The sequence below is a fragment of the Micropterus salmoides genome, unplaced genomic scaffold, assembly GCF_014851395.1.
Source record: "Micropterus salmoides isolate LMB-PRFRI ecotype aquatic unplaced genomic scaffold, ASM1485139v1 Ms_hic_scaffold_6, whole genome shotgun sequence".
Lineage (NCBI taxonomy): Eukaryota > Metazoa > Chordata > Actinopteri > Centrarchiformes > Centrarchidae > Micropterus > Micropterus salmoides.
The window spans coordinates 18,624,314-18,912,671 of NW_024044348.1; the positions used below are offsets into that span (position 1 = coordinate 18,624,314).

At 39.7% G+C, this 288,358-nt stretch overlaps 8 protein-coding genes and 1 long non-coding RNA gene across 13 annotated transcripts; 5 read left to right on the top strand and 4 right to left on the bottom strand.

The window, feature by feature from the left end:
- The first annotated feature begins 16,950 nt into the window (after positions 1 to 16,950).
- Positions 16,951 to 23,996, top strand: LOC119890813. The gene is made up of 2 exons (XR_005442308.1): positions 16,951 to 17,035; positions 23,365 to 23,996. It is a non-coding gene; the product is annotated as an uncharacterized LOC119890813 (long non-coding RNA).
- On the bottom strand, positions 21,783 to 31,766 carry calca (calcitonin/calcitonin-related polypeptide, alpha). 3 transcript variants are annotated; one of them, XM_038702234.1, is made up of 5 exons: positions 25,875 to 25,987; positions 25,278 to 25,366; positions 24,878 to 25,003; positions 23,338 to 23,519; positions 21,783 to 22,659 (listed from the first exon to the last, which is right to left on the bottom strand). In XM_038702234.1, the coding sequence occupies exons 2-4, from the start codon at positions 25,361 to 25,363 to the stop codon at positions 23,357 to 23,359; spliced, it is 375 nt and encodes a 124-aa protein (XP_038558162.1). In that variant the 5' UTR covers positions 25,364 to 25,366; positions 25,875 to 25,987; the 3' UTR covers positions 21,783 to 22,659; positions 23,338 to 23,356. The 3 variants fall into 3 exon arrangements, with proteins under 3 accessions (XP_038558162.1, XP_038558161.1, XP_038558160.1); XM_038702233.1 differs by lacking the exons at positions 21,783 to 22,659; positions 23,338 to 23,519; positions 25,875 to 25,987 and adding exons at positions 23,789 to 24,273; positions 30,564 to 30,623; positions 31,708 to 31,766; XM_038702232.1 differs by lacking the exons at positions 21,783 to 22,659; positions 23,338 to 23,519 and adding an exon at positions 23,789 to 24,273 and having other exon boundaries at positions 25,875 to 25,980.
- A 1,178-nt stretch (positions 31,767 to 32,944) lies between these two features.
- LOC119890509 (vitamin D 25-hydroxylase) lies at positions 32,945 to 36,638 on the top strand. Its single transcript, XM_038701811.1, has 5 exons — positions 32,945 to 33,275; positions 33,907 to 34,048; positions 34,182 to 34,814; positions 34,978 to 35,307; positions 35,947 to 36,638. Exons 1-5 carry the CDS (start codon positions 33,039 to 33,041, stop codon positions 36,162 to 36,164), a joined length of 1,560 nt encoding a protein of 519 aa, XP_038557739.1. The 5' UTR covers positions 32,945 to 33,038; the 3' UTR covers positions 36,165 to 36,638.
- A 1,536-nt stretch (positions 36,639 to 38,174) lies between these two features.
- On the bottom strand, positions 38,175 to 82,536 carry pde3b (phosphodiesterase 3B). Its single transcript, XM_038701809.1, is given in 18 exon segments — positions 38,175 to 41,162; positions 41,271 to 41,529; positions 42,573 to 42,734; positions 42,931 to 42,959; positions 42,962 to 43,133; positions 44,984 to 45,183; positions 46,395 to 46,508; positions 46,683 to 46,794; positions 47,487 to 47,621; positions 48,336 to 48,499; positions 48,987 to 49,078; positions 49,191 to 49,422; positions 49,517 to 49,617; positions 51,049 to 51,200; positions 51,891 to 52,057; positions 52,060 to 52,138; positions 53,014 to 53,064; positions 81,492 to 82,536. Coding segments are annotated over 18 exon segments (3,339 nt in total). The 5' UTR covers positions 82,380 to 82,536; the 3' UTR covers positions 38,175 to 40,932.
- A 2,408-nt stretch (positions 82,537 to 84,944) lies between these two features.
- Positions 84,945 to 97,213, top strand: copb1 (COPI coat complex subunit beta 1). The gene is made up of 22 exons (XM_038701810.1): positions 84,945 to 85,098; positions 87,424 to 87,576; positions 87,992 to 88,221; positions 88,414 to 88,583; positions 88,668 to 88,782; positions 88,897 to 88,989; positions 89,092 to 89,229; positions 89,374 to 89,493; positions 90,230 to 90,337; positions 90,442 to 90,588; positions 90,706 to 90,851; positions 91,424 to 91,520; positions 91,630 to 91,790; positions 91,947 to 92,067; positions 92,172 to 92,399; positions 92,813 to 92,992; positions 94,445 to 94,589; positions 94,707 to 94,826; positions 94,926 to 95,071; positions 95,315 to 95,404; positions 96,478 to 96,633; positions 96,921 to 97,213. Exons 2-22 carry the CDS (start codon positions 87,486 to 87,488, stop codon positions 96,978 to 96,980), a joined length of 2,862 nt encoding a protein of 953 aa, XP_038557738.1. The 5' UTR covers positions 84,945 to 85,098; positions 87,424 to 87,485; the 3' UTR covers positions 96,981 to 97,213.
- A 2,551-nt stretch (positions 97,214 to 99,764) lies between these two features.
- On the top strand, positions 99,765 to 129,132 carry rras2 (RAS related 2). 2 transcript variants are annotated; one of them, XM_038701403.1, is made up of 6 exons: positions 99,765 to 100,170; positions 122,166 to 122,253; positions 122,426 to 122,528; positions 123,985 to 124,093; positions 126,000 to 126,118; positions 127,072 to 129,132. In XM_038701403.1, the coding sequence occupies exons 1-6, from the start codon at positions 100,069 to 100,071 to the stop codon at positions 127,157 to 127,159; spliced, it is 609 nt and encodes a 202-aa protein (XP_038557331.1). In that variant the 5' UTR covers positions 99,765 to 100,068; the 3' UTR covers positions 127,160 to 129,132. The 2 variants fall into 2 exon arrangements, with proteins under 2 accessions (XP_038557331.1, XP_038557332.1); XM_038701404.1 differs by lacking the exon at positions 99,765 to 100,170 and adding an exon at positions 121,253 to 121,402.
- A 3,212-nt stretch (positions 129,133 to 132,344) lies between these two features.
- tub (TUB bipartite transcription factor) lies at positions 132,345 to 179,872 on the top strand. 2 transcript variants are annotated; one of them, XM_038700516.1, is made up of 12 exons: positions 132,345 to 132,422; positions 162,087 to 162,138; positions 164,420 to 164,582; positions 166,407 to 166,544; positions 168,405 to 168,557; positions 170,218 to 170,339; positions 171,336 to 171,527; positions 171,886 to 171,998; positions 175,132 to 175,246; positions 175,839 to 175,937; positions 176,060 to 176,231; positions 177,964 to 179,872. In XM_038700516.1, the coding sequence occupies exons 1-12, from the start codon at positions 132,367 to 132,369 to the stop codon at positions 178,095 to 178,097; spliced, it is 1,509 nt and encodes a 502-aa protein (XP_038556444.1). In that variant the 5' UTR covers positions 132,345 to 132,366; the 3' UTR covers positions 178,098 to 179,872. The 2 variants fall into 2 exon arrangements, with proteins under 2 accessions (XP_038556444.1, XP_038556445.1); XM_038700517.1 differs by lacking the exon at positions 132,345 to 132,422 and adding an exon at positions 155,210 to 155,860.
- Positions 179,873 to 179,920: 48 nt separating this feature from the next.
- Positions 179,921 to 186,919, bottom strand: ric3a (RIC3 acetylcholine receptor chaperone a). Its single transcript, XM_038700585.1, is given in 7 exon segments — positions 179,921 to 182,784; positions 182,787 to 183,041; positions 183,228 to 183,385; positions 183,909 to 184,005; positions 184,318 to 184,393; positions 184,690 to 184,907; positions 186,802 to 186,919. Coding segments are annotated over 7 exon segments (1,422 nt in total). The 3' UTR covers positions 179,921 to 182,284.
- A 35,279-nt stretch (positions 186,920 to 222,198) lies between these two features.
- Positions 222,199 to 246,954, bottom strand: lmo1 (LIM domain only 1). The gene is made up of 4 exons (XM_038702124.1): positions 246,250 to 246,954; positions 231,851 to 232,064; positions 224,172 to 224,297; positions 222,199 to 222,709 (listed from the first exon to the last, which is right to left on the bottom strand). The coding sequence occupies exons 1-4, from the start codon at positions 246,269 to 246,271 to the stop codon at positions 222,604 to 222,606; spliced, it is 468 nt and encodes a 155-aa protein (XP_038558052.1). The 5' UTR covers positions 246,272 to 246,954; the 3' UTR covers positions 222,199 to 222,603.
- Between the last annotated feature and the right edge of the window lie 41,404 nt (positions 246,955 to 288,358).

Below are 288,358 nucleotides of genomic sequence, written 5' to 3' on the forward strand. Positions count from 1 at the left end.
AGGGAGATGGCAGGAGGATGGAGGTAGGAGGGCAAGTGGGTGGGGGAGAGAGAAGTGTGAGGGCTGAGGGGCAGGTTTTACTAAACCACAAATTTTACCACAGACACACATTACAGAGACAAGGCAGTGCCTTTATATGAGATAATTTACTGGACAACTGACAGAAATTAATTTTTATCAATTAACTCTTGAGAACTGAAGCTTTTGTAGCGTGCGGTTTGGTTTTATCATAGAAGACCACATATAGTGTAATGATCGCCTAATGAGACGATGATAAAGCCACATCTAATTTAAATATGTAAAATATGGTACTTGGGTACTATTGGTCTGACCGAAAACAAACTGGGCTTTAAAACACAAAGCAGCAGTCTTGTTTCATAAGGAGAACTTCTTGAAACCCCTGTGAACACTATTAAAATACTAATTTGAATATTTATGTTCACCTCATCATTTAATTTAGTTCTGACCTAAGATTATAGTTGTATAGTTAAATTTACTATTGGTTATAGTAAGTGTAAAGGTGATGTGGACCAAATGAATACAATGTAAATCAAAATGACTACTCTTAAACACATCTTACGCTACTGAATTATTAATATTATTGTGTGTGGGTTACCATGGGTTCAATGAGGCCTCATTAGAGGAGATACACTAAAGCTAATTTGCTGCTGCCAGAAGCATAGTTTATATATAACAGCTAATATTTGAAAGTCAAATTAAAGTTGAAAAGGCCTGTAATAACTGTTAATTAACTCTGGTTTTGTTTTTTCCTTTGACAAACTTGAATTGAGTACAATATTCACAGGGCTAGTGCTTCACATTTCTGACCACAAAGATAAAATTCAAAGCATTTAATTATTCGTTTGATGTGGGTATTCTCTCTAGGTTAGATATTATTTTAAGATCCCTTTGTTCAAAAATTCATTTTTATTATCGCTGCATGAAATGCATGGCAATTCCCCACATAACTAACCACTGGTGCAATTAACATCTTCGATCGAGTTCACATTCCTGATAATTTATACAGACTATGCACCTCCCCTGTGATGGCTTGCAGGGTTTGACTCTTCCACAGCTCTCTTGCATTTACAGAATCAGTTTCATACTGATGAAAATGGAAAGTGAAACTTTAATGAACAGGACTTCACTGTCACAATAATAAAGACTTTGAAACAACACAGAGGCCAGTTCAACAAGCGAGCCGACAGCAGCACCAGTGTAGTGACATCAAACCAATTAAGACTGACGATAAATATTAACAGGAGTAGGGTATTAACAGAACATGACTGGGAAGCTGAGCTGTAAACAAGTGCTGGATGGCTGATCATTAAAACTGTGTCACACAGTGCTGCATCAGCAATGGAGAGATAGAGATTTAAACACTAGAATTGATCTTTCTTCAGAGCTGAATTAAGCACTGAGTATTATCTTGTAAACAGAATAGAAACTGGTCTACACTGTAGCATACACCTATTAAGTCATGACACCATTTATAATAACAAGTGAGCATTTGGAAGTCTATAAATGAGTATTTTGGGGAATCTTCACACTATGAAGGAAATATTAGCATTTGTATTGTATGTCCACAAATCAAAGGTGAACGGTTACAAAAAACAAGTGTCCTTAAAACAAATAATGGGGGTCCGTCCCAATTACCATGAATGTGTGGCTACATCACAAACTACATCCCGTAAGTATTGTATAAGCTTACAAAAGCAGCACTTTACAAACTGTAAATGCACACACATAAAGAGAATCATATGATTTAAATCGCTGCTTCAATGAAGCAGACCAAGAGCCACAATGGGCTGGGTTCGAGTCAAGCCCTTTGCTGCATGTCATTCCCCTCTCTCTGCCCTGCCTTTCCTGTCTCTCTCTACAATACTGTCAAAATAAAGCGAAATGCCAAAAAGCAGAAACTTTTTTTAACTAGCCTGAATACAGTGACAAAAATACAGTTTACACCAAATGCGGTATGCACAGTGCTACAAACTCGCAGTGTAAAGTTTGAAAGACATAAGCATTTTCCAGACATGCCTAATGAAAGACGTCATGGGAAGTAGGAATGGGAGTGTGGAATTAAACAACATTGTTGGACCTTTGCTGGGTCAATTTTGATTATTCTATTCTACCTATTTGTTGCTCACAACAGAGAGAAAAAGAAAAAGGTTTCTGCCTCTTAAAAGGAAGTTTTTCCTTACCTCTGTCACCTAGTGCTTGCTCTTGGTGGGAACTATTGGGTTTCTGTAAATAATATCACAGAGTATAGTCTAGACCTGCTCTTTTATGAAAAGCGCTCTGAGATAACTGTTGTTGTGAATTGGCACTATATAAATGTATAAATATATAAATGACTTCTTACTTGCACACACCGATCCAAAATCTCTGAGCTATAACCTCAACATAAAACTAACATTAAAATGAGGAGCACTGTCCCAGCTCTTAACTGTTGTCTTTGTTGACCATGGTCATACAGTTATGTGTTTTTATATTTGAAATGTGCTTACATCAAAGAATGTGTCCAAAAAAATTGCTGGGTTTGTTCACAATTCACTTGTGTATGAGTAGTGAATTAATAGTATATCTTGCTGTTATTTTGCCCTATAGGGTTTGCCTGCCTCACTGAGTTACAAATTATCACCATCTATCTCATAGCCTTTAGAAGCAGGACAGGCCATGTCACACTCTCACCTCATCACAGGAACAATAGTGTGTTTTTTTACTTTTTGAATTAGTTTAAAAGAACAGTTAAAATAGCTTATATAGCAGATTTAAGCGTCACAATAACAGAATATGCCTGAATCTGAACCAAAGTTAAGCCCACTTCCTTCAACTATACAAAGGCTGAAAATAGGAAACTTTGAGTTCTGGTGAATGTCACGGTCGCTAATAAATAAGCAGGATTAACGCATACCTTTTAATATTCGCGTTACTTAATGGGCTGACAGTGTTGAATTATCTATAGGTCTCAGTGATTCAAAAAGGACCATCAAACCCAAACTTGAGAGCAGTGTCTTGTAATTGAATAATACATTACATGTGGCAATTATTTCTGTTAGAAGCAGACTGAGAAATCAATAACCAAGGGATCAAATCAAGGACTGTGAAGCTCTTGTTTCTATTCCCCTTGTGACCAATTACATCACCACAGTTTAAACACCTGCAGTGTCACAGCTCACTGTGACACTTTCTTGCACACTTTCACCCTGTCTCTGTCTCTCTCTCTCTTTCCCTCTCTCCCTCTCCCTCTCACACACAAATTGTGTTTTACATATGCTGACTGTTTTGAAAAGAGAAAGGTGCTTATATTAAGATCACAATTAAACACGTACTGATTTTTACATGTTGAAATATTGTCTAGAGGATTATTGCACTATTGTGTGCTAAATGAGCTGCACATCAAGACATAATTGTAAATATGGAATGATGGGAGAGTAATGCATCTTTGTTGAGATAATATGCACTCATTGCACAGCCTGACCTGGAGTTATAAATTATGTACTGGTTTTTAGCTCCAGGCAGTATCCTCCCATGACATATGAGGTGCTGATTAAGAGAGAGTGAAATGGGCCTGTTTTAATGAACATATCCCATTACACAAAGGCTCCAGTAGGCTACATCACTTAGAACACACATGTGACAATGAAGCTCTGACCACCTCATGGTCTGTTGGTATTGGTGAATACAATTTGCTTTTATCTGAAATATTCACAGCTCCTAAAAAGGCTGATCAGGTCTCATTAAGTGTTGATGCTCCGGGTGAGTAAAGAGAATCCTGGCTACATCAAAGGCCTTGTTATGTCCAATGAATACTAACTAATCCTGAGCTTCTCTTCTGGAGCGTCTAAAGCCTGTAAGACCGGCAGCGTCTGGTTCACTGCTGGGACCCTGCCTTGTCCTTGCAGTTCCAACAGGAGACTCCTATACACCTCGAAGAAAATGAGGGGGCAAAACATAGCGTGAAGATGAGATTTTTTCCTATAATTATCTGCTCTAGCATGTGCAGCATTGTGTTTCATCTGCCCTTTGTGGTGCTCGGCACGCTGACATGCTTCCTCTCATTTGAGAATGGATCATCAAAACTGAAACAGTCAATAATGCGCAAGACACTTAGGCTCACCCAAGCAATAATAGCCTGGAGTCAAAGGATACGTGTTCCACAGTTGATTGATTATTAGTCCCATTTGTATTATTTTATTTGTTTGAGGGGGAGTGTGTGTGTGTGTGTGTGTGTGTGTGTGTGTGTGTGTGTGTGTGTGTGTGTGTGTGTGTGTGTGTGTTGTGTGTGTGTGTGTGCGCGTGTGTGCAAAAAAGAAACTATCCACAAACAAAGCCTTTTCTTTTCCACTGACCTTTACATTTTACTAAAGTACATTAGTGGTCCAAACTTTACCTTTATTACAACAAAGCAAGTGAACCTGATCCGAGGCACAACCGTTGACAGAACACAAGGCCATCTGTGTGGGAAAACAGAACCAGCAAATACACCTGAGATATTAATAGCCAAATTGCACTCATTACTGAATGTTGGTGTCCACAGTCATAACAGGATAGTGAAATGCTATGATGGGCACACATAAACCTTGGCAAAGAGAAACACAGCGTTCATGAAATAAAAATCACGGGCAGAACTGCAGATCCACGTTACTCTGATGTGGAGAGAGAGCACAGTGCTGGAGCAAGTTTTACAGAAGGTTAAAACATCCACAGGCTAGTTGAATGAAGACATGCACAACCAAAGGACTTAACATCAAAAGAACCTGTGTTTTCAGTTATTCTCTGTGGTGGGCTCGCTTTGCATATTTCATGGCAGTGGATTTCATATCTATGCCCACCTTTCTGTTGATATGTGCAAAGCCCTTTCTGTATTTCAATTTAAATGCTTTTTTTTATTGCAAAAATATAAATTGGTCATTCTGATTCGGATGGTTTTCAATTGTTGCTCTTTACTGTGGCAGGGAGTTTTGCTAAGCTTTCACCCCTGTGTAGTTCTTCCCCTAAAGTGAAGAGTAAGAATAAGAACACAGCGTTTGTTTTTCCCCCACATAAAAGCCTCCAGATGACCTATGGTTCCAGCCAGACCTTTAAAGAAATAGTAGACAATCAAAAGGACAAATGTGACGGGCCTCCTGTGTGAGGTACAAGATGAATACGAAACAGCGCGTCGGTTCTGTGATGTCTTTGACCTGATAGTTCAAAGCTGCTCTTGGACTCTGGACCCCCGTTCAGTATGTGAGCACCTCAGACAAAGGCTTTGTTCATAATAAAGTAAATCCACCACATTGTTCCTTTGAGCAGAGCACCACCATTTCAACAGGGAGGACACTTTCCAGACCTGAGCAGAGACTGCATGTTCCCGCAAATACATCACACATACATTTTTCATTTTCATTGATTTTAGCATGATGTTCCCTATCAAAGTTATGCAATTCAACCCTCCAATCTCTTTTTCTGAGACACAAACTTATTTTTCTTTACATATTTTTCTAATATTCTCATTAAGAAAGCCATACTGAGCCACACAGGTTAACCGTGCTTTTCATTACACGTGCACTGTTCTCAACAAGTGTAGCCTTGTTAACAGGGTGCATAATGTACGTCTGTTTCGAAGGGACAGGTTATGTGGTGGCAAGGCACAAGGCAGTGTGCTGTGGAGCTACAGGATGCTAAGTCCCCCCCTCCAACGCCCCTGCTCTGGTATCAGGAGGCATGGGGAGGTGCTCCAGCCTGCGGTCGTAGTTAACCATGGCATAGCAGCGAAGGTTGGCTGCCATGGAGCCTCCATTCCTCCTGAGACACAAGGGTGAGCAGGGCTTTGAAGTTAAAAGTGTGGCTGGGAGACAATATGAGCAGCATGTGAGCATCTATCTGGGGTGTGAGCTGTGTGATACGAGGGCAAAGGTGGGATGTCTGACGGTGTCCTAACTGTACAATAGTCGTGATAGAAAGAATTCTCTGTGTAGGGTGACCATTACAGTACAGCTACACCACAGGAATTTCATTGCAAAGGCTGGTTTATATGTACAGAATTTGTGATTTTAAACCATCCAGGCATTAAATAAAATGCTACGATTAAGTACTCTAAGAAGAATACAAGCTAGTAATTGCAAAGGTTTAAATTGGTGGATCATGCATACAACAGCACTGCACATTGATTGACCTTGGATGGTCTGAATCTGGTTCACAACTTTATGTGTTAAACTGTTCAGGTATCATGATGATAATAGCGCTAATTTAACACGTTTTCCAAGGGAGAGGAGTGATCCGTCATTAACATTTTTCACTTTAGTCTATTTATCACTTTTTGACTAGAGGCTTACAGCCAATAGGTGCTAAGAGAGAGGTTTCATTTCTACCACTAGTATTTTTTTTTTTTTTTTAATAATTGTATTTACACTAATAGAAAACCCAAAAACAAAAAGAACAAAACGGTTGATAAAAAGTAATAAAACAGCAAGTAAAAAATGCTGCCTCATGTTTATGAATCAAACTGTCAACAGCATAATAATTAATCAAGCTATTTACAGGTCTGTTAATGATTCTGTTTCCTTTGTCTTGATTCTTCCAAATGTTCGATAGCCACTGAAACTCTCTGCACAATTTGGTGTATAAGTTGTCAATACTTATAATATATATATAATCAACTGTGAGCGATATAGCCAGTTGTGCTGTAAGATTTAGATTCTATTTATGCATGTATGATGAAAAGATACACAACACGAATGCCTTAGCAGCTATTTTATTATCCAGCACGGTCCCATGACGCTGCTCTAATGAGAAGTCTAACAATTACCACTGCATGTGTGTGTGTGTGTGTGTGTGTGTGTGTGTGTGTGTGTGTGTGTGTGTGTGTGTGTGTGTGTGTGTGTGTCTCCTTTTAAGAGAATATCAGATAGTATGTTTGATAAAGATGCCTATTTTATAAAAACATCTGTCATTTACAATTAAACAGATCATCAGCAGCATCATATCAGAATATAACGCCCACTTTACATTTCAGAATACACTAAGGGCATTCCTATGCCTACAAAGAGGGCCTTCAGAGAGAACGAGGGAGAGTGTGTGTGCAAGGAGCTAAATCTTTAACAGAGCAGGCCTTGCAAAGTCTTTTCAATGTCAGCTTTTGAAATATCTATTCCACATGGTAAATAAGCCCCAGTGATGAGTGAAGATTTGAAAGTGACCAAAAGGGCTGTGATGGCTCGCGTCTGGTTACCAAGGTGTCAAGAAGTCTGTAGTTAAGCTTAAGAGCGAAGGCCTCCGAAGTATGACGGCATACATCAACATGATATTTTAAAACTCCATCAATAGCACTGACACACATTAATTCATTATTAAAATGTGGTTAACCATATTGACAACCTGACCGCAAATAAGAATGTGTATTTACAGCAGAGCACATGAAGACATATTCAGACACAAACCAACTCTTGAGTTAGAGAAAAAACTGATACCTTTGGATGAAACAACATTCTGCCATTTAGTGTTCAATATGTTCATCATGGACCCCAAGATTATATATAGAAGATTGATTAATTGAGTAGTAGAGTTGTATGGCTCTTCGCTGCCATCTTGAGTATCTGGAAAGACATTACAATTTTTAGATACAAGGTTTAACTACTTTTTATAAATCAATAGTGCAATAGGTTTTTATGAAGTTAGTGGAGTCTTGCTAATTATTACAAACTATGTTCTTTACCCTCTCCTTTGAAAGATTGTTTGCTTTTGATTTACAATTCAATTAGGCTGATGTCAACAAGGTACATAATAAGCAATTATTTTAGCAACTACTGCTAGGAAAATAACAGTAGGCTATAATAACTCTTGAAAGATCAGAGCAGAGAGGCCATGGAGGAGTGAAAAAAAACATTTTACTCAAGTTGACAACTATGCTCATTACTGTACCTGCAATGAAACAATCAACCTGTAGAAAAGCGATGTTACTAACCGCTTTCCCCGCGGTGTCCTATCCACCACTGTACTGCACTACTGTTTATGTATATGTATATTTATATTTAGGCTGTGAAAGAATTGTCACTCTGTAACACCTCCTTATAATCTTGTGTGGAGTGTTTTTGTAAAACAACTCCAATAAAGCGTTGCGTCTCGTCATCTGCTCATCGCATTACACATGAATTTCTGGAGGATCAACCTTTAGTCCTGAATCAGGACATTCAGTTTTTGGAGCAATAGTTTTTGGAAAACAAGGTGTGCCAAAGTCAGTAGGCTACTTATATTTTAATGTATAAATACATAGTTATTCTACATTTAATATCTTCTGTTGCTTTGTATTATTTTTACTTGCTAAGCATCTTTGGCACAATAACTTGTTTGAGGTTGAATTAAGTTCTACCTTATTGCCTATACTTTTCAGGTTGTAGCTACAGGCTGTGAACATTAATTAGGCTACTACTCAAAACAGTTTCAGCCTTCTCAACCTATAGATTTCAGCTGGTTCGTTTGAGTTACTTATAATTTTAGTAACTTTCAAAAGTTGAACACTAAACATCCATAGGATCAATGAGGAATATGAAATGATTTCAATTAAATGGGCAGAGATGATCCAGGATTCTGATTGGATAAAATGTTAAAATCCCGATCCTAATTTTAAAGCCTAAAAACCATTTGGAGAGGATATGCTGTTTGAAAAGGGATGCATTCATGAAGCATAGTGTATCCCTGTCCTTTGTTAGGTCCCAAGAACATCTTCTGTTTCAAAATCCCCACGTATTCTCCTAGTTAAGTCCAATTACCCATTACATACACATTATGCATACTGTATGGTTAATGTTAAATGTTTAGTGTTTAAAAAATGAGATACATTCATGTTATTTCTTCAGTCTCCCTAAAAATAAACGTGATCGTAGAGCCCTGATCGGGTTATTTTTATCTTAGAATTTAATACTATGCACTAGATTCATCTTGAAATCTTGAAAGTCTTTGGGAAAATCTAACTGGAGGGTATCTAGATCAAATACATAAGTTTCATTACCACTGACGTGTAGGAAGCCAAATTAGGCCCTGAAATTGCATTAAATTAAACCCAGCAGACTTGGTTGCAGTGTTCTCTGTAGCGCATTATGAATATAATATGAAACCGGTGTATTATTGAAAAGGCTCTTCATGCCAGCAGAATGTGGTTTTAGAACTGGGAATAGTTATTGCCGTGTGTTTGGCTAACGTGGAGACCACATTAGCAGTAGATAGACAGCCTCACTGACAGAACGAACACAACATGACATGTCATTAGGTACTGTATGGACAGATTAACTAGTATTCAACAAAGAAGCAGGACATGCAGGTTATTCTCAGTGTGCTGGTAGTTATTGTTGCAAACCTCAACACTGAAAATATTTTCTTCTCTTCTTACCACTTATAGGCAATGTCACTGACAACAGAAAATACACCTTTTTCTCACGGGACCAACTCAAACTAGCAAATTTTCACTCAAACAATGTTAAAAGCCTGTAAGACATATATTGTGTTCTTATTGTATTAATTGATTTGTAGATGAGTTGTGCTTTATTGTAAAAGTCAACTCTCAGCTGATTGACTACTGTTGACTACTTTTTCAAAAGTAAATATTTATGTCAGTGAACATGTCAGTGCCATTAGAATAACAAGTCCTTGTGTCATTGTTTGCAGACAAGATAGTCAAAATGCTTAGCCATGTTGTCAATATAACAGTGTACTCTGTAAGGATTTTCTTAAGTAAACTATGATTAAGGTTTTGATAATTGAAAATGCCAAAGGCAGGAATATGGCATCTATCAATTTCAACAGTACAAAGTTATACGCTGCATGAGATTGGACAGGATTCACAGTGAGACATGTCTAGAAAATATACTTGACAGATTATCACAATGTGTTTAACCATTTTGCATGTAGTGACTTTTGCAATGAACTTATGCCTTGATGTTGTGGGTGGAGGGGACTATGAGAGAACCAGTATAATACATTGCGATCAACATGACAAAAAATATTGATTATGTAGGAAACAGCAGACAATTGTAAACAATTGGCATAAATGTCTCAACGGATTTGCAATTTAATAAAAAAATTGCTTTTATGATGCACAAGTGACTAGATGATCTGGAGGTTGAACGAGTAGTTTTGAGAATTTAAATCCTGATTTGAGAAATGTACGAAATGTACTTATTCTTGATCAAATGTTTTGCACTCAGGTTACTAGAATATTAAATACCAGTGTTTCCAACATATAAATGTAAATGTAAATGTAAATGCTCCGTACTTGTATAGCGCCTTTCTAGTCTTTTCGACTACTCAAAGCGCTTTTACACTACATCTGCATTCACCAGTCACACACATTCATACACTGAGCCTAAGTGCTCAAACGGAAACTAACATTCACACTCACTCATACACTGGCGGAATAGCCGCCAGGGGCAATTCGGGGTTCAGTATCTTGCCCAAGGACACTTCGACACGCAACCAGGGGGAGCCAGGGATTGAACCGCCGACCTTTCCGATTAACGGCCAACCCGCTCTACCTCCTGAGCCACAGCCGCCACATATAGACAGATAGACACTATTAACAGCTGCCAAAGTATATTTGGCGAGCCATTTTAGTTTGCCATTTATTTTGTAGAGAAACACAGAGAGAGCTGGTATTACGACACAGACACATTGGATATTTTACAAGGTTACATCATTAGCAAGCCTCCTCCACATGCGGAGCACCTGCTGCTGTGAAAATGGAAGTTAAGTTCTGTGTCTTTCTGGTGACTATATTAAACATACTGCTGATGGAGAAAGTCAGCACAGCTGACACATACAGTAAGAAGGAAAGAGAAAGAGGCAGGGCAAGCCGGTGCATTTTCAGTAAGAGACCAGATGGGTGTGTGTGTGTGTGTGTGTGTGTGTGTGTGTGTGTGTGTGTGTGTGTGTGTGTGTGTGTGTGTGTGTGTGTGTGTGTGTGTGTGTGTGTGTGTGAGAGAGAGAGAGAGAGAGAAAGAGTTGGGAAAAGAGAACTGAAGGGAAAAGCTAGATGAGCGGATTAAAGTAGTGAGTAAACACTAAAATATATATACACACACACACCCACATACACACACACACACATACATACATACATATATACACACACCCACACACCCACCCACCCACCATGCTGCCCACCCTCCCGCCACAGTTACATTGTCATTGTGTGTGAAACACTGAATACGTTAATTGGATTAGTATAGCTCTGTATGAAAACAATTGGAATCTGCAGACTCAAAACATTTGAGTATCTGTGAAATTATTTCTCAAGAAATCTGCCACTGAGCCCATGCATTATAGTATAACACTCCAGTGTGCTGGCAGCTCAACCTCCTTCATAGTTCCATATCACTAGTAAGTATTTTACACACATTACCACTTACTATCTCAATTCTCTGACCACTAAGAATCCCTCATGTGCATGCAGCACAGCACATCTTTGCATGCCACCACCACACAGATTTAGCCACATGGTGGCATTGCAGCGCAAAGAGAAGCAGATTTGTAGATTGTGTGTTTAGATGTGATGCACCTTATTTTAGAACTTACATGTATTCTGCCATGCATTGCACCGGCATTTAAAATTTGCCAGTATAACATGAGTTGGTGCACATTAAGCAATGATGAGGGATGCCCTAATTGCATTTTGTGTGATATCATATCATTGCTGATGTTAAATGCTTCATGAGACGTAAAGAAACAACAAACAAGATGCTTTTCTGAAAAAGCAATGGCAGAAGCCCTGTATGAGGAAAAAGGCTTATACCTGGCACTCGACTTCACCTCTATAAATGAAACGTAAGTCCAATAAGATGTGAAGTGAAATTCACTTTAGTTGAGATGTAAATGCATAGGCCTACTACTAAATAGGTAACACAAATTGCATGTAAACATTGTGGAGTAGTTGGTGAAAGCGAACCAATAATAGGAAGCGTACTATTATATTGTGTCATTTCATTAGTAGCACGTTTGCTACCAAAATGCTGACTAACAGTAGACAAACCTGCACTCACGATGAAGTGAGATACCTTATGAATATGTGGGCTAAAGAGAACATTTTTCAGTAACTAGAGAAGGTGCATAAGAACACTGAGGTATTCAAAATATTTAGCGATAAAAGGGAGAATGGATTTCAGTGATCTGTTCTGCAGTGCTGCGTGAAAGCTAAAAAACAAAATAACAGTACTGTAGTATTTAAGTATTTGGAGGGGTTTGTTTTTCTTCCCTACCAACTGCATGACCAATAATCAAATGCCATTTACATCACAGGCCTTTGTTTACAATTGAGTTTATGATTTTGTGAACAAACAAACAAACCAGACCAGTTGAAAAATTAAAACAATGCATCATCCTCGCATTGGTTTGATTCAGGAACCGGACCTTCAGGTGTGAACCCGCCCTAAAAGGCTGAAACCAGAAAGTATCTAGCAGAATACATGTAAATAAAGGGAGAGCGCCGAGCTCACTTCCACATTACAACCACTAAGGTGCCCTTGAGCAAGGCACTTAAACCTAACCTCCTTCAACTGCTTAGTGTCAAGTACAGAAAGGTTGGGTACCAAAACAACCAGCTGACATGCAGAAAAAGTCTGTGATCCTGTGATATACGAGAAAAGTAGGATATTGCCGGTCTGACTGACATCCAGATGGTGATGAGGCGGAAGTGACAGACGCTTGTACCCAGACGCTCAAGAGATCTGGCATCTCAAACAGCTCCTCTGAGGCTCTGATCTAAGTCGAACACCAGCCCTCATCTCCTTCATTAGCTCTGTTTGGGAGTTTGCACATGGCTACTCACATCCAACAGCAGCCTTCAGCAGCAGCAGCATTCTCCTTTGTCTAATCAACTGACATATGTGTTGACGGTTAACACTCAAGGGACAGGGATGCCAATTTTAAAAACACACCCTTCTTTTTAACATGTTTCAACCGCCACAGCCATGTCCACATTTGTTTTTTAATATTAGGAACTTCTTTCAGACAGAATATTTCAAACACTAAAGAATACGGATAGTTTTTAGCACGTTGTATTAACCTATTTGATGTAATTTGTTTACAGTATTTACTTTCTATCAAGCATTGGCAATCACATACACAAGTAGGAGACTGTAGTTGTTTTGCTTCTGTAGTTCATTATTATTTGTTCATTTCTTTGTTAAACTTGAACAGATATATCTTTAACATGTGTTGGATTTCATTTATTTTACAGTACAGTGCAACAATTAAAACATCACTGTGTATTTTTGTCACGTTTTCCCATGTAGCTGATATTCCAAAAGCTTATTCTCCCCAAAGAGATACTAGAATGGAGGAGTCAAACAACTGGTAGAACAAGCATGTCAATTAGTGAAGACTAGCAGCCATGAAGCTCAGGGTCTGTTACACAGGATGTCTAGAGAAATAGAGACAAAACTCAAGGGGGCTGTTAGGCCTATAACAAATTATTCCTGGGGTTATATTTTGTTCTGCAGAAGAAAGGGGTCAGAGTAACTGTTGACCCAATATCAGACAGATTTTACTAAGAGAGAGCAAAACTCTCTAACTAATGTATTTTGTTTGCCGTTGATCGTACAACTCAAAGATGGCCAGAATCTGATAAAACGTCACTATACCACACAGTGATTAACTATCTACTTAAACAAATGATGAAGAACCAAATTTTCCTGGTTTCTCAAAATAGATGAATTTCAATAACAATGGTGACTGTAAGCTAATATTATCTAGAAAAATGTTAAAGGAACATCTAATCTACACAATTGCAGTGTAAATATATATGTTTGAATTGTTTTGGACACAAACTATTCCGTCCTTACAATAGCTGAATAAAGGACTGTTGTACACTAATCCAGCATTTACACAGAGACATGAGGAGTGATAAAACGACTGATGAACACAAGGAATATCTAAAAATCTATCAGGTACTATCACAAACTGGCTTGGGGAATGTGACAACACACGATTTAACTTATTAAACATGATTAATTTGAAGTAAACTTAAAGAGGTGGTATTATGCTCATTTTCAGGATCAAAATCTTAATTAGGGGTTGTACCAGAGCAGGTTTACATGGTTTAATTTACAAAAAACACCATATTTTTCCTCATACTGCACATTGCTGCAGCTCCTCTTTTCACCGTATGTGTTGTACGCTCCGCTCTTGAGTTACAGAGTGATGCATCTTACTTGTACAAAATCTTTGTTGGGAGTTGCACATGTGCAGTTCCCAGGTAGGGACTACTAGCCAATCAGAAGCAGAGAAGGGCGGGTCGTAAGAAAGAAGGTAGTGTGATCCAAATCAAAGCTGCTTCAGACTGCGACCGTAATCTAGCAGGTGGTATAAGTTACTCACAAGTCCACAACCACACAACATCATTGTTCCACAACTTACAAAAAAACACTACAAAATTCATCATATTTAAACTCAATTTTACATAAAAATTGGCCAAACAATTTGAACATTTGCTCAGTAGCTTTCACATCAGGTGTAACATTAGCATTATAGCTATAACTTTAGCTGTGTTAGCCAACGTTTACAACAACTCTGCACTTGAACTGTCTGTGTAAAGTTACATTGCCGTGTTTATTTTAAATATAATTCACAACCAATACAGCATACTTACAGGCTGTGATTGTGAATTTCCAGGCCCAAACAGAGTCGGAGTTGCATCGTCTTTTAGGACTAAACGTTGAACTGTTGCCGGTGTTCTGACGATCTATGCTGCCTTGCCGAGAAATGCTACCATAGCACAAATCGATAGACTCGACTCTTCTCGGCCCTGCTTCGTTTTCCATTGCAGATAGTACCCAGAGATAGTACGTAGCTTTCAATTCAATAAAATTTTATTTATATAGCGCTAAATCACAACAACAGTTATCTCACAGCGCTTTTCATAAAAGAGCAGGTCTAGATCATACTCTGTGATGTTATTTACAGAAGCCCAACAATTCCCACCAAGAGCAAGCACTAGGCGACAGAGGCAAGGAAAAACTTCCTTTTAAGAGGCAGAAACCTCGAGCAGAACCATGGCTCATGGTGGGCGGCCATCTGCCTCAACCGTAGCTTGTCGTCATAGCGACGTCACACAAAACTGCCGCGACGTAATGTTCAATGCAACACACACACCAGCGATCCACACAGGTTTCTCTTTATTTAAGTTAAAAGGTTTCAACATTAATCAGAATGTAAAGACAGATAAGCAGTATGAAAACCTTCCAGCTGTGTTTTCCTCTGCCGTTGTTGCTGCAGCGGTCTGTGTGACGACGGGAGCAGAGGGCTCTGTGAGCGGGCAGCTGGCCGGCCTCACACGCTCCCGTGGGTTGGCACAGGCAGCCACTTGCAGAGCTCCTCAACTCGTTCTGCCATCACTTCTCGTAAAACTGTCAATACTCGAAATCTACACAGCTGATTTCTCACCTCAAAACTTCTCAGAAGTGGATTTAGTGATGAAATTACATACGGAAACTGTAAAATATAAAACTTTCTGGTTCTGGCCTCTGTCTGGCGTGCAATGATGATGCAGTGAATACTGACGATTCTCCCTGACCAATCAGCAGTCTGTCGTGTTTTCACGTTACATTTTAGTATCCCTCAGCTCGCTTGGAACCTCAACGGAGGTGAGGTGATAAGAAAAAAAGTACCTGGAAGCAGGTACAGGTGCAACATTTCTACAAGGGAAAACCAGACAAAGGCGAGTCGAGCCAAAGGGCCTCCGCTCAGACCTGCTTGGTTTGAGGGCGTGCCTGACCCCGCTAGCCGCTTGGCAAGCTTTATGACACGTTTTCATTGTGATGTCACAATTAAAGGAAGTGAAGGGCTGGACTACAAACGAGCTGTTTTCAAGCGGTTCAGAGCAGAGCTTTCTGTGGGAGATGGGAACTCCCTTTGGGCTGGACTTTGGGCTTTTTCACTTTGCAAACCTGTTACATGCACAAAAAAGACATATAACTCAATAAAGGAGAGGGGAAAAGCCAAAAAGCATAATACCACCTCTTTAAAGAAAATAAACAATTTTGTATGGAAATCATCAGCAATGACCGCAGTGCATTGATGTGTGAGCAATGCACAGTGTGCAAAATGAAAAGCAGCAGTGTGAAGGCCAGTCGAAGGAAGAGCTCACATAGGCTAGCTTACACAGTATAGGCCCATGTGAACAAGATGAACATGTGACCCACCACAATCAACCATTGGCCTCATGACATTATAAGTGTGCACTTCTGGAGAAATCCAGTATCATGACAAATACCATGATAAAGAGCAAACAACACAGCAAGTAATAACCTAGCACATCCTAGCTAGGTTGTGGCTCAGCATACATGCTGAGAGGACAAGGCGGTCTCAGAGCCAGTACTTCTTGCTTGTTTTCCACCATAGTCTCTGCCATATTTGTAGTTGCTTTAGTCTACGCAATGGCTACACTAACTCCAGAGCCATGTAGAGACAGAGTTCCATCATCTCCATTCAATTTCAATTCAAGTGCTTTTTTTGCCATGACTGCATACACTATTAATGTTGCCAAAGCATATTAACACAAACTCTACAATCATAATAAACAAAATAAACAATTAACAATTCTTGGGGCATCAGGCTTAATCAGCACTGTGGGAACTCATTTGGCGAGTGCTTGAATGCAACTGAAGTTCATTGTAATCATTGTAAAAGTCCCAAACTCCTGCGTCCTGCAGATTACACACAAATCATGGCTGGAATAGTGTTGTGTAGCTCGCTACGAGTACCTTTTTTTGTTTCCAATTTACAGAGCCTGGGCTGTGTACAAAACACCAGATTCAGGAGATATTTGCTGAATTTGACAAAAACAGGTGTTTTTGATTAGAATCGCATACCCTACCTTTAAACACGACAATCTGTGGGAGGGACGTCACTGTACACATGCTCATAATTAGCTCTGTGGTTGCAGGTGTTGACAGCAGGAAGAAACAATATCATGTTTTCGCTTTTCTGAAAAAGCAATGGCAGAAGCCCTGTATGAGAAAAAAGGCTTATACCTGGCACTCGACTTCACCTCTATAAATGAAATGTAAGTCCAATAAGATGTTTCTCCTCATTTTTTTTCCTTTTATTTTTTCTACTCTGTTCAGTCTCTCTGTCATGTATGGTTTCTCACTGTCAAATCTGCTCTCATTCACAAATGTTGTACTGTAGGCTATCTGAGCAATCAACTTTCTTCCCACATCCTAATCCATAATCATTCTGTCTACCACACTGACAACTAATCCTGTCACCCCATTGACCCAGTCTTCAGCACCGCCACAGACAAGACACCATTCTATCTCAAGCATTTTGCAAAAGGTGCTATGTTGAAAGAGTCTAATCACCAAAATGTTTTCATTAGTTCTCAGTCTCTAATAAATATTATTACTAATTTAAACTTGACATCTCCATGTTAAAGTAATGTTGTGTTTTTTTGATAAAGTAGAGAGCACAGTTTTTTCCATCACTTTAATATAGCCAGCAGCATATTTGGCGGGTGCTATGATTTATTTAGCAGCTGGGGATAATAAAATAGAAAGTGTGATTATATGGTAATATTTTTTATAATAATATTAATTAATAACTAAAATGAATGAATTAACTTAAACAAATACTGTAAGTACAGGTAGCCAACAACATTGCACACCACTACATTTTAAATTTAAACTTTAGATAAAGTTTCAAGATTAAAAAATTTGCCAACAACACTGAATCAAAAATGCTTATCTTATCTTATAACCAAACCTAAATGCTAATCTATTAACTGATAAATCATGCCATGACAAGTTAAATGTTACAAATGCCACACAGGCACAGCAAGGCAAAAAGAGTAAAAACCGCAATGCTAAGTTTCAAGTTCACAGCACAGTAGCTTTAATATAATGTGTATAAAAACAAAAAAACAAAAACTTACCTTAAGTTGAAAGGTCTTCCTCAGATCAGCTCAATAATTGGGTTCTGGTCATATTGTCGTGCAATTTCTCCGTTTCGATTTGTCCTCCTTATTTCTCTCCAAAAAGTGTGTTGTTACTATAAAAGTGCGCCATTCTTCCTATTAGTCCATTCTTTGTCAGTTCTGGTAATAGGCACGTGTGTATCAGGGATAAGCATATGCGCCCATAGTTGCCAAGGGGTTAGGGTTTCCTTGTCCATGGAATTTATGTTGCTCTGTGACAAAGTTACCAATTTAGCACAACTCCCAATTTAATGATGGTAAATTCACGTTAGCTAGCTTAGCTGTCTGGTGATAGCAGCCCGGTAAAGCCCTCGTTTTCAGCATCAGCTGTTGCTTGTGAGGGCAATGCTGTCAGTGTTTCATTGCTTTCCATGTAGGCTTTTTGGGGAAGGTTACCGAAAATATTTCTTCCTGCTGGACCATTTCTAACTTAATATCACTATCAAAAGCGTTTAGGCGAAATCACTGTATTGCCAGTGACACACTTCACTTCACCACAAAGTCTGCCTTTGCGAGTGAGAAGTCCCGCCTCCTCTCCTTCCTAACCTCAGTAGCTGTTAAAGGGAAACTCCACCGATGTAACAGGGCTACATTCTGCTTATGTGAAAAAGGTTATGTAGCTTTTTGTGGCTTCAGAGGGAGCTGTGTGATTTCCATAGGCTGTATATAAAATTCTGTCTGATTTCTGATAAATTGACTCAAGTGACATCATTTGAGCCAGCATCAGTAGGGGCTGAATAATACAGGCTGAATGTGTAAATAATCTGGAGGTGTGGAGAAATAGGTGATTTTTCTAGACCTTTTCTGTAGCCCGTTCCTCATCTCTGCTTAAGGCTAACAGCCCCATGTTGGTTAGCCAGTTTCTGCAACTGTTTTAAATGTTGAGCTGGATGATACTATTTTATCTGATCATAAACCTGTCATCTTTACTGCCTCACTCTCGTGTCCTTTACCAAAACCTAAAATGCCAGATCGCTATGTTAGGGCACTTAATTACTCCACAGCTGGGCTATTCTCTGATGCCTTTATAACTTCGCCTTTTGCTAAACTTACAGAGACAGTGTCCGCCTCCATGGGCACAGAGGCACTAGTCACTCTGTTTAATACCACTGTCACAGACATCCTTGATACCATTGCCCAGATCCAAAATCGAAGCTCAGCCTTGGCTTAATAGTGAGACCCTTGCCCTTAGACAGGAATGCAGAGAGGAACTGGAAAAAGAATAAACTGCAAGTGTCCTACAAAAAAGATCTGGTATCTCACCCTCTGGCCTTGACCCATCTGAGCTAGTCCCATGCCCGGTCTCTTTAAATTATTTTGAGCATGTGGCCTTGTCTGAATTGATCAATATAGCCTCACTCGTGATGCCTACTTTTGCTCCTACAGACACTGTCCCCTCACGTCTTTTTAAAAGAGGTTTTAGATGTTTTTGCTCACAGCCTTTTGTCTATAATAAATAGCTCTCTTATAAATGGAATTTTTCCATCCACTTTTAAACATGCTGTGGTTCAGCCTCTTATTTAAAAAAAAACAATCTTGACCCTATGGATTTTAATAATTTTAGGCCCATTTCTAAATTATCTTTTATGTCTAAAATTTTGGAGATGTTCATTCTTTCTCGACTCTCCTCGTTTTTAGCTGAAAACAATGTGCTGGATAACTTTCAGTCAGGTTTCAGGATACATCACAGTACAGAAACAGCACTGCTTGAGGTACTAAATGATTTATTGCTGTTTGGTGATTCTGGAAATTGTGCTATTTTACTCTTGCTTGACCTCAGCGTGGCTTTTGACACCGTTGATCATGACATCCTCCTGGATCACCTCCAGCAAGGGGTTGGTATCCAGGGTGTCGCGCTACAGTGGTTTCACTGTTATTTGAAAGATAGAACTTTTTCTGTTAACATTGGTAACATTTCCTCTTCTTCAGAAGCAATTAAGTGCAGGGTACCTCAAGGTTCAATCCTGGGGCCAATCTTATTTTCTTTGTATATGCTCCCCTTGGGCTCCATTCTCCGTAAACATAATATATTATACCACTGCTATGCTAATGATTCACAGCTGTACTTACCTCTGAAGCCAGGTGATTCAAAGTCCTTACAGTCTATTTACAACTTTCTAAATGATATTAAGCGTTGGATGGCAATCTACTTTCTCCAACTAAATGAAAACAAGACAGAAGTAATATTATTTGGTTTCCCTAACTCATTTGAGGAATTATCAAATAATCTGAGCCCCCTGTCCATTAATGTACAGCCCTTTGCTAGGAACTTAGGAGTTATCTTTGATTCAGCATTAAAATTCGACAAACATATAAACTCTGTTGTTAAAGAGAGCTTTTTTCATTTAAGGACCATAGCAAAACTTAAATCCATTCTCTCTGTAAAGGACCTTGAAACTGTCTTGCATGCTCTTATATCATCTCGAATTGATTACTACAATTCCTTGTACTCTGGCATCTGTCACTCATCTTTATCATGCTTGCAGCTTGTTCAAAATGCAGCTGCTAGATTGTTAACTATTACAAGGAAGAGGGACCGTATATCCCCAATATTGGCAGCTCTTCACTGGTTACCAGTCAAATATAGAATCGATTTTAAGGTGCTGTTAATTGTTTTTAAGGCATTGCATGGACTGGCCCCATCTTATATTTCAGAACTCCTAATGTTTCATCACTCCTCCAGACCCCTCAGATCATCAAATCAATCCCTCTTAGCCATCCCACAGTCTTGTATGAAAACAAAGGGTGACTGTGCCTTTTCAGTGGTGGCCCCGAGACTGTGGAATAAATTACCCCTGATTATTAGATCATTCCCCACTATCCACACATTTAAGTCTCGACTTAAAACATATTTTTATTCTTTGGCGTTTGAGTCTGTTTAGGGGCACCTGCGCTTGTGTATTTATTTATCTATTTTGGATCTAACTGTGTTGTTTTTCTATCTTATTGCTGTCTGTTGTTGATTGTTGTTGTTTGGCCTGTTTTAATTATCTGGTTTTATTTTTTTATGTCTTCTTCTGTATAGCTTGTCCAGCACTTTGGTCAAGTCTGGTTGTTTTTAAATGTGCTTTATAAATAAACTTGACTTTACTTGACTACTGTACTGGATAGTAAAATGCATTATTCATTATTTTATTAGCATTTAATAGCTACAGCACATAATAGGTAATGGGGTTGGCCAATACCATGAGACGATATAAATTTCAACCATCAGAAATTTTCCCATCTCTCTTGGTGTGCTGGGCTGTTATTGGTAATGTTACAAATCAGTGAGCACATCTGTCAAAAATGTCATGCATTCAGTATGGTGGATTAGCCAAAAACACACCTCCCGTTCTGGGTAGTTTATTCATACAGTTCATCAATAGATGTTCCATTAAAATATCTATACCACTATATCAGTCTCACAGTATAAAATCCCATTTTTACCTTTTAGAGAATTTTATCTGTATTGTCCACTCCTAGTAAGCAACTAAGCTAATTAGTTCCAGCCAAGCTACCTAAAAATAAAATGGTTAAGGTTAGGCAAATACTTCTGCTTGGTTAAAGTTAGGGAAAGATTGTGGTCATGACAAAATTAAATAAAAGTAAGAATTGATGGTTAAGGTATGGTTTAGCTTAGGCAACTAAAAGCACTGTAGTTCAGTATCACCTTTGTTAGCATTGGAATTTATTTTGTTTGGTGGTATAGGGTTAGTGGGTTTGGGGGATGGAGGTTGTTGACATTTTTGTTATATAATCTGCTATAAAATGTACTATGAAGCAGTTGAAAAAAAGACAGTAGGCCTAGATGATGACATAAAGACCATGTAATGATGTGATGCTGTAGGAGAAGCTAAACATGCCCCTCACACGCGTTTTTGAGAGCAACTTATTATAACCACTGGAGAGCAAAATGAGCCAGGTATAGAAAGATAAAACATAAATGTGTTGAAATTCCAGTGACATGCTTCAGTTTACAACAAAATAAAGAGTTTTATTAAAGAAATATCCTACAGTCATGTTTGGAGATGGTCCAATTATGTATGTGTAGTGAATGTAATCTGTCCTTTCTATTTACATGAAAATAGAAAAGTGAATGTTATATTTGATTTTCTGAGCATACCTTTTTTTTCATACCACATTATGTGCACCTTTCTGAAATGAATTGAAAAGTATGGTTTACGGCTTATATCACCCAATCAAATAAAATACAGTAAGACATGGAAGGCTAATTTAGCTAAAATACAATTTATTCCTGCTTTCAATTCACAATTATTACAATATTTAGAATGATAGGTACATTTTTCACTCTTGCATTGTGCACTGTTTTGAAATTAATGAAGTGTTTTACATCAAGGCACCAGACAGCCACAGTTGTACGTACAGTATCAGACGTACAGTATCAGACTTTTTGTTTGACACACTTTACTGCAGAGACAGGCCAGAAGTGCAGTGGAGTCACAGGCCAAGACAAAGAAAAAATCCATTCTCATCCCTCTTAGCAAAAAATATCTTCTCAGTTACCTTTCCATGATTACAATAACACCACTGCTAGTTATTTCACAGTTTTTAAACACAGACTAACAATGAATACTGACAACGTTCTGTTGGTAGTCTGAAAGCAAGAGATCAGTCAGTGCTTGTGAAGAATATATGCTCTCATTGTCACATGCTCTCAAGTGTTTGTAGGCAGATGATGATGCAGTTTGTTCGCTCAAAAGAGGCACTTTGTCCTAGAGAGCCAAAGAGAGGAGACACAACATTAAAAAACAACTTTGTTTTGTGAGTCACAGAAAATTTGGAAAGTGGGCTTTTTTTAGTGGGGCATTTGGCTTTATTTCATAAAGATGACAGCAAAAAGAAATATGGGTAGAAAGACATGGGGATTACAAAGTGGCTCACAAGCAACACTTCTAAACAGTCAGTAATGCTAACTTTTTGTCATTGTAGGCATTTGGTCAGTGTGTAATACACAGTATGAAAGTAACTAATGAACGTCCATACTTAACAAAACATTACCTAATTGATCCTCATTGTATCTAATTTCAGGAAACTTCAAACATAGGTGGTACTAAAATAACCCCATAAACAACAGGAATTCCACAATTACTTTTATATATATAGAATGGAACACCTTATAAAAATCGGTAAATTTGAAACGTAACAACATTTGGACAATATATGGTGCTTTAATTGATACTCCGTTAATTTACAGTTCACGTGGTACTGACAACCCATCCATTTCCACATTTGGCTATATTTTTGCTCTTTTGGAACTCCAAATATTTCAAATACTGCAAATGCATTTTCTGTTTGAAAGAATTTAAGCAAGAAGCCTTTCTACTGTGATCCTCAGCTTGGTTTTAATGGTTTCAACACAATGGTTTTGTTGGAATGGAGTGCTGACATACCTTGTGCCTGTTCTTGTGCTCACACAGGGCCGCGCCGCTTCCGTCTGCCAAACGCCTGGGCACCCACGTTGGTGGGAACAAAGTTGCTGTGTCCCAGTCCTCCTGACCGACTCAGGAAGTCAGCCAAGCGATGGGTCACACAGGTGGCTGTGTTGCATGCCCGCTTTTGTGCTGTTGCATTACTTGTAAGAATAGAAAAGTTAGTAAAGACAGTTCATCATGATACTCAAGATCAGATTAGACTACATGACAAACTTTGAAGTATATATTTCTGGTATCATCAACAACACATTAAGCACAATGGAAATATGCAGAGGGAAATATTCCAATAGTTAGTTAGTCCAATAGTTGAGTGTATATTGTAAACAGTCATGCTTACCATTTTCTCCTTTCCTTTTTTTTTATTTAATAGGTAATGTATGTTTTCAATCTTCAATGAATTCAAAATAGCTTCCATGTAAAAGATGAATTTATTATAGGGGAAAGATAATTAACATGAAGAGAAAAATTATTTTACATTAGAAAGGTTTTTAGATGTTATTATATTTTATTGTATTGTAGAAAACTGCAAGTAACGCAATTTTGTTCCAAATGTTCAGGTCTCTGTCAGAATCTAATGTCTACCAGTGGAAAATTAAAGCAACAATGTAGACAACTGGGATCCACATGCATCAAGTCTCGTGAATGGATAGAGCTGGATGAACATACAAAGGTTAACTCAGACAGACAGGAGAATAGATGGGCTAAAAACGGAGTTTCTAATCGTATGAGTTGCCGTAGTTTTCATATTGCTCAGATAGACTTCGCTTCTTGCCAGGCGTCCCTGCTCCCACGTCGGTGCGGGGATAGGTTTGTAGTTTGTGAATGTCCTGGGAGAGTTTGCCCAGCACACAAGTGCTTAAGCCAGTGCAGCGCTTAGACATAGGTCTATCCAAGCTGTTAGAGACAGAGACAAACATGCAGAAACAGGCTTACAGTAACCGTGGCATGCAGATGAATGTTAATAATTACATGCATGATGTTTTTCTATAATGTCATGCATTTACAGAAAAAGAGGTGTAACATAAATTAACATTTCAAATGCATGCTGACAGATTCAACAGGCATATGAAAAAATATCTCATTAACCAAAATATTGTAGGCGAGTTGTCATGCTATTGTTCAGTTTCACTTTCTGTGCATCTATCATGCATGTTCTCAAATTTTCTTTAATCATGCTCTCTTCAGTTTCCTGACCAATGACACTCTTGCAGGCACATGTTTACTGTAACACCGAATTAATGGATGAATGAATGAAAAACTGCAGTCCATGCATTAAAGGATTATGACAGAGAGTAAGTAAATTTACATGAATGTCACTATATACCTTGATAATTAGTAAACAAAGTTGGAGCTGTTGGGCTTATAAACAAAATTTTGTTATATTGTGCTTAACTGATGGTAGTTTAGATAGATAGATACCACACCCTACGCAGTACTTAAACTTTTAAATTATCAATATTAGGGTTAACTACAACTCAAAGAATATCAAAAGCCATACCTGTTTCCATCAGATTTTTGGTGGTCTTGCTCATCTGAAGTTATCTGCATGAAGTCTTTGATAGCCCTGAGTAAACTTTGCGCATCATCATTCGATAGTGTGACTCCATCTGACAGGGACTCCTTACTAGTGAAAATACACATTCGGTTAGATTGATCTCTCTGGTCCTACCTCAACATTGGTTTTAAAACTGTGTAACTGATCTGATGTAATTGGTCCTTTTAAAAGCTAATAGGAAGTGAAATTACATATTTACATCTATGAGGAGACCGTGTTACAACTGGTGGGACAATCAAATATATTTTATTAGTTATGGTAAACAAGGAAATGTCAGACACAATCCTCCAAGGTAAAAAAAATGTCATACTTGAATAATAAAGAATAATGCCACAGCTCTTACCTGGATGGAGCTGCCTGTGAGACGTACATCTGGCAAATGATCAACGCATAGGCAAGAAGGAAAGTCCAGAGTTTCAGCATTATCATTGCCTGTAAAAAAAAAAAAAAAAAAAAAACAAAAAAAACCATGTACAATACCAAACAAGGTAATACAAATTATTACAAAGAGGAAATTTTATATCCATTTTGTGCAACCTGTGTACACAACTTTTTATGCCAGTAAAATGTTTTTTTGTATACATTCTCTGTCTACTATGTACTGCATGCATTAACAGCTATATGAATCCTCCCGCTCTGTTTCTCTCTCACGTTCCCTCGCTGTTAAAACCTCTGAACTTGCAGATAGATGACTTATTGGTGATATACTGACACTGGCAGCTTTGCCAGCAACCATCAGCAGTTCGGTCCATTAGCTGCAACCTAGAGAGTATAACTTCACCAGAGCTGCATCTCCCCTCTGTCAGCAATCAGTATCAGCCAGTATATTGGCTATCCAGTCTACTCAGTCCTCACCTTCTCCAAAAAACACATCATCACATCTGATATTTAACCATGACAGCATAATTGCACCATCAATTAAAAAGCAGTCTATACTCACCGTTAAGATAATAGATCTTCTGGTAATGAAGAATTCAATGATAGACTCACTTGTGAATCTGCTGAACACTCCCCACAGTACAGGGTTTTATATATGTTTCCCATGGGTATCTGTATTAACTGAGGGAGCACGTGATCATAGTCTATTGGCCAGTCAAATGTTTTACCTCAAACTGCTAGCCAATCAGAAGCCCTGTCACTTACTGCAAGCCAATAAAAGAGTTTGTATACAAATTAAATGAATGCACGCTCATACACATATTTAATTCACAATATGACGTTCTTTAAGTCATTCTTTAAGCAGGGTAAATGGGACTTTAAAACAATATAATGATCTTGAGAAAAAACACGGTATGGCATGTGAACCCACTTACTGTAAATCCCTTTACAGGGTGGATGACTATAATGGGCAGATAACTGAAACATAATTCATCAGCACTTCCTTTAATTAAAATATGTCAATATAATTTTTAATGTGGTGCCATTCTTTAAGTGGTTAAGATGAACATCGCTAGGGCCAGTGAGAGATATGACTTCGAAAGATGTGCATACTTTTAGTCACATGTAGCGTGGACAAAAAATTGTCCATTTTCAAAGACAGTGAATGTTCACAAGTGAGTCATATTTCATCAGGATACATTTTACTAGTTAGCGTTATGCGTTATGACACCCATGTGATTTTGAAGCCACTAACAAAGTTGCCCCAAAAAGCCTTCGTTGCACTCACACACTCATGATGCAAGATGGAAAGCGGAACAGGGCCAAATGCCAAATGCAGACCATTTAGTTCTCGATGAAAAAAAACTTTACAGAAAGTTACTAAATGACACAAATCTACAGTCATCTAAATCCGTATTTGAATACACAATACTCTGACAAAATATGTTCACACATTATGTTCATCAATATGCCATCTAACAGCCAAAGAATTTACGGGTCCAGCTGTACCCTGCTGCTCTCTCACATGTTTCAATATAATATTGCCCCATTAGACACCACTGAAGAATTTCAAAGTGTGTCAGTAAATATCAAAGTAACGCTTCCGTCTCAGACTTGTCATCAGATCAATACATATTTGAACCTTGGTGGCAATTTTTAAAGCATAGAGTGCAAAGTTTTGTACGGTTGGATAAAATATTGCCTTTCTTATATGCGAATAGCACCACAGTGAGCTCCTCCTGTGGATAGCCTAAACTAAAACTTCCCACAGAATTCAGTTGCGTCCATCCAGTTTCTCCGAGCTAATTTCTGGGCTCTTGGTCTCTGGCCATCTTCTAATTCCCCTTACATAACAATAATGAGGTATCGTAAAGCATCCTGCCTCCAAGTTGTTTTTTGTGTCACATGGAAACTCATTAGTGTGGATGAGCCCTTTAGAGCAGTTGAGCAAACCAGAGACACTAAATAAGTCTCCAAAAGCTCCACATAATATCAGAAACTGCTCATGGAGGTCTAGAATAGAAAATCTTGTAATCTATGGTGATCTCATGTGATCTCAGTGTTAACAATCTTATTCAATCTCCAAAATTATTCTATAACCATCTCTCTAACACAGATGACTCCATGACAAGTGCCACATTTAACGCCCCACCACAGTCTGTGGAAAAGTAAGTACTCTCCACACTGTTTTGGACTCAAGCTGCTCCCAATCCTTGATTCACCGCACATCAGTTGATGCTGAGAAATTACACTCCAATGGGAAAAGTGTATTGTCAAGAATGCAATTAGCTCACACTGTTCACATTCCCTAATGTTAGGCATGAATTGGTCTGGAAAATTAATTACAACACAGGAGAGCATTCATGACAGAGAGGGCAGCATCACGCTCACTGCAGTGCTCGTCGGTGGCGGTCTCGGCTGAGTCAATGTGAATATGTCTTCACCCAAAGAGAAACAACCACTGTGTGCTAAAAAGCCCAAAGCAAATTTCCTTCAAAGCGCTCTCACATCAACACTTTGCATTCAAACAGGCAGAGTTGAAAATCAGCTGGAATGATCCAACAGTTCAGTGATATTAAAGTCAGCATGTGAGTAATGTGTAAATTTGAGCGTATAATGGATCAATGGTTATTTATTATTTGAAATGTACATTAGTCCTCTGCAAGGCATTTTCACCTGTTGAGCCTCCAGGTTTGTGTTGAATCTAAAAAGACCAGCTGAACAGGAATGAAGAGGTCTAAGCAAGCAGAGACATAACTGACAAGTTAATGAGGAACGTCCACATTGTGTTAAAAAAATACAGTACAGGGCAACGTTGAGAACAAAAGGCAATATAGTGCAACTGTGTGGAAAACCTCTAATGGAGGTGAAGTACTTGAAATCAGTTTACAGATTGGTTTGTGCACCTTCAGAAAGAACATAAAATTACCATCGCGGCTCATGGAATTATAAACACGAAGTGAAGTAGCCATTAGTAAAAGGACTTACACCTGCTGCTAAAAGGCTAACCAAACCTAACATAACATTTAAACACCTGGCGAGTAGTTACAGAGGGATTACAAGACCTCTTGATGTCCCTGCCGCTGTCATTATGTTGTTAGGGCAAAGAGATTCTGGACAGCATTAGTATTACAAGGGAAGGTCGGTAATTAGATTTTCCCCATGCACTTGATAATTCCAGTCATCCGGATGGTAAATAATTTACAGTGGTCAAGGGATCCACCCAATCGAACATGCCACGCATGTCCCACAGTGTAGCAGAACAGGAAGAACACTCTTCAAATGGCCTCATAATGTAAAGACTGATGCTATTCTACCACACATGCGGTAACTGCATTACATCCCATACATTGGTCAGGACAGGAATAAAATTATCCCCAGGATGGGGATGACAACATACTGTATGACAGTATAAATTTGTCCATACCATTTAAACGGTGGTATCCCTTTAATATTGTTGGTAGTATTAAGCCAATATGGACAATGTTGCAAAAAATAAAAAATATATATTTTAAATGATTATTGTGACGACCCTGTGGTTGTCTGTTGTGTTGTGCTGGTTTGGTGTTTGTGTGTTCCAGGCTATCTATAGGCAGAGCCAAGGCCAGGGTCGTCAGGAGATGCGGCTCACCTGTTTCAGCCTGGCTTAGAAGTATTTAAGATAGCTGCCAACTCTGCCCAGGCTCTCTTTTGTTTCCCACCGCACCATGCACCAACACTGGGACACACCGGCCCTTCATTTTTGACTTAGCTTTTCCTTCTGCACTCATTACATTTTACACTCACCCATACACTCACAACACTCATGACTGATTTTCACGTTTGCCTTGAAGTTTATGTTTAGCTGATACAATTAAACCATTAAGCTTATGTTTGCATGAGCTTCCTCTATTTTTTTACAAGCAAGAGCCAACTTGTAACATTATTTATAGGATTTTTGCATCAATGTGATGAAATATATATATATATATATATATATATATATATATATATATATATATATATATATATATATATCCTGACTTTTAGTCCCTGGTATGGGCTCCAAAACTCAAGAGGTCACGGTGGCCTCAGGCTAAGCAAGGTAGTCCAGTTGTCCCTCTCCCCAGCAATGTTTTCCAGTTCTTCCTGGGGGACCCCGAAGCGTTCCCAAACCAGATGAGATATATCATTTCCCGGGGGTCTCCCACCAGGTGGACATGCCAGAAAAACCTCCAATGGAAGGTGACCAGAAGGCATCCTGATGCCCTGAACCACCTCAACTGGCCCCTTTTAACGTGAAGGAGCAGCATCTCTACTCCATGACGACATTATCAGAGTTTTTATTTTAATTTGGAAAGCTCCCTCCGGAACCACAGAGGACATTTTACAAGTGTCCCTTTAATATACAATTAGGCATATAGGCTATCAGTCCATATTACCTACTAGAGAACACACTAAAATAACTCACTCCAAAAACATGGATTATTTGACAAGGGGGGGTGGGGGGTGGGGGGGAATTCCTGATTAGATACAATGATGGGGTCTATAAGTAAAAATGGACTCCAGACCTAACCTGATAATATTTATGTTCTCCAGTAAAAAACTACTGTCATTATAATGCTGTTTTTAATTAATGACATTTCTGATAATTTTTTCCTTCAAGATTCAACGTTTATTGCCTTGTCACTCCTCATGTTACACCTGTATATCCTTGACAGCACTCTCTGTTGATTACCAGATTAAATGTTTACACATTTTTCAACCCTTCTTTTAACTTGCCTAGTAATTAGCAGTCGGTCAACTCTTTTTGAAATAACTCTGGTTCTGTTCCAAGCTGTTACGAAAATATGGTCCATGTTAACCACCTGGACACACGTGTCGCTGGTGTTTTGATGAACTCAAACATTAACAAGATAATGCAACAGAAAGAAGAACACATTTATTTGATTACATTTGACAGATGTCTTGAATGCTTCCAGCATAGCGTTTTAGTCTGGGGAGCTGGCAGGAAGCAATTTGCAAGAATGTCCTCATTAGGTAGCCCTAACCAATCTGAATGATTGGGAGAGGTCTGTAGAGGCCATTTGAGGCATCTAAGAAAAAGTTTACCAGCTGCCTGAATAGTAAGGAACGGCTGGATAAACAACTTCATGTTTAATGTGGAGCCAGTCATGATGAACTGATCACACAGCACGGTGGAGAGCATTGCTTTACAAAAGTACAAATTGTTTATAGTATAAAACTCCATTAATGAGATGATAATATTTACCTGGGTTAGTCTCTGCAAGCTCTATCCATTCTCCACTTCCATCTACAGACCATAGGAAAACTGTGTAGGCAATAAATAAATGAATGAATAAATCATTGTATAATGCTAATTGTCTATGACTAAAAGGAAATATTTAAAGAATTTGGCAAATATTTTCTCTACAAAACAAATAAAACTTGGTCAACATTGATATCCATTTTTAGATCATCCATGCACTTTCGTGCGCTGACTAGACAAGTTCAGGTTTTTGGCCAACAAGCTTGAAAAATCTCACACAACCATGCAGGTTTGGAATGTGGTGCCTTCCTTAACCTTTAACTTTTAAATGTTGCATGACCTAACCTTTAACATGTTGAGGTGAAGGAACCTGCAACGGTTTACTGGGGCAAAGTTTATTTGCTTTAAAACAAAGCAGGGTAACTCTGCTTTACCAGGGCTTTTCAATTACCTCAGTGAATTACATTTGGTCACACAGAATCTTAAAACCATTTTGTATCACTTTAAAAGATTTAAAACAGTAGTATATGAAAAATACTATTCCATTACATCCTGTTCAGTTTGTTTTCCAGTTTTGTCTGATCGTTTAGGAATTGTCAGAGCAACTGATTTAAAATAACAATGTCATTTTTTTTCTACTACATTTATTTGTGCTAAAATAATTTTTTTTTAATTGCATCACAGCACAGTAAGCTTAGTTGGCATATTGTTGGATTATTTTTCAGATCTTTTTCAGTTAGGTAAAAATTAACATCTTGTGCAGCCTCCCCTCTTTGTCATTCCTTGAGCAAGGCTGTTACAGTATATACATGTAGAGTATACCTCTGAATGTTCAGAATGTTTTGAAATAACACACCTGTTTCGAATATTTGACTACTTGTCTAAAACCTGAGCAAGTTAAGCCAAAGAAATAGTCACTTTGACCACTACACAGATGGAACACAATCAACACAAAATACAATTGTATTTAAGTGAGAGAAAATATTATGGACACCTTGCTTACTGTTGTAAGTGCATAATTTCAATATTATAACTTTTTAGATTAATAGCGGAGGTGGGGATAAACCTCTACCTTGCATGTTGCTAGTGAGCTTTCATGCTTATCTTTCTATATAGTCTAACAAAGTACATTAGCTATGCCACTGACCTTCCAAGAAGTCATTACCATAGTTTCCCCCTTTTCCCTACATATTTCAGTCTGTGCTCTGTCTTCTTCACTCAAAGCTCATTTGCGTCCTTACCCAACCAGCATTGTGTCTGCCAATTGACATTTAATTTAGCCAGTGACATAATGCCTTGCTCCACTTCCCAGAAATACTTGTTTAACTCAGTACAATATGCTGATCATTTAGATTAAGTTGCAAGCATACCCATTCAGCACAAATGTGAACCAGAAACCTGTCACAAGAGCCCATCCATAAGTTTTTAGCCAGCTGCCTAAATTACATATTGAACTTTTGGACCCAGAGTGCAGTTGTTTGGCTATATAAAGACATTTACATAAAAATAGTGAAATGTTTTTTCCTGTTTATTTTTAGTGTGTATAACTGATATAGAGTGACAAAGAACTGTTGTACATAATCTAAGTCAACTTAATTTCATCCAGTAAAAATCACACAAGTAATGATTATATTTTCATTGTAAGTGCTTTTGCTTTGCTTAAACAGTTTAACCTCACACTGAAGTTCTCTAACATAATTACACCATCAATTTTATTTGAACTGTTCTGTTATTGTTAATCTCTTTTTCAGAACCCAAGAAGCAGCAGCATTTGAAATTGACATAAAATTCGCAAAAACCTACTTTTGAACTCAAATAGTGCTACAGCACATTCTATTTAGCCAACCTCTCTACCAGGAAGGATGTTTCTGAACTGTGTGTGTGTGTGTGTGTGTGTGTGTGTGTGTGTGTGTGTGTGTGTGTGTGTGGGTGTGTGTGTTTGTCTGTGGTTTCCTTGAAGCTATGGGTGACTCGTGCCAATCGGCTAGATCAACCCGTCTCCCCTACTGTAATATGATATATTGAAATAATCCTTATATAATTAGCTGATATTTAATTATCAATTACCACCTGTGTGTTATTCATGCGTCAAAGTGTTAACATGCACGTTTGTTTGTGCCAAGCAAAACCTTCAAGCCATTTCATAACTATAATGCCTCAGCATTTTTACTTTAATAATTGGTTTGATGAACTGCAGAGTAAATTTGTGAGTTTTATGGTGTGCTTAGCGCTATCTGTAGCTTAGATGAATTTAAAAAAAGACCAAAAACTCAACCTAATAACCACCGTAAAATCCGGGTTATTGATCAAGAGCTGAACAAAGTTCACCGACAGCTGGCTCTGACTTTCTGGCCAATCTTTGCCTTAGAGGCGGGGGATAGAAAATGTGCAAGATGATACATATGTGCTTCAGTTCCTCTGAGGAGAAGCCGAAGTCAGCCGAGTTAGTCTAGCAGGGAAGAGAGATATTTTGAAAAGATGGTTTCAATTAAATCGCCGTCTCTTGTGCCGGTGTCCTGGGTACAGGCTCTGCTCGGTGTGGGCTGCTTGTCTGTCGCCCTCCTAGCTTTCCTGTTGGTTCGCCAGCTCGTCAAGCAGAGACGACCCCCGGGCTTTCCTCCTGGTCCATCTCCCATCCCCGTGATAGGGAACATTCTGTCTCTAGCCACCGAGCCGCACGTCTTCCTCAAGAAGCAGAGTGAGGTTCATGGAAAGGTAATGTCTTGGACCAAAGTGCGTTTTGTGATTGCAATGCTTTTTAACCGAGTATTCTGCAAACTGTGCAGTGTAGGACTCTATGCAGGAGGTTTCAGACTTTCATGACACACACACACACACACACACACACACTGGGAAAAAGTTGTGAGACGAACAAAAGAGACTCGCCCTAACATTTGGCCAACATTTGGTCTGTAGCATTTGCATGGAGGAGAATAACCAGCAAATCAGGGGCTCCAAAAAATGAAAGCCTCCTCCCAAAAAAGAAAAAAGCACATATAAGGACACAAACTTCCTTTTTAGTGAGACATTGTAGGCTACTTTTTAAATGTACAGATAATTTAGGTGCACAACTGGATATCTCTGCAGATAGTAGAGTGATAGTAGATAGTAGAAAAAAAACACTAAATCTGTTTGATTCACTCATTGTCCTGTTAAATATCAGGGAGGTTGAACTAAGCCTCAGCTCTCTGGCTTCTGGAGAAGAGTAGGCACAAGCAAAATGTTGGAACATGCCAGCAATTGTGGCACAAATCTCACATACCTTGACAAACGCATTAACTTGCATTGAAATGTGTGCAAAGAACAAACAGAGTACAGTGCTCATGTTGCAATTTCTAACTTTCAGATTTTCAGTCTTGACCTAGGAGGCATCTTAACTGTGGTATTAAATGGATATGACTGTGTCAGGGAATGCCTTTACCATCAGAGCGAGCTGTTTGCTGATCGCCCATCACTGCCTTTATTCAAGAAAATGACCAAAATGGGTGGTAAGATGCTGTTACTAAAATTGCAAAGTATAGCCTATAATTTTACATGCAACAGTATCTGAATGAAATTGCAGTTGAAATGATTAATGATGAAAGTCTTCCGTGTTGTTTTTTTTTCTCCACCACCCAAAAGGGCTTCTCAATTGTAAATATGGCAAAGGCTGGATTGAACACCGTAAACTGGCGTGCAACTCTTTCCGTTACTTCGGCAGCGGCCAGAGACAGTTTGAGAGGAAGATCTCAGAGGAATGCATGTTCTTTGTTGATGCCATTGACGAACACAAGGGAAAGCCCTTCAACCCCAAACACCTAGTGACCAACGCCGTGTCTAACATCACCAACTTGATCATTTTTGGACAGCGTTTTCCTTACTATGACCACAACTTCCAGCACATGATTGAGATTTTCAGTGAGAACGTGGAGCTAGCGGTGAGTGGCTGGGCCCTGCTATATAATGCCTTCCCCTGGATTGAGTATGTCCCCTTTGGAAAACACCAGAAGCTGTTCCGTAATGCTGCAGAGGTGTATGACTTCTTACTGCAGGTTATAAAGGGTTTTTCACAGGGCAGGGTACCACATGTACCTCGCCACTATGTTGATGCCTATCTGGATGAGTTGGACCAGAATGCAGGAGACCCCAGTTCCTCTTTTTCCTATGAGAACCTCATCTATTCAGTGGGTGAGCTCATTATTGCTGGCACAGAGACCACGACTAACACCCTGCGTTGGGCCATGCTATACATGGCCCTCTACCCCAACATACAAGGTCAGTTATAGTAGAAGCATCAGCCCAAAATGAGAATATTTTACTTCTAATGTGACCAACAGAGATGCACATTTGTTCATAGAGAGAGTGTGCTCTAAAGTTATTGGTTATTTAATGTTACGCGTGAATAAATGCCTGACGATGTCTGTTTTTTCTTGCAAAGAGAGGGTCCACAGAGAGATCGACAGCGTGCTGGTCAATGGGAGGGCACCCACTTTGGAGGACAAACAAAAGATGCCCTATGTGGAGGCTGTTCTACACGAGATCCTTCGCTTCTGCAACATTGTCCCACTTGGTATTTTCCGTGCCACCTCTCAGGATGCAAAAGTCAACGGGTACACGATTCCCAAAGGCACCATGGTGATCACAAACCTCTACTCAGTGCACTTTGATGAGAAATACTGGAATGATCCAGGTGTTTTCTCACCACAAAGGTTTCTGGACAGCAATGGCAACTTTGTAAGGCGTGATGCCTTCCTGCCATTCTCTATAGGTTAGTCTCTTTATGTTTCTCTTAAATTCCAACACTCCTGATACAAATCATTGTGACTGTGGTAATTAAAGAGACTGTTACCAGTCAGGGGCTATTTAATGTTTTCATAAATCACATTTAAAAATCTAGAGTACTTCCTCCATCACTTTAGGTTGTTAGATAAGTGAAAACTGGCAGGTAATTAGAGTATGTTCCTGGTCAGCACTGATCCTAGAATCATATGCTGCCAAACCGTCAACAAAAACAAAACTCATGCGTTGTGCATCAACGACACTGAGGTCTTATTCACACTGAATTCTGTCTTTTGCTCTATTTCAAGAAATAAATGTCTTTAAAAGCCCTTTTGTTGATAAAAGAGCAATAACATTCTCTCTTTTCTTTTCCCATAGCACATTTTGATCAGTTCATTGGCCATATTAATGATCGCATCCATAGAATCCCCATATTCAAAACAAATGTGTTTTCTTGTTTTACCTCTCAAGCACGCTCAATCCTCAATTAAACCCATTTTTCCCCAAATCTGTAGTGTTCTCATTCCCCTATGTATTTGCTTGTATTGCTGAGGACTTGACTAAATTAGCCAGCCATTGGGCTGTATGTGTATGAGAGAGTCTAAATCAAAAAAATGTCTTTTTTCAGGGAGGCGTCAGTGTCTGGGCGAACAGCTGGCCAGGATGGAGATGTTCCTCTTTTTCACCACTTTGATGCAGAGGTTTCATCTGCAGTTCCCTCCAGGATCCGTTCCCTCTGTCACTCCCAAACTAGGCATGACTTTACAGCCCAAACCTTACTCCATCTGTGCTGTCCGCAGGCAGCAGAAAAGTTCTTGCTCTGGAGACACTACTTATCACAAGTAGGCAAGCAGCATTTACTACAGCTTGTTCAACCGTTCAAGCCAGAATTTTACTATTTTGCACAGCAATGCAAACACATGATAGAGGTGCATAAAACTGTATCACTCTGGATTATAATATCCAGTTACAGTGCATTACAGTTTTTCCAAAGGACTTTCAGTGACAAAAGTAGCTCTTTACATATGGACGTGATCCAGTTTATTAAATTAGCCTACTATCGAATTCCTTTACTGAGCAATATGCATGTTTGCACAATACTTTTAAGCAGCAGAGGAGGCGAAAGACTCAGTGCTGAAAGGACATCCTGGAAACACAAGTGTGCTATTGATTTAGTTCTCTGTAGCTCAGATTTTCTCTTAGCCCAGCCAGAAATGTCTATGAACCTTGGTGCGGTAGTGATGGGTTTAGTATGTGTCAATGATTGATAGTAAGTACACCTATAATGGTAGCTTCAGGTCAAACAAGTGACACCATGTGTGGGGCAAAATGGAACTTTCCACGAAAGTTCTGAACACTGTGTATTGAAGCTGGACATGGGCCAAGATTTACATCATCTGGACTGACTCTGACCCCTTCTCCAGGGATAGAGCTCTATGGAAAATCTGTCTCTTAGAAATTAAATGCAACCCTGGTGGATTTCTAGAAACTGACTATGCAACACTGGTTTCTGCTAAATGGTGCTTATCAGTACTAACAAAGTACTACATTTGTTTTTGAGGTTAACATTTGTTTGTCCCTTTTTTTGCAATACTGGTGTTATTTGTTTTTTTTTTATATTCATAAAGTCTTTCTTAAAGTCTTAAAGATATTGAAAAGTCACCCTGTCTTCTTTTAGCTGCTTAAAACCATACCAGAAAGATCTCATATTTATGACTTATGTGTTATTCACATATTAAGTCCCAGATTCTCTCATTCATTACTTGCATATTCATTTCAATAGTCCACAGCCTATTGATTCTGTGTCACAAGTCACAGGACACCCAACACAATCATTAATTATCATAATCTGTAAACTGGTGAAAAGCAGCAATGTGGCACACAAGCTCCTTTCCTCACTGCTCTCAGCAGAGAAATGCATTGACAATTCAATACATTGCGTGTTTTTCATGCAATGATTAATGGTACGGCGAGCAGATGGTATTTTCAGTTCCTTTTAGCCAACATAATACTTAATCCTGCATTAAAGGATTTGTTTTACTTTTTTGTCCACTTGGGGGCAGACCAACAATCTGTAAACACACTGACATAAAATCTTGATATGTTCACAAAACAGTTGCTTAACACAAATTGATATTAGCATCAATTTGAAGTTGTGTTTCAGGCACCCTGGTGAAGGTAAGTTCAATATTAACTCTCCTTTAAGCTCCATTTTCCTCTCCAGCAGCACCTGAGAGAAATATTTGGATCTTTAGCTGCTAAATGCTCCACTATATTCACCAGCTAGTGGCTAAGTTTGTCTCTGGGCAGGTGGTGTATAGTGGGTTTTTAGAACTTTTCCACTACAATCAGTGTCCTGCTATAGTCAAAAATGAAACTGATGAGCGTGGTAAGAGTGAACCAAAACAGTAAAGTTTTGGGCCATAAAACCAAAACACTGAGCGGAAAGACAAGTGTGCTAGAGATGAGGGGAACTGCAGAGCTGGCTTTCTGTGGGTTTATCACTGTGACTGTCTTCTTGCACATTATACATAGGGATTTCATCATTTGTTCATGTAAAAAAAAAAAAAAAGTCAAGGCTTAACAAGTGCAACATAAATAAGAGTGAGGGAGATGTCAATCAAATACATTTTGTGTAGACACATGCACAGACACAGTCCTGAGAGGAGGTGTAATCGGGGTTATAAGTGAAAAACACCTGTGTGGGTCTTTAAGATTATTCTCCACTGTTTGTGAGGTGGTATGAAGATAAATCTTAAGAATATATATATACACACATGTATAGTATATTGTGAATTCACAAACACATACACACACATTCATATACACCTACCAATAAAAATCAAAGAGAACTTCTGATACTTTAGGGATGGTGTTTTATGACAGCTATAAATAACAACAAAAATCAGTTGCCCCCACAATGTAGATAAGGGTGAATGGTTACATTAGACAAACGTACGTATACTGATGCTACATAAGGGTAACAACCATTCATAGATGTATTTATGGCACAATCATCAGAGGACACTGTGGTTTGAAAGACTGCACAGTGAGAAGCCAACAAACTTTTACAACTTAATGAACCAGAATATGTCGGGTCGGGATCTACCAAGGCTTTATGATCCAGCATGGGTCCATGTGAAAAAAACTGACGACAGAGTTGTCAGAATGCGTATGGCTCTGACCTGAGTCCAACTCCGACTCCTGACACCGTCACTGCCACTTTAAGTGCTGGTGGAATGTTTGCCTCAAAGTGTTTCTCTTGCATGAACAGTACTGGAGCCCGGAGAAAGTTTGCCAATCAGCGTATCACAGCCCACAAAACTACTGTATGTAGGTAAAGTTTGGCACTAGTTGGGTTGACTGAGACAACAGTGATAAGAGAGAGATTATGAAGAATACAAGAGTGGTTATGATACAGAACAGGGAGAGGCTGAAACGAAATCAAAATCAAAACACCAAACCCCACAGTTCCACACCTGTAAATAGAAGTAGATAAAAACTCTGGAAACACAATGGTAATTACAGGATCTCAATGTACAATATGTCAGCTGCATGTAGAAAACAGATGCATTCATTTGATTATTTAAAAAATATATATTTATATGCACATACTCTTTTGTACAGCGGCTAAACACTTGTTTGGTATTAAAATGTGCACACCTGTGTCTATTTTTTTGTCTTTAAATATTTACGATCTTGATTTACACTGTTTACTTAATATTTTCTCCAGAGATTTTGATTTAATAAAGGAGCTAAAGGAGCTAGGCAACAATTCTGCCGTCCCTTTCATAAAAGGTCTTATTCTAGTGGAATGCCAAGAGTTCTTAGAGACAAAAATAGAGAACTAGTAGGTTTTTTTTTTAAAAAACCTGCCTCCTGGATCCCTTCTTTACACACTGGCCAAGTTACGGGTTTGGCAAAAACAAACAAAAGAAAATTAGGAAAAGGAGAGTTGGGTGAGCTTTCAATTTGTCTAAACATCAGTGTTTGCCTGCTGACTAAAACACAGATGAGTAGACATTGTACTGTTTGTTTAAAAACAATGCAGAGAACATAGGATTAAAAAAACAAACATTACCTAATATACTGTTAAAGAACTACAACATTGTACAATGTGCTGTGTTTCTGCAGGAGACATCTGCAGTCTGCTGACAATCAAGATAAGCTTTTCTCCAGTGAGGTTGTAAAAAGGTTATGCAAACAGTGTATGGATGGCCAAGAGACAGCACATACTGTATGCTCCTCTGTCACAGAGGATTTCAATTGCTTGAATTTGTAGTCAAGTTGTTCATTAAGAGATTACAAACTACTTCAGTCACCCAGATTTTAATTTTCTTAGTTTTTACGGTGTATTTCATATTAATGACATAAATTCTTGCAAAATAATTATTCAACTTTGCATGAATCCTGAGTAACCTTTAAAAAATACTTAGAATAAAAAAAAAAAAGGAAAATGAAGAATCCATTCATTGAAACAGCACTCCTGATCTCAATGCAACATGTTAAAACACCAGAGGACATTTCACTGATTAGAAACCAACCATTACAGAGGACACACAAACGCACACACAAAATACATACCAAAATAATTAAAAATGTGCTCTCTTTCTCCCTGCTCAGTCTCTCTATATCGCATTCCCACTTCCAAAAAATATTCACACACACACTCAAAGCGAGGAAAGTTAAAGAATCCGAAAGAAAAAACAAAGACGGGTGGTACACATGAGTAAAAGCATCAAAAATGATGCAGATATAATGCTATTAATCAGTCAACATTTCAATAATGTCTCTGTGACTGAGTCTGATACAGTGTTTTGTGTCACCAGCAAGGAGAGAGAACTACACAAGCCTAGGCTCTGGGCCAATATGGACTCAGTAAAGGTTCAGACAGGCACATTTGATATATATATGTGTATATATATATATATATATATAATTAAAAAATATACCTGACATTGAGGCTGAAACGGTGTCAGTCTCATGTCTTTCCATGTTAAACTGTTCACTTTGGTAAAGGGTATCAATCTCTTCATGATGTCGCTTGCTTCATTATTTTTCCTCTACCTTTCATTTTTAAATAGACAGGAATTGTTTTGTACCTAAGGGAGGTGTAAGCGCTTTTGCATTCAAGCCAGCATCACAGCCAGGTCACAATGGAGGGCAAGTTAATGCTGTACCCCACCCACACTCTTCTTCTGCACCTTCCTCCTCAGTTCTGGTGCTTTTTTCTTATTTATAATTTTTATTTCTTTTACCGGGTGCACTCGACTCTCCATGGGGTGAAAGTGCATAGGAGTTGGGCTCCCACCGTTGCAGCAAGAATCCGCTCACAGTAGTAAGGCCTTTTTGTTTCTCCAAAAACAATGACTGCTTAAGCATCTGAGTGTCTGCACAGTGAATCTTTCAATATATGTGTGTGTGTGTGTGTGTGTGTGTGTTTGTGTGTGAGAGAGAGAGCGGGAGCAAAGTGTGTTTTATGTGCATTTGTCAACTGTGTGTGTGTGTTTCTCATGTTCATGTTGGTGAAAGGCAGGTGGTTGAGGGAGTCATGTCCTTACACTGCCTCTCCTCTTCTTTTTCACGCATCTCTGTTCTTTCTTTCATCCTCCTGTTACTGACGCTCCTCTCCCTCCTCCTCCTCCTGGATGACCTGGATGTCATCTGACGGGGAGGTGGGCAGGCTGGCCGGCAGGCTGGGGAGCAGGCTGTCGGACTGCTGCTGCTGTTTGCCAAGCTCTTTGCTCTTCTCCTCCTCCTCGATGGTCTTCTTCCACACCTTGTGGTTCTCCGTCAGGTGTTGCATGATGTTGCAGAACAACCTGCGGCGGTTCTTCCTCCTTTCTGCAACAAACAAAACAAAGAAATGTTTCAGAAAATCTAGACTGGCTACCTGTAATCTTATCTGTCAAAGTAAACTTGACGGTGCTGACGAGCTGTTGGGTGTCTTACTTGGTACCAGCTCATCCTCTAGCTCATCCTCTTCATCCTCATCTTCATCCGTGTCTGTGTCCACTTGCCCCTCCTCATCGTCTTCATCTGATCCCGCTTCGTTGATCCAGTAGCCAGGAAGAAGGCCAGCAGCATCGTAGGAGTTACAAAGTGGCCCTACTATATGAGTGATGAAGGACTCCTGTAGCTTTGCCAGCTGTGGGGAGGAGCGGTCCATGAAGGGGCTGATGGGTAATCCCAACCTTGCCTCCTCATCTCCCTGCAGATTAAAAACAAAGATTACAGTTAAAAACACATCTCACAAACACAGATCTTTAGTGATGAGCCTTGATACTTAAGTCAAACTACATCACAATCACAGAGGAGCAGAATACTATTGCAGTTATAATTACTCTGAAAAGGTTTTAAAGACTTTTTTCCTAGTCATCTTTTAATTGTCTTTTCTTTTAGTTCAGTTCATTTCAGTTCAATATGCTTTATTGGCATGAATGTTTAAGTTAAACAATGTTGTCCACGCGGTTTACAGTCACAAAATCACAAAGTTTCCATTTGAATATATAATAACAAGAATTAATGCAATCATGATTGTTCAATTTAGCAGTTATAAGTTACAACAAAAACAACAAATACAGGATAGAATGTAAAACACAAACAAGAATGAATCAGATTTAACATGCCATGCAGCGAACAATGAGTACAACAGTTGGCTGAGTCACTCACTGTCCTTCAGGTTGTGACACAGGGACACATACTTGGCAGCAACGTTTGCCGTATGTCCGTCTCCTAGGATTATTCTTTATTTATTGTTGAAGTTCTTTGAAATCTGGTATTAATAGATGGAATTTCTCAAAATATTGCGTTATTATGCTTCTATATTTATCACATTTCAGGAAAAAATGCGTCTCTGTCTCCACCTCACCTGTCGTATAGTGCTCACATACGGACTTTTTGAATTGCAAGCTGCCTCTGCTTGATATCTCTAACAGTAGACAGATATTCAGCCATTCAGTTTTTATTATCAGATATTCAGTTTGTATCTCTGGGATATGCTAGAGGGGGACTAACAGTAAAGTTTTTCCTGTCCCTTATGGTTTTCTGTTCTCTTTCTCGTGCTTGTCTTTGTTTATTACCTTGTTTTTGGTGCTGTTTGTTTGAACTCGGAGTGGATCCGAATCATGGGGCGAATTCACAAACTATTTTTCACGAGAGAGGTCGGTATAGGTGTCTGTTATGTGTTCTGTCCTTTCTGTTTGTGGTGGGAACTGGGCTGCAAATGCAATATAAAGACAGAATGAAATTTACCTGTTCATAAAACTCATTGACGATGCCTTCTGTCCACTTGAGGTGCAGGTCACGGACTTTGGCAGGTCCATTGATATCTGCTAGCTTGATACACACTTGGCACACCAGCAGTCTGTCATTCTCATTGGTCCAGTCGATTCCTGGACTGTTCACATCATTCACCTGTTAATGAAAAAAGTTGGATGACTTACACAACTGGTCGACTGGTTTCTCCTGCAGCCATTATATGGCGTACTGCTCAACTAAATGTAAACGTACCATCCCAATATTTTGCCAGTAATTAAAGGATCAATAAATAGATAATGATCTATTCTGATCATATAACTCAGCAATCTGTTAAGATTTCTTCATCTCAGACCTTAGCGTTGAACTCAGCCAGGAAGTCAAATGCTTCTTGAGGTCTGTGGCCAGTATTGCCTCGATGACAAGGAAGCGGAAACGCTTGAACTCCACGTGGTCCAGGTTGACCAGGAAGTTGAACTCTGGCCGGGACAGGTAGAGGCTCCAGGCAGACGCAGCGTGGTGGTTCTCCAGCACCGACCTGTCATTATACAGCACTGCCTACACCGCACAAGAAGGAAAGGCCAAGTGGTGAGAGAGGGGAAAGGCGGCATGCTAAGAAGATTCCTATAATTTCCTCTAAAATGTTAGTAATACATTTGCTTGTATAATACGTCAGCATATGTGTTACACAATTTGTAATGGATTTAAAAATAGCAAGCACTCAATAAATGACATAAAAAGGACACGAGGGTATTTGATTATGAAAGTAGAAATGTAACAGGCTCAAGCGCACATACAGCTGAAGGGAGAAGCAGGTTAAAAGCAGTTTCAGGGACATTAGACAAAATGGAAGGCTTAAAAGATCCTTTTAACAGACATGGTGGTTGTCATCATCATTAGCAATCAATAGGTTCAGGGTTCCCTCTTCTTTCTTTTAACCCACTTTCCTGGGACATTTACAAAACCCAGCCATTGCAAGTGCTATCACTTGACATGTTGTGAAAATACAATATTTAAACTGGGGCACGCAGTTAACCTTTTCACCCCTCATTTATATGGCTGACCACAATGAGCGAGCACAATACGATTAACTGGCCATGCGGTGGGGCGTTAATCTTGAACACGATCTCAAATTGAGACACAGTTTGTAAAGATAATTTAACTTTGTGTTAATTTTGGAACATCAAATAATTGTCCCTCCTTGTATATATATATTTATATCCATCGATGCAAAAACCTTGTTAACCTGGTGAATGTATGACTGCAGCACTCACATACCCTAAGAGGCGACTGTTTTTTTGTTAAATGATACCTGGTATAGTCTGGCTTTGCGTTATGAAGCCATGAAGCGTGTAAGTAAAGGTCATGTAAATAAAATGTTGACTGTAAAGTTAAACTGTAAAACTGGAGACGTGGTTTCTTTAGGATACTAACAAAAACATTTCCAGTGAATGGTTTTTAGTTCTACATCTACAACGTGAGGCAGTCCAGGCACAGGATATGCAGGCAGCCAACTGTGTACAGCTCCCCATGCAGTGCATGCGTAGGTTGATCACTGTATTGATTGGCAATTTTTCTGTGGTCAAGCAGAACCCCACCCCCCACCCCCAGATGTGCAGCATCCACTAGGGGCCACTCAGACAGACTTTGTCACCACTGCAGAGAGACAGCTGTGTGATTTTTGTGTTTGTACACAGGGCTTGTTTTGGGGGCAAGACGCCAGCTGTGATATTTGCCCTTGGTATGTTGGTCTTGAAAGAACACATTTTCCTGTTAGAAGGCAGCAATGACCCTCGTCTAACCCTCACCTAACTTCCTAAAGGCATGGTCAAATGTACCAGTTTTTCCAAACTATTTGTCGCTCTTTAGAACAACAAATGTAATCTTGTTTTTTTCCTCGTACGACTGCAGGCACGCTTCAAACTCGGCGAGACAAGAATATTCTGAAGCAGCTGCTGGTATATCTGCCATTGCGGAGTCGCAGAAGCGCTACTGTACTTTATCAAGTGCGTATGTGCAAGAGTTCGCAAATCTAGGGTTATCATTTAGGCACAACCACATGAAGGGGGTCACTTTAAAAGGTAAAGTTGACATCCAACACAAGTGTGCAAAACATCAAGTCCAGGATTGCCCAGGTGTACACAAAGTATAGGACCAATGTTCATGGTGTCATCAACTTACTGGGTATGCATGCTAAGTGGCAGGGGTCATTGAAATAGCTACTTATGTACAGTATATATATCTATCTTCCGACATCATATTCAACAATTGTGGCGAAATGTAATTTTGCATAAACCCTTATTTTGAACATCTGTAAATATGACTGTGTTTTTGTGTCCCAGTGAGTAAAAATAAGTTTGTCGATTCAATCTACAACACTTTCAAACCCAGTAAATGTTGCAGTTTACCTGAGCTGCATTAGTAGCTACTAGAAAGGCATTTGTGCGACCAGGGTGGTCATAGTCGTGCATTGCAGCTGCTACATAAAGGGCCATGAGCTCCAGGGCAGGTATGTTCCAGGCCAGGCAGCCATAGCTGTCATCTGAAATCGAGGAGCTTTTGGAGGAGGCGTAGGATATCCTGCCTGGAGAGATCCCACTATCTGAATCTAGAATAGGACAACAAACAAGATGGATGTCAACGGGTGCCACAGTGATGGAAAATCAGGGTTAGACCTACGCAGTCATTATAAAATCAGGTTAGAATTGCAGCTTTTCCACCATTAATCAAAACCTAACTTTTGACTTTTCTCTACAATTTAAACTGCCCACCCCCCCCAACATACACACACACACACACACACACCCCCTGTTCTATTCTCATTTATTCTTAAATTCCTCCTTTCACTGCCATTTTCTCATCCCCTTCTCGCTGTCCCCTCTTATCAAATAAAAGCTGTGCTGGCAGCCTCAATGGAGACGTCAGTGGATAAGCCTCAGGTAATTTCTAATGGAACTAAAATATCATCAGCAGAGACGAGCCAGGGAATCTTCAAAAAACCACAAACAAAATCTGCCAGAATGACTTCATTTCTGCCATCAGCAGGTAGCCATGTAATGATTGGTCTGAATTTTTAAAAAAGCAGCAGCATACACTAGAGTACAAAATGTTGTTTTTCCAAGGAAGGTGTTTAAAAAGTCCTCTACCTCTTCTCATAATGCCTCGGTTAAAATAATTATTTTTATTTGCAAGCCTAAAAACTTCTCTTCATCTCCTTCAACCTCAGACAAATAGGAGGCGAGGAATTTTCTTTTTGAGAATTTCTAATAATTGTGTTATTATTATTATAATAATAAGTGTATTTTCAGTTATTCTCCTCAAGTTAATCAAATTCTTGTAAGATTATTTTGTGAATATGTGCCTACCTGAGACTGCCTGAGACATTGTGATGGCACCACACTTCTATGTATACTGTATAGGTGACAACTACATACTAATCATATTCGGACCTCTAACACAATATGTTCATTAGGATCGGTACACCCAAATGTATTCAGCTAATTCAAGACTATATTTTCAATGATAGACACATTTTGAAGGTTTTCATACTGCTACTTTATACTCCACTCAACTATGTATGTATTTAAAACAATATTTAATGGTGATATCAGATAAGTCCATTTAGGACAGTTACTGTGAGCAGGCTCTCATGAAAAATTGTGAGTAGAGACTGAATGATAAAAAGAACTGGCTAACATCTAAACTACACATCAGAGATTAAATGGTGCAATCATGCATTTAGCCTAAATTGAATCTTGCACAGCCACATGTTCCACAACGTGTGACAACGATCTGTGACCAATGAGTTTAGGAGCCTACCTGTGTCACTTCCTGTCACATGTTCACTGTGAATCTGCTGGAACCCAGGGATTGGTCGAGTGGTCAGGTACCAGACAGCATGGAGCACATCAGTAGCATGGACCCGGTTGTGATCTGTGTGTTTGTAACCGCAATAATTACTTTATTTTACCACGTACACCAGCAATAATTAGAGACACAATTGGTCCTTAATTCATCCATTAATACACATGAACATATAGTGATAACACATACAAATCAAATGTATGTCTTTGAATTTCTTGAAGACTGAACAGTGTAAACACTCACAGGGAATGTCCCTGTAGCCATTTTCCAGAGCACAGAAGTATGTCATGAACTCCCTCACAGGGATCTTGAAAATTTCAAACAGACACGTATCCTGGAAAAGGGTATATGTCACCTGCAGAAACACAAATCATTGTTACTGAAACACCTATCAGAGATAACCAGCACAGTCAATGATGTTTAGTGGAATATTAAAAACACAATTGAAATAACTTTGTGCACATCATTACGCATAGACAAGAAGTTCACGGTCTGCTGAAATACCGAGATGTAATTTCAAGCTGAAATCACTACTTCACTAATCATCTGCACTTAGCATACTTAGCACTTGCATATTAACATTTGCAATGCTGTACATCTGTGGCTTGACTCACATGTAGAACAGGTCCACCTGTATGCTAAGCTGTACCAGTATTGCACTTGTTACTTGTGGTTAACAAAATTACAAAATTTGGTTGGTCACACAGATCTCTTTTCAGGAAAATAGAACCCTTAAATTTCACATAGGTTGGTAGGTTTATTGTCACAATATAACAAGGTACAGAGTAAAATTGAGTTTTGTAACTCCCTTCTGCTACATAGCACACATTATACATTAATACAGAATCAATTATAAAAAATTGTAAACAGAAATAAACTATAATCACATTAGAGTTTATAACATAACCAAACATGGGCATATAACATTTAGACTAAAAGGCTAAAAGTGTTGCTAGCAAGTCCTAATAGCTGCAATAATCATTATATCCCACTTAATAGAACTACTATAGCTACAGGAGATGACTGGTCGGTGGTTGTTGTACTAACATAGCTGAGTATCCTTCCTGTCTTCCCGCCTGTTTTGTCCACCAGGTCAAAGATCTGGAAGTTCCAGGTGTTCATCCGCTCCATGACAGCCTCATGGTCCTCCAGCATAGGATCTAGTCTGAACTCCTGCTCACCCTGGAGACAATCAGAAAATGCTTGTTGTAGAAAAATTGTAGAGATTAGAAGATAGTATTTCCACTGGCGCCAAATGTTCTGAACATGCAAAAACAAGCATTATACAGAATACTGAAATAATCTGAGACACATTAAACTCATCAAAGAATAAGATATAATAATGAAATATTAAATAATTAAAAATTTAATGAAACACTTGGCACAGCTAGAGCTTTAACAACAAAAGGCTTTTTGTTGAATGAAGGGGAATGACAGGTCAGATGAATTGTCGGCTGGATATGGAAACCCAAGTGATACTAATTAAATAAAACGTAAAATGGCTGTGGGTTCAACTCTCAAAGCAACCACATGTCCAGGTGCATGAATAAAATATATGCTTATTATCATTGTAAACAAGTCTAGATAAATTATGAGCTAAATGAAACGTAACTATAGCAGGTGTGCGGCTGATGTGGTCACTTATGGCAAGGAAAAATACAATGACAAAAAGGGCATAGGGTATCCACATCCAAACTTCTGCAGGTCCAGGACCAATAAGCAAACTCAAGGCAAGAATCTAACAAAAGATCTGCACACTGTACTAATAGCTCCCATCAAGTTGTGTTAGACGTTCCAGTTAGCTGAAGGAAAAATACAACAACATGACAAATGGAATAACTGTTGCGCTGCAGTATACACTCATATTGTAAGTAGAACCCCTCTGACCGAGCACACCTCTGATTCCTGAGTCTGCTGGTCTGTGCTCGGGCTCTTCTCCTTCTCCTCTTCCGCCTGCCCCTGGTTCCCTGCAACGCCTGGCCCGCTGTCGCCGGACACGTCCACCTCAACGCTCTCCTCTCTGATCAGATGCTCTCCTGGGAACTCCAGCCCTTCCCCTGCTGCAATGAGTATATGGACAAACACAAACACATAGAAAAAAAGAAAACAAGAAGAAGATGTTTTTACTGTGCATCATCACGTTACTTGTGTTACAATGTGTTTAAATTTTAAAATGAATTTAAGGAACACACAAAATGGAAAACTTTTCAAAATTTAACTATTAGGATTTACCCTAAAAGTATTTGAATGGGCTTTTGATACTAGAATTACTTGTATACAGTAAACAAACTCTAGCTATTCAACAAGATTTTACTAAATTGACATTTACAAATTTTAAGTTTATTAATACGATACTTTATTGGAAGATACAATAGGGAAAATATATACACCTGTCAGTTTGTGTGCATAAACCTGCATTATTGTTTGCGTCCAGCAGAGGGCAGTATAACACCCCTAAATTGCTGTGTTTTTCTTTCAATCCCCAACAGCAGCACTGGTCAATACTTTCTGCCACCACTCCATAACACTGTATGTAATTGTATGTACCTGAGCGCCTGCGTTGGGCCTCACTGGTAAATGGCTGATGAGATTCCCCTGTATCACTGCCGGAAATTCCCTTGAGCATCTGCCGACCACAGCTACAATGGACAGACAATCACACACATGATCAATTGCAGTGCGTTTTTGTATTTTTATAAACAACAACATAAAAGACGCAGTAACATTCCACTTCAGTACTGCAGGTCTCACCTGGTGCAGATAGGGAAGGTGGAGCTACGGAAGGCCTGCTGGAAATCAGACGAGCTGAGGTTGTAGCCTAAGGGCTTGTGCAGGTTCAGATTGACACTGGGCTTTGTCAGGAAGTCAGCCGTGTCTGGGAACTCAACAGGTGGTCGAGTGACAAGTGACGTTGAAGAACCTGCGCCTACTGCGAGAGGACCATGGCTTGGTGAGGTGACTGGGCTCAGGCTCGGAGATGTGCCTGAAGAGGACGAAGGGAGCACAGGAAAAGAGAAAGGCATGAGATTCAGTCAAAGCATGATGAATTTAATCAAAATGTAGTGGTTAAGTCTCACCTGCTCTCCTGGGCCCTGCATGGTAGGTGAGGGTAACAGAGGAAGACCTCTGTTTGGGAATGGTGAGCAGGTTTGCATTGGGCCCATTAGACAGACCTGGGCTGGAGCACAGAAAACATATATTTAATGCTGCCTCTAAATAACTTCTTCCAACTCTAAGCAAACTTGTTGAAGAATACTCTTTTGAAGCAGTCTTACTGCTATATGTTTTGCCTCATCTTGTGCACAAAAGGGCTACAGTACAAGGCTACACTATCCTCTGTCGAGTCAGCCGTTTAACACTTCTATAACAAACAGAACAGGATGATCTTCAACTGAAAGAAGCCCATCGGCCAACATAGCTAGTCCTCTACTGTCACCCAGTGGAAACATATAGACACTACACCCCAAGTTTTCAAGTTTGAACTTGAAAAGATTATGTATAATTTTTTGTAAAAGTTTGTTACAGTTACAAAGAAACCTGATCTCCTCCTAAAGCATTTAAACAGTATTTACCGTTATTATAAGTTTAAGTCATTCCTGGATTGTGTAAAATGTGGATCTGAGATGACACTATGTGACACGTTAACAACGCCTTCTGCTTTTGGTTTCTCTGCGTCTCTCTGAAACTCACACAGGGCTCACAGGTACATTTTGATGTTGGCAAAAAACCTCATGAAAGGAAGTGATGGAACCTAATTTCTTGTTTGTTAGAGGCACAGACAGTATTGTAATGTGTGACAGTATAAATGTTCCATCTATTTACATATTTGTTTCTCCGTTGATTAGTCAAAAGGGTCTGGTCTGTCCCATGAAGCAGGATTTGTGGGTTAGCTCGTTAGCTCGCTAAACTTTGTGCTTCTCGGTCTCATACAGACAGCTTCAAACCACATCAAAAGCCAAACCGGCAAGGAGCTATTTTTTATCACTTCCTCACAGTGTGGGAAGTGAAAAGTGACATGTTTACAAAACCATTTGCTTTTCATGATAATTTTTTGTATCAATTTTAGACATATATTAAATGTTTTTTAGTTTGACCAACATTCCGCTCTGGCAAGAACAGCAACACCTAAGCATAGACTCAGTTACATGATGATATAGCAATGTCATAGACTATAGCATGAAACGTGGATGTGTAGTGAGACAAGGAGGGATGTAAAAGAATAAAGGCAAAAGAGTATAGTGACAGTTTTAACTGTCAAATCTGGCTTCTCTATTCAAACCCATGCTCTACATTTTTCACCTGGTCCTCTGAATAAGCATTTGTAATACACAGCTGACCTGGTTTCCTGTGAAGTGTACCATTTCTCTCACTACTTTTATAGTGAAGATGATTTATTGCTTATTTAGAGCTCACCAAGGCCCATTCATAACTTTTTTTCAGGATAGACCAAAAATGACCCTTGATTTCATTGTGCACAGTGCTGCTGAGGAAGACCATTCCTGGAGTACAGTCACATTATTCACATTATTCTTGCAAGAACAGATATTTATCTGGTCCAAAGTTGGGCAGAATAGGGGTAAACACAGACACTGTATCTGAGAGTTGGTACCTGGTCAAGTTGAGGTCAGGGTGGGGTCTCTTGCCACTGTTACGTTCCCAGCGCGAAGAGGCGGAGTCAAGAGAAGGGAGTGCGGAGCACGAGGAAGAGGTGGAGCTCCGTCTGGGCTGAGGGGTGGGGAGGCTGTTTCTGCTACTCAAACCCTGGTGGGCAAATATATATATATCTATGTTTTATACACACACTGAGGATGCTGGTCATGTACACAACAACATTATCACACCTGAAAGCTACGAGAATTTGTTAACTTAGGCCATGTTCAGACTGACAACAACACATCTTTAAAATAAAATAAAATATTCATACCATTTATTAATTTTAATGAGACCAGCAGTTGCAAAACAACACGTGTCGTACAGGCTAAATGTTTAACCTGGATCAACTTTCACCACATCGCAATGCAGCGTCATCTGGAAACACACCACGTCATCTGGCCTATCACATATGTGAATGCCGAATTCTGTGAATTCTGTTATCTACCTTGTGATCATCAAGATAAAATGTTGTTATGGCAACTTTCCAAAGTTGTAAAATCCTTTCATCTTATTAAATCTTATTTCACACAACTCTTATTAGTTAACGCCCTTCCCAGGAGGACCAAGTGTCAAGAACTGCAGTAGATGGAGGACTGGACATTCTAAACAGGAAGAAAGCAAAAAGCAAAACCTAGATAATTATTTTACTTCATATTATACATGACACTATGGACACAGTGTTCCTAAGTTTAGATACTGGGGCTCTTTCAGTACTGGGATGTTTTGACTGCAATGGCCTATTACTCGTCTCTGCATGTATCCATACTAGTTTGGTCCAGTTGTAAGGCCTGTATCTACCTTAATGGTTTTCCTGTCACTCCTCTCCACAGGGTCCTCCACCTCATCGCAGGGGTAGAAACCTGGAAAGGGGGTGAAGGGGTTCACCCTGGGGCGGCACGAGCCTGAAAATGTGCCCATGAGGCTGGAGATGCTGCGCAGAGCTGAGATGGTGTGCGGCGACAGAGAGAGTCCATGAGCAGGTCCGACACCAGGTTCCTGGCCTCGTTGATGACCGAAAGATCCACGCCGTTGCCGCTCACCGCCCCCTGCCGTGTGCACACAAAAGGCACCGTCAAGAGGGCAACCTCAGAGCAGCACATTATTTGCATACACAAAGGTACTCTCTTTTCAAAATGCTTGAGGGAAAGTTTGGTTAGTTGTCAGTTGGCTTCCCAGGTGAAAATAGATCCCAACTTTTGGCTTATGGCTTGATACAGTTTTGTCTCCTAGCCTCCTGCTCGAATGCACTGTAATATAGACAACAGACAGGGTGTGACAATTACCCATTCATGGCACCAACGTAAGAGGCTGTTTCAGCCAGTGGTGTTGTGGTAGGAGCAACGGCATCATGTATACACTGCTGATAAAGATCCCCCATCTCTCTCTACAATCTTTTTTCTCCATCTTCATTTCTTTTAGGAATCCCATTTTACCAGAGTTGACTTTGCTGATATTTACTACTACTAACTTCCTCTCCCACCTAATTCTTCTCCTCGTCTCTCTTCTCTTCCTCTCGCAACAGTAACAACTACTACAGTATATTTGGAGGAAAATCGACTATATCTAGAGCCCATATGAGGGCAGGTTTCATGAGGGACAGTGTTGTGACTGGCTTGGCCCTGTCTAACAGGCACAAATAATGATTTCTCTGTGGGACCTAAATTCTTTGATAGATTACACAAGTACTTCAAACAAGACAAAGAATGACAACCATTCCAAGGTCACTGTATGCCAGGTTTTACACAATGTGTGTTTTGCCAAACCCAAAATATCAGAAAAAGAACTGAATGTCCTGAGGGTGATAGAGATCAGAGACCACTCCATCTGAAAAGATCTGTATTATCTCTGTGATACCAGAATGATCCGCACATGTACCACTGCACTACAAAAACACGCAAGCTGAAAGGAACACAATACTGACCTGATACTGTGGTTTGTACCAGTGTTTCAAATCCCAGTCCCACAAGATCATCTGAAAAACACAAGGGAGACACATAAAATGTCAGTCAAACGTGATCATTGTGTATGTGCATAACAGAGAATATAAAATGTGTTTGCACAGAAAGAGCACAGGCTTTGACCTATGCTCCACTTTTAAGCACACTATTACTTTTCAGCGAGGGCACTGGCAGGTCTGCAACTAGCTACTTACTAACTGCTAGTGTATTCTGCCTATTATCTGAACTCACAGTGTAGTAACAGTTTACATTTTAAGGATTTCCTGCACCACATGATGCACTTTCTACTCCAGGTATGCTAATGCACACTGCCTCAGCGACAGCAGACTGAGGCCTTTCACTGAAAGCAAAAGAAGAAAAGCAAACCGCTAAAACCACCGTGGTGCATCTACAATGGAGCTACGAGATCTTATCTAGCTCCAACTACGTCAATCGGCAGCATTTTCACGCTATCTGTTGGTAACCAAACAGGAGCTCTCACACGTTACAGCAGTGTATAGTCAAAGTTGGTGTAGGTTGTGTAACATCAAGTTGATGTACCTGAAATACCCTAATCCTAATAAATAACCTGAAGTACAACCACAATACAAATTTCATAGAAATGAATTAGGCTAGTTCAGTTAGCAATTAACTAGGTTTGTTCCACAGTCCAATCATATTTTTTGCACATTCACAGATTTTCTTAACATGTGCGTTTCAATTTTTTCAGCCATGTGATATGAATGTAGCAGTTTTTAGTTTAGTTATTGTCATGTAAATTCCAGGCATTATCCACAACATGTCTATTAAAAAGCCACCATGCAGTCTCAACCCACACCACAGGGGGGAGAAAGACAGAGCCTCATTTCAGAAGCGCCTCTATCAACCTTCTCCAGCAACCCCAACCTAATGTGTAGACTGTATAGTGTAAACACACGAGCGTATATATCCTTCTTTTTAACATCTCAGCAAGTCATCATATTGTCAGGAATAATCAAAGCACACAATACAACAAATAAAAAATGGAAAAAGATTTTACACTGGATTAATCCTCAAACCGTAAAACAACTTTATTTTAGAGGATAGTTTTAAATTAGATAGACATACATGTTTCACTTTTCTGCATACACAACCTACAGTACATAATATCTATAACTAAGGTTGTTAAATAGATTGGTGGCTGCATCCCATCGCCCCTACTCAGTAACTGTTTCATTGATCAAAGTGGGATGTTGGGTGTTTGTCATCAGCATCTGTACAATGCTGCCAAACATTTAATATGGCAAATAAGCCCTGCCATGGCAACCTGACATAGAGGCCAGCAAACAATGCTCTGTACACCATGGCAACGGGATGGCGGGAGACGGCTGGAGGACAGAGTTGTTGGCCTTCTGCTTGTTTACGGAGAGACGCAGAAGGGCTGAAACAGAGAGGGAGACGGGTAAAAGCTGAAGGAGAGGATGCCATTAGGGAGGAGATGAGAGTAAAGAGCAGAGAACTATAGACGGAGATAAAAAAAAGAAACACACACAATAGGGCTTTAAATGAATTTGAAGTAATATTGCGATTACTTTGACTGATTTTGCAATTGCTATATGATTTGCGATATTGGAGGGAATAATCATTTTTACATCATTATTCTCATTTTCATTGAAAAACATAGTAAAATGAATTATGGTGTGATTGCTGCAAGGATCAGTACCAAACAAAGATGGTTTCTTAGGGTCTCTAGAATATGATGTGTAGGCCAGGACATCTTTGCAGCACGACAATGTTTGGTATTGGTATAAATGGTATTTTGACATATATCGCCTTTCACAAATATTGCAATCTGAAAACTCCAACAGGCCATTATGATAAAATTTTGATTAATTGTTCAGCTCTACAAAGTCACACAATACAGCATAGTGTGTCTACAATCTGTCTACACCAGCATGCTCTGTGCGCGATGCACAAAAAAACCTGAAAAGTCTTCTGCGACTTTCACACAGCACAGAAACAGGAAAAGCTGGCTAAATGGGCACCACCACCATCATTAGAGCGCGTGCCAAGCTACAACTTATTTACAGTGAGGGCCTTCTGCCAGCTATGAGATTAAAATCTTTCAATGAAGGATATTTTCTTCACTGAAAACATGACACAAGGGCAGACACATAGACAAAGACACAACTGGGGCAGCAGAGACCTGTGCACATGCATACACGGACACACGCACACTGAAAAACACACACATTATTTCTCACATCTGAGACATTTAGCAGAAACTAACTTTTCAGTACACTGAGGTACAAGCACTTTGCACTTTGAGTATTTCCATTTTATCCTACTTTATACTTCCACTCAACTACATTTACAAAGGATATACTGTAATTGTTAATCTGCTAAAGTTAAAACTACCATTAAAATGCTGCTTACATTTTAATCTATTTGAAACAATAATCTAATTTAGTAATACTAATACTTACACTTAAGTAAAATTATTGAATGCACATTGTGGTGTTTTACTGAAGTACTTTTTCCACCATTAACTTTAGGGTTAGGGATACTGAGAAAGGTAGACCACATAAATTACTGGAAATCATGCTTTATACCCAAACTACTATTTAAAATGGAGAATGTAAATAGTCTGATTTTGTGGGGACATCTCTGCAAGTGCTAATCATACATCGATATCACTAACTTCATCTTTACACTGAGAATATGTTGACATGTCTTCAGCGTCAGACTGCTTTCTCAAATTTTTTGTTCAGGTCCGTTTTTAAAGACACAGGCACAGACAGAGTCTGTTAGACTTGTGCAGCTGACCATATGCAGTGCGTCTGTCATTCTCTGTGCACACCTACGTGTGCATGTATATGAAGATTACTGATGGTGCAGGTATTTCAAAAAGGGAAAAAATGCACTATATTTATAGATACAAAGCAAACAGGGAGAGATGCGCACAGAGAAAACAGACAATAACACACACAATCAAACGCACAGGAAAAACATAGTACACATCAAGATAACACTTGACATACATACAGTTATTTAACATGAGACGTAAGCCGTAAATATTTCCCAACAGGAGTCAATAAACTTGTGCAAGCTATTAGACGGCCAGTTTGTCACACCTGCGTGTCATATTAGCTAGGCTCCGTGGTGTGAGAGGTGCTAGAAGTGATAAAAGCACGCTAATAAGAGTGTGGGGGACAGAGAAAAGCTATCAATGGCAGGCAGGCATGGCATTTGTATGGAGAGGAGCAGGGCACTGCTGACGTCAGTCTGCAGCTACACACAGCGTCAGCAACCGTCTGCACATGCACACGCTGATAATGAAGACTGGGCTCTGGCTGTCAAGACACGCACAGGAAGAAAAGATGATATGGAGAGAGGGATAGAAAGCACGGGCTTGCTTGATTCTTTTAAGCCCGTTCAGGAAAGACAGCTAACCAGAGAAGAGGTCTGCAGACTGTGTGTGTGTGAGTGTGTGTGTTGGACATAGCTTAATCTACATGGATATGGCTGGGACTGTAACACAGTGCCAAAGCTCAGGCAGGTTTGCTGATGGTAGGCCAGCAGCTGAGGCGACTGAAGGAAGGAGCAGACTGGGATTAAAAACACTGAACTTATGACCCAGGCTGACTCACTACAAGATGTATCCTACACTCAAGACACACATAAAACAGACCTATCTAATAAAATTCAAAATACACTAGAGATGTATTTTCTTTTAACTACAAAATGCATTTTGTGTTAAATAATAAAAGTAAATCAAACACCCTCAGGAAAGCATTTTAAGAATCTGGAATAAAACAGAAATCATTACTAGGGTGAACAAATTATAAAAATGAGAGTTTCAGAATGTATTGCTGGCAATAAACTTATCACTCAGCAACAACCCTCTACTAAAAAATGTATTTGGTAACAATGATAGACATAATTAATCTGACTACATGTTCCTCGTAGGTTGTCACAGATAAACACAAAATCCTTATGAAGAAAGAAAATGTGAACTTACAGTAACCCCATACCAAAGATGAGGAAGTTACTGACAAAATAGGTAAAGCGACTTCAAATGTATGGAAGTGGTTAAGATATCTTTAAAGTGGCAAAAAGGTTTAAGGTTACAAATGCTGCAAAATGCAAATGAAGACCAGCGAACGGACAGAGAGTAATTACAGCACTAGACTCTAATCAGGAAGAGGATTTTTCCCAAACTGTGCTGCACATCTTTTATGAGTGAATTCAAAAGCCATGTTGACACTATTAACCACATTTCACTTTACAACCTGTTATAATGTGACCATTAAACCTACCTTGTACCTTGTACCTTGATATGGAGGCCTATAGATAAACAGTTCAGATTAACCTCTGCATAGTTATAATTTATTGACTTTTTCCACATAATTTCAAATGTATAGACGTTTATTTTAAGTTTATAGGATTTAAATAGTAAGAAAAATTAACAGTTGATACATTTGTAATTATAAATGGGTTTTTTTATAATAGATAATATTCTTTGTCCAAATCTTGCAGCACTAGACAGACCTTTGCTTCACTAAAATATTAGGTATTAGCATTAGGTATGCTATGTCTAGATTCTCTAATTTATATGTCATTAATTGCTCTATGTGGGACAAATACAGTATCAATATACTTTATTTTTACTGTTTATCCCCCACATTTTTAGTCAGCTGCTTTACAAAGTCACAAATAATGCACAATGCAATCTTTATCTCTCTGCTGAGTGGTTCAAATAATGTACCAAATTGAATTTGGTAGATGACAAAAGTGTGAACTGATTAAGCAGTTGTCTGTGAAAGGTGGAAGAGATAAAGTACTTAGTGTAGCTAGCTTGTCTCCAGGACCAAAGACTTGAAAAAATAATTTTGCATCTGTGTTGCTTGGCTCACCACCAGCCCACAGGTCAACAGGCCCAACTGGAAAACTCAAGGTACTCCAGATGGCTAGTCCGCCTATGGCTGTCACTAGTATTGTCAGGGCAAACTGGCAGGACCATGGAAAATTCTTTGACTAGGGAAAGGAGCTTGTGCAAAATGTCATCCCTCTCTTTCACACTCATCTACCACTTCACTGCACTGGTGTTGTTCCACATCTGCCCTGCAAAAGCCAGCAAGTATTGTCATTTGAAGTATTTTTAAGTAGTTCTATGACAAGATCTGTTTATTTGAACACTGAGTAGTGTTTGTCCTATGTTGGCACCAATCCAGTGGATAAAAAACAAAACAAATACTACCAATGAGATTTCTTCCCAAAAATAGTTTAAATATTCCAACCAGCCAAGGAATGAACAAATTCATAGTTGTGTGTCTCATGTCACGTTAGTCTAGTTGTAAATCTGCAAATAACTTGGGTTTTCATATCTCTACACTTTTTCCATGACAACAACATGTCGCTAAAAAGACGTTAAAAAGGAAAAGAAATAACTTTGCCCCACCAACACTCTCTGAGATCACATGATATGTATTTTAAAGTAGCCAATCACTCAATATAGGCTAGGCATTGTCTTCAACATACTATAACGTTTTTGTTGTTCTGAAGTGCACAACTATAAAGAAGTAATTTGACTATGGGTTGGTTAGATCCAGCACAGACTTGAGCTGAAGAGAGATCCTTTTCTCAGTTACCTTTTTAGCTGTATGTTCAGATCCTAGCCTATTGTTTACATTTGATAACTGTATACTGCATACAAAATTGTGGGTTTACCCCCCTGCTATGTCTACGGGGGTGTGAGACAAATCCGCAGGCCTCTTGCCGAGTGAAACTGACCACCTTGATAGGCTTTAAAGATCCATTCTGAATAAATCAACCGCTACAAGCTATGTTTATCTAGCCCCCTATATCGCTTATATCTGCTATGTGCCATGAGATACTAAAACACAATGTAGTACAGGTTATTAGCCAGGCAACAACAATCAAACACATGTGCAGTGTCTGTATGACATTAGGTTACTTGACACCATGTTCCCATGTGCAACAGGAGGCTAACAAGGTAGCAACACTGAATTTATGGCAGAAGACCCCAACACAGAGGGAACTTGATAAACAAATTTGGATCCAGGTATAGTCTGATTTAAAATCTCCCATCTGATCTGAAAAGAGTGTCAAAACTCAAAAAGACAACAGATGAGCATAACCTTTGGCATTTCGCTCAACTTGTGAGTAACAGTGTTGTTACTGACAGCTGATCTATTTATGCAACACAGACATGTCATACGGATTATTCACTAAACAATCTAAAACGTTGCATACCTAAAAACATAATTTTCATTGCATTAAAAGGACTCGACAAAACTATTTTGTTTCCTCTTCACATGCCGGCATCATGTTACATTACATGAGGAATGGTATGCTTATTACCAACCTGTGAACTAAACAAATCATGTATGACTGCTATCTTGTAATACAGTGAGCTTTGAAAACTATACATCTACATGCCCACATCCACAATGCAGATACACCCACCTTGAGGTCATAAGCCTGACCTTTGCCACAATGCAAGATATGAGACAACTTTCCTAACCCTTCCTAGCCTTTGTCTCTCTCCAGACAGCCATAGCTGTTGTTCTCTGAGGATTATGCTACATTAATTCCAGTTTCCGTGTTGAGTTACAGATACCTTTTCATGCGCCCCCACTGGCGTAAGAAAGTGAATAAAGTAGTATTAGATGCAACTGTGAAACTCAGAAGCCATAAATTTGTGATGCTTAGTGCATTCCAGTACATACATACTACTGTGGTCAAGTGTCAAGATTTTCTGTGCTGTATGGATGTAGCTATTAGTTTTTAAGTAGTCAAATAGTAAAGAGAATTTAAATATAACTAGTCCTCAGTTTTGCATTGAGTTTCCAATGCGATATGATAAAATTACCATATTTATACGGATTACATTATGAATTAATAGAATAAAATTGTGTGGCAAAAAATCACTTGCAAGACAAAGCAGTATAATTTTTTGATAATTTTGTGATAAGAAAGATGTGGAGTTTTGCCCCCAGATATGCAATGAGAACAAGCTAATGTTAATGAAGTTAACTAAACTAAATCTGAATAGAACTCCCACGAACATGTGATCTCAGGACTGAAATGAAGTCTAAAAATAGCTGCAAAAATTACTCTAGAACAGGCCAAAATACTTTAGACAAAACCAAATGACTAATCAGCTAAAAACACCAATTCAACGTCTAAGCCTGTCTGGTTTACGTCAGCAAAGGTCGTAGTTTGTTGCAGCAGAAAGAGTACCCTACACAGGTCTGTCATCTTCTATCTCAGGGGCATAGCATGTGGTTTTACTATGGCGTTTTGTTTACATGAGTCCGGGGACATACAGCACACAGCCTATAGACACACACCCACTAATTCCTTTGAAGCAGGGAAGATAGTAGTTGCTGTCTGCTTCCTGGCTGTTGTGAATTTGTCAGCTAGCTGTGTCCCCAGAGAAAAAGCAGATGGACCAGAACATGGCTAACAGAAAAACTGTGGAAGAGTGTGTGTATATGTCTATGCACCCTGAGCCATTTAGGAAACAGCAGGAACATTCTTTGTGTTAAACCAAGTTGGATGGTGCTCCTCATCAACACTATTATTCCATTAAGGCCAAAAGACTGAACAAGTCCAAGGGATATGGAACGGGATTTATCACAGTGTACAGTATGGCCAAATGTTCTGGACACCTGGAAAAGAAAGGGTCCAATTTGTCAGCTGATCTCTGAGAGGTGAGGATGTACTGAGAATTGAAAGTCTTATTCATGATCCCAACACTTTGCCTTATTCTGAAGGAGGATGGTGATTTTTAGTTGAAGGCCTAGAAGGCTGCATCTGCCATAGTTGTAGAAGTGTTAGCATGGGTGTGGGATGAGTTCCAGTGAAAACACTTGGGGGCTCAGGAAGGGAAGCAAGACCAGACATCGCTTAGGCTGCGCTGAGGCTGCAGGTGTGTCCTCATTTCAAGAGAAAGCGTCAGAAGAAACGGTCCCAGCAGACCTTCCAGATTTACGGTCTCTCTCAGTTGACCTAAGATCACTTTACCTTCCCACAGAAAGATATGCAGGAAGGCCAAGAATATAGACTCATGACTAGATCAGTAAGAGCTGTATTGGCTGACCAAAGATGATTATTGATGATTAAGATGATTGTTTTCATTGAATATAATGAAGAAAGAAATGGATTTGTCCCTCTATTATATGCATTCATTTTACTGAACTTATTGTGGTCACTTGCGGTTCTAAGCATGAATAGACAGTTACCATAATGCTATACTATATATCTTTGTTGGGTACATTGTGTTGTAGAAAATGTTTTAAAAGATCAACACATGGAACAAGCAACAAGATGGACTAATAAGATTGTCAGCACCTTCTGTTAAAGCTGTTAAAAAGGAAAACATTATCAAAGGCAACAACCAAAGTTTGAGACTTTAATGCAGGTGAAGACTAAATGGATTCTTCAGCCCATCCCGGACTGACCTGTATGTCTGTTAGCAAAACATTATTATTACTAATGAGTTTACAGATGCACATTCAGGAGACAAATGTTTCCACATCACATTTTTAAGGTGTGCTGGTTGTAGATGAAGATGACACAGAACTGGCCAGTACACACATAAGTTCAGGCCCAGTGTGTAATATTTATTTTATTGCAGAAATGCAATATAACATGCATAACTAAGACTTTACCTAATGAACTGTTATGTTTTTATTGACTTAGAATGAGCGATTACTATCTATATAGATAGCGGGTCCCTTTACACAGAAGTCGCCATGTTGCGCAGCCATGTTTCTACAATAGCCCAAAACGGACAAACTGCTCTACAGAGCAAGCATTATTTAGCACAAGAGCTGACAGAGCTTGTCGGCCACCGTAGTTTCTATGCGCCTGCAAAGAGAGGGGTGAGCGATGACTGAGCCATTGGTGGCAATTTGCAACCCTCACCACTAGATGCCACTAAATCTTACGCACCGAACCTTCAAAGCAAGACCGCGTAACTTTTGAAATATCAAAACATCCCATAAAGTCCCTTAAAAATGAAATGTTCGCTAAACTGACACAAATTAGACCACAGACCCCGATTTAATAAGATTTTGTCCTAGGGTCGTCCATCTGATTGGATTTTTGCTTTTAGATGTTTTATTACAGAAAGTGTATGACCCATGACCAAAACGGTCATACATTCTGTCACTGTGTTACCCAACTATGGAATTATAGTAAAAATAAATTATTCCCCTTTTTGCTGGAGATCCCTCAAGGACCCTGTGTTCACACTGTAGGCCTTATGCTGCTTTCCACGCAACTTGGAACTGAAAAATTTCTGACCTTCAAATAGAAAAAGTACTATGAATACTACTTGAAATCAGACTTCCTACTTGTGAATGTGTACCCCGACTTCACAAGTAGCAGCCGAATGACGTCACACAAAAATGGCAGCTACACCAAGTGCACTGCTGAGGGTTTAACTGGGCATACACTTGCCAAGAAAGAGTCACAGTCAGCCATGTTTATTGTTTATTTTTGGCGTCACGCACCACCATGCACCTGAAACGCTTTGAGGTCAGAAGTCGGATATTTCAACTTTCAATCGATAACCGTCACTCGCAGCACACTGTCCTACGGAAGTAAACCTGGAAGCCACAGATGTTAGCATCTACAGTTTCATTTGTAAGATAATTTCAGGTGGAAGAAAGCAAATGATAACAAGGAAAGAGACATTTTTTATTATGGCTTTTGTGGAGCGATTAATTCTCTGCTTTATTTTTGTTAGCATAGTTCCGGTCATTCTAGAGTAACGTCGAAGTCGCATGAAAAGTTGTATTTATTTATTTATTTTAAATCAGGCCTGTATCTGATTTGGACATCATATGAAAGTGGCCCAAATCCAATCTGGGAAAGATCAGATTCCATGTGACTTGGGCTGTTGACACTGTTATAAAAAAAAATTAGTCACATATTAGCCAAAAACAAAACAAAATGCAGCCAAAGTTAATTTTATGGCTCGTCTCTTCACAACACATCTCAACCGTAAGGTAAAAAATAAAAACAGAGGTATGACGTGGTATCCGCCACAGTTCCCAAAAACAAAATGACAGCAGAGAGTGCACAGGTTCATACATGTACACAAGTGGGAGGAAAGCCAAAGAGGTCAAGATGGAGTCTTTTCTAAATAAATGGGGCAGCAGCTGCTTGGTGTCTGCCATACTTAATGCTGAGAAGCCACAAAAATGAAGAAATATCGAGTTGCATGTATCTACGCGCATGAAAATGCAAAAACAAAACAAGCTGCACAGACACATTTATTAAGACATTATCTATATTTAAAGTTAAAAAGAGATGTAATCTATTCTCTATTTTTGTTTGATCATGCAGCTTTAGCTTTGCCTTTTTCGGTAAATTATAGACATTCAAGATACGCACTTGTTTTTTATAATGTTTAGAATTCTTTCCCAATTTAAATTAAACATTTAAAATGTGAGAAATGAAGATGCAGTTTGCATTTGATAAATGATCAAAATCTTATCAATTGTTAAAATTGGAAAGATTGTGCAAAATGCCATTGTTAGAATTAAATAGCAATATTAATAGATATATTAGTAGACAGTAGATGCATATTTAAACATTTAAAATATAGCCCTAATGATAATTAAGAATTCTAACTCTGAAATGCCTTTTTTCTTTTTCAGTTTATTGTAAATGACATCATTGTTATACTGACTGCTGATCATTAACCCAGCCTCTTATAGACTAAACAATAACAACAACAAAGTTACTGGCGTACTATTACACCCTTGTGATTTAGGAGGAAGATAAGAAGATGAATGACAAGGTGTATTGTATTCACAAGGAATCTGTAGCTTAACAACAGACAAAAATCTTAGTTCTCAGCATTGAACCAGACGAAGTGAGTCAATGCCAATGCCACAATATGAGTAAGGTCAACCCTAGTACGTCAATGATGAACTTTTTCCCACAATGGTATGTTTCATGCTCAAACGGCGCGTAACGTTTTGATTGTACTCAACACCAAAATTCAGCTTGGCAGCTTCCAATGCTGGCAAAACAAAGCCTGCACACCACTTGCAGTGTTTTTAAGACCTACAAAACCATAAAAAGAGAAACTGTATTTCAATCTAACTGATAACATGCATCTTTATGTTTCCCTTTTCTTCTGAATTCCCCTGTTATCCTGTAAATCAAGAATACATAATCTTATAAACTGATACTAGAAGGATTTGTTTGGACATGGTGCTTGAAACTGTGTCCCTTACATTCATAACTAAGCTGCTGGTCAGATATACTGTAGGTATGTACTGTTCATGTAGGACTGAGTCACATATTACAGGCTACTCTACACACAAATGTTCAAAATATGTCTTCATTAACTGATTTCAGCTTGTTAAAGTGATTCACGCTATAAATTACACCTGTTTAATTCAAGTTGATGACTGCAGACCGACCAGCTGCAAGATGAGTTTTTTTTTTTTGTTTGTTTGTTTTTTTTACAACTCTTATGATGACAATTTTACACAATAAAAACATATTCCGTGTAGGAAAAGGATTCAGTCCATGCATGACTTTGGCCCCACATTTACTGGAAACCATTCAGTAAACCGTGTCCCTATAAATAGCTGCAGGCAGTCTGCAGTGCAGGCTCCGTATACAGGTTACATTTTATCTGAGCTTAAATTTTTTTTTGTTGACCTGGAGCACAGCAATTCATTGATATCACAAGAGATTGGCAAGAATATAGGCATGTATGACCTTTGGAGAGTGGTGGCAGACAGCCCAAGTGTAAATACTCTGAATAGTACTTCTCAAAGTCCTTTCTGCTGACATTGATTTGCTGATCTGCAGGTTCATATAAATATCCCAGGTTTACCCAGTGTTAACAAAAGTAATTATTAAAAGGACCATTGACCTTGTGACGCACAGAATGTACAATCAGAGCCTGACGAGGGCTTCATATGTCATCAAAAATATGTAAGCAGCTGTTTATTAAGGTACAATAAGTAACCAGATCTGCCTCTGACTGGCCTTCCTGTTTTGTTTTCCTTTTTCTTACAGCTTTATTGCCTTCTACCTATATCAGGCCAAAGTTATCAGCCAACAAGCTGTTTAAAGTTAGCATTATCAAAGACTCAATATAGCATATGCCATGGGACAAAGGTGATCTCAGTGCCAACCAGCTGGCACATGGGATCTTGCAGTGGTTTTTACAGCCCAAACTCTTGAAACTCTACTGCTGCGTTCAGACTGATGATAGTGCTCTGTGAAAAAACTGCAGCCTCCTCATTCATTTCAATGACTCCACTCTGGTTTCTGGCACAAAAACACAGGGTAGTGAAAACACAGAACTTGACAAAATGTATACACCGCAATAAGACGTCACACAGCAACACACTGAATTTTCTAATCAAATACGTGCAAGCACACATTCCAGGTAGATTACTATGTAAGTTGAACAGCATAGTTCTAGTGTGTACATCACAACAGTACATCATATCATAGTATTATCACCTGCTGTCTGGCGTTCCGGCATCTGATAGGCCTTCAATAACCCAGAGCCAATATGATAACAGAGTGTTAGATGACAGGACAGCGATTTTCCTTTCACTTTATGGTAAACCATAAGCTGTCACTTTACAAATAATTCAGTGCTGTAGTGATCAGCTGGTTAACAGAAAATTAATAGGTAACAGTCTTGAAAATTGATTAATTGGTTATGTCATTTATCAAGCACAAATGCTACCCTGTGGTTCCACCTATTCACATGTGAGAATAAACTACTACTACGTCTCCTTCCTTTATTCTCAATGTAAATTAAAAGACCACATTTTGTCACAGAAAAACTCAGAAAGTGTGTTGTTATTGCTTAATAAGCTCAGGTTTTATTGCTTATAATGTTTTACATTTAATATAGTCCTCATTTACAGCATATTCTAACTTAGACTGTTTCTCTCTATCAAAGTGCAAACATGTGATGTATGTCCTTCACACGCACCCTTTTTTGACCACTGTGGAGCCCAACACCAAGCTATAGTTTGGAGGCTGAGAGGCCTGAGTACAACAGGAAGGTTATACCTGATATGGACATGAGAGCTAGATGAGGGAGGCTCGAAGCCTTTTAAGGGAACATCTGGTTTTATCATGGAATCAGTGCAGGCTCCTCTCATAAACACAACCTAACGCCTGAGCCCTGGAGCTCTGGCCAATAACAAGCATGTGAACACAAACGCCATCCATCAGAGTCGAGCAGCGGGAGGAGGAGTTAACAGGGAAGTAGAGAGAGTGAGGGCCGACACAAAGAACAGTGAGAAAAGACACCACAACAGAAATAGTGTGTTAGGTAAATCATTTACAAGCATGTGACCAACGCTGGTTTGTAGGGAGCTTCTCATTTCTACTTTACGTGTCACATTCACAAAGCTGCCATTAAAGTTGAGGTGACGCTTAAGTTTAAGAAGCTTAGAGTTGCACACTTGTCAAGTTAAAAGGTCAAAATCAATATGGAACAGGCCACTCTGAAGCGCCTCTGAACATCTGTCAGTCTAGTTGTTTTTAAAGTTATTTGAGAACACACTTAGATAACTTATGGTTATACAGTAGAATAGGAATTTAACTAAATCCAATACACTCTTCTAGACAAATGCATAGTGAGAGCCTGTTTATGTGCTCCATAGCAACAAAGGGCATGTTGCATTCTGTCCTTTCCTACTCTCCTGGTTGTGGTGTGAAGGTCTGGGTTGGGTCACAGAGGTAAAGGTCAGCATAATACGGGGCTCCTACATGTGCTTTTCAAAATGCCTCACAGCTACCAGGTTTTCTGATTCAAGCTGGATATTATTTTCACGCGGTGTGATAGCCTACAGAAACTTTGCTACATAGCTGTGAATATAATTTGAGACCATTTAAAGCTGCATACACCAAGACACACACACAAATAAATATTACTAAACTGGAAGGAATTCTTTACCACTGAGTGTTAGAGAATTTAGTACTTTTAAACATTTTTAAGGTAGTGTGAAAATACAGCTGAAGAACAATCAGGTATGTTGTAGTCATTGTGCTGTAAGACACTGAATGTGGCCAGTTAGTGCTACGTGCTTGGTTAATTTCTTGTACTGACAGATTGTGTATTTTTGCATTGGAATTGTTGATTGATTGTTGTGTTTTATATGGGAATGTATCATTGTTTTGGGAGGATTGGTTTATTTAAGTCCGTTTCTTTATTCGATTTCATTTGGTCGGCTTTTTATGAAGTGGTAGGTTTGGATTTATTGTCTTTTATCATAATAACCTGTGCACTACTGGCACCTGCCTAGGGACTACAGATGAGAATTAGCTTTGTCCAGCACAATACATATATTGTGCATTGTACCCGTCAAAAAACATAAAATAAAATAATTTGGATTGTAGAGCTACATATTTACTATATAGTTCACTCTGTACAGTTTGCTCTCATACACTGCTCTCATCCAACCACTAAGACTATCAACACCTCTAGCAGCAGCAGGAAACTGTTTCTTAGTCAAAAAGTTCTGACCAAAACCACTGTACCTTACCTGGCTAACAGCAAACAGACAAAGATAGCTGGTGGAGTTAGCTGGAGTTGGTGGAGACCAACCCCAAAAGTAAAGTGACTATTGGACTTCAATTCATCAGGTGAGCAGAAACATGACTCAAATTAGATATACTGTATGTCTACCAGATGTTTAAGTAGGCAACTGTTTGCTAAGATATTTACCATTACCACTTTATTGGGCCAGAATATATCATAGCTGTGTGTCTGTAATCTAGTGTTAAGTTCTTAGTAGTGGTTAGAAATCCAAAAATGCAGCTTTTAGGCCGGTGTTCAAAAACAGTTTTTAATGAGCTTTAATGACATTAAAGTTTGTCTCATATTTGTTCTCATAGACTTCTATTTAAATCCTTTACTTTTGCCATTGTTGGATATTCTGGACATTTTCTGAATGACAAAATGTCCAAAACTGTACTCCAGTTCTGTCATTTCATTCAGCACAGATGTTTTTGGCAAAACGCACTTCTTCAGTGTGAGGCAATTACCCACAAGTGTGCAACAATCCACTTTCCTTGGTATGGCCAGACAATGGACAAATGAACGCCTTCATCTACAATGTGTGGGCATACTTTTACAGCAACCCTGCTAATATGCTGCAGCACAACAGTAACAGCTTTTAAGAGGCCAAAATGTTGTTTTTTTTGTTGCAACATCAAAGAGCTATAAGTTGATTTTTCATGACAGTAATCCACCCTGGTTTGGTACAGGGGTGGGGTGTTTTGGTATTTCACATTGTGGAGTCCCTGGTGTTTAGCGCACACATAATGAAGTGAGACTGTCACCCTGCCATGAGGCCAGTATGCTCTGAGAGACGAACTTGGAAAACTTGCTGTTGGAGCAACACAGAAAAGAGTGAAGCTACAAGTGGAGAAAAGTAAAGAAGATCAATTGAATTCAAGAAAGATTGAGCAAAAAATTGTCCAGGGCAAGAAATGAATTTCATGCAATTATAGAGTGCAACATTCTCTATAAAATAAAATCTGGGAAAATCAGACACATGTTACTGTGTTAACCACTGATATCCAGCAACAAAAATAATACTGTAAAATTTAAGCAGAAAGTCCACTGTACCACCACTTCCTTTCTGCCTTTAATAATTAACAATATTTTAGTTATTTCAATCAACAATATTTTAATTTAAATATAATACATAGTTCTGTCAATTAGCACAAAAGCTTTTCAGAGAGGTTATTTGGAAGTAACCTTCATCACAGGATGCAACAGTCACTTCTCCTATTTCGACATCTAATTTATTTGTAGATACTCATCTTCTGCTATGATGAACTCAACAAAACAAATGCCTTAGCCAGTAGTACCATTTAAAAACTAATGCAACAAATGGAGGAAGGAAAAAAGTAATTAGGTTGAGTAATATGTAACTGAAGTTGCAACTGACAGACTAATATGTTTCTTTTCTGACAAATCTACATTTCCTTACAAAGTGCATCATGCAGTTTACAGTTTAAACAAAGGGTCACCAGGCCAGAAAGGTGGCTGGGGTCTTCAGTTACTTTCCCTCAATATCCCATCTTAGGAACGAGCAGACTCAGCAGGGAGTGCTGGCAGAGTGCAGGTCCAGAACCACCAGAGATCAGCATTTTACATCTGTAAGTATAAACTTAGACCTCGGCAAGCTCTGCCTGCATCACCTGAGACATATGCCACATGGCATAAATACTGGAACACTGGCTGACTGTCGGATGAGTCAGAGCCACACAAACAAACCTGAGGTAGGTTTACTAAACAGAGTTATTAAGGAGAGCAAAGGTGAAGCCTACATGTACCCAGGTTATCAAGATTTGTGTAGTATACAATAATTTTTTTGGCAGGACTAGGTATTAAGATATTGTGGCGTTGCTGAAAAAGAGCACTTCCATTCATAAATAAATTAAGTAAAGTTAAAAAGGGGCAAGACTTCTATAAGAATATCAGCAATGGTGCAAAACAGTGATTATCAAGTAAAAGAGCTATTAAATGCACATGTATGGAATCCATTTGCACATTATCTATTCTACACTATTTTTCTCTCAGACTATTTTTTATCTGTTTTGTAAAATAACAATGTACATAATATACACACACAAAAACACAAAACATTTGTTTTGAAGTATGTTATGGAGTAGCATTGCCTGAAAGTCCTCCTGAATGTGGCATTTAGCTTGCTTGTCTCACTGCTCTGTTGCTCCATGACACACTAACAGTTAACTTCGTTGCATTTTCTGCATGGACAGCTTATTAATGTGCCCAAAACATGGTAAATGATCTTCACTGTACACATAGCTTAACAGACATATACGATACTTTTAGCTTTTGCACAGTTTCTTTGGTTCGACAAGCATTTAAAATGTGTTTATTTACTACAGTATATTGATGCTTCACCCCATGCCAGAACTGGCACTTTTTATTAATAGGTGAAATATCTGATGATGATGATGAGTGTGCCTTTCGAGCACACTGTGATTAATTGGTCTCTGTTCCTCTGTGAGAGCTCTTTAAGCTAACTGAGGAAAAGTGTATTGTGATTACAAGATTTGCATGCATATTAAGGACAAGGTTGCAGTTTTCTTTCAGTTAACTACAGTATACTTATAATTACATATAACCACGAAAAAATGTGATGTATTACCTTAATATTGAGCATAATAATGATGATTTAGCTAGCCTTTAGTACATTGGAAGGTGTATCATTTTGTAAACAATAACATCACTGTTCTCTTGTCAACAGATGGTTTGTAGTTGTTGCCGCTGAAAAAGAAATAAAGGAAAACAGAAAGGAAAGGACTATAGCTAAAAGCTAACTTAGAAAACCATCTAATGTATTTCGCATCTTTTTAAATTCTTACTTTGCTTTGCAAGTCTGTGTTTTCCCTACTTGTACAAACAGCCAACCTGATGTGTCTGCGTTTTAGATCACTTAGCAACAGTAACATAAAACTTTCTATATAGTCACAATGCCCGGTAGAGTCCACCTTATGACGCAAATCCTGCATCTTTAATCCATGCCAAACCCCAGCCAACTACTGGTGTGTGCAGCCGAGCACCCAGTGCCTAATGCCACGTGTCTGTGGTGCCAGGCCGGGGTGCCTGCTGTTGATATGTGGCATCAAGACCACTGTTGATCCAGTTGATCCTTTGATACAGGGTTGGGACAGATAAGGACAAATGGGGGTCACACTGCAGCAGGCAATCCAGTGCATTGCAGAATGTATCAGTATAAGCAAAGGGCAACTTTTCAATGCTTTTTTTTAGTATATAAAACACATTAATATGGTCTCTCGCTTGCTTCACTCCACAGCATCAGGTGTGCCCATTAAGCTGAGGGGCATGTCCTGCTAAATGCCACTTCCAAAAGCTTCACTTGTGTGAACCAGTCCTCTGCTTACAGAAAAGTCCCTCTGGCCACTAAACCACTGCCCATCAGGCCTTGATCTCTGAATATCACTCTACAAAAATTCTTATTACCACATCAGGTCAAGGCCTTCACAGGGAGTAATAACAGTTTGGGGCGGGCCACAGCATTGACTGTATCTGAAGAGCACAGTGTGCATAAGCTGCAGGGGGGTGTGTGCGATTAAAACCCTAAGCTCTCCGCTCACCCAGTGAGCTCCATATGACTGCTACAAACACCTATCTCTGCCCATAGACCCCCAGTCTCTGCTAGTGCTGGTTAATCTCCAGTAACACACAGTCTTCAGATCACAGATGTAGCTGACATGTCCTCTACTGTATATAGATTGGTAAATTACTGCGTCATCTCTCCAACTTTCCTCAAATAAAAAACAAGTTTACTGTCTTGTGTGTCAAGCAAGCACGAGCAAATTATTTTGGTTCGACATTTAAGCTTTGACGCAGACAAAACAAGTATCATAGTGCAACAGAAATGTGCAAAATTCTTGCAAAACACACACGCAGATATAAAATCTTGCAAAGTGATAAATAATAACAATTACAGTTAAAATAACAATTTGTGAGTTGTGAACAGAAGAAGTACTCTGTTATTTTAACCTGAAATGTAGATACACTTTTTGTTTGGTCCACCCAACTAACCGGTCACATTTCGTGTGGTGTCACAGGAGAGAGAAAGAAACGCAGACGGGGGGGGGGGGGGGGCTGTAGTGGTGGAGAGTTAGAGGATGATACAGGTCCCCAGGGAATTGATTACACTGAACAATGGCGCGCAGATCAAGAGCAACCTTGGCCGGATGGGGGAGATATCACACTAAACTCAGAGACTTTCAGAATCTATCTTCAAAATCTCACTTACATTATGTGAAGGGTATGTATGTGTGTGTGTGTGTGTGTTGTGTGTGTATGTGTTGGGGGAGGGGCAGAAGGGGGTTAAAGTGAGAAAGAAAAAGAGACAGCGACAGACTAAAGAAAAAGTGAAGAAAAGGGGGTGGGGATTGGCCAGGAGCAGTTTCTCCAAAAATCTTTTGCCTAAACCTCAACATTCCACTTTGAAAGATTTACTTTTACCATAAGTCATTCAGAATAAATTCTGCACAGTTATTGGAAATGGCGATCCTGTTGGTTGAAGTTAGGGTTTTCACTGCAGTGACTAATAGTGCTTCTCAGTTTTGCCCTTTTCAGTGGGATCTGCCCTCAGCTGCTAAACACACACAAGCCCTCCTCTGTAGCTGCCGCTGACGTCAACCGTCACTTAGCAACAGCCTTTTGGTGTAAAAGCAGCAGTGCTGACACCGTTTTCAAAAGAGGCGCAGAGAGAGAGAGAGCGAGAGAGAGACAGAAAGAAATTCAGAGAGAATGAGAAACAGAGATAGAGAGAATAAAATGAGGGAGAGAAAAGTAGAGGGAGAAAGTGAGTAACATTTTTGGTGAGATTGCCGTGTAATGTTTTGATGAGAATGCAAAGCAAAATTGATAATTGTAAGCATTTTCAGTGCAACAAAAAGATAAATCACTCTTGCCTAACCATCCCTTCAAATTTTCATGTAAAGCTTTAAAAGCCATTGAAGGAAAAGATTATGATATATCAATAAAGCCGTCTGGAGACAGTTGGTAAAATCTATGGTAGGTAGTCACTGAAATAAAACGTAAACACATCCCTCACCTGTCTTTCACCATGCTTAAATTCCCACAGCAACGATTTAAGCATGGCCGCACACCATCGATATCACAGCACTCTAAATTAACCATACCGTGTCTCGACTAAACCTAACCATGCTCTCTCTCCTCTCTACTTTCACCCCGTCACTGGACTGAACAAACAGTCAACACATGCAAGGTTCAACAACCTCATCCTGAACTTAAAAGCTCAGCCACCTGAGATGTTTGCATTGTTGGGAAGCTAGTGGTGTAATCAAAATCATTTGAGATGAGACGCGCAAAAAAGTCTCCTCTGTCTCCTAAACTCCCAAACTAAATGCCTACAAAATGCTTGATTGTGTTGCAAATGGAGCCAGCAGCTTGGGGAACATTTTGTCATTACTTATCTTATCTAGCTGTTTCACATTTGCCATTTTTTTTCCATGTAGAGGAAAGAATAAAAGTATGAGAAGCTGAGACAACAGTAGCAGAAAAAAATAGGTCTAATTAGCCCAAACTCAGTTGATGGCAGTGGCTCAGCATGCCCCTCTCCAGTCCAACATTCTGGGCCTCAACAATACACAAACTCAGCCACGCATAAGCTTTGTACAGATAATAATGCAAGCAGATAGACGAGGTCAGGACATCACATCAAGGCTCATTAGAGAAAAATAAGAAAGAGGGTACACGCTGCACAGCTCTTTATAGGCAGCTCCAAACAGTGTCAAAAAGGCCATAACCCAAACTATGTCCTCAAATAATAGTAATTTGTAGACTATTTCAACAAAAATTTAAAGGAAGAAGCAAAACAAAAACCTGTGAATATACTGTGAGCCCTCTTTTGATGAATCATTAGGCTAAGCTCTGGTAGACCTATCATGAAAACTAAAGAGCTGCAAGCTAATTGCTAGTGATCATGACGCAAACCGTTTCCAGGGTAACCTGAGTTTTGGAGTACCCGCTCCAGCATTTCCTCATCTGTTTGCACTCACACCAGCAGGCTGACAATGCAGTCGCTGCATCCTGTTTCACTCTGCAGTCAGCCAAACACACAGTACCTCGCTCAACTTAACCCTTTCTACAGGTCCTGCTGTTGCCGGTGAAAAATTAAAGCAACTATGCAAACAAGTTCTGACATTGAAAGAAAGTGGGATGAAAATATAATTAAAGGAAGCTCATCCAGATCCAATAACAACAAGCCAAATTTTAAATCAGTACAATACCCAAAATAATAACATTATTTTGTACATTTCAAATATGGATTAAAAACATCTGAACATATATAGGCAACATTCATAAATGCTGATTCAGCATTCATAAAATGTTTACCTACTATCAAAGCTACCTGTGGCATCGATGAGGAGTTGCTAAGCAATAAATTAGGACATCTTGGTCTTGATGTCGTAACTGTTACACAAGCTCCCAAACAAAGAGGTTAACTTCACACGTCATTCTCTTTCAGTTAAAACAACAGCTCAGCTTAGGTCACATTTCATCAAACAGAATTATATTATGATAATCAGCTCAACAACACTTTCACTAAAGACGGCGATATTTTCATTTTAATTTAGAATCTAAAAATGATTGGAGGTCCAACAAAATCCAACTGCTGTATTATAAATAAAACTGCGGATGCCCCATAAGACCTTCAAGCTTACCTTCAAGTGGACTGAGAGAAATTGTTCACAACATTGATAATATCAAGTCTCCTTAAAATAAAGTAAAAAACACACACATAACCTTTAACTACAGATCACAAAAGCTATTTAATGATATTTATTTTAAGGCAATGCACTTTTTCTCAGTCAGCATAGTCTTAGGAGCTACAGTCAATACCAACTCAAGCTTTATAAAATACATAAAACAGAAAAAAAATTAGGTTGACCTCAAAAAGGTTATTAGCCTTTTTAATTAATCTTATTTGGAAATTTTAAATAAGCCAACAAAGAAGATGAGCAACAATGCAAAATTAGATTGTGGTGTTCATGACATATCCTGAGCACGTAAGAGGTCCAGAGTGGCACAGCATGCTCAATAAGGTTTCATTTGATTATCTTTTATACATTAAATTGTTTAAAGCATGATGGACTTATTTCAAGTTTTTATATAGTGGATTGGAAAAGACGCCGTGACCAGCATGTGGAGGATTCACTGTATACAGGAAAAATAAATCTGCACACACCTGGTCTTCAACTGAACACACTTTCAGACAGTGGTTTAGTTTTGATGATAGTGAACCAAAGTTGGTTCACTAAATGCATGGGGGTTTTCATCTCTATACAGATAAAGGCTGAGAATGCAAACAGTATAAACAGTACATATTTAATTTGGCCATGATTTTATCTCATTAGACCACTGACAACAAATAATCACATTATTATTATACATACCTTTATATTTAGACTGACAAATAACAAGCCCATTTTTATACACCACAAATCTACTATTAGATTTTACACAAATTACTTTCTCTATATACTACTATAATACTGATGAGGGAGGATTTGTTCAATCAAAGGGAACATTACATAACTAGTTTAATACACTTAAAAAACTGTGCTGATAGTTCCAGCCTGAAAATGCTGTATACCATCAGCAAAGAAAATCGAATTATAAATTAGGAAAACATTATTCTGAAATACAAAAAAATTTAAAACACCTATTGCTTTGTCTGCTTCTCTGCATGAATAAGCTAAGTGGTCTGGAGTAAAATTCTCCGTGGCAATGTTTCTACCTAAAGACTCCTTCCTAATGCACACCGTCTGACGGTGGACAATTTCTCCCTTTCTCATCACTGCTGGAGGCAGACACTATATTCTACAGGGCGATTAATAAGACTTGGCATTTTTTTTCTTCTTTGCAATCACCCTGTGGTACGTCACTGGGTTGTGACGTCAATGTTATATCATTCCACATGGCTTTACAGCAAGTGAACGTGACAGCTGAGAGCAGCTCTGCGTTTTCACTGCTCTCCCTTCCAACCTTTCTCTCAGCAGCCTGCTTCTCTGTTCTTGTCTGAATGGGGGGGTTAGTTAAGTATATTATTTACCCCTGCCTGCCCCCGTGGAGTGGTAACCACACAAAAAGGGCCGTCTCCTTGAATTCAACATTGCACTGCCAGCACCGCCTCAAAAGGTCTTACTCGTGAAGTAGAGCTTTTAGATTTCTGCCATGAAAGCCCAAATACAATAATCCTACTTAAAAAATATTATCTCCACTTTATTCTCTTCATCTCAAAATAGAAAAACTAAGTGGGTCTCAGAGACACATGCTGATCATCATTTTGAGGAAGAACAAGTTGCCATTCAGGTTGGAAAATAAAATTGTTGTTTTGGAAAACAGTCAATTGAAATTAATGATTCAAAAGGACACATACCCAAATATGCAGCCTGAAATTTGTAAATATACTTGTCCCTTGCAAACAGTGTTAACCAAATTCTGGGTCTCCATTTGTGACCCTTGTGACTATTGGACAGTCTCAAAATACAAGACTAATCTTGCAATAAATTAGCAAACACAAAGGCTCCTTCACAATGTCACAATTACATAATTCACTAACTTATTTAGACATCCGATTAAAGAAGAATTTAACACAATAGAGCAACGCCATTAATTCAACAAATCTAGGATTCTGTGAGCCTGACCCCTGGCATTTGCAGTCAATCCATAAAGCTTTGGTTGTGAAAGAGGTTTTCATTACCGTGGCAAAACACAAAACTGAGACTTGAAATTATCAGAGCAAAAATCAGTTAAAACATTAACTGACAAGTGGGAAAAATGTGATCCTATCTCCAACACTGCTGAAAACGTGTTTATAGCGTTGCACTAAATTTTCTACAGAGACAGAAACCTTTGTCCCGTTACATGAATTCTAAATGAGCAGTTTCAATACATTGTGTATAACAGTGACGACGATGAAGATGGCAGATTTCCTTCCAAGTCAGTCTGGCAGATGTAACGATTCTACCAACAATAAAAAAAGATGTGCTCAGCTACAGAGACCGCCACCGATCACTAACATAACATTGCGTACCAGCAAAGAAATCTAAGAAATTGACCTAATAAAGCAATCTTTTCCTTAACAGTTACTCTCATTTTTGTTTGGTTCCTTCTTTAAGATCTCAAACAGATAATGACTGTCACGTAGAACAGTACAATTTAGAATACACAAAGAACACATTTTTAAAGCCATGGTGACAGGGTGTGAACGAATAAATCTTTTGTTTTAGCTTGTACTATAAAAAATAGATTTTTAAAAATAACTAAAACTTAAGAGTAGTTAGCAACATTTGCTTGATTGGTATGTGTGTACCTGCTACTTAGGCCTACATCATCTTAGTGTTAAAAAAAATTACATCAATGTGTTGAAACGGTAAACAGACTAGTCCCTGGTGAAATTTGTGCCATCACACAGCTGAATTTGAATTAGGTGTTCTAAATTTGTATGTGATGTATGACATAGTATGTACAGTGTGGTGGTAGCCTATTTGTTGCTCATTTGTAAACTTTTAAACCTTAAAATTAACTCTTGAAATGCTTGAGGTCTTGTACAGTTCCACATGATAGGCACTGTCCACAGACAGGCACTCTAAAAGATGTATTGGCACATAACTGACTTTTAGGACCACCTCCAACTGTTAATATGTTAAATAGTATGAATCCACTGGGTTTGCCATAAAGCCACTTTAACTTTAATTTTAAAAAGGCCAGAAATGTCCGGAGGTAAACATAACTGTTATGGCAATATGACATGCAGGTCAAGCTAGCAACTATAATGTCCTAGGAACATTAAAAGCAGGAGTTTAATTAGCCTTTTTTAGCATAACCGCTAATTAATTTTGGCATGTGCAGCCTTGTGTGCATGCTGTTAGAATGTCAAAGACAAATAACATTCTCGTTCATTTTAATCAAAGTGTTGCTCTACAGTACCACTAGTGGCCAAAAACTCCTCAGTGTACCTTTAACAACAACAATAGCAGTAGCCTCTGTCGAAACATAAGAGAGATGACCAGATAATACCTTTAGGTGGCTCTGGGTTCTGTAGCAAATCACTTCTGGTGGGTGAAGAAATTGCTGTGACAGAACATCTGAAACCTTGAATGTTTTCATTTTGTTTGTAATTCATACCCGTGTCCTTAATTTGAAACAACAGAATGAATTTACTAATTTCTCTCGTGCACATGACAAATGAAGCCTAACAAATAAAAACAAGCAAAATATTTTAATTGGCACATACGTAGCAGGTGTGTGGTGGCACATCTCTCACCCTGGTGACTCTCATGATGGTGTCGACTTGCAAAACAGTATGTCATTCACATTAATGGAGTGATTATGACAAGCACATTGGATGGTTCAAACATGAATGTAAAATGTCAAAAGGATTCTCATGATAGGTAAATAGAATAGGTTATAGACACTTGCTGACAGAGCAACCAGTGCAATGCAACAGTGCAATGCAACAGTGCATTGTTGAGTCTCAAAACATCAACTTTTCTTATTTCCAACTGACAATGATGATAAAAAAAATATCCATGGATGGAATTGATATAGTTAATATAAGGGGATTTCACCAGTTAGAGTTCTCTGTTAGTTATACAGCGTCAAGCAAAAGTACTGCTGCTGTAGTTACCTGCAGTGTAATCTATAATCCGCACAAACGTTGGTTAAACTGACAGGATATTTTGTTGGGGGGTGTTCTGTTACATGACTTTAACAAGTACGTGACCGTTATTATTATTATTTTTTTTTAAAACAAGCCTTTTCCATGTTTACTTTGTTTCAAGACACATTTGTGTCCATTATCCTGACACAAACACCTTCACTTTCATCTACATGACGCCAAAACTCTAAACAACTGTTCTTTCATGGTGTTTATGAACTTAAAGTATATAAAACCATATGCTGCTTCTAATAAAAAACAACCTGCCTCTTTGCAGATGAAAGACAGAAAACTAATGAGCCTCTCAGATAGCAGAAAGGTGGGGTTGACTGTTTTGTGTGTAAAATGTGTGAAGACGAAGAAGACTTGTGACATCACTAGTGAACCCTGAGTGACTCCTTTGTGCCTCTTTTCGCCATCCGTTTTTTTTTCTTCTTCAATAAAATCACTCATTTATAAGTAGAGAAGTTAGATCACAAAATATGATTTCTTGTGCTTTACAGTTCTTCACTGACTATATTTCCTGATAATCAAACCCAGGAAAGGAAAAGGTTGGTGCCTTCAGTAGCTAAATTTTTTAAAACACTTGACAAGAAAACAACTTTTTTAACATACGGGAACATCTACAACAGCTCTTTCCTACGTTATGGGCTACACAGCTAATATTATAGGCCATCACATTATCGCAGTGAGTGTGATCTATCCCAGCATGCAGTGAGCACAACACCTCACACAGGTTGCCAGTAAGCTGCATCATAGGGCTGACACCTACGGACACACTAACCACAACATTTACAACTAACGGACGATTCAGACTTTAATTCACCTGTCTGGCATTTCCCAGAGGAAAGCCACACAAACTGTAATATTATGGAGTGTATTTAGTTTGTCCCTTTCACTCACTAAGGAAAACTTGACTTTGACATAAATGTTTACTGGCAGAGAGGCACCCAAATACATTTTTTTAAAAGGACAGAGGGATGAGGACGCAGGCCTGCCATTTATCTTTTTACTCAATATGGATTGTGATGTACATTAGATATTCAGCTGATAAAATGGCACAACACACAATCACTAACCTCTTATCCACCACCTTTTGTTCTTTTCACACATTTTCCAATTTATGTTTTTGCAATTTCACACAGTATAAAAGAGGGTTTATATAATCTGGTTGGCAATGGTAACAATTAATGTAGCAATTTAAGAAATAATTACCAATTAAAAAATACATGGTTTGTTTAATCAAAAACAGAAGCAATGTCCTGTTTCAACTTTCCAAATGAGAATGATATGGTGTAGTACTTTAAGTGTAGCATGTGCTGTATATACCTACCTACAAAGACACTGGAAAACTAACTGACACAAAAAGGGAGAGCAATTCACTTGTACTCCAGACATTAGTCAGTTTCAGGTGAAGCTCCAGCCCCTGAATATGTCAACTCTGAAGTACATTTTAAGTTGCAAGTCAAGTAACTAACTACAATGGGTGTCGATTGTGTCAAATGGGAATGTTCTCATAAGAAAATGTACCACTTTATAAAATTTCCTGAGCTCTTTATTTATTTATTTTTTTAACTATATTACACATTTTCAGCAAATAAGGTTGGAGAAACATATTTTAGGCAAAAATCAAGTCTGTGGTTTCAACATCTCAACTTGGATTTAGCTGGATCTGAGGCCCCCATCACAAAGCTTGCCTTAAAAAAAAAAAAAAGATATGTCATTGTTTGCTTCTTGCTAATTTCCACACATAAAGTCCATTCTGTTTCTGTATCACATAGGAAAAGCAAAAGGTGAAATGATGTAGTCAAATAACGTTCTTAAAGTCTGTGGTCATATTCATACTTGATGTTTTGAATGTTTTTTCTCTTAGTTTCCATGCACTGTTTAAGGCCTAACTCAATGTGACTGCTAATCTGCTAATAGCCTAAAACACAATGAAGTGAAAAACAACTCCTGGAAATGGCACAACTGAGACAAACTGGATATACATTTTTAGTTCTCTTATCACTTCTAACAAAGGTCGAAGGACGCAAAAACAATGCGTGTGAGCTGATGGTTTGGCATCCACTAAATAACATAATGTGTTGTTTTTAAATAAACTACTAGACACCACTATAATACTGACAATAAGGTTGGCAATTGTCTACACACATTACAACAACAGCTTGCATCAGTTTTTTTTTGTCCACAACATAATGCATGCCACATGATAGCCTTTATTTTATATGGACATCACTCGATATAGGTGTATTGGTTTACAAAAATGTTGCAAAGCAGAAAGGAGCATCACTTTGCAGTGGACCTGTTAGCTACTCTATGTAAACAGACTGGTTTTCTACAGCTTGAATGGGCTTGTGTATACAAGTAAACAAAAAGGAAAAGAAACACACGCTGAATGTGGACTGTAGACACTGAATAATCCCAGTGTGAGCTCAACATAATTTTGTTTTGTTGACTGCTACAGTCAGATGGGACCTTAGTCCAAATCTCTTGCTATGCTGATGGTTGTGTTGTTATCCCCGCAGCATGGTGTAGATAGCCCCTCACAATTGACTGATTATTTGGTAGATTTACTTTTTTAATGAATATATTCCCAACACAATGTAGACAAACATTAATGATGGCGTGATGGCAAGAAGTGCTGTTAGCAGGTAGACTGCACACAATATGGCATGTTGAATATAGATATTAAAATGTAAATATTTATAGGCTGTAAAACACGTTTTCACTTTGACTGAAATGCTATAATTTAAATTTGAAAAATGTTTATTTGGACAGAGCCCTTGCTTGATATTTCTAACACATGTAGGGCCTGTATAATAACACTGCAAAAAATAATGTTTATATGTAATTGTCTGCAAACTGAAAGAGTCTGTGATGACCTAGTTAAATCATTCACAATACAATGTTTGTTTTTTAGCAGAAAATGTTTTCCTTAACTAAAAGCCATTTACTTATTGAATATATCACATTAGGCTGATTACTTGATTAAACAGCCAAACTGCTTTTGTTATGTGAGGGAATGTTTCTTCTGCAAGTCAGTAGATTGATTTGCATTTTCATGACATGAGACTGGGTGTTTTCCTCTTCTGGTGCACATGTGCACTCGGGGTGGCTGTGGAGGATCAGTGGGCCTACTTTTGAACTAAACACAACAGTGGTCCTGCAGGGAAGAGACCTACCTGTTCTCTGGATATACAGGGCAACGAAGGTCTGCGAGGCATTTTACAACTGCCATAATAGCTTGTCGACGTTTCCCCCAGTGAAACACAACTGGACCTTCTCCTAGGTCTGATCACAGGCACCTTTTCCTCCGCGGTGGAAATCCCACTCGGTGCTTCCCTCGACGGGTAGTAATGGTCAAAACAGAGCCCCAACAGGGAGCCAGAAACCCCCGCAAAGCAGGCGAAGAGCGGTCTGAGCAGTGCAGGCAAACCGCTCAAACTTGTAAAAGAGACCAGCCACACAATGCTGGCGAAAACCAGTATGAGAACACTGTGTTTGAGTTTGAGAGTGGGGATCAGCGTGAGGAGACCCACACATCCCAACACGAATAACAACCTGCCCACCATTTGCATCTGGTGCTGGTCCTCTCCCCATTGCAGAAACCGCAAAACCAAAAAATCCCCGAGGTAACACGATGCTGGCAGTGACACGAGCCAACATTTACTGCTCTCCCTCTTTTTCCTCCTCAGGTAAAACGTTAGAAAGAAGAAAGCACATCCTATGCTGAATAAAGGGCTGATGGACTGGGAGAAAGCCGACAAAAAAGTCCGCAAATCCCACAGCGAGTCACTTTGCAAGCTCCTAGAAATGAGGAAAGAAAGCGCGAAGATTACAAACGCGCCGACGTAGAGAGCTGAGACCTTTAACAATTTGGAATTGAGTACGTCTTCGTTGCAAAACCTGCACACGTTAAACAAAAATCCCCTCTGATGGTCCTCTTTGAGAGGGGTGACGCAGCTCTTCACATAGCCGTTCCTGAAGCCCTCGGAGCTGTTTACACTTCCAGCTCCGTCGTGGTGCCTTATTTTACTGTGCAAAACCTCTCCTTCCTCCCGTGCAGCCATGACTGTGGCTCCTCGTATCCACGCAGAAGTCCCCCTCTTATGATATTCACGCCGTATTAACGCTGAACTACATGACAGTAAATGTACTCCATGATCACTCAAACGTGCTCCAGCACTTGGACTAAAGAAAGAAGGTGAGATGTTGTTTTTACAGAAATGGGGCTCTCTGTCGCCGCCTAGAGGCCACAACTTTGTACTGTGGAGCGCTGAACCAATCCTGAGCTGCATCAGTAATCTAATATAATACAATCAATAAACTCTGAGGCTGCAGTTAATTTTCTTTTCTTTTAAATTCTCATTAAATAAAGAAACTATCCCTGAAACTTAACGTTACATCTGTTCCAATCCGACAAGTGTACTTGTTTCAGGTACAGTCTTTATGTAGGGTATTATGTGTTAATATTGATTTAAAACATAGTGTTTTTAGACTTGATTTCACCTGTACACAATTTGAATATCACAATTTAAATGGAGATAAAATAATATGTGATTTGAGTCAACAGTCGCAGAGTTTGTTAAAAGTGTCAATAACTTCTCATGACCCAGTTTCTCATCTACGCATAGAATTTAAATTTGCTTGGCCAGAGTCTAATTAACTGTATAATTAAAGCAATCAATACCATTTTAAAATAAATTGGCCTTTCGGTCGAAGTGTTGCCACTGCGTGTCGCTGCATCATACTGCTCTGGGTTCGCTTGGTTCGCCTGCCTTGAACTTGCCAAGTGGATTGTCGATTCAATTGACCAGATCAGCACTCTGACAGGCTAGACAAGCTGGTATGATTTCTAATAAATATCGTTTTACATATTTGGCACAGTCAAAGTCATTGGTCATGAGTGGTTATAAAAAAAGGACCCATTGGATACGTTAGCTAGCTACCTAGCTATATACACAGATACTTTCCACAAACGTAAGCTAGCGTGTTGACATCTTAAACAGAACATAATGTTAGCATGTTCACGAAGAACACTTTAAACTCTTAGAATTGAAGATAATATTCATACGTGTTCCATGAAAACTGCCAACTTAAGCAAACAAGTTCTTACCCACATTTTCACATAACATTCTGTTAGTTTTGTATTGTCCAGTCCAGTCGTATAAACTGTAACAAGTCACAACAGCAGAAGAAAGAAGTTACAGACTAAAATTGGAGCTGCCACATAGACCTTTTCCACATCAGGAAAGGCACAGGTGTAAGAATTACTGCATAACATTTAGTTTGCCAAGACTCCTTGCATTGTGCATGCGTAGTGAACCCCCGTAATAAAACTGATCCATCTTTAATGTAATTAACTACACCTGATAAAATGTCTGCTGTGAAAAAGGTCTATGGAAAGGCGAGGCAGTTTTATCAATAAATGGCACATTTCATCACAGAAAAACTCAGTGTGCTTTACACTTAAATGCATGTACAGCAACAACTAACGTACACAAGAATAAAATGCAAGGACAAACAGCAACAAAAGAAAAGAGAGAAAACACAAACCATCCACAATAAACTGACAAACCCTGAATCTACGTCACAGACACAAACCGCAACTAATAATGGCCTGATAATCGATAAAGTCAGAGAAAATATAAAGGTTTTCAGTTTGCTTAAATTGGGCCCAGTTATAATAGGTCATGATAGACACTGGGTTTACCATTTGGACCGCACACCTCCTGATTTATATGGATTCACATCCATGAAAAGCTACCTTGGATGTAATATCTAAAATAAAAATTTTATGAACCCATGTCACTAAATGTGTGTCACCCATAGACTGTATATTCAGTGGTGGCACCTGACATGTCTTTAAAAAGTAAATGCCTGATGAAACAATCATTTGAAGTGTATACTCCCATTTAGGTTTTAATGTATCTTGACATTGGTGTCTACATTTAATGGCATAAAATATGATTTTTGTTCCCCCAGTTTTTTTGTCTTTATCAATGCTACGCTTTAACACTAAGTAAACTTGTGTAAATATGTGTATTGAATTCAATTTGAAGTGGAAGTTGTTAGTCACTGTGAAAATGTTGGACACTCTCCAAAACAACTGATACTGAGTACTTAACTATAATAGATGATTATGTCCAACATTATAATTTGTAGTTGTGTTTTTGAATTTATATTTTGTCTCTTTAATGAAATGTTTACAATAAATACATAAATGTTACAATGATCATGTGGTCAAGTCTTAATCAGCTTTATTGTGAAAATTCTACGAAAAACACCAATATTTCAGCTGTTTATCACAGTCTGTCAGAGTCACAGTCACACAGCTACCCAGATGTATTTTTCTTTTCCAGTTCATCTTGAGGGTGGGGGATCAAAAGGATTGAAAATGGAGTCAGAATTCACAGGGAATCTGGACAATCTTGCTTCATATTGATTGGGTCCTTAAATTCACAGATGGCATACACACAAACATATACATTGTTATTATACATTATGTATTATGCAAATATAAAATGTCCAATATAACAACAGTGGTGGTCTGTTTTTTGAATGGAAATCCTGTTATTTTCGTGTTGACCATCATTGCTCTCGAGTTTGAACCTTCCGGCGCACCGTAGCAGTGATGTGGCTCAGAAAGTAATCTTCCACGTCACTAGGAAGTAGTGGAAACAGAAGACACAGCTCGTCAAAGGGAAACCCAGAGATTCTTTTTACAGATGTAAATATCCAAAACTGGATATCAGAGGCCACTTCGGAGGGTAACAGTGTTGCTATTAGGTAGGTTACTTAACCAACGTGAGCGATGTCTTCCTTCCTGACCCGTGGTAACTGTTAAGACCGTTAACGTTAGCTAATGATAATGTCCTCCATTTCATTGCTAGCCTGTGCAGAAGCTATGCTGGCGTTAGCTAACGATCTCTCTTTAGCAATTGATCATATGTTTTAACTTAATGTTACTGATTGAATGGTCAACTAACTAATTTATGTTTGCATTTTATTGGTGTTTTATTGCACAGTTGTGAGCTAACGCCACAATAGTAGCGTTAGTCAGTTTGCTTCAGTGTTGTATGAGGGTTTTAACGCTGCGTGTCACACTTTTTTTGACTTGCCTAATTATCCTAACGTAACATTTACACTATAAAGCTGTTTTTGCCGTCACACTGCTCTTCCCTGTGTTTTGATGACAGCGCGAGATTAGTAATCTACACTAGAAAAGCAGCAAAAAAGGCAGGAATATTTCAGAACCATGTAAACGTGAGTAATATAGCTAAGTTAACTGTAAATCTGTTCAAAGACAGCTCCGCAGTAATTGAGCTCCTTCTTTTGTTATAGACACACTTAGTCAACAAAAGAAACCAGGTAACTTAGTTTCCCACAGATATTTGTATTTTTCACATTACCAAATCCATTTTAAACTTTTATAATTTACATAACTTACCTGTCTGTTTTGCTTGCGTTCGCTGGGACCTGCGTCATACAGGTGATCTACTAATCAGCTTGTATTTAAAATTAATTAATTGCAGTTCTATTTGTCACTGCTACAAAGATAAGATAGATACATGCCCAGTTACCAACCGGCATTTCGAGAAGCAAGTCATGTTTACATCCTTAATGCAGACAGGCTGTTTAATTTTCGTCTATTAACCTGATTGACCAGGCCTTTATTAATAGGATTCTTTGTCTGATGCAACACAAACGCAGACATAATCCAGCTATGCGATGCAGCATGTTGTTCTTGTGAGCAATTGCTCTACAAGAATAACTAATAACGCAATACATTAATCAAACAAGCGAGCCATTTAGTAGATGCTTTTAAGTGTTCATAATAGAATTCTTTTGGTGATGGTCAGGGTGTTAGTTTGTTTAGAAGTTCTGTTGACAATATTTCAGGACATAAGCCTGTCTGCCTTGGGCAAATCAAGTGAGTATCTTCCACAGTTAAAGATTTAGTTTAGTGAAAAATTTTCTTTGTTGTGATTCCTCCATGACAGCTCAACACATTTTTTTTTTAAACTCACGCTTCATATTCAGATGATGCTGTTTTATTTAAAAATGTAACCTTTTAAAACACAAACTGTTGTTGTCATGAATATGTTTTCTCAAGTGTTAACATCTACATTTTTATTTCGAGAATGAGTTACTGTATACAGCACTGTCACCTTTTCTTTAAATAATATGCTATAGCATAACTATACTATGTTGTGAGCGTAAGTCAGAATTCAACACATTGTAACACTGATGAACTCCATAACTTTTTTTTTTTGTGTTTGGCGATGTTGATTCCAGGAACTGTGTGTTTGATTTAAGACTTACTATTATTATCGGGCCTGAGATAACCCATTGTGTTTACGGCTTTATATTGTGTGGGATTATCTGTTGCAGAATTTTTTCCTGAAAGAGTTTTACAGGGATTACATACTTGCCTCTGAAACAAATGCCTGATCACTTTAAATAATCACTTTGTAGGCTTTTCTGGTCAAGGTTATAGATGGTCTGAAGCAGATCCCGATTCGCCCAGCCCTAATCCCAGCATGCTTTGAGTCCCATGCAGAAAATCACCAGGTCAGGTCACAAGTCTATGGCAGGGGGAACACCCTTTCACAACTACTTAAGGTTTCCAATTTTCTGATATGTATTTCTTTCAAAGGACTCTGGAAGGAAACATTGCAGATTAATTAAAGTAAATAAGAAATTGTTATATTTGGAATAACATGCGTTTCAGCGATTTAGCTCTTTTTATGAGCATAATAGAGCATTTATTTCCACTAAATGTAAGCCCTGTGATTTACACCTGGGTGACTGTTCTGGGTTTTTAAAAGCGCAAAAGTTTTCCAGTCCCATACCGCATAAGGTTTGCCATGCCTTCTTTGGCTGCTGCGAAGGAAATGAAATATGACCCGCAGTGCTATATTCTGTTTTATACACATGATGCTGTACAGTAGTTTCATCATATTTATATGTTTCTGCAGATTTTGTTCTGTCTATGTGGACATCTTTGTAGTTATATATCCCACCAATGCTGTTTTTATATTGTTTATACTGTGTCTTTGTAAATGTTTTCTCTACCATTTACTAAATATACTATTTTTCTGTTTCACATAGGTATTATCCAGTGAGCGACATCCATTGGGATTCTTCTAAACTAACACAAGCCCACCAGCAGAATGACAGCTGCAGAGAACGTTTGTTACACTCTGATCAATGTTACATCTGATTCAGAGCCCCCTTCTGAAGTCAGCCTTAAAGCCGATCTGGGTAACTATTCTTAACTTGCAAAGTTATGCTACAAACAGATTTATAAACAATGCAGAGGGTAGGTATTTATTTCTAAAACTTATTTCTCTTTTTCTATACAAATGTACAAATGGAGGTGATTGGAATTTAATTGGTGGTGAAAACAGTTGACGCTGAGGTCTTTGGTTTAACCAGAAAAGCTGCAACCAGTGTTTGTTTTACTTGGCAGCTGGCTAAAATGTTTATTGCTCCCAATACAAATCACGTAATATTCTCAGTGAAAAACAAATGATTCAACTTATTCTTTCAAAAAAAAAGTTTAAGGTGAAAATCCATAAGAATGAATCATTAAGGCAATTATGATCACATTCATACTAATAATAATAATAATAGTAATCTCTTAAACTTTTTTCCCTTTTTTTTTTTTTTTTTACAGAAAAGGGGGAGATCAAGGCAAAGACTGAAGCCCTGAAGAAGGTCATTATCATGATCCTGAATGGCGAGAAGTTACCAGGACTGTTGATGACCATAATCCGCTTCGTGCTGCCACTTCAAGACCACACCATCAAAAAGCTGCTGCTGGTTTTCTGGGAGATTGTTCCCAAAACAACCCCAGATGGCAAGCTGCTTCAGGAGATGATCCTGGTCTGTGACGCATACAGAAAGGTAAGCTAACCGACACAGTAACAGTGTAATTTGTGGTCCAAGAGCTGAATTGTCTTCTTACTTAATCTATAATGTAATATTAATATAGCTATTGATTTATTAACTTGGCAAGAATATATTGGTTTAATTTTTTATATGTTTGTTAAAAAATCATTCAGCAATCATCATGTGAAATCTTTCTTTGAATTTCAGGACCTGCAGCATCCCAATGAGTTCATCCGTGGCTCCACTCTGCGTTTCCTGTGCAAGCTGAAGGAGTCCGAGTTGCTTGAGCCTCTCATGCCAGCGATCCGGGCCTGCCTGGAGCACCGTCACAGTTATGTGCGCCGCAATGCTGTCCTAGCCATTTACACCATCTACAGGTACAAACTGTTCAAGATTTTATGTTCAGTCATATACACATTTATCAGTGAACAACAATCAACCGATGATATTTTTTGTTTTAGGAACTTTGAGCATCTCATCCCAGATGCTCCGGAGTTGATCCATGATTTTCTTGTCAATGAGAAAGATGCCAGCTGTAAGAGAAATGCCTTCATGATGCTGATTCATGCAGATCAGGTCTGTAGCATATCACCCTTTTCTTACTGCGCATACTGTTGTGTTCCATTAGACCTACAGTATCTCAAAGGCCTAACTTAACATCATGTCATTGACATATTCACCATCTCACAGGATCGAGCTCTGGACTACCTCAGCACATGTATTGACCAAGTTCACACTTTCGGCGACATTCTCCAGCTGGTCATTGTGGAGCTGATTTACAAAGTGAGTCAAGCCCTTTATTAGTCTCATTTAGGTGTTGTAGCAACAGCATACGCCCAGAAGAGCTGCTCTGAGCTCTTGCTGTTTTTGTTCTCTGTCTGTTAGGTTTGCCATGCTAACCCCTCTGAGCGCGCCAGGTTTATCCGTTGCATCTACAACCTGCTGCAGTCCTCCAGTCCGGCTGTTAAGTATGAGGCTGCTGGCACTCTTGTGACCCTCTCCAGTGCTCCCACAGCCATTAAGGTACATCACCAGGGTTTTGTCAGTGATGTTGTGTATGTTCTATACTGTTTATGGTAAGGATACTGTACTACACTTGACCCAATAGCAGTGATGTCTTTGGTCTAGTACAATCTCTCATGCATTCCGTGCTCTGTTGGACTCCAGGCTGCTGCCCAGTGCTACATTGATTTGATCATCAAGGAGAGCGACAACAATGTGAAGCTGATTGTGCTTGATCGTCTGATTGAACTGAAGGAGCATCCCACTCACGAGCGTGTACTCCAGGTACGCTGAATTATGGTTGTGGTTGTGGTAGGGCTGGGTGATACAAATAAAATATAAATGTGATAAAATATATTATAATATCAATCGATGTCAATAATTATCAGGACAATTGTCAAATCTATATTTTTTAATTGTTTTTAGCATTTTAAGTTTAAAGGCTCATTTTTGCTCCTGAGTGAAAGCTGAAGAAACCAGATGGCTAATTGTGGTTTTAAACTATTCTTTATGGTTAAAACATGACAAACATTTGCCAAACAGTGGATCATTTCACAAATCTGAGGTAGAACATTAATTTAGTCAAATATGCATGAGTAAAATCTTTTTCATCTATAGTCTTTTTTTTCAGTGCCTTTTCCTCAATTAAATAAAAATCTCAATAGAAATATTAAGTGAGGAAAATATTATCGCAGTAATTATTGTTTTATTGCCCAGGCCAAGATTGTGGTTTTTTTTAATCAAAAACAACAAAAACCTTTTATGTCAAAAGGTTTCTTATAAAAAACATTAACCAAAAATGTAAGTCCTACTGAAAATACAAAAAAACATACCCATTAAACTTGTTAGTAGTAGTATTTAGGATGTTATCCTTTGTGTCCATAACAAAATGTATAAGAAAATATACAGAATTAAGTTCTCAAGTCTATAGAGTCAAAAACAGCAGAAAACATCAGGAAGATGTCAAAAGCAAATATATACACTGTGTTAACACTTTATTTGGATGCTTTGTTTTTTCCAGGACCTTGTGATGGACATCCTGCGAGTTCTCAGCACTCCAGACCTGGAAGTCAGAAAGAAGACCTTGCAGCTTGCACTGGACCTTGTTTCATCTCGCAATGTAGAAGAGGTCAGTTGCATGCACAGTCCCATGATTTTTGTTGTTTTGTTTCCATGTCCAAGCATGGATAAAGGGCAATATATTGAAAATATATTGACATGTATTTTTCCCAGTTGGTCATTGTTTTGAAGAAAGAGGTGATTAAGACAAACAACGTAACGGAACATGAAGATACTGATAAGTATAGGCAGCTGTTGGTGCGCACTCTCCACTCTTGCAGTGTGCGCTTCCCTGACATGGCGGCCAACGTCATACCTGTGGTGAGTTTCTTATTATTTCAGCACCTCAAAAAGCTTTTTGAGAAGACCCAAATGGTGGTTTTTACATATATAATAAGAATAAAGTAAGACTTTTTTGTGTGTTGATGTGATTTACAGTTGATGGAATTCTTAAGTGACACTAATGAGGCAGCTGCTGCTGATGTGCTGGAGTTCGTACGGGAGGCCATTCAGAGATTTGACAACTTGAGACCCCTCGTCATCGAGAAGATGCTGGAAGTCTTTCACGCCATCAAAACTGTCAAGTAAGGCTTAATAGGCACACTGCATTGAATATTATGCTATTATATTATTGTCTTTCTCCTATATGCTTGGAACAGTGGGGTGAGGGGAAGGCTTATCAGTTGGTTGCAATTTGCAACCTCACCGCTAGATGTCACTAAATCCTACACACTTTTCCTTTAAGTACATCATTATTTATTCAGTCTTGTAAGTCAAATAGAAGCTGAATTGTCAATGTGAAAGTACTGCATTGTCTGTTGGGCACTTGCTTTTATCAGAATGAATAGGCTGACACATTTCAGTAGTTAATAATTCACCACCTGTGAAATAGAAAATGTGCAAAACAGGGTGACAGTGTCGTGTTTTAGCAGCTGGTTGCCTTACACAGGGAATAATTATGGTCTGATGGCAATTGCTCTTTAAAACTTAAAATAAACCATTTAAACTGTATTCTGAGAGTCATGTGAAGTTTTTCTCTGTCATGTTTCTCGGCTGTTTTATAGACATGGCTGAGTTTTGTTACTTGGGCTGGGTTGTGTATCAGTACAGGAGTATGCATGTGTTCATGACCTTTGCCACCATTGCCACATTTCAGGATCTACAGGGGAGCATTGTGGATCTTAGGAGAATACTGCAGCACCAAGGAAGACATCCAGAGTGTGATGACTGAAGTACGCAGGTCCTTGGGAGAGGTATGTTTGTCCATTATTGACCAAAATTGAATGTAGCACAACCTTCCCCTACAGTCCCAAACTATATGAAATTGTCACAAAATCCTACCTCTGTCTCTTACTTGGACAGATCCCGATTGTAGACAATGAGATAAAGAAAGAGACAGGAGAGGTGAAAGCAGAAGATGAAGTGAGTGCAGCTCCAGCCCAGAAGCTGGTGACAGAGATGGGCACGTACGTGACACAGAGTGCCCTCAGCTCCTCTAGGCCTTCGAAGAAAGAAGAAGATAGGTAAAGATTGCACAGCGTGTGCGTGTGCGTGTGCGGGAGGGAGGGGGGAGTCATTATTTGCCTGTAATATTCCATTGACTGTGTGGAGTTTGGTCATCTTGCCACCTAACTCACTAAACACAAACACTGATTTTTTGTTTTGTTTTTTTGTTCTAGACCTCCACTCAGAGGCTTCCTGATGGATGGAGACTTCTACGTGGCAGCTTCCCTGGCCACCACACTGACCAAAGTGGCGTTGCGCTATGTTGCTATTGTTGAAGACAAAAAGAAACAAAATGTGAGTTGTCCTCTCTTCACACCACTAAAAGGCAACACCTTAGTAAAAGTCATTAAAGCAACTGCCTGATTTTCTAATCCCTGCTGCCTTGCTGTCTCTCTCAGTCCTTCGTTGCGGAGGCCATGCTGATCATGGTCACTGTGCTGCACCTGGGAAAGTCCTCTCTGCCCAAGAAGCCAATTACAGACGATGATGTAGACCGCATCTCGCTGTGCCTCAAGGTCCTGTCAGAGTGCTCACCACTGATGAACAACATTTTTAACAAGGAGTGCCGCAAATCGCTGTCACATATGCTAACTGTCAGACTGGAAGAAGAGAAGCTGTCACAGAAGGTAATGACCGTTTAGGGCTAAGCTCTGTTCTTAACCCTGACAGTTAGGCACACCTTTTTGGTATTAATTGCATATTTTTGAACTCAGACCTTGTTTATTAAGATTGCAAATGCACATTAGCATTTGTAGAACATGTAATAACTGTTAATAAGCCGATCAAGTTTTGTTTTTTGTATTACCTTAAATTTTTGTATTATCTTACTATGCAACACTGATATATGAGAGTCCTGGTTTCTCTTGACAGGAACATTGTCGCTGCAAATTCTGTGTTGAGTCTGCATAACAGCCACTCTTGGCTCTGAATGTTCCTTGATTTTATTTAATTTCTCTTTGTTACCCATTTGTTTTAACATCTTGGCTTACTATTGTAGGTATTTTAAAATAACCACATCTGTTTCTTATTCTGACCACAGAAAGAGTCTGAGAAACGGAATGTAACGGTGCAGGCAGACGACCCAATCTCCTTCATGCAGTTGACAGCCAAAAACGAAATGGCTTCTAAGGAGGACCAGTTCCAGCTCAGTCTGCTGGCCGCTATGGGTAACACTCAGAGGAAGGAGGCTGCTGATCCCCTGGCTTCAAAACTCAACAAGGTACACCAAATTGCATTGATAAAAGCACTACTGTGGAAGACTAGAAATATTAACTCTAAGAACCTAAGAAATTAGGTTAGATTTTTTAAAGACCTTTACTGTAACATTTGTATCAGAGGATGATGGTGGATTTGATTGGACCAGGGCTTGAGACTAACGGCGTCATCCTGGGGACGATAGAAAATGTAAAATTTTTGGGGTGAAGACAAATATTCTCTAGGACACTTTGGGACGAAAGGGATTGTGTGTGTGTGTTTATTTATTACTATCACTTGACAAACTAAACTGACCAAGTGCTGACTACAACGGAGCGCGTCTCCTCATACATACGTTACAATAGTCTCTATCCCTGGCTGCTCAGCTGTTTCCGCGGACACCTCTCCATCTATCCCCTCAGTCATAAACTGACCTCTCAGTCGCGCTGTGTAGGCTAACGCTCACGCGTTGAGTGCCACACATCAATCTTCTCACGCAGTGAAAAACAAATCTATATTCTGATAACATCAACTAGCGGCGGGAATCATCTCCGCCCAGCTGATGAAACTCGGACAGTCAAGTAAGCCCATACCCCGCACGTGGTGAGACGCAGCCAGCAGACTCGCTGGTAGAGTTTTGTATTATAAACATCTAAAACCTGATGCACATCTGGCTCTGTTTAGGACTGAGCTGCTGTAAGCTGAGATTTCTGCCTGATCACAAGTATTAGTTTCGGTTTGTACCTCCGATGAAGTGCAGTGCACTTGTCTCATTCAATACAGTCTGACAGTTTTTTTTTTTTTTTTTTTAAATATTATGAATTCTCATTATATAATGATGTTAGTCTCATAATATTACGATTTTTTACTGGACATGTCAGAGAACACTGAAATGTTGGAGAGATTCTGAATGTGCAGAAAGTTTTGAACATGAGCAGAAAACCTGCTGAATCACAGGAGCTATTAAGGTGCAGGAGTTTCTAACTGAATTATAATGAAATCATTTAGGTGCCCCAACAGATAACTTTTCAGTTTTGTTTTTAAATCTCTTTGTTTGAATCAAGCAAAATAAATATTATTGATTTGATCAATTTATCATTATTTATTATTTCACAAACAACTGTAGAGGATAATAACAAAGTAAAGAAACAACATTTTGACTTTACTTTAACTTCAGGACGTTTCAAATTGTTTTTCGGGACCGAGATGAAAAAAGTTTTGGGAAAGAGAACAGTTGTTGCCGTTTGTGTGTTTGAAATTTACAAATAGTCTATATTTTAGTTGATGAATTGGACTCATTTAGTATATTTTATTTATTTGGGTATAACTAGTGTGTAGTTTATAATTGTTATTTCTACAAGGACAGAGCTACAAGTTAATTTTTTCATGTCATGCACTGCTATAAAACAATCAGAATCGCCTACTGTGAGGAAATCTTTGATTTAAAAAAAATGTCATTTGTTTTTGTCCAATTTAGGTGACCCAGCTAACAGGCTTCTCAGACCCAGTGTATGCTGAAGCCTATGTTCATGTCAACCAGTATGACATTGTGTTGGACGTGCTGGTGGTCAACCAAACCAGTGATACTCTTCAGAACTGCACCCTTGAGCTGGCCACTTTAGGTTAGTCTACTGTATTTTCCACATCAAATGTCAAACCTGGACAAATGTACAGGTGCTCTTCTACAGTAATGTTGATTACATTTGTGTTGCTACATTGCAGTATGTACTCTTTTACAGGTGATCTAAAGCTGGTTGAGAAACCTTCGCCTCTAACTCTGGCTCCTCACGATTTTGCTAACATCAAGGCCAATGTCAAGGTGGCTTCTACTGAGAATGGCATTATATTTGGCAACATTGGTGAGAGAATGATTTATGTCCATTTACTGTCATAATTCCATTGATGTTGTGTTTGTACAGAGCATGTTTTCTTATTTGTGTTTGATTCGTTCTTCCCAGTCTATGACGTGTCGGGAGCTGCTAGCGACAGAAACTGCGTGGTACTCAGTGATATCCACATTGACATCATGGACTACATCCAGCCAGCTTCCTGCACCGATGCAGAATTCAGACAGATGTGGGCGGAGTTTGAGTGGGAAAACAAGGTAAGTTTTGCATTTCTACTTCGTGGCCTGTTCCCCAAAACTGACTGGCTTTACAAAAAAATTACTTTGTTTGAAATCATGAATTAAACTTGTTGCTAAGGTTTGTTGTTCTGTAGTTTTTTTAAACTTTATTTTTTTTATGGAACACGCTGGTTTAAATTTATCATATCAATAACAATATTTAGGAAAATTAAAAAATGTGAACATTGTTGACTGTCCTTAAGAAATCTTTCTTTCTTAAAGGTGACTGTGAACACCAACATCACTGATCTGAATGATTACCTCCAGCATATCCTTAAGTCCACCAACATGAAGTGTCTGACTCCTGAGAAGGTTAGTATGCAACGTTACATACAGCAGAGCAAAGAAAGTAAATGATGTTGTTGTAATGATGTTTTAAAGCTGGCAAAACGTTTGTTGCTGGTGCATGTTGGGAAGAATCATAAGTGGTTGGTAATATATATTTTATTGCTGTGACTAGAGCTGAATGATTTTGGAAAATAATCAAATTGCGATTTTTTTTTTTTAAACCAATATCGCGATTTAATATGCAGTTTTTTTTAAGCTCTTTATCTTCAGTATTATTCAAAACAGACAAGCAATAAATCAGTGTGTAGTATGACCAACACAATATAAGATACATAGAAACATACACAGTTCTTTCTTTCCTATGTTGAATATGATGAAATTAGATGATGTTTGAATTGCATAAATTATTAAATGGTGGAGAAGTAGTATCAAAGTATAGTAATTTCAGAAAAAGATAATTTGACTCAAGTCATGACATTAAATATATAATATCAGGTAGGCCTCTGGCTTTAACATACTGGACATCTTCTTGACTGATAAGGTTGGTTTGAAACGCCGTTTCACAAATATTCCCTGAGCTGACGTACGTGTGTGTGTGTGTGTGTGAGTGATGCGGGTGCGTGCGCCGATCGCAACATTATGCTAACCCTGCTACACGTGTCTTTCTGTCCCTGTCTGCCAAAGTGGCAGATGACCCAACGATTTCACCCGCCACCGCCAACGGCTACATTTAGAGAGTGCTAATTTTATTCACTGTTTGACACTAAAGTTTGTGCAGTGTCCGGTTCTGTCAAGCCTGAGGCCATTGCACTACAAGTCACAGTGCTGCGTAGCGTGCCAGGTTGATGCTTCCTCTCTGCAGACTTTTTTACTCTCGCGTGTCATGTGACCACAGTGTAATTGCAGCCTTTGTGATTACAAAATCATATCGCGATAATATTGCAAATGCAATTAATCATTCAGCCCTAGTTGTGACTATATGGATGAACCTTGCTGAAAATTCTCACAAAGCTCATCATATATTAGATGAAGTGTGTCAGTACTGCAGTATTGTTGTGCAATATTCTTATCTCTTTTCTTTTTGTCTTTCAAACCAGGCTCTCTCTGGGTTCTGTGGCTTCATGGCTGCCAACCTTTATGCTCGTTCTATCTTTGGAGAAGACGCCCTGGCTAATGTCAGCATTGAGAAGCCCATCCACCTGGGTCCTGACGCGCCTGTCAACGGACACATACGCATTAGAGCCAAAAGTCAGGTGGGTCCCAGCTGCAGCACCATGAGCCCTTATGCAGCGAGTACTAAAGGCTTGGTTGGATTTATTTGCTCAAGCAGTGCAACAAATGCATCTTTTGGAAGGATAACATTTAATCTAATAGCTAATTGAAAGAATTTGCCTGAATGGACAAGGAAAGTAAATATGAAATAATGAAATAACCCATTACATGTGATATTGCACTAAGGCATAATGCTCTCACCAATATATATGACATCTGTTTGTATATAGAGTCTGTGACAATAAATCCTCTCTCCTTCATTTCACAGGGTATGGCCTTGAGCCTTGGTGACAAGATCAACCTCTCCCAAAAAAAGACAAATGTCTGAGACAGCTGTGATCCAACTGAATCCCCCTAACTTTGTAAAAGTCGCCTGCTGTTCTCTTGTATCGCCCATCTCACAGCCTTTCCATAACAGCAAATTAAGAACTCTATGGTCAGTTGCTTCTGTGCGTATTTTTTTTATCACCTCTGTCTGAAAACTCCATCTCAGTAATGTTCCTTTCCTGTCCTGTTTAATTTTCAATCAACATATGTATTAAAAGAATAAGAAATCTTTGCTCTATGCAGTGTTCATTGAGTCTTATCCTTTTTGTATAACCACTTATAATTCATTATTGTTTACATAAAGTAAATAAAGACATTAGTGTGGACATTGTCACTAATGTCAAATCTACTAATATTTTTACGAAGTTTAGATGAAAATCTAAAGTGTCTGTAGACACGGGCTTGTTAATATTTATTATTTATTTCTAGTTGTATTTCCTTTGTACTTTGTACCTAAGACAATGACTGAGGAAGATGGAGATTGAGTAAATGAGAGGATGTTTCTGCCCTCTTTCTGTTTCTAGAGATATTACATCTAACACTCATTTAAACTGTTGAAGAGGGTGAAGTTTGGATGAATACACTATGAACAGCTGTTTGGGTGCTTTCTCCTGGAATAGTGTTCTGTACATGTGGCATGATAGTAGATGTTTAGTGACTTCAGAGAGACTCGTTACTGTTACCCAAAGGTGAAGGGACTCCTGCTGTGTCCAGTTTCATAGCTCCAGGCTCTAATTAGAGTTCCTCAGATGCGTCATGTGATATCTTGCACAGTGTGAAAATTATTGGATTTTGATCTGTCAGTACTGCCAACATCATGAAGACTCTGAAATACATAATGTATACACATTTCCTAGGCAGGGACATGATTTCTGTTAACCTGATATAATACATTGCAGTGATTTTAAAGGTACTCTCAAAGCCTTCTGCAATATTCACAGTTGCTGTGATAATGAGATGGAGATGGATTGGTGTTGGCACAGACCTACTTATACTACTTGCCCTCTTCTTTATAATTTATGAGTAAAGTGGCATTTCTGGGAATATGCCAGATTAAAAGGTCACACTCCTGGTCATACATTTACAATATCTGTGAAGTGTGTCTCTCCGGGGGGGTTAGATAAAGGCAGAAAAGGTGACTTTGAGGTCGGTGCTTCAGCTGTGAAAATAAACAGTTGGCTATCTGGCAGTACTGTCACAGCCAAGCTACAGTGTGCATTGTACAGCCTCTTTGAATTTAGGGTAGATATCACCCATAATTACCCATAATTATTACAACCACAGGTAAACTCTATTTGCAATTATTTTCTTTTCTGGCAAGCTATCATTTAGGCAGAACGTACTCTCCTCAACTAATCACTGTTACATTCTTTAATTCATCATACTGTGTCTGTGGAACAGTGAGTTTATGGTGGCTTTATGATATTTTGCATCAAGGCCAGAGTCAAAGAGACTTCTGCTTTTCATCCTCTAAGGTATCTGTGTAATATTGTATTCCTTTGAACACTTGGGAGTTTTTATTGTGACATGTTTACAGCCTATCTTATTACAGAGTAAGCAGCTTACAAGCTTGCCCCCAGAACTTTAAACCCGTGTACGCGAGACTGAAGCTTTAGCAATACTATCAGTCTGTAGATATGAATTAACTATTAAAATGAATGTCTGTTTTTGTTTACTTTTAACCCTCCTAATCATGACCTCGAAGGACACCAAAGTGCACAGCTTCACGTCCAGCCTCTGTCTTTTGACACAAGGTGGCGCCACAGCAGACAGTGCGATATAATCTTGTAGTAAGATGTGTCATAATATGGCATATAATTGACGTGTCGACATAACATAAGTCATGGTTATACACACTGGAGTACAGTCTGTCATTTTATATGAACTGGCTTAAGTCTGTCATTTTAAGTGACTGATTTTCTGACTCCATCACTTTTTATTTTCACCTCAGAGATGTTATCATGACACCAGTCCACTGAGCGTTATGTGTAATTTACCCTTTTTACCCTTTGGGATTTGCAGGAATGAATGGCCTCGGAAGTAACTGAAAGTGTGTAAATATTTTGTTCTTAAATCCTGCAAAAATAAATGTGAGATGTCTTCAAAACGTATTAAATCAATTTGTGCTCATCCCACTGAGCAATTCAGACACTTGTGGTGTAATGAACCATTTAACAATGAATCAGTAATTTTACGTCTGCATCCTCCAAAGGTGTCTCAGTTGGGAGAATTCCACTTGTGGGACCTAGACGTGTGATATATTGCAAATAAAAATAAAAATATCCACATCATTATGTGCGTGGAAATGATGATATTAAAAAATGTGGCATACCATTTTTGCTTTGTGTGTTTGGTTTGTATAGTGTGTGAGAGACAGTATGTAAGTCAGCATCTTTCACTGAGCCCTTTTACCGAAGTACAAGTCTGCATTTTGTGAATTAATGGTTTACAACATAGTGAGACAACTGGCCTAGAAGATAGGTGAAGAAACACTGATGCTTTAAGATGCAGTTCATATGGCAGGAGGTTTGCATTATGATAATAGCAGCAGGACACCTTCATTATCACTGTGTAATTGGTTGTAATTGCAGTAAGCAGGCATTGCTTTTGTGTGTGTGCAGGCTGCGTTTGAGGACAGGAATGCGACTGCAGGGGTGTGTGATATTAGTCTCAGGACAGGGCTGCAGAGTGGGTTAGGGCTGTTTGTGTGTGTGTGTGTGTGTGACGGGGGGGGGCGGTTAAGGCAGTCGCACACCGCCTGTAGAAGAGCCCCTAGCGCCAGACATTAGTACTGGCCTTGCTGATCACTCTGTCGGATACACAGCTTGAACATCGCAGTGTTGTCGAGGCTGAAACACGGTCAGGGCTTATGGACAGGCGCGTGTAGCTCCCGGGATCCCTCTCCGTCTTTCCGTGCACTGAACGGACTGCACCCCGTGAGTCATTTTGACACCTATCTGGGCTTCTTTCCGCGCTCCGGTCTTTCTACTGCAGGGCCTCTTCAGTTTACAGGAAAAAAGTGGGTGTTTACTCACTGGTGTTCCGGCAGCAGCGGCGGCGGCGGCGGCGAGCGCAGCGAAGTGTCCTCGATGGCAGGCTGGAAGGACGGCTCGGTGCAGGAGAAGTATCGGCTGGTCGTGGTCGGAGGCGGCGGTGTCGGGAAATCAGCCCTGACTATCCAGTTTATTCAGGTCAGTATGCGTTCAGCCTCGCCTTTGAATTTAGCCGTTGCTTTGATTCCCCTGCTTATCCGAAAACACGGCGAAAGAGCTACTAGGGACGGGGGGAGGCCAGGCACGGGAACCCCATAAGCAGATACCGGGGTCTGTTTTTCCTTCTCCACTACTTTGCCGAGGCCTACAACTCTTTCCCGAGAGGTTCATAGAAGATGTTAGGGTGATGTGGGGAGTCTTATATTGAGAATTATACGAGGAGGGTCGGCTGTGACTTTAACACGTCGATTTCCGAGAGATCGACTTCCACTTAGCAGTTTATAGCCGCCAGTCAAAAGAGAAAGGAAAGTGGGTCTACAAAGCTCCCGACTTTCTCTATTTTATTAACTTGCTGCCGTGCTGTTGACAACTCAAAGTTTTAGTCTGGAATGGTCTACCAAGCCAGAAACGTCCAGTAGGCTAGAAGAACAGTAGCCTACAGAGAAACCTTGCACCAAAATCACATTAGTCTCTGGAGGAGTATGGTTGGAGTAGCCCACTGATACCCTCAGAGAGAAAAACGCACTTTTGAAGTTTTGAAATTTTGGAGAGCCAGCGAACTCATTAGAAATATGTGAGCTAGACATAGAAAACACGTTGGGGTCGAGCTCTTGTAAAATAAGCAGCAGCACAATCATGTCCATTGAAGGATGGTTAACTTTTGGTTTCAGTAACGTTAGAATCTCTCAAAGGCAACCTCATTCGTAAGCGCTTCCAGTAACCGAAGACAAACATCTGACACTAATATACATATTCTTAGAAATAAAAGTGTAGGCCTAAACTACTTCCAACCACTGAGACACAATGTCAACTAATCGTTGTCACATAGAAAAGGCATGTTAACAGTTTGCCTCCCATCAATCACTGGTTGCATTGCAGCACACTGCAGACATAGCCTGCCTTGCTTTGACCTTCCAGGTCCATAATGGTCATAATGGTACACACACACACACACACACACACACGCACGCACGCTGTATGAATGAGATGACAAACTTTGCCCTTTGCCTTAAGTGTGTTTCCCCCTTCCTGACCAGACTGCAGGCAGCTGCATGTCTCCACACTGTTAGACAACAGTGGGCTGGCACATGTTTCAGAGTGGGGGTGAAAAGCTTGTGTGTGTGTGTGTGTGTTGGGGGGAGTTGTATCTAATGAGGGTTCAAAAAGCTCATTAACTGCATACCAAGTAAAAAGGGATCACATAGCAGTGGCACAGATATTTGCCACAAACTACTGACCTTACTGACCTGAAGCAGGGGAGCATTTAAAGCTGAATATATACCACTCAGAAGACATTTGACTTGGTTTAATGTGCTCATGGTAACAACACAATATTGGAGATGTGAGGTTTCTGCTTCTGTAGTGTGAAATCACCACACACTGTTGCTGATAGTATCAGAATTATCTACAAAAATGCCTATCTTTATATATAGAAGATCATACCTGATATCTGCTCTTACAGTAGCACTTGCAAAGATTGTTTTATCATTGCATTAAGGTGGATTTACATGCTGACGGAGGTAGCAATAATCCTGCAACCTCCATTAAGGAGTCTCTAGAAGTCTCCTGTCAGAATAATGGACAGTCATACCAATGATCGACTAATTCAGAAGCCCATTCTTGAATTACCTAAAGCATATTATTTCTGTTCGGTGAGGGAGTTCATCCTGTTACAGTTTCTTAGAAGATAATATCAATCTGCTTGCTTCTTCCCATACATTTCATCTGGGAAGAAAACAGTAAAACAGAGTACCAGTGTATACTGTCATTACTTTCAGTGCTGATTTGGGATTTTGCTCGAACATCCACTTTGTGTGTTTTGTATTCAGTATGTGACCCACAGTTAATTTCCTCTCACGCTTTTCTCATTGGCATATCTGGTGCCGTAGAAGTGAGAGAGACAGAGATGTTGACAGCAGGAGGAGGACCTACATCCTCTTCAGAAGTTTCTAGAAATCGCCTGCCAAGGGGAAAAGACCTAACAGCTGGTTGTGAAGTCGAGGCTTTCCCCAGAACTATGTTTGAGTGTTGGGAGGTTTGGACGGGTGGGGGGTCTGAGTCAGCCCGGGTGGGTTAATGGTCATGGACCATGTGGAATTTGGCCTTTCAGTAAAGGAAGTCCCTCTATTGCTGGTTTTAGGGCCTTATAGTTTTGTATGGAAAAACATGACCTGCTTCCTGAATCACTGGAACTACGTACGTGCATGCATGTGTGTGTTTTAGTGGAAATCTTGACAGAGTATTATATTCAGGGTTATGTGTTTTGACAAAAATATTAAGTACTTGTTGCAATTTTCTACCAAGAATCATTGCAGTATTACCCAGTATTACATGTTATAAAAAGTAACATCCTATAAGGCATCCTATAAGTACCCATCTAAATATGACAATCTAAACCTAAGTGTAAAAAATCTCTTCATAACCCGAAGACCTTGCTTTGAAACTATTGGTTGGTTCGCTGGTTAGCAACGGCTGCTGACACTCTTGCAACACTTTTTCCACAAACAATATTTGCTTCAATTTGTTATGGTTACTTGTTTCATCAACTTCATAAGTAAAAAAAATATAAAAAATGTTGCGTACTAGGCTACTGCTGAGACAATTTATTATTTCATATCCTGTCATCTAGTAGGTAAGTAGTTACTATTGTAAATAGGCCAGTAGAAACAGTCTACTACAACTGTCCCAGTGTGACTTAATAGAATAGAGGTGCTTTCACAGTTTGAATATCCAGTAGGGTCTTTTCGTAGCATCACGTTTTATTATTTTTTGTGTGCAGTGTGTGAGTGTGTGAGTGTTGGGACTGACTGTGGGCGACCATGACACATTAACATTTTAAGAAGCACATTTTCAAACTTGTGTTATTGTAAAATGTTCAATAATGGAGTTATTTGACACCTGAGGTTTTTTGCATTAGTGTTAAAGTTGTCTTAACACAAGCGTCTGTAGAAAAAATGTTCCCATCAAAAAAAATAAATACATTTTTGAAAAAAGCTATGATTTACATCAAGAAATATGTGACCAAATAAGTAAATAACAATATAAATCAGTCTACCTTTGGTTTGATACTTGATTCTATGAGCATATTTCAGTCATTTCTCAAAAGGACTGAGGTTCGATACCTAGTGCTGATCTTGAGGGTACTGAGCAGAGCCTAAGACAAAAAATGGACTACTGTGCTGATGCTGGGATTTCTGGGAGTCAGGGGATAAGAGATGATGTCCCTAGCAAGAACAAAGTGGCATGTCCCATGGAGCTGCTGGCCAACCTAATGCAAAGCAGTTGACTGGAGCTGAAATAGCATTGGGATGACATAACATTGAGTCATCTGACAAAAGTTGTGGAACACAGTGTGTCGTTTAATGTGACGTCTATGAGGGAGGAAGCGTCCCAAGTAAGGGAAAACATGACTCACACTGGCCATGTGAGACTGCATGTGGGGTGGTTTGTGTAGGTTTGTTTTTATCCCCCAAAATAATAGCAAATCAAAACCAGACTTCATTTACACAGAGTTAACATAGATGCTACTGGAATGAGACGGCTCTGTAATGAGATGTTGTGTCATCTGATTGCTGACTGAAAAGCATGGTGTTGCTTGCTCACATGCTTGCTAATATTAGTGTGGTGGGTGCCTTTGGCAGGGGAGATTCATGCACGAGAGCAGAACATCCTGAGTGATCAAGTCCAGACAGATAAGTTGAGGATTTTTGTAGACCTCAGCTGAAACACATAAGTGACCTCTCTTTCTTTCTCTCTTATACCCATACGCCCTTTCTACATATCTCACATATTTTCAAGCATATCTTTGATTACATAGATATGGGGTCATCTAGGAAGAAGTATTAATTCAATAAAGCAATCCTGCATTATAAGGACAGCCCTCCTTGGGCATTTGGAGGCACGGGATGGGAATGGTAGTAGTGTTGGAGATGAATGCGCCGCCATTTCATGTGAATTTCTCAGAAACAGCCACAGGTGGTTAGACAAAAGTGTTTGCAATGACGCTTTTGTGCATGTGTTTGTGATTTAGTTTAGCAGTTTAAGTTGCATGTAACACTACACACAGCATACTCAGCCCATTTATGGATACGGGTAGGTTTGTAACTTTCTGTCTGGCTCAGTGATATGTCACATGCCATGCCTTTGAGTGCAAACAATTCCATTCTGACCGCTGTTTCTTCATCTCCTTTAAGGGAGTTAATATTTTTTCTTTGTAACGGAAGACTGAACCAAATGACACTAAGCTATTTTTGAGGCTAGGGGTTGCAGCTGTGGCAGGTGTGTGTGTGTGTATGTGTGCGCCTGTGAGGGCAGGTGAAGAGTACATTGTTTGTTTAGCTCTGTGGGAGGGTCACCTGTTGATTTCTCACAGAACAGAACCACAAAGAGAGCAAATAAGCCCTTCATTGGTTTTCACAACAGGAACTCTAACCTTGAAGTAAAACAAATGTACATTTGAAGTACATAAACTACAATTATCATATTTAAAGATGTGGAAGAATACCCAACAGCGCTATGTCACCCAGAGAAAAAAACTGTGCCTCTTCAAATTGTGTTACTATCACACAAAATGTAAATTGCAAACAACCCCTGCAGACCTGCTGTTTTTGTGAATGGTTTCACAATTACTCTGCTTGTGACTCATCCACGCGGTTGACAATATCAGCATGCACAAAAATGAAAGAAAACTACTTGAGTTCTGCATGCTTTGAAATCAGCATGCTAGTGTGTATATGTAAGGCTAAAAAACAAAATACTCTCAGTCATTTGATAATAGGTCTTTGTCATTCTTATTTATTTTTAAAAGTACATTTAGTATAAGGGTTCTGCTTCATGTTACTATGCTCCAGTAATGACTTAACAGTGCTATTCAAAATAATAGCTTGCATGCATTGAGCATAGTACCACACAGTCTGTGTTACTGTACCTTATTTTCCCTTTCCTTATGAAAAGTTAATGTGACAACTATATTGTATATATCGAGAACAATTATTTTTTTTGCTTACCTTATTGCTATTATAGAAACATTTGTCCTCCTTATAGCATCCTTCAGATGTGCCCAGGTCAAACAACCCGGGTCCTACGCAGGACTCTGGAGTTCAGTAAGACGAGGGGAGGAGGACTGTGTGCCTACGTAAATGATGCTTGGTGCTCAACCGCAGTCAAAGTGAATGGACAATGTTTATCAGATTTTTTTTTTTTTTTAATGTTGAGAAGTCGGCCATTATATCTGCACAGAGAATTCTCAAGTGTTTTTGTCGTTGCTGTTTACATTCCTCCAGATGCAAAATCAAAAAATGCACTACAGGAACTCTATGAGGTCATCAGCAGTCACATGAAAAAACAGCCAAATGGGGACCATTTTAGTCTATCAGACCATATTTCTCTGCTTCTTCAGCCCACTTACGCCAGCTGATTAAAAGGGTCAAACCACAGTCTATGGGTCAAACCAACAATTTAAACAGTCAAGGTTTGTACAGAGGAGGCTACAGCAGCTCTGCAGGACTGTTTTGCCAACACGGATTGGAGTCGGTGTCGGTTCAGAGAGGCCGCCACCCAGGTGAGCCTCATCAACCTTGAGGAATGTACATCATCAGTGACATCAGCAAATGTGTTGATGATGTGGTGATCTCTAAGACGATAAAATCATTCCCCAATCAGAAGGATGAATGGAGAGGTGAGGGTTCTATCCAGAGCCAAAAAATATGGTTCTCGGTTGGGTGATGAAGCTTAGAGCACCACCAGAGCTAGAGACTGGCATCAAGGAGGTGAAGATAGGTGGCAGGCCATCAGAAACATCACATTCACGCTGTACACCCACGACTGCATCCCTTGACATGGAGAGAACTCTGTTGTGAAGTTTGCGGACGACTCATCGGCCATCGGACCGGAGGGCTCTGCAACATGTGACAAAAACTGCTCAAAAGATAATTGGTACCCATCTCCCAAGCATCAGCGATATCGGTGAGGTGAGGTGAGGTGAGGTGCCTACGCAGAGCCCAAAGGATATTAAAGGACAGTACCCACCCCAGCCACAGCCTGTTCACCCTGCTGCGTTCTGGAAAGAGATATAGAAGTTTCTGCTGCCGCACCACCAGACTGCAGAGCATCTTTGTCCGACTCCCAAGTTATCAGACTATTAAACTCAAATTCATCCTCCACGGAATGTAGTTCATTTCAGTCTACCATTGTAATAATTGCTTTTAGATTACTGTATATTGACTGCTACATAGCAGAAGGGAGTTACAATCTCAATTTTACTTTATAGTCTGTTGTAATGTGACAAATAAATCTACCTTTTACCTTTTCATGAGCAGTGTTGGAGTAACGTGCATTCACCCATTAAAATAGACAAGTCTATCCTGCATCCCTGGTTTGTTTTGAAGGGACTATAGTTCTGCTGTGATAGGAAAACATTTAATGAAAACTAAATCACCAGCCAGCCTTAACTGGTCAATTTGTATTGTCCTTCTTCTATGTGCATCTTTTCTTTTTTCAGATGTCACCGTGGAAGTGTACACACTTAATTATACATCTTTACTTCTCGGACTTCAGTAAACATCAAACTCTAACCAGATATAACCTAGCATAAGTATATTTCTAAATACGTTTTTTCTGTGACCAATTAGGTATGAATTCGGCAGTTCTTGTGGTTGGTGCCTGTGAAGCACTGAAGCAACAGACGTGTATAGAGCATACATACACTATTTACAAGTTTAGTTTTCCTTTGTTAGACAACTATACGCTCAGGTTTCTGTGTGTAAAAGTTGGCATATCATAGCAACAGTAGTAGGAAGTAGAAATTTGAATTCTATTTTTTTCTTATTAAATTGCACAATTTAATAAGACTGCCAGAAGTTATACCAGACAGAGGGACGTCAGAGTGGTTATGACACAGTGCTTTTTTACTGATGGTGGCAGGGCATAAAGCTGGCAGTATTGGTTGTTCAACATCTTTGCCAGAGCAAAGTATCTCAAAATGAAAGACCAGATATCCATATAATTTGCCATGAATATTTATTGTTCCCAGAGGGTGGATCCTGATGTTTTAGGTAACCTTTCTTGTTGCACCAGCAACAGCCCAAAACGTATACGTGTGCATAAGCAATATATAAATGTAATGGGGAGATTGCCATGATATATACCGATCACATTCTTGCCACTATCTTATAATGTAATGGGTAGCCACGTGTGCAATCTGCTGAATACATTCATGCTTCCATGGAGATAAACCCATTTGATTATAATGGCCCCATGCCCTTTTTTCACCGAAAAATTCTACACAACTAAGAATTAATTCTAATTAGATACAGTGAAATGTCTAATCAGTATGTTGTTTTTGCCATTCAAGATGTTTGTATTTTGGGATGTGATGCATATTGCAGCACCAAGGGCCACTAGTGAGACTATTTTCTTGTTTGAATCCGTGGATACAGTAAATGCACTCCCATTGCCAAGGTAATTTTCTTGAATGTGGCACAATGCCAGACAGTACACCATAGGAATGTTCATGCAAAAGGGAGTTTGGGATCTCTAAAGACACTCCCACCCATCTGGGAAAGATGGGTGGGAGTGGGTGGGAGAACGAGAGAGACTAGCAGGTCATCCCTTTTGCTTCAAGCTAATGAGAAACTATCCAGGGAGTAAGACTACTATATTTACTTTATTAATCAGCAATAACTGGTAATACAATAAAGATATTACAACACGAGGCACAACTGGATGTTTGTATATTTTTGTGGAACTAATAGGAGTACAACACACCAATTTAACAACCATTTCACTCCCCTTTCGTCTGTTTCTTGAGTGACTTTCAGTGGCCTTTATCTGTTGACACATGTTGACTAAAGTTGGCTTGGATCCATGTCCACATGTTTGTCCATACACACATATACCAATGCTTAAACCTGAAAGAACAATGGTTACTGCTCACCTTCTTTTGTGAGTGTGCTTCCTCATTCTACACACTTCTGCTGTGTATTGTTATTGCATGTGTTTGTTTTAAATAAGTTCTGTTTTTCTTTTCCATAAAAACTCTTGTCACTCTTATCATCTTGTGTAATTTAGTTTTTGTAGTTTACACAATAATCTCCTTGTTCAGTGAAAGGAGAACTTCATCCCCGATGTGGGGCTGTACCATTTTTGTGATCTGGCGTATGAGCATATGACACCCTCCTCAAGTCAAGAGAAATGCCAGTAATTATTAGAATGTATCCATCCCACTCATCCACACACACCCTGACTTATATGCAGCCTTGAATACAACAGTAAGAGAGGTAATATCAAAAGATAATATAAGAAGAATATATCTTTTAAGGTGATAAGATAGGAAAAAAAATTGGAAGTTGCATGGTTAGTTATCAGATGCTCTCTAAACCAGTCCCCATTCATTTTTCCTGAAGAATCTCCTCTGCATTGTAAAGCAGAATTGTTAACTGGAGCGAGGGTGTGATCTGCAGTGTGGCCAGCCAGACATTACAGATCTGAGATCGGATGATAATTTCACCCTCTTTGATGTCTCTCCCTCTGTGTCTCTCTGCAACATCCACTTTTTAATTTATTCAGTTTGTTTGTAAGACCCAGCGCATATTAATAAACATTACTGTAAATATGCTAAAACTAGCCCAAACATTTCATCTGTTATCCCTGGCCACGTGCGAAGTTGGCAGCCGAAAATCAAGTTTCACTAAAACAGATGTAAGGTAACAGAAAGAGTAATGCGTGTATGCACAAGTCAGTAAGACACTAACAAAAGAGTGAAGAGTTTAATCTTATAAGCATACACTGAAAAAATTGGTTTGTCCTGATGGCACATGGTTATAAAAGCCAAGCCTATATACTTCCACTACTACAGAAATATTAAAAATAAGTAGTGGTACTGTTTGAAAGGTATTGCATGTCGGTGAAGTGACGCATTAGTTAATGCAGATTTTGCTTAATATATTTACATTTCCTTTAATTTCCTTTTTGCTTTGCACAACATTCAATTTTGCAGCCTATTAAAATTGCCCTATTTGAATTATTTTAAGGATGAGTTTTATAATCCTCCATTATTCTCCACTATATAGTGGAGAATAGTTAGTAAATAAACACATAATCTTTATAAATTTCATTGAAAGGTAGATCTGAACTTCACTTATCTGTTCTTAGACAATTAACAGGGAAGGAGGCAATGACTATATCCAAATGATTACTGTGGTAGTTACTTAGAATGACACATAGTAATATGCAGATTCTAAAGAAAACTGAAACATGATTAAACATCCGCAGTCTCTTGATGCTGCTGAGATTAACGCAATAATCAACAGATTGTCCCTTTGCATTTTTAAGTTAGCAACGAGTATTGAAAACTGGCAGGTAATGAAAGCATTAAGACACTGAATGTCTGTTCATATTTATAATGTTGTTTACTTATTTGTTGATCTGATAGTTCCAAAATGAAATTCAAATGTTTTCAGACGACATTTCACCTTTTACAGCTTTGCCATTTATCACTAATAAATGGTGGGTGGGGGGGATGCATTGAAAAATGATTGTTCAGGTATCTGTACCAAATCATGTTTTTAGGACGTATGAGTTGGGCCTGTGGTCAGTGCTGTAAGAGCTTCTTTTAAACCTAAATATCAAACCACAACATGAACGTGATAAATATACATCGATAGGTGTTTTGACTCTTGTGTTAATAGAAAAAAAGAATGACTCAGTTGCCGTTTTCTGGAAACATTCTACTCTCTTGATCTCAACAGCTCTTCACATGCTGCTTTTCACTTTTATATGTAATATTACATCATTAAATAAAGCCTGTACATGCTAAATATGACTTGCAACAAAAGAATGTGTTCTGAGGTTCAATTTAGGGCTGGGCAATAAAACAAAAATGATAATTATCGCGATATAATTTACTTCAACAACAAATGTTCAATAAATGTTTTCATTTATATCTTGAACAAATTAGCACTTACTTTTTCTATTAAAACATTTATTTTGTTGAGGAATCATAATTGTTTTGAATATTCTACCTCAGAAATGTTAAGTGATCCACTGTTTGGCAAGTGTTATGGTCATGTTCTGACCATAAAGAAGCGTTTAAAACAACAATTAGCCATCTGGTTTCGTCACATTTCACCCAGGAGCAAAAAACCTTTTAAACTAGAAAGAAATGATTTGACATTTATCGTGATAATTATCGGTAATTATTATCGATTTTTGGCATTATCTCCAGGCCCTAGTTCAATTTCATACATTTTACCATTAAAAAAATAATTTTAATGATAGCAGTATGAGGCATAAAACAATTTAATGTGTACTTTGGACTTGTAGCATTTCCCTCTGAAAGGTAAAAAAGATTCCTACATTCACCTGCGATATCCCCCCTTGTTTTCCGGTCACTGCCCCTCACAGAGTCACACAGACAGCGAGGGCAGTCGGTTCTTCTGTGTTGTTTTTTGGCTATTGTTCTGTATTCACACATAACTGTCCACAGTATCAGGTCTCACATCTCAGAGTCATATAACAACAACTCTGGCTATGGGAAACTGACATGCTACAAATAGAAACCCACTCCCACCAGCTTCTAACATTTAACATTCCAAATGTATGAACACCTTTTGATGAGACAGTCTGTTTTTAATCAGCATATTACTGGTGCTAGTGTTGATTATATATACTGTATAGTGTTGATTTTGTCATTAGTGTGTATCCCTTTTGGAACTTTGTCTACGCTGTTATTTAAAATAGTACTGCTTTCTGTAGTGTGTCACATGTATAGGGGACATTTTTCATGCAACTTAGTTGATAGAGCACTATGAATGGTTCTTTTTATATGTCCTGTACTTGTCGCTGATGTTGGGCCCAGAGCTGCCTGCCAGGCAGCTGGTGGACATTTGGCACGTCTCATTCAGACACTGTCCAAAAGCCTGTGGGGCACCTGCTGTCCATCAGGGGGAGGTGAAGCATGGAATGAGACAACCCCTCAACAGGTGACAGTACAGCACGACTCAATGTCCAAATGTGCGGACGACAATGGCCAAGTGTGACTTCTGTCCTAAACAAATGAGCTTCTGACTCTATCTCCCACTGATATGATACCAGATCATAATCCAAAAGGCTGTTCAGTAACCATTAGGTACACGTGTAGATACAATCGGGAATATTTGCGTCACACAGCTGTGTGTGACTGTTATACTGATCTAACACATGCAGCAAATGTGACTGTGTCTTCAGCAACTGTGTCGGCAAGCCTGGTGCAGAATTCTAAATTGGCACACGCCAGTGCACACTAACTCAACAGCTGCCTAAAAAGTGTGATTGGTATGTCTAACCAAAACATCGTCTTCTCACAGCCAGGCCTTTCTAGATGCTAGTTAAAGCATGTGGAGCTCAGGTCCCTGCACAAACAAAAGACTTTCACCTCGTGGAGAGAGTTAGCACTCTTGTTAACTGCAACTTACTACTTGTCAGCAGCGCAAATTTGTAGGTCAACTTTTGCCATGCTATTCCATTGGAATAAATTCATTCGGCTGTTTAAATGCTGGATCAGTCCACTTCAACCAGGAAGAGATCGGGTAAATTTGAAGGCCATAGCATAGGATTCACATCATTTGTGTACTCATCAAACTGTTCATCAAGACCTGCCATCACCCATCTGACATACACAAATGTTGATTATTATCATTTTCTATACCCATGTAGAAGGACTTTTAATGATGGCGACTGGAACTCGAGAGAGAGAAGAGAAGATGTTTCCATTAGGTCTTATTTATGAGGAGTTGCCTGATTGAGTAATACCATTTCTGGTGCCTGTGTTGCAGGAGTGCTGGCCTAAAAGCACAATAGTAATGACGCTGTGTATCTGACATGATGCCAGTGAGTGGCCCCATTTGCTTTGACATATCACTCCATGCTAAGAATTATAGTCTGCTGCAGAGTACACTGGTGCAGAAATACACACTCAGCAGTTGTACTAGGGGAGAGAGGGGAGATGGTGGAGAAGACGAAGTCATCCCTGCAGGTGCTGTACAGTTAAGTCTTTTTAGAGATGTTCGGGAGAGAATGGATCCTTTTAAAGTAGGTTTCAATAGAAAATAGTTTGTCGTGGTGTAATATGTCAGTTATGGGCATGTCCACTGACTTTTTGTTTAGTTATAAATTATTAATCTTCTCTAATCTTAATTGGTAAACCAACTCTTTGGACTCTGTGACTCTTATTTATTTTCAGCACTGATCAGCATGCCATTATTTAGTCAGTCATACGGTTTCCCTGAAAACCATAGACTACAGACTGTGAGCCACACTCCGTTGAGTGACTTTGTATGGGTTTTTGAAAGTCACACAGTAGTTTCTCTGTCCACACAGCCACTGCAGTAGCTGGTGTCCTCTTGCTGAGCCGTCACAGTAATGCTTTGTTGATGTGAGTGTGTGCAGTACTACTTCTGCGCAAAGACAAGCAGAGGGAGAAAAATTTAATAAAGCCTTTAATGAAACAAAAACATATGCAAACACTACACTGTCTGAGACAATGGGTCACAACAAGGCTTGACAATCTCAATATATAACAGTGTAGTTTTTGTTTAAAAGCTTTATGGCCGGAGAAACTGCAGTTGCTATTTTATCTTTTACTGGACTTTTTTATATTATAATCCCTACTCCCTAACTACAGGAACTTCACAGACCTATTGCTCACTGTTCTGTTGGCGCTTGCTTCATTTCTCCTCTACATCTATTCCACTTAATATGGGATGATTTTGATATAGTCACATGGGTCAAGGTTTTCCCACTTCCACAAAAGCAGGCATTGATGAAGATTCACCAGAACAAAACTCAGTCAGGGGGACTCACTATGTATATTAGAGAGTAACTCTTATCAAAATAAGTCTTTTATTTTCTGTCCCTCCAAGCAAAACAAGGAAGGGCTGTAGAGAAAACTGCATCGATAACCCAACAATGGCTAGGCTTAAGGGAGGCTTAATGCAGGGAAGGGGAACATTAGTGATGTCACATGACATCAGCTAGAACAATAAGGGTGGTTCACACAGTTCTCCGTCTTTGTGTTGTTCTGTTGAATCAGTTTGTGGGCTTCTAAAGTATTTGCACAGGTCTCCACTTGTAATTCAACAAAATGTTCTTATGAAATGAAGATAAAGAAATAGTTTGTAGTGTGACCGCTATTGAGCAAACAGGCTGCTTTGAGCCCAGTGATCTGATGGAAGAAGGCCTTTAAATGGCACCTCTTTGATTTTGTGACTTTGAGCAGGTTCAAAAGTGTTCAGAGTCCAGCACACATTGATATTTAGCTGGGGCGATTGAAGTCTTAATGCCAGAGAGGTTAGAGGAAAGCAGGGGGTTGACTGTGCCAGGAGTTGGCCTACTTGGTGGGACATTTATCCTCTGCTTTATTCTCTGCATGAGTGCTATCCCCGACTCTACAGCCTTGAATGCTAGCTGGGCCAGTCAGCTCATACAGTATGTAACTTTCTTTTATTGTAAAATGCCAGTAGGCTATGTTCTGCATAGTACCATTTGATTGTAACCATTACTACTGTCTGTTACAATGACAACCACAGGAATCTGGGAATATGGCAACAGTCCTTTAGTTCAAGCAAAACAAGTAGGACAGACAACAACCAATTTAACCCAAATATGAACATTAAATATTTGGAAGTGAAAATGAATGGTGAACACAGTAGAATGTTCATTATAATCTTCCAATTGTGATTACACTGAAAAACTGTGTGCGTGCAGTGCCACTGGGAGTACAGTAGCTCAAACCAGGGAGTAGCACGTCAGAATTTACAAATACATTTACTGGAGCTGAAACGATTAGGCGATCAATCCATTCGCCTATTGACAGAAAATTCATAGGTTCATTATTTTAATTATTGATTAATCATGACAGTAATTTTGTCAGCATTCTCTGATTTTAGCTTCTGAAATGTGAGGATTTGATGTGTGTCATCTATAATAGTAAACTGAGTATCTGGTTGGATAAAGCAAGGAATTTAAAGACACCGCTTTGGGCTCTGGGAAATTATAATGTAAATTTGTCACTATTTACTGGTATTTTATTGACAAAACAATTAATAGATTTATTGGAAAATGATATGTCAGATTATTTGAAATGAATATAATTGTTAGTTGTAGCCGTGACATTTACAATGGACCGTAATAGTTTTAACTTTAATCTCTGATTTAAATTTTAACCCCTTGACACCGATTGTCGCAAATTCACATCATACCTCTTCCTTGCAGACTGCAAGCCAAGATAGCTCATGGATTCCCCCAATGCCTGTTGGTGCATATTTGATACGTACCTAGGAACCTTTTGCAAGCCCTGGTTTCTCGTTTATGCCTGTTGTCACTAATTTGCATCATACCTACACATACCTGAATTTATATCTTTTCTATGTTCTATAGACAAATTAACAATCTTCACTTAATTTAACATCAGCTTGAAAGCAAATAAAAACACAAAGAATGTTTTTTATTTTTTGATTGTAAAAAAATTCAGGCATTAAGGGGTTAAATAAGTGTGAAAACACTGTCTGGTTGATCATCTGACCACTTGAGTCCTACTGGACTGTGATGCGGATGCGCCCCATTTCTCAGCAAGTGACTGAGTAAAATATTGTCATAGCCAAACAAAGAAATTACCAAAAGTCCAAATATTATCACAAAAAAGACATACATTTCAAAGGCAATAGAACACAGAAAGATGACATTGATTGATTGAAGGATTTATTGATTGATTGGTAAGAATCATTCTGCCAGAGGTCATATAGTTTTCTATAGAAAATGTAATTTAGAAAAAGAGCAACAGACTTTAAAGTCTACATAGAATATAATTTAGAAAACATTCAAATATTGAATATGTATAAATATATATAAATAATATTGAACATTATTAGGGGTACTGGAACACCAAAAAAATCAAATAGTATATGGGTGTTGAAGCACCAAGTACGTAAAAGAATTAAAGAAGAACTAGTAACATGATAGCAGTGTGCCGGTGCTTTTTATATTTTGTTTGTGCAGCTCATAAACAAAACATACCTGCCACACCTGCAAAAAATTAATGGCTTCTGTTTGTTCGTCCTGAGAGAGTCCAAGGAGAACAGAACTGTTCTTCGCTGATTAGTAAGACCCCACATGAAATCCATTTAAAGGATTTTTCCATTTCTTTTGACAACTTGAAACTTTTTGTAGTTTTGGCCATCATCATTTCTGTTGCTTACAATAAAAATTAAATTTTCCTTTAACTTCAGAGGGGCAGGATCTACAATTCGAGTGAAGTCATGGTACTGGATGACTTTAAGCATTATGCTAAGGTTTTATCTGGTGGGGCAATGTTTTTTACTTGTCTGCCGGCATTTAAGGACAAGGTGATGATGCTATGGATCTGTCATGCATTAGGAGGAAGAGAGCTTGTAGGAGTGATGTGCATGGGTTCATTTAATTGGGCATCGGGCCAAACGATCAGCGCTACCTCTAGACTACATTGTCTAACTGTAAACATTCAAATGCACTGTGGATGTTGAGCATGCACCCTGATCATTTGGCTTTACAGCAGTGGTTTAAGACTTTTGGAAATGACTAGTGTCAATCAAAACTTTTTGTTATTTCCAAGTCATTCTCCGCAGCAATGTGTAAAGCGTAGTGTTCCCAGCTTTAACAGAATAGTCCCCAGTGGCCCTTTTAAGGCAGTGAACACATTGTGTGCTCTCTTTCTCTCCTTGTGTATTAGGTATTGAATAAATGACCTTTCTGGTGTGCATGAGCTCATGGGAAAAGTGGGTGTTTCCACAGGAAGTTAATGCCTTTCCCTCCCCCTCTTTTTCTCTTTCTCTCCCCATCTCCATGTAGCCTACAGTCTCCCTCCCCCTCAAATTTTTCATTCTGTCTTATTTTTTTCCTCTTGTGCTCCTAAGTACTCAACAAAACAAAGCTCCTCACACAAATTCCGGTCACTTGTGTAAAACCTTGTAAAGCATGAGAAGAAAGGCGATGATGGAGGAAGACAGACAGTGTAAAAATGCAATTTTGCATTCTCATTCTCATCTGTTAAATCTTAAAACCTTATGGTGGCAGCTGCTCAGAGTCCAGCCACAGAGGTATGGCAAAGGTTAAACCTGCGCTTTTGTTTGGGGACAGGAAGTGATACAGATGCCCTCAGTCAAATTTCTGTTTTCCTTAGATTGGTGCCCCATGCTACTCTGCTTTGGTGTGTGGTGCTTAGGTAATCAAGAAAGGTTTGACTTATGCACAGATTACAGTAGATCAGTGGACTGAGATTCTGAATGGTTCCAAGTATATAGGTATAAAAAAAAGAGAATGTTTCGGAGAGATATTTTACAAAGTGTAGTTTACATTTATTATCAGTTAACCATCAAGAAAGAATGGCATGACTATGTATGCCATTATACATTTTTGACGAATTTATTAGCCTGTACAATGTATGAGTTGGTCTTGTCATGTCATGACATGTTATCAGAAATGGATCATCACAATTTGTCACCTTCCGCTGCTGTCTAGCTGAGGGTGCAACTTGGCAGGCTGCAGACTGTCTGGCCTGAAGTTTGTGTCCTTAATTGAAATTGCTGCACTTGGCTCTGGCCCACCGAACAAGTCTTAGAAATGGCTTGTTTCACCTGTCAGCTTGAGGGCAACTCCCCCCAGCCAACCACTCCTATGCAGCTTCTTGGTGCTGATGTCTCACTCTATGTAGCCATTGGTATTGCTCTGTCAGAAGAACTAAACGCGAGGACCAGTTTGTTGAAGCTTAACACTCACTGTAAGAGAATATATATATATATATATATATATATATATATACTTTATTTAACCAGATAAAAGTCTGACTGAGATTTTCCAGAGTGACCTGGCCAAGAGAGCAACAGGTAGAGGTATTTCCTGATAGTGAATGATCATCGTTTCAGACTTTTTTCTATTGTGAGGTTTCAGTCTTCAGCCACTTTTTATTCAGCTGGGCTTCTATTTCAACATGTTTGATACAATTGGCATGTGTCTTGCACTGTGACAGAAAATGCACACCATCATTAGCCAATGAGAGCACAGTTCTGCTATTGTACTAAAGGTGCAATTTTAGAGTAGTTTCACTGATTCAAAGGTGTGTTGCAGTGAAAAAACACTGTGACTATCTCTTCAATTTTTCATGAACAAAGCTTACTGATTACACAAAAAATAGCACGAGTCTTGAGAATGAGAATCCCCTTCAGTTTACTTCGCAAAATGCATGAAACCACGTTTAGCTTATTTTCACACCCACTCCTCAATCCAGAGTTGTTCTTCTTTTTACTATTTGTTCGTCCACAATGTGCACAAAACAAATGCGTTTGAGTGATGGTTCTGGGGTTATTGGGAATGCCTGTACTTGATCAAAATAAGATTGGTCTTACTCCCAAAATTCCAAATGACATAATCTATTGTAGTATGTATTAGGTGGCAGGCTGAAGTGTGTTGGTGCAGCTAATGAGGAGGCTGGGGAATATTATAAATCTGCAGATGCGTTATTTTCCTAGAATAACGCAATTTAATGGCATTCAGTATACATTTTTCTTTAATTAAAGAATAGCTACGGCTGATGATTTCTAAGTCAAGGTCTGTGAATTCTCATTGGGCATTGGGCCATCTGCAGAAGGTAATTAACTCCTAGCCGTGTTGATGACTGTTTGTTTTAGCTCAGCATTCCCTCTCAGTATGACAGTCCAGTAGGCAGGCGCACCATTTCCCCTCATCTGTGTAGGTGCAGTGTGTTTTTGTTAATTAATTGCCCAAGGTGTTTTGTGGGTTTTTATTGTAGTTCAAATCTCAGTTTTCTGTGTGTTGCTGCTGAATCATTGGTTTAGTGCTTTGTGTAGTTAATATTGGTGAAAGAGCAGTGAAAGAGGTGGCTCTAACCAAACAAGTAGGATAACTGACAGAGATGGAAAAAGGATCTATATTTAGTGTCAGTAAAGCTGTTTGTGTGGAGAGGAAGTGGGTGCATAGTGCAGCATGATGTTGATTACACGCCTACACATATCACATATTCTTGCTTTCCTTGAATGTGGCAACTAGCAGTCGTAAGAGAGGATTCACTGCTTTATGTCTCGATTGAAGAGTCGTCGGCTAACAACAAAACCAGACCAGGTGCATGAAAGAGATTTATATTCAAATTATGTAACACTACAAGCTGGACCGCATGTGGCATTTGATATTTACATTGAATAGTGAAGTGTTTACAAGACAAATACACCTACACTGATTTGATGCTATCTTTATGTGGCAAAGATTTGTCATTTCAGTCATCTTTAAATGCATCACTGATTTGAAAGTTATCGCTAAATAGTTTAAAGTATTTGTGATTTGGTTGTTGACCTACGTGAAGTTTTCAACAAAAAATGTGATAATAGATTGAGTAATTTTAAGACATTTTTCAAGAAAAAATGATAAATAATTTTGGGCTCCAGCTTCTCAAATGTAATAATTTGCTGTGATCCTCTATCTTACATCATTGTCAAATTGAATTTGTCCAGGTACTGAACTGATGGTCCGTCTGTGTTTCACAAATGATCCAGATACAGAACAGCTCAGCACAAAAAGCTGTGCTGCAGCTGAGACTCATCCACCATGGATTCATGGTGAAAACAGGCCTCTAATGTTTTCCTGGTGTGAGTGTGCATGTGCTGTGTGTGGGTGGAGGTCTGGGATGTATGGCTGGAATGCTGGAACTGAGTGACAGGTTTGGACTTTGGTAGGTAGGCGGGGTAGGGGAACATGTCGTCTGTGACATCACCACCACCCGAAGGCTTGGCCCGGGCCAGCTCCCTGCTTCAGAGGTGGAGTTTCCTTCCTGCTGAGCTGACCGGGACTGACTGTGGCCTGATCCACCTTGCCACCAACATCTACTGTACTGCAGCTTGTTTCTGCAGGCTTTTGGATTAGTCTCTCTGTCTCTTATTATGTTTTTTTTTTTTTTTATTATAGTTTTCCATAATGCTCAATTTTGCTTATTTGTACATTGTGCCTATGTAGCTACTAATTTTCTTTTGCATTCTTAAGTTAGGACACCTTGATTTGATAGTCTACTTAAAATTTACTTTCACTGCTGCTGAGCAGAGGTGAAAATCCAAGGATGTTAATAATCCTGTTTTTTTCGGCTCACAAATGCACACGCTCACGATGGTGGTCATGTCAGCACTGCCTAATAATTGCCTGAGTGGAGCTTCGGTTCGTTCTTAGTTCTTTTTTTTTGCGTCATTCCTCACTCCATGGAATGTACAAGTTGTTGTACAAGTTGTGTGTGTGTGTACAGACCAAACTACGCTACACTTTAAGAACTGAGCTGTTGTCCCCACTGTGAGTGTCTCCTCATGGCAGCTGTCCAATGTTTTCATGGAAATCTGTCTAGGAATCTGTCTGCCACCTCGGTACGTACCTGTGATATAGTCTGTCAGATAACAGTAAGAACACTGATGTAACAGCTTGTCTTGCAGATATGTTGGATATCATCTGAAGTGTTTCCCTATACCAAAATAATAAATAGAATTTCCAGAGAATTTCTGACAAAAACTATTTTGATAATCCATTCATCTTTCCAGTTATTTTCCCTTAAACAATATCAAAGATCTCTGGTTGCAGCGTCTCAAATGTGAGGATTCTTCTCTGTTTTATATCACTGTAAACTTAACACATCTTCAACGGTACTTTGGGCTTTGAGAAACAGTTCTTCTTTTTTACATTTTATATTCCAAACGACTAATCACTTAATTGTAAAAAAAACAAAACAGGCAACAACGTTAATGAATATAATCATTAGTTGCAGCCCTAAAAGGTGTCTCAAGAGTATTAACATGTTCTTTGATATGTGCTTAATGCTGTCTTAACAAACAGCTGTATTACTTTCACTTTGCAGTACCTTGTGGATGCTATTGCCCCCCGAAACCCTGTGGCAGCGTAACTCGACTCATACAACCTGATTCATTCTGGTTGAGCTGCCTGTTATGTCTGATGAAGTCATGGACTAATATAGGGATTTATAGGTCATAATACTGGCCATGACTCATGCTGGCTTATGTCACATAGTTATTGGTAGTCCTCCTGAGTCATGTTGCACTCCCTCACCTAGCCAGTCGCTGCCCAGCTGAAGCACGGCCAAGCTGAGCTACAGCCCTGTTAGTGCTGGCTCTGGGGCTGCTGGCACTGCAAAATCTATCACGGGAAACGGCTCTGAGAGAATCAGCTCAGCCAGAACAGAGCTCAGCAGCTACGCTACCCATGCATGTGGAGAGAGAGAGGAGGAATAGCCAGAGTGGTGCCGCTCTCAATGCGGCTTTCCGAGGTTGACAGAATAGGAATAAGAAGTTGACGGGAAGCCGAGGTCACGTGCTAAAGCTACGGCTGGGAGAGTGGTGGTGGGTGGGACAAGAAGACACACAGCTTTTTTTTTTCTTTCTTTCTGTCTCTGTCTGGTCATCTGAAGGCACACTGGCAGTGTAGTGCAGTGCAGTGCAGTGCAGTGAAGCACGTTCTAGGATACACAGTACTGATGAATTATTGAACAGTTGTGAGTGGATGTGACATGGGACAGCATACTTGCAAGGCCTGCATGATATGAGAAAACAATTGCTTGTTACTAATCAACCAATAAGGACCAAACTGATACATCTGTAACAATTTTAAATCAACCAAAAATATTGGTCATGCAGCTGTATCAGTCAGGCTCTAATCAGAATTAAGGAAGCGATAGACCTGCTTCTTTTTTCTGATCTGCATCAGCTGTCTCTGTATTGCTCAAAGAGTCAGATGAGATGTGACATTCAGTATGTTTGAGCCCCTGGCAGGCAAATAACAGCAAATAAGCAGTAAACGGCTTATGTCATTGTGTGAAATGACACTCAGCTTCACACACAAACATGACTGTAACTGTAAATGTTTGATTTGGCTTGTTGTTAGAACGTCAGGGAATCTTGTCTGAGTTTTATGTTCTTGTGATCACTCTGTTTTAGGGTGTTGGTTTGACATTCCCCGAGCACTCCCCTCAGCTGTCACCACTTAACTAGTCCCCAAGGAGAGCGAGAACTACAAAACATGGGGAAAATGTGAAGAAAAAAAAGGCATGACTCCTCCTCCTCCAGGCTCCCTTCCCCCCTTGGCCCCACCCTCCCAGTTTAGGTCACTAGGAGACCAGATAGTGTCTCTGTGGAGAATGAAAGAAGTGAGTGGTGTCACTGTTGCAACTGAGGAAATGTGTTATTAGCATGAAAACCAGCCTGTTGTCTAAACCTAAGCAGTGGTTATTGTGTGAGGGAATATTTGCTTCACACACAAATGTCTGCAGACAGTGGAACACTATTGTGTTTACCCTCTTGTCTGCAGTATGGCAGTAAAGGTAGAGGTCAATATGGCTGTCTGGGCTGTTTTCACCAAAAACACAAGGACAGAGTGGCTGTGTGTTCTCACATTCATTCTGTTTGTTTCTGTGTCCCAAATCCATAGTACATACCCATTCTAAGCAGGATTGCAGTTTATGTGTTGACGCCGGTGACAAAAAAATGTATACAAAATAGAGTACAAATTCTCCCACCATGCAAACACAAAGGAAATGGAAGAGCTGCGAACCACTATCCATAAATTATATATATATATATAATTTATGGATAGTGGTGAAGCAGCTCCAGGAGCCCAAAAAATATAAATATATACTTTTGGAAGAATATTTTATTGTCTCATTTTTAAAAATATAACTTATTGGGAGTGTTACTCTAAAGTCGGAGTTTGGTAGCCTTTGAGCGTATTTCTTCATTTCCTGTTCCTATTAAACAGTAAAGCTTGTTGGTTTCTGGTATTCTCACTTTAAATATCAGTATATACTAAATACTGTATACAGTTAGTATGCAATTGGGACACAGCTTATGTTACACCCGACATAATGTATATACATGTTCATAGTTTCTTCTCTCTTCTTTTCTCTCCTGCAGTCCTACTTTGTCACTGACTATGACCCCACGATTGAAGACTCTTATACCAAGCAGTGTGTGATTGACGAAAGGGCGGCCAGGCTTGACAGTAAGTGCACTGCTAACACACCTGACCAGAACACATAAAGACACACATGTAGGCTATGTGTATGTTTCTGAGGTATTATTTTGTACTCTGGGAATTGATAGCAAAGGTCTGTTTTGCTGCAAGTTGTTCTATGTGTGTGATTTGTGTCGACGTGTGTGTACACACTCTCTAGTCCTCGACACGGCTGGACAGGAAGAGTTTGGAGCCATGAGAGAACAATACATGAGGACAGGGGAGGGCTTCCTGCTCGTCTTCTCAGTCACTGACAGAGGAAGGTGAGTGACAGTTCTTGCCATGTGCAAAGTCACAGCTATACGCTCACTTCTCTTCCTGTCTTTCTCTCTTTCTGTTTGCACATCTCTGTTTACTGTTCACAATCACATTCTCTTTTTCTCCACCTCTGCCTCTCACTCTACTAAACCCATAAATCTTGCACCGATATTCTCACTTTGTTGCAGCCTGTACTTCCGGCTGTTGTTCTTTTTGTCATTTTCTTTTGTTGTCAACACTTCCTCCCTCATCCTGTTCTCTTGATTTCACTTACTTGTGTACCTTAGCTTCTATTTAAAGCTTATATCTAGAATATTTCCACTTGATGCAATGGTGCAATCATGTACACATAATAACATTATAAATACGTCTTGTGTTTAAGTATGTCACTCAGTGTAAACATTAAATAGCTGTCATAAAGAGTTGGAACACGCCAATACAGAATATACAATATATGATACTGTCAAATGGTGTAAAATAAGGATTTTAAGGATTATAAATTAAAATCCTGAAGATTTCAGTGCTGGTTGATTTGGTGTGGAAAGAGCGTGAACAGAAAACAGTGAGGCTGTTATCAAAGAGATAAAATTGCTACATGTATTCATGATTCTCATGAATCTCTCGTGCTAAGGTAGGCAATCTGAATCCAGCACAGGAATGGCGGACTCCGCCACTACCAATAAAAACATAAAACAGAGAGATAATTACTGACTGTAAATACATTCATTGGCTTTTGCAGAAAAATATGCCAACCATAAATGGTACAAAGAATCTTGAAAGCTAGATGATATGCTGGGTTGAAAATGTTTCTCAGTGATTTTTCTTCCATGTGGTGTATCAGGGCTTAAGTCACCTTTTAAATATTTTTCACATTACACTACATTGTATTCTTCTTGTAGTCACTCTGTTACACCCTGTCTTCCCTGTCTTTGTGTCCCTGCCCAGCAGTGCAGTGAGCTGCATTCCCCTGCCCCCAGCCACAGCCCCCTTCCAATGTTTATGTTGTAAACAGTCTTTCCTTCCTCCATTTATATTAGTCAAGTCTTTCCAGATTTACTATGTGCTCACCAAGCCGTCTGTGGGTCCATGACTGGAATGCCATTCTCGGTTTGTGGTTGCATACTGCCTCTTTTTTTTTTTCCAGATCGACATTTTTATTTGCACATGGCATTTATATTATAGTGGGACAACAGTCAGGTCAGTACACAGAGCAGAGCGTCAAACAAACAACAAACTGTTTTTTTGTAAAAGTGTGGCTGACTCTTGCTGACATGTTCAAGCCTTCAGTCTGATCCATTGTGGTGATGAACCCAGCTTCTGGGTGATGGGTGTGTTTGTGGGGGTGGGGGTCATTTAGCTATATTTTTATGTTATGTGCATTTTAGATGAATGTATGGTAAAAACATTATATAACCTGTTTGTGCAGAAAAACCACACAGCACCATGTAATATGTTTTACAGCTTTGAAGAAATCTACAAATTCCAAAGGCAAATTCTTCGAGTGAAAGACAGAGATGAATTCCCTATGATCCTTGTAGGAAACAAAGCAGATCTGGAACTACAGAGACAAGTAAGTCCAACCGATTGCAGAGATCTGAACCCACTCACTGACAAACACAGTGTATCCTGCTCATCTGGAGAGATAATATCAACCACTCTGGAGGACTTGCGTTTGCATATTTGAAAGTGGAAGCAAGCGTTGCAGCTGCAGCTAGCTGCTAAGATACAACAGGATGTGAGTGAAAGAAGAGGCTGTGGAAATGGAGGTGTCAGGAGGGGAGGATGGATGCAGAGAAAAGGCAGCGCGATGAAATGATGAATTTTCTGCCTGTTGGTATACAGTGGCTTGTCACTTCTTGCAATGAACCCACACCACCCCCTAATGGTGCAAAGGAGACACATATAGTTAACTACTATCAATGGGTTTTATTCACTGAATTTGGTATTTCAAGAATCATATGACATTAGCTTTTGTTGGCTTATTACTTATTATTTGTTCTATTTATATGAGACATGCAGATGCTAGAGACAACATATCTGACAACATTATAAATAGGTTTTAACTTACTACACATGTCCTAATTAGCTTGATGGAAGCTCTGTTATAGCAGCCTTAACCTAACATAATGTAACATAACATACATTTTACACTAAATAATGGTATATTTACCCTGAACAATGGTATATTTACCCTGAACAGACTTTTTAAAACTTTGTCAATCTATTTGACAAATCCACACATCTCCCGCCATGTCAATAATATCCCCCAAACATGGCAGAACAATCTGTAGACCAACCTCTTCAAATGTTTGTTAGTATTTCACATTTTTCTAGTATTTGGTAACTGGTCTGTTCAGTGAATGTATGCTAATTTAGTAAGTTTACACTTGAGAAATTACAAAATGAAATACAATTTAAAAATGGGACATGCATACAAAGCTGCTTCGTTTTTGGTGTTGTAATACCCACAGTGCTCTGTGCACATGTAATGAAAAGGGAAGGAGCTCGACGAGTTTGAAAAGAAAAGGGTGCGTGATTTTATGAAGGCTGAGGATGAAGCCTTGTCAAGGGGACATTTTCTGAACAATTGGATGTAAATTGAAATGAAAGAAGTGGTGGTGTTGGAAAATTTGAACAATGAAATGTAATTTTCTAATCCGGTCATGTTTGAATCTATTTCAAACTGAGAAATGAGCTAAACTGAAAAATAACAAAGTTCTTCTTTCAGTATTATTAAGGGGCACTTTCACTTGGATGTGAAAGTCTGAACATATGTGTTATCCACTATGGTATATAGCACGCACTTAGTACTACAGCAGTGTCACAGTTCATACTGTCTGTTAGTCTTTGTTAATGCAGGGATCATTAGTTAAAACAGTAAACATTTACAGCAATATCTAACTCAATTAGACTGCTGATAACTAGAGGAGTAAAAACTGGGTACCACAGAAGGGGTCATAAGGCCATGACTATTTTGAAAGTTTTAATGGGGGATTTGTAGATAATATTGAGCATCAAGCCATCAGTAAGCTACTGCTCAAACAGGAATATGCCTATGCACACCTGAAGTTTTATCACTGAGCTGAGATAAAAAATCCAATAGGAGCCAAGTTCCAGCAGCCATTATCCTTTGTGAATATAACTTTTATTATGGTTACTTATGTTGCAACTGGAAGTATTAAATGATAGGACAATTAATTAATAATGGCACTCAATTACTCAAGGGAGCACTTAGGCTCACCCTGTATCGTTTTAGGGCGGATACAGTCCAGCCACTGTGTGCAAGTATTACACTAAAGACAAGTATGTGCACAATCAGCGTATGCTATCACAAACTCACATCTTACATTAACATGGCCATAAACACATGGTTTGTTTTGTGTGATTGTGGAAAATACAATACTTTTACACGTGCTAGACCTCAGTTTACATTCAAGCATCAGCCCATCATTATTCTCTTCTTCCTTTTGTCTTAGGTAACCCAGGAAGAGGGCCAGCAGCTGGCCAGACAATTGAAGGTCACATATATGGAGGCTTCAGCCAAAATCCGTATGAACGTAGACCAGGCTTTTCACGAGCTTGTTAGAGTTATCAGGTAGGTGATGTATAAAGGCATCTTTTCCATATCATCATCATGCGAATCGTTCAGTGACTGCACTTTTTCAAAGGTATAATAACAGCTAAAACGATAAACATTCAACAATGGGCAGTGATGGAGTGGTGGATAAGACACATTTCTGGTGTGAGAGACCAGGGTTCGATTCCTACTGCGACGTATCTACACACTTAACCCCTAGTTGCTCCAGAGGAGTGCGACCTCTGATGAAGTCGCTTTGGATACAAGTATCAGCGAAATGACTAAATGTAATGTAAAATTCAGCCACTACAGTGAAGCTGTTGCACATGTTGCTGTAACATTAAATATTCACGACTAAGGGTGCCCTGGTTGTGCCTAGGTAGCCTTGCGATTAAGTTGGCGACCATGAATTCCAACGCTCCTGGTTCACTTCCAGCCAGGGCACTTTGTTGCATGTTTTTTTCCCATTTTGCTCTCCTTTTTTTTACTGCCATCTCTCTACCATCAGCTAGCCTATAAAGCCAAGAAATAACCCCAAATAATAATAATCAAACTTAAAGTTTTGAATAAAAACATCTTTAGGTATTATTTATAAAGAGTTTAACACAGTCTTCATTAAGACTGTGTGGCTGTGGTTTGACCAGATTTGAGTGACGGGCCTGGCAACTTGAGCAAACAACCTCACAAATGTCATTACGTTTTCTTTCAAATATTGCTAAATTATGATTAGTACATGGAAGTATGCAACCTCACCTTTTTCCACCTGTGCCTAGGCCAGGTGGAAAAAGGTAAGAAAAGCACAGATAAAACATTACAGACAGAAATCCCAGAAAAAGAACAGTTTAAAAACAATAATGAAGAAATTGAATTTTCCATTTATCATTTCTGTAAAAAAAAAAAAAAAAAAAAAAGAGAGATCACAGTACACAGTCCAGTGTGTCATGCTAGTTTTGCTCTCGCCCAACTCCCAGGAAATTCCAAGAACAGGAGTGTCCACCGTCGCCAGAACCGACAAGAAAAGAAAAGGACAAGAGCGGCTGCCATTGTGTGATCGTCTGAGTCGGCCTTATCACTGTAACTCATGCAGCTGCTCTCTACCACCCCACCCACTCTGCCTGACATCACATCCTCAGTGGATGACTGACCGCTGCCTTCTCCACGTGCATGACTTCAGACAGCCTTTTCTGAGATACTTTGACCAGGAACTGCTGTCCCCAGGACATCACTATGGACAACTGACAATGCCAAATTTTAACACCACTCTACCTTCAGCTGTAATTTAATTAACACGAGAGAGTCCCAACACTAAACATTGCCTTCTAAATCAGCCTGACAAATTAATGTTTTGTACTCTGAAGGACTTCTCTTGCCTTGTAGTGAAATTTGTACTTGCTACCGAGATTGAATGAAAACTATATATCCAGAATGTTAATGACTTTCTTTAATGTCCGGTGTCTGACCAGAGCAGAGAGATTATCTTATGAAGCTTCGTGTATGTTGTGCCATATCTACCTTTACTCCCATGTGCTAATCTGCTACTGTACATATGTGACATTTGTTGTGATTTTCAAAGTGTATTTCTAATGACCTATTAAATCACCACAGTACAGTGTGTGAGGTTGAGTTTGGTTTTACATATATGAAAGTGAATATATAAGTATGTATATAAATATAATGCCTAGACAGCCCTTAAAGCTACAATGATAGAAGTTTTTGGCATTCTGCAGTGGATTCTTAACTTTGTCTGTGGTTTCTGCTTTCATCTCAATTGCCAAATATGGAGTGTCTACTGTATTTTATTTTTTGAAAGTCTTATAGATTGAAGGATTCTTATCCAACGCCATCTCCTCAGTGTACTGAAAGTAGCAAATTTGCCTGAATTTCTTTCCTCAAAGGTGGCGGTTCAGTCAAAATTGGACATCATACCTTGTTTCAGATTTTCTGAGAGGCAGTAGATACATTTATTGGTAGAACATTGTGTACATTTGAAAACTAACATGATTTCAGATAAAAACACTGAACATTGTATCCTCTTTATTCATCTTTTGACAAGTAATGTTAACAAATAATGTTGAAGCTTTCAGAGCTCGGTTCAGTTCAGATCATTCCAATGTGATGCATATCTTCTGTCAAACATTATAGTCTACAATATAGTTCAGATAACTGTAATATCATTCCAATAACACAGTGGCAATGTACTTGTTGTGTCCTTGAATTATTCTGTTACATACCCCCCAAAGGTCTGTCAATTGGAACCCCAGGAAAAGTGGAAGCATTGAGATACATGTCGTAAAAAAAAAAAGTTCTCTAGTGGGACGTGAACTCACCGGACCTGCCACCTGTGGAGCTGTCATCACCACAGACACAAAATACTTTTCTGCCTTCCCTTTCCTCTTCTGTACTTCTGTTTAGGCATACAAATGAAGTACTGCAGTTTATTTTTCATATCATCATCTTGTAATATAAACAACAAGAAAATCAGATGATGGAAGTGATGGACTTAAATGTTTCTACTCTACTTTTATACATTATTTTCTTATCAAACTAGTTGACAAGTATTTTTATATGTTTATAAGTGAATACACGTTCACAGCACAGCTGTGTATATATGTAAAGAGGAATATTTAATTTGAAAAAAATATTGATTATGTTAAACTGAAGATGACTGTTGGCCCAAATTTGCATAATTGGATTCTTCACCCAGATGTGACGAAGAATGTTTTTTCTTATTGTGGCTAAGTAATGGAGAATATATTTATGTTGAGGTGTTCACCACCAGCTCAGAGTGTAAAATGCCAGATCAGGTGGGAGAAGGTTTTTAGAAATGATTCTGCTCTTGACATAGGAGCTTTAAACAAATGAATTATTATAATCACTGAGATTTGAAATACTCACTTCCCATTTTATTGCAAATCCTAGTGTATGTCCAAATCATACTGTTTTTTTTCCTTCCTTTTTCTTCCATATCATATCAGTGTCTTTTTGCCCTGTGTGTAGCTTTTGGTGCTAAAATAAAATCTGTCATTGAGCCAGATGGGGTAGAGAATCTTTCTTTTATATTCAAAAAGCTGCACAGGCCTGAACCTTACATACTGAGCCCGGTGTCAGTGATATTTAATCCTTCAGTCAATCCTGTGATGCAGTATCCCCCATCCTCCAACTGGTGTCACATCACCAATATCACCACTTGTATCTCAGGACTTTCTGAAATACTGGATTTGATTAGATTTTTGCACCATCTCTTTACAATCCTGTTGGTTAGTCCAGATCTGCATCTGCATCTTTGTTTGACTTTAGTTTGAGCTGCACATAAACTTTTTGTTTCTGTCTGGGTTATGTCTGTTTTCTCTTTGTTTTGGGACCACATTTATTGGAATTTCTGAATTCCCAACAGTCTTTTGGCCTTTAGTATAGGTCTGCTATATAGGAGAAATATACATTTTAGGGGGCAATGAATTGTGTTCAAAGATCTGGCCAGACCATCAAACTACCTACCTACATTCTTCTTCCAAATTAGAGTCTTTGAGAGCAAAAGTAGGCACTGAAACAAATAAATAAATAAATAAATAAAAAAAATATATATATATAGACGTCACCGGGTCAACAAGGTCCGCGTCAGGTGGGCTACTGGAAGAAGACATTCAGGGACTAGAGCAGAAAATATGGATCTGATGCAATGCTACTATACAAGCAATCCCGGTGAGAGAGGTTATATGCAGAAACAACTCCTAGCTCAGTGTTCTAACATCCGCAAACTGCAACTGCTATCACAACTAGAGATTGACGAAGTACAACAAATATGCTACGGCAAGGGGGAGCCAAGACGACAGGTGAGACTGTACACCAAGCATAGCGAGGGAGGCCGAGGGCTAGTGAGTGTCAAGACCATTGTCCAGGATGAAATGATCCTGGAGTACATCTGGAAGATGGCCCCCAAAGATGAAGGGCTTAGTCAATACCTCAGGCATCAGAAAGGATAAGGAAAACGAAGAACCCTCATGGAGAAACTTTCCATGAGTTAGGGTTAGGGGTTAAGGTTTCATCCCCGGGAGCTAAATGGTAAAATCATATCAGAATGCTTAATAATACCCCAAAGTGTGTACATTCATGACATCAGCCCAATATTGCTGTGAGTGCTTATAAAGAGAAAAATATACATTCTTCTATGGCTATAGAATAACATGAAATACTAATTCACGGCTCTCAAGAGCTGTTAATAAAAAACTCTTAGCATCTACTGGCTCACATGCCTTCCTCAGGGTGTGCTGACACACTATGAACCCACACCAATAAGCAGTCTAATTCACACACTTGCATGGGAAACCAATACATGTAAACACATACCTACCACAAGGGGGTTGTTTTGACTCAGGAAATGTAATTTAATTCTTGAACCACTAGGGGTTAAAATGTAAACCACATAACATGGAGACAAATAGATGGGTGACATTAAAAGAACATGCAACGTAAACATTTATAGTGAGGTGTTTGGGGACCATCATTAGTGCTCCTTGAAATAGTTTATACTAGTCTCTACTGAAGGGATGAACACCATTCTTCCAAAATATATTCCCCCCTTTTGTGTTTTGAGCACAGTGGGGTAGAGCATGTCTCATGGGTGTTCAGTTGGGGTTAGATCTGCTGATGAAGTCTGCAGCAAAACATGCATCATTTTTTACCAAATGATTAATAGTAAATCCTGTCTGACTAAATCTGCCTAATTTACTTTTGATTGTAGGCAAAAGTCTCAAACTCACTGTGATGGTTCAATAAAAACATCACGTAGGGCATCATCACTCTGAGCAATGTTCAGTTTCTCCCTTACAATATGGGTAATGTCCATTGTTCTTGTGAAAATAGGGCTCATCTATATGTTCCTGTCTTTTCTCTGACTCATTCCTGTGCAGAGCCGTGCTTTGATTGCTTTGTGATTGATTTTGTATTTAGAAAGAAGACCATGCGCATTTGCAACTACTGCACATGCCCACATTGTGTAAACACCTGGTCATTCGTGCATACATAGTGCTGTACCAGTGAAACCATGAGTGTAAAGATATCATCTGGACTTTAGAATGAAACATTGTGCAATCTCAATGCACTCATCATTTCAATCAAAAAGATTTATAATTTTTCATCATTTGTATATATGTCACAGTGTATTTTGTAAGCATAGAGATTTTGTGGTGGTATCTTATAATTTGACTTCAAATCATAGTGACATCTGTGATGTTTGCACCTTCAAAAAAGTGAACATGGAAAAAACCCCTCTTCATTAGTGAGACTTTGGTGTCCTCCAATCCTGGCTGTGGTAATGACAGAATAATTACCAGAGGAAATGAGGTAAGCATGGGATGGTTGAAGGACCTCCACAGCTCCAATTTCCTTAATGTTAATTTGTTGGCTTAAATGAAAGATATTAGATCGCACATACTGGGGTTCAAAGAGTACTATAATGGCAGCTCTAGATGTTTTCCTGTATGTCCTTTGTCCTCATTTCTGCATTCCCTCTCTGAATTGGTGCACCTAAAGATAGGTTGTTTAAAAGAATCTCCATTTTTGCACAAAATTACTGTTGTGCAGACATGGAATTAAGGACCTTAGAGAAACTGCAGTCTTGACCTGCAAGCAATAAGCCATGAGCTGTGTGTGTGTGTGCCTGTGTGTGTGTGTGTGAAAAATATCAAAGTTAGGCCTATCTTGTTCTAATTTGCATTAAATGGCATCCATGGCAACTTAATTCTTCAGAGAACACATATCCACATACAGTAGGCTATTTCAAAAGAATAGAACAGTGTATATGGGCTATAGCATAGCTGCCTCCTATATGTAGGCTATTGATCAGCAAATGAGTGAAACGGTTCAGTGTTTGCTGTTGGCTATTAAGCAGTCATGGCATACCAATAACCAAAATGAACAAATCACAGTTTCATCCATTAATGTGGAATGTTTTATTAGACTAAAGTCTGTCCGAGTTTACTGACACTCAAGACACAGTCAGGGATTTTGTCAGTAAAATTAATCACCGTTGTGGGTCCGCGTGAATGAAAATAAATCATCATCGGCGCGTGCACCGTGAGATCGCGCTCCCCTTTCTGTAGTGGTATAATCCATAGGAGAGCTTCTGGCTCTGCACAGCCTCTCTGCCCATTCACGTAACGACGATTCCTTCTAGTTCATATATGCATTAGTGAGGAAGGGGAGAGGAGCGTTTACGATTTTGATTTTGCCGTATCTCCACCAGTCCAGGTCCATCCAGCTCGCCAGTCATGGAGGGAGTCAGCAGCAACAGGAGCATGTCTTACAGTAGATGGAGTTATGACAGGTAAGCGTGCTTTCCCATTTTGACAAGTCCACCTAGTTGTCACCTTAGTCTATTCCGTTTCGTTTGTATTTTTATAAAGGCCGATACTGTAAATCTTGAGGCTACGGCTTGGTGTGAACCCCCTGCGCAATTAATTGACAGGTGCAGCGTATTTGGAAATGAGAGATGCGATGTTTGTGTATAAAGTAGCCTAAGCCTCATACTTTGTTTGCTGCCAGATTTATGGGATGTACGCTTCACTAGCTATCTATATGTCTATGTGTATTCACAAATCTCCTACCGTCCTAGATAGCCCACCATCACCAAAACATTCCCACAGGAGATGGGTGTTGATGTTACTCATGGTACTTACTATGCTATTTTTAGTCTGTTACTGCAATTTCATAATACTCAGTCTATCTATAAATCTATCTATCTATCTATCTATCTATCTATCTATCTATCTGACACCACTTTTATACTAAAAGTTTTATGTTTTTATAGGCTATACCAGCTAAAGTGCTTCAATCCCAGAGCTGGAAGTTGACAGGCTATGTCTTGGTGGGGGAGACTGTGATCAAGCCCTCACTTTTGGTACAAATTCAAACAGGCATGTGGAGTATGAACACAGAGGGCAAATCAATTAAAAACACCTTGTAGAGCCGTGGTGGTCCACAGCTTGACAACAGCTGCATTTTTGAACAGCCTACTACTTTTCTGAAGGAATTAATAATATGAGCAAGTGGATGATTGTTGATTGTTTTGATTGTTATTTATGACACATTTGTATTTCTTGAAATAAGTATACTCTAAATGAACAAAATGTCCATTTTGTGTGTGTGTGTGATGTCAATAACTCATAACATGAGTCAGTCACTTTGAATGGCCATGACTAGTGAATATGAGTCCAACATAGAGGAAACACACTGTAAACATAATCATGTTAGTAGTATCCATCCATCCATCGTCAACCGCTTATCCTGCGTACAGGGTCGCGGGGGGCTGGAGCCAATCCCAGCTGACATCGGGCGAAAGGCGGGGTACACCCTGGACAGGTTGCCAGTCCATCGCAGGGCCAATATTAGTAGTATAAATATAGTCAAAATATATGTGTAATACACGTCACACACAGACTGTAGTACACAGATTCGTTCCCCTGAGTGTCGCCACCAGTCAACAGTATTACAAATATCTCCAGGAATACTTTCTAGCCAACACACATCGAACCATACAGTTCTTTATGGGTTAACCATTTCCTCCTTAGTCATACCCATCCCAGTAATTTGGAATACAGTGAATGGTTGGACATACTGTTGCTGTATCACGAAGCACCAGAGGCACAGTAAAGGAGGTTTTACCATGACAGCGCAGTATATGTTGGCTCAGATAGTATAATTGGTATTCTGAATCTGTGCTTGGACATCTCGAGAGACTCCTGCCAGAGCCAATGGTCTCTCAGCCTCCTAAGATTTCTCACAGAGCTGTGAAATAATGTCTTCTGTGTGCTACCAGCTATTGAGGGGCCAGCGTCTATGCAATTAAAGGAGGAACATTGTTTGCTTTTGCAGCAATGTCATATGATGTTACTTAAGCTTTAGTTTTAGGGATTCACTTCCCAATAGCCTACTTCTTTTCCACATCAACAGATTGTTATTTGTGTGAAAATAAGCAGCACCTCTGCTAATGTACCGCATACTGGAGTAGATTAAGTTAGAACTTACCGTTGCAATAGATTGCTAACCCCAGCTAACCAAAATCCATAGTAAACTGTCATGTTAATGTGACACCTTTTTGCAGGACATTAGCACCACAGGTCAAATTTAGGTCACTGGAACATACCTTTATCTCAATGAATAAAGAGTCACGATTCCTTATGAAAACCTTCACGAAATACAATGCAGTTGTGACTCATTTTCAGTCAGGCTAGAAGCTCAGTAAACCTGAAGGCCACCTCTGTTAAATCAGTGCAGATCTTGTTTGTTGTTTTTTCTTGTCTCTTGTTTATTGCAGTTTTATTTCTATACTGTATGATCTGCAGATAATTATGTAACATGAATAAGCCGATTAATACTCAAAGACTCACCTACAGTTTTGAGTATTGTAATGTCTTACCGTTGTGTTTTTGCAGGCATTGTAATTCATTGTGGAGCCTGTTTGTACTTGGACCTACAGTATGTATAATCACACTGTGTCCTGGCACCCACTCAGTCAACACTGTATCCTAGAGATGGAAGGACAAGGTGGGCTGACAAGATGCAATTCAGAGCCTAAGGAGCTCAGAGCATAATCTCATGTTTTTAAAGAAAAAGGTCAGCTTGAATTGCCTTGTGTATGTTGTGTTCCCCCATCAAACTGCACAGGATAAATGGGTACAGAAAAATAGGAAACAGTGAGGATTATAAACATTGTGTTTCCCCTTAACTTCTCATTCTTCATTATCGGACGTGATGATTATCTGAAAATACCCCCTGAAAGCAATTACTGTGGGGTTTAAAAGAAATTATAATTAACTAACCATTCATTAATTTTAATTTTAATTCATTTAATAAAATCTATGCTCAACTGCAGTTGATAGAAGAGATGTAATTTCATGTCAAATGGAGAGAAAAAAAAGAGCAAGTCTACTTTTGATTTCTCACAAAAGCTCAAGGTTAGTATTAATGCCAGTCCAGCTTGGAGCATACACAGTGGCCTTTTTATTTTATCTTTCACTTTGTCATTCTGTTTTGGCACTCTTTACACCATAAGCTGCGATTTTTCCTGCCCAGAGACTGAAAACGCCAGTCTCGTGTAAAGTACATGTGTATTAACCTGTATTTATGTTGGTTTTGCTTTCTTAGAATATTGTATTGTTTTTTGCTTCTGAATAACTGCTATGCGTGAATGTGGTTTCAGATCAGATTACATGGGTTGATCTGATGTGTGTTCATGTTTGTTCAGCTTGTGATGCAAGTGTGAATTGGCCACGGCAAGAGCTATTGACAGTCAGTACTGAAAGTGTCTCTATATGCACTGTCTATTGCCTTATGGAAGTTGTAACCTGCTAAAAAGTATGTTGTCATTCATTTCTAGTAAATGTGGAATAATGCTATTTAAAAGTTGAACCCAGTCCCAAGTACAAGATTTGTGAAAGACTCTCCTCCACAAGTGTATTTCACTTCACATAACACTGGTTGACAGTTACATTCCAAGTCACACACACTGTGAGCTCCTGAATTGGGAATCCATTGTCTGTTTGGGGCCATTGTGGGTGGCTTTAAAAATGAGTCGCCAAAGACCCATGTACCTTTGTTGGAAAATGCACACAACCAAACAAAAGGTTTGGGATTTATTCATCAGTGTCCAGCCAAGTAGACTGTTACTTCCATTATAAAAAGAAAGTAAAAATTGTGCTGATCAAAAAAATAAATGAAAACATCATGATGAGAGTGGGCCAGAGGTAGTGTGGAGAGAAAAAGTTGAATGTGGTTGTCGTGACAGTCTAATCTGATGTGAATTTGTAGAGATATTTTTCTCTGAACCAAAGTATTAATTACACACACAAACCGACGGATTGACAGCACAACACACAACCATCCTTAAGCGGTGCTATTTATGGGGAAATTTTGTGTTAAATGTGTGTTTCACCAACAACGGTATGTTGTTATTCAGCCAGTGCTGCAAAATTCATAATCCACAAATTCCCAAGAGTAAGATGTCTCCTCTGAGTTTCTGCCCTTAACTGTCTCACTAGGTACATCTTTAAACCCTTGTCAGTTATTCAGACTGAATGTACTATCTTAAAGTGAACTGAATAAGGAACATACAGCAGATACAATATTCTATATTTAAAGTACAGTATTTTGGCTGTAATTCTTCATATTCCTCCCCGTCTTCGGAAATGTATAGCATGGGGTCAGCAGCAAGTTGGATGGCAATCACTTTGTTTAGTGCTGTGCCTTTGCCAGTAGAAAAATTTAAGTTTTGTATTGCAGAGGTAACTATTGCACAGTATTATGGAGAGAGATGATCCCTGGAAAAGCAGGCTTGATACAGTTCTCCATGGCTACTACAGTACAGTGCAAGAGAGCATCTGAAGTGACAGCTGTGTCTGTGTGTCAGAACGTCCACTCCGCCTACAGTGAGAGCCTGCCCACCAACCATGCCATGCATGATAGATTTTAGAGGTTTCACCTCCCTGGCGTGACACATATACTGTAGCATCTTTAGAAGTTACCATTTGCTGCAAACAAACAAAAAAATTACTACGGCTTCATATATAACAGCTTTGTGATAAAGCTATACTTCAACTGTATTGTTGATATGACATGCTTGTGGAATATTTCATATTTGCAAACTGTTAACCTGGACGGAAAATGCAGTTTCCTACCCCTCACTGTTTCTGCCGTTGTGGCCTGTCATGTTGTACTCGTCAGAACTCCTAATTCTCTATCACATCAATCCCCCTGCTACACTGCTGTTATTATGCAGTTCATAGCTTAGTCACTGTCCACCTGTTTCTGTAGTAACCACCAACAAACAACCAAACAAAGCCTTCAGGCTTTTGTCTATGCTGCTACACCTCTTGTTTTTGCCTGCAGCAGTTAGCAAATGCCTGAGATGATTTGTAGCTGTGGCAGAAACTGTTGTGAAACATTTTGTGATGTTAAACTTGACGGATTTAAAAATCTCTGACCAGGTCAATGCCTTATTCCTCTCTATGTGTCTTCTTGTAGCGTGCTGGTAAGCTAATTGCAAAAAACAAATGTCAGATGTTATGTTTACTGGTTGAGAAATTTTCTTTGGTCATCATTAGTGGCCCTAAGGCAGGAGTTGGCATTTACTGTACACATATTTTCACCTTTTCACATAAACATAAACCTGTCACAAACATCTTCCAGGAAAAGTTCATTTAAAACAAACAGGATTACAATGAATTTACTGCCTGTTAATGGTAAGCTCCTGTACAGCTTTTTCTTCTATAACAATACAGATAATGGCCAGAACTGCAACTGAATGTATTACACCAACCAGGTCGATTTTATTTAAGGTAACAAAACCCAGACACACACAAAAGTACAGCCTGAGACAACAGAACACAACAGACCTAATGTCAGATTTTATACAGATTTTGTAATGCCATCGTGTAATAACTTAATAACAAAGTCATAGCGTAGCCTCTTAACATACACTTACATTTTGGTCACAACTGTTTTTGAGATGTTACTTATTTTACTGGGAACAGCAATAAAACCAGACAACATAGTGAATATGGTGGACAGATAGGGGAGAGTTTAGTGAGCAGATATGAGGTAAGGAAGGAATGGTTGTGGGTACTTCAGGATCCACTGAGGCGAAGCTCAAAGATTTTTCAGGTGGAGATCAGACACAGTTTGTGAGGTTGCTGTGGCAGAAAAGCAGCCAGCCTGTCAATCCAATCCTTCCTCTCCAGAGGATAGGGACTGACATCAGGTGCAAAGGTGGAAAAGCTTCCTCTCTGACCGTCTCCCCATGTGTTTTTGGCTGTTGCTATGGGGGAGTGATTGGTGATTGGTGCCTGCTGCGGTGGTGATGCTGGTAGGTCATGAGCTTTGAACGAAAAGGTGCCTTATGAGACAGAGACAGGAACTGGCAATTTTGGAGTTCAGGTGATTTATAGAAGAGGTGCTAATTCCATTTGCTGGCAAATGTGGCAGAGTACACGTTGTACACACGCAGACAGTTTGGTTGTGCTAACCATCAATGGAAAAGCTATTAATGCAAGCATTTTGTAGGTAAAGAAATCAAAACAAAATAGCGAGGTAAAAATAGTCATTCTAAAAAATGACTATATATGTATTCCCTAAAATGATTCATATGTTTGTTTTGTTGTTTAGCTGGCAAGGTTCCTATAATTATTCAAATAAAGGAGCAGTTAGCTAATGTGATTACAGTACCTCTGACTAGAGAACAGCCCCCAAGGCTGTAATACTACTGAATCTTTCCCTCCCAGAAATAAATCTTAAATGCCTACTTTGGAAATCATTAAATATATTAAATGCCAGTCGGTGTCAGTAGAAACTTAGAAACTCTAATGTGCATAATAAAGTCCTTCATTATCAAATCTGCACTGGCTAAAGTTAAATCTGCACTGGCTAAAGTTAAATAAATTTTTAATAATAATAAATTTTTCTACCACTAAAGGTAATCTTTTTGTCAGCTTGGCATTTCTGACCAAAACAAATCCTCTATTTTTAAACTTTTAAAGGCAGTTTCATGAGAGGAACAGCCTCCATTTATAAATCATTATCACTGTACGAGTGGCATGACGGTGTTTCTAGCCTCCTCACTTTGATGCCTTTGCTCTTATTAAAACAGGAGAGGTTGTTGGTTCTCCTTCACATCAAAGTGGATTTGTGTTGAATTACCCTTTTAACAGCAGGTGTGCCTTCGAAGAAGGACTGTGGAGAAGCATAACAACCCAGCTGTGCTCTTAGCCCTTATAGACGGCTACTCCAAGAAAAAAACCCATCAAGAAGTGATGGCAAATATTGCAGAATGGTCCCTCTTTAAATGAGTACCTTGAGTTGATGAGAACCATTTGCCTTTCGCTGGCATTTACCAAGCAGAACAGAGCTGGCCAGATTTAATTCCATATTATAAATCCAATGTGTAATAAGAGAGCAATCATAGAGCAAATAAATGTTCATTTTCTGTGCGTGTGTGGTGCTTCATCAGCAGTTCTATTATTTTCTCACTCAGATGTTTTTGCATGATTTTTTCTCAATATGCCAGAAGTTCCTGCTCAGTGATGTATCTTGTATAGAGTCTTATATTTAAAAAATGTATGTCCAGTCTGCACAGCAGCCTCCTGCAGCTGAAGCAACTTGATGTGTATCAGATACACTGGAATGGATTAGTGTCACAGGCATATCTGTAAAGGTGGTACTGCCGTAAACACACAGTGTCGTGCCATATCCTGGAAAGTAGGATGCACACTCACGGACACACGCACCATAGCCACTTCCATTAATAACTGTGTCAAGCTGGCTTGCGTTGTTGTGTTAGCGGAGCATGATTTCACATTGTTATCATTACTTCTGTTTGTTAATGTCAGGAGGCCTTAAAAGCCTTGAAAATTTTTCTATTGTTGGTTATAGTGTAACAAAGCACACCAAATGTATTTTAAAATCAGACACTGATTAACATGGACTTATTGTTAAAAGTGTTTAGCATGGAAATCCAACTGTTTGTCACATATTTTTCTCTGCTGCACTTGCGCTTAAGAAGCTTTAAGGACTTCTTCTTGGCTTATAAAAAGGGGGTTCCTGAGGGAAGTTGCCAAGTGTCAAAGATTTAGAGGGGTGTTGATTTGATTGCCAACAAGCAATGCTGTCTTAAATTGCCTGTTAAATAAATAACTTGTCTAAAATGTGTCCTGTAATTAAATTTATAAGTATAAGTTCCTGTAAGATAACTGATTAGCAAACACTCATAAAAGTCTCTTAGTAGGACCTAGCTGATAAAAGAGGAGCCCACAACTTTGCTGCTTTGACTCACTCTCACTGCTCTCTCATCAACCCGGTTCCTAGCCAGAATGTTTGGTAATGGTAGCATGTTCACATAACATTTTCTTCTCCTTCTTCTTCAAATACAGGATATATATCTTAATAATATTCAAAAATCTGTACTATAAATTAAAAGTGACAGATCTATTTGACCTCCTATGAGCAAATACATAGCCTCAGTTTGTCAGGTGAAATGTTTGAAAATCTCTGTTGAAACATGTTGAAACATGAAAGGGCTCTCTGGGCACCACAGGAGAGTTTGCATACTACTAGTCTTCTGTCAAATAGCTCTTTAAAGTTAGTTTTTATTGGCTCTGGTAAAATGTCTTTAATCTTTTTGCTGTGGATTTGACCCTTTTTATTTTAAGGGTTTTATATGTTTTATTAAAGGAAAATTCTGTTCCTTCTTACTATTCTTTTGTCATCTCCATTCTCTCCTCCATAGCTCTGTAAAACTGGTGGATGAGTGTGGGATATGCCTCTGGAACTGGTTGCTATGGTGAAATATCATGACGTAAAATTGAGAAGTGGCATTAAGATTTTGAGAAAAAAGCTTGTGTTTGTGTGTGGAGTGTGTAATTATGTATCTACCCCATGAGCAATGACTGCAATTGTGAACACAGCCCTCATCACATGGGAGAGAATGAACGTCACACTGTTGTCCCGCTGTGTCTGAATGATGGTACTCCAGGACTGTAGTGTTTTTTGCTGCTCTGTATTGAATATACTGATTAATGATGTATATATATTTTCATATAGTCATGGTTACAGTAATAGTGAGATGGAGAAAAAAAACTAAAGGAAAAATAAAAAGCTGGGCAGGCAGAAGCTCGGCTGAAGCACAAGGCGCTTCTGGGGAGTGTGGCACAGGGCAGGGCTGGACTCGGGAGAATGGCATTACCCCGGTACGACACTGCAAGCGGGGAGGCAGATGTTGGTGCAGCAAGAGGTGCGCGCTTCAGTTGAGGAAGAGCGATCAGCCAGAACAGTAGCAATGAGAAAGCAGGGTGCCTGGATGAAGTGGGAACAGGCTATGGAGCGGAATGTCACCTGGCAGGACATCTGGAGATGGAATCCGCAAAAGAGGAGTTCTTGATTCAGGGGGTCTACGATGTCCTCCCCAGTCCATCCAACCTGTTCATTTGGGGCAAGGTAGAAACACCTGCATGCCCCCTTTGCTCCAAGACGGGGTCCCTTGAACACATCCTGAGCAGTTGTCAAAAAGCACTAGGTGAGGGGTGCTATCGCTGGAGACATGACCAGGTCCTCAAGTTCATTGCAGAGGCAATCCACAAAGGGATTAACGACTGCAGAAATGCTAACAAAGCGGCTAGGATGATAGTGTTTGTGAAGGGGGGAGAGCGGCCAAGGAAACTTAAGAGCTGCTCTGTTGGTTTGCTTGCCACGGTACGAGACTGGGTGATGACTGTTGACCTGGAGAGGCAACTAAGAATTCCACCACATATCGCAGAGTCAACGTTGATACCAGACATCATCTTGGTCTCTGAGGCCACAAGACAGCTCGTCTTACTGGAGCTGACTGTGCCCTGGGAGGAGAGGATGGAGGAGGCATAAGAGAGGAAGAGTGCGAAGTACCAGGAGCTGGGGGAGGACTGCCGCAGGAATGGATGGAGAACCAGGTGTATGCCAGTGGAGGTGGGCAGCCAGGGGGTTGCAGGTCATTCCCTCAGTAAGGCCTATGGAACCCTGGGCATTACGGGGGCACGGAGAAGGAGAGCCATTAACAACAACATAGAGGTGGCGGACAGAGCATCCAGATGGCTCTGGCTGAAAAGGGGTGACAAGTGGGGCCAGTAGAATGCCACTCGGTCTGATGAACCTCGGTCGGGTCGCCTGGGTGAGGGTGTCTGTTGCAAGACCCGAAACACCCAATGACTCCAGGATACAACACTGATGATGTGTCTGAGTGTTTGCATCGAGAGATGTGTGATAAACCGTATACAATAAATAATCATATGAATAAATACAGACAAATATTTAACCATAATTTTTTTGTCCTACTCATTGTAATGTTATGAAATTATGTAATATTACAGTAATTATATTAATGTTATACTACACAAGAATATTTTTGTTTGTTTTGTTTTTAATTTCACAACACATTTTTCCCCCAAATGAGAGCTTTTCTCTATCACTCAAGACAAACAAAGCCTCTTATTCTCTTATTTATTTATTTAAAAATGCACTAATTACTTTTTTTTTTTTTTTTTTTTTTTTTTTTAAACCTGTCCTGCCCAGCAGCCTGGTATAGAGTATAATGACCTGGATACCATATTGTGCCAGACAGATTTTACTTTAACAAGAGAGTATTAAAATACTCCTTTGTCTGTTTTATTATTTATTTAATTATGTATTGATTTGTCACCGGGCCGGACAGGGGGGCAGACACGGGGATGGGGGGGCACAAACAGACAGCACAGAGAAAGGACAACACCTGCAAGAGAAGGGGGAAAGGGGGATGGAGGGTGGGGACAACAGGGAAAAGCTGTGGGAAACACCAATTGCAGAAAGCAACGAAACCTGCAAGAGAACAGAGAGGGGGGCTTGGGGAGGAGAAAACAACAACAAACAAACACAAACAAAAAAAAACAATAAAAATAATAATAATAGTAAAAGAAAACCAGCCGAACAGCAGCAATAAACAGCTGACATATTAATGACATATTAAGACAACTAAGAGAACAATGAAAACAAGAAACAGTCACACACACTAAATAAGCAACACAACACAGCCACGAGAGCTGGAATAATAATTAATTTAAATAAGTAACTGAAAGAAAGGCATCAGGAATAATTCTACCAGGGACAACCTAAGTTTGTTTGTGTCTGTGTGGGTGAATGTGTCTGTATGTGTGTGTATGTACATGTGTGTGCGCATAAGCCTGTTAAAGAATGTAGTTGTTAGAGAGAGTGGGACGCCACGACTGTAACAGGCAGGCAAGAACCCCAGTAGCCAATAGGGGTGGAAGAAAGAAAAAGAATAAATCAAATCAAAAAAAACAAAGACTCCCAGATGCACCGCGATGCAAACGCAGAAGACCCCGACCCAAATGCCAGTTGACAACGTAATGCCGACGGAACGCAAAAGAGGAAGAGCAGCGCCCGGACCGACCGCGGCGCAGACACAACATAGACCAGTGGCCTCCCCCATCCAGCACCCCACCGCCGCGCAGCAAACAACCACAATGCCCAAATGCCACGCAATCATCAACACCAATGCACAAGTGACGAGCCCAACGCGCACACTGCGCGAGCACAGCGACACCCATGCCCAGCAGCCCCCCGCGAATCCCGCGTGCGAGGTCGGGCAAATGAGAGAGAGCAAACGGAACAACACGACAGCGAAAGCCAGCGGAGAGAGACACCAGCAGCAAGTCCCAGCCCGGCAGCAAACGCGCCGCACAGGTCACCGTGCACCCGCCAATAAAGTCCACCGTCCCCCCAACCGCCGGAAAAAACTAAGGCCGCCGGCGCCAGCCGACATCCCCCATGCCCAGCGCGCCCCCCGGCCGCCATGCAACACCAGCCAAACCAGCAACGAGGCAAAATCAACTAGCTCAGCTGCATGCCACCAACAACCCACCCATCCATCAAGGGCCGAGAACTCCAGGCACAAACCCAGAACAAACCGGAGCACAGCCCTGCCCCGCACCCACACTGCACATCCCGAAAACTAACTATAAACCTCAGTATCCAGAGGGGTCCAACAACTGGCCGACAGAGAAATGGGCAAGCACGGGTCCGAGGCCAACGAAGCAAAACAGGAACGCAAACAGGTCCCTCCAAGCCAATGAGGAGATGCCTCCCCCGGACTCCAACGCACAAACTAAACGCCCAGCAGCCATCCAGAGACCCTGCCCAGGGAAAAAGTATAATACATCAAGATGCATCGATAATCGCCCCACAATCCCACCGCAGACCCCCACCCCCAGAAGCCAGGACACCCTGCGACCCCCCAAAGCGCAAAGGACCCCAGACCGCATGTCCAGGGGGAAGCTGTACCCCGCCCCAAGGAAGAACAGCAGAAAGCCGTGCCGGGAAGCTCGCTACCGCCAGGGAGCGATAACGCGGGAGAACCAGGCCAACGGTCCCCCAGCCCAGCCAGAGGCATCCCTCCCTACAGTGCAGCCAGTGACAGCAGCCCCCGAGGCCGATCTCATCCCCGGACAGGGGCCCAGCCCCCCCAGTCAAGCACCCCCAAGGAGGAGCACCAAAACCTACCCCGACAGCACCGGTCATGCGCCCCAGAGACTCCCGAATGCCCCCACCGTGAGAGAGCTGGCAGGGGGAAGCAGCGGGAGCCTCACCTCTGCCGAAGAGGGCCCAGGCGAGGAGAGGAGACAACGGGCCCCCAGGCCCAGGGACACACCACCCGCCCAGAAATGAGCAAAGGCCACAAGCCCGAGTCCGCAGAACCCTAGGCCAAGGGCGGGCCCCCACACCAGGGGAGCCCCGACCCCCCCAGCCCACCCCAGATCAGGCAAGGCCGCCACCAACCCCACAGCACCCCCAACGCCCGGGGCTCCAGGGGTAGGACACGAGGCCAATGAGAATCTCTCCCACTCCTTCAACCCCTCTGCCTGCCTCTGTAAATGTATTGTTTTGTGTTGGATGCATGTCATGGATTGTGAAGTGTTGTATGGTGGAGTGAAGATAAGGTGTGTGGTAACTAAGGTGCAACTAAAATTGGAGGGTAGTTGTGACACAGGCACCCCACAACTGTCAGGTAGTGGAGCCTCCCATCGTGCCCCTCCCACCCCCCAAGCCCTCTGTGTCTAATGTGTAATTAAAATTGAGGGGCAGGCAGTGAGGGAGGAAGAAGTGCGAGGCCGCAATAAAGCAGCCCCACCCCCCAAACGCCCTGCAGGCTGCCCGTCCCCCAGGATCCTAAGGGTGTATGTTGTGAGACATGACCAAAGGGGGAAAGGTGAAGGAGGTCATAGGGAGGCTAGAAGACCAGATTCCTGACTGGCCCCATCATTTATTCAGTCCCGTCCCCCACCCCCCTAAGCAGGAGGACGCCAGGTCCCTCCAGCCCAGGGCTTATAGCAAGAGCCCCTCTAGCACCGGTAGCACCCCAGAGTCAGTGACAACCCCGCCCATCCCCAGGACGGGCCCAGGGGGGCCCAGCCCCCCCAGCGCGCAGACCCGCCCCAGACCCAGAGGCTCCAAAGCCCCGTGCCCCAGACCCCCACACACTCCAGAGGCAGGTCAGTGCAGCCCCAACCCAAAGTCCAACAATCCCCCGTCCTCGCCGGGGCCCCTCCGGCAGCCCCACTGCTAACCCCTCACCTCACCGCTCCCCACAATCAGCAGTATTCCGAGCACCACCAGCCCCCAAGGGAGCAGGTCCGGGGCAGCAAGGACCCACCCAAGGACAAAAATGCACTAATTACTAAATGCATCAAATCATTGTATCACTGGACACTGTTTTCAAAAGCAATGTATTAATTTACACAATGTTATCATAATTTAAGTTTAAGTTTAACTCATTCATTTGATCTAATGTGATTTTATTTGATAGTATTGGCAACAGTCAATCTTGCTTAAAGTATGCTAATATTACAATTATCAATTTTATAATTTACAATTTCAGATGCTTTTTCTTAATCCACACTGGGCTCTCAGTTATAATACTGGTGAACTGGTGGAACCATAAACCGTATTGCGATATATGTGATTAATAGATAACTGAAGGATTACTGTGGAAAGAGTAGCTGGCCGTCTTAAAGACTTAAACAGGTGCTGAGCAGCCACTGGGAAACATTGTAAGGAACAGCTTGGCAACCAGCCATATAATTTAGCTCCATTATATGATCATCAGTAATATATTAATTTGTATGCACCTGTCCCCACTGTGTACATTATGTCAAGATGTCTACCTGCAGGCCTTCTGAGGATCAATATAAAATTGCCTCTCTTTCTTACATACAGTGTGTGGTTCCCATTTGTTTCTTCTCTTCTTCCCTTAAATGTAAAATATCTCTCATAGTTAAAAAGGTGTCTTAATTAATAGCGAGAACAAAAACATTTAAAAATGCACAAAGAAATGTCCAGGATGCCCAGTGTTTATGTTCTGTCACTGTTTTTCTTTCGCTTTACTTCTAGTAGTTTCTCCTCTGTTGAGTCAAATTCCTAAACATTAAATGAGTTTGTCACTGTATAACTTGATAACCAAAGTCCAAAAAGAAGAGTTCAGACTGTTCTGTAATGATTCAGCGAATTAAAGATTTTTGTCACAGCCCCGGCATGACTAACAGAAACATCTATGCCTAGAAATAAATATAATATAAATATTTATATCTATGATGTTTTTCTTTTTCTTCTTCATTCCATCAAATCATTTTTTTTTATAACCATAATATCTCATCATGGTAATAAAAGTCAATAATTGTTAAAGAGCACTGTGAAGCATTCTGGTGGGGTTAGCTCTTCTAGATTAGAAGACAGGTGTTTGCTGTGAACTCCCCTCCCAAGGTATTATTGTAGGTTTTGTGATCCTGGAAATACGAATCTTGTGCTGTTGTACAGCACCTCCATGTGTCCATTGGTCGTCACTACACATTACTGCCACTGTTCAATGAGTCCCCCTTTTGGTCAAGAAGATTAAACACTGCCACTTACTGCAGCAACACATTGATGTTACTGTAAACTGCAGGCACAGCCAAATGTAAATTAATCACAGCTATGGCAAATGGCATGGGGGTGACGTGCTTGCGTTTGTAATTGTGTGTCTTTTCTTGAAGCAGATATTAAGGATTAAATAGTGTACCGGTGAGCTTTTAAATGATAATTACTCTCCACTGTTGCCATGGTCACAGGAGCAAACCAGCAGAGGAGTTGGTGTCAAAGGAGGCACCGTGATCACCGCCTCCTCGCAAAGATGCTGAGTTAGGATGCAAGGGTTGCATGCATTCATACCACAGTGCTCCCTCCATCTCCCTGCTTATGTCCAGGGAATTAAAAACATTCATTAGCACTGCTCTCTCATCCATTTAGTGATCTGAGAGTCAGAATGACATGGTTAGCTTGTTCCTCCATGGAGAGGTATTTCCCCTGAACATGACTTAATAGGGAACAAGCAGATTGACTACTGATGTGCTGTGTAACTGTGTCATTTAAAGCTACAGTCCTTTTTCGTTTCCTGCTTTTATAGTAATTGCTCATCTGCATTATAGTATGTAATTACTGTGAGGTTTCCAAACCAGAGATGGTGGCTGTGAGTGTGTGGCACTGCAAAAAAACTAATTTAAGAGTTGTAGATAAAACATAAAGAAGACAGATAAGTATGAGCACAAACAGCTTAGAAACAGTGAGTCACATGAATATAATCCTCTAAAGATAGACACAGGACTCACACACTGCACTGCACCTGACAAGACGACACTCTTATTTAACATCTCTGCCTCTCTGCTGTCTTTCTGACAGCAGGGTGTGAGGTACAATGTGCATGCATCAGAGACGGGCTATTAACCTCTGAAAGGACAAATTATGCATTTGATTATTTTACTTTTCACGGTCTGTTGATGCCCTCACAATATAATGAAAATTGACGGTGAAAAGAAAAGACTGTGCCACTGATGGTTTTGCTGTATAAAATAAATATGCCTGTAAGTATCAGCCCAGCCAAGGAGTGTAAAATGGAGTTTTATAAAGTTATTGTACAATAGTACCTTTATATATATATATATATATATATATATATATATATATATATATATATATATAACATAAAATAAAATTCATGGATTGCATCTTAAACAGCTGGAAAATAAATTTTAGAAATATAAAAACATCTGTATATATAGTTGGGAAATGTGAGAGATGACTCATCAGTCCATATTGAGTTTTGTGCCTCTTATTATACCGAGCTGTGTATCTTTGTTGCTTGCTCGTGGATACGAGTGGTTTCCGAATCTGCCATGAACACCAATTTAGCAAAGCTCAAGACATATAGCCTTTGTTCATTTTCTGTCACAGATTTCAAGACATTTTTTGCTGATTTTATGACACTTTAGTGGAATATGTAGTATCATCCAGTCTGGATTGTGCTGTAAGGTCCAGCCTGCAAATTATTTATATACTGTAATTAGTTCTCAAATATCAAGTACATCTTTGGAACTGAACATAAAGTAGTGTTGAATTACATGTCAATGTTGTCAGATGAAGCTATATTTCTTTTATTTGATCAGAATGGAACAAAATGACAATAACACATGCAGAAAGGTATCCATAATGTGCAAATGTGTGTTGTTATCTTTTCTAATGATCACTTTTACAGGTAGCAGTAGCATACTGTACATGCACACACACACACACACACACACACACACACACACACACACACACACACACACACACACACACACACATAAAGCTGTGCTATGGAAAGGAGGATGCAAAGGAACTTTGGTATATTGAAGCAGTCCATCTGGTTGCCTCACTGGGACACTGGGACACTGTTTCATCCAGCGTGACATTTTCTAATCCAAATCATGTTTTATGCATGCCCGCTGATGGGGCACTGGGAGATGAGATACAGGGATTTTTGTTGATACAAGGACTGTGTGTTTGTCAGTCACCCACCTGCTGATTCTTTAGCACAGTTCACGATGTGCTGTAGTCTTGAAGACACAAACTTAACATACACACAGTCTCAGGTGCGCCTAGTCTGATGTGATGCTATTACAAAAGAAGTGCTCCTCAGAAATGTTAACCCGATTATAAATTACAATTTTCCACAGTTTGTTATTTACCAGCAAATACCACATTGCTGACATTAGAGGGAATCAATAGAGGGCACACATTAGATTAAATCAATACTGGACACAAGCCAAAATACTCATTCATTTTTCATTCTTTTCATGCATAAGCTTACACACAGTCTCTCGCTCTCTGACTCTGTGAGATTTACTTTTCACTCACAAACACATATAGTCTCTCTCTCTCAATCTCTCAGTCTCTCATTTACAACTCCCCTTAAAATAAACATGCCTCTGTTAATGCCTCAGAGCTACCTTCAAAGGCTGGCTTTTTAGCCACCCACCACATTGCTCTCAAAAAGATTTCTTTGAATATTTGTATAAAGACATTTTTCGAGGTCCCCATCTTTAAATAATGATATCATCCACTGAATTGTGGCTGGAACGTCAGACCGCTGCTGATTCATAGCGGGCCTCAGTGGGCTGTTTCTGGCTGAAAGTGGGATTTTTTAAATCAGTCAAGTCCATGTGTGTAATCATCTTTTCCGATATTGTATTTTACACGGTTGTGGTATCCTGGCACTCCAGTATGAATTGAACTATCAAATGTTATCTGATTATGAGATTTGAAAATGGTTTTTCAAGTGGACTGTCAGAAGTATAGTGTGAATATGCAATGTAGTCACAGTTCTGAAAGGGCTTGAAAGCATTTGGAACTGCCATCTACTGCCAGTTAATTTGTTTTGCTGGCCACTTTCCTAAGTAAGAAGAGGAAAGAATTGTTTGCTTGCCTTTTCAAGTGCTTGTTTTGGTTATTTATTAGCAAGACTTCCCAGTATATGCACTACTAAAAATTTGTTTTGTGTTTTCCTATCCTGATACTACCTGTTACTCTCAAAGAGAAGGGCTTTTAAGTAACTAAAAGATATAAACAGTCAGGGGCGGATTGGCGAATTTTGGGAACATATACGAGCAGCCCTCCCAACTTGGACCGATCGCCGTTTTTGCTAAAATCTGATTGGCTTAATGGCGCCGATCAAAGGATCTTACTTTCCAGCTGGGAGTTCAATCTCAATACCTTTTGTCAGAGCTGAACTCAGCCCAGGGTTGTGTGACAAGCACAGCAAACAGAAGAAGAAGAAAAAAAAGAAAAAGGAAAAAGATGTGTGGTGCCAAAAAAATAAGATAATAATAATAGTAGATAATAATTTAGAAGAAAAAAATGTTGGCTCAAGAGGCAGCTAAATGCGCTTAATTAACCAACCTCTTCCTTGGTGGAAAGATGCTGTAGCAGACACAGATGAGGCAGGACCCAGCGCAGGTTACTGATAAGTAATGCATTTATTATAACCTTAGATTCTTTAAATATGCATTTATACATAGGCATAGGCCTATAGGCTATATTGTATATTTATATATATATTATAAACAACAGTTGAATGAAGAAGGAAGAGGAGGAGGAACAGGAGGAGCTGTAGAAGGACGAGGAAAAGAAGCAGAAGGAGGAGAAGGACAATGGAACCAGAAACAGTGACAGGTACAGGGTCAGTGTGCAGGGCTGGGTAGGCAATTATCCATTGATTGAATTAGAGAATGGATTATTGTTAGTTATATTTATTACTGATGTTCTTCTCACGCATATGTAATTGTACAATCAGTACAAGCAGAGTCAGGGTCCAGCACAGCAGAAGCTGAGCCAGAAATAGGCCTACTCAGAGCTGATGCTGAGGGAATTGATTTTTATGCACACACACACACACACACACACACACACACACACACACACACACACACACACACACACACACACACAGCTCTATTTTATGAGACTGCATTGTAGTTTTTCATTATATTTAACTATTTTAGCGTTCTGACTGACTCAGGCTTGCCTGACCTGGTCTTGTTCAGTGCAGTGGCACCTTGCTTATACAAACTTAAGAGGCAGGTGTCATAAAAAGTTTCTTGAAGGTCTTCGTCATAATAAAATTCACTCTATACAAGTAGAACGCTAAAATAACTGAAAAAAATCCTTCTCCGCACCCCCACACGGCGCTCGCATAATAGGCCTCTCCGTCTCAACGTCCCAGGCTGAATTTCAGTCCCAGTACATCCCTGTAAACCCTTTATTTCTGTCCAACATAAAGTTGCACTCACTCGCAAGATGTTGCACCATCTGATATCAGTTGTCACATTCCTCTGATATGCAACTGTTTTATTTATGCATAATTAAACAAGTGAACGTTATGAACACCATCCACCTCGTAATCTTGATGCAGACAGGGCTTTTTTAGCTTACACCAACTTAGTACAACACAGGATACCTTGGTTTACCTCCAGTCACTCTGAAGCAGTGTAATATGACGTATTGTGAATCCAAGCAGTGACTCACTCCCTTTGTCCTAATTGCCTCCTTTGAAGGCCACATTTCAAGGCTGAATACGTCATACGTCACATAAGAGTTTGACGAGGCCGTCCCATTTCAAGGCTTCTCCAAATGCGGCACAGAAATGCAGCTTTCGCTTACCTGAATCTGGAGAACACAAGATTTTTTACCATTGCAACTTACACACACAAACCCACTGCACGGTGGTCATTGTTAATGGTGCCTTTGGGCAGTTCTTGGCAACTTCTTAAGTTGGGAAATGTCCCTTCATCACAATGCATTTGTAAATGACACATCACACTAATTGACCCTTCGCTAAGCCACGCCCCGAATACGCAGCTGGCCAACCACAGCGCAGTATAGGTCCAACACTTTTCTGGCTGCGCTCCATTCACTCTAATGCAAAAGGGGTCGTTTTCTAGCTTTCTTCTGCCGTATTTTTCTAAGATATGGTCAAACGCTGTTCCTGGGGCACTTGTAATAGTTACAGCAGCTACCCAGAGAGGTTGAAAGGAGAGTACGATTTATTCTTTTTCCAAAACCTAAAATAAATCCAGAAAAATGTCTGCTGTGGATCGTTCCTAATATAATGTTAGCTAATGCTAGCTAACTTCCAACTGAATGTAATGTTATAAAGCCCTACTGTTCTGCTTTTTAATGATTGTAATAATGAATAGAGGCCTACCCAGCTGTACAGGAACAGTGTTGATCCTTAATATCGTTGTCTTTTGTCTCAGTCGTTGGGGGATGTGGTGGTTCACTTGTACTGTGTGATCGGTAGGCTTAGCTTCTATCTTTTTTTCACATCAGTTTGAGTCAGTTTGACAGTCTGAATACAACCTTCAAATGTATAATGCATTTGCAAAACTGTCTGCTTCTCTCTGAGATCGCGATGCTTTTTCCAACAAATTTGACAATATTTCTCCAGGGAGTGCAGTAATAGACAGTGGCAGCGCAGACAGTTTGTCGGACTTAGTAACTAAGGGGGGCGGGGCTTAGGAAAGGGTCAGGTGGACAAAGAAAAAGCCACTGTAAGGTGTAAATACTGAAAACCAGTTTGTTCTAGGTAGCATCCTTGGCATGTTGTTGGTCACTACATAGGGTTTAACATTCCTTCCCACACTATGTACTATGTACGATGAAAACTGTGAAATTGGGATGCATGGCAGCACATAGTTACTGTGATTTCAGTCAATCAGAGATGGAGGAATCCCCAAAGCGAGGCAACAGCAGATGGAATTTTTTTTTTTCTAAAATCCTAAATGTTGTGCCTATTATAAATCAAAATGGAACATGAGAAAAGCATGGACACCAAGTTTGTTTTTGCACATTGGGAATGGTCTCCCTGCTCGCTCAGGATTTGGAGGAAACACTTTTGGAGCCATGGCTTCTGTGCAGCAACATGGGGTTTCGTTGATTTCTTTGTGATAAAAATATATGAATAATCCCACAGACTCATCTGTTGGCACATGTCCTGCATGCCTGATCAGGCTGCTATATTATTAAGGCCGTGTGCTCTGCAGCTGTGTTTCAACCAGTCTGACTAAGACAGGCAGACACAAGCCAGAGATCCATTTTCACATCAGTGTGTGCCTTCTGTGCCAGGGCCATTATTATAATTACTGATACTGCTGGCCTCCTGTTACCAACAATAAAATGCCTCTGGGAAAACTATACAAAATTCTAGACTGGAAAAATCTAATTTGTCGAGAGGATCTTATCATTTGCTGCTGCTGTAATGGCTATTAGGCCAGAGGGAAAAGGGGACAAATAAAGCACTCTGCTAAGTCTAGTAGGAAGGAGAATATACATTTGTCTTTTTATATGAAAGTCAGCCTCCCTCCCACTTCTAAATCTCTCATGACCAAAGCCAAACTTCAAAGTCCTCCCTTCAGCATCAAATATTAAGCAGGGTGCTGTGCTTACACCTGTTCCTCAGTGGAGTGGCTTGTTCCATTTACTTCCACTTTCATCACACCAGCTGATTTGCAGGGTATACACAGCATTAACCACAGAGGTCACCTTTATTGACAGTTTCTCTTGCCCCTACTTCATACGGCGGTCCGAGAGGGTAGGGAATCAATGCCTTGCTCAAGGACATAGGCAGAGCTGATTCTTGTTGACAAGCCTCATCCTCAGTTTGGCAAGATGTCTCCTTAATTACTGTGCTGTCCTGCTTCTCAAATAAGGTAATAATTGCACCTAGGAAGATTGATGATGCAGGTTGTTGTCTTCAGCAAATGTTCATGCTTTGGTTACTAATCACAATAATTGCATCATAGGATACATTACGAAACCCAAAAAGAACATTGGTCTACACAGCAGCAGGGCGTGTAAGAGGGACATGTGACTTTACTGCCCACTTAAGTAAAATCCTGTCATGTCATGTCAACATGATTCTTAGAAATTGAATACAGTAATATTTGACTCTTCTTTTTACTGAGTAGAGTAACAAACTTCTATATTAAATAAGTTGCCAGTATAGAATCCAAATTAACCAAATACATTAATAAATAATTAACATCTTCTCAACCTGTGGGAAAAAAAAGTGATCTGCTTGACTCTCTAGTCCTCCATATTGTTTAAACATCACTGGTGTCTACAAAATGGTGGCAGAAACAATGTGTGAGGAATTGATCTGCTGTCCGTTCTACAGGAGAAATTCTGGGCATAGTTTTAATATATATTTTTGGATGTTTCATCAAGTGATATTGACCAGTTTACCTGAAGATTCATTTCAGGCTAATTGCCAATGTCTGTTAATATGATATGTTGTCAATATTTGTGAAAAAGCAAATTAAAAGTTACCTACTCACCTATAGGTTCAGATCTACTGTATATGTTCATTTACATATTCATGAATGAAAAATTTCTAGATTACTATAACCACACAGCCTTTTTTCCACCACAGAAAGGCTTATTGTAATATAAAGTAAGAAATATAAAATAAGATATAAAGTGAGAAATCTTGAAAATGAGCAGTGACTGTGTAATCAGAATTTATATTTTAGTAACAAGCCCAGCAGGGAAAGTCATCTATTTATCATGCAGGCAAATTCTGTTCTATTTGGTTTGGTTATTTGAACACATCAGTCTTTGAAATACAATATTTTTGCTATGGTCTTTATTTAACTGAAACAGAAGTGTCTTTATTTCATTGTTGGCTTTCACTGCTGTTTCGTTTTCTTCCTGGTTTACTTGGGCAGTCCCCAACTGAACTCTTTCAGTGATGCTTTTTTTAAGGCATGCAATAAATAATTGAGGGAAGATGCTTGAATGCCCTTAATAGTGACTCCACTGTTTGACCTGTCTTTGCTTAAATAACATTTTGCACATGCTGAACGTTATGTTGCACCTTCACTAAGTAGTGCAATGTGTTTAATCTGATCAGTACATGATATTAGATATTGGTTCTTGCCTTGGTTGAATTAACTTGACAGGGTGCGCTTCAACACATTACAAATGCTTCAGCAATCATAAATGTGTGTGTGCGGTCCTGAATGCATTTGTGTATTTCAGAAAGGTTTGGTGCATTGAATGTCCTAAATCCATGTGAATATATGAGGAAATGTAGACAGTAGACGGCAAGATGCTGTCATCTGTACCCACATAGATGTTTGTTCCCAAATAATCCTCAGGATCGATTCAGATGATTTCACTTACTCAAAATCAGCACACACATGGATCGCACACTTACAACTGAGATATTTGCGTGTTTGTAGAGTTGACATGAATCAACTCTTGTAAAGAAGTTTTGTTACAAGGAAGCCGCTTGGTTTAACTGTCTATAGATGGACTCCTGAATAACCCTGGGAGCACAGTGAGTGATGTGTGTTTGTGTGGTGACAGTGAGGGCCGGCAGACGGAGGGCGGAAGCAGATGTGTGTGAGAGACATTCAGAGCTGTGGCACTATCACAGGGTGCCTTTGTCTGTCTGTAGCGCGTGTTGAATTAAAGGCTGTTAACACTAGTCTGCGCAGTCATATGCTAATGCCTCTTCTTCTGAGAGAATAAATAAATTATGGTCCAGAAAACACATCTGAGTCCCTGCTTTACATGCCTCATGCAACACAGACAGTGTGCAAGAAATATACAGTGTTAGAAACAGAGAGAGAGGGAGAGAGAGAGAGAGTGTTTGTGCGGTTACCCTTATAGAGAGGAGGGGTGGTACTGTACAGAAATAGCGTAGAAGGAACATCAAAGAAGCAAGACAAAGGCAGTTCTCTATAACCTTTTTTTCCTTTTTTGATTAAGGCTTTGCACTCCATGTGGCTGTAGGTGATGCTGTACAAGAGATAACGAGAGATAGATTTGGCAGAGAGGCACAGAGCGAGATTTGGACAGACAGGATGGAAAGGAGGGGAGGGGAGGATTTAAAGGGCAAGAAACGGAGGGAGATTTAGATAGTGCCTACAGAGTGAGAGCGAGGGAAGAGAGCCAGCACAAAGCAGGAGCAGAGGCGGTGGATGGGTGAATAGAAGAGGAGAGGCATTGACTGGAAGCATACACATGGGAGAGAAGAAAACAGCTATTTCATGTGCTTGTTGTGCATGACTGAGGAGTGCGGCTGCCTGTCTGGATTGTTAGTCATCTGCTGCCCCACAGTTAGAGGACATTCGAAGACGCAGAGGCAGGCTGGGGATATAGGGCTGCGTGCAGAGGATGAACAGGGGATGTGAGCTCTCTGCCTGTGATCGCTGTCCTCAGACCCCGTAGCCACTTGCACTGGTGCTGTTGCAGGCCGTTAGCCTCGCAGTTAGGCAGCGGCAGTCAGAGTGGTTGATACAGAATGAGCTCCAAACACTCCTCCGACTGGATTCCCTACAGGTACTGTACCACATTCCTGAGAGCACAGGAAAGGGCACAGTGTTCATCTTTTGTAGCAGTGTGTGCATGGTTGTGTGTCTGAGCGGGTGTTCAGTCATGTGAGTGTCTGACAAGGAGATCAGACTGATAGCGGTAACATTGAATTGGCACAATAAAAGCAAACACTGTGATCTTGTTTTCACTAACATGAACGTGTTTAGTGGATATGCATTTATATTTTAAACTGAGGCTCTTGTTTAAAAGGACCACAGAAAAAATTTAATAATGCAAACCCGAATCCCAGAATTTCATCTCCATAAACTATTGAAGTCTCAACATGATTCACAGGCAGAAAAATATTCTCTTTCCTTACACTATTATATTGTTTGCATGTAAAACTGCCTGCAATTAGATTCAGAAATAGTGTTGGTTTATTGGTTTCTAAAGTAGTAGTCTCAATGGAATGTAGGACGTAGGGTCACATTCATATGGTACATATTTCAAAATCACTGAGGAAGCATTTGTCTTATGTCTGCAGAAATGATCTTTATTGTATGAACCTGGGACTATAGTCCTGTAGCAAAGTATCTTTTTTAAAATATCAAAAATGTGAGCATTTATGAACGTTTAGTCTCTTGCTGTAAAACCTATATCTGCTTTCATCATTTCAAGTGCAGTTCTACCACTGCTGGCTCTTTCCTCTGATTGAACACCCATTGCCATGGTTCCCTGCTTACTTTGAAGCCATTGGCTCATGGTTGCTATAAGTTACGGTGGATAATTCAATTCAGTCCACGAATTTCAGAATGAGACTGCATCAGGACAACAGCAGAAAGTGATCTGTGTGGAATTTATTTTAAACTTCTGGTAAAGACTGTAGAAACAGTTAATACAAAAGCATTCATTGAGATCATTAGATTAACTTAAACAAACATATGATTCCATGAGTGATGCAGTAGGGGAAAGAACAAACTGTATTTATACCCAATAAATACAGTTTGTTCTTTACCTCTACATTCTACATTTTGGCCTTCTCACCGCTTCGATTTTTGAATGTGGACGACGAAATAATATGATAACAAGACATTTTCGTTCATTTATTTTCTCATCCCGTAAAACTGCCATGAAAAATGCATGGCCTCTGTACAGACTTGGAGGAGAGAGCTGCACTGTGTGGTTCTCTCATCAAATTAGATACATACAACACTTGCATTCACAGAAATTGACAAAATGACGAAGATATTTCACAAACACACACATTCTCAAAGAAACAGTTCTTCTCTGTGGGGAGCAAATTCACCAGATTAGCATTTCAGTAGTGGAAGATTCATGCAAATCTCTTATTCTTTCTGGTTTCCTCTGATATGAACTCAGAGAGCAGAGCAGAAAATGTAAGCTCTTGACAAAAGAATGGGTTTATTTAGTAGAATGAATGAATTAATAAAATTTAACACAATATATTTATATATTTTAGTTTATTTATTCTATATTAGTGTTCTTATACTGTCAATATTAGCTGCATTGTTTACTTTACTTACAAGGTTTGGGTCTGTGCAGTGCTCATCAGATTATTTCTCACAATCAAATTTTATACATCGCACCACACAAATGAAAATTAGACATGCTTATGTGTGCATTTTGGATTGTCCTCCATTGTTGTCACACATATAAAACCTGGTGATGCATATAAACAATTTTAAAAGTGTGAAGAGGAAAAGCCAAATTCACTTGTGGCTGGCTGAGTAAATAAAAAAACAATTATTTTGGAATTATGTATTTTTAAATTAAAATTTCAATAGTTTTTTGTAATGTTGACATGATGAAACAGCCAACTCACAATGTCAATATGATAAGAAAATCAGTCCTGAATATTACAGCATCAGCTTGTAAACAATGCTGTCTTAAACATGACGTTTATGGTACTGTTTTCTGTAAATGTTCATGTTACAGCAAAGTACAATCAAATTCTAACAATATAATACAAGTGGTTTATTTTTAACTTTGAGGGTACCTTCACCCTAGACCTTATATTCCCATGTTTTGTGTCTATGTGGCAATTGTGCCCCCATCAAAGTATGTCCACTATTTTCCCCTCAGTTTGTTATTCCTGTCTGACAACTTTATGGAAATGGTCCTTATAGATTTTTTTAAAGAATAACATCCTTTTTTTAAAAACTAGAAACAGTCACTATATTGCTCTCATCAAAGCCACCAGTCTCCCTTGACAAAAACAGTAATTTTACTTCTCTGGTCTACTGTTGCCTCAATTGGTTAATTTGTGTTATCACGTGACTTTGGTGTTTTTAACTCCTCAAAATGCCAAAGTCACACAATGACACAAACAAACACAAAGTCACACAATCACACAATACATAATAACAAACTAACTAACTGACTGAGGCAGTGGTAGACCAGCTACTCTCATGTTGTGCGAGGTAAATTTACTGTTTCTATCAATGGAGTCTGATGGCATGAAGATAGCGATATAATGACTGCTTCTGGTTAAACAAAAAGAATCTTACTCTCTAAAAAAGGTATATCTCTGTAGGGATAATTTCCACAATGCTGTCAGATACTTGTAATAACAATCTGATCTTGCAAAAACAAGCACTTTGAAGTACTTTGATGGGGTGCAATTGCCCGCAAGGATTACGTTGCTTGCAGCCCTGTTTCACTGCTGCCGACTGCAGCACACTCGCTCAATGCTGGACCAGTTTCAAAAAATGTTGTCCCAGTAAGTCATATAGACACAAAAACATGGAGAAATAATGTGCATGTTGAAAAATACAGAAGTTACCCTTTAAATGGGCATACAGATGGTCAAAAGTATGATGAATCAGAACATTTACCTACAATAAGATAATAACATCAAATAGCATCCAAATAGTTAAACAGCTTCAAAATATAATTTAGATGATACATTTTAATTTAAAAAGAAGGCTCTGCACATTTAGGTCCAAAACAAATATCAATACAAGAAGCTTTTGTTCACTAGATGTTCACTAGACTTACTGATGAATATTTAATAACCAAAATCATCAATAAACACTTGCATGGGACCTTACTGTGCAGAGCCTCCCTTCTTTATATTTCATATTTTCTTGTACTTGTTGCGTCGTTTCATGAGTTTTGAAAATATCTACATGTTACTCAGGTTTTCTCAAGCAAGACACAACTGGGAAGTTTCAAAATTTGTCATGGTTGATGGACTTCAACTCAGCGTCATGTATTATACCTGGTCATTATATAGAGCATTTTCACCTTGAGTTTTGAGGTGCACTACATTACAATAAAGAGACATTTAAGACTATAAAGATTCCTGTAAACCTCACCATGAGTGTGTTGCAGGACAAGAGTGACCGGAGACTCTCCACAATAATGAGCTGTTTGACCTCCACTGGAACAGCTCTGTTTGTGTCATTATCTTCCTGTCTGATGCCTATTCACACACTTGATTACTCTGATTACAGACATGGAGTGCTTTGTTTATCTGTATGTCTGACAGAGAGTGGGAGGTAAATACATTTTTTATTGCATCTGTGTGGGCCTTTGTCGTCAAACTAGAGTTGGTCGTGCAGCGATACAGTTGGACTAAATATTAATTGACTGATCTTACATGCTGTACATGCAGCTGATTGGCTATCCACTGTCACTGTTCAGGCTTTTGACAGAAGTATGAACAGTCAAAAACACTCTTCAACCACTTTGACAAGCCACCTGTTGGCTTTATTTATCATGCACCAGTAAGACTTAGTAGGAAATGAAAAGAGATTTGCCGCAGTTGCCATTAATCAAACCGAGAGACAACAAATTGACAAATACATTTTTTACGTTACGTTACGTTTAAGTTTTTTTTACATTATTGTTTTTATTTGTTGAGAGTAAAACATGTCTTTTAAAACATACCCGGAGGTAAATAAAAAAGGTAAAAAAGGAGCAATCCATTAGGTGCCTGTGTCATAAGCTCCTCACAGTAAAACAATATCCGTTTAAAGGCAGAATGTATGAAATGGATTAAGCAACGTAAGGAAAAATTTACATGTAAAAACATTTTTAGTTTCAGTCATAGGTGAGAGTGCTGGAAAAACAACATAATTTTCTCATAGGTAACCCCCCCATCTTTCATCCTTTTCTCTTTTGCTGTAGCTCATTTTCTCCAACTCTTCAGGAGAAAATATCTCATTGCCCTCTAATTAGGAACCATTGAGGTTTCTCAGGGGTATCTGAGATGCCGCGGGTGGAAGGAACAATCATTGAGTCTGCAGAGGACACAAGAAATCTTTTAAGATATATATATGTAAAAACAATGAACACATGGGTTGTAGCAATACAATTAAATTCAAATGAGTTTATTGGCATGAAAGGTTCAAAAACAGTGTTGCCAAAGCATCAAAACATAATTTGTCCAAATAAATCACACAAAAACAATATTTAGATATCTGTCACATTCCTCAGCAACACCAACAGAATGACCTGGTGAAAGACACTTAAACCAGTAGGACTGGTGGTGAGGGTGAATACTGTACCTAACAATGAAATCCCTTTATGTAGTTTGCGGTGATACAGTACACACACAGTCTCTTTCATCAAATCATCTCTCTTGAAAGGTGAATTGTGTATGTCAACAGCTACTGTTCTGTTCAGTGATAATGGTCCTAAATGATTCACCAACTGCGCCACAGCTTACAGTGAAGCTTTAACAGGGCAATGGTGTGCCACAGAACATACTGGAACACACCGAGCATACAGACAGCAGAGAGGTGGATCATGCAACAGGAGGTGTTTGTGAAGTTTCTGTGGATCTTTTGATATGTTTTCCACTGTGAAAACTGAAGCCTTTGTGAAGCTGGCCACAGAAGGAAGGACACACTTTAACAGCTACATTTCTGGCAACATGGGTTGAACATTCAATACTCTGTGTGAAAGAATGTCAAATCAAGTAAAGTCAATTTTATTTACATTGGCTAAAATCATAAATATGCCTCCAATTGCTTTACAATCTGTATAGCATATGACACCTGCCATTATGAGATCCTCTATATCTGCCTTTCTTGTGACAGACACTGCTGTCCATATGTTCACTGGCACAGTTTCTTAAGCCATGGATTCAAAGAAAAACAATGACAATGTTGTTTGCTGCAGGATAACTTAATCTCTGTTGAGGAGATCTGCACATGTACAGTACCTCCAGTCACAGTCACTCTTGGCTTCTAACAATTTCTAGTCACTCTTTTTTTAATGTTGTGCAAATGCAAATTCATTTACAGAGAATATAATGGACTACTTAGAATTTCTTAATCTGTCAACAGCTAGGAAAACCAAGATGCATCCTAAAACCAAATTATGGGTCTCAGGGCGGAAAAATCAGGGTCTCAATGAAAGGAGAACTTTGTTTAGTAAAGAGGACATTGATCCAGAGAGGGAGAGGAAGAAGGAACTCTGCAGCTCTTTCCTGATAAAACCATAAAGTAACTTAGCAATGGAAATAAAGTTTCCCTCAAATTGTTCCTCTTCTCCTTTCTAAAGATTTGAGCCAGCTTCATATGTTTTTTTTTCTGGACGCCATGACATCAATTTCAGCATCACGTTCAGGTGATGCCTCTGATTATGTTCCTGTTGTCCTCACTGAGAAGAAGCTAACTGATAGCGTTGTAAGAGCCCCCCTGGTCCGTATTATTGAAGGGGACTTTTTTAAGGGCTATATCTATGAAAGTACACATGCTCTCATTAAACTGCCTCAGTTTTAACATGTGGACATAAAATAAATTAGTGAACTGGAAGGTCCAAGTTTGGCTGGCTATTGTATATTCATGAAGTGCATAAGCAACTGTAAGTATCAACACTATGCACCAGAGAAGTGCATGCATACCGGATGCCAAAATATAGGACAATAAATTCTTCCCTAATACTTTTAATTCTTCTGTATTTTATGTTCAAGATAAGAATGCACAAAGTTGTGTATCTTTTATGCAATTGATACTCATGGAAAACAAGTATATTCACTGTAGTGGTAGTGTGCAGGACTTCACAGTCATGAGGGTAATTTAGGTCTCAATGCGAAAACAAAGGTTTCAGTCCACAACAAGCTTACCATATATATTATAGGCGATGAAGCTAAAATACAGTCAGATACTGCAAGTGTTCTTTTGTTTTCAGAGTAGCAAGTAAAGTAACTGAATCTGTTTGGAAAATGGCATTATTCTATTACAAACATCAACCTCCACTTTCTTTGCTCTTTTCTTTTTAGCACTTTAGATGACGAGGGCACCAACCTCCGACAGCAGAAACTGGACAGACAGGTAAGTCTTTGCTGCTCTGATAACAGAGTAACACACAGGCAAAATTAATTACAACTGGGCAGTTTGATCATGACACAAACTTCCGCTGCTGCCCAAAATTGGCAGCTAGGACTTGTTATCTCTCTGAGCAGTGTGCTAATGAGAGGGTGTGTATAAAGGGTGTGAAAGTCCATTAAATTACATTTTACAAAATGTAATGTCAGTATTAACCCAAAAACGTTTAAATGGTGTTCACACAATGGTGTACACCTATTAAATATTTTAACATGTCATAAGCATTCTAATACAGCAGATAATTTTTTTAAAGCAGTGCTTTACAAAGTTACCTGTCACGTTAGTAGACATTATGATAACCTAGATAAAGGAGGTTAATATATTGAGAGTATACAATGATTGGGCCTTATTCTTGTGTACAGTACATGCTATAAGGTCCTTTGGTGGTGACTACAGATGAAAAATAGCCTTTTGGCTAAATCTGGCATATTTACGTCACTGACATTCATTAACGTGCACTATCCCATTTAAATAAATAAATTGAAATTGAATTTGAAATTGGATGTAAAATGGATACATGTTTCATGCTAATAAAATGAAACAAATTAACATAGATTGCTCTCTCAGTTCCTGACAAAGCTATTGACTAGACATTGTGATAATCTACATTTAGGAGATTATAATATTCTGACTGCCTATTGTGAAGGTCCATTTTGGTGAAAAATAGATACATGTTTATTGCTAATCATACAGGTTAAAAAAAAGTCACTGTAAATCACCCTTGCTCTTTACATTTCAGGGTGCTACTCTCGCAAAATCAAGAGTTAGAGTGACAGAGTACAAGATCCTTTAATCAAACTGAAGTTTGGCAGCTTCACACTCTACCTCTGTTGTCACTGTTGTCAGCAGTGCTGTAGCCTGACAAAACAAATATGCCCAGTCTGCAGTTCAACCCTTTTCAGTTCTTTTCTATGCATAATGAAAAGTGCTGTTGCTGATGTCTAGCTATTTTCTGAACTGATATAACACGAGTGGAGTACTCAAAGCACTCATGGTCTATTCTGTAGTCAGAGCTACATCAAATGCTCCTGCAGTCTTTTTCTAATTAATCAATGGTGAGGCCTAACAGGAGGTCTGTTGCACATTTTCATCCATGCTTGAATAGAGTTAAAGTTACTGACTTCATAACATCATAAAACAGATAATTATTGATTGATGGCCTTACTGATGACAATAAAGTCAAGAAATGTTTGGATTAATGACTTATTGCAGCATGAAAATAAATTACTTAATTTTACTCCTCACTCAGCTGGTTCCTATTATTTTTATTTAAGACTCACAAAGGGTTTAAAGAACAGTGTGATGTAAAAACAAAACATCTTTCTCATTTATAAGTCACTTATTAGTTAAAGATTGCATGTAGCTGCACATTTCAAACCTTTTATACCAAACTTTATGTTAAATGCCTTACCCACACGTCAAAGCCTTAACCATCATGTCCATGCGCTGTGTAAATGTTCCTACTGTTATGGCCATCACCGTCTTGGCAAAAATGTGAGCTTTATAGGGGATACTGAAGAGCTCCGCAGCTCTGCAGCCTGGATTCTCCACTAATAGAAACCTTCAATAATTGATGAGCTCTGGTTTGAAGACTTGCATATAGCTGACAGTTAGTCCAGATGAATATCTATATCCAGCCTCAGATCAAAGTGGTTTAGGCAGCACATCCTTAAACATCTTCAGATTGTTCTCCTGTCTTAACAGATGAGTCTGTGTTAGTGCTGCTTGCCTTTCTGCCTACAGTACGAAGATAGCTTACAAGAAAATCTGTACTGCATCATAAGTGATTATCACAGAGTTGTTTATAATGGGAAACTATTATGTATTATGTCTGAAGAGTGTTGTTTTACACAAGAAGGGGAGGATAAAACTTTGCCTCTTAAAGATGCAGGAAATGTGTACTGGATATAATTTAGGTGGTTCTAAAACAATTAGCAGCTAAATTATTATTTTTGATTATCACGCAGTACTGCTTGTACAAAAACCTTGCAGACATTACATTACGCTTGTGACACACACACATATAGAGGTTGTTCTTTATTGTGGTAATCACTGCTTACTTCAGTGACCTCAGTGCCACTGTAATTTTGTTTTAACTTAATTTATTATAATAAATATATAATATTGTATAATAGGATGGTGTAAATTCACTCAAACTTTATTGTCTTTCTTTCTGTCTGGGCATGTTTGTTGGCACGAACACACATACATGAAACCTCCACAACAGCGCGCGCTCCTTGAACAGAAGCAGAAGAAGAAGCGGCAGGAGCCCCTGATGGTCCAGTCTAATGTGGACGGGAGGTCTCGCACTCGTCGGACCAAACAGAGCGAGGAACAGGCTCCGCTGGTGGAATCCTACCTCAGCAGCAACAGCAGCACCATCTACCACGGTTAGTAAGGCTGGCACCCCTCTGGGGCTCTGTTGATTCAGAAAGCTCAAACAGAGGATTTCAGAAACACTATGAATTGAACAGCTAAAGATGTCGGACTGCTTTTTTGATCAGTCTGTCTTATTTATGGGAAGTAATTGTTCTTGCACAGAAAGAGATTGCAGTTTTTGCTTCTTTTCCCAGTTCAAAGTGTACACTACAAGCGGCATAGTTGCCAAACACAAAACTATAGAATCAGAATCAGAATCAGAAGGAGCTTTATTGCCAAGTAGTGTTTTACACATACAAGGAATTTGCTTTGGTGTTAAGATGCTGCACGCAGACAGACATACAGCTGACATAAATAGATGTAGAAATATATAAACATGTAATAAACAAATGCAAGTTATATAAGAATAACAGAAGAATAGAGAAAACTAATACAACTGACAATATAAAAAAAATAAAAAAATAATAAAAATAAAAATAACAATGGAACAACAACAATTTACAATTAACAACAAATATGTGCCAGGTTCGTGTATGATATGACATGAAGCGATATTTACATGTGCAGAGAAGATTGTATTATTTGAAAGGTGGGGGAGTGTCAGTCGGAGGCCCGGGCCTTGTTGATGAGGCTAGCTTACGGAAGGGTAGAAGCTGTTTTTGTGGCGAGAGGTTTTGGTCCTGATGGAGCGCAGCCTTTTGCCAGAGCGGAGAGTCTGAAAAAGTTTGTGACCGGGATGGGAGGCGTCAGCTGCAATCTTTCCTACTTGCCTCAGAGTCCTGGAGGCGTGCAGGTCCTGAAATGATGGAAGATTGCAGCCAATCACCTTCTCTGCTGAGCAAATGATACGCTGCAGCCTGCCCTTGTCCCTGGCAGTGGCAGCAGCATACCAGATGGTGATGGAGGAGGTGAGGATGGACTCAATGATGGCGGTGTAGAAGTGCACCATCATTGTCTTTGGCAGGCTGAACTTCTTCAGCTGCCACAGGAAGTACATCCTCAGCTGGGCTTTCTTGGTGAGGTGTGGTCTATAAAAAAAATGGTTGAAAAAGAAAACGAAACTTCATATCTGTTACTAATATTATCATTTTAAATTAGAGCCCATGTCGATATAATACAACACATTGTACATCTATTACACTGTGTTGCAAATGTATCCACTCACAGAACTGGTGTGGGGACTGGAATTGATGAGGTCTTCTTATATACACGTAGACCAGAGCAGCCATCTAATCCACAGTTCTGAAGGCCAGTGCCATGAACTGTCACATTTCATGCAGATAGAATAGAAAATTTGACAAAATTACTCTGCACTACACTAATATTCTGATGGAAAGGTGGGAGATAATAACCTCATCACCCGGCTTTCATTCACTGTTTAGCACTATATTGCCCTGGTCACAAGAGTGAAACTGAACTGCACATCTGCATGTTTAAATTGTACTGAACAGCAGGATTTGATTGATTCTATATGGATAGAGATGATTTTATTCATCAGTTCCCATTTCAGAAGACCAGTTCACAATTCTGAACATAAACATAAACCCTAAAGTTCAAACTAGAAACCAGTGCAGTGAATTTTGAGACAATGGCTTAACATTAAAGATTTACATTTTAACATGTGATTTCATGCCAGAGACTTAAGGAAAGTTTTTGATTTGCTTGTCCTATCAGAAGAAGAATACAAAACACTGCTCTGTCTCAGCTGTTATACAGTATTACCTTTTTTATGATCTGCTAACTCTATCTTTGCTCAACCCTCTTTTCCATTTCTCTCATTTTCTGTCCATCCGCCCTGACCATGTGCGGCTTGTCCTCTCCATCCCTGTGTTTAGTGCAAGAAGCTGAACAGGAGGAGGTGAAGGTGATAGCAGACACACAGCCGCCTCGTTCAGCCAAAAAGGGCAAAGCATCTGCCAGCTCCACTCCGCAGACAGGCAGCGACAAGAAGGAGAGGAAGGGGAAGCACAAAGGTCAGCTTGCCAGTATTAAGACAAACAAGTAGACAGACAGAGTGATGAATAGATGGGATGGAGATAAATGGAAAGGCAAGAAAGATTGACAGACTGACTGAAATAGAAAGGTGGTCGTCAGAAAAGGTAAAAGACACAGACAAAGACAAATCAGACAAGAGATATTTACAGTATGAACAAACAAAAGCATTTTTGGTCTGCTTTTAAACATATTGCTCTTGGTCTTTGTGTAGTTGTGTTTAAACACACAAAAAAACTGGTATAAGTCATTAGAAGCAGTCCACAGTATAAAAAAGAAGAGGCAAAATCCTTACTATCCAACAGCTGCAATGGTCTATTCAAGCCCTCTTTGCAATCCTCACATAAAGGTCTGCCTGCTGATTTCTCAAGCCACATCTGGCACCAAACACAGCCTGTGAAGCTGCCCTCTTAGCCACCGCTGTGGTGCTATACTTGTCAGAGCTCAACTGGCTCTAATGATGTATGACAGTCCGAGTCCTGTCAGCCTGCTGACACACCAGAAGTGGAGACATAAATTAGTCTTTAGTTGGAAGAAGAAAAACTGAGTGTTGAAATGGTATTCCAACTGTATCTACAATAATCTGATTGTTTCCATTTGCTTCTATGCTTTTCAGACTGAACTCTATGCAGTTTAACATTTAAACACAATAGAATCATTACAGAACAATAAGGACACAAAGCACTCAGTCGTACTGTGGATACAACATTACAGATGTTTGTCATCTGATCTAGTGCAGTACAGTAGCTGTGTGAATGATTTTATCCCAGAAAAAAAGATAATGGGATTCCAGAGCCAATCTCACCACTGATGGACATGTCTCTCTCCCTCTCTGTGTCACTCAAGCATTAGCACACACTTTCAGGAGAGCTATTTTACCAAGCTACTATGCACTCACTAAAAACAAACAAAAACAAACAAACAAAAAAATCAGCTGCATCAAGGCTGCAGAATAGATAAGTAGGCTACAGGTTGTTGAATTTACTCAGGAGTAATCCAAGTTGCTCAATAAATAACACATTACATCTGAAATTAAATGTTCAACACAAAACTGGTTAAATACTATGAAATGGGATTAAAAACATAACCCAAATCTACACAACACAAATACAGACTGGCCTCCTACAAGCACACCTCTTCTTAGCAATGCTTCCAGTAATTTTTCTTATTCACCAATTGTTTACACCTACAGATCGATTCATCTGTCAATAATCAGAAATATGTCAAAAAAGTTACAAATTGTCCCAGCATGTGTGTTAATATTTATGTTATTTAACAAATTAGAGTGAATTCAAACAATGAAGACAAGAAATCATAACGCCACATGCTGATTCATAAGACAACCAACTGATTAGACTAGCTAACAATTGTGTTATCCTCAACAAAAAACTAAAAAAGCCCACTTCATTTAAAACAGTGCTGTAAATTGCCCATTTGCAGTATTTAACCCTTCACATAATCTTTATCATCATCATTCAAAAAAAGGACAATTATGGAAGAGCTTGACAGCTGTTTTGAAACTGTAGTGACCTGTGTTCAAATGCATGGAGCAGAATCGACATAAAGTTCTTCCCTTTTACACATTAGAAGCTAATTGAATAGTAAAGACAGAGAAACAATTACTTAAAACAATGTTAATGGCAATGTTAACACATTAACACAGGCAAGTGTTAATACCTGATTTGTAGTCATATTTTGATGGCAAGAACTTGCCTTTGTTTTACTTTAAAATGATTGCTTTGGTCATCAACTGTATGTTAACAGGAGATGCTGATTGTTGAACAGTAGTAGCTGTTTTCTGATGGAGTTTGTTCTTGTGGGGTTCTTGTGTGACCCAGCAGCAATCGATGGCCTGGCTTCCCAGCAGGATGACGGTCAGATCCAGATTCTGACAGTGGGTCATCCCACCACAGAGGAGGGCGAGGCAGAGCCTGTCATGAGCTGCATTCAGTCACAAAGTAAACAGGATCTCCGCATCACCATGCTAAAAAAAGGTACTGTCAGTGTCCAAGAAAGGTTCTGTCACTGCATCTGCAATAGCACAACACTGAGTCCATATTTACACCCACGGCAATCTGGTCCATTGCTGTGGTGTGTTGGTAGGAGGGTAAAACATACTGAATCATGTTAGAGCTTGCTAGAACTGCAAATAGAAATGGTATTTTAAATTATGAATTTTATGAATTATATAGCCTAATCCAGACACCAGCGTATGATGTTGACATATTTTTCAGTCATCATAATTTTTGTTTCTTAAAAAATATGAGTTACTGTAAACAGTAATTACTAGTACACTCATGCACTATTCCTTACATAATAAACACTTATTAGTTTCTTTTATAGTGTTGTGAAACTGTAATTTACACATACTACATTTGCAATTTACTGCATTTAGTGTCATTATTAATAAACATTGTTAAAACTGAATTGAAGTCTGTGTCTGTGTCCTATCACTACGCAGCTAAATGTGTACAAGCTTATCGCAAGGTGAGGCAGGCAAAGGTCCAAAACAGAAGAGCAGTCCTCAGACAAAAAAATCCAGATGGGAACATGCAAGAAACAAAATGCAAATAATCCAACAAGTAAAGCGGAAAAATCCCAGAACACAGGGGAACGCTGGAAACGGCTTAACTGCTTGACAAAAAGACAAAGACAAACAGACTACACACAAGTGAAACTAAGTAGGACAGGGCAGACAATCAAACACATGGGAAAACATATAAAGGCAGGAAGTAAACTAAGAGCAGACACATAAGGACAGATTCTTCGAAGTAAAACAGGAAATAACAAAACACAAACCCAAAACCATGACAGCAAGCCATCTTTATTATCACTCTAAAGGCAGGAATCTGTCTGTGTGTGTTTGTGTGTGTGTGTGTCTGTCTGTCTGTCTGTTTGTATTTTGATCATGTCAAGAACTGTTCTTCCAATCGACTTCACACAGGGAGAGGGTGTAGCTGAGGACCCAAGGGAGTGCAGTGTCGCTTTTGGTGCAATTCGGACTTGCGACACATAATAAATATGCTAGAGGACGGCACAGAGTGGAGCAGCTTGCACGGGTGGGACCTTTTCGGGTCCGCTCTGCAGCAGCAAGGGCATGGTATCCTTGCTGGGACGGAGCTTGTATGCGATGTGGTAGTGAATTGTTGAAACAGTTATTGTCATCACACAAGTTTGATATATACTAGAAACTAATGTGTTGAAAGAGTGTACTGAAGTTCTGAGGAAGCACTGAAAGCACATTTTGATCTAAAAAGCGCAGGGAGGCATCACATTGGCCCCTGCGAATGGGCACTGCACTAGTTTTACTATTTTATCTCCTGCTTTTGCCATAATAACAATATGTATGGAAAATTCCTGCTAGAACACCAGAGATAAGAGTGACTGTGGGTGTCCACTGATACTTGTTCTGAATTAATTTATGATTTAATGGAACCTAGTTGCACACACCAAAATGGGGCACAAATTATTGAATCTCAAACTGTGTCGTTTTACAGATGTTCCAAGCAACCTCAAGCAATAAAATGCTACAGTGGATGAAGAGGGGATGTGTTCCTGTCGGAGATTTCATGTCACCAATTAACAGAAGGGAAAAAATGGTCACATCTCTATCTTTCTGTTTTCTTTTTGTATGTTTTCTTTTTGTTTGTGCAGGTATATCCAGCAGTATGAATTTTGATGAAGAAGAGGACGATGAAGATGAAATTAGCTCCAGTTCCTCACAGCTCAACAGCAACACGAGACCAGGTTCCGCCACTAGTAAGAAGTCATGCAAGGTAAGATGAAGTTCGCAGCACACATTGTACTCTATATGATGTGTATTTATTTTGCCCAGTAAACAGCGCCTTTTGCCTGTGAACAATAAGCCATCAAATGTCAAATTCAATATAGTTGCTCAGCTAGACAATGATAGACCACAATGGCTTAATGTGAAACAGAAAAAGTGCTGTTGCCCTTTGGCTTTTCCCTTTCTTGCAAAAACAATATTGGAATTATTTTGGGCTTTTGCTGTTTCTGGCCTGTCATTTATTCATTCACCACACAGACGTCATCTCAAACTTTTTTAGCTGTGTATGTTACAGTGCTGATGATACAGGTGGTGGAACAATAATCTCATACAGACCCCTTACGTACCTCTTGGAGTTTGAAAGGAACAAACTGTTACAACCTGTTAGAGAGACTTGCGTAGAGGCCCGGGTGCGCCATTGTAAGAATTAATGTGCAATTTATGTTATAAAACATACTATTAAAAGTGGGGTATTATTTTTATTCTAATCCAATACAGCTTTCCGTTTTGTGTACTGAAAAAAAATCCATTTTGAAAATATGTTGTCACCAAGCTGTTATTTTGCTCACTTCTGGTCAGCTGAAGTCAGCAACCTATGAACTTGCTTGATCTAATGTTTAAGGTATAGGAAATGTATATTTTTTGTACATTTCATGTGATAATGGATGAGAGATTCAGATAACCATGTAACCCTGTTTAAAAACACAGCATCTTTGAAGCATCAACACACCGTTCACAGAGATACCATCATTTCTCTTCATCCGCTCCTTATGCCTCTCTAACTTTTCCCTTCAGTCAACTAAATCTTCCGTCTCTACAGCAGGTCCTTATTTTAGACACAGTGTGCTCATTCTCAGTCCCAGTGGACACTTTGATCTTCAGACTCATTACTCTGTTGTAATGAAAGTCAACTCTAACACATCACTCACCAGTCCACAATCTCACAAGGTGTCTCGGCCTGTGTGGGCTGTTCCCCCCCCCCCAGGAGGTAGCGTCAGCACCCACTCCACCAGTCAGTGAACCAGCCATCGATGTAGATGACCTTGAGGAGTTTTCTCTACGCCCTGCACCCCAGGGGGTCAGAGTGAAGTGCAGAATTACCAGAGACAAGAAGGGCATGGACAGAGGCATGTACCCCACCTACTACCTTCACCTGGAGAGAGAGGATGGCAAGAAGGTGAGAAGGGTCAGGGAGCAGAAACATTGTTACTAGGATGGAGCGAGTACCTGGTTGAAACAAGTATCCGGTACAGAAAATGTTTTACATACTTTTTACAAGTATGGGTATTGTCAGAATGAAATGTGTTGATATCTGTTTTCTAATAAGTTATAAATATTGGAACCTTTTAAAAAAATAGTTATCTTACCATTGTAATCAAACACATTACTCCAAAGCTCAATTTATAGCTATAGACAGACATATCTGTTAAGAGATTGTTTTGTAGTTTCATGCTCTCTATGTCTAAATAAGTTGATTGTGTTTACCGGTGAAGCTCATATTTTACTAATTTGGTGTCTGGTTTGGCTTGTCACAGGTGTTCCTGTTAGCTGGCAGGAAGAGGAAAAAGAGTAAAACATCAAATTACCTCATCTCCATTGATCCCACTGATCTGTCTCGAGGTGGAGAGAGCTTCATTGGTAAACTGAGGTAAGTTGTCTTCTCATGTTAACATCATGTTAAAGGGTAACTTAGGTATTTTTCAACCTATTTTCCCATATTTATGTGAATTTTATTTTTTTAAAGTGGTCCAGCACTGAGCGAGCAGTCGGCAGCAGCAGGGACTGCGATGTAATCCTTGAGGGCAATTACGCCTCGTCAAAGCACGTCCACTAAAGTGCTTGTTTTTGTCACTGATAGGCTCAGATTATAATTTGTATTTAATAACATTGTGGAAAGGATCCCTACAGAGATAGATAAGAGTTAAGATCATTTTTGTTAAACCAGAAACAGTCGCTATATCGCTCTCGTCAAAGTCACAGTCTCAACAGTAATTTTACCTCTCTGGTCTACTACTGCCTGAATCGGTTAGTCTGTGTTATTGTGTGATTTTGGTGATTTTAACCCTTTAAAACACAAAGTCACAAAATAACACAGACAAACTAACCGACCAAGGCAGCGGTAGACCATTAACTCCTGTGTTCTGTGAGGTAAAATTGCTGTTTTTATGTCATTGTCAACGGTTGTGCGTTCTCCCCATTAAGTTACATAGACACAAAAATATGGGAAAATAATCCAGGTTGAAAAATACCCTTTAAGTGTTGTATTTGATTCATTATTTAACTTTTGTAATGTTATGCTATTCAAGTTTTCTATAAATGAACTTAATAATAATATTAAAATGTTTAACCCCATACTATTTTTTTTATAACTTTTCTTTAGGCCTTGAATTTGGTGTTGATACAAATTGGTATTCATATTTAATGGAAATTTAATCTAACTAGAACATATTTCCATGTGTAAATAATTGAAATACATTTATAAATTCTCTGTGTAACACTTCAAAGTACGGTTCACAAAATTGTGCGTACTGCAGCTTAAATATAATAAATCATGAACAAATCAGGATCTAACTGCTTTATTATGAAATACACAGCAACTAATGTATATGAGTAAGGCACCATTCAGAAGAAGAACTTCTTGTGCTCTTTTAGCCTCACCAATGAAAATGTATAATTTAGAAAATCCCCCGATCCTTACGTAATTCACCACTGATTTAAAAAAATGTCTTTCTCGTAAATGTACATTAGCTATAAACTCCAGCAACATGAAGATTGGTAGGAATTAAGTAGTGACATAATCCTTAGAGACAGCCTCAAGGCTGTGTTAGTGGCTCCGTGGAAACTCCTGGGGAGTTTAATCAAATATGGCTCTGTGCAGCCTTTAATCTTCAGAGCTGGCCGGACCATTGGTCGATGCACTGCTCAAACCTTTGCAATCAAAATCCCACTTGATGGATGGAGATCTAAATCGAAATGAACAGTGGCCTTTCATCAGTGCTTCTCAAGAGTTCTTGAGGTGGCTGGCCTAAATGAGGTATGGCACATCAGAGGTATATGGTCAGTTGTTTAAAGCTGTGGCTTTGAAAAACCATTGCAGACAATGCTACTTACCTACAATGCACACATAAATATACACTGCATGTACAATTAGGCAAATCGTGTTACTCAGGATTAATTTTACTGTTGAACAAACACAATGCTCTCAATCAATCCAAAATATAATTGAACCCTCAAACCTGAGTGTTTATCTAAGAAAAAGTGACTTTTGTCTTGCTCAGGAGAATACATAAGTGTGCAGAATTATTAGGCAATTAAATTACAAAAATCATTTCAAATTGTTTATTCTCAATTTTTAGATTACGTGTAACAATTTAAAATGACAATTAAATAACATTTTTGGCCTTTCAAAAGTATTTAGTTACCAATATAGCCACCCTTCGTTTCAGTAAGTGCCATGAGCCTACCAACCATGAAGCCTGTCACTTTCTTGATCTGTTCACTATCAACTTTCACTTGCTAGCCAAGCTGTGGAGTACTTGGATGCATTTGACGCATCATTGTCCTGCATAAAGATCATGACCTTCTTCAAAACTGAGGGCTTCTTCCTGTACCACTGCTTGAAGAAGGTATATTCCAGAAACTGGCAGTAGGTTTGGGAGTTAAGTTTCAGTTGATCTTCGATGCGAAAAGTATGAGATAAAACTATCTCATCCTTAATGATAGCAGTTCATAACAGTACCCCTCTAAGTGGTGCCGTGTCCATCAGTGATCCATCTGCTGGTCCATCAAGAGTCACTCTTGCTTCATCTGTCCACAAAACCTCTGGAAAATCTATCTTCAGGTATTTCTTTGCCCAATTTTGATGCTTCAACTTGTGAATCTTATCCAGTGGTGGTTGTTTGTATACCTTCCTGACCATGGCCATGTCTCTGAGCACTTGGCACCTTGTACTTCTGGGCACTCTAGGTAGGATGCACTTCTGGAATATGGTGGCACCGGAGGATAATGGGTTCCTGGTTGCTCCGCTTTTAGTTCTGCTCAAGTCTTTTGCAGTTAATTTGCGCCTTTTCTTCTCCATGAGCTTTGTGCGCCCCAGTTGATTATTCGCAACAAAATGTTTGATTGTTCAGTGGTAGTACCTCAATAGTTTAGCTATTTTAAGAGTGTTGCATCCAATTACAATTTACAATTTTTTTAACTTTTCAGTGTCAGTTTAATCTCTTTTTTTTGGCCCATTTTACTTGTGGTATTGAAGCTGCCTAATAGTCATGCACACCTTGATATAAGGTAGGATTCACTTTTGCCACACCCTCCCTCATTACACAAATAGTGATCAAGTGAAAATTATTTACTCCAATGAGCAATCGAGTTTATACAGTTTGGAGTTGGAAAATGTGGATAGACTCTTGAATAAATTACTTTAAAGTATTTATCAGAGGAATCAGTCAACAGGCAATATAATCACAAGTTGGGAACAATTACTGTTTATTTGTATTTGTAGTTGTAACATATCAGTTTTTCTACCTGGAGCATCCATTACTTTCATATTGCAAAATCTGGATACACGTTATTCATGCAGACACACTGGTGAACGGCTCCTTACAACGCTTGTTACGTGCTGTTTCTCTCAACCATGCCAACACACACACACGCACGCACACACACACACACACACACACACACACACACACACACACACACACACACACACACACACACACACACACACACACAACCAACCAACCATCAGACCTCATCAGTCTGTTGTGTTTTCTTTGTAGGTCTAACCTCATGGGAACTAAGTTCACTGTATATGACAGCGGTCTGAACCCTATGAAGAGCACCACCAGCCTGGAAGCTAGCAACCTGCGTCAAGAGCTAGCAGCCATTTGCTATGTGAGTTGGTCAAAATGCTCCTTACCTTGAAGACAAATGTTGAGCAATGAGTTGGCAATAAAATACATGATAAATCAGTGTGATTACATTTGAATTAATGTCATTTTTCTAATAAGCTACTTAACATGGAATACTTTAATATCAGAGGTATAAGTCATTTTTATTTGCTTTGAAATTGTGTCTGGTGGCCTTTGAAATTCAGAGTTCCATGTTGGGAGTCTAACTCAGATAATTAGATGAAGACATTCATGAAAAACGGTGGAGGCAGGACGTCGCCATAATCAGTTTGAAATAAAGTTGTCATCTATATGCCTGTATCAAATCAATTTCATTGCAGACAGAGATAACTTTCAAGTCCACAATAACAATGTTTTTTTTTTTTACGTTACACTGAGTACAGTAGATAGTAGTATATAATTCTTCAGATCGATAAATAAATTTGTCTCTTACTGTAAAAAATGTTGTATATTTTAATAAATGTATTGTGACATAATTCATTTTTAATATTGTAACATACTGTGATATGTTATTAAAGTTATGCAAGTTTGTTGAGAACATGCTTACAACACAGTTTATTGTCTTTTCAACCTAGGAAACCAATGTCTTAGGATTCAAAGGGCCTCGCAAAATGAGCGTCATCATTCCTGGAATGAACATGGACCATGAGAGAGTGTCTATTCGGCCACGAAATGTAGGTGTTACTTAAAATGGCCACATCTGTGCTGACCAATTCAGCCTCTTCAAATACTTACATAATTGATCTGGTGTCTACGATGTCCAGGTCCGAAGATATTCTGTTTTTCTTCATTACAGGACCATGAATCACTGCTGGCCAGGTGGCAGAACAAGAACACAGAGAGTGTGATTGAACTTCATAACAAGACGCCTGTGTGGAACGATGACACACAATCCTATGTGCTCAACTTCCATGGCAGAGTCACTCAGGCCTCTGTCAAAAATTTCCAAATCATTCACGACAATGACCGTGAGTTCCATACCTCTAAACTGCTAGAGGTTTATTTTTAACTGCAATGAACTGATCTGTGTTGTATGTATGTGCATATACATCACATCGTGCTGTACCCATAGATCCAACCAGTGGTAGGTTTTAGTACAACAAAACTTTGTTTTGTTTCTTTTCCTTTCTACAACAATTGATGAATCAGTGAGAATAAGTAATGCAGAAATAAATGACTGAAATGATAATAAACATCAAGGTGTCCTTACACAAAAATGCCAAAAATGTGGAGCCAAAGAATGCAGCAGATCAGTGTCACCTGTGAACAGTAGCAAAAGCACTGTTGCCATGGTTACCTAAATTGACCGGAACTATGTTTTAAGGCATCTGATAATGCCTGTCAATCAGATACAAGTAATTTCCCTGGTCATAGTATTTGTGCTTACATGCACTAACTAAAATGCACAGTGAAGTAACTCTAGACAAGGCGTACCGTAGGTTTTCAGTAGGGTGGTTTTTGCTATATGAGGTAATACAGAAACCCACAAATGAATAAATAAGGTATTATGAAATGCACCATATATGCATCATGTGAATAAGTAAAGACAATAATCCAGTCAGTTAAAAAAGCACAGCACATTATAAACTTAATCCTTCATCCTCCTTTTTTGCACAATAAAAGTAACATAAGCCAGTTATGTGAGTAGCAGTTGGTTGGTCTGAATAAGCAAACCGCCAATCACGTAACATTGTTTTTATTAACACTGAGCATAAGTTTTAAAAATACACTCACCAGCCACTTTATTTGGTACACCTGTTCAATTGCTTGTTACCACAAATAGCTAGTCAGCCAATCACATGGCAGCAACTCAATGCATTTAGGCATGCAGACGTCAAGAAAAATTGCTGAAGTTCAAACCGAGCATCAGAATGGGGAAGAAAGGGGAATTAAGTAACTGTGAATGTGGCCTGTTTGTTGGTGACAAAGGGCTGATCTACTGAGATTTTCACACACAACCATCTCTAGGGTTGACAGAGAATGGACCAAAAAAAGAGGAAATATCCAGTGAGCAGCAGTTGTGCGGATGAAAATGCCTCGTTTATGTTTAGGTCAGAGGAGAATGGGCATGACAGAAAGGCAACAGCAACTCATATAACCACTCATTACAACCAAGGTAAGCAGAATACCATCTCTGAAGGCACAGCGCGGTGAACCTTGAAGTAGATTGGCTACAGCAGCAGAAGACCACACCGGGTGCCACTCCTGTCAGCTAAGAACAGGAAACTGAGGCTACAATTCACACAGACTAACCAAAATGGTCAATAGAAGATTGGAAAAACGTTGCCTGGTCTGGTGAATCTTTATTTCAGCTGCGACATTCAGATGGTCGGGTCAGAATTTGATATAAACAACATGAAACCATGGATCCATTAAAGTGGCCAATGAGTGTGTATGGTGTTAGTATTTGTTTTTCTGCTGTCCTTTGTGCCTTTTTTGAATAGCCGGAGACTATAGAGTCATACAGGAAACAAGGGGAGAAAGACAACAATAGAGGGAGTGGGATGTGATGCAACAAATTAGTATTTCAAGTCCTGAACACGTCTTCTATTTATTCAACATAGATAAATTATTTGTTTCATAATAATGTTTTTTAATTAAATATTGAATGCTTTGGGTCTCCATTATTAAGAATACAAATTAAAGGGAGGGGAGAATATTGTTTGAAGCAGCTTGTTTACTGGTTCTTCTCCCCTGCAGCTGACTACATTGTGATGCAGTTTGGCCGTGTGGCAGAAGATGTCTTCACGATGGACTATAACTACCCAATGTGTGCCCTGCAAGCCTTTGCCATTGCCCTTTCCAGCTTTGACAGCAAGTTAGCCTGTGAATAGATCCCCACCCTGAAGTTCAGTGGAGAACCGGTCCATCTGTCCTCTCAACAAGGGCTGTTAATGTATCCCTGGGGCTGGATTTGAGATCTCCAAATCACCCACTACCATGGAAGTCCTGCATAACCCAAAAGGCTTTATGGGCCTCAAGTTTTGTGTTTATATGTGTGGGTGGGGTGGGGGTGGGACGTCAGGATGGTCTTGGTCAGTGCACGAAAAAAAGCACAAACAGTAATCCACTTTCAAAATCAAATTAATTTGTTTTGATAACTAAAGTCATTTTTTACTGTAATGGCATTAAAAAAACAAAACAAGGTTCCTTTATGTTGTAGTTAGAGAAAATTAACATTTATTTATCTGTAAAATATAACTAACAATTACACATTTTAAAAGTTGACTGGATTTTATGTAATCTGTAAACACAAAAAACACAATGTCACACTTTTCCTCAAGCATGACTATTGCTTATATAGTTACTGAATTAAGAATTACATGCACATCACTATATATTTATTTTGTTATTTATGTATTTATTACATGTTTATTTTGTTTTCTGTTATCATTTGCAAAAATCAAGGCTCCATGGAGCTGCAAGCACATAAATTAGCATCACAAGATAGAATATCTCTTGTATCCACACAAAACAATTAGCGATGGACATGAACAGGGCAAAGGTATGTTACACTGTGCTGTGTACTATATACAATATTGTGTCACAGTGTCATGTATGTGAATGTATAGGATGATGGTGCACTTTACTTTGAAGTCTGTAGTGGATGAGACATAGCTGTACATACTTAACTGTGCCTTTGAAGACTAATTCCAGTGTTACGCTTTGACCATAAAATGAGCTGAGCCTGAATTGGTCTTTGCTATCCTTACTGTCTTCAGATGCATTGGAGATATTTCTCTGTAGCTACACTGAATTTATTTGTCAAGTGCGGGGTTCATTTAGACTGATTAAAGTTGTAGCTGGAGTTTGGAAAATATCCAAAGTGCACATCACTGGACAACATTTAGGGATTTTCCAGATATATTTAAATTATCGTTAGGGTCTACAACACATTACACCGAAGAGGTGACTAATTATTTACATTTTACTATACATCAGGCAGTAGATATAATATCCAAGGCACTCAGGCTTACGGTGTGCTTATATCTTCTGATGTCTCCTGCTTGGAAAAAAATAAACTGAACACAGATTGACTTACTGCCAACAAACACACAGTAACAGTGTGAATCTGACACAGCTTCAACACTTATAATTCATGTCTTGCTCTTTACATCTCTGATTAATTTTATGCTCCACTAGAGTGGAGTTTGGTACATTCCTCATCTGACTGGCTGTACGTTTCTATATCACGTGGTTTATTGCTGTTCACGTTTTTACTCAAAATATTATTCCTCTTGCTCCTTATGGGGAAGTATCCTTTCTCAAATATCTGATAGTATTTTGTATTTTATGAACTTTAAAAAATGCTGAATGAAGGCAAAGAACAATCTCTGATACCGCTATTATTACTGTGGGTAATGAGAAAATCTTTATCAAATGTGATATTCTTGTACTTAACTGTGTTCTAACTATTTTAAATTTCTATTTTAAAATTGTTGATACTCTTGCTGTAAAATCTGCTTTTCATACATGTGTCCAGGAACCAAAGGTTCTTTCACTTTCTGTTTTTGGTGCCCTAGTTGTAATGTACAGTAAATGGTGTACAATTTACTGTGGTGGTCCTCACAGTCCTTTGATCATGGAAAAAAAATAAATAAAACTTCATTAAGTCATATGCATTCTGTTCTCTCAAAAAATCCCAACAAACTTACTGTACTCTTTTGAATGACATGTTTATTAATTTAATGCTGTCTTTTACAATTTACTCCTCTTTCAAAACAAGGTCCCAGTGAACATACATTCTCTTTTCACTAATCAAGTCCAGTTCCAGAAAATTGGTATTAGTCACCTTGATCTGAGCTACACTTGCACTTCCTAATGCTGAAATCTATTGCCACATGAAGGTATAACAACATAAAATCTACACATAAATGCTTCATTTGAAGTTGGCAAGCAATGCTGTCTTTATTATGTGAGGCAGTGTGAACAAAAAAAAGGTTGCTTGGCTACTAAAATGTAATACTTGGCTTACCTACAACCTTGCCTACAAATTCTTCAGGAGTGGCAGTGTGATGTACAAACAGGGTCCATTGTTTGGTACTACACAGTTCCAACATTACAGAGATGTCTGAGATGATAATGCATTGAAAACACACCATGGGGATTGCTGCTTGATCATTACACCCACTCATCAATAAGTATCTCTATTCCTCTGAGACTGAGATTTAGCTGTAGACTAACATGCTCTGGAATGGTTTGCAGCCATTGTTATTATTAGTTACACCGGTTTATGACAAATCAAAATGTCCACAGTGTCATCACAAAACTGGTATTCTGGTCAAAGGGGCATGTTTGACGTCAGCTGCAAGAACACTAGAGGTTGTTGAGAAAGATGTGTGCTAATGGGGCTGCCAAACTGTTTCAGTGAAGTAAAGTGTTTTCCTGTACTCTGTCTTGTAGAGAAACACAGCAAACTGATGCATGGCTCTTGTGCTCTATGTTGATTTAACAACCTCAATCTTTAAACAGAATTCTATTGAAAGATCGAGACTGTTGTCATTAAATTTGTCTGATAAATGACAAGTGTAACGTTTCGTTCCAGTAATATTGAAACACTTCATTTCCTTTGACCTTAGCACACAGTTGCCTCACTACTGAAGTTAGACACTGCCCCCTGTGCTGTGGCAGTTTTGCTGCTCCTACACAGTTAAAAGTGCAGAAGATGGATTTCCTTACAGCGTTTAATAATGTGTAACTTCATCACATCAATCACTAGAGGCAGCAATGTGAGAAACAGCTAATGACTTCATGTTGGCAGGGCACCTGAAGTTGAAGTTGTGCTGCTGTGACAGCTGAGATCTATCTTACCACATCCCTCCCATGTTCCTGCACTGATTTGTATTTATAAATACCCATGCTCACAACACTCTGTGTATTGACAGGAGCTTTGCTGCTATTTACTGCTGCTATCAATTTGCAAAAGCCTCCTCCAGCGCAGCCTCCACCTGCTATGCTTCTACTTTGTTTGTGTGTACACTAGACAGTTGTTATTTCTATGATAATTCTTGCTGTGGGTTTATTTACAATGTTCTCTGGATGTTATTTATCGTGTTGCTGTGTATTATAATCTGGTGTGCTGCATTACCGCGACAGGGAGCATCCCCAGGAGCAGAACCACACTGGACCACCTGGTGGTGCCAGATATTGCATGATATTGTCAGGCACTGCACTCATTTCATTTGCAGCAAAGCCTCAATTCTATTCTCAATTCAATTCTCCTACCACGAGCACCCATGGCTTCTGTCAAACATGGACACATTTTCTGATTCAAAAGTAATAACATCATATAAAAGTAATCTAATGATAAAAACAAAAATTACAAAATTACTTGATTTGACTGTTGACTGTTCTCACAACAAAAAGCTAATAATCAGTCAGTAACTTCATCAATACTCTTCACTTCTTTAAATGGTTTTAAAGGCTCCGCACGCCCACACAGGTGTTTCTAATTAACCTAACTGATTGGACCTATGCAGGGAATTATGTGAGGTCACCATTCACACACACACACACCAATAAGAATGATTAAGTGTAAGTATTATCCCGCTTTAACAGGTGTAAAAAGAGGGAGATGGTGATATGTCAATCAAGCACCTTTTGTACACATTTCACCTGGCCTAAAAAGAGGTGATTTAGTGAAAACACCTGTGCGGGTGAACTATGATTGTGCAGGGCCTGCAACAGCCTGTAATTAGTGTGAAAAAAGTTAATATTCCAAATTTGTTATACCAGAAAAAGGAGATATGGTATGTGCTCTGAATGCAAAAATACAATTGTTACTGCTTCAATGCTGATTTTGTAAATACACGCATAAGAGGCTTTTACCACATTGATGTTGTAAAAGGAGTCCTATTATTATTTGTATAAAAGTATCCCTTCAGAGCAGCTTTGCATGTTTCAGTTTAGCTTGAGTTCTGTTTTACACATATAAGGGATCAGTAATAAACAATGCACAATTTGAGGAACACTGAGTTCACTGTATGGTTAACAACTCATTTTAGGTAATTGGAAAAGTCCTTTACGTCTCCCTCCTGTTCCGCATCCTCAGCCCACTTACCCCGACTTCTTTAGTCACGATACGACCGTCACCCCCTGCTGGTACTGACATTGACAAATGCTCTTCGTCACCCTCCTCTGCTTCTTCCTCTGGGTTGGGACAACCCTCACAACTGAACTGCAGGCTCTCTGCCTCCATCACTGGATCATCTTCATCACCTTCATCCTCCTCTTCTGCCTCTGTCCCCTCATCGTCTTCCTCCACCTCGTCTTCCTTCTCGTCTCCCTCCTCTTCACAAGTATCCTCTTTAGGGTAGTGGAACACATCTCTGTGGTCACAAAAGCTTATTTGCTTCTTCCCTCCATTGTGACACTGTAGCTCTTTGCTCACCTCTAAACCAAGTCTCTCCTGCTTTCTTTCCACGGCAGGCTGGGATAAAGGAAGGCTGAGTAAGAGCCTTTTCTCTGCTTCCTCCTCCTCCTCCTCCTCCTCCTCCTCCTCCTCCTCCTCCTCCTGTCCTCCTCCTCTACTTCCTCTACTTCTCTACTTCTCTCTTTATCCTCCTCTTCCCCTCTGTCCCCTGCCTCCTCCTCTTCCTCTTCTTCCTCCTCTTGCACTATGGATAGTTTCCTTGCCATGATCTCCTCCTCCTCTTGCTCCATCCTCTCTGCCAGGGCCTCAGCAGTGGGCTGGTTAAGAGGTACCTCCAGTATAATAGAGTCAAATCTAGGTCTGTCATAGGACTCATCATACACTGGGTAGGTCTCCTCTGGGTAACCTGCATTGGTGTACAAAAAGAAACATAAGTACATACAGTATGAGAGTTTGGGTGTATGAAGCAGCTTCTTATAATTAAAAATGGATTTGATTAGCCTGGAGACAAAATCTGCTACTAAAACCTGCAACAAGTGTAATTATTGTAAAATGATGTGAGGTGCTTGGAGATTCAGATTTAGGCGTGTACCTTCCCAGTCTGCACTGTAGGGGACCTCCTCAGCCTCCATCTCTGGGGAGGCTCCCTCCAACCGGCTCTCCTGCATCAGCTGTGTGATCTGTCTAAGTTGCCTGAGTAATTTCTCCTCCTTCTTTGATGTTGTAGTTTTACTCTTCCTCCTTCTGCCACTAGAGAGCAACACAGATATGTAAGCAGAGTCAGTAATAGGCAAGACTATGGCACATCAATCAGAGGCTTCTTGATTTCTCAAGCCCCTTAGTGAGTGAGCTGATGCCCAAATTAAGTAAATAAGCAAATAAAATGAAAATCACTTAGACCATATTATTGAGGCTGTGAGTCTCAATGTTTTCATTTGCTTAATATATCTTTAGCATCAGTTTGGCCAAAATTGACATGAGCATTCTCCAACAAACTAACAACTAGATAATGTCCCCTTTCCTTACACATAAATTCATTTTTCTAGACAATTTATGTGATTTTATGACTTTAAAATGAAGTAGTAGCAGTAGCTGTTAAGTAAAATATGCCAGTGGCCTTCCCAGCCATGGAACAATTTTCTCTTTAATTTTTTTGCCCTTTCATTTTCATGCAAGGTCTATGCTGAGTTATCCCAGTATGAAGTAATTTTTTCTGGTTCTTCTGTGCTATGGGCAGTGAACAGTAGGATGTCAAGAGAAAAATAAGTCTTACCTCCCAGAACCACGACTCTTCGCAGAGACAATCCTCTCCATCATCTTTTCTGTTTGCAGTAGTCTCTCCTGAAGCCTGGCAAACTCATACTCAGTTACTACAAGAATTGAAAGAGAAAACATTGTTTTAATATCAAAATAAATTGCATTTCTATGCAAACAGTAAACAAATGCAGCTGTGTAAATTTATATGTAAGTTGACACACAAGCATGTGTTAAGTGTTAACTGTAGGCAAAAGTGCTATTAACACATTGAATTGAACTGAACCTTCACAAAAACAACAAGTATTTTGCTATTTGTCCACAAACAGCTTAAGTTATATTAGTAGGAACCTTAGGACTGTTAAAATGTAACGAGAACAGAAATGGAATTACACACACAAATACCTTAAATCACTGAAGCTACTTACTTATCTTACTCTCCACATTTGCTTTGGTTACTGTAGTGTGGTTTCCTGATTTAGTAGTCTTCCCCTTACATGTCAGCTGTAAACATGAAACTGATTTCATTTGAGCAATGGAGCATAGCAATAATCATCTGTAATTAAAACATATGTACTGTACATTTAATTACCATTTAATGTCACAGAGATCACAGTGTCATTTCTCATTATGCTGTATTTACATGACATACAGCATAATATAGAATAGTGTAAAGCAGCATGATGACGATTTTTATTCATATACAAAGTGTGTATATACATATATACACACACACATATATATATATATATATATATATATACCCTACCTACCATGCAGGACAGTCATATAGTAATTACCTTATATATTATATAGAAGATGTAAAGAAAAATCCCAAAGCCATATATGGGTATCGCTTGAGCCATCAGGTTGTATTTTTTGCCTCGTCCGATGCCTTTTATTTTGGCCATGGCCTCAGCACTGTGGGTCATGGAGTAAGATGGGTCAACACCCCACCTTTCTGGGTCCACTGGCAATGACAGCTGATTCATCACAGGAGGGTAGAACCCAGGCCCAACTGGAGCAGACAAAAATCATTCAGTCAATATCAATAAATTTGAGCAATTTTTTCCCACATCCCACGATCAACCGGTGGTACATGTAGCTTCTTTCTAATTTCAGAAATTAATCATGTAAGTAGTGGGGGTATATAGGATATTACATCTGTGAGAGCTCTTTGTTAGCGTAAAAGCTGTAAGCTCTCACACCAACATTATTTCCATTATTGGCAGGCTGAGTGTATACCACAGTTGGTAGCACATCAACCTTAAAGGCACTACTTTAAAGTGCCAGAAAATGTTCAAGCCCCACTTTGGACCAGAGTGTTAATTGGTCACAGCTTCAAAATATCACACAGCTCTATGGTGTTTGAAATTATGTTCAGTTCCCACTAACTGCATTAGTTAGTGTTACATGTGTATATTGTCTGTCTTTCTAAATGTTATAATTGTCTGATCACTGTTTACATGGACATCAGTTTTTCTTAAGGGTAGTTGTTTGCTGTGTTTATTTTATTCTTCAATGGTGAACTGGATGTCACACATTAACAAGCATATGTGTGGTGTCCAGCCATTTGTGGTCATGGAGTGCCCTTGAACAGATGTGTCTGTCTGCTGTGCAAGTCTGTGGCATATGAGTTTTTTAACCTGTAGGTGGCCTACTGGATTTGAAAAATTGCTGGGCAGTATTAGCAGGCAGCCGCAGGTAACAGCTGCCAGCTCTCACACTGATTTTCTTTAGAAAATATAGTTGGGGATATTTTTGTGTTTTTGATCAAATAAGAAACCTTACAGTAAATTGTTACTATTTTGTAATTTGTACTACAAAATGTGTCTAAAATGTGAGATGTTAGTTGGATTAAGCAAATAATATTTCCTGCGCTCAGGGCCTCTTTGCACCAATCACATGTGCTTGCTTATGTCTGTTCCACCAGTAACAATCAATGCGGCATAAGCAGGCAGACCTGTAGTCAGGCTGCAGTGAAGTGGTAGCTAGTTAACTAGCTAGCATAACATGCAGTGTTTGGCCTGCAGTATTGGTTATCATAATTTCTCTGCTATTTACATTTTTGAAATTTGCCTAAAGCACTGCAAATGTTACTAGGGTGTAAAACTTAAAATTAAACGGTATTGTACTTGTGAACTATATAATTTTTTTTAACATAGCAGGTGATATAAAAAACAGAGTTGCCCTGATTTTGAAGTATCCTTGACAATGTTTTTATTCAGAGTGAGTCAACTTTCTCTGAAAATGGCTGGTGTCATTTCTGGACAATGTTTTAAAGATTTGTTTTGTGGTTCCAGAGATCAAAAATATCTTTCTGTTTTTAATGCATGTGGATGCCACCATATTAAACTATTATCATTGGTTAAACCCTCTAATGGAGAATAGGGACATTTTTTTAAAGAAGCAAAGTATATGCTTAAGACATAACAGATCTATGATGGGATACTCTGAAATGTAAGGTTCAAGCAGAGTGATTAGAATATTATATATAGAATATCTAAATTCATACCAAGTGTCCACTTCCATCTTTAGGTCTGAATTATCTACAAACACAGCTGCAGCTTAAAGAATATCAATATCAAATAATAACAATAACACACCTTTACCGTAATTCAGTTTTACTGTGTTTAATATAGGCAACAGGCTATTTTTTTAAAGGTATATTTTAATTTATTGTATACATTTATTTAAATAAATAGGCCTAAACATATTTAAACATATGCAAATGTGCATGTATAAATGTTACACACTCACATTATGATAAACATGTGTGCAGTGACCCTAGGCCTGGTGTATAGCCAGAGTAACATCTGGCAACAACAACAACAGCAACAAAAAAAGACATGGAGATGGAACAGGATGGAGATGGACATTCTGATGGATGATGATCTGATAAGCTGCCTTACCCTCAGGCTGCCCCATCTCCTTCTTTCCTCTGGGTAAAAGCATTCTGGGCAGGAAGAGAGAAACACAGAGAACAGAGCATGATATCAGAGTAACCTTCTGGCAAGTTGTTATAGACATTTTGTCTCAGGAAATGACAGCCGTTGGTTTATTTCACTTGAACAGTGAAGCTAGCATCCACAGATGTCATCTCTCATCTGGTGACGTTCGTGCCCAGATTAGACCAGATTAAACCAGCTGCCTTCAAGTGCTGTTTGAAATATTGACTAGTGCATTCATTATTCTTATATTATTATTTCCTAATCTGGATTTCAGAAACTACACAACCTACACCAACCAAATTTAGCAGATAGATGGGGTTGCTTACTTAGGTATACCAATCAGCATCAACTCACCACCTATACTTTAGGCCACCTTTCCCCCTGGAGTTCATGGGTCAAGACGCATCTTTCTGCAAATGCCAACCCAACTACAAAATTAGTTTAATAACATGACGGACCAAGCTATTTAGCACTGAATTTAAATAAAGCCATGGATGCTTTTGCCCAGAGACTGGTGAGGGGAAAGTATCTGGTTTAAGGTAAGGCAGCTCACTGTGTAACTGTGTGTTATGGGTGGTTTAATGAGAAGTGTTCAGTGTTGGGCCGATCAGTGCATTGCTGATTGACATGTGAGGCAACGTAGGATTCGACTGTGCGACTTCATGACAGCTCCCAGCCAGCTAGTTGTAATTCTGGTATGATAAAAGTGTTAGACTGATGACACACAAGCTGACATGAGGATGCAAGTGTCACACAGGTGTGCCAGTCTCCTTTGATTCTGATCAGGTGAATACTTGTGTGTTGGCATTGTTATTCCTACTAGCTGACATTTCTCATCGGACTTGTCATGTTGGCAAAGTGAGGAGGAGTGATATAATTTTTTTTCTAAAATAGCAACTTTATTTCTAAATGCTAAAACCAAGCTTGCTGAAGATGCCAAACATAACCCATCATGACACTGTATTGAGTAGTGTTTTTTCTAAGGCCTTGAATACACAATATGCATTTACAAATGAGGTATTTACGATGAGCACTCAAATGCAGCACATGACCTATCAACCCATCCACTCTGTAGACCCTCTGGTGTGTGTTTTATACCAAAGAGCAGCAGATGGCAGTGCAGGCTCAGGTACAGATGTGTGGCATGGAAGGAAGACAGGAGATTACCCACTCAAGAGTCCCAACAGTCAAGTAATGAACTGACCACATGACATGGATCTAGTTAGCAAACAATATAAAAAAAATATGGAGGGGGCAAATGCAAAAATTTAGTTAGTGAAATATAGCCTATACATTCAGTAGGCCTATTCTAATTACATATTTTGGGATAATAGTTGTTAGGATAGTTGTATGGGATTCTCCTGCTGCCATCAGTCTTTTATGTGTGTAAGTTTGAAAGTTAGATGAAAGCAGGCTAACTTGAATAACTATCATGAGTTTGGAATAGTAGGTATTTTTTACAAACCATGTGGCATTATTTATGTTATATTTTTCCATTTTAAAGGTACAGCAGTCCATTTTGGCACATAAGCTCAAACCAAAATGCACAATGTCAAGCAGGTGGGCAGAAATAACGAATCCCACATATATTTTCCAAAGAATATTTATCTAGAGGCTAAAGGTTTTCTGAAACAGTGGTCAATGTGTTAGACCCTCAGAAATGTCCACTTGGTACAGGGGTCAGACGTATAATTGATGGCGTACATGTGATCAAAGATTAGGTCTAAGGGTTCTTGCTTTGATAGAGGAGTATAATTCACATTTCATTTCTGCCTGTGTAACTCCCCGCGAGTGGCAAACAGGCAACAACCAGTATCTGCCACTGTGCATTCATGAGGCAAAAAAACATTGAAAACACAGATAAAATGACGAAGAGCTGTTGTGCAACCAATTGCACAAACAGAATAAGAAAGGCGTTAGGCACACTGCTGAAGGATGAAGAGAAGTGGAGTAAAATAAAGGAATTCTTGGAGTTGTGTATAGTTAACTATGCAAACACAAAGTTTTCCGAATGAAATATGTCAGAATATTTTGATCAACCCATCAATGTCCTTTGAAGTCCTCGTGATTAGATTGGGCCAGTAAATCCTGCTTTAAAATTCAACTATACGTGTTTAGGCTTTGTTTATACCTCCTTGGGGTGACCTATATATGCACACATTTTACATACCTCAACCCAGTATGGATCCATGTCAGTTGTACGGATTGTTGTTGGCTTTTGATGTTTTACTAGTTGCTTGTTTTCTACGTGGTATCACTTCTCTCCTCATTCATAGCTGCCATAGTTTCTGTCTTTGGGATGACACAGTTAGGACAGAATTGTGGTATTGCAAAATTTGAGTGTGTATTTGTTGTCAGTCTTGAAGTCTTTCCGATTTTATGTATGACTGATTTATTTCAACAAGCTAATTTAAACTAGCTTGTGTCCAACATGCTTTGAACCAGCTCTGCGATGCCAATAATCTCCCTATTCTGGTCACACTTCTGGAAAATGTTTATTGCAGGTTGCTTCTATGGATGATTATCCTTTTATTAAATTACGTCAGGTTTTAGGACTCATTAACAGTGTAACTGAATTTACTTTATGTAATTAATCACATGCTATTGCCAATTCTGATTTGGCACTATTAATCATGCAATCCTTCTTAAGCATTGGCTGGACACGTCAACTTAAAAATATTAATTAAATGTTGTGAAGAGGCTTTTCTCCATTTGGATGCTTTGTGGAGTTCCCCAGGTGTCATATCTAGCTCCAATTCTGTTCTATATTTATATGTCATCTTTAGGCCATGTATTACATAGACATACCATCAGTGTTCTTCATTATGTAGATAGTATGCAGCTCCAGCTATTATGCAATTCTCAAATACCCACAGGGATTTGACTGTCGTCATAACCATCTCCGAGACATTCACAAGTGGATGGCTAAATTTTTACTGCAGCTTGATGCAAATGAAACAGAAATATAAAAGAGTAACTCACACACATTGTTATCAAACACTGCAGAAAATCTGGCTTTTTAAGGTAACCCCTGCCTAGACAAGCATGTTAAAAAAGTGATGCAGTTGTGTTCAAGATTGAAGCAATCATTTCTTTGCTAAAGATGGAACCTGTTATGTATCTATTTATCATTTTCCGCCTGGCATGCTGTAATGCTCTGTATTCTGAAATTGGTGAAAAACCCATTATTGCCTTTTGCTTGTTCAGATGCATCAGCTAAAAATGTATCAGGTATAAAGCAAACACTCACATTCTTTCATCCGATCATTAGCTACCTGTAGAACTGTTTTTAAGATTTTAGTGCATTATATATACACCTCTCAAGGAAGTGCTTGAGAAAGACTGTGTTTCCCCATGTTAGACCCCATAAAGGCTATGAATGCTTTACAATGAGGAGCCATCTGCTAAATGAATGGTTATTATGAGGAGCTTTGGAGGCTAGCTGGTACGCCAGTGAAGTCTGACTTCACTTTTTGTTGGATGTAACCATTATCACCTCCAGGTCTTTTGTTTTTCTTTTGTGGTTGCATCGTCGGGCCCTGTTTTGAGAACACTACTTTCCTAACAGCCCTTGGTCATGGTTTTCCACCAATAGCAAAGACTTTCAAAGGGCGGAGGTCTGTACTGATATAAAATAATAGTTACTTTGATGTAGTACAGATGTAGCCCTCTAACAGCATGCCCAACTGGTTTCTTGCTCTTCAAGTTCAACAAGTCTAGTACAGCTCTTAAATAGGACAAGCCACCATCTGACTCGGTGGTGGGTGCATGAAGTTATTTCATTGTCCTGAAACTGAGCCTTAGGGAACAATAGTTAAAACTTGTTAAGATGTGTTATATGCCATTCTAGTTTGCTGCTTTTGCTTATTGAGTAAGTTAAAGTAGTGGACAGCACTTCATGCATGTACTGTCACTTCAGCAATCATGCTTGGTCTAATGATCTATAAAAAGTTAGCTTTTGCTCATAAAAGGATAACAAGAAAACTCTTCTTATAACGTATGTTGCCTTGATTAAATATTTTTTGACTATTAAGTATATTTTATGCAGGATAAGCTGGCATCACTATGAACCTTGGGTTTCTTAAATGCAAGGAAACTAAAATTAGATAAAGAGTAAAAGGTGTCTAAGGACCATTCCGATAGAAGTACAAGAAATCATGAGGTTGACCCTTAAGGCCTTCTCAGTAGTAACCTGTAGTGCATCACATGGGTAAAGTCCCATTTTACCCCTCTCAAACACTTGGACAATCTTAGTGTAAGTAGTGCTTATAGAAAGACATCAAGGAGATTTAAGCTAAGTGAAAAATGTCAGGGCACACAAAATCATTGGTCCAGGGTGGATATTTGAAATGAACAATTGTGCTTACCTTGCTTGTAATTTTAAGACACATGATAATGATATCGTTCAAATAGTAATAAGACTGTCACAAACCCCCGGTCGTGACCCTGGCCTGCCTGTTGCCCTGAGGCTGCTGGTGGGCGTGGTAATCTGAGCTCCAGGCTTTCCCACCTGAAGCACATCCGCAATCAGCACACCAGGGCCTCTACCTGCAATCAACACGCCTTTAAGAGATCAGCCAACCTTCCAGTCCCCGCCGGATCGTTGTACTTAACCGTATGGACACGCCAGCCAGTTTGTCTGTCTTAGTTTCAGTATTTTGTCTGAACCTTCGTACCAGTGTTAACTGCTCTCTCTTTGTCTCGACCTCAGGAAACCTGCACATGCACCACGCGGATTCCCTCCTGTGCCCCGGAATCATCTAAGCTCTGGGACCAGAACCGCAGACCCTCAGAATGACCACCTCACCCCAACCTCTTCCAGGACACCCCTTGTGCTCAATAAACCACTTCTGTGCATTTCTCTAGTCTGTGTTTGAGTTTCTGGCCCCCGGTCCTGACAAAGACTGTTGTACAATGATGAGGGTTTTTTTTCATTGTTAGTGTTCAAACATTAGTTGGTCTTACAGTCAAAGATGTATTTTCCTCAGTGTTCTGACTGGCATCTTATTTGTGCAGCATGATTTCATTTCAGTCAAACAATGGTTGTAGACCTTTTCCATCTTGGTCTATGAACTGGTGACCTTCATGTGACAGTTTCGTTTGCTGACCACAAGGTGGGCTGGCAGGCAGGGCTATCAAGTGACTATTTCAAAATGTCTTATCACTTCTGCTGCAAATCTGTTAAATTGTAAAACTTTCATGAAAAGACATATTGTCATGGTAGAATATTTACTTTTGATTTTCCCTACCAAATAAGTTTGGAACATTTTAGTTTATACTTACTATACAAATACTTACTTGCCTTGCTTAAAAAAAAAAAAGATATCCACAATACAGCTGAAAATTCTGTAGCTGGCATGGATGAACATTATTGGCCATGCCATACACCCTGTATAAGCTTTTAATCCTAGGAAACAAATATGCATTTGTGTACCCTCTCTGGATGAATGGATTATAGATTATCACTGCCAACCAGAATATGATGCCAACAGAGATTATGGCTGCTGTATGTTGAATAAAGCAGATACCACTGTTTGGGAAATTTTGGCACCAACAACTACTTTAAAGTAATATTGCCGTGCTGCAGTATTTGACACATAGAGGGTATTACAGATTTTAATTGTAAGGATTCTTTTTCATAATGGGCTGGTATTTTAAAGACAGTTGAGTTTTGAATTGCCATTTCCAGCCTTGCACCCTGTTTCTGTTTTCTATTCCTATTATTCCAGTCAACCCAACTGTGAACTGGCTCAAAATGTATTCCCATATTTCCCCATAATTGCAGCATTGTTGAAATAAGACTTTCATCGTTCTCATGGAAACCCCTGAGTACACATCAAGCTGTGCAATTACTCAAAAAATAAAACCCGCTAATGTCAGAGTGGTGAAAATATCACAGTGCACTCCCATTCCAGAAATCCAGCTGGGAAGTATTACATTTTGAATCTGACCATGTGCATATTCACAACCACAAGCTCTTTTAAGAAATGACACACAGACCGTTGGACCATTTTGGGTCGTGCCTTTGATGCTTTGTCTTCTTTTAGTGATGCCATACTGGAGGTATGTCCAATTCACTCTGCAGTGTACCATATTGTTAATACCAGCACTTGTCTTTTATCTGTTTACTGTGCCTCGCTCTTATCAAGCCTTTAATTACTTAATTATTCTTCATTGGGCTCAATTAAAACACAATGGACTCTGCTGCTGCAAAAGTCAACGATTTCTGCTCCTGCACAGCAGTATACAAAGCACGGGAGAGACAGGCTGTTGCAGTTGGCCTTCTATTATGTACTTGGAATAAATGAGATTCTGTTATTCTTTGGATGAAAGTCTGGCCTTTCTGATTATTATGCTAACAGCAAAATATAACATTGACTTTTATAAAATGTTCATGCTCCTAGAGTCGAGGGAGGAATAGATTCACATACATGGCAATCAACGCACCTTCCCCAAACAAAATTACTTTTTAGAAATAGAAATCGTTTTCTTTCTCTATTCATGCAAGTGATTTGTTGCGCAATGTCACCTTACTCAATAGTAGCACGCCAGGTTTACATCAGGTTTTTTTCCCTACTCTTCCCCGTGCCTCTATCTAAATCAGTCAATTTATTTCCAAATTGCATGTCGAGTGTAGGGGCAAGGGCTTATGGCAGTATATTAAATCAATGCACTCCCACAGTATATATTTTGAGAAGGTTTAATTTTTTTTCTCTTTTTGCTGATATTGATGGGATGCACCTGGATTTGAGTGTCATGAAGGACACACTGTCACAAATTTGAATCCTGTGTATTCATAGAAGAAAGACAGATGTGAAAAGGAGGTGGATTAATGGAGTTGGAGCATGCGTTACAATATAGGCCAGACCTTGACTGTCTTTTAGTTGTATGGTTGCCAGTGTACACACTTTAATTTATTAGTATCAGAAGGACAGACACTATCTCCAAGGGATGGAATTTAAATTTGTGTTGCTTTTATGAACTATCATGAACAAGCAGGGCTAAGACATTCAGAGTACTTTGCTGCTCAACAAATCTTTCTAATACTTTTCTCAGTTATCTTATAGGTGTCGTATTTGAAGCATATACAGTACACTGATCTGTAACTGTTGCTTTTTTAATATTTTGTCCAAATTTAAAGCATAAAGTTGTACCCATGTATGCATTTTTTATCTATACCTATGCATTAAATGCCTTCAGTGCTGTAACTGTCGATTATTTTCATTATTGATTAAAGGTTCAGTGTGTAAGTTTTAGTGGCATCTAGTGGTGAGAGTTGCAAATTGCAACCACCTGCTCACTCACTGCTCACCCTTCCCTTTGCAAGCGTGTACAAGCTATGGTGGCAGACACGCTATCCACTTGTCTACTATTACTACTACTACTTCTTCCTTTTTCTTCGTATGTATTCAATGGAGTGACGAAACGCGCTCTGTAGAGCAGTTTGTCCCTGGGCTGTAAGTATGAAGATAGAAATGGCTTATTCTAGGGTAATAAAAACACAACTGTTCATTAAGGTCTTCATACACCACAGAAAATGTAGTTATGTATATTATATTTCATTTCTGTCAATACATCCTTCTAAATATTACACACTGAACCTTTAATCTCCTGATTATTTTCTCGATTAATAGATAAATTGTTTGGTCTATAAAATGTCAGTCAGAAATGGCCATCATAATTGATATAGCCCAAGGTGGCATCTTCAAATGTCTTGTTTTGTCGAACAATTAGTCCAAAATCCAAAGATATTCAGTTGACATAAGACAAAGAAAAGCAGCAAATCCTCACAAATTAATGTTTTGTGTTTTTGATTAAAGAAATACTGTTACGGCCCTTAGGCCGTGTGTGTCTGCCCAGGGGTACTGCTGCTCGTCTGTCCTCTGCAGGTCCTGCCCCCCTGATGTTGCAGCCAGGAGGCTAGGGTGCACACCTGTCCCCAGTTTGCAATCAGCGGGAGCGCAGGAGCCGGTATAAGGAGCAGAGAGCAGGCAGACTGGGTGTGTAGAGTGTGGAGCGCAGACAGCATGGAGAGCTGGGTGAAACTGCAGTGTAGCGAGTGACAAGTCTGATCCTCGTGGTGAGGTTCACTCCCTCAGTGGAGGAAGGGTGGTATTCATTATTGTATTTTATGTTATTTTCTCATTCGTGGCATTTGTTTTCCTGTGAGATGCCCTTCTAGTTTGCAGTTTGCTGACGTGTTGTCCCAACAGTATCCGGACTGGGCGCTTCCTCGTTTTTGGGAAGTTGTTTTTTTTAGACCCTCCCTGAGGGTACCTTAGCACTTTTCTTTATTGTAAATAAAACGCCAAATGTACTGTAAAATCCGTCTCCTGGCTTCCTTCAACCTGGAATGATTTTATTATTGTCACTAACCTCCTCCTCCCCTGGATTTTCCACTGGAGGTTCGTAACAAATACATAAATGATTAATTGATTATCAAAATAGTTGCCTATAAATTTCTGTAATTATTCCTATTAATTTCCCAATAATTGTTTCAGCTTTATACATTAAATGAATGCCTTCAAGCAGAGACTGTCCTAAAGTGTGTATTGTTATCTCCATTTGAATGATTCATCGCGTCTTACTGTCACTCTGTCTGATGGCAGGCTTTTAGCTCCACCTTCGAGTGTGGCCATTCAGAACAGCTATAAACACTTTTCCTGAACCAACCCTTAGTTATGCTGCTATAGGCCTAGACTGCCGGGGGACTTCCCATGATGCACTGAGGTCCTCTCTCCTTTACTTTCTCTCCCTCTCTACGCAACCTCATCCCATTATGCATGTTACTAACTGAACTACTCCCCTTTCCGGTAGTCTTGTGCTTTCTCGTCCCTCTCCTCTCTCCTCCTATCACTTCCTGGCATACAGGTGTTTCTGGCTCTGGAGCTGTGGAGTCTGGATCTGTGGTTGCGAGTCATCTGCTGCCCCCGTGTTCCTGCTCGACACCCTCTGCTACAACTATTGTTACTAGTCCTACTATAAATATCTGTACCATTTTTCATTTAGTCTATAGCAACATTAACTTTACTGTCTGTACCTCTGTGTGTATATTGTGTAGGTTGCCTCCCTCCTCTCTCTCTCTCTCTCTTCTCTCTCTCTCCTCCCTCCCTCCCTCCCTCTCTCTCTCTCTCTCTCTCTCTCTCTCTCTCTCCTTCACCCCCAACCGGTTGAGGCAGATGGCCGCCCACCCTGAGCCATGATTCTGCTCGAGGTTTCTGCCTCTTAAAAGGAAGTTTTTCCTTGCCTCTGTCGCCTAGTGATTGCTCTTGGTGGGAATTGTTGGGCTTCTGTAAATAACATCACAGAGTACGGTCTAGACCTGCTCTTTTATGAAGCGCTGTGAGATAACTATTGTTGTGATTTGGCGCTATATAAATAAAATTGAATTGAATTGAACTTTCAGACTGGCGTACCCTGGCTTTTAGCACCTAAGTTATATACTCTCTGTTAACATCTCCATATCCTGTTTCCCGGTTGCATTTTTGTATATAGGTGTACTGTATATATGTATTTATTTTAAAACATTTATTTACTTTAGTTATTTTTGTGCATTTCAGCATCTCTACTATGTTTTAAAGGTTTTCCAGGAACTACAGTGGTTGGATTTTTCTGCAGAAATTTACAAAGTTCATTGTGCTGCATGTGTGTGCTTTATTTTCAGTATTAAATAGCAGCATGTCTCCCCTGTGCGTTTCAGGCACCTTGAATGCCCTTAACCAGCACTAATAGGAGATAATGATTGGTGCTCAACAAAAAGAGAGATTCATTTTGAATTATTAACAAGTTAACTTTGTAGTGGAGGCACTTTATCCCCGAGGACAAACATCCCAAATGTTTGCAAAATATAATTAAGCCGAGGCATCTTTAAATGTCATTGCTGCCTGTGCCATGTTTCAAATTGTTCTGCATCAACAGAATTTAACGAGATGGCTAAGGAATCCATTTCCTGCAAGCATGTGATAAGCCACACATACAGTGGAGCACTTTCATTGATTGCCAAAATAAAGCATTTTGTATGCAAATGGGGGAATGGAGTGGCTAAGCTGATTCAGCCTCATGGACACCAAATAATGGTCTTTACAATTAATACTTTTACATGCTATCCATTGAAAATTCCATCTTCCATTTAATGGCTCTAAAACATTTACACATGCCCAGAAAAGAGGGGAAAATGCACTGTGTTCCAATGGATTAATATGAAAGCCAACAAACAAATAAAGCCATGCATCCCTCCCTCCCTCCAGAGTATTGGTCCCTTTCCTGCCGTCTCATGCTCCTGCACATTTTGGATTAACAGATAATCTTTGAACATGAAGGAAGGTCTGCTAACCCCGAGGGGGTGGGATGTAGTGAGTGAAAGAGAGCACAGGATTGGAGGCAGTGCTGCATTGTTTGAACGTAATGTGCTTGTCTCGTTCTTGTTAACATGTGGCTCTTTTTGTGCTGCTGATACGGCCTTAAATACCCCTCCTTCACTCTTGCAGGTTGTGTTAGAGGAGGCCCACAGGTCTAAATAGATAAAGGGCGCTAGGGTAACATGGGCGTCAGCTACAAAAAAGAGAAAGTCCAGTGGAAGGTTTCAGGAGTATTTGTGGGGACCAACAAACTACTTGTAGTCAGTTAGTGTATACATCCATGGAGCCTGCTGTTGACCTGTCTGGTCTCATCTGTTTAACAGTTGTATTATAAACAAACAAAAACAAGTCCAAGAACAGGAGGAAAGTACATTTGGATAGACATTTTCACTGGCTTGCCCAGTAGATGGTTAGACCAATTTGGGTCCTGTCCTGTACCTGCATCATCTTTTATTCAGGTTTGTGTAACCTGTAAGACACCTTCCGTTATTTACAGGGTCCAAAATTAGCACCCACCACTCGCCAAATGTGAGTAACAAGCTACACTGGCAAATAAAATAAATTGGGTCAGCTGCCATTCGTCAGGTAGTTGAAATAGGCCTACTACAACAAATAAACTGATTGACCATGTTTTGTTTGCATCTACTCTGCAGACTGGTGGCAATAATTGTATCACAGTTCTTTGATTGACCTTTGCTGACCACCGTTGATACATTTACACTTACTTTATCTAGCTAGCTACCCGGCTCTACTACAGAAGAGAATTTCGCACGAACTGCCAAGAGAGTCTGCAAGTATCTGGCGAACATTGCCGGAGTAGATCAAACTAAAAGGAAAATTTAAGATCATGGTGAAATGGTATGGTTAAAGGAACATTTTCCGAGAAGTGGTGCTTCATAGATAAGGGGGTTGAGGAGAGAGCTTTTTATGGCAGTCTGACTGCCTCAGAAGTTGGATACCTAATTTCATGGAGCGTCGGCCTGAGAGAGAGGTTTTATCTGACGTCGATAAAATTTAAGTCGTAGTCATAGTCGGTTGTGTGCATGCACACAACCATATATCAACTAATTTGAAATCTTTGAGCATTTTGAGTGTTTGGCGTTGGGTACACACGTGTTTGCATAATATGTGTGTGTCTGAGATGATGTAATATCAATTAACATTTTAAGTAAAACTTGTTAACTTATTAAGGGAACTATAATAATGAACATCATTCATTCATTCATTATTATAGTTCCCTTTAAAAAGGTCAATGGATGGGTGATTAAAAGACATCGTATCTTAAATAGTTTTAGTATCTTAGTAGTTTTATGCCAGGTTGAAAAATACTGTGGTCAGTACATTTTTTCAGTTTACCAGCCATTGGCAGCTAGACCAAAAATGTACTTTTGGACCATGGTAGCATTTATTGTAGTTGGTACGTTGTTGTGGAATGACAACTTAAATAACCAATCTTAATTTCCTTATACAATATGATATATTTATTAATGGAATAATGTGTATATAATATAATATGTTAAATGTAGTCCAATCACATCCCCTTCATGATTTTTTATATATTTCATGTTATGTTATGTCCGTGTCATCTGTGTCCTGTTAAAGGTTACATTTACAAGCTGGGAATTATTGTACAAACAAACAAGAAAGGAAAAACTAAGATTTGACATGAGAAAGATGCAGAAGACATACACTAATGAGGGTGAAGTGTAGTACAACACAGGCGAGTGGATACAGTATTGGAACCCTCTCCTAAACTGGCTTGCATCTAATTAGGCACAACAAACAACAACTCCCACATACATGCTGATGCAAACAGTTTTTTTTTTTTATCTACTAGACACCTGTTTTGTTAACCGAATCATACAACCCCCTATGTGTATTAATGCTGTATATAATGGTTTGTTTGTAGATTTTTTAAAAAGCGCAGCAAGAATCTGTGAAAAAAAAATAAATTCCGATCATTTTCTTTGGATTGGATGTGTCTTTAAATCACAAAGTCTAAGCTTTGGTGTGGTAACATGCTTTGAATGCACACATCATATGTTGACCGGTTTGGTCAGAACCCTTGAGCAAACTTCCGTTTAGGTTGTAATGAAATTTGTGGGGTTTTACCTGACAGGAAAACTAATAGTGAGAAGAGTACGTTTTTCCTATGTATGTATAATGTATGTATATGGTTTTGTGTTGTCTGCTGAAGTGCCTTGTTTAACTGTAAGACCTCATCCGCTATCTCCCTACATCCCTTTTGCACTTTTGCCCGCAGTGTGTCATTCTCAAAATATGAATCCGGTATCAATTTAGAGTCAAGGACAGCAGCAAAAACTGTTGACAGCAGTGTTTGAAGTAAATGAGAAAGCTGAGCCCTTCCAGAGCTACTGAAAGGCGACAAGAGAGCAAGATGGGCAAGGCGAACGATGGTTGATGGGACTGACCTTCTGATCAGGTGAGTGTGAGGAGGCCTGAGGACAGAATCCCCTCTCTGCTGCCCAGGCTGAAATTTTGTGCTTGAGAAGTGTTTAACTTTCTCAAATCCCAATTGCACTCAGTGGGGAGCGTCCTCTTTCCCTTTGCCCACAGGTTTAGTGACTGCCCTTACGCCTGGGCCTGAGGAGGGTGTGGGCATTTGGAAGTTGGGGGGGGATCAATAGGATGGCAGCTTTTCTGTTTGACAGAGTGGCAGAGGTGAAGTTAAGCTAAGAGAGAGAGAATGGGGTGAGATAGTGAGGGCTATAGATATGAGTAGGAATGATCCATGACACCTGGGCTCTCAAGCTGCAACTTTTAAGCACATGATTTAGGATCACCTCTATTTGTGGGATAGCTGTAGCAGATTCAGCACATTCAATCCAAGCCATTGTGCTCGGTTAGCTCTCACAGCTGAAAGACATTGTCAGTTATTTGTTTAGAAAAGCATTCATTGTTAAATCCTCCTACCTACATTGTTTCAGCCACAAGAATTCAATTTTATTTTGTACCGTCTTTAGTTTCACTTAGTTTACAAAAAGATGTGGGAAAATCTCCTTTAAGTCATTCAGACCATCCCTGTATTTTTCTGCACCATTGAACTGATACAAAAATGTTGTTTTTTCAAGCGATAATCTATCATTTCTAATAATCTCCCTTTGCTGTGAGAATGGTGTCAATAAACTGACATGTTAAGAACAAGTGCAACAGCCTTTATCTCTGTAAAAATTCACAGCCTTCAAACGGAGACGAAAACAAAGTCTATGCTTTCATGTTTTGCCTTATTTTTTTTAAAAGGGGGATAACCCTGGATGAGACTGAAAATGTTGCCTTTCAAAAGGTTGACATTTAACTATTGTAGATACAATGATGGATACAAGAGATGGCGCACGTTAATGGAAAATGACGATGTCACGGTTCATCATCCGAATTGAGGCACATTAATCCACAGTGTTATGGAACATGCTGATAAAAAATAAATATACTGAATATGAGTAACAAGTGGCATCAATTTCCCTTTTGACTGTCAGTGAATGAAGATTTCTTAGCAGATTGCATTATTTACTCTGCTCAGAAAATCTCAGAACTGTAAAATGCTTGCTATAATATTACTTGGTGTTCTTGGTTGCTGGGAGAGATCCTAACAAAGGCAATGTAAATGTCATTGGTTTAAAATGCCCCATAGTGACAATGTAGCTTTCATCACACCTACATTAATTAAACTTGGCTTTACCATAGACTTTGACACAGTCATTTCCTGCCCAATTGTGTATACAAGAGTGGTTCTGTCTTGGTCTGCTTACTGATGATAGGCTAATGCCATATGTTGGTGAAAATAACTTGAAGTCATATGAATATCTGAGAAGCTTATAGAGAGAGAGAGTACAGATGCAAGGACCTAGCAAGTTTTCAGATCCTCTGTGCCACCAGACAAGGTGTCTTAATGAAGCAAGGAGCATCAGATTGACTGGCTGTAAAATGCAATGATAAAATGAATGATGAAGGCTGCTTTCAAGGAGGAAATGCTTTTATGTATTCATCAAATGAAACATAAGAGCCATCATGAAGACAGTATATTAGGAATTGCATATACTTATACTGTCATACGGTATGTGGACTTGAAATAGTATTCTTCATTATGGTCTGGATTTTTGAGGTTGATACCAATATCAGTAATATTTGAGAGTTTAATGTCTGATAACAATATATCAGCTTATATAAATAAAAGGATCCCTTAAATTTGTTTTTTTTTTAAATAATTGGAATCAAAACACTGAGAGGGACATTTTACAACTGAAAAATAAACAGATTTATTAACACAGCAAATTATCATTTGTTTTTGCAAAGCACAAAAATGACTTACAGACTGGAAACCTTAAAGAGCAGAGATGCAAAAAGCCTTTTGCTCGGACAACCCTCCGTCCCATGTACTTGTTGAATAAAACATCTTTCTCATGCACAAGGTAACAGCAATGCTTGTGTTTGCCGAGATGAAACTCCCTATCCTCCACTATGCCTGAGAGAGTTTAGTCTTGATGCATTTTACACCAGCCCAAAAACCTGCGTTGACAAGTTATCTGTGACCTGTGGTGAGAGCGGGAATGGCTGCGGTGAAAATCAATATTCGCCTCTCCTCTCGCCTTGAATACCAGCAGAGCAAACAAACAGGCCTAAACAATACGATATATACCACATATCAATTACACTAAATGCCTCAGTATCTATACTTCACTGTCCCAGGCACACACCGGTTACAAGGCACACACGCTGCTGTAAGACGATAATGGTGCTGCATTGTTCCTCACCATCTGGAGGGCTGATAAGGCCTGCCTGTGCATAGTTGATAATGAGAACAGGCAGAGGAAAAGTGAGTGTTAAACATTTCCTTGGCCCATGAAAAAGGTTCCATTAAGTCCACTGACCCCAATTGAATATTAATGAGCTAATTAACGGATTTATTGTTATGCGCAATTTCTGGAGGGGCATTTTTTTTCAAGTGCTATTATTTTTTCTAATTATTTTCTGTACTTTTTATAATTGAATCTTTGTAGCTGCCAGCATCCTGTTTGTGCCTTGGCAACAAGAAAAAAGCAGCTGGCATCTGTTTTCCCTTCTATTAGCCTGCTGTAACTACAAGAAAAACAAAATATTATTTTTCGATACCAGTGTTTTTGTCATCAAGACCACTTCCCATGCCTCCATCCATGCAACACAAGTCCCAAAATATTACTCTTCAAGTGTACCATCTTGCTTATCTGTTTTAGAAATATACAGGGCAAGTGACGTTCAGGTGTTGGATTACAAAAGTGCAATTATTTGGTTTACTGCAGGCTGCATTGCATGGAGGACTTGACAAAGGTTTAAATGGGCAGTGACAGCTGGGCTTGATAGATAGCATAATCAGCAGATGTAGAGGATGCACCGAAGCAGTCCTCAGTGGACAGCTGGAGAGTATAGGCAGCCACTGAGAGAGATGGTAACCTTGGGATGAATGACTACTGATACTTTGTTTAATGGATACAAAAGATATTGACTGCAGCTTCAGGAGCTACCTAAAGTACATTGTGCTTTTAATTGTGTGATTGAAAATGTGTAACCGTGTTGTATTATGTATAAATCCTAATCCTTATATCCAAGGTCAGTTTTATTTTGTTTTCTAAACTCAACCATTTTCAAACTCAACCATATAAAATAATCCTAATAATCCTCCCTTTGGGTGTGTACAGGAAATGATCAAATCGGGAGAGACCCCAGGACAGACCCAGGATGTGCTTGAGTCTCTCATCAATCCTGGAATCCTGGCCTTGGGATCCCCCAGGTAGAGCGGGGCAAGCTGTAAAGAAAAAGGACATGTGAGATGTTGGTTCCTGCTACACTGATTGACATACTTTTGGGTCATGCATCTCCACACCAATGGTACTTCTGTGGCATCACTCTGAAGAACTATTTTTGGTTCCAGTTAGCACCTTTATTTTTCTGATTGTAGTTAAGCTTAAAACAGAAGACTGAAATTGACCAGTTTCAGTCTTCAAATGTCAATCACCCTACTAAGACCAGGAAATTAGAGCTATCCTACAGCTGAAAACACTGTCTCTGTTTTAGAGTGATGAATAAAAAGCAGCAGGGGCCATTCTGATAACCTCTTTGATAGCACTAATATAATTATTACATTTTGCTGTCTGCATGTTTGCGTAATTCTGTTTATGCCTGAAATTCAATTCCAGCTTAATAAAACCATCAATTTCTTTTGGTTACTTCACCAATATAACTTAGAGTAATGAACTCATTTTGCTGTTGTATGGAAATTTTGTCTCATTACAATAATTTTGCCTGATCCACTCGGCAGCCAATATTAAGAGTAAGGCCCTACAGTCATAGACTGGGTTATTATGCTATACATCACAAAGTGCATTAGGCTCATAAAACCTGTCAACAATAAGGTTGGAAAGTTTGTGCCCATGGCCCAGCAGGTTAATATATTTCCTCCAAAGACTGACGAGAAGTTTCCAAGCTATATTGCTGCTATAGCTAGAAACCAATTTTCTACTAGTTGGGCAATCCAGATTCAATACCCATCTCCCCTTTACACAAATTACTTACCCTTAATTGACATAGTGTGTTTAGCATCAAATTGGCTATGATTTCTGTGCAAAATGCAAAGCTGATCTATCTGTGAAGTTGAAATCTACAGTCAGACTGGGCAATTAGGTAAACCTTTTGAGGGAACACAGCCTCTTTGTAACTGGGTATTTCTTCATAAACATGCATAAAGTGAGTGAAATTAAATCAGTTGCAGACACAGCAATGTTTTGTCTTCAACCTCACTGAAAAGACCTGCACTCGGATGCTATATAGTCGATTAAGGTGGCTTTTTTGAATCATTTTCCACACCAAACCTAATGTATGTTTTGGAACACTTTTACAATTGAATATTTCAAACTGCTATGTCATTCACCAACATTATGGAGACTCATTGTGAGATTTAAATAACTGCAAGAACATCTACAGCCACAGCTTTCCAATAGCAATTTATTATCATTTTAACGACATCATTTTAGTGGTGAAAGCAACTGCTTATTGCAGTTTTTGGACATGCGTAGGGAATATGCATTCCATTTGCCTATAACTGACATCCCTTGATAGAAGCCACGATTGCCTGCGTGGCTGGCAAGTGAGTTGTACTCGCACTTACAAAGAACCAAAGTGGGGACAAAGATCAAACAACAGCGCATGGTAATTGTTTTGCAAACTGCATGTCAGCGTGAATGTGCACCGCAGAAAGAGTCTTCTTTGCACAGCGCTCCAAACCGTCAAATGCAGTTCTAAAATAGCTTGATGCTTCTTGAAGAGGGTAATCTTTTGTAACAATCAATTACAATACATTTCCCCCTCTGTCTAGGCACTAATAGCTCCTGTCTGTGCACATGGTGAGACATGTCTAGTAAATATACACTGTTTTCCTTTTAAATGTCTTATAATATGCATGGGGAACACAGAAACACACTATGATAGAGGGGTTGAGCATCAAAGCTGGAGAAGCAATTCAGCTGAGTTTCTCAGTCAAAGAAATGAAAATGGTGCAGTTTGTGGCTTTCCTCCCATTAGCCAGATTGAATTACTGTGTTTTACTTTTAAGGGCCATCTGTTCTGGTTTAAGTCATATTTCTAAATCTGTCGTGGGTATGTGTATGTGTGGAGAATGCTTCTTTGATGGGTGGGAACAGTTTTTTGCTGAAAATAAAATAAAGACTATTGTGACATCTCTGACTTGCATGGAAACGCCTGGCATAAGTTTTATGGTAATATAGCTGTATTGACAACTACGGGTTGTCAACAGTTGATCCTTCTGAAGGACATTAATTACAGGTCACCGATCACATTTAATGACATTGCAGTGGAACGCAAGACACAAAGGTTGTCCACTTTTTATTTCAGATTTAAAAAGATACAGATATTGTATAAAGATGGAGAGAAAGAGACTGCAGCGTGGTAAGAGATAAAGAGATGGAATTATGAGTGATGTGGTTCACTTGAAGGCCATAGTGTAAAAAGCCTTATATTGAATTGAAATACGATAAGATTAACAACTGCCAGACAATTTCAGAGTGAAGTAAGAGATCTGACATTGCTGTGTAGTCAATTAACTAATTCTCTTAATTCATAAGGATTTCTTCTTATGTTTAACCAAGCCTTTCAGCATTTTTTGCTAGACAACTGTCATCTTTGCAAGGTAGCACACAATTGACTGTTCGCTAAACCGAAACATTGATTTTCCAGTCATAGCTTAGCAACCATAACTAGGCAGAGCTGGCCTGTCAAGCTATGGATTTCTCGACATTTGAAGCGAGGAAATGTAGAATTCTAGTAAGGAAGGTACTAAGGTATAAGGTCTGTGATGTCGAGTTAAAGTGAAAGGAGTGGATTTAAGTGCAAACGTTAGCATGTCCTGCTAACTAGCATACTACAGTAGTAAGCTAACCAAGCGTCACTTCCAACATTGCATATAATGTAGCATTTCTACAGGTTACATAAAAAAAAAAACAATACCATTAGTGACGCTGTCCTGCTATTTATTATTTTGGGGATGTTTACACTTGAACAGCCACAACCTAAACTGCATTTGTGCAATGTGAGAAGGGAAGGCTTGACAGACGTAACAACAGCAATGGGTGCATTGCCTAATGAGTGCTTGATTATCAGTAAGTCTTATATTAGCAAAACAAACATAAAAACCCTACAGAGTCCTGGTTTTTACTTTGTTCTCTCAAATATCTCCAGATACAAAAACATTCAGCAATGCTGCTCTTTACACCAGATGCACTTTACTATATGTTGTGGATGCATACTAATTTTAAATTTAATTAGTGCTCCCAGGCATACATTTCTGTTGTCATTTTCTTTCCTCTTTCTGAGATGAAATGCTGACACGATCCTGTACAATATAGGCCTTGAAGAGCCTCTAAAATGTCAGTGATCCACTGTGCCGTTGCAAAGATGGAGGTGCATGGCTTAAGGGGACAAACCATTTCCCTGCCAGCAGAAAGACTCTCCAGAACAACGTCTTCGCAGCCCAGCAGGCCTTGCACTGTCACTGAGTCCCACGATTGAATTGAATGGTCCACAGATTACTCAATTATTTCTATATACCAGCCGTCCATGGCAGACTAAAGGCCTATTATTGGAGGGACTGAGACCATAGGAACTTATTACATGTGTGACCTTTTAAAGCCTTTCACCGTGATAGATCTCAGGTGAGAATTTACTGGAATCAATTTTTATCTGAAAGCTCTATGCTTGCTCACCAGCCCAGTCAGTGTGTGAAACATTCACTTTATAAAAAAAAAAAAGAGGGAAAGAGAGAGACAGCCCCTTGACTACTGGAAATGGGCAACATTTTAAAGCACCCCAAAAGCCTTTGTGTCCTTTCCTCACAAATTAAAGAGACTTTGAAATAGAGGGCTGGAGGAAGTGCTGGAGTATTGTGCTTAATCAAGGTAGAAATACAAAGACAGAGCCAGTTCCCCAAAGGTTCACATCAAAAGGTGCATCCCACTTTGTGAGCTATTTAATCAGTTAAAACACAGATGGCAGGCTGCCGCAATTAATTAATCATATATGAGGCATCCTGTACCTGCTAGCGGAAAGTATGTCAGTGCTACAGAGATCTCATTTGGATTTCATTGTAACTATGTGCCACCAGAATAATTGCTGAATATGAATAGGACTAGCTTTGGAAGTTATGCTGGACATAATGTACTGAATATGAACTACTGTTCTCCCTTTTGTAGATTTTACTACTGCTTCATCGTAGCAGGGTAAAGGTCAGTTATTATTATTGCCAGAAATTTTAGGAAGCCATCTCTGCTTTGACTTATGTAAGTGTAGCATGTAATACAAAATAGATGTCACTGACATGTTTAATGTTATGCCAGAGAAATGATGGACCAATCAGAGCTTTGTGGGTGGGATTTACATGTCGCTGCATTCATAAAAATTTCCAACAATTGTGGATAAGATGGATGCAGCTCTTCAAGAAATGATGACTCTCAGTGTAGATTTGCTATTTTGGCATTACAAAATTGTCATATTTCTTTGATCAATGTGAAAAATGTTAACTAAAACTACAGCATCCACTTAAAGGAGAACTCCGGGCAATTTTTAAGTTGATCTTGATCGTTATACCTTTGTGAGTACTGTCTATAGAAAAAAATGAACCGGATTGGTGCTTGCAACACGGAGTTGCTACAGCTAATGCCCAGAGCTCCCACTCAGCTAAAATGGCAGTTATGGGGGCATATACATAAAAACAGACACAAAATGCAATTAAAATGTCTGTCCGACATGAACAGGGCCCTACATGACAACAAGATGCATTTAGCAACTTAGCCATTGTTTAAATTCACATAAATAGTGTTTTAGACGGCTAGCTGTAGTCTCGCGCTGCAGTCCCGTGGGAACTCAGTTGTTGCCGGAAAAAGGTAAATAGCAGTGTGCAGGTGGGAGGAGCGTAGTGTGTGAAGAGTGAAGATCGGAGTTGCTCACAAGTGAAGAAGAAATGGTTCACGTTTGTGCCATTCTGAATTGTGGCAACAGAATGTGAAAATACAAGAACTTAAATTTTCATCGTCTTCCTTTCCATGACCTCGAGATTCTGCAGTTGTGGCTAATTGTACTTCAACTTGATGTGCAACCTCTCATACAAGTACTACGCGCTAAAGATTACCGCGTTTGCAGCGAACACTTTGACAAGGATGACTACACAGACACAAAACAGCGCCGGTTGAAGAAAAATGCCATTCCGTGGACGAAGAGGGGTGCAACCACTGTGGAGGTAATGTAAACTTTATTTATCCGGCAACAACTGAGTTCCCACGGGACTTCAGCGCAAGACTACAGCTAGCCGTCTAAAACACTATTTAGGTGAATTTATACAATGGGCCCTGTTCATGTTGGACAGACATTTTAATTGCATTTTGTGTCTGTTAAGAGGCACAAAGACACTCTTTATGTATATGCCCCCATAACGAAGTTACGATATGGTAACCCTAGTTCTATTAGCACAGGCGGAGCCCTCTACTGGACTCTATGGGTACTACCTCTCCTCCTATCACACGCACGTACTCGCCCACTGAAATTTTGCATACTGTAAGTAGCCGACCAATTAGACGTGCGTACCGTATAAATAGCGGTGCTCAGCATCCAACGTACCCTTCAGCAGACGGCGGTGGAGCGGCAGGGTTCCATCGTAGAGGGCTCCGTCTGTGCTAATAGAACTAGGGTTACCATATCGTAACCTTCGTTCTCTCACACAGGCTCCGCCCTCTACTGGACTCTATGGGTACAGTGGGTGGAGCCCGATGACTGTCCGCCCAAGCCACAGCTCACCTCACCGAGACAATCGGCCACAGGTCACCAGCCACAGGCCCTAAGCTGCCTCCATCCTAAGCGATGGGGCAGTGGGCCACCCCTCAGAAAGGTCACTAGACCGCTAGAGGTTTGGCATGACCAAGAGGGATCTGATCCAGCCAGATCCAACACCTGAACTGTCCTGACCCCTTACAGGGACATCACAGTCAGTGTAAAAATGTTTTTCCCGACAACCAGTAGTCTATGAGAGACACCAGTCTCCTTCTTCACAGATCCTGAGTCGCACCTGCGAGCACAGATCCTGAGAAGGAGCCCAATACATCCAAGAGGTAAAAACCCACAAATGGATATGGGGAAGACCACGATGCCGTTGTGCAAATCTCCTCGACGCTCACCCCGTTGAAGAGGGCCGTAGACACAGCCACACCCTGTGTGGAGTGAGCCCAGACCACCGAGGGTGGGTCTTTCCCCGCCTGCACGTAGGCCTGTGAGATACAGTCACAAAGCCATCTGGCTAGGCGCTTCTTGGATAGAGCTTTACCGATCGCACCGTCACCAAAGCAAACAAGCAGTTGATCAGTGCGTCGAATGGGGGCCGTGCGCTTCATATAATGTGTTAGGGCGCGCACAGGACACAACAGATGCAGCCTCGCCTCCCTAGGCCCAGGGTGGGGCGGAGGGTGGAGGGCATCCAAATGTTTGGTCCTCGACCTGAATGAGCTTCTTATGTTCTTAGGAACAAAGGAGGGGTTCGGTCTTAACACGGCTGCACTGTGGTCACCACGAAGTAGCATGCAGCTGGGATGAACCGACAGGGCGCACAGCTCACTCACCCTCTTGGCAGAGGTGAGAGCCAGTAACAAGGCTGTCTTGAGAGATAGCATCTTCAAGGAGGACTGTTCCAGGGGCTCGTAGGGGTTTGACCTCAGAGCCTCTAGTACCAGTGGCAGGTCCCACTGTGGTGCGGAGACACGTAGCACTGGTCGTTGCCTCCTCACACCCTGCAGAAAACGCTTCACAAGGGGGTGGGTGAAGACAGGTCTGTCGCCATACACCTTAATGGTTGAGTGTGACAGTCCCTTCTCCATTAGGCCCTGTAAGAAGGAAAGGATGGATCCCACTGAGCAGGTTATGAGATCCATTTCCTTCTCAATGCACCAGCGCTGAAAGCCCAGCCACTTAGCTTTGTAGCAGGAAGTGGTGGAGCCTGCCCTCGCCGCCTGGATGGTATGTACCACCTCTGCGGACAGCCCAGCCTGTCTCAACCTCTCCCTTTCAGGAGCCAAACCTGGAGAGGTTGGCCGAGCACCGGCAGTGTGCCTATGGCGCCTGACTCCTGTGACAGAGCCCCCCAGACCTGAGACACAGGCCAGGGCTCCGTCACTGCCAGCTGCGTCACCTCTGCGTACCACCCCGCCGATCTGCGGCTGGGGGCTACCAGGATGACTGACAACCCTTCCTGTCTCACCCTCTCCAGCAGGGGGGGGGGGAGCATACAGCAGCCCTTTTGGCTGCAAGCTGGCGCTTGCGGACCGCTTGAAGAAGGGTCGTCTGTCTGGTGACGGACTGAAGAGGAATTCATTTGCTCTTTAGACACAGCCGAGATGGCGGCGGTAGAGGTGGCCGACGCAGATGGCAGCGGTCCCTGCCAAGGAATTCAAAGCAGAAGCGATGAGTGTCTACCCCGGCGATCTGCCCGGGGCACAACTGGCAAAGGCGAGCTTCAAGGAGCGGCGACTCCATCCGTAGAGGTGAAGGACAGTGGGCGGTTCACCGTCTGTCTGAAGAAAAAAGGACAACGCTATTTATACAGTACGCACATACAGTAGCGACGTCCAATTGGTCGGCTACTTACAGTATGCAAAGTTTCAGTGGGCGAGTACGTGCGTGTGATAGGAGGAGAGGTAGTACCCATAGAGTCCAGTAGAGGGCGGAGCCTGTGTGAGATAGAACTGCTGTTTTAGCTGAGAGGAAGCTCTGTGCATTAGCTGTAGCAGCTCCGTGTTGCAAGCACCAATCTGGTTCGTTTTTTTTCTATAGACAGTACTCACAAAGGTATAACGATCAAGATTAACTTAAAAATTGCCCGGAGTTCTCCTTTAAAATTTCAATGGTGGGATGGATATGTCACTCGTTACTGATTGGTTTGAACAAAAATAGCCCTCAACAAGAAACCAGCTAATGTGAACAGGCCGATTGAATGAAGTAAAACAAAATGACACTTCAGTCTGATTATCAGGTAAAATTGAAATCAAAATGTAAAACTGCTGTTGCTTGTCTTGTGTCTCCCACTTACCCAAATGCAGTCTAAAACCTTTTTATATGCAATCTATGTGTAAAAGAAGTAGGAAAGTACAGGAGGCAACACACACTCACGCAGAGATACATTTTGAGACACAACAGATCAAAGTATATACATGCTGGTGATTTTAAGTTGTGTATAGTGACACAGCAGCAGAGGAGAGAGAAATAAAGTTAGACAACCGTCATACTTCATTAAAGTCACCATTATGGTGTATATTTATAAACAGCGCATCATGTAACCATACACATATTTATAAACAAATTGACCTCAGTGACAAAAGAAACTATCTCAGCTCCCCATTACAACATGAAACTACTTCCTAAATTGTTGCAGCATGTATTGCTATGATTGCATGAGAACGACTACAACAACTACACATGTTTTGGTGTATTTAGTTTTAGGGAGCATGCTTCTTTTAGATAAATGAAAACTCACTCAAAAATCACATTTGGAATCTGTTAGTTAGTTAGTGAAAGTTTAAGCGTGATTGAAATAGGTTTTAAAAGTTTGGTGTCATCTGCGGGAGTTTCACAAAGAGATGTAAAATAATAGTAATGTTATAATAATAATAATAATAATAACGATAATAATAATAATAATAATAATAGTTGTAGCAGTGAGTGTCGAGCAGGAACATGGAGGCAGCAGCAATAATGCAGCAATAATGTATCATTAAGGCAGACAGCATGTAAGAGCCAAACTAATAAAATGTTTGCAATAAAAGTACTGCCTGGAAAATAAAAGGCCTGGCATGTATCCCTACATCGAATGTGTAAACTTTAAAGTTATATAAAATCACTATGCATTTAATTCAAAGTGTGTTTAAAATGAGAGATCTTTTAAATACAAATGCCTCTAATGCTTTAAGGTCATTGTACAGTTATTAGCTACCAGACACATTATCCAAGCTCCAAGGTTTGATACTATAGACTTGGTCACAGAATAAAAATGATAGCCCTGAAATAATCGAAAGTAAACTTACAAAGTTTGGTAAGTGGTCTATTTATTTTTGTGTAAATGTTAGATGCATCTTGGGGTGTATGGGTCGAAGGAAGGCCAAAGCAAACTTATGTAAGTTGTGGTGGAAGGAATAAAAGTGATCTTTAAGACTTTTTGTGCAGAACATTTTACTTGGTGGGTGAATGTAACTGGTTTGTGAGCATTTCATACATTGTTTTTTCGAAGGTCAGGACATGACACATTTACAGGTTGTGACACTGTCTACACAGGTGGCATAGTGGGAGCAGTATATTAGAGCAGCAGCTTCAGTCCTCCTTCTGTGTCTACGTAGGATGTGTTCAGGCACAGTACTGAGTTTAGGTCACCCATGTTTTGGCAGCACTGAGAGCCCAACACACAATCACTGAAGTTACACGCTACTTGAAGCATGATACAGTACACTTCAGTGTAATATTCCCATTTATTTGAACTTGAGCTCAAAACAGAAGAAGTGTTGTTGTTTGGGGGAAAAATAAAAGAATTAGTGTTGTTTCAATTTTTGAATGTTTTTGTACTGTGAGGATTGGAAAAATATGCAAGCTCTTGCAAATGGGGAAAAGGGATTGGTTGAATTTCAGAGTACTGTGTTTTATATCGTAGCACGTAGTTAAATGCATTCATAAAGCTCAAATAAGAGGAAGTTAAAACCGAAAGGGATATGGGTGCTGACAACAAAGATTGAAAGAATTACTGAAGTGAGTGCAGCTCTATATTGCATTTGCTTTACGTTGACTTTATAGTACATGGTCTACAAAAGAACATTACCTCAGTGTACCAGAGATGCTCACAAGTCTTTGAGCTAGAGTCCAAGTCAAGTCTCAAGTCACTGAGCTAAAGTCCAAGTCAAGTCTCAAGTCTTTGAGCTAGAGTCCAAGTCAAGTCTCAAGTCACTGAGCTAACGTCCAAGTCAAGTCTCAAGTCTTTGAGCTAGAGTCCAAGTCAAGTCTCAAGTCTGAGCTAAGTCCAAGTCAAGTCTCAAGTCTTTGAGCTAGAGTCCAAGTCAAGTCTCAAGTCTCTCATGATTATAATGAATGTTGTATCACCTGCTGCGTTCAATCCAGGCTGCTTATAAAACTGCATAGCTATAAGGAATTCTTTAATTGTAACCTGTTTTTCATTTCCAGAGAACAACCATGTAATGTGCAATGCAATTAATGACAGCTTATTAACTACTGTAAGTCAACACATTCCCCAGACTAAAGAAAACTGTAACGTTACATGACAAACAATAAATCTGTAACCTGTTTTTCACAGAGCACATGTAGCCTAATGTCCAATGCCTCTACCACTAATCACAGTTTATAAACTACTGTAAGACAACTTTGTTTAGGTTTTGATGTATGAAGTTTTAAAGCCAAAGTTTATGATGAATGGCGTAGCAGCTGCCGGTGTCTTCTTCACTTTCGTGTGGCCGCACGCAGCTAATAGCTCCTAGGTGTTACGTAGGCAGGTTATAGGTAACAGAGGGAGTGGAATAATAGCAAGCTGATCAGACATTTCCTAAAAATAAATATTGTTCAGGAGTCCCGCACCTCGAGTCATAATCAAGTCGAGTCTGAAGTCACTGTGTGTGCAACTTAAGTCGGACTCGAGTCCGAGTCTCAAACTCGAGTCCCCATCTCTACTGCATTGTACATTATCATGGCACTGTGAAATGGAGCACTGGGGCTATGATTCTTTAAACATGAGCAAATGCTTTGTGCGTTTGTGAAGTAGAATTGTTGACAAATTAATCTTATATTTCAGTGAACGAGCTCACAGAATGCAAATCTGATACATTCCGTGCATCACAAACTACACAACATTTCCTGTCACTCATTCACACACTCATACATACAGATAGCCCGGTGCAGCTAGTTTTGATCTCTCAGCTGTTTTGGGGGCATTATATACATGAAATGTCTCCACCCAATCCCATAGTGTGTATTCTTAGGAGCGTAAGGAGACTGCATCAAAACAGAGAGATAATCAAAAATAATATACAGTATATATCCTCTCTGGATCATCCATACACAACAAGGTGATGCGCTCTCTGTCTCTCTCTCTCTATTCTTTACGAGAGGAGAAAATTGCACATGTAATAAAATCCAATTTTGTATTTCATTCTGAGAACTACAATAAACACAAAACAAGCAGTAAATAAGCTTTTCAAAAAGCTGATTACCAAAGCAATTTATTGCCAAGTCCAGGACTGTGTTAAAGCAGAGCAGTGCTGGAAAGTGGAGGGGCCCACATTCCAAATCTTCTCTCCCTCAAGCTCTTTGCTTTCCATGTTATTAGCTGGGCTGCTTGGTGAGGAGCCAATCTGATCAACTTATTTTACTATATAATGCTCCAGCACCCACTGAAAGCAGTTAAAAAAGGATTGTGATTGAGGTCATCCTTGCATCCATCATGGTGGTAAACGCTGCTACGTATATTAGCATGGCTTTTTTTTCAGCGTCCGGGTAAACTTTTCATTCAACAAAGGGACAAAGCTCAATAGACAAAACTGTAATGTCATTTTAATTTGTACATAGAAGTGATATATCGGAATGATGTTTATCCATGAACAAACCCACAGGTTGAAGCGTATCACTACAGTATAAAAATTAGGCCTGCACCTCACCTGCAGCGAAATACACTAATTGTTGATGTTATTAGACAGGTATTAGTCAGGCTTGTCAGGTATTTTATTAACAAAATCCAGATAGTGGCCAGGTATTACTCTCCCTATTTTAGTTATGTTGTTTTTATCAGTACTTGTGAACAAAAACAACATAACTAAAATTACAGTAATAATGTGAATGTTTTGGGGGGTTTTGTCTGCAGCATTGTATTGCAGATATCTGAAATTAGCTCAAACATTTAGGTAGGGATTTAGGAATGAGCAAAAAGTAAAAAGTCTGCATAATATTTTTGAATATAAATTGAGGCAGTGATGGCACAGGAGAAAATGCTATGTGAGGATTATTCACAGTTATATAATGTTAGGAAGAAAACCAGGCGCTTCTCATTTTGGTCACTTATCCCTCATTGTAAAGGTCTGTATATTTCATTGCTGGTGCAGCAGCTTAGGGGATACATTTCAAAGCAGCAAATAAAAATTGGCTAAACTTCCAAAATTAGCACTTCAAAGTCAAACATGATTTGCAGCGAGGGAAGGGGTGGAAGCAGTGTGACTGTGAAAGTGCGTGTGTGTGTGTGTGTGTGTGTGTATGCGTGTGTGGTGGAGCTGATGTACAGAGTTCAGCATTAGGCCTTAGAACCAATTTCTAGGCAAATTGGTTTCATTTAAGAATGAGATCACAGAGTAAGCAAACCTCTTTCAGGGCAAGTTCATGCATCTGTAGCCATTTATTTCAGTTTTATATGCATTGCTTGGCACAGGCTGTTTGTAGGTAGAATATGCATAATCTTAGCCATGGGCACCATGCTATAGTTAACGTCTTCACATTTACCTGTTATTACCATGAAGTTTAATAGTTTCTTCCATTTCATTGCATTCTGTCAAAAAGAGCTTCAACACTAATGTAGTATTTTGTTTTCTATATTCCTTCCAGCACTGTTGTGGAATCAACGCTAATCAAAGCCACATGCAACTAATTGCCCTCTCCAGCCTTTTGCGGATAGCACAAGCAGGCCCATTAGGCATCAATGGAACATATGTTGGCGTTGTTGAGTGGGTGTGAAATTCAGTTTATTTTCAAGAGGAATAATAGTCACTTGACCACAGTTAGCATCTCTGCTCATATTTATATTTATTTAATTTAAGATAACTGTATTCAAAAAAAATACATCAACCAACCTTTATTTATTTTTTAGCGGATCAGCTGCTTCTTAATTTTCAAACAATAAGAGGCCAAATCCTACGTATACCCACTTAATGAATGGAGACTGAATTATTCAAAACAATGACATTTCCCCTTCTTATTTTCTGTTCAGTGGCAAACAACAAATGATCCTGGTTAGTACAAATATATTGAAAGGGTTATTTCAACATTAACTAACATGATAAACAAGAAGTGAAGGTCTGTTTTAGGGATGGCATTGCCAGACTTGATGGATTGGCACAACATTTTGGTACAGACATTCCTGGTTCCCTGAAGATGTATCGTGCTGACTTTGGTGATCCACTGACTTTTCCTCTTGCACCACCAAGAGGTTGACTTTTCTGTTTTTTATTGAAATTTCTCTGTAACTATTTATATATACTATACTGTGATTTGCTGTGAAATTTGGTGCACACATTTCTGGTCTCCATAAAATGTATTGTAATAACTAATGATCTCCTGACTTTTCTTCTTGTGCCATCATCTGGTCAAAATTAAATTTTGTCCAATACTGCAATACCTGCAAAACTGACATTATCATCAGATCTGCTATACTTTGTGTTTAGTGCTAATTGGAAAATGTTAGCATGCTGACATGCTAAACCAACACTATGAACATGGTAACATTATACCTGCTGAACATCAAAATGCTAGTATTGTCATGTAAGCATGTTAAAGGATCATTTTGGTGTTTTTAAACCATGACCCTATTTTAGACTTGTTGGAGAGAGGAGTTTCTTTTGTTGGAGTAATGTTAGAAAATAAAGACTTATTAGCAGTTTGTCTGTGTACACGTCAAACTCCTGTTTCCTGCAACAACTCGCCTCTCGTCAGATTTCAGAGAACACAAAGGGTGTCACTGGGGGTTACTCGTAGGGATTCTTTCCATGAAGTTGTTAGACACTTCATATAACAGTCTGAGCCTGTCAGTGGCAAAAAGAAGCACTTTTTGTGGACATCATTTTGATGGGTAGAATTGCCCCAAAGGAATACATTGGCTGAATCTACTGCACGGATTCCAAAGTTTTTTGTACCTGCTAGTCACCAAAATATTTAAAACTATACCGAAATTATCCTTTAACATGCTGATGTGAGCAGTTAAGTCAAGTACAACCTAAGAGAGCTGCTAGTATGGCTATAGGCTCTAAAGTGCAATTTATACTTGTGTGTCGAATCGACGTCATAGCCTCTGCGTAGCCCCCTACCCTACACTGTCACCTATACCATAGCCTGACGTGCACCTCCTCAAAAATGTAACTACACGTTGAGGCGACACGGATGGTAAGAACAGTGATTGGTCGGCTGGGTAAGCTCGCAATGCCCCCTGCTTTGAAGTAACTTTTACTAGTGGCCAAACCAGCGGCTGTAACACGGTGGATCAATATATTTGACCGTCACAACCTGAGCGAAATGCCTCGTTTCACTATCAGAATGTGATCCATTCCGTCGATAGTGTTTGAAGAGGGTATACCAGCCGCACATATACAATTTTACTTTCATTCACGTTAGCGGAGGGCTAAACCGGAAGTTAGCCTGCTCGGCCGGTAAAGGTCAACACAGTGAACGCTGTAGCGCTACTGCCAACTAGTGTTTGGGGGTGTAACTGCAGAATGACGGAGACACGACGCACAAGTATAAATGCATGGCTACGTGTCTAGCCTACGGCATAGCTATGCACGTAGACCCTTACGCAGGAGTACAAATCAAGCTTTAGTCTGGTTGTTCTATGTGTGCTATGTGAGCCAAAGCCAAAAACTAATTTCCATGTGAGGGGCAACACTGTTTTTCTGATTCTTATTTCCTGAAAATAAAGGAAAGAGGTCTTGGTCCTTCATCTTGTCATGCAGCCCAGTATCCTAGGAAATAAGTTTGTATTGAACAAATTCACAGGTCATGATTTGCCAATTGCACCTTTAGTGCCAGTGCAGGACGTAGTGAGTCTTTTATGTACTGTAGCAAAAGTGGAAAGTAAGGGTGTGGAGGTTGGTGTGATGGACTAGCATCATGTATGGGTATCTACATCTAAAACTTTGATGCAGAAGATCAGAGCCCATTGTAGACCTGCAAATTATGTCTTCCTTTTTCTTTTTACCATAACAGCAATCTTTCTATAACCTTAAAGGGGCTATATGTAGTTTTTTACTGAAATAAATCTTTTTTTTTTATTGCCAGTGGGTGAAGGGGTTGTAATCTTTTTCTGTTACCTCTGAAGGCCAGTATGCCCATTCCTATATGAAGACTCCCGGTCGGATTTTCCGGAAGTCCCTTGGTTTTGATGTGCATGCGCACTCTCGAGCCTCTTGCCTTGTCTTCTGACTCTGCATTAAACAGCGACAACACTGCAGCTACCAACATGGAGTAAAAAAAGAAAACGAGTGGCTTCCAGCACAACACAGGCTCCAATATAAAACAATAAAGTTTTATGTGCTGGAGACTGTCAGGCTAAACGAGAATCAAATGTACGTAGGTGAACACACAGTAATTTGAAACTGACAAAACTGACACAGAGTTTTATCCTATTGGACAGGTAAACTAACATTATTGCAAAGCATGTGAAATATATTTTGATGTTGTGCTTTAGTTGGCTCAAGTTAGATAACGTTAGCTCTCCGGTTAACGCCAACCAGTTGCTAACATTATCTGAAGTAAAATACTAGCGCAATTGTTATTACAATCCTGTGTACCACCGGAAGTGTTGATTTTAGCCTACAAGAAATGATGTAACGGTACAAAGCAAATGTGGAGTAGTTTGTTTATACTACACTCTAATGATGCAAGGCAGGGGCAGCCAGCTACATTAGGACAGATCTGTCGCTGTGTGCTTCATAATGTTAATTTTGGATTTAACGTTGTAATACCGATACTCGGGTACACAGCTTCTCAACCCATCTTGATTGTGACCCACATAATATACAATAATGCAACATAACGGCGCAGGATAACATAAACAAAACCTGGGCATTGAATGTTACAAATCTCAACGTTTTGTCTGGTGATACTGTTGTGTCATAGCAAAAATCTAATTAAAGGTCCCATTGGTATAACAACCCTGTTGGGGTATCTTACTGTAATATTGTAACATTAATGTCATGCTTTTTGAATCTAGACAGAATATAATCTTTTGAGTTATATAGAATGGACATTACTAATCTACAAACTCTCTGTCCCCTCAAAAAGTAGCGTATTGTGAGATAGAAATGATTGTCCAGAGATGTTATGCAGATAATGATTAGACTTTCCCACATGGCAATAATGAGGTTGATTCCTCGCCAAGACTTGGACACCACACCAATTTAGAAAATTCACTGGCAGGAGGTTACTTTGAATATTACCTGAAGTAATCAAAATGCATTGCCTACTATCAGTTCCTTCTCCCAGAAAACTCTCATCCATAAAATTAAATTCTCTATAATTAGATCTGCTGCAGTGTTGACGGATCCAGAATGAAACACAGAATCACTAGTTTCACTTATCTGCCTTCCTTGTGGTTTTTATTCTATATTCACCCTTTATGACCATGCTTTGCTGACAGCTGTCCCTATGTCAATACGAATGTCTGTCAAGAGAGATTATACATCACATGAATCGAGGCAGATAATGAGCAAGAGGGAAGGGCACTTTTTAACACCCCCTCGTGTGCAACATATGACACAAGCCAAGCTAATTAAGCAGATGCCATAATGCAGTAATCAGGAACACACGGGAGGTTGGAGAATTCACAAACTTGAGTCATAACAGCACAACATTTGGTGCTTAAGAACTTCTCCACCAACACAAGCAGATGGGAATGCCAAGCTGCAGTGCATGTGTATTTATGTGTGTGAGCATGCCTGTGTGTGTGTCATGTTTTGTAATACTGGTGTGCATGTGTCTCCGTATTATCTGTGTGTGCATGTCTGTTTCAACCTTGTTCTTCGTGTGCATGTGTTTTATTATATGGTTTGTATTAAAAATGTGATTGTGGGCATGTACACCCCTGAATGTCTCTGTTCATGCGCGTGCATGACAGAACACATAGAACTCTGAATCTGTATGCGTGTATGAATTTACTGCTGGGGACAGTGGTACCTGGTGAGGTGTTTTCCTCATTATTTTTCCGGAAAGTGAGCAATCAGCCATATTGCATGGAGCCTGATTGTTTTCTTCTGTAAATCAATGCAGGAATTGCAATTAAAATGTTCTCTTACATGGTATAATTGATGTCTACCTAATCCTTTATTTGCACACCTGCCGCTGAGTCTGAATTTTTAATGAATTTCTAATTAATGCTCTTTGCACACTTGATTTATGTGTTAGAAAATTATATTGCTGTTCTCTGTCCTGCTATAGAAAAGTGCCAACAGAATGTCACACATTGGCTAAAATCTGGAGCTTGCCTATTTTCACAAAAAAGGAAGAAAAATACTGAATCTTGAATAATAATAGATTGTACAGCAGTGGAGGTTAGATAAATGTAATGTTTCTGACTACTCTGTAATTGTTGTAGGCCTTTTCCATACCCCTGATGCTGAGCCACATTCAGCATGCTGTATATTCCAAGTTATGTCTGTGTGAACCTGTGTAAACGGTTACAAACTCCCCTAACTTGCCACTTTTCTTATGATTTTACCACTATATTTGTGGCCCTTAAATCAAACATGCACTACATGGAAAGCATTCCAGATATATTGAGCATTTACACAGGTAGGCATGATGCGCAACTTGTGTTTTTAACACAGGTTTGAGCTAACCCTTCAGCAGTGATTTGATCTTTGAGGCCTGCATTACACACACTGTGCATTGGCAAGAGACAGGTATCACACAGATCATACAGTTTTCCAAGCACTTAACAGCACCACATTGAATCAAAGCTAGTGATGTAAGATGACCAACTACATGTCCTTTTGCTTTTTAGGGTCTAACATGTCACGTATGAGGTCCGGTAACGTGACATCATTGTACTAGAGTAAAATGAAAGGCTAGAGAATTCTGTACTGTCTTGAAGTTAAGTAAAATGGGTCATATGTGCTAAAAGCTGTTTATTTTCCCATTTGTTTTTTGCCTAGGGTCTTGTTAGGAAAATTTCTCTCTCTAAAAGAATGAAGTTTGTTCTTTCTAATTAGTTGCTGTTGTGTCACCATGTAAAAACATAGCTGTTTCAAGTTTTACTAATATGACATCAGTATTGAGATTTTAACATGGCACAATTAATTTAAGTCACACTATGGCGGCTTTAAAATGCTAATATAAACTAAACTAACTAAAGCTTAAATAACATTGATTAATCGTTTAACTGATCAACAGAAAATGCATCCACAACTGTTTTGACATTTGATTATTAATTTCATAATTTCTAGCAAAAATTACAAACACTGACCAGTTCCCACTTTTCTGTTGTGATGATTGTCTGCTTTTCTCTGTATTACATCATTGTAAACTAAATTTGTTTGGGGTTTTGACTGTTGGTCAGACAACTAGAAGCAATTTCAAGATGTCAGCATTTGCTCAGAGAAATTGTGATGGCCACTTTTTCATGATGTTTTTTTTTCATTTGTTACACTAAACTATTAATTTAGAATATAATCAGCAGATAAATCGATGATGAAAACAATTGTTAGTTTCAGCCATACAACTAACTGTTATAAGCAGCTCAGCTTCTGGTGACCCAAAGCCAAAATAAACTATAAATCACCAGCAAAATAATTAAAATCAAAACTTGCCTTATAAAGAATGCATCTTACCTTTGTCACCCTGCAGTCAAAAACTTTTACATTTTTTAGTTTGTAAAAGGTACACATTGTGCTAATTAATATAGCTGTTTATCACCCACAACATGTTATTTGCAGCAAATACTCTTCAAAGTGTTCTTAAAAGTAATAGCATTTCTGATTCAGAGCTCAAGGAGCCAGTGTTAAAATAAAATAATTATTTGATTAATTCATACAACTACATTTAATAATGGCATGAATGATCAGCTGAGTGTATGACAGCTCCTACAGACTTGGTATATTGTTGGCTCTTGGTGGGTGGATCAGATATAACCTCTTCAGATAAACAGTGTGACAGAGCTCCATTAACACAGTCTTCTGGGAAAAGTACTTTTTAATACGGCTCTGCACCTCTGTTGCTCATGAGTTTGAATAAGCTCAAACTCAATGAGCATTTATTTTCCCTCTAATTTATTTGCTGTTGCATTTCATTTCCAGGCCAATTCGCCCTCATAATCAGACGGCAATTAGTGAAGCCTGAATCACAGAGAGCAGCTCAGCGTAACTTGCTCCCTTTCATGACACCTGCATGTTCACAACAACACAGTTTGGTCGAAGCATTCTTTTATTCCAAATAAAATCTTATTTAGTTCATTTTAAACAGTATTTCTAATTCCATCAGAACTCTGTAAAATGTAATAAAACTTGTTTTGTTGCATCATGTTTTGAGGAAAGACTTTAAATATATTTTCCCTCGCAAGGCTTTTATATCATCGCAGTTTTTGGAGACATGATTACACGTGAACACATGGGCCAACCTCCTCCAACAACTTTGGTCTTGGTACAAGAGAAAAAAACTCACTATGAACATTTAAGAATCTTTAATTCACACTAGTAATAAAATTGCATTACATTTCATAAAATAAATGTTCCAGTTTATATATACAGAGAAAACAGACTGTACATACCCTCCAATGAACCTTTTCTAAAAGGAAAATAAACAAACCGGAAACAAATTTCACAAAACATACAAGCAATACAGTGCTCAGCTAAGCAGGCACAACTGTACATCAAAATTTGTAACTGCTCAGTGTTGGGGTGTGGGAGGGGCAAAAAGTTGAACATTTACAATAGAGTCCTTAAGGACTGATAAAGGGGTCTTAAAAAGTATTGCAGGCAAGCAGACAGACGCTTGTCTTTTTCCAAGTGCAGCAGAACATCCATCTCGTGTGAGAAGTGTGGAGCCGACTGTTGCTGCCACAAGGTTCCAACTATTGAACCTGTGTCTCAAAGCTCCCATTCAGCTGGCCCTCCTCATAGTCCATTTGACACAAAATCATGTTGTTTTTTAGGAAAAACTTGTCCCCCACGCAAAACCTGTTGGCAGAGAAGAACAAACAAAGGGGAGAACTTGTTAAAAACACAAAGACGATTATTGTTGGCGTTATGACAAATTGGTGTGTGTGTGTGTGTGTTGACTGGCTGACCCTGCTCTGCTCTGGCAGTGAAAATGTTGCAGCTAAGATCAGCAGGTAATGATGATTCTGTTTGATTGCACACATTTGGTTCCAGACATTTTGCCTGACGCATGCTGACACTGTGCCTCGTCAGATTCAAAGCCTGTTTTGATGGCCCTCATAAATGTGTGGCTTCAAGTAGATAATTTTAAAGCAAGCGGACACGAGCACTGGCACTGAATCAATGGCAGGTCAGCTCTCCTCAGCCTGGCAAAAAGGCACTGGCACCACAAGAGTTTCCAAGGAAACTCTGCCACAGGGTTAGCTTTTAAACACACCAGTTTGGTTCCAGTGCTCAAGAATGTTTTTCTACTGAAGTCTCAAAGTCAATTGAAGAGTGAAAATAACACAGAACGGCCTGCCCTGCTGATGTTCCTCTCTATGCTGCTGTTTGTTTGTGTGACACAGTGACAACAGCTCCATAATGTGACTGAAGGGGAGTGAAGATAAGAATATAGCTGAGCATAGTTTGGCTTTAGTAATGAGCCAGGCTGGTTAAACAGCCATGGCAATACTGTGCCAGATGAGACCCGGCTTCATGTCTGCCAGCTGAGAAGAGAGACTGCAGTCATAATTCCCTTACAGCAGGTGTTCACTATGGTAACTGAATCTGGCCTGCAGAAGGTTAATGGGCTTGTGCTGTGTGGAGGAACAGGGTCACAGCACCCCTGACAAGCATGCAAAGGACGTTCAGCTCCCAGAGTGGTGCCATTACTGACAGTATATTAATGGGAAAAAGCAATATTTGGGTACGTCATATTCTATCTGTATCATACCATAGGCTTTGTGCTCACTCCAATTTTATAATGGTTCATATCATTAAGGAGACACCATTTCACACATGTGTAGGTCTGTTCTCCCTTATGCAGCACCACACCTGTACTGTGCTCTTATTAGAAAGAGTACGGTCTAGACCTGCACTATATGAAAAGTACAATGAGATAACTTTTGTTAGGAGTTGGCACTATTTATAAAAAATTTAATTGAATTGAACCTCTGGAGGACTTTTGTAGCTCATTGCACACATAAGAACGAGCTCATTTTTAAAAGATAGTGATAGCCATAAACAAGGACAAACTACTGGCAGCGTGACACAAAAGAAAGTAATTAGTATAGCATTAGAAATGCAATACAAGAAGGACGATGTAGTTTTTACAGACGTGTACAGCGGTTTATAGTAATATAATAAGACAAAAACCTGTTGTACATTAAGAGAGTTTTTTCAGCAGCTTCTAATATTTAAGCTATTGGCTATTTTAACACTCCATTTATGTTTTTATTTTTTAAAGGCGATGTTGTGCAGTTAAGATCCCCATTCTTACCTCTGGTTACAAAGCTGACAGGCAAAACAGTCCAAATGGTAAACATTATCTCTGGCTCTCATCACCATTTCAAAGGCTGGGATCAGTTTACTGCAGGCTGCACAGTTCCCCGTTGTACCAAAGAGCCTGAAAGACACAGAGCACAGACAGAGATTAACCCTCCTCCCCTTTACCTTGATGCAATAAAGGAGCAAACAAAAACGTACTGACAGCTAGAACAATAGCAGAAAAAATGCTGCAATGATAGGGAAAATAGGGCAAAATGGAAATACATTGAATGTAATGCACAAATCTTTCTTGGCACCCACTTGGTATTTTTGTTAATGAGAGTCACAAACATAGATCTTAATTCTCGGCTAATGATCTAATTAAAATGATCACATGGTTTTAATCTCCTTCTTCAAAGAATTTCCCCCTTGCACGTTACAAAAGCAATGAACACAGATCTGAAGCAAACCATTTGAATTGTTGAAAGTTTTCTTCTTTCATAACTAAAATACCTAATGAGTCTATCTCCAACCAAAGCCAGCTGGATTTTTACACAAGAGGCTACATTCTATAATGTAGTCTCAAGTTCAAAAGATTTCTGTTACAAGGATTCAGGCTCAATCTCTTCTCTCTCTCTATGTCTTTCTCTATCGTCTGCTTTCATTCAGAGAGGAGCCTGAGACAGTGACGGGAGATATAACCTTGAAGAGTTAACTAAATGTTTCACAGTGAACAGACTTCACTGCTCAAACCTCGCTGCTGCTTGTTTAGGCCTATTAGATAGGAGCCAAATGATACAGGTCACAAACAGAGCAAGGAGGCACTGGTGTCTCTTTTCTCCTCAAAGCAAAGGAACCTCAAATGCTTTTCCTAGTCAGATTTACATTTTCATTTTCCAAGCGCCTACCCCTATGTTTAATTTGGAGATTCTGAAGCACGGATAGATTTATATTTTCTGCGGGAGGAGAAGGGGCTGTTTCACAGCTTTGCAAGAGGGGATAAGGCAACAGCAGATTGCCAATCCAACAGTATGTTAAACACTTTTCCCCAAACATGTAGGGCTCAGACAGAGGAGTCACAGTGTTGATATTCTGCCTCGTTTATGCTAGTCCCATTCAGTTGCTTTCACCTTGTTAAAGAAAATGTCTATCCAGCAGCCCTGCTTCTAATAAGGGGCCACTGCCCCACAGGAGCAGGTGAGACAGAAACAGAGGAAGAAAGGTTGTTATGTTCCATGAGAGAGATTCACACAGTGTTAAATAGAGACATTGTTACAACCAGTTACTTTTCAGTAAATACTACATGTTCTCATACAGTAGACATCAGCCACTCATTGGGCACTCTGTAACACAAATACATTGTTTTCCCCCCTACAGAGACCTTTTTAATAGCTGTTTTTCCTTTTCAGTATACACATTCAGTATTGATCCAAAAATATCAGCGCTCCAGAAATTGGTCTTGTTTCCATTACAGTATATAGGTTTTCCAGCAAACACATACTGGCGACCCTGATTTCTTGGGTTTGTAACAGGAAATGAAGGCTAATTATTTCCCCTTTTTGTTTACTATTCACTAACCAAGGCTGTCCCCTTTGGATACAACCCACTGCCTCACACACAAGTGGCAGGCTCTGCTCCAGGTTTCACCAGACCTGAGCGCTATACTGGACTTAAGGGCCACACAGTGATGTCTTTTTCTCTCCCTCAGGGAGCCGAGGCTGTGAAAGAACCAGGAAAGCCTCGGCCACTTACAGAGTGACATGCACACACCTATAACAGCTGGTAGGATTATTCTAACCCATCTCCATTACACCCTGCTGGGCTCCGGACATGGTGCTCACTTGATACATACAGGTTGTGAAAACGCCTGGCGGGGGAGCCCTGCTTGCTGCCGACACTAAGTTCCACCTTCATTCAAAGCAGAGTGTGACACCTGTGGCTCATGTTTACCTTTCAGTGGTATCTATATTCTCTACAAACCAATAATCCAAACACTGTGGGTATAACCTCTTTCCACCCTTTTTTTCTTTTTTTTCAGCATGTCAACTCTGCAGAGCTGTTTACATATATTCAACCCCAGCTTTCTAGGTATGCTGCATTTTAACTTTACTATGTAGGATGTTTTGATCGACTTCATAAATCTAGGAAAATAAAAATATTACTACTAAAATAGAAAAATAATGTTTTTCCTTTAAAAAAATAAGTGCAAATATACTGAAAATTTCCAGTAGTTGCCTCAGCAGAAAAAAAACACAGATCAAATTCGAATTCTCTCCCTTGTTTTGGAGAAAGGATAAGACATTTTAAAGGGGACTACAGACTACCTTGGATATGGAGGGGCTTTTTCGAGACTGGGAATATAATATAATAACAAAGAGCCTGCAGAAGGTCCCTCCAGGTAAACACCCATATCTTCCACATCAAACTCTTCAGGCAGATATCTTTAGAAATTAGTTGGTAGTACCTTTTATTGGCTGGCCAAAAAATAGTCAAAAGTTTCTGCTAATAGAACAAAAAGGCTTTGCACCTTCTAAACACAATTACAGTAAAAATTAAGTTAAAGCACTGTGGCATGTTCTCTTAACTGACACTGGTCCCTCTGAATATTCAAGTCATGAAGAGATCCACTTTTTCCACGCCAACCTGATTTCCTTATCCACTTTATGATTAACTATTATGGACTTCATCTTCATCTCTACCATTACATGAAGAGTTTCTTACAAGAGTGTAAGAAAGAGCGCATCCCATTCACACAGTTCTTCAGCCAACAATTGATGTGTCTGGGTTGTAACGCGGCATCAACATACAGCTTAATTGGGCTCCTCGTGCTGAGACGAGATTACAGCCAGAGAGAACTGTTCAAACACATTACACTCTTGTCTTCCTGCTCCTATGAAGCTAAAAGCAACCGGAGTTGAACAACCGCAGCAGCGGTCTCATGAGTAACAGCTGAAGTGGAGCTGCGCATAGCAAGCAATGAATGTTTCACACCAACACATGACCATGAGGCAAATGTAAAGGGAGGACAGGATCTCATGTCAACTGAAAGAATGCAACATATTACCACAAAAGTTAAGAAGATGAAGCACAATCATTTTATCTTGTGCTAGAGTATGGACGATTCTAAAGCTAATGTGATCTACACAAGCCAAATGTAAGGATTGGCCAAGTAGCCATCGAAGACTGTGTTTCACCTGACTGTGATCAAGAGATGAAGAAACCATACACCACATGTACAGTATCTTGTGTGTGTGTGTGTGTGTGTGTGTGTATGTATATATACAAATATATATGTATATATATATAACTTTGTTAATACAAATGCTTCAGTCTTTTGTTCTCTCTATAAACTCGATATGCTCCACAGCATTGAAACAGTGCCTTCACAGAACATAAGTTCTGTGAAGGCACAAAAGACGTATTTTTTTTAATAGACTATTTTCTGCAGAATTCCCACGTATTGTTCTGACACATGTCCTGTATTGTAGGAGTGCAGTGGCTCATGCACTTCAATTTCCCTGGTCATTTGGATTAAATAAATCAATATTCACAGAAGGAAAGTGAAAAAAATTTCAACAACACAGTTTTTCAGCATTTCTACTTAAATACAGTGTGAATGGTGAGTTTCTGGAAAAAAAGAGTATTGTTCAGAGCTGCTCAGAATACATGGAGCTCATCAGGTTTTGTCGATCAATCAATGGTAACAAGGTTTGAAGCACAAAAAGTCCTCTTTTAAAATAGATGCCTCTGTGGTTTATTTAAATGGGTTAGAGGGTTAGAAGTGCTGATCTGGATAGTTCCCCACAACCTGTGAGACATTCTGGCATGGATTTGTATAAAGTGAAAGCAGGCTGACTATTTATTGGATTGGAGGGTGTGTTTTTAGGAACTTTCAAATTTCATCATCTGTGTTGAGATTATATGACACAACAGTTAGTAGGGCTGCATCTATAGCAGTAATTATAGTGGTATAGTAAAATATGTCAATTATAATTTCACAGAGCCCAAGGTGACACCTTCTAATGTCTTCTTTGTGTCCAACCAACTGAATGGCCAATTATTATATTTGAGATATTATAATATTATGCCTGAAAATGACTTGCAACAATTAACTTATCATAATCATCGCCATTTTATTTTGTATTTATCAACTAATTGATTCACTGACAAACTGTTTCAGCTCTTAAGTTCATAATAGAGTAGTAGTATTTTTTCAGGTCTGCTGCTCTGTTGAATAAAAATACTATGAATAGTATTTAATGTTCTTTCTAGCAAAGTAAACATTATTTATATATTATATTTTAGTAGCTGATTTAGTAGCTAATTTTGAAGTCTGGAAATAATCAATATCATTCTCAGCTCTTAAATGCATTATATACCTAATGCCTAATACCTGCCTCCTATAGTCGTCATCACACGAGTACTGCTATGCTCTGTACCCCTTTAAAGAGCTCTCATTTAGCAGCTAAACATTTTACTTTGTGTGCTGACGTGGTTTGTTTGGAGCAGAGTTGGGTGGCAGGAATGCAACGACGCTCCGCTCTCCTTCCTCTGTGTTATTGAGTTATTACAATGGCTCTTTAGAGAAAAGAGGGTCTTCTTTAGTTCTTACAACTTGCTGCTCTGCTAACTTCAAACCCTTAAATCTCCTACAGTACATCATCTGCCTCTCTGTATTGCTTCCCTCAGATTGGGCTGTGGCTCTTGAAGTTTTCTACCTGTTCTCTGAGCTCTTTGAGACTTCCCGGCCTGCACTGGGTTTGTCAGATTTCATAAAAGGGAAAGCTGTTAATGCATGCATCGCATGTTCTGACCCTCCCACAACAGTTGCGTCTTTTTGAAAGTGTAAACCTTTTCTGTTCAGATCTCTCTTGCCCACCGAGGGAGAGCAACTGTTATGGGAAGAGAGCAATTGTTTTACTTGCAAAAGTAGTAAAAAGAGGATAGATTTGAAAAACAGTCACATCCAGATGGGGCTATCATCTTCCCCCCTGCTCTTCCACCGGTTTGTGGATAACTTATAATGTTCATTATCTTGAAAACGTTTTCCTCTTGCAGTTAATTATACTCCATTTTGATAAGTGGATGACTATTATGTCCTCTCTAATATATGAAATAGAAGATTAAATGATTTCAGGCTTCAAGTCCTGATGATCACACCATGACTAGATTGTCAACCCTCTGGTGAAGTCGTACCATCCTGGGCACTAGACATAAAGGAAATGTCTAATTAATCTATTATCCTCATTTATAATGAAAGAGTGTGGCCAAGTTGCCCCCCCCCCCAAAAAAAAAAACCATTATCTTGATACAGGGAAGTGAATATCAGGACTTTCTGTTGGTGCAATAGATTAGTGGGCAGTGAAGGACGTTGTTTAAGGTATAGGTGCATTTTAGTGTTTGTGTGTGTTGAAGTGGGCAGATTCTGGATAGCGTGAGTGCATTCAATAAGTTGCTAATGCCACTGAAGGACAATCACAGATGGAGCTCCTATAATAATTAATGTGAGCATGGCAGGGTTCCAAACCCTGGGAAATAACCAAAGTGTGTTTGATCCACCCGCCTGTCTTTAATGAAGTGCAGAAGGCTAATTCAGTGTGCAGATTTAACTTCATTACTGCAGGTGAGGAGAGCCTTCGTCTTATTACACAGAAAAGAAGGAATGAAAAGGAAACCGGATGGAGACTGCATCACCTACTTTCAAATACTCTGGTCTCTCAAACTGCCCCCCTCTTATATGCAAGGCAAGGTTTTTAATTTGTTCCATAATAGAATTCATCTCAAGCATCTCTAGCCATTAAGTGTTCTGCATTTGTCGCAGGCTGAAGAGCAGGCGAGTGGGATGGATTTCATTAGGCAATCCAGGGCAATAGAGGAGCACAGACAACTCTCTCCTCCTCTTTTCTTTTTAGTCATATTTTAGTATTCCTAACTCTTGATTTCATATGTCACTCTCAGTTTTTCATCCCTTCTCTGACCTCTACATCTTTCTGGTCTAATGTGCGAGAAAGCTTTTCCGTCTGCCTTCCCAGTGCAAGTTAGGCACTTATGGCTTGGGGGCTGAGGTTGGTGTCCTTTCAGCAGACATATTTTACCAAGTGAAACTCTGAGCTTCATAATTTTTGCCTTCTCTTGGCCATTTGCCCATTTATTATTACCTCATCTACACCATCTGCCCCTTCTGGGGGCAACATCAGGTTTTAGTGGACCTCTCACTGCATCTTAAAAGCATTAACTGTGGGTGGAAACTGATGGATGGTAATGGCCTATCTCAACATAACGTCCCTAAGCGCATCTCAAGTGGGCTGCGGGCTTCTTCCAGGTCAGAGGAAGAGCTGAGATATAAGTGAGATGTCATGGAGATCCATGAGTGAGGTAGGAAGAGAACCAAGTTGATTAAGGTTCTCTGTGCTTTGGATTTTAGAATTGATACAAAACCTTTTTTTTTAAGTTAGAAAGTTATTCAAACCTATGAGGTACCAATAAGCTGGCAGTATTAGTGAAAGAGTGAAGAGACAAGTAGGGAGGTGGAGAAAGGGAAAGGGGGAGGACAGCACAGGACAGGGGTTTTTAGGGGGGGGGGGGGCTAGGGCACCAGCATCCATCCCTAAGTCGGCCCCACGGGGATTCCCCCTCAGATAAATGGTAGGATCTCATTGGGAATGTGACTTAATGCCCAGGAAATGGTCATGTTTAATTTAACAAGCAGATGGCAGGGGCATCTGAAGGGGGGTGATACAGAGCCAAAGACAGTGATGAAGCAACAGCCTACAGCTCTGGTACAAGTGAGAGACAGTCAACTCCATGACAGAAGCCCTCTGTGTCCAACACAGAGAAAAAGATGAAAATATTATAAAAGAACACTGCAAACACAAAAATGTAGTGGTTTAAACTTAACATCATGTTGGTATAAATATCCCTATAAAGTCAAACAAATCAAGTCAGTCAAAACAAGACTGACAACAAAGAACATCTAACACTGTAGAAATATTACATTGACAAATCAATATTTTTGTACATACATAAGTTTTGTACTTACTGACACCTTTAGTAAGTATTCATAGTGGTTGTCACCATGAGACTGTTTAACTAGGTTTTTAATGTATAATACAATTGTTATTAAAATTGAATAATATTGCATTTCATGCCAACAATCAATAGCACCAGTCTAAGTTAGACAGGTTCCAATTATAGATTTCTTGCACGTCAACAATGCCAGATGTTAAATGTTAAGTATGCTTTGAAAACAACCAAGTATAAACCCACTGCTTACTTTACATTTAAACTGTGACTATGCATTTTGTATTCTAGACGCAGTGATACAAAAATGACAAAATAAGAAGATGCGTTACTCCTGAAATGCAATGTGCTTGTGGTGAAGCATCCCAAAATGTTACATTCTGCTGTATGCATGCTGTAAAAGAATATGACAACAAACTCTCGATGTACTAGGTTTTGCCGTGATGTTGTTCTAACACTGAGGAATCTGTGCATAATTTACATTGATTTTAGCTGTGATTCTAGCTATGTTTCTGTGAATGGGAGCCACGGGAAACACACACTGAGAAACCAAAGCAAACGGTACCAGGAGGTAAAAAACCTTTGTGATCCTTTCATGTCTCACAGCTCTTGGAATGGCATGGCTTTTGTGTTTGTTGTGAGTGGAGAGAGGTGATTGTGCGTCTTTCTTGCCTCAGGTAGTCCCTGCGACAGAGGATGAGGTTGGCTTTCGTATAGAGGGTGGAGCCCACCTCCCCCAGGCGGCAGTCACAGCAGGCACATTTGAGACAGTCCTCATGCCAGTATTTGTCCAGGGCCTTGAGCAGGTAGCGGTCTTTAATCTTGCGATTGCAGCCAGCACACCCCTTCTGTTTCCCTTTGGGCTGGACGGAGAGCATCGGCACACCTGTAGTGATAAGGAGACAAACAGCCATGCGTGATTTACGGCCCAGGAACACGAGTGACTTTTCATGTTCTCTTTTTGATAAGCCGGCTGCTTCTCGAGGCGTCTAAGCCTGGCCTCGCGCGCGGCCACAGCACACTGCCTACCTGCTTCATATGCATTAAAGAAAACATTCTTCCATGTAGATAGGCACACAGGTCACATTGGACTACAAAGCCCTGACTTACTTGTTCCACTAAAAACATGCTGTAATACAAAAGTTACATGATCACTTGCAGCAGGTACCAAAGGAAGGGGACGTCTAATGTATTTCAGACGATAAAAGACACAATGATTATTTTGCTTATTGTGGTATTTACAGCGAGCTGTGTAGTGCGTTAGTTACCTACCATTTCATCAAAGCCCATTTCACTCAACTGTCCACAGCTGTAAAAGCTCCTCATGGGCTTTGTTTGGTATAGATTAACATTAACCTTTTAAAAAGCCTCTGACCACAAAAACGCTGCTACCAGACCCCAGTGAGATATGTTATGGCCTAAGTGCCTTTTAGCATACACTCACTCTCTGTGTTTCATACAGACTCAAACACACACACACACATTTGCGCACACAAACCACAAACACACATACAGTGTTCCCTACTCAGAGCATTACAGCCTTTCCTCCTTTTACACTTATCTGTACTCATGTGTCTGCAACGAGCGAGCCTAAGTTACCAAACTCGCAAATTGCCCTGCTGTCACGCAGGTCCCCTTTAAGCGCGCCTTTTAGCCTCCTAAAGGACAAATAAAGTCCATTTAATAACTGCACTAAACACTAATAGTCTATGTGTGGTTGACATTTGTGTTTGGACTAAAAGCCCCCCTCAGGCCACTGGTGGTACAGAGGCAGGGGTGTGCAGCTCCCCTCTGTAGCACTAACAGGTCTGCCACAGCTGAAAGCACAAGACAACAGCTCTTAAGACACTCTCTCACACACTGAGCTATTGATCCGCCTAAAAGAACACACAGTGGACGCCACTTGCCACTCTACTTTCAAAACACATTTCTCTCTCTCTCTCTTTCAAAAAAAAAAAACTGGACACTCTGCATCGCAGGGGGTTAGGCCAGCGTTGTGTGGGTATCTATAAAGGCCCAACGTTATGAGTTTTATTTGAAATATCGCTGTTTTACCGTTGCACTTGTCCGGAGCAGATTGAGTTTTTATTTTCATTTCTTTAGCAGAAAAGTATGCACAACTGCTGCAGTGTAATGTTAAGTGTGAATGGGGTCATTCTGTAGTTAGCTGCCATTTTACAGTAACTTCTGTGGTTTGCTCGGTGATAAACACAACCTCAGCTGGTAACAAGGGACTGCTTCACTCTGGCACTGTTTTTCACTGCTAAAGCCTGTCAAGTTCGTTCTCTTTCACAGAAACCTTCTACTACTTTTCAAAGGACTTCTTTGGAATAGAAAAGCATATTTTCTCTCTCTCTCTTTCGGTCTCTCACACACACACACACACACACACACACACACACTCATATCGGCATGCCTAAATGGACTTGCAAAGTACCTTATTGGATCCAGATTTGCTCTGGAATTTTTGGCCATCCACACATCAATAATGCTGTGAATGTAATATAATTAGCATTTCCCCTTTTAAAAAAGAGGTGAAAGAAATAGGAGTGCTTGTTAGTCAAATTTATGGCTTTGGTTTATATGTCAGTAAGTGCTCTGGTGGTGTTGAGCCATCTTATTTCTTTATCAGAAGTGGAAAGGGGAGGCTTATTGGTTCAGTGCGGGTGATGGGAGCCATCAATTAGTGTTCTGCCTGCCCTCCAGCTCCCTCACCTCCCTGCCTCCCCAAAACAGGCCCCTTGAAGCTGGCACATTAGGATCACAAAACCTGCTATAAATACCAATGTTTAGTGTAAATGAAGCTAAAAAGCTTCAAATTCAAGTCACACTGACTAAGGGCGGACTCTTCTACCTGCATTTCATGGCTTGTTAGGGGAGCTCTCTGCAGGTACGCCAACAGTGCTCGCCTGACAGACTTCTACAGAACTAAAAACATTCTTAATGAGGAGAGAGAAAATGCTTGTGTATGTGCATGCCTGTGTACATGTGTGTGCTTTAGAGCTTGTGCAAAGAAAAAGAAAGGAGTTGCTGCAATTCCCTCTGGGATCACAAAAAACCTTTAACTTGCCTTTTATGACACCTAATTAGTTATTCTTCTCAATATCTTTGCTTTAAATAACAGAACTAATTACACAAAAATGTCGTTCCTCCACCTCCAGAGAACTACTCCTAATTGGTTGAGACCACCACCCGCCATACACTCCTTAAACATCATGTGTGTGTTTTACATCACCTTTGAAAAGGCCAAAGCTTAACCTACCCTGGAATTACCATATGCTGCTCACCCGGGATGCACACCCCGGTTTTGCTTAAAACCAGCTCAGAATCATCAAAGTGACAACACTCTCTGTGTCATAGGGCGACCTAGGTTCTGTGTTTGCAGTTAGTCTGACATTCATATCTTCTTGCATATGTCCTGGTCCTTCAGGCTTGACTGCAAGAGAGATGTCTCAATGGAAGAATGTCTAATGTCTGCCAGGAAACTAGTTTGCACATTCAACTGATGCCTCTTTCTGGAAGCCATTGCAGGGAACAAACATGGGTTTGATGTCTTCTACTAAAGAAGCCTCTGGAAAAACAGCTTTAATAGTAGTGTAGCAAGCACTAGCTCAAACCCACTAAACAAAGAGCAGTGACAGGGGAAAAAGTGTGTAAAGTAAATGTCTTTTCAATTCCCTTAATGCCATGATACATTTTCTTGCACCTGTCACCCCTCCCAGTGCTATGTGAAACTGTGGAGTACAACAGAACCCCCCCCATGCTTGCCACCTCCCAGAAAGAAAAGCTGCATTATGAAAGGAAGCAGCATACTAGGAGGCAGCCTCCACTTAATCCAATCCATTTAACAGATACAAGTGCCACTGACCTTCCAGTGTCATTTGATGTCACCAAAAGCATGCCTGTCCACATCACGATTCATTCTCCAACATTTTACCCCTCAAAGTGGAGAGACAGCACTTGCCCTGCCAAATATCCTTCCTGAGAAGGAATTTAATTTGCTATTAGTACTGTGTGAAAAGGTCTGTCATCTCTCCCTTCTTCCATCCATCTACTTTCTTTAAGATTTTATCTTTCAAGAATATGTACAGTTAGTTTTTCTCAGCCCAAGCAGTCTGTCAGAGCATGTATTTTCCATTATAGAGATAAAATCCGATTTCTGTGTTACCCCATTTACACTTCCGTCTTTACAGCTATCAAAGAAATCCCATCAGTCTGCTAACCTTTTTTCTTATATTTAAGATTTTATAAGAAACTACGCTGTTTGGAGCACTCAAGGAAATGTTTGAAATTAGAGAAATACAATTGTCACATAGACGTGGCAAGGCCCACATTTTCTTCAGATTGGACAAGAGTGCGTGAAAAGAACGATGATTTGCTCAGTTCCCCCCTTTTCCTATCATTATCACTAAAATGGCTGCTATTTTTAAAACAATTTAGCAGGTGCTTGGATATTATGCCGCTTACAGTAATGTAGGTTTCCTATGAGTCAGTGAGCCATCAGCCATGCTATGTCATGTCATGCGGACTAAAAGAAGATTGGCTTTTGCCTTGGCAACAACTGGTGTGGGTGCAAAACCAGGAAATAATAATAATTCACATCACTTGCTAAATTCTGCACTGCCATGTGTGTCTGTATTTCTTCTGTCTCATACGTAGGCCCACAACAGGCCCTTATTTTCTTGATCGATTATTCTGCTGATTATTTTCTGGATTAATTGATTGTTTGATTCCAAAATCAAAAGATATTCAGTTTACTGTCATATATGACAGTATATATATATATATGACTTCAAATCCTGATATATGAGAAGCTGGAACCAGGAAATGTTTGATATCTTTGCTTGATAAGTGACTAAAATTATTAATCACTTATCAAAACATTTGCTAATTACTTTTCTGTAGGTTAATCGACTAATCATTGCAGCTCCACCGATCACATTTTGCAATGATGAACATTTGAAAAAATGGATTCAGCAAATGTTTGCTTGATAAATGACTGAGCTGATTAACCAACTACTAAAATAGTTTCCAAATAATTTTAATATTCTACTAATTGATTAATTATTTCAGTTATAGTATCACTTGCATACAACAAAACTGTAAGGCAACAAATTCACGGCGTCCTTCACTACACTACTATACACATGATCCCAGTGGAACAGCTGCTCTCACAGGCACTCAACCTTAATGGCAGAAGGGACAGTTACATCTGATTCTGTGTTTTTATAAAATGTCTTTTGATCAATTAAAAGCACTGACACCATGGTGAGAGGCAGACTTTGCTGGTTCACTGGGAGGTAAAGGATCTTGATGAGAATCACTCAGCCTTCCTGACACATGGGGAGGGAGGTGGGCTTTCAAGGAGGTGGAAGCTGGCCCTGGGTGGGCCTCCTCTCAGGGGCCCCTATAATTCCAACTCCCAGCTGCAGCAAATAACAGAGTGTTAGCCACCAGCATGGTGAATACACAGACTGGGATGCTCAGGGAAATTAGATACTACACTAGCAAATGATTGCATTTAGCTGAAACAAGTGCATTTGTCATCATCATCATCACCACCATCATCATCATCATCATCATCATCATCACCACCACCACCACCACCACCACCACCACCATCATTTAATTCAAACCACTCCTTCACAAGACATCAACTGGACACTAATGGCCTTTGATGAAACTATAAACTGCTGTATAAGGTTACCAAATCATTGCACATCAACCCTGCATGACTGAATAAATCATCTTAAATAAATCTAGCCAAATAGTATTTTTGTATTATATCATATCATCACTCCTATAAGAGATAAAACAATATAGAACATCGAAAAAATACAATGTTGTTATTGTATTCCAAAAACTATCATCAAGTCTGCAGTTTAGAAGCAACAGGGGCTGATTTAACCCCAACTTTTATTTTTCAGCCACCACTGTAAATGCTGTGGCCATGGCAATCCCAAATAAAATTTGTCCTCAGGCCAAGGTGTTTGCCTCTAAGGTTAATAGGGATCTCATGCAGATGTCTTGCCATTGTGTGCATGAATCAGCCTCTTTCATTCAGCTTCCGTCATCGCTGTAATTGAGCCCATAGACACGTTTCTCTATTGCCAAGACAAAATACAAGACATCTGGTAATAATATCAGCTGGAATACACATGCCGGTTGAAAGCAGTCTGATGAGTGCTTTCTGAATGATAAGCAAAATAAAGACCACTGATTCACTGTGTGATTCATGTTCCTGTCCTTAGCTGGAGCATATGCAATGAGTGCAAGAAAAGATATGCATGAACTCACAGAGAAAAGCTCACAGAAACACAGTCTCTCTTAAATAAGGTAGTTTTCTTACAAGGCCCAAGTCAATATTACATTTCATTCTGACTGTGTTTTTTTCTTATAGTTCGCTGTAAGAGCCTTCTGTGTTACTGTACTGCATGCTACATTTCCAGATGGTTGTGTATGAATACTGGGGTCTGTGAGGTGATTTCTGGGACTGTATGCATGCTATGATTATGACATAATTAACACCCACAGTAAGTGGTAGAGAGAGCAGACAGGGCTGGTGTGGATGAGGAGGGGACTGTTCATTAACAAGATGCACTCTCCCAAACTTTGCAGCTTGCAGTGGCTAATAAGCCCCAGTGAAACAGAGCACAGCCGTCCCTTGCATTGACCCTGGTACAGCCCAGGATAAGGGAGGGTTTTGTCTCCAGGAATAATTGCTCTTTTCACATGTTACAAGTGTCCTGACCCCCACGGTCGGCAGCCACTTTCCCTACCATAATTACTCCTGATCCGCTCCAAATGAGTCAGCCGCATTAGGGCTGCAATAACACTGGCCGAGCTTCAAGCGCGGCATGGGGAGTCTCAGCAGAGCAGCCTGGAACAGGACTGCCTTTTCTCCCAGTCCACGGTCATTTCCATCACGTCAGAGGTGCATTTCTTACACTTGAAGTCAGCACGAAGGCCCTGGGCCCTTTTCTGAGGCTTACAGAAGGCATTGTTAGCTCCTGGTGCTCACTGCTCACTGTGGTTTGGCAGCAGACTCCATCCCAATTAACAGAAAACTTCATTAGGGTGTTTTTCCACACTTTTCAACCCCCTATTATTTTTAATTTATTCACATGGGGTTAATTAAAAGAAATGTATCACAGAGATATGCAACAGCTTTCTAATTAAATTCATTGCTGCTTTTTTTTTTTTTAAGACACCAAACTGGCAGAGTTTCCAAATTATTACAGAAGGCGACTTGTTCCAACACTTGGTCGCTCAGTAGTGGGGTGAGATTAGGCTCTGCAAGGTAAGCTGTCAACAGCAGAAACAGTGTGAGAGAGGGGGAGATGGGGCAAGAAAATGAGTGTGGGAATAAGATGAATGAGGAGCAGGAGAAAAGACACAAACATTTGTGGTTTTATCATGGAGGGTTACCCCTTATAAACCCACAAGAGGACATTTGATATTGCATCTAGCCAGTCAAATGTGGGGCGTAATGTTTTGTCTGCTATTGGTCTGAGGTGTTTAGTTAAATCTGACATTTTACCATTGTTCATTTAAATGCAAGCTGTCAATAACCGAGAAGGTGAATGCATCTCCATCTTAAATCCTCGTTCAGTAGGTGTGAGATTAACTCCATTTTTTTGTCTGCATTTGAGAAAAATACATCTATTCTCACGCGTTATGCTTTTAAACTTTGATAGACGAGGCAATCGTATCTGCCACTTCATGATTCCTGGCAAAAAATAAAATAAAATAAAACATCAAACCATTAGACCTGTCACAGCCACCTTCCGCCATCCGGAACAGAATAATGCACAAACACTTTTAGTCCACATTAAAAATGCATTTGGAGAGGAATAAATGTAGCCCTCTAAAGTTTGTGTCACTCATGAGGTCAGGAAGTGATGTACAAAATCTTCCCCACTCTCCAGCAATTACTGCACACTTATTATTTCAAAGGATATGCCAGGAGACAGGTGTGCCATTCAGGGTCCTCAGTGTGTCGAAAATGGAGGGGAAGAAGGAACACCATACTGTGGTGCACTGTGTGACGCTCTTTAATCTTGAATAATGCAAATTCCCCACAGGGGGCAGTTATTTGGCAGCACAAGCCTCTAATGTCATTCAAACACCTTCTCCCACACCTGATGGGGTAAATAATGAGGGAGGTTAGTTGGGTGCAGTTAGGGAAGAGGTCTCCATGATGTCGTGGGATGGTAAACTAAGCTGTCTCATGTAGTACAGCCTAAAATCTCAAAAGAGAGGCATATTGTAGATGACATTTGATGTTTCATTATGAAGATGGCTTGCTTTTAATGAACACTTTTATATTACCTCATAATATATCGACCCTCCTTTTCCTCAAGGAGTGATTCTCGTTACTGGCTAAAATCAAATGGTACTTCAACTAGAGACAACTGGTCAAATAAAATTAAATTAAATGAGAGCGGTGTGATTGGAATGGGGAGGGGTCTAAGGTCTAGAAACAAGTTTCAGTTGATGCTTAGTTCAGTGGGAATGTGTGTGGATGGTGGCTGTCATTTACCTCTGAATTTGTAGTTGAAAACATCATAGTTAAACATTGATTAAATCACAAACCTCAATATCCCGAACCTAATCTACTAGCTTTAAGAGGGGAAGAGCTACCCCCCTCCCATTAATCACAGACTTTAATTAGCTATTTAAGATTTGATTTACTGAAGGTCATCCAGTAAGAGATTAGTTCTCAGCAACTTGGCTCTTATTTAAGAGAAGGCACCCCAGGCTTTTCTATTTACCAACAAGATAACTGTAATATCATAAGAAAGTGTGAAGTCTCCTTCCTTCTTTGTTTCTCTAAAAGCAGCTCTTAGGAGGCTCTTAATTGTGTTGCGTTTGACCCTAAATAAATGCATGTGACATTTTGTTTTTGCCACAAAAAAAGCCAAGTAAAGATCATTTTAAGTTGGATTAGAACTACATATTGTGTTATCGTGCGTTAAAAAAAGAAGAACTGTTAAAGGCCTACAAAAGCCCACCAGCTGGAATGCAGGTAAGAAGAAGGAAAATGGATTAGAAATAGAGAAATATAAATATCTGTCCGTAAACTCTTACTTAAGGTCAAACCTACTTATTGACAGTAAACCTGCGAAAAACTGAATACTGTAATGGGAATACAATAGACATTTACAGTGAAAGACGGCTGAAAGTCTAAAAGCCCGGCTAGCAGCCCCTAGGGGCGGTGCTGCTCCTTACACCCATCAAGAACAAAGTCCCTTTCACTGACCAATCAACACTGACATCCTCAGAGCCACATACTCACATAGGCAGGGCCAAAAACAAATTAAAAACACTCAGCAACAATGATCAGGGCTTTGGCGATGGGAAAATGGCATCGGCAAGAATTCCTGCTGGTACTGTGATGTATGCACTACAGAGAGAATTCAGCAGGCTGAATTCTACAACTGTATTATTACAATACTACAGTATTGTATATCTGCTGGTGTCACTAGACCCTTGTTTAGCATAGACCAGTGCTAATCAAGCCAATCAACACCTGATTCACACCACTTACAAGCACATGGATGTATGTGAAAATCGTCAACCACTGCTCCCACATGTGTTGCCACCTTGGAAAGTAACATCACTCCACGTTTGCCTCTAATAGAGGAAATTCCATGAGAACCTGATGAAACGGTGTCATTTTCATAAAACACTTTTTACCTTCATCTAAACCCCTAAACTCGGCGTAGTTTACATGTGGTTCCCTACTCCCCAACAAAAACAAGATAGTGCCGGCACAAACACACACATATTACCGCCACACTGACAAATTGCTTATTAACTTATTGCAGATATATTGGTATTTGTGTAGATGTCGGCCAATGTGTTACAAGAGATTTCAACCTGAGAGCACTGACATGTTTATTTTTCAGCTATAAAATGTCCTGCTCAGTATGTAACGTGGTCACAATTTAAAAAATAATCTAAGGAATCCATTTTCATAAGATTGATTGTTAAATTATGTGTGATATATCGTCGATATATCGTATCATATTTTTTTAAACTCCCCAAATATTGATATTGGTGTCGGCTTTAAAAATCCACTATAAGTCAGGCCATAATACACACAAACATACATGCGTATATACATATGCATATTTCGTTTACACAAATATGCATCAAGGGACTGTTTCAGGAGGAGTTAAACAAGACCTCTTCAACACTGAATGAATAATAGCAGATCTTCTTGCATTAAGAACGAAAGCACTAAGAGACATCCATGCAATTATGATTCGAGATTTAGTTCACACATGAATAATGCACTATAGTAAGTATAAGTGGTTTATTACTGCAGGTAGAATATTAATCGTTTTATTCTGTAACATTTTCTGGGCGTCTTGACACGTGCACTCAGATGCCAAACAACCACAGCTGGTGACATTGTAGTTTTGACATTTGCTCGTCTCAAGAACTTTGCTGCATGTCATTCCACTTTCCCATCTTTCTTGTCGTCTTCACTAAGCCTATGATGACAGAATGAAGGAGAAAGAATAAGCTTTACAGAGTGCATCAGAATGTGTCAGAACAGAGAGCACAATAGGTAAACAGGTGAATAAAGAACTTTATGTGAATGACATGTTGCAGGAAGTGTGCACGTGTGTGTTTATGGAGGCATCGATGTATGTTCCCATCGACATGCGTGCAGGCAACAGCAGCTCGAGAGAGTTAGCTTTGCAGTGACAAACGGCAGTTTGACATGCTTCCAACATGTTCAAACATGAATAACTGACAATACATATACTTGGTGGGTCATAGTCATTAGAACTAGATTCATATCCATCCATCCATCTATCATCAACCGCTTTTCCTGTGTACAGGGTTAGATTAATATGTTGTTGGTAAATACGGTAATATTTTTACACCTGCACAACTATAGATGAATTTTTTGGGGTTTATTTTCTGCCGGTGAGGATAGTTTTGAGCGCATACAACATCAACATTACTTCTGTGCATCTCTGCATTTGTCCTAGAGCTTGATAGAAGACATTATTTCTCCAAGGTTTTTTAAAGAAACGATTAATCTCAACTTGTCAGCTTCTTTGTGGATTTTATAAAAGATTTCATTGTAACATTTGGACTGATGTGTATATACCCTTAGAGTTATTCATATGATTTTCAATGTGGCCCTTATATGTCTGCAGCCTTCACTATTCTTACACATGACTCAACAACATACCAGAAATTCTTCTTGGCATTGAAAAAAAAATAATTTGGAGTGAATAACAACAGAGGTTAAGACTTTGGACAACACATCAGGGATCGACCGTTCCCTGTGATGCATGTGGTAGCCAGATTATGTTTTTTTTGAATTTGTATGATAACATGACTAGCATGTGGCCTCTCGCAATAATAAAAGGGATGCTCTTACAGCTCAAGAGTGCATAATTGAGTTTGTGTGCCACACTGATGAGTGCAGCCATTTACATCGAAGGTAGGTGGGCGCGCTCGCTAACACTGTCTCTTAAGTCTCGATTCAGTTGCTTTGAATTCCACTAAAATTATGGAAAATGATATACATCTCGAGCACTCGTAGATGTGAAACAATCAGGACTGATATGGATCTAGAGGTGTAGTAGTGGTGACAGATGAAATTGTCTCCAGTGGGAATTCTGCGTTTGTAAGATCAGAAACAGATTAGATGGAATTAAACACTCGCAGCTGTAAACGGTGTAAATGTGATTTTGTGTTAATTTGAGCCTGGCTAAACTGAATAATGACAACATCTTTAGTATGATATGGATGGATTACATCTGTATCAGGGAAGATTCATACTGCATGTTTTGGTACTGTTTTGTTATGTGTATGCAAATAAAAAGGGAGATTTACCTGCATAATCTGTGTACTGGTTACACACTTGTCTATTTGACAATCTATGTTTAAGACAAAAATGGAAAAGTACTGCAAAGGCGAGGCAGGTGCCTGTAATACAAAAAAAATATGGTAGTGACTTAAGAAATATCAAACGAAGCAATGTGTTTGTAATATTGTTCAGAGCCCAGAGCACAAAAACCAGACGTAATTTCAATATTTGAAATGGGCAAGTTTAATTTTGAAGTAAGAGCAAACCAATAAGCTGAGAAAATAGCAAATACAGGGGTGCAAATTGCATTCCTTTGGAAAAGTGAAAAGACTTAAAGAACATATAAAAGTAATCTCCAACTGGAAATTAGAAATCAACCCTCAGAAACCAAATAACAGAAAAGAAATATTACTGTCCACTTTCTAAATCAATATAACACCGCTACAAGACAGTATTACCATGGTAACACCGTTAAAGAATGAAGCAATTCGTATTATTTCAAAATAAAAATCGGAGCCTGAAGCCCAAGTTTTATTACAGCAGCCGACAGATTACCAGTCTGTATTCATATGAAGCATTGCTTTTCAATCACATGCTTTATGAATGTACAAATTTCACTGGACAGGATGATAACAGGGTCATAAATTAACAAGCAAAGGTAACCAGAAATGTATCAGTAGCTGGAGGATTTCTCTTCTGCTGAGGTCTGTGATGAGTGTGCTGTAGTTGTGTAAATGCCCAGCAAAAATATGACTTCAGTGTGGACCCACTTTCTTCTCCTGCGGTTGGTGAGAAGAAGGAGAGAAAATAAACGAGTTGCTTTTTACACTCAAATTAGACGCAAATTGGAACCTTCATATCATATAGGGTGAAATAAAATGTTGACGCAGAATGGGTACATGTGATGCTATGCTTTACTAACTATGACCTGCATATTGAGTCATTTCACAGAGCAGTGCCTGTGTTGCCTTTACAGTCCTCCTCCGTGCTCTCAGACTCTATGCTGTACCAGACAGTGTGTATTACAAGTTAGCAACTGCATCATCTTAGAATATGGTAATTAGTTTACGACATGTGTGTAACTTGTGATGGACAAGACAGACAATATGGGCAGGTGGCTACATACCACATGAAACTAACCTGAGACATATTTTGATCCATGTAAGTTGTGATAGAAGTTAGACAACTGACGGCAGTCTGTCTGAAATGTTGTGTTACATTTTTGACTCTTCATAGACTGATACAGTGGGGAGTGATTTGTTACAGGCAGATTCTCTCAATGGAGCTAAGATAAGGGGGCCACAGAGATTCATTTCTGGTTATTGCTTTTGTAGCACAAATTGTTGCAGGCTTTTCAAAGAGAAGTCAGAGTTCAAAAACAGTCTGCCAAACAAGCAGCAGCATTACTGTGCTGCCAAGTAGGATCGCAGGCTTTGAACACGAGACCAGACACACTCATGATCTGTTTTATAGGCCACATAAGGACTGAAATATGAACACTTAAGCAGAACGCGCACACACACACACAAACGCAAAGGGGCATAATAGTGAATCAATCAACAGAAACAGACAGTAATCATACACATACACCCATGTGCCCACCCAAAACACCGACCCACACCTCCTTCTCGCGTAAACACACATTTATTTGTGCAGGCACTAAGTGGATACATTAGACAAGAAGGTCTGAATTGACAAGCCTATAACTTGAGAGGCAATAAACGCTAAGAGGCACCACAATGAAAGAGACCAGATCCAAGCAGCTCTGTTGACAACCTGGCCAAAATGCTGGAGCTGATGGTCGGGACCAGCAAATAAAGGGTGAAGCTTTTAGGCAATGAGCAGCAGGTGATCTCAGCTTTTCTGCAAGTCCTAATGCTCCTAAAAGCCACTCTCCCTGGTTCTGTAATTGGGCATCAGTAGTTAATGTAGTATTGACTGCATTACATGCTCCTGTGCATCCTTTCCCACTAATGCCATTTGCATCACCTTGTACATTTACCATATTGCTTAGCCAATAACTGTTAAAAGCAATCTGAATCATGAATCATATAGGGAACTTTTAGTGAGACAGACATCCAGAGGAGACAATTTACAGTTGAGTTAATTTAGATACATTTGCAGCACAACATGGATTCAGCCAGACAGACCAATTTATGTCTCTGCCGCAAACCTTTTATTGGTTTTTTAGACGTGTAAGTGAAAGGATGCTCTGCTAAGAGATATGAAATATCCATTTTCAAACATAAATAATGGGTTACAAATGCATCCATTACTTTTGGAGAAGGAGGGACCCTGGATGAACTCAAATGTACAAAAGCTATATACTGTACTTTGAGAAATAACACCGAAAAACGTGTTTTATGGTGAGTGCAGGTTGTCATTGTGCATGTCAGCAGGTGGTTTATTTTGTGTGAGCAAAACAACCCTCAAAACACTCTTTTAGTGTCAGAAAAAAAGAAAAACATCAGAGAATAACTTCTAAAGCATCTAGTACTCCATATAGTCTCCATCTGAATAATCATGTTGCATAAATGTATTTAAATGCACATACAGAGAGCACCATTTAGACCTGAAAGTGATGAATGCACTGCACATCTCAACATCAGTTTAATCCAAAATGGGACGTCATTAGAGGCGAGTTTGATTTAAATTTAAATTAATTAGATTGCCTCACCCATTAACCTAAATACATTGAAATAGATAAGTAAAGCAAGTAGGCCTATTTGGATGGAAAGTGAGTGAACGTTACGCGGCGCTATCCATAATTTGCAATCAAGTTAAAAGCACTTTGCTGTCATCTCCCATCCCGTGGTGATGTCAAAGGCTGCCTCGCTAACTTCACAGACGCAAAAAGCACTTAAGAGGAGGGAAGAAACGACGAGCCACATGCACTGCAGCGTCTGTGGAGTATCCTCAAACTCCGGGTTACACATCAAAACACTACAGACAAATCTGGTCTAAATGAGCATGCAACTCCTCCACACTGAACTGCAGTATGGCAGGCTATTTGTGTAAGCGCACCTCAACTTCGTGGCACAGAAAGCAGGCACAGCATTCAGGCTTCTTCGCGGAAACACGGACTAAATGGGGTTTGGAAAAAGCCAAAATAAAACGCAGGCTGGGTGCGCAGGGTCCGGGGCGACGTGGGAACACTTGACGTGTAAAATAGCCGTAGTTTTCCGTGTTACTCCCCAGGTTATAGCATCCCATGGTCGAAGATGTTACTCACCCTCTTCCTTGTCCAACACCATCGTCCTGAGGAACGAGGAGTCCTTCCCCGGGCGATCCGTCCTCGGCTCCAGCAGGCTGCACCGCTCGGTCTGCTCAGAGCTTCTCCTGGAAATGGCTTTGAAACGCGCGGTTGACTAGACTACGCCTCGATAAATCAAAACCCTGGAAAGATGAATTGCCGTCTGCACGTTTTTTTTCTCTCTCTCTCCCTCCTATCAATAATAATTCACACACGGAATACGGTGATATACGCGGCGAGATCCCCCAATCCGGACTGAACTGTAACGCAAATAAATAGCGATCAAACCGCGTTGGTTGCTCTTGATAAATTCCATGCGAAAAAAAAGGCAAAACAATGAAAAGCGATATAAATCTAGTGTCGCCTATCTGTTAACTGTACACACGCGGACGGAACAGACGCTCAGACTGAACGGCTGAGCTCCTCTCGCTGGTAATATTCTCTCTTTCTCGTTCTGATTTGCTCCGAAACAGCAACTATAGTCAAACAATCCCAATTGCAAATCTGACAACTGCTAAAAGCAAACTCACGCCGCCTCTCTCCCAGTTTATGTGCCGCGCTCGCCTCTGCTGCTACTGAATAAATGCGCGCAGTTTCCAGAGACCCTCGGATTCCCCTGTTAATTAAATCAATTCATTATGCTCAGATCTGATTAGCAGCCCTTCCCCCCTCTTTGAATCAATTATTCAATACACAAACATAATTGCTTGTGCCAGAGGTGTCTAAGTATTAGCTTATTTAACTCCAAGGACACTAATTACCCCTAGGGCAAGGGAACTTTTCTCATTAATTCTGACAAAACACAAAAGCACAGCTAAGGGAAAGTGTGTGTGTGTGTGTGTGTGTGTGTGTGTGTGTGTGTGACTGGTCTGCCTGCCAGTCTGAATGTGCGTGATAGAGAGAGAGAGAGAGAGAAAGAGAGCAGGAGCGCGCATGCGCGTGCATGTAAGGTTATATTGATGCACGTGCGCACGGACGCGGGTGCGCGTGTGTCAGAGAGAGAGAGAAGGCGAGAGAGAGAGAGAGAGACATTGAAGGAGAGTGATGCTGCTCCGTCGGTGCCTGGTACAGTTGGAGTACACATAAAAATGCTTATTGTTTTTCTGCTCCTTACTTTTTTTCCCCTGCAGAATTTAATAGAAATAACATCTAATTGCGGTCTATTTAGCAGTTAATTAGTGTCCAGACTCAGTTATCATACAGGCTGCAGATAAACAAGCGTTTCAAAAGAGACAGCACAACAGATGGGCTGCGTTTTTGATTAGTGGGTAGATAGAAGGTTCAGTTTCGAATCTGGTAATATAATTGTTGCCTGTTATTGCCAAGATGAAAGTGTTGCTGTTTCATGGTGGAGCCTTAAATAGCACCACTTTCACTTGCCCTGCGGAGACTGTTAACCAATTAAGGGTGAGATCCAACAAAGATTAGCCATTTAGGAGAGTGGAGTGGAGTATAGCTACAATAATGGTGGTTCGTCAGCAGCCAGCAGGCTGTCTGTGGTGTGAGCTTGCTCAGTCTGTCCTTGCCTTCTGTTACATATTGCATCAGATATGACAAACCTAGTCTAAGCGCATTATCATTAGCTACTTTATAATCACATCATTGTGATAATGAGTAATTGCAATAATAAGTATTCTCAAACCATTTCAGTTCAATGGCCCTTTTTAAGATCTGCATTAGACCACATTTACAAGAAGATTTTGTGCAGTGGAATCTCTTCTTTGAGGAAGTATACCTGTATAAACTGGAGTGGAGGTAAAAATAAAATATGTGAGCTTGATTGAAAATAATTGAATCCACATGGAAATGCATTTATTTCGAGGTGAAGTTGAAGTACAATATACACATGCTTTCCAATTTGATAATTATCCTGCCCTGCATTTGAAATAATCCAGTCTAATGTGATCATGCACCACAAATCTAAGGTGTAAAGCTCACTGTACATAGCCCATAGGGATAATGTCAGTTCTCAGGGAAGCATGCTGTGGTGAGATTGGGTTGGCCCTGAAATCAATGGACTGATCCCACTCTGTCCAGCTTCCTGGCTGACATGCTTGACTTTTCATCTCCACGGTCACATAGATTGATGACTTATGACCGGGAATGTATGTTTTCTGACCTCTAGTAAAGTGAGTGACACATAATTAATCCAATCACACAGAAAACTGGAAAGGAAAAGGGGAAAAATGGTTTAGTATCATCGGGGATTGACTTCAAATAGCCATTTGACATTTGAATGTGAAACAAACCCATATAAAATGGCGTGTGTGTGTGCGAGAGAGATGGGTAATAACAGATGGAGTCACCACAATCACCTCACTATTACACCAGGTTTTGGAGTCTACATATTATAGAAAATCATGTAGCTGAAGAAGTTTCATGTGTATTCAAGTGTCACTGGTATTTGATCCTCATTTGGGCAGCTGAAATAGCTGCATAGACCATCGGTCCAACTGTGAAGACATGGGCAGGTTGCACAGTGGCTCTCAATCAGGCTAGTTCTCATCAATATAAATTACCAACATTACCTTTGTGTACAGACACAACATTTTGTGTGTCTATAATACATGGCTCATGTAGGGCATGGTGTACTCTTCAGCCCCTCTAACAGTGTCTTGAGTGCAGACCCTTTCCCACTCCACATCCAGCAGCGGGGTCAGTACATACTAGAAACAAGCCCCTGAGTGGGGTTCTCTGATACACAGTTAATTAAAATTCATTTCTGAGCATGCATTAACCATGCCCATCTATTTATGGGCAACTCTCAAATGCAGCCACTACAAAACAGTGCTCTGTAATTAACCCCACCTAATCAGATAGCGCACTAGTGTTGTGTTCCTATTCGTCCTCAGGCACACAGCCATTGGACAGAGGTTTCACAGAGAGGATGAGCCCATTCTATAGTTCAGAATGGCTAAGCAGATTAAAACCTCATATCAAACATGATATTTACAGGCAAGGCTCAGTGGAGAGTGCTCCTTTTATGTGGGTTGGGGAGAGGCTTCGGGGCTGGGCTTTTAAAGCCATGTCCCTTAATTGTATTCTGGCTAAGTGGGATGAATGGTCCTTTTTAATCAGACCACTGACGGGGCTCTACGTTGTAAAAATATAGAGATGGTGCCTGATAGTTAAGATGCAGAATGATATGCTTTTAGTCCAGGTTTCTCAGCTTCTAGCAATATTCAAAAGCAATCAAGCATTAAGCTGACACCTGTAAACATCAGTGTGATTTCCCCTGGTGTTTCTACTACTGTAGCAAACAGCAGTTTGGTAAGTAATTGTTCCAAATAATATATAGTAATGTCACCATCTTTGCATTGAGTTTAGGCCTGTAAGGCAGACATTCAGTTACTGTTAGTGAATGTACACTGTGCTTAATATGCATTTTTATGCTCGGAGAGAAAAGCATTGCCTATTACTTGAATGAAGTTTCACTGAACAGTGAGACCTACTTTGTTTCTCTGAGATTTAAGGTTCTGCTCCTCCTAGTGGCTGCTCTTGGCTATGCTCCCCCCCAGAGTTGTACACAAATGGGTTTGATAGCAGAGATTTAACACATCACATAATACATTGTAACTACTTCCTTGTGGATCTCTGTAGACAGCGTGGGGGGGGGGGGATCTTTTTGATTTAACCTGACAGGCTCACCATATAGAAAGTAATATGAATGGTATAAGTCCTGCTGTTCACCTAGTCAATTTGAATTTCATGACCAATCAAATGTAGACAAGGTGTCATTTGGTGGATAGGGAAGAGGGGCGAGTGAATCCCTTTCCCAAACAGTTAATCCAACTTTAATCCTAGTCATTAGGAATTAGACATGCCGAGCTGTCCGGCCGTGCCTCTAAATTACAATCAAACGGTTACCAATTACACAAATTATTGATGGTAGATTCTCTTTTCAACTGCAAATTAAGGCTATTAAGGAAGGCTCCTTTTTAATGCAAAAGTGACTAATTAACCAGCGGATGGGAAATCTGCTGCCCAGATATCAAAAAAGTTCTCAGCACACATTGCAGAAACACAAGGGAACCAATTAGTTTAATTATCAAAACAGCTAATTAAAATTGCACAGTTCCTAATTAGTTCTTTGCTTTTGCCTCTAATTGACAGCATGGAGATAAATGGGCTGCCGATGAAAATGGGGAGAGGAGAAAAACAGGAGAAACTTCAGCGGAATATTTATGCTGACTTTATCTCCGTCTGTGTGGCAGCCCTTGAAAGTGGAAAATTAATGACCTTAATTCCCAAACTGTTTTTCCTCTAACGGTGCTCCCCTCTGTGCTCCTGGTGCACGCTCCTTTGTATGGGCCTGCCACCCTGCCAACTGCTGGAATGGGAAAAAGGGTACTTGGGGGTGGGAAGGAGCCGCGATTCTCCTCCTAATGTGACAGCTCCCACCTAACAATGGAGAAAGATGAAAGAATGGAGCAGATGTAACCACCGGGAGTGTTGCATCATGGGACTGCAACTCGGTTGCACTTTCTTTAAAGCGCTTCTGTCATCTACAGGGGCACTAATTTGTCCCATGAAAAAGAAGGAACTCTGCCGGGACAGAGATAAAAGACATTTGATGGCCCAGAAATACTTTTGATACATTTTGAATTTAAATTAGAATTTTAGATTGATTAATATGATGTCTGGCATCAGGGAACTGCTCTTGAAACTTTGCACAAACACATATTTGTAGATGTTATGGTCTAAGAACTGCAAAAACAACCGAGAACCTAATGTTATATTTACCAAATGAATTGTTACGTTTTCCCACCTTGTTGGTATGATCTGTTAAAGGTCCTTGAAAATAAAGGAGAAAGATAGATCCTGTCATGTGTGTTTGTGCGCATGGGCGTGCGGTACCTCTCTCTGGTGTCTATCCTTCTGGTAAGCATCGTCTCTTTGTCTGTGCTGCAAGGCCCACCTCGTCATGTGTAATCCTGTCCCTCTGCCTGCATGCAAGTGACATGTGGGTCCTCTTGGCACATTAGTAGATAACTATCAACTAATCAGTTTACTTTTGGGACTGTGTAAAAATGTAAATTACATTAATGTTCAAATTATGCATCAAACTACGCAGATAGGCCAGGCCAGAGGCCGCATAATGCTAGGATCATTCAGTTAGTGCCTTCTACATGCAGTGTTAATGCACTCTGATTTCCCCTGCTCTGGTTCAAATCAAGTGTGATACGTCAGCCAGTTGGTGTCTGGGAAACTGGAGGAGCTTTGTATGAAGTGGAGGAGAAAGCCCTTTTTGCAAAGCTCCATTAAAAGGCAGAGAGATGATGGCCGCCTGTTGGATTTCTTTTGTCTAATTCAGTGGAAAGGACTTTCTGCTTCATGTGCATTTTAACATTTTACTCACCTCTGGGTTGAAAACTGTGAAGATATTTACTTACTCGTAATCTGTATTAGTAGAAATACATTGCCTGAAGTGCATTCGGTAACATTCAAAACGTGATTTATCTGAACTCATCCTGCCCATTTCAAAATTACACCCTGAAGAGGCATGTCTGTTGCAAAACCTTGGCCTGGAGGAACTTGCTGCCCATGACTAACAAATACACATCTACCACTAATTGATTGTCTTGTGTTTTATTTATGGTGCACTAGTAATTAGCGGACAGCATAATGTAAGCCATTCATTAGCACCTGGCTACCGCTATGGATTTCACTGCTTTGTCTCAGATGCACACATCATTAGGGAGAAACAAAGACTGGAATTTATTAGCATGGCTTCTTATAAATATTCTTAAAGTCAGTGTGCCTTTAAGGAAGAACACAGGCCTGTAAAACTTTTGTCAGCATTTGCTCACTGACTCCATTTGCTGCAGAATATGTTAAGGAAGAGCAGTATAAATTTAATTTTAATTGTTTTGTACACACGCCAGTGAAAAGGAACTGATTGGATACAGTTCAGAGACAGTATATTAATACGTTATTTTCATATGTTAATTGGTTTGCATAATCTCTCCCTTTGCTTGGTTTGGAAGTACCTGGCAATGAGAAGGGGACGGAAGAGAATAGAAGACTGCAATTTACATAAAACCAGCTCCTCTGAACATTAAATAATAATGCATCTGCAAGCTGAAGGTGTGTTCAGTTAGCAGAAAGCACATTTTTATAATTTATAGTCCAGCTGTTTCAGTGCATTCGAGTCCATTTTCTTCCCTGCCTGCTTTTAATGAAATCTTGTTACTGGAGAATTGACTGGAGTGAATTGAGATTTTAATCCCATTGACGTTCCACCACGGAAATGCACACTGGTGGGAACTTTTAATGGTGGCCTGTAATCAGAAGACACTTGTATTCAGCTCCCTACAATAATGAATCTCATCAAATGTTAAAGCCTAGGCCGCATGTGAGGGGCTCAAATTTCAAGGTTTTTGACCATCCCCATTTGAGAAATTCCTCAGGGAGTGTGTGATTACTCAAGTTTAGCAGTTTATTGCCTCATCTTTCAATAGCCACTGAAGCACAAAATTCTCATCTAGGTTGCTCTTTTTTTCTCCACTTGAAGAACAGGCCAATATAGACTGCAGAGCAGCTGCTCAGATCCCGAGGAACTGCTGTTGGCAGTGCAATGTTATTAGCTGCCACCATCATTGTCCACTCACTGTGTCATTTAACGGAAGAAAACTAAATTCCGTGACAAAAATCACTGGTATGATTTTAATTGTGAACATTGTGCATTTGTAGCGGTGTTTGTACTTCTGACTGCAGTAGCACTCCGCACAGCACATGTTAAATTGATTTATTTAGTATAACATATTACATGGACAAACCCACTTCTGACTTCTTAATGAGGATTATTGTTTGTGTATGGTCAGAATAATAATTGAATATTTAAATAACATTGTTTACTTGTTTAGATTAAATATCAACATGTGCCGATAATATATTTTTCGGCACTTTAGAGGTTAATTATTGCTAAAGGATAAACTGGAGGTTGTTCTTCATGTTACATGCGTTCACGTTCAAGTTTTCCATTCTTCTTCCATTTTACTGTTTCCTCTGAACCTTGGCTCTGGAGAAGACTCCAGCAGGTTACATGGGTGAGAGGGATGTGATGCTGTTTTATATTTGAATGACTAAATGCGACCTTTGAGATTAGAGGAGGAGTTGCTTCTCAGGGGGCTGAAGAGAGTCCCTGCTGCTATGAAGCTCATGTCCCTTTGATCCCTCTGTAATGAGACTAACACCAGGCGTTGTGGTCACTGAACACATTGACACACCACTGGAGAGCCGACAGCTATACTGCCTGGTACTAGAGGCGACTGTGTGTGTGTGTGTGTGTGTGTGTGTGTGTGTGTGTGTGTGTGTGTGTGTGTGTGTGTGTGTGGGGGGGTGTGTCCTCCATGTGTGTCCTCAGGTACTGTAGCGCAGGGAGACATGCAATATATCCACTGGGATTTACTGTTTGGCTCTAATACAACACTTCATGCAGTCATTTGCCGTTAACATACAAAATGAATGATGTATGCAAATGCACACAATTTGTCATGTCAATTAACCCGTCTCATAGGGTAATACCACTTATCATTAGATACACACCAAGACATCCCATATTCTCCAAACAAGGAAAAGTTAAATTAGTAGAAATTGTTTCCGGCTTTTGTGTCTTGAGCTATCAAAAGTTTTCAGTTGATGTGATTCCACCCATTCAAGTCCGATGGGCACTCTCACCGACCTCAAAACAACTCTGGCGAAACCCAGTTCTCCGAGACATCTTCAGAGATCCACTGAAGATCAATCATGACCGGACCCATCCCCACGAGACCCTTAGTAACAGCCACTGATTGCTTTCTGCTGTGCAGGCCGTTAAGTGGAGTCTGGCAATGGGCTCCTGGACAACACTTAACAATCAATCAGAGGGCACAACCACTTCTCATTGCATGCCGGTTCTTCCCCTGCATTACACACAAACAATAATTCAGGTGGACACAAGTGACACTTAAGAATCACGGCCAGAGTATGCCCCATGATTTAGCTGCAGAGGGATACGCTGGACTGTAGACAGAAACTTGAGTTGCGGGATTTACATAAACCCACTGATTGAGGACCATATTGTAAGGATATGACAGAATGCATTTGATGCATGTCATGTGTCTTTATATTTTGTCTTTGACTATCAAATATTACCAGTTGTCTGACTTTGAGAATAGAACAAGACATTACTGCTCACTAATATTTCCCCATTTTTATTGTCTCAAAGCCTCAACACAGCACCAAGGTTATGAAACAGATTTGTTGAACCTTTTCTCAGAGACTGCATTTCACAATTTTTCACAATATTTTTAACAATATTTTTCACAAGATATTTGGCCATGACTCTGGCCTTTCGTCAGATAAAATACACAATAGTTAGGAATTAAATGTGAACATTGTGATAAGGCCTTGGCTTGCTTTAGTGCTGAAGACACACATGCACACACATGTAGAAATTCTACCATAAAAGCCTGGACTTAAAGTTTCCCTATTGATTAAGGATTCCATTGACTTAATGAACCTCAAACCCTCCATCAGATGACTGGCCAATATATGCTCTAATCTCTAAAACGGATGTCTGGCTGTGGTTCCTTTTAAATGAATTGATCTACTCAGCTCTCCCCAAATGGGGAAATGGGCAAGTATTGATATGATTCTTGACTCAGTGATGGATGTGTGTGATGGTAAAACACGAGCTACATGGGCCGGAGTGCTGTAGGGTAAGCAGAAATTCAGAAAACAGCTTTACCGGAGCTCTTCAAAGACAAAGCAATATCATTTGTGTCAATGCCAATACTCAACCCACCTATTTGTCTGGTTTTTAAAGGGAATAAAGCTTGAACATACAACGTAAAACTCCTATTCACATTGCTTTGGACATAAAGACTTTTTTAAATATTTCCATTCATTTCAGTATTTATTTTTCATTGATTTTTAAATAGATACAGTCCACTTTCTGCTGCATATCATGCCTGGTTGTAGATATTGTAGCAAAGAAGGGCCCTTAAAGTGAAAGTCACTTGAAGGCTAAAATCCATCTCTGCGGTGGAGTAAAGCAATCACAGCAAGTTTCACAAGAGCATCACAATGGTTTTGTGTGATGTTCAGACTACATGGCAAATATTTATCTAAGTCAGATTACACCCAAGGGTGACATAGATGTCTGCATCCCTGCATCCCTCCAACCCTCTGTTGTTTCACTGCTGAGAGAAATGCATAGAGTGATTGTTTTGGCAGGTTAGAACTTCTAACTGTTCACTTCCCACAACAGAAAACCATTGTTCCATCTCTCCAGGATAATAAACGTGAGTTCCATGAATAATCTCCTGTGTGTCTACTAGCTGTATTGTGATCCTCAGCATTGGTGAGCATCAGATGGCATCAAATAATTTTGTCTGTCTTCCCTCTGAAAACTCCACAGCCACAAATGTTTGATGTCACTGCAGTTCATTTCAATAGCAGAAAGGTGTTTTGAAGAAAATGAAACAATCTATTTCTTCCTCTGATCTTCTACTGTACACAATTGTCAAACGTGTTCAGCTTTTCTTTGACGTATAATGAGTCAGCTGTATAGGTCAAAGGTCCCGATAATTTGAGCTCTTATTTTATAAACTCATTTCTTGTCACTAACTACTGTGATGAAGGCAGAAATAATAAATCAAAACCACTTTTCCAAAGATCAGAAGATTGCATTGTAACTGTCAGTCTAGCAGGAAATTGTAATTAGCGAGAGGAAATTGTTTCAGTGAAGCACTTGAATTTTAAAATGAACCAAAATGAACCATCAAATTATGTAAACATTTAATTATAGACCAATTTTCCAAGACTGCTCCTTGTCTGTCCTTGCTGTCAGACCCTTGTTCTCTACTCGTCACTGGAGATATTAAAGGGTTCAGATAGAAAACACGCAATCAGGATAATTATCTCATATATCTCACTCTGCCTTTGACCTGATGTACACTTCACTGATCACTGAACTATTTTACTCTAACATTTCTGAAGTAATCATTGAATACATTTTTAAGGTAATACAGCAAATGTTAACAGACCATTACACAGGCTGCTAATCATGTATCACCAACAAATGTTAAGTCCCACTAAGACCCCCCTGCATGGTTCTCCTACTGGTCTTCACACACTTTCATGTGGACTAGCAAACCTCTGCAATTGCATAATTGTGGCTGTCATGCGGCTGCCCTGGCGCGTGCCTCTTAAAATCTGCAGTCTGTCGCTGATTGCATGCAGCTCCAGATGATTGGTTCGTTGGTCGGTAATACCCTCCAAGCCAGTCACCTCTTCTTTGTGGAACCTTACCTGAAGAATATATGTACAGTACTTGCTCGCTAAATCAAGACAAGCATAGTTTTTCCCGACCTATATTATTGACCCAAATATTATTGACCCCATATTAGTGGTAGCGTGACCCCACTGGGCACTCACCATATCAGCAATTTGTGCAGTGGCAATCTAAAAGGGCAAACGCTCTGCCTGTCATCATAGAACTGCAGATACAATTAACAGGCTCTCTATAGGCTTTAGAGGGCAAAACATGACACTCGCACCACTTGCTGTGACACCAGCATGACATGAAATCAACATGAAATGGTAACATAGGAACAGGTGCCTTTACGGCCCCTGTTGTGATGGAGGATGGGAAAGGAAAATACTATGCTCCAAGCTTGATGGTACAGTACAACCATGGTCACAAAGGGAGAGGGTAACCCTGCAAGCCATTCTGTGAGTGTAAGACTTGGCAAGTTAGAGAGACATCTCTAATGCAGGGCCACACAAATAATATAGATCTCATGCAACCGCATGTCTCACACTCTGTCCAGCTACTGAAGAGGACAAACAAAGAGCACTGTGGCAGACATCAGACATGGCTTAGACTTATAAGACTAATAACTTAAACACTTTCCAATATTTGCAAGGCACTGTGTACATTTCTGCCACAGCAAATTCTTTATTATTGTAACTGTCCTTAATCCACTAATGCATCACAGTATGTGCCTGCCAGACAAAGGTGTTTTAATCAAAACATAAAACTGTGTTGCAACTTCCACTGGATCTGTACCATATGTTATAGCCTTTGGTTTCGGGAGCTCAAAGACCATGGACTGTCATGCAAGTTCAATCCCTTTCCAACAGGAGCCTGTTTGTTCACAGATAAATTGGTGGGTATTTTCACAAAAGGGTGAACTTTAGGGTCTCTCCAGTGGACCAGACTTGCCTAACTGCTGTGATGTATGTGATATTTAAGGTCCAACTCCAGATGCTGAAAGCATATCTGCATGCACCTCATATGCAGGAGACCCAAGAGAACATATAAGTGAGCTTCTACCAATAAACCTGACAGATGCATGAGAATAAAAGCTGTCATTGTTGTATATGGACAGGGTCTGTCATTTAGTGTTGCAGAAGTCAGTTTTACTCTTCGATAAAGCACCTGTTTGGCTGGCCGTGGGGAGCTCTCCATCTTTTTCTTACCAGGTGAGTGCAGCCTCAACTTGCACTGTGTGGAACATTGCTGAATCTTTAGACCAGGCCCAAATAATATTATGGCCTTTAGGAAGAAGAAGACTCTAGTACCTTGACAGAAACCTTGGCCCCCAGAAAGTAGCTGAAAAGCAGCATTCTATATTTGTAAGCCACTGCTTAGAAAGCTAAACAGACAAACTTTTCATGTCAGGGCAACACTGCAACATAAAAATCAACATCTTTCAAGCCTACAGTGGTGGACCACCTGGTTGAGCCAGCTTTAGTAGCCTTTTTAATGCGATTGAGCAGAAAGGAATACTGGCTCTGCAAGCATTCAGTGGATACAAACCAAGAATTGGTCTGGGGCCCTGTTTTTGTGGGAACCAGGAAATAGCCAGACTAGAGGCTCTCCCTTTATTGGAACTGTTGACATAACCTCCTTGAGCAGCAGTTCCTTAATTTCACAGAGAGGAGGATTCAATTCCTCTTGTTAACAGTCCTTTACAACACTGAAATAATGTGGGACCCACTAAAACTGGAGGGACTACCCATGACGTCAAAGTTCATCTTGTAGCATTGCTGTCACTCCTGGCAAAACACTGAGAGTGGCGGAAGAGAGGAATGAGCAGATGAGCATTCAGACTACTAACCAGTGTGGGTTTATTATGGATTCATTTATGCATAAAATGAAAAATGCCCAATTGTCATTCTCAATTTAAGGTAACTTACCCGTAATTGCTTGAAAAAAATCAAATTGTTCACATTTATGTCTATTTCCTAATTTTATGCATTTGTTGTTTGTTGGCAGTGGTGTCTACAGAAAAGATAGATGAGACTATGAGAAAACTAATAAACTGCCCCAGCTAGCAAAGTATGATACTACGGGGCTTATGCTTGATTTTGATGTGTGAAAAAATTTACTAATGTACTGGCACTGTAAACCAAGAACAGGCAACAAACAAACCTGTGGTTTGTTAGTATGAGAGTATGGAGAGAATCTTTAATCATGGCTCATGTGCTTGTGTACAGTACTAAACATCTAATGGAAACTGAACACCTCTTCAGAAACCAGTTATATATTAGTAAATACATAAAAATAATGATAAAAAGGAAACGTCACAAAATCACACTATTTATATAAAATACTTAGCCAATCAAGCTTTTAATTGTTAATGTACTTAGAGTTTAGGAAGCACTGTGTTTTATACACACTGTAAGGATGCCCCAAGCAGGTGTGTGTGTGTGTGTGTGTGTGTGTGTGTGTGTGTGTGGTTGGGCGAGGGGGGGGGGGGGGGGGGGGGGTTGGATGTGTGTGTTTTCCAGTGAGGGTATGGGGAGGTACAAGCCCTGTTCACAGTGATGTCACGCAGCCTCTCCGCAGACTGGCTGAGTAAGAGGAACAACAGAATTTCAACTGGAGAGATCAATTATAGATAGAAGAAAATGAATGGGAAAAGTAATTTAATAAATTATTGACTTGATGTCTTATATCATGTACAAAAGCAAATGAAAAATTAGATTGTGCATTTGGATGAAGTTGGATTTAAAGAGCTTCAAAATTATATTTAATTAGACAAAGAAAATATGTGTCATGGGTATATGAAGTTTCATTGGGAAGGCTAAATTAATGATTGCATTTGCGGCAATAGCAAATGATGTGCCAACGAAGAGTGTGACTGTCTGGAAAGGCAAGGATTGGGTGGGGGGTGGCATTTCAAAGAGTCGACACCGCAGTGGTCTTCTGTCTTCCCTTTTACCCATTAGATGGGCAGATTGGAGGGAGTGTTTCTCTTGTCTGTGTACTTTTACTGTTTACGCCTTAATAGCCGCTAATAGAATAATACAACCACTGTAAACGATGTTAGGTTAGCATGTTGAGCATACAACTACAGATAGGTTACAAATAAAAGGAAAAGCCAACTCAGAGATGGGGTCTCGAGTTAGAGACTCTGACTTGAATGCGACGCACACACAGTGACTTGAGACTCAACTTGACCCTCGTCCTCAAAAGACTTCAGACTCGACTCGGTTTCAAGGTGCCGGACTCGTGAACAATGTTTATTTTTTAGGAAACTTCTGATGAGCTTGCCATTATTCCCTCCATCCGTTACCTATAACCTGCCTACTAACACATAGTATCTGCTGCGCGCTGCCACACGTGAGAGAGGACAACAAACACCGCAGCTGCTGCGCCATTCATCATAAACTTTGGCTTTAAAACTTCACACAACAAGACCCAAACAAAGAAGTGCTGAATGCAAATAGGTTAATAACCTGTTGTGAGTAAACACCGTTAACAACGTTAGCTTGCTTCTTGCTTCAGCCACGACCTACGAGAGGTTAACTCCGACTGTCGTTCGTTGTGAAAAGATGAATGAGCATTTGTTTACTTGCCAAACATGTGGTAGTCGATTAACGTAAGCATTTACGTCCCACTGGCTGCCATCTCGTTAATTATTACCATTGGCTAGAAAGAGGTTACAGGTTTATTGTTGATCATGTAACCTTACAGTTTTATTTATTTATAACGTTACACTGGTTTGAGAGTGGGGGATGTGTTGACTTACAGTAGTTTAAGCTGTCATTGATTGCATTGCACATTACATGGTTGTGCAATGCAATCAAACTGGGATTGAGAGTCAACAGGGTTTGTTGATTTACAGTAGTTTATAAGGTTATAATAAGTCATTAATTGTAGACGCATTGTACATTAGGCTACATGGTTGTGCCCTGTAAGTTAAAAACAGGTTACAGGTTTATTGTTGATTATGCAACGTCACAGTTTTATTTAGTAAAAGTTACACTGGGTTTAAGAGTCTGGGGAGCCATCAATAATTGCATTGCACATTACATGGCTGTGCTCTGTAAATGAAAAACAGGTTACAGTTACAGTATTCCTTATAGCTATGCAGTTTTATAAGCAGCCTGGATGGAACACAGCAGGTGATATAACATTGGCAATAACCACGAGAGACTTGAGACTTGACTTGGACTCTTGCTCAGTGACTTGTGAGCATCTCTGAGCCAACGTAAAGTTTTTTGGTTGGGCCACCATGAGCTGCCAGACCAGCTTGTTAAACTGGAGGGTTGAACGCCAAAAGATATTCTCTTGTTTCAGGTCATGTGTTATGGTTATGGCATGTATGTATTGAATGTGTTATGGCAAAAAATGTTCACATGGAAAATTAAAAGGATACTTGTGTCTGGGGCAAGGAAGTATGCATAACAACTCTGCCAGCATGTGATGTAAAAAATCTAATCTAAAAATATTGAAAAGGGATGTAGAAAAGTTTATAGTTTATTGTATACATTTTGGCCAATATAAAGCATGGGGTTGAGCTTTGTGGGTTTGGATTTGGCCTGAACCTTATTTTACACTGTTGTTTTATTATTCCAAAGGACATGTTCAATGCTGAATTAAACATTGGCTTCAAGACTTAAAAAGCCAATATGCTGGCTCACACAGCAGCCCCAGGAAAGTAAATACAGATTGTAATTAGATGGAGTAACTTTAAAGTTGGATTTCACTCTCTCCTTTACATGAACTGTGATGTGATGAAGCCATGGGACAAATAAGGGGGAGAGGGGAGGAGCGGCAGTGGGTGAAAAGAGACGGGGTGAGGGAGAATAAAGACTAATTTATGTGTGAGCTTCCAATGCCATCTCTGGGCCACTGAATCCCCTCAGACTCTGTCGCCTGGTGTCTGGAGAGGCAGAATGCAAATGGAGCAGGTTTCTAGGTGAGGTTGGGCACATTCACAGGCCCATGTTGGGACCCGCTTATGCAGTTGCTAAACAAGTGTTCTTTGTCATGCTGGGCCCCTGGGGTTGAGCCAAACGAATCCTATCATCTGCAGTGCTGTGTTACTTAAGCAAAAATACTCAAGTTTGCAGCCACTATTTATAAGATGAAAGACCATCTTCAGGGAACGTCAGAATTAGTTATTTTTCCCCCAATTAATTTGTGTTGTGAGTATATTTTCATAGTCCCCACATGGGCTCCCCAGTGAATTAGTTTGGTGTGCTGTGTATGTGCTCGATAGTCAGTGTGTCAAGACTCAAGGAATAAGGGGACTGGGTACCAGCTTTGTTTGTTTTGCTTCTATACAAAGCCACTTCAAGAAGCGGAGACGATTCCTAAATAACAGAAAACTCTTCAGTAGAATGTGGATCATTCATTTAGTAGTGGATTTATTTTAACCAAAAAACATCTATGTCACCTAATGTGTTTTCCCTTTCCCTCCCCCTGCCTTTGCTAATCTAATAAATGCTTACACACTGACTAATACAAGGCCAGAGTCCTTGATGAATTAAGAAACACTGTGTTGACTAATTGACAAAATCATTGAAAAGTAAAGATAAAATCCTCACTGTAATTGAATGTGAAGCATCATTTATCTATAGATTTGTACCAGACTACTTTATTGGATTGCTTTCTTGCGCCTGAAATATGCTTTAGCAAACTGACCTAAATTCTCTTGGGGAACATAAAATCAGCTAAATTTACTTTAAATATACTTCTTTCAAATCCATGATGTGAAGTTTTATAATATGCCCTCTCTAATCATGGAAGTTCGGTACTTAAATTTCTAGTCCTCATTGTGGAGAGGGAGAAAGCTGCATGTCGTCAGGCAATGCTGCAGCCCTGGAACAGAATAAGGTGCTAATAAAAAATGTGTGACTCTACTAATGAATCTGATTCTGCAATTCTGCAACTCAAGCTCTTAATTATCATAAGACATTCGCTAATGTGCTCATTCAAATGGGAAACACTTTGCTTGGAATAAACTGCATGACTTAATGACTTGAGAAAAGAGCCTGATGACATCCTGCTCTCTTATCAACACTTCTCATAGACTGGCACAAGAGATGGTGGTTGGATATGATCAAACTGGCCTATAAATGAAGCCACTAAATATTCATTGGCGTCTAATATGGTCACAGAGTCAGTGAGATGCACCATGGATCAGGCAACTCTTCATATTTTTATACACTGATCTGGATTTGAGACAAAGAAGAGCAGAAATCTAAATGGTAGTCACTCTGGATATCTAAGGGTAAGGAAGTGATGCCATCGCTCTTTGTTCTAACATCTGCTCATGAAAAGAGATAAAAAGAATGGAAGCATTACAGGACATTTTCAAGCGCCTTTTGCTCTGAGTCTAAAATAGGTCTACTTTGACAACCAACATCAAAGTAAGTCATTATGGCTGTATATGATCCATCCATTAGCTGCACACTCCACTTTCGTGGCATTAATTGCTCTTTACATGTGTACACACGTGTATGCTTGTTAGTGCACGTATGTGTATGTGTGCGCATTTGCCGACGTGTATATGAGTGTGGTGTCTATGTGTGCGCCCACACGCACTCACACAGCCTGTTCAGACAAGTAGAGGTGTAAAATTAAATCCCTCAGTGCAGCTGCATGCAGATGATGTGCTTCAATGGCCTAGCTGCTCTTTGCACCATTGTAATTGAATAACCTACAGAAAAGTAATCACATTCCCACTTTGCTATTCCCTCTCTATGTAACATGTAAAAAGTCCTCTTGTAACTACCTGGTAGAGCAACCCATCAACAGCTGTTAGAGCTGACTTGAAGGTTAAATATTAGGAAGGAATCCAATTTCTCTTGTCTATTCAGCTCAGCGGTGTGTTAGATTGCAGCTGGACTGTGCTTACGGAGTGTGGGATATGAAGTGGGCTAATCAATCCCCTCTGCTTCATTCTCAAATTCCTCTCATATCAGGTCCCTGCCCCCCGGGCAGGCCTTCTGCTTTCCGAAAGCCAATTCCACACGAAATAAGAACTGTGACCTGCAGCTAGAGGGTGAAGTTGAGTTTTCCCTTCATGATTAATCTCTTCTTGGGTGGTTTTCAGAAAAAAGGAGAGGGGGAGGATAGAGCGAGAGGGTGCAAAAAATAAGAAAACATGCAACTTGCTGCCTTGTGACCTGCAAGTTTTTTTTCCTTTGAATGAGCCCGGTGCACTGGAGCCTGCTTATCTCCCGAGAGAAAGACAGAATTCATTTTTTGACAAGGTTTCATGTTGACATTGAGAAAATGAACTACCCGATTCTATGATTAAACCTGGGCTGTCGTAATTGTCATCTGAACTGTGGTGACGATGAAAATTTGAGTATTTTTTTCATAGCTTGAATGTTTGGAGGAGCTGGAGCTCAAGAAATGGAGTCTTGATTCAAAGCTTTAGAAACTATACTGCTCTTAGAAACAGGGCTAAAATAGATTTTGTTTTGTTGTGAGAGGATACTGTATTATGAAAAAATACAGAGCGAGTCATTTTGAGCGGGCCAGCAGACTCACAACCTAAAAATATTCCTTAACATCTCACTTCAAATCAGATTTAAATGTAGTTATAATAAACACTAGTGAAGTAATGGATGTTGAATGAACACACTGGCTATATGACCTAAAACAAAGGAGCATGCCCTTATTATCCAGCAGATGGGCTGCCAGAGTTGAATGGTAAAATGATATAACCTTAAAGTGACAGTATCACATTTTACAGGTTATAATGGCATCTGTCACTGAGAGTGGACCTGTCAGACACTACTTTCATGCAGTTGAATTGCTCCTAATGGCTGTTTCTCCTGATTCAGACCCACTTTTAGACGTTGGGGTGATGTCTGTCTAAGGAACAGTGACGTTAAAAGCATTGAGCCAGAATGAGATGGACTTACGGACCATTTCTACTCTGCCATTGTCCTTTGTTCAATGTTTTTGAACTAGGTTATCCTCTTTGTTAAAGAAAAACTCCTTCGAGGACAGTTATGATTTCAGCGTTAAATGGTCAACATTGAAAGCATCAGTGTAGAAGAAATGCACTCACACAGGGACTCTAAAAGGCCTCTAGAAAAGTTTACATTTTTAATGACATAATGATGATCCCACATTCAATGTACATGTTTTACTCACCCATCTTGTAAATGTTTTAAGTGTGTAAAGCATTCCATTTGGAAAAACAGGCCATTTGCCTCCTACCACCTACCAAACAAATCGGTTGAGAACAACAAAGTTCAATCTACGTCTGAATATTTCTTTGTTTGTGTGTTTTCCCTCTCCAGCGGGGCACTTATGAAAGTGTTCTTTTGCATCAGCGATAAGGTATGCTGGCCCACTGGGAAACAAGTGAAAGTGGGTTTTAGAATATGTGGGAGACCAAATTCCTACAGCTAGAAGTACCTCTGCGCCAGGCTAAACAGTGGGCACAGGCCTCAACACACACCCTAATGGAAGAGTGAAGTAGCATACAGTGTTGGAGTGCAAGTTTGGGCTGAAGTAAACAAGGCTCTACCCACTACTGGTCCAAGGGCCTGTAAGTTATTCATTAAAGATACAGTATGTCATCGCAGGCCTCTCTACCTATTTCCAAAGAAACCGTCCTATTGTATTTTCTGAAATTTAGGTTGGTCTGCTTTCCAATCAGACAAATTAAGCCTTGGTTATTACAGATTCTGCCTTTCAAAAGATGCAATCAACCGTTATCTAATCAGCTTAATCTGCAATTTAGTTACACTTTGTGGAATAAGTGAAAACCAACATTCAATAATTGTTTTTTTAAAAATTTACAACTACATGTCTGCATTTTGGCAGTAGTGTTTTGCTAGTTTATTCTAATGAGAGGTATTGACATTCCTTGATTAAGCCTCATCTTGCTATCTGATTGGAACTGTAAAAATGAAAAATAAAGTGTGACTTATGTTTCTGTCATCGGATTGAAATAATTTAGGTGGCAAACTGTGCATTGTTAGACAAAGAACAGTCTGACATCATTGGTAAAATGTTACCAAAAGGCACACATTTTTACAGTAAAGGTTTGCTTGGTACTGTATTCGGTGCCGCTCACTGCCAGCAGTGAAACCCAGTGTGAGGTCAGTTGATGTGGCAGCTTGGAAGATTTTTAAAATGAGAGAAGACATCAGGGCAAAAATTTTTATCTGAAACTCACATCAGTGACTCACAACCCTTAAAGTTGTACACTGTTAACATTTAAACACAGTACTAGCCATATTTGTATTTTTTGATCCATATATAACATTGTGTATAATCAAATCGAAATTTTGTTAACCTACATTTAAGACCTGAATAATTACACCTATACACAGGCGGGTTTGTCATCTAAACTGAAAATAAGATAACAGCATTATTCATTTTTATTATGATTGTAAACTTATTATATATAGTTTAGTGTACAGTACCTATATTGCATGTGATCACCCTCTTTTCTTATGTTTCTTGTCACTGTGTACTATCAGCTATTTACTAAAGGGGGAAATGTCTATAACATCTTATACATATAGCAAGCTAAAGCACTTGCTAGCTGTGGATGTGTACATTTTGTTGGGTGGTGATTGGTGGGGTCACGTCCCACTCCGATTAGGAATATTTGAAAACAGTGTAAACCTGGCTATACGAGGAAAAAAGTCTTTCTCAGCCAATACTGAAAATCTAAAAGCAGGTAACATTAAAGGTATTCTCAATGATGATGGTAAAATTATTTTTTAATTAAACTTTTCATTTTGATGACAAAGTGTGCATATTGTGTGGTGTGTTGCACAGATTCAAGACCTTTTTGCACAAGCAGCATAAAAGTTTAGTCCCGGCCCTTAATGATGCGAATGATGATGTGGAAGACTGACACTTTGTCAGATGCTTTTACTGTGAAGGTGAGGGTGCAGGGCGAGAAATGCTACCAGAGTCCTCCTCACCTCATTGTCCTTTTCCAGGGTGGAGGATGGAGTGCCGATGCCCTCTCTTTGCACCGACTACAACTGTCATCTCAGGCTCATTCAGAGCTCCGCAGCACTTAGGCCCCATTTGCTTTTAAGGATGTCTGACAGGACAGCAGCCACGTATGATCAAACTTTACTTTCACTGTGCACTTGTGACAGTTCATTGAGAGAGGCTCTAATGTGCTGTCAGCAGTGCTCTCCACTCAGCTGCCTTGATTTACCTTCCCCATCTGTCTCAGTCAAACAGCAATAAGTTGAGGATGAAAGGAAAAAAGGTTAATTCCACATCCCTGTATTTAACAATGAATTCACTTCACATAAACCAAAACTGTATTTCCTTGTTGAACAGTAATTCCAATTACCCACATTTCCTATGAAACAGTCTACTGTAAGGTCCAGCTTAGACCTGTTACCGTTTAAATATGTAGGAAATGGAGAGTCTGTGACCAGTTTGCATATTTCCACAAATCCTTCTACAGTAGCTTTGACTGTAAAGTGATTTTGCATCTTCAATATTTTATTAGTATTAGCTACAGCCAGCGGTAAGATGTTTTGGAATTTTAAATTTAAAACTGCACTAATGAATAATTATATCTAAAAAATAGTTCAAATGACTATGCAGAATCTGAAAGTGGTCACTTGTACTCTGCAGTTCCCTTCGGCTCTATGGAGCATTTTAGCATATTTCAGCTTGTTGGGGTTTTTTTATGGGCCATACCTTTGCTGTTTTGGTTGACTCACACCACTCTCATCAGCATCTTTTAAACGCTCTAAAACCCACTGTATGCTCCACGCCTATAGCACCAAACAGCAGACAAACCCAATTAGCGACTAGTTGGCGAATATAGTCACCAAATATTTATCTCTGGAGTAGATGTAGACCAAAAAAAGAGCTAAAAGAAACTGCATATTGGACTTAGATTCACCATGTGACCAGAAACACAACTCCAAATGAATGCAACAGGCTGAATGTGATTTGTTTTGCCATCTGCTAGAACCCAATGACCAGGATTTCTGTTTTGTCTGAACAAAAAAACCTCAGGAGCTTTCAGATCATACACAAAGCGATGACAAATCATCCAGTGAAGCTGGGAAGAACCAAAAGATGGCTGTTATTGATGGTGCGAAAAATGGACCAGCAGAGACAACTCATGAAAAGTCAACAGCAAAAGCAAACGATGGAATGCCACATGGAGACAACGGCAATGAGAAAAAGTCAGATGGAGACAACGGCAATGAGAAAAAGTCAGATGGAGACAACGGCAATGAGAAAAAGTCAGATGGAGACAACGGCAATGAGGAAAAGTCAGATGGAGATAAGGGCAATGAGAAAAAGTCAGATGGAGACAACGGCAATGAGAAAAAGTCAGATGAGAGACAGAGACAGATGGAGACTGTTTTTGAGTTCAGCTGGAGGAAATTATTTGACATCCATTTTTTAACTTCACAAGGCAGTTGTTAAGTGAACTCAGCATTCCAGGGTCTGTGGATCTGATGGGTCAGTACATTTGTGTGTCATCAGCATACATATGAAAAGAAATACCATGTTTATGGATAATATTTCCAAGGGGAAGCAGATACAAGGAAAACAAAATGGGTCTTAAGACCGACCCCTGAGGCACACCATATTTAACTGGACAGAACGAAGAGACATAGTTGTTTACAGACACGCAAAACTTCCAATTTGACAGGTAGGATGAAAACCATTGGAAGGCAATACCAGAGATCCCCACCCAGTGCCCCAGTCTGTCTAACATGATGTTGTTATCAAATATAATAAAATCATATTGCTTGTAAACATAAATTTGTATATATAGATGTCAGACGGAATGTGTTGGGGTTTTTTTTCAAAGTTCATTTAAATATTTCAGCATAGCCTGTTATATTTCATGCTTATATCTTACACATAGACTTCTGTAACTTCTCATAGACCAACACCTACCAAACGCAAATTAGTTAGTTGATTAATTTGTGATCACTGTGCTAAAACAGCTCTGTTTCTGGACAAAACCAAAAACTTTCAGGCCATTCATCAACTTATGGAAGTCGTGACACCTCTTCTTTTCTTCAGCCATGGCCACAACAGCTGAAGGCCAAGGTTTGTCACCAGGCAAGAGAGATCTATGAGGTCTTCTGGCTCCCCAAGTTATAAACTTCTTGTGTGTCTGACCGAGGCAGTGGCAGACCAGCAGCTCCCGTGTTCTTCGAGGTAAAATTACTGTTACTAGAGTTTGGTGGCTTTGATGAGAGCAATAGAGTGACTGTTTCTGATTAAACAAAAAAGATTTTACCCTTTAAAAAAAGTTCGATCTCTGTAGGGATCCTTTCCGCAATATTCTCAGACAACAATCTGAGCCTGTCAGTGGCAAAAACAAGCACTTTAGTGGAAGTACTTTTACACGGCCCAATCGCCCGCAAGGATTATGCTGCAGCCCTGTTTCGCTGCTGCTGACTGTAGTGCGCTTGTTCAATACTGGACCAATTTAAAAATTTCGTCTCAATTGGTCACATATACACAAAAACTTCAGGTTGAAAAATACCAAAATTACCCTTTAAGTTGCTTCATGTATAATTGGTGTTAAAATATTACAATAAATGTGTGCTATTTTATCAAGCAATTCATGCATTTTAGTCTGTCAGGCCACAGGATGTGAACAGATAAATCCTCCCCGCTCTGCCATTCAGTGTAAAACATAGAAATTGTAAGTATAACCCCTGTTAAATATTTCTCACATAATAATTTACTGCCCTTGATGAACTAAACCAAAGGGAAGGAAGCCAGAGATCAGGCAGTGTTTGGAGGCTTCAAGATCTCACTGTCACATTAGCTCACTGGAGTGCTCATCAAAAGATGTTAATGTGTCTGGTCATTTCATTCTAAGGTCTTCATTTTGCCTTTTTTACTATTTAAGCTGCATTTTTTTGGAATTGGCTACGTTTACAAGCTGTAATACAAGTCTCTTGAAGGCCTAATAAATATGAAACTGAATGAGATTCCTTTCTCCCACTTTGATCATACCATCCCATGATATATCCATAGTCAGCTTTTCAACTCCAGGAGTGGGCCAAGCCTAATTGGTGTTACAAGGAATAAATCAAAGCAGGACACGGGACTGGTTCCAAACAGAGCTCATAATGCACTAAAAACCTCTAATATTTCCTTAGACTGTCCGGCGAGTTTACATGTCACATCATGTAACATTTTTCCAATACTACCTCAGCTGAGGTAAAGAGTAACTGTGGTTTGACATTACACATCCATCCTGTGAGGTACCTGTGCTGCTCCCTTGGTCCTTATTCTAATCTTATTTAACAGTCTCTGCCTGACACGCAATTCAATGCAGGCCCCCAGATTGGAGAGTTTCCAAACAATCCTGAGCTCACCCAAGCTTGGAATTGGTTTTCCGTGGAACATCTCCCTCCTCCCTTTGGGCACTTTACCAATTTGACCAAATTTGTTCCATCACTGGTTCTAAGTACCAGAAGTGTTTTCTGCCCACACTTGGACTCGTTTCTGCAATTTGCACATTCTTTGAAGAACATTAACAGCTTTGTCAGGGCCTGAGCTACCGGCTGCTGTGGTGTGGGGGCCCATGTTTCAGGAGATACTCAATGAAACATTGCTGCAAAACATTAACAACATTTCAGATCAGTTCCCATCCTATATAAACCTTAAAAATTTAGGCTAATACTTTTAACCCCTCCTACTAAGCATTTAAGCACAGTTAATAAACACTTAATACATTGCTTATAACAAATTATAACATTCTCTAACGTAGTCACAAGCAGAAATAAGTATGGAAGGAAGGTTTTTAAGTCTTTAATAATGTGAGAATTTGAAAACTATCAAAGAAACTATTAAAATTGGTGTATGAATGGCTGATGAATGATCGACAACACTGTATAACATAGCTGTAATAATACATGATTACACACATGAAGCGGTCCATCCCTAAAATGTGTCAAACATTTTAACACAGGTCAACAGTTCAATCAAGGGCAGGTTTAAAACTGTTATAAATATGTTTATGTTAGATATCAAATTATATCTACTTTATAAATAAATTGTTACAAATCTATAGTATAGTGAAGCCTTGTAATCTCATATTTTCATCTGTTTATATTATTATTATTTGATTATAACCATGCTAATATGTTTGTTTGTATGCACAAGTAACCCCTGAGTCACAGATGATCACTTTTTGACAGTAAGGCTTCCCTCAAGCTGGTCTGGATCACTGTGATTGAGTACAAAGAGTTTTCTCAGAGTCTGTACAACTGTACTTAAACGTCCGTATACTATGTTCATAATTATGTAGGCATAAAACACTCCATCCAACTAAAGTTAGGCCTCTGTGCCTTCTAATTTAAGATAAATATTCAATGCCACAGAGGCATCTGTCCAGTTGATGCATATTGGGAATACAATGGACCACTAAAAGCTGATATACTGTAATGGGCTAAGATAATTAGAGTTATAAAACCCTCCATAAATGTCCCATTGAGATCAGGAGTATAAGATTATGCCCACAGAAATGCACGCCCACTGCTTTTTTTAATTTAAGGGATGAGTGTTAGCAGAAATATCATTTAGCCATGTGATCACATTGGAGGTGTACATACAGATAAAGACTGGGATGCTTCATAAAGCACTGTTTTAGAGTTGGGTGATAAGTGCTTGAATTATAAGTCAGCTAATGTGACCGAGTGACTGTAAACTTTCCGGCAGTTCTGAGGCATGAGCTGCTGCAGCGAACAGCTTCAGGCTCCAAAAGTAATTAACAAAAACTTAAAATAATTTGAGCTAATTCGTCTCTTGCTATCTGGTAGAAAATGATGCATTACTGTATATGTTGATTATGAGTGGAAAGAACGCCTTTATCTGCAAAAGTGAATACCTTATGCTGAGCCTGCTTCTTTAAAGAGGCAGCTTCAGGGGATATTTGCAATTGGCTTTCTTCCTTCCTTTTTCATTTGTGAACATTCTCTTTACATCCACAATTTAAATGACGGCACTTTGTCATTACATGTCAGTCTTCACCTGCAGCGAACAGCAACCTCCACTTCTGTTTGTGGATATAGTCAAACATGATGAATAAGAACAGAATATAATGCACTGTAACAAAGATTTTACAGCACATTACTTTGTTAATGTGGCACAAATTCCACCTTAGTGACAGAGTCGGTTAGACTATGGATGTAAATGAAAAAGCCCTTTTAGATGATGTGGGATACATAAAAACTGGCAAGTTGGCAAGTATTGTTCATATGTCAATTGTTTTTGTTTTAATTTCCAGAAAAATAATTTATCTTTGCTCAGACTTTGTTTATGTTTGAGAGCTATATTATGTACACAGCAACATATGAGTTTGGTAGCAATTTATTTGTGTAATTCTGCTGGCCTTGTGTGATCCCGGCCTGCTGCACTGTAGCAGCCTCTGGTCTGCTGGTTTCCCATGAAAGCAGAGACAAGAGAGAGTGATAGCTGGATCCATTTAATGTCCTCTGATGGGCTCAGCCTGTTCTTTATCTCTCTCTGCATCGTACCATTCTGAGTGGCTGTAATAGGATAATAACCTCATCTGTATTTGTTTTTAGACCATTGACTTGAAACCTCGTTGATACATTTATTCCAGAAAATGCAGGTAAATTGTGTTTTCCGCTGCCCTTTATTTCCACCATGAAATATCTGAGAAACACATTTCATTCAAAAAGAAGCAAAACTGGACAAAACATGACAATATTCTATTTAATTTAATTTAATTGTACTGTATTGTGACTCAGTTGTCAGTTTATTAAGTACACCTTGCTAAAACTCATGCAGTATAATACAGCAGTCCTGTAATAAGGGCTGTAGTTTGTGGTGCTTTAAAATTGTACTGTGTTATACTGACGGGTGTTTCAATTATTTTGTCCACCCAGAACAAAAACACCTCTCTAAAAATGGTATGTCTGTCTATTCGTCTGTCCATCTGTCTTTTATGAAAAACAAGGAGACACACTAAAATACAGCAGCTGTGTTCGTCTCATCCTGTGCATTTGATGTAATTGTTTAGAAATAATGAATTGAGTAATGATGGCATAATTTACAGCTTTGATTAATCTGGTGTCTGGCTGTGTTAATCAGTCAAGCTCCACAGTTGGGATGGTGTCTATGAAGATTCTCAGTCATCCAGGTCATAGTTATCCAACGAAGGTTAAAATCAAGGGCAACTGGACTTGGTTGAAGACCGAGGCCAAGTTGATCTTCTACCAAGTCCAGTTGCCCTTGATTTTAACCTTCGTTGGATAGTTGGGATGGTGCATATCCAATGAGTGAGTGCTGCTACCTGTGGTATCATGCAGTACCGCAGATTAGACAGTAGGAAGTGGACTCCAGTGACTTGTACATGCTTTTAAAATACTTCCGATCTTAAAGGAATAGTTTGTCATTTCGGGAAATATGCTTATTTGATTTCTTGCCAAGAGTTAGAGTCTTTAATAATAATGAGAAGATCGATACCACTCTTTTATTTGTCTATTGTTATTTGTTATTATTGTTATGTCAGCTTAGCAAGACTGTAAACATCAGAGAAACAACTCTCTGCAAAGCTAACAAAATCTGCGTACTAGCACCTCTAAAGCGCACTGGTTTACAAATGATATCTCATTTGTTTTATCTATACAAAAACCAAAGTGTATAAAAAAATGTGTCCATGTGGTTATTTCTTTGCCAACTCTTCACTTCCTGGAGTCTCCACTGGTTGCCAAATGCTACCAGCCAGGACACAGTTTAGGAAACACAGCGTGACTTTTTAAAATTTATTTTTTATTGTTTGGAGTAAACAAACAAGATAATAACTTGTAAAATTGTCACCTTGAGAAGTGCTAGAAGTCAGTGTCTGTGAAGATTCTCAGTCATCCAGGTCATAGTTATCCATCGAAGGTTAAAGTCAAGGGCAACTGGACTTGGTTGAAGATACTGGAAGACGTTTCATCCCTCATCCAAGGGGCTTCTTCAGTTCTGACTGACTGGTAGGGAAACTCAACTATTTAACCTCAGTGGGGTCGTTTGCCAGGATCGTCGATACTGCTGGTTCATTAATGCTCCTGACTGGCGTAACAACAGTCATTGTGGTCGTTAGGACTACCCGAGGCCAAGACTGAACGACTACCGTTGGCGTCTTCACCTGAGGCCAATAGGTTACGTTTGTTGAGTTTCCTGTGAAGTGATGAAAGGACTGCATTGTAAGTGGGGGATAAGTGGTGGCGTAGAAAGTAGAAGGTGGCAGTAGAAACCGTAAGGAAACGGCTAACACAAGACAACACCCTGGACAACAGAACTAGCCTCAGCCCTGACCAGATCTGTAAATTACTCGACCTCAGTCTAAACACCACTTATTTCCAGTACAACGGAGGATTCTACAGACAGAAGCAAGGCTGTGCAATGGGTTCACCGGTATCCCCGATTGTGGCGAACATCTACATGGAAGAAGTGGAGAGCAAAGCCCTCAACTCCTTCAGAGGAACAGCACCGAGCCACTGGTACAGATATGTGGACGACACCTGGGTCAAAATTAAAAGATAGGAAGTGCAAGCCTTCATAGAACACATCAACTCTGTGGACAGTAACATCAAGTTCACATGAGAAGATGTTCACAACAACAGTTTGGCCTTCCTGGATTGCGCTGTACACATTGAAGAAGACAGGAGCCTGCAAATTGGTGTTTACAGAAAACCCACACACACAGACCAATACCTACTCTTCGAATCCCACCACCCACTGGAGCACAAGCTAGGGGTTATGAGAACACACTGCACCACAGAGCGGAAAACACACCAACAAGCGCCCAAGCCAGAGAGAAGGAGCAGAACCACCTGAAGGGGGCACTTACAGCCTGTGGATACCCTAAATGGACCTTTGTGAAAACAGCCACAAGATCCAAGAAGAACAAAACTACAGGGGATGAAGAAAAGAAGGTCAAACGCAACAACATTGTGATTCCATACGTGTCTGGAGTATCAAAGAAACTCAAGAAGATTTTCAACAAACACAACATCCCTGTGTTTTTTAAACCCAAGAACACGCTGAGACAGATACTGGTCCACCCCAAAGCCTGCACACCACTTATCCCCCACTTACAATGTGGTCCTTTTAATCACTTCCCAGGAAACTCAACAAACGTAACCTATTGGCCTCAGGTGAAGACGCCAACGATAGTCGTTCAGTCTTGCCCTCGGGTAGTCCTAATGACCACAACGACTGTCGTTCAGTCAGGAGCACTAACGAACGAGCAGTATCGACGATCCTGGCAAACGACCCCACTGAGGTTAAATAGCTGAGTTTCCCTACCAGCCAGTCAGAACTGAAGAAGCCCCTTGGAAGAGGGACGAAACGTCTTCCAGTATCTTCAACCAAGTCCAGTTGCCCTTGACTTTAACCTTCGTTGGATGCTAGAAGTCAGATTTTGTTACATCTGGAGGAAGCCAGACTAGCTGTTACCAGTCTTTCTGCTAAGCTAAGCTAACCGTCTCCTAGTTTCATTTTTAATTGAGTGGAACAAGAGTGGTATAAAAAAAATTTCATCTAACTCCTAAAATCCACTGACTCCGGCTACGGTATATACGGTCAATATTTGTTAGTCCACCAGACGCAGCCGCAGCCGCAGACACAGACGCAGCTTGTCCCAAAATCTGCTCTCCGCTCGGCAGAGAATAGGTAGCATACAGGCACAAAAGGAAATCATTGCATAGCCAACTTAATCATGGTAGAAGCACAAAGCTTCCAGTGCTATAGGGTATGGACGCATCAAAACCACGGCGCAGCCGTAACGTGCCGCAGCCGGAGTCAGTGGATTCCTGGCGTAACTCTGGCAAGAAAGAAAATAAAGCCACATTTGCCAACTATTTCTTTGAAGTCACATATGATACTATATTGTTTTTAGAGACACCAAGCAATACTGTCACTTTGACTGTCAAAAATAATTCAAACATAATTAGATTTACAATACATTATAGATATTTGGGTAGACTGAAGGCTATCTATAAATTGTCATTGCTATGAGGAAAGTAGAGCGATTCTTCTGCCATTCCTTACCAGTTCCAGAAGATGATATACAGAGGGTGTAGTGCCTCCGCAATGTTCTTTCATTACATATCTAAACAGAAATCACGTCAATGTCAATGTTGTTGTAGTTTCAAAAAAGGTTTGATTGGTAGTCTGAAAATTGTTGAATGCTATTTAGAGTGCTAGATTACTATGGAAGTAGGCCCTTATGCATTAAAAAAATCATTCTCTACAATAAAAAGTAGCTGTAGTTCAGTTTCAGCTGTGAAAACTGAATGTTCTCATCTAATGAATGTTTCTTTCTTCGTGTTTATTGTCAAAAGTATTATAGACTAGTGTGGTTTTAAATTGCTCTTTCGTTAAAGGTCACATTTTCTTTTTTCCATTTAAATTTTGTTATGAATTCATTAAGCTGCAAGTTAAAAGTACAGTGCTTAAACAAATAGCACCGTTAAGGTACACAGGTTTTTCTATCACATGAGCACTTATACATTATACATGGGGGACATGTCCCCCACACATTTCAAAATCTATGTTTTGTCCCCCCCACTTTTGTAGTGTAAACTTTTATTTTGCATTACCTGTCTGCCTCCGGCGATTTCGGAGTTGGCCCATAGCAGAGGCGGTTTACTATGACTGGCTTGTCAATCCATCACACACTCTACATCAGATAATTAAATGGTTGAAATGCAGACAAAAATGATGTAGGCCATAGAAAACATGCAACACAACGCAAAGGGGGTGCTGAAAAGTTGAGGGGGAAAAAAAGAGGTCTTTTGTGCTGCTGTTACTTGTACCTGAAGATAGTGAGGAAGCCTGCAAAAGGGTGAGTAGTAACTTGTTACAAGTAACGCAAAAATAAAAAAGTTGTTGGCAACATCCTTTTTAAAAACTTTTACTCTTTACTCCAGTATTTTCTTTGGGCCAGTAATCTACTTTAAATTTTGCTACATTTTCCATTCATACCTTCATAACTTCACCAGTCTGTAATCTGCACTTTGCTTCATTAACTGAAATGAGCTCCAGCTACCAGCTGTTATTTATTCTGCAAACAATAATTTCTGAGATGCAAATTTCTGAGAGAGAGAGAGAAAATAAGTGTAGATAAAACAGTCATGCTGGCCTTTACGCATGACACACAGCTTCCTCTAGGTCTATATATGTAGTGCTTCAACAGGCTGGGCAGCAAAAAAGCATGGTATTTTAAAATGTTCTTATCAATAAGAGAAGATTTAAAAAGGAAAATAACTGTATTAAACAAAAATTGCTAAATTACATATAATCAACAAGTAAAGCAAATTGCATTCCCTAGAAATAGCCATGTCGGACAGCGGCTGTTTCTAACCTAATGCCCAGCAGATGAAATATATTGTGAAATATATTATACTTTTATTTTGTAGGTTTACTTAGTAGGTTTGTCATTTTTTTCCTTGATTGATTTTTTTATGGGAGTAATTGGTAAAACTTGGTAAAGATTTTCAGTACTTTATCGACAACTGGCCAGCGGCCCCAATACTAACCCTGACATGGGTGAACATGAGACAGAGCAGAGATGAGGATAATAGCACAACAGAGTCAAAGCCAGCACAGCCCAAAGCACCAGTTTATGGTAAGATTGATAATGATATGGCTTATTTATTTATTGTACTCAAGGGCTCAGCTGAGGTAGTTACTTTACTTTAGGAGAGTTATAGAGGTGTTTCTAGCTTTGATGTATTTTAATGTCTCATTTAGTTATGTACTCTAGAATTCTCAAGAATGCAGGAATAAAAATCTCTAAAGCTTTGTCCGGAGAGTACACTGACAAGGGACAAACTCACGGGCCAGATTTTTAACCCAGACCTTTGTTGCTTTCCTAGTTGTGAGACGAAGTGACCACAGAACAGGGAGACACCGTGCTAAGTGAGACACATGTAATGGAAATATCACAGACAGCTCACAAGTGTAACGTTTGGATAACTGAATACATTTGTGCTGTGGCTGGCTACATTAACTAGCAGCTGTTCCATGTTTTTTATGGTATGTAGTCGGTTTTGTTGTAGTTATATTAAACTCCGTCTCTCTCACTGTGCACCTGAGTCTTCATAATCTCCCCTCCCCAGTCTGTTCTCCATCTTCTGTCACTGCAAATACCCTGTTTCAACTGAACAATAAGTACATTCTGTTTTCAAAAGTCATTAGAAATTAGCATTTAAGTGACAACAAAACAAAAAATCCCCCCCCCCCCCCCCCAGGTTCAAAGTCGCTCCTACGCCTCTGCATGAGCAACATCGAAAAGAGCTAGCTTGGAAATGACACTGTACTTTTCTTGCTAATGCAGTGTTGTATCCTGCAGGAGGGGTCTGTGTTAACGCAATGCATGCAGGTAACAGCCGCACCGCCCAGCCCTGAGTCCCAGCAGCCTTTTAGTGGGGATGTCATGTTTGCTTCCTGGGGATATAGACGCCAAACTCAACACAGCAAACCCTACTTAAAATCTGAGCATATTCAGGCCAGTGGAAGATAACAGGATTGCACATGAGACCTGTGCAAATGTCTTCTGAAGGGCAATGGGATAAACAGGCACTTGTCTGTGCAGTGGAGGGAGGGGGGGGAGGAGGAGGAGGGGGGTTGGTGGAGGAAATGTGGGCACTTGGGATGGGAGATAGCCAGGCTCTTCCAGGCAGATGGCCTCCCCCAGCTACAATGCAGCTGCCCCCCCCCCCCCCCCCAAATCCAACTTTGGGGCCTCATATTGTTTTGTATGAAGGCCAATGTCCTTATTTATGATTTTTTTTCTATTCAATGTGTGTGCTTAGAGACTCCAGTGGTGGTGAAGTTGCCATGACTTTCATTAAAGCCGAGGCCGAATGAAATATGGATGTGCAGGGAGTGAATTAGAGTGATGGAATGGGCCAAATATTGCCTTCGTGGTGTCTCGGCAATACTGTCTTGGGGGGATAGATACTCAGGCCTGAGGAAAGTAAAAAAACCCTTTCCAAGTTCAGCGCATTCATCAGCAGGCCAGAGAAGTTTGCCTCCATGCAATGTTGATGACTGTTGTCATGTGCTGCTGAGTATTTTGGTGTATGAGGAAAAACTGGAATTGGTGGAAATATCTGTAACCTTTACCTGTGATGAGGATTTGACCTTAAGAACAGGATTCAAACGTCAATGTTACTTCAACAAATCTATTATGCCTCTGACATTCAAATACCAGTGCTGCTTAAAATGCAACTTGCTTTTGATGATTTAAAGAAATGACTCAGAACAAGAAAATGTACAGTAAAAATCTTTCGACACTTTTTTTCTGTGTATCACATAGAGTCACTATATAATATAGAATGGTAGGAAAAACTGTTAACATACATTAATTATTAACCCTACTGCAAGAGAAAGATATCAATTCTTGGCAACAGAGAAAAAACTCAAAACTGGTACTTTATTTAAACTGCTAAAACTATGGTACAGAACATTAAATATTATATTAAAGATTAAATACAAGTGAGCTGCCAGGCATCTTCCTCAGTTGTAGTTTTAAAAGATTATATTGCAACAGAAAGTATAAGCTGGATATCTCAGCCTCTAGATCAAACACAACCCATCCAACCTGAAATAAGAACATGTTTTTGCAAATACCATACAGATGGAGGCTCAGAAATACTATTTCAGCACACTGAATAATTGGCTATTGACACTAAGTTGTCACGACACCAAGTTGGATCCACTTGGTCCCAGCTTGTTGTCATGCTGCATAAATGAAATGCAGCAGAGTCAACAATATGAATTCAGTTCATTCAGCTCAAAATAATCCCAAATAGGCCTTCGTGTGGAAAAGTTTGCAGTGTGAAAGTGAGTTCACCTCATGAGTTTATTCAACAGCACCAGCAGATGACTGCTTCTTTGAGTGCCTTACAGTAAAATGTAAAATGAGAATTAATCCCACCCTCCCTTGTTGTTTTTTTTTTAGGATTACTAATAATAGTTCTCCTTTCAAGGACTTTCCACATTTAGATGTATTAAGTTTAGGCTCTAAATCTAATTTTGGTCAAATACAAATTGATAGAGATATCAAAGGCTTTCACCTTTACTGCAGTGTGTGCACAGAAAGTCTGCTTAAGCGGAGCAACTTTTGTGGTACAAAAAAGTGTATCTTCGTCACGGTGGTGATGTGGGCAGGGCCAGCTGAAGTGGGAAAAGAAAGCTTAATTGAACAAACTAATGAGTAGTTCTTATTTCCATTGGGATGTGCCAGTGAGATTGCTGGACAGTTTATCTATGATAAATAAATGCTTTAGGAGCTAATTAGCTTCTAGGCCCTCAGGGGAGGCGGGTGTTGAGTGTCCGAGTGTGAGTGTATGTTAGTATATGTGTGTTTCTGTATATTGCCATATCTTCAAGTCTACACTAGTCCACTTCCTGTTCTTTCTAACTACACCCCCTCACACACATGTACACATACACTCCAAACTATTCCCATGTTTAGCTACCCTAAAGCAACCACAGAGCTATGATAAAAGCTCAGGTGAAGCCGACTAAATGCAAAGAAATGATAATCAGTCTCTTCTTTAAGTGAACCCTACTATGTATCCTTCTCCCTCCATTAAAATGTTTTTATAACACATCAACAAGAGAGTTGGATGAGAAATCTCTTATATCTTATATCTTTTCAATATGAGACTACTGTCAGCAGCTAGTTAGCTTAGCTTAGTATAAAGACTGGAAACTGGCTCTGTCTGAAGGTAACAAAATCAGTTTAACAACACCTTAAAATTTCACGAATTAACACGTTATATCTCATTTGTTTAATGTGTACAAAAAACAAAACGTGAAAATGGCACATTTGGGTTTTTATGGTGGGTAAAAACTCGATTTTTTTTACACAGCCAGTCAGCCTGTTTCCACCAAATATCTGCCTTTAACCATTTGTTCGCAGTAGTCCAATCTTAACCGCACTTCAATAAATAGTCACCTACAGTATGTTTAGAATTTCATCTATCACACCATTTAGAGCCCCTTTTCTATATCTGTGTTTGGCTGTTGGAAAATGTATGCTACAGCCTGTCCTGATAAGAGGATATCTGCCAGTGGGACCACATTGTCAGAAGTTGGCCATATCTCAGTCTCTGGGAAGGCGTCGCATCTGGGTGTCAGGGTCTGGGGTCCCAATGGCGTTGCACAGTCTGCAAGGCAAGATCAAGCCATCACTTTTTTGACGTGACTGTTGCCTCCTTGAACTCCTTTAGTGGCAATATTTAAACAAGATCATTTTGTTTGACATGTGTCCTGGCACAGTACATTTTCCAATTATTATGGTGTGAGTGATAGTTCAGTCGTTCAGTAAAATAGTCCTCTTGAAACTTTATGAAAATAACTTTCATAATGAGGGTTATATTACACATACAAGGTCTATCTTTTTAGGAATTTTTTTAAACACAAGATGAACAAATGTGGTAAGCTTTGTGGATTATTAGGTCTTCAACAATATTTCAGAAACATTTTAGCTAAAATGTAACCTAGAATTAATATTAAAAGTCCACAAATTAAAATGTCTCTTAAATTTTCTGATATAATAAATCTGAATGGGAGAAAATGCCCTAAGGACCCAAAAGTAACAGTAATATGTTCCCTTTAACAGAACCTTTCTTATTAATGGATAATGTACTTTATCTACATTTAAAATCGCTCTCTCTCTCTCTCTCTCTCTCTCTCTCTCTCTCTCACTCTCTCTCTCTCTCTCTCTCTCTATATATATATATATATATATATATATATATATCTCAAGGCATTTATTGATTAAGAAAGTTTGTAGAGGACTTCAACAAAGAAATGAAAACTTTGCAGTTGTACTGCAACACATTCTTTGTATTGTCAAAGAATCTGCTTTTGTTAATCCTTTAAGCAAAAGACTCCAATGGTCAAACATTCAAGAGGGGGACTATGAATTTCTACGCAATCAGAATGAGTTGAAGTAAGAATTTGAAGAATAGAGGGTGGAATACAATATGCGCCGGTAGAATAGAATGAACATGATAATTATGCTAAATTATAAAGTGTTGCTGACATCTGTCACCCCAGAATTTCTTTCAACAAATGAAGAGAAATAAACACAGAACATTCCTCTGTTGTAGAGGAGTGTAATCCTCTTGCCTCCCTGTGCTCTTTTCTTTTCCACTGACAATGATAATTACAGTTTTTGTTGGACGGCTTTCAAGGATTTATCTCCTTTTTGTATTAATGGCTTTCTGAAGCTTTTAAATCCAAAAAGTTTAATTTGCTGGTTCTGTGTGGCCATTGTACATTTTCAATTTTCCATACTTTAGTTTGAAATACCTTTAAGTTGTGATGTGTGCATTCTTCTTTTTATGTTCTGTCATAAATATATGTCCACAGTTCAGCTGCTCCTCAACATACAGGATTGTCGTAGGTCAATCTGTTTGTTCATCTAAATGGGTTACATTAGAGGGAAGAGGTTACTCTCAACAAGTCCTGCAAAATGCATGGCAATTTTCCTCCAGACTGACACAGATGTTTTTTGAATGATTGTGGACATGATTGAATTAAACCAACATTGATTGCTGGTAAGAAACAGGAAGTGAACTGCAGTCTCCCGTGTCAAACATTGACATTTTGCTGCCCCTTAAAACCCACTAGACTCACGCTATTTCCTTCTTTGCTCCAGACAGACAAGAATCATTATTGCTATTGCCACTAGAGGGTTTTGTCATTTAAGCAAATGCTTCTGTAAAGATTCTCACTCATCCAGGTCATAGTTATCCAAGGAAGGTTAAAATCAAGGGCAACTGGACTTGATTGAAGATACTTGAAGTCCGCCTCTCATCTAAAGCCTAGTTCACACTACACAAGTTTAAGCCCGATTTGTCAGTTGGAGAGTTCGCGGACTGTCGGGCTGTGATCGAGGGTAAATCAGCAATCGATCGGCAGTCACTAGTCGTTTTGTGTGAACTAAACAACAATGCATCAAAACAGCTCCTTGATGCATCACTGACACATCGCAGATGCCAGCCAGATATCTAGCACGCCAAATATTTGGAGGAGTCGGCCGACTCGACATCCATATCCAGCTAATGAAAGCATGCAGCTGGCAGAGCAGGCAGCTACTATTTCACTGCAAAACACTTTTTACTCAACTCCAGCTCTCTCTGTAGCACAGACAATCCCTGCTACCTGTGTGTGCTAATCTATTCTTTCACCCATTTTCTTTGTCTTAATAATTGCTATCTTTATAATAACAAACAACAGCTTTTTCGTGTCTAGTTTTGCGTCATTTCCCATTTCCCATTTCACCTGTGCTTTCTTGACAACATGTGGTTTGGAGACCAGCTAACAGGTGACAGAGTCGTTGTCATCTTGTGTAGTGTGTGACCCCCCCTGTCACCGATCAGTCATGTAGTGTGAACGCCACAATGATTTCAAGACTCCCGTCACAAGACGGCGTGTTGTGTAGTGTGAACAGCACGGCGACCTGCTAACGCTGAAAGTTGTGTAGTCTGCATGAGCCTTAAAGCCTAGTTCACACTACAGGATTTTTAGCCCAGTTTGCCGCTCGGCGAGCTCGGCGACAGTCAGGCTGTGATCGGGAGTAAATCAGCAGCTGATCGGCGGTCGCCAGTCTTTATGTGTGAACTACTCAATGATGCATCAAAACGGCTCCCCGACACATCGCCAACGTCTGCCAGATATCTAGCATGCCAAATATCCGGAAGACTCGACATCCACATCCAGTCAATGAGAGCAGGTAGCTACTTTTTCACTGCAAAACACTTTTTACTCACCAGCTCTTTCTCTAACTCAGACAGTCTCTGCTACCTGCATGTGCTAATCCATTCTTTAACCCATATTCTTTGTCTTTATAATTGGTATCTTTATAATAACAAACAACAGCTGTTTCATGTGTAGGTTGGCGTCATTTCACATTTCACGTGTTTTCTTGACAAAACACAAGTCACAAGACGGCAAGTTGTGTAGTGTGAACAGCACGGCTGACACTGAAAGTCGTGTAGTCTGCACGACCTTTAGTGGTTTCTCTAGTTCTGACCAACTGGTAGGGAATCCTAGCCATTTAACCTGTGACTCCAAAAACCAAAACGACTGCCAGGAGCACTAACAAACCAAGTGGTATCCTTCACCTTGATAACGACCCCACAGAGGTTAAATGGCTGGGATTCCCTACCAGTCAGTCAGAACTGAAGAAGCCACTTGGATGAGAAGCAAAACATCTTCAAGTATCTTCAACCAAGTCCAGTTGCCCTTGATTTTAACCTTTCTTGGGAAATCAAAATATCTTTCTGAGCTCTGTAATGATGCTGTTTCTACTATATCTCAAACATGTAGGCTGGGCTGTCTGCTCAAAAATATACCATACTTTTGCTCATTTATTGGTTAACACACACCCCAAATTCGAAAAACACCACTAAACTGTGAGATAAAACATCACATCTAAACCAAAAAGCAACAAGCCATCTGGATTTAAATCAAAGAAAACTCCCTGTCTCCAAACCCTTGTTGGCCCAACTTTTCAAAATGTCCTCCATGTTGCAATTTTGGGACAATGACTGACAGACCACAGAGTGTATCCCCTCATTCAAAGCCTAGGCCTTATAACCAAGTTGGGTTTTAATCTGACCAAGCCACCTGTGAGGTTCGTCAGAACTTGAGCCCACAGGGGCAGAGCTGGGCTTCATTACTGTGTCGCTGGTTCTGGCCCAGTTCTCCCTTTGCTCTATCTCTCTGCCTCTCTATTCTTCAGTACCTTGCAGGCATGGTGCAGAAATGAGAGCCGGCTGCTTGGTCCTCCACATCACTCCATGGCCACAATTTGTCATTTTTCACACGAGATGAAGCCTTTTATGAAACGAAATGAGTTTCCCTAAAATGAAGCGCCACAAAAGCTCCGTGATTAATTTGCTTGTTAGGCTATTGCAGCTGTCACCTGTGGAAGACATCTGGACAGCAGATTGACTAATGCCAGCAGTAGGGCTGAACCATGGCTCTCTCTCTCATAACCTACCCTACAGTCAGCCTTTCAGTGGGCTTTTAAAAGCACTACTCACTGTTTGAAATAGCCCCTTTCTGAGGGGCAATTAATAAGCATTACTTGTGATTGACATGGTAATTAGTTGCATTAATGTGGTCATAAGAGGCTTTGTATGTGGGGGGGTTGCACTGAACTTATGAAGGGTGGCAGTAGACGTTAGGAAACGAGGAATGAGCTCTACGACCTCACTTAAAAACTAATTGTCCATTTGATTACCACCACTTTTTTGACAGTAATTTTGTCAGAAATGGCAAAGCCAAAGTAAGTGTAATTTAGCTTTTAGATTATATACTACTTAGTCATGTGAATCGTTTGTGGTAATGTAGAGTATATAACAATTGGTTTTCAGTACAGTTTTTTATGACGTGTTTTAAAAAAGCCATCATTATAACACTGCTAACTGTGCTGTGAACATGTACAATGTGGATGTAAGAGCACCTTTGGGACCAGGGATGTTAAGTACGCATGCTATAGGTATTGGTACTGTGTAAGGCAAAAAAGGCTTTTTTACAATTCCATAATTCAGTAACTCTTCATAGTAATAAATTCAGGAATTTTGAAAGATACTTATTGTAATTATCTAGAGGGAATGTGGGGGGTTAAAGAGAACAAGCATTAATTAGTTATTCATTTTACCTGGAATGAAGCCCTTTGTGCTCTCAAAGGATGCAGGGTTGTTAGTTTGTCCTGACAAATGCACCTTCCTAAATGATCACTTTTACAAAGTGTAATTTTGCAGGTTGTTCATTTGGTGATTAAACCTCTTTACACACCAGCTTTAAAATGGATTTAGCAAAATTTGTTATAATTGCCAGTGAATCAAAAGACTGATTAGAATGTGAAAGGGTTCTGCTACTGTCAATCACACTCTGCAGCTCTGTGCACATCTTAGCTCACTGTTCCAGTTTGACAGTCTGATGAAACAAAAATATGTAAAACCTGTGGTATGGTCAGCAGAAATGTATAGTATATGTGGTTTATTTTTGTTAAGAAGCTAAACATGTAAAACCAACCATATGATCTTTTACGAAAGGTCTCTAAGAGAGTCCTCTAACTTGCATTATTCTCTCACACACTTTATGATGAAGAGCTTTACACTGCAAACGCAAAAGGTTTTCTTCCTCTATCTGAGCTGTTGGAGGCTTTGGGGCCCATCGCAGAACACAGAGTCATGTAATGGTGAGCACAGGCTTATTTTTTAATTATTGAGGAATTAGAGGGTAGCGTTGGTTTATTTGTGGATCCTGTGTAATAGGGAAACTTTTCTTAGGAAACCGAAGGCCTTGTTGGAATAACTGGTGTAACAGTAAATTCAAAAACACAACACAATACTCTGAGATTCACAGAGCAGAGATTTGATCAGGCTATTTTGAATGGCATGGGATGGATCCTATCTTATTACTGTGACCATTTCTTTTCTCTGTATAATTATGAAATTCCTTAGAGACACAGAGAGAGGGGGGGGGAGAGAGAGCCTATAAAACACCCTGCTAGTGTAACAATAAACTGCATTGCAATGGCGCAATGGCAACATCCCTGAAAGAACTAGGAGAATGCTTAACGCACACAGAATTACACTCAGTTCAAATCATAGACACCTTCTCTGCATGTGCCTGACAAAAATAATACTGATAAACTGATAAAATTGGTCTACCTTTTACAAAAATGGATGTCTACCATTCAATGTAGAATCCGTACTGATACCTGTGCACTCATGTACTTTAGATGACATTTACCAATTAGCTCATGCTTTTATCCACACACACATACAGTATATATACTGTTGTCAGTGAGCAAATAGAAACCTGAATATGCCTAATATTTGTGTAAGTGTTCTTCTTCTGCAGTACTTTTATGGCACATTACTGTTGAATCAGCGCCACCAGCTGTTGAGCTTGATGCACTCCTATTATCAGCATAACATTAGCATAACAGCGGTGGATGGAAGCGTGCTTTAATTCACATTTGTTTAAAATTTGCTTTGAGTTTGGATGGATGGGATGTAGATAGTGGTTTGACATGCATCCCTGTTTAGCTGGTTTAGTATAGCTGTGTCCCAAATCCATACTATGTGTACAGTATGTGCAGTACAGTGTGTTCATACTGGAGAAATCAGTAAGTGTGCAAACTAAAAGCACTTGTTATTAAATGTGCTGTTGATGGACATTAATCTCCCACAACGGAAAACACATGGAAATGGAAGCGCTGCTCACAGCTGCAAATAGTTAAAACTGTTTGTGGATGGTGGTGAAACACCGCCAGGGACACCCTAAAAAAACAAAAAATAACTGTTATTATAAAACAGTTTAGTATGTTGATTTCTAGTATACTAACTGCAAAAACAGTATCCAGTAAAGAATAGTATGTAGTAGGAATTGGGACACAGACACTTACTTGAGAAAATAGCATCTACCATGGAGGGAAAACTAGAAAATATTGAACATCAGTGACCTTTAAGGATGCTCACAGCCTCCATATACAGTATATGTATTATTTTCTTTGCAAGCATTTCAGATTGTTTAGAAATAACATTTCACCCATTACATGATTCAGTACTTAACATAAACATAAAGGGCCATTGTTTCCTGTATATTTAGATGAAATCTCAACAAGTGGCACTGAAGGTTTCTGGTTAAAATTTACCTCTCAACTACAGTGACTGACATGGGTGCGGCACCACTCCTGAAATCTGGCAGCATTGGTGTTGCTCAGGTTGAATTTTGTGTGTGTGTGTCATTTAAAATATAAATGGTGTTTTTCTTAATGCGGGGTTTGCCAAGGCAGCATACCACACTTTGTTGTTTTAAGTTTGCTGCGGCTACAAGGTACCAGGTACAGGAGGAAAAATGCTCTCCAAGTCATATAATCAGTTTACACCTAAACCATGGCAGTACTCACAAACACCAGACCACAAGGGGAATGAAGGGCATTGTTCAGTATAAATGCACTTAACTCCTTGGCTAAACTTCTGCTGCATCCCTGTAGCTATAGCCTCAAAGTCATTTTAGACAGAACTGACAGACTAATCTTGCCCCTCCCAGGCACTCAGTGAAATGATGCCTCCTCCTAAGACTTCAGATCCCAGCCTTACTGCCTCTCTGTCCTAATATCTCTCCTCTCATAACAGCACAACCAGAAACACAAACACACCGTGGCATATTGCCATGACGCCGGTGTTTTTAAGATCAAATGCCCAGCCACATAAAAGCAGCATTTGCAGCCAAAACACACACCTACAAACACACACTTGCAAGCACATACACAGCCTCACAGATAAAACATGCACACAGACAGACCCACACATTCTGCACTACAATGGCTGTCGCAGGGCTATTTCAATAATCCCCAGCATGTATGTTTAATGGTGAGGGCCCAACAGGAAATGATCGACAAATGAAACGAAGCAGCGGGTTATTACGTACCACTCTGGTGTCAGCCCAGGCCTCCCCACCATTAATTTTATTGTAACTCATTTCTGCGGCCAGAGTGGAGCGGGATTTAATGTTTCCATTCCCCACTCCTGTTCTGCATGACAAATTGTTTTAATAAACATATACTGGGTCATAATAAAGTAATAATAATCCTACCAGTCACCTTATATCACTGCAGTTAAATTTTCCCATAAGCCAACACTGGTTAAAATGACAATTACATGGTAGCCAATCCTCAGCAAGGCAAACACAATGGGCAGATTTAATATAGTTTGTAAATATGATTAGTGTGCTGTCGTGTTATTGGAGTCTAGTATTTACATTTCTCTTTGGGCCTTTTTTACAGTACAGGATCAGCAT

Bases quoted from the DNA above. Each gene is read 5' to 3' on its own strand.
- tub (XM_038700516.1), top strand. From the start codon at position 132,367: ATGGAGGGAGTCAGCAGCAACAGGAGCATGTCTTACAGTAGATGGAGT. The intron at 162,139-164,419 runs GTAAGTCTTTGC...CCTCCACAACAG, and splicing joins AGCAGAAACTGGACAGACAG to CGCGCGCTCCTTGAACAGAA. The intron at 175,247-175,838 runs GTGAGTTGGTCA...TTTTCAACCTAG, and splicing joins AGCTAGCAGCCATTTGCTAT to GAAACCAATGTCTTAGGATT.
- LOC119890509 (XM_038701811.1), top strand. From the start codon at position 33,039: ATGGTTTCAATTAAATCGCCGTCTCTTGTGCCGGTGTCCTGGGTACAG. The intron at 34,815-34,977 runs GTCAGTTATAGT...TTTCTTGCAAAG, and splicing joins CCTCTACCCCAACATACAAG to AGAGGGTCCACAGAGAGATC. The intron at 35,308-35,946 runs GTTAGTCTCTTT...GTCTTTTTTCAG, and splicing joins CTTCCTGCCATTCTCTATAG to GGAGGCGTCAGTGTCTGGGC.
- copb1 (XM_038701810.1), top strand. From the start codon at position 87,486: ATGACAGCTGCAGAGAACGTTTGTTACACTCTGATCAATGTTACATCT. The intron at 88,783-88,896 runs GTCTGTAGCATA...ACCATCTCACAG, and splicing joins TGCTGATTCATGCAGATCAG to GATCGAGCTCTGGACTACCT. The intron at 90,338-90,441 runs GTCAGTTGCATG...TATTTTTCCCAG, and splicing joins CATCTCGCAATGTAGAAGAG to TTGGTCATTGTTTTGAAGAA.
- calca (XM_038702233.1), bottom strand. From the start codon at position 25,363: ATGATAATGCTGAAACTCTGGACTTTCCTTCTTGCCTATGCGTTGATC. The intron at 25,004-25,277 runs GTAAGAGCTGTG...TATTTTCACTAG, and splicing joins TCACAGGCAGCTCCATCCAG to TAAGGAGTCCCTGTCAGATG. The intron at 24,274-24,877 runs GTATGGCTTTTG...TGTCTCTAACAG, and splicing joins CAAAAATCTGATGGAAACAG to CTTGGATAGACCTATGTCTA.
- lmo1 (XM_038702124.1), bottom strand. From the start codon at position 246,271: ATGGTGTTGGACAAGGAAGAGG. The intron at 224,298-231,850 runs GCAAGAAAGACG...TGTGTCTTTCAG, and splicing joins TGTCGCAGGGACTACCTGAG to GCTCTTTGGTACAACGGGGA. The intron at 222,710-224,171 runs GTAAGAATGGGG...CTCTGCCAACAG, and splicing joins TGTCAGCTTTGTAACCAGAG to GTTTTGCGTGGGGGACAAGT.
- rras2 (XM_038701403.1), top strand. From the start codon at position 100,069: ATGGCAGGCTGGAAGGACGGCTCGGTGCAGGAGAAGTATCGGCTGGTC. The intron at 122,254-122,425 runs GTAAGTGCACTG...CACACTCTCTAG, and splicing joins AAGGGCGGCCAGGCTTGACA to TCCTCGACACGGCTGGACAG. The intron at 126,119-127,071 runs GTAGGTGATGTA...CCCAACTCCCAG, and splicing joins GAGCTTGTTAGAGTTATCAG to GAAATTCCAAGAACAGGAGT.